The 243793-nt window shown below is 41.1% G+C and overlaps 3 protein-coding genes and 1 long non-coding RNA gene across 6 annotated transcripts; 2 read left to right on the top strand and 2 right to left on the bottom strand.

Annotated features, from left to right (window-relative positions):
• Positions 1 to 2233: 2233 nt before the first annotated feature.
• On the top strand, positions 2234 to 166678 carry metap1d (methionyl aminopeptidase type 1D (mitochondrial)). Of its 3 annotated transcripts, none has more exons than XM_072579251.1 (10): positions 2234 to 2350; positions 6547 to 6617; positions 72579 to 72728; positions 74207 to 74355; positions 78589 to 78631; positions 79969 to 80132; positions 146157 to 146254; positions 159406 to 159453; positions 160863 to 160941; positions 161095 to 166678. In XM_072579251.1, exons 2-10 carry the CDS (start codon positions 6615 to 6617, stop codon positions 161177 to 161179), a joined length of 819 nt encoding a protein of 272 aa, XP_072435352.1. In that variant the 5' UTR covers positions 2234 to 2350; positions 6547 to 6614; the 3' UTR covers positions 161180 to 166678. The 3 variants fall into 3 exon arrangements, with proteins under 3 accessions (XP_072435352.1, XP_072435353.1, XP_072435351.1); XM_072579250.1 differs by lacking the exon at positions 6547 to 6617 and adding an exon at positions 71325 to 71485 and having other exon boundaries at positions 2251 to 2350; XM_072579252.1 differs by lacking the exon at positions 6547 to 6617 and having other exon boundaries at positions 2237 to 2350.
• Positions 119875 to 172575, bottom strand: LOC140482194 (uncharacterized). The gene is made up of 3 exons (XR_011961683.1): positions 172325 to 172575; positions 145307 to 145376; positions 119875 to 123475 (listed from the first exon to the last, which is right to left on the bottom strand). It is a non-coding gene; the product is annotated as an uncharacterized lncRNA (long non-coding RNA).
• dlx1a (distal-less homeobox 1a) lies at positions 166927 to 169572 on the top strand. The gene is made up of 3 exons (XM_072579254.1): positions 166927 to 167483; positions 167810 to 168009; positions 168703 to 169572. The coding sequence occupies exons 1-3, from the start codon at positions 167174 to 167176 to the stop codon at positions 168952 to 168954; spliced, it is 762 nt and encodes a 253-aa protein (XP_072435355.1). The 5' UTR covers positions 166927 to 167173; the 3' UTR covers positions 168955 to 169572.
• A 3353-nt stretch (positions 172576 to 175928) lies between the features above and the next one.
• Positions 175929 to 177904, bottom strand: LOC140482188 (homeobox protein DLL-4-like). Its single transcript, XM_072579240.1, has 3 exons — positions 177410 to 177904; positions 177100 to 177284; positions 175929 to 176867 (listed from the first exon to the last, which is right to left on the bottom strand). Exons 1-3 carry the CDS (start codon positions 177723 to 177725, stop codon positions 176559 to 176561), a joined length of 810 nt encoding a protein of 269 aa, XP_072435341.1. The 5' UTR covers positions 177726 to 177904; the 3' UTR covers positions 175929 to 176558.
• Between the last annotated feature and the right edge of the window lie 65889 nt (positions 177905 to 243793).

Raw genomic sequence — 243793 nt, 5'->3', positions numbered from 1 at the left:
GCAAGAAAGAACATTCTATTAAGGTGGGTATCGGAAAATCCTCTGGGGCTGGCATAAGCTAATAATGGAGCACATCCCCTTGGACTTTCTTACAAGTATGGTGCACCATAAAGCTGAGAATTTTTATAAAATGTGGCAGCCCTTTTTGGACAATCTGGGAACAGATTTATCTGCCATACTAAAAAGCTTTTATATAGCCATGGCAATTCTATGTAATGAATCTGGTATCCAAAGAGGAGGAACTACGAACACATGAATATGTATAAACTTACACGCTAGATGATCGAGAGCTATTGCTTTGTTTCGCTGAGCTGTGTTGTATTTATTATTATTATTAAGATTTTCCTTTTTTTAAACTTAGTTATTAGTTATTATTTATTTATGTAATTAGTGGGTTTGTTTTTTAACATTGGTTTGAATTGTTTTGTTTTATATTTGTTGTAATATTCAAAAGAAAAACACATTTTATACAAATATATACACAAAAAAAACACTCTAGCTACAATTTATGACAGATGGCACAAGAACATCAAGGACAGTCCACAATCTATAGACTACAAGAATGTGTTTTATGACATGCATGATGCAATCATGAAATTATTTGATTTGATTTATTTATTGTCACATGTATCTTCTTCGAAAATACAGTGAAAAGTGTTATATAATGTCAGCATTTTCCGCACTACCTTAACACAGAAAAATAATTGAATATAAAGGCAGAAAAATTACTAAGTAAAGTGTCCAACTTTACAGTCTTTCGTGTTAATTTCTCAGTCATGGGCCATGGGCTTGGTGGCCAGGTATGAGACCCCTTCACCACGTCACCACCACAGGAATGAAAGTGACCACTCTTCAGCGTCGTCTTGCCTCCACTAACATCCTCACCACTATGCGTCCTACCTCGACCTTGCCAATGTACATGACATTGATGCTGCAAACGAGCTCAAATTTGACTGTTACCACCATGATTCCACTTCAGGACCACCTCACCAATGCAGATGCTGCTAATGCCAATGGGTCTCCTACAGGTCCAAACTTGCCTCCATCTCCATGAATCTGCACTGCATGCAGATGCCACTGGGAACCCAAACTCCTCTCTGCAGCAGCAGCCATCAGTTGGCGTTAGGACCATCTCAATGATGCAGGAGCTGCCGGGAACCCAAACTCTCCACTGATGCCATTCCCATGTCCACGCTTCTGGGCCCACTCAGGTCTGTGCTAGGTCCATTCACTACCGTCGATACTGACCGAGTTCTTCACCAAGAAGTAAATTAAATAAGATAGAAGAGAAAAAAAGGAAAAAATAAAATAAACGAAAATAAAAGAGAGTGGATCGAATGGGCCTCGGGCTAAGAAGCTCTACTCCACCTCCACCTTACTGGAAGAAACATAAGCAGGGGACAATGATGCATTACTATCAATGATTGGTTCAGCCATGCTGAAATGACCAAGGATCCAGGTTTGATTCCAGCCTTGGGTGACTGTGCGGAGTTTGCACATTCTCCCTGTGCCTGCATGGGATTCTTCCCACAATCCAAAAGATGTGCAGGTTGGGTGAATTGGCCATACTAAATCACCTACAGTGTAGGTTATTAGTTAGGGAATGGGTCACTCTTTGGAGGGCTGCACAGCCTTTTTTTAAAGATTAGATTACTTACATTGTGGAAACAGACCCTTCAGTCTGTTTTTTTTTTAAAAGATTAGATTACTTACACACCGACCCCCCAAAGAGCAACCCACCCAGACCTATTCCCCTACACCTAACACTATGGTGTAATTTAGCATGGCCAATTCACCTGACCTGCACATTTTGTTTTGGACTGTGGGGAGGAAACCAGAGCATCTGGAGGAAACCCATGCAGACACAGGGAGAATGTGCAAACTCCGCACAAACAGTTGCCTGAGATGGGAATTGAACCCAGGTCTCTGGCGCTGTGAGGCAGCAGTGTTAATCACTGTGCCACCGTGCCATCCACATTGTAGGGAGCTACAACCCGAGACCAATCCTGCTCAGCAATTTGCACCCAGGAAGTTAGAGATGCTAATGCTTAACATAAACACCCATATCCCAGTTACCCCATGTCCAACTCCCCCACATCCCATAGCTCCCTCCTCCTACACCCTGTACCCCATGCCCCTACCCACAAGGCTCCTCCTCAACAATGATGTCCCCCCCACTCACAATTACCCACCCTCACACCCCCATGATCCCTCCTTGCCCAGCCCCTTGCCCCCCCTCCCCATAGTCCCCCAGTCCAGCGCAGGCTCAGTGGCACCGCGGGGACATCTTCCTCTGATCACCACACGATGGCCTCCGCTCCTGTGTTGAGTTTTCGCCTCCTCACTCCAGGTAGGATGGGGAATGAAGTCCGTAACGCAACCCGGCGTTTCTCCCGGGCTCGCAGCGAATCAGGCTTCCCCGGGAGCGGCGATGGCGGCCTCTCGGACGTTTTTAAACAGATGAGGCCGGCAGCGGCATGGCCTGAGGAGAGAGAAGTGTCCTCCGCCCACCCCAACCCCAACCCCAACCCCGGCAGGGAAAGGGGCTGGAGCTGGAGCTGCCTTCCGCCTAGTCCCCTGGGGGACAGAGGCCCCGAGCCTGCCCTCTCCGTTACACCTTAACCCCCCTCCCCCCCACGGTAGATGGGCCTGGTACTCTGTCTACTCCTGCAAGCAGCACTTCCCTTAATCTGATGGGGGTTTCTAAAAAGATATATTGCTACTTTGTATAATTTTGTAAACACGTTTAAGAAGTGCAAATAAAGGGAACATTACAATATGGTTCGATATTAAGTTTAGCAAGAGGATTATGCCAGATACCTTTATTGTAACTGCTACTGGCAATGTTGCCTTTATGACCAGAAAGTGCAGTGCTCAGCAGGTCTGGCAGCATTTGTGGAGCGAGGAACAAAGTATCGTTTTGATTCTAATGTAACTCAGAGCCTGCTGAGTTTTTCGAGTTAGGTAGTTATTTCAGATGTCCAGCATCCACAGTATTTTGCTTTTACATTGGTACACTTACTGACCACCTCTTGAGAATTCAACTGGCAACACGTAGCTGAGAATTTCAAACTAGTGCTTGTGAAGGAATTTTTGTAAATTGTTAGGTGGGGACAGGGATTGCTTGCAGGGAAGTGTTTCACAACCGTGCTGCTACTTCTTTTCTCTCTTGGTGATAGAACTCATCAATGAGAAGATACTTTCAAAGTGAGCTTGTGTTGTTGCGCTGATGTTAGCAGCACCTACTGCAGTTCATACACTTATCATACAAGAGTCTCTTGAAAAACTAAGTCAATAATGTTCCACCTGGAACGTTTAAATATGCGTGTTAGACATATTGTCAAGGCTGATGTTTTCACTATTCTTTAGTTTGGATAGGGGACTGAAATGGAAAAAGGACTGGTCTAAGAACCAAGGATTGTTGAGGAATTTGTACATTTTTTTCAAGGCAAATTGCCTGATGCTCATTATAAGTGCTGTTTACATGGCTGTTGATTGAAAAGCCTACTTACAGAAGGAACTGAAATATTTGCATTTGAAAAGAGTCCCCATTGGCAGAAAGTAGCTGATTGGTTTGTTGGCTTGTGACCAGTTGTCAAAGACAAAGGCCCTCCCCCTGCCAACAGACTTCTATGTAGCTGAATAGCTTGGGGTTGTGAATATTCAGAGGAGAAGGCTTCGGACTTTTGGGAGGAAATCACTGCTGTAGAAAGCACCCAAAGCCTGAAGATAGGCGGTTTATTTCCCCTCAATTGTAGGTACTCTTTTTCTAAATATATTTTTATTGCAAAATAGATTTTTAAAAATATTACAACAAATACAAACAATACAATTCAAAACATTATAATGAAAGAACACAAAAATGTAACAAAACTCAACCTGCCCTCATGTATAAATATATATAGAAAAATATGTATTTAAAAAAACCCCAACTAACTATTTAACTAAATAAATAACCAACAACAAACTAATAAATAGTAATCACTCAACTCAGCCAAACAAAACACTCATACGTTCGCAGTTCCTCCTCCCTGGATATTGGACTCGTAAAGCACAATCGTTACAGTTATATATAAGCCCTTATTATTGTGGCAGATAAATCCGTATGCAGGTGTTCCAAAAAGGACTGCCATGTCTCATAGAAATTCTCAGTTTTGTGGTGTACCACACTTGTGAGAAAATCCAAGGGGATATACTCCATAACAACCTTCCGCCAACCTGACAGGCCAGGGGATTTTCGGATACCCACCCTTGCAAAATATTCTTTCTTGTGTGGAAAGTAAGAATGTTGAGAAGTTTTTTCTTATGCGTATCTACAGGGAATACACTGGGCAGGCCAAGAAGAAGAGAGCTTGGGTCCTTCTTCACCCTTACACTCACAATCCCTTCCATTGTACCCACCACAGTGCTCCAGTATGTAAGAAGCCTACCACAGGACCAGAGACAATGGGTAAGAGTGCCCGTACCAACCTTGCATTTGGGACATGTTGAAGATGCTCCTGGTTTTCATTTTGACAAACAGTCCGGAGCCACGTGCATCCCGTGGAGAATCTTCAACTGTAAAGCATGGGTCCTGTTGGCAAATTGATATCTTTCTTGCATTTTCCCAAATATCTTCCCATTCCTGTGAGGATACCTCAATGCCCAGCTCTCTCTCCCACATCCTGCAGAGTCGATTGAACTCATCTGAGGTGGCACCCCTCAGTTGACGATATAAAGTGCTGACAGAAAGTGTAGTCTTAGCACTGAGCACCCTCCTCTCTATGTCACATTTGTTGGGATCAGTCAAAAGTGTAGTCTTTTTTTGAATAAAATTCCTAACTTGAAAAAAAATGAAAGATAGCTCATATTTCCATTCTAACTGATCAAAGGATATCATTGTGCTCAAATAAATTGCCCATGCAAGACACACCCCTAGCTGTCCAGTGTTTGAATCCTGAATCTATCATCCCTGGGTCTAAAAAAACAGGTAAATTGAGAAATTCTGTACACTTATTAAAATCTTTAACTTTTGTGACTACTCTGGGAATTGGACAGCAAATCTTGTCCACCATTTCCAAGGCACAATTCAGGAGGATGATGGATAAGTACAGATCCTACAACATTCAAGAAGCTTGACGCCATTGAAAACAAAACAGCCTGCTTAATTGCTACCATATCTACACACATTGACTCCCTTCAACACCCACTCTCATCAGCAGCAATGTATACCATCTATAAGAAGCACTGCAGGAATTCTGTGAGGTTATTTAGATAGCACCTTCCAAATCTATCTTATGGAAAAAGGCAACCAAGGCATTCGAGCACCATCACCTGCAAGTTCCCCTCCTAGCCTCATGCCAGCCTGACTTAGAAATATTTTTCTCTGTTGCTGGTTCAAATTCCTGAAACTTTCTCCTTAATGGCATTGTGTCTACCTTCACTGCATGGATTGAAGCAGTTCAAAAAGGCAGCTCACTAGCTCCTACTCAAGGGCAGTTGAGAAGGGCAATAAATGCTGGCCAAGCCAGTGATTCCTCCATCCCATAAGTGAATTTTTATAAACTACAGATAAGTACATCTTGATCTTAAAGGGTTGTCTAATGCAGTGGTGGTTTAGTACTCTGTTATGAAGCCTTCTGAGTACTTTGCTCTCTCATTGATCCTAGTTCATATTAATTCATCAAGCAAACTGTAAAGATAAAGATATTTAGAGCTATTGGCATTCTTTAGTTTTGTATCATAGTGGAGATGTCTTGTTGAATTGTCCTAAAATTTGGCAATGGCTTATATAGAAATCTTTCCAAGACTGATCAATCCACAAACATCTGAAAATATCGGCCATCATTTGTAACACTCTGGTTTTGTAAGTTATTAGAGCTTGACCATTGGCAAAAATGACTTCCTGAAAGGTTTTCGCAGAAGCGTTGGTTTTTGTTCTGACACATAAATCAAAGATGATATCAGAGGTACAGCCTCTCTGGGATCCTTGATGAAATGGCTAAGGCAGCAAGTGAAGAACAGATTAATTGGGATTGGTGCTGCAACACAGCCCTGCTTCACTCCTTTTGAGATCTCAAAGGGAGCTAATGATGTGTGATTTAAAAGCACCTGGCCTGTCATTCTCTCCTGGAACAGTTGTGTGATCTTGACACACTTGACCATGTTGTTTTTTAGGATTGTCCAGAGGATCACTGTGTTGACCGAGTCAAATTAGTTTGCTAAGTTGACAAAGAAGTAAAGGACATGTTCTGCTGAAGGCAGTTTTTCTGGATTTGTCTCGCTGTAAACCCCACATCTACAGTGTTGTGACCTAGGTGAAAGCGACACTGAGCCTTTGTAAATTTGTTTCTGCCACATTGATAAGTGTTCACGAAGATATGAGCAAAGATCGTTCCTGCCATGGACAAAAGTGACAGCTCTGTATTTCCACAGTCTGCTTTGTTGCCTTTGTTTTTATGCACATCAATAATCATGGCATTCCAAAAGTTAATTGGCATGCTTTGTTTTTTAGATTTATTTATTTGTTTATTTATTTATTTAATATATGTTGTCACTTATGCCTAGGTACAGTGAAAAGTGGATAACATCACCCCACTCTGGCGCCATCTTGGATGACTGAATAAATTGTATAAATGGTAAAGCACTGAATAAGTTAATATTAAGTTGATATTACTAAAACCGAATCAGCTTCAAAAGGTCAGCTTTTGCTCTTTGTTGAGTTCACCCTCTCTGCTCCTCCAGTCACTGCCATCCGCCATCATCCCTGGTAATATATTCGCCGCCTCTGAGCTGGTGACAGTAATGCTGCATGAGTGCTGGATCTCCTCTAATGCTGGACATTGACTGGTCCTGGCTCAAATTCCGAAGCCACCCCGAAGATTGAGTGGAGATAGAGATAAAAAAAGGCCCCAGTCTCCTGCAGGAGGAGGCCCCAGGGCAACCAAAACAAAGAAAACTGTTACCAAGCTGGAAAGACAATGATGAAGTTTTGTGGATATGGCAGAATACATTACGTGAATCATGAGTAGACAACCCTGTGTTCAGGAGGGAAATGCTGTCTATCCCACCGTTGCCATTATTCCGTATGCATAAGAGGCTGTGTCTGTGCTTGCCACTTTAAACATTTCCACTGAGATTTCATTTTCTTTCCTGAAGCCTTGCCCATGCTTGTCTGCATAATCGCTTTCTTAGTCTCATCAACAGAAGAAAGCGAGGCAAGCTCATCAATGACTGATCACTGAGGAATCTAGTTGAAAGCTGAAGAGTTGACTGTAGTTAGTCTGTTCAGAAGCTACTCAAGTGTTCTGCCAATCTTTCTATTATTTCTGCTTATCTTTGATTAAGAATGACCCATCAGCTGTGAAGAATGGCGTGGGGCCTGTCCTAAACACTCCACATTCAGAATTAAAAGAACTGAAAAGCTTTGAGTTGTGTGAGTCTGCATATTGTTGGGATTCTTCAGCTTTCTTTTCTGAGTGTCTACCTTGTGTTACCGTGCTGTTCTTTCTGGACATTGCTGTTCAGATGTTGGACCTGGTCTCTTTTGGAAATGGAGGGTTGATGTTCTGCCACTCCATTTATGTTCTGTTTTTGGCCTGCTGCATTTGAGAGATGTTTTGTCATTTTCATCAGTGCATTTACTTCAGTCTGAGAACCGCGTTGTTTCAGTGACTATGTTTTTAAGTTTGCTGCACTTCTTGATTCCGTTTCCATCTCAAAGTCTGCTAGCTTTGGGCTTTTGATAAATGTGTTCTGAAATTGATTGTAGCAAGTAATGTTACTGAGTTAAGCCTGATTAAGAGAAACTGATGGTTGTTTTTGCTAACTTAGATTTGGAAGTTGAGAATTGCTGTGATTGGTCTGTGATCTGTCTAACATTCTTCACACATGACAGAATGATTCGTACATTCTGGAGATCAGACTCTCCTATGCACAATGATGTTGATGATATTGTGCCACTGTTTTGACCTTTGTATTCGTTGTCTTTCCTTATTAACTTATCAGAACGTTGTGATGGTAATGGAAAGTTTGTGTTCAGCATATTTGCTTTGAAATAGAAATGTTTAAGTTTTTCAATCCTGTGATTACCCAGAACTTCTGTCCAGTTGTCTTGGATCACATAGGTACTGTATTGTCCCAGAACCATGAATTTATCACTGACAGACAGGGTCATCATGTGTTCATCCAGATCCTTGTTCTTTGTCCTTAGCGCTGTTGAGAGTGGCTGAGTAGGCACTGATGATTGTCAGTATGAATTTGGTTTGTTGGTATGTGCAACTTAATGAGATGCATGTTTATCCCAACAGGGAATGTAGTGTAAAGTTTTTCAGTCCAGATGACCTGTTTGCAAATCCTACACAATGGATCCTGATGTCATTCTCTATTTTCCCTTCTAGAGAAAGATATAGCATCTTGCATCTTCCTTTCGTGAATCATCATCAGTGAGCCCTGTCTCAAGCAATGCCCCACAATGTGCTTATACCTTGGATATAAGATTTGTTCTTTTCTCAGGCCTTGTTCTGTTATTTCTTGCAGGAGAGTTTGGGCATTCCAAGCTCCAATGGCAAATCATGTTTGTTTCTTTAATTACAATGTTATTTGATGATTTTGTGGCTGATTTGCCAGCTGTGGTAAGCTGACCAGACATTTATAGAAAAAGTGATGTTTGGGATACCTTTTCCTGACCCCCTTCTTCTCAAGGAGGAGAAAGTGAAGATTGCAGATGCTGGAGATCAGAGTTGCGAGTGTGATGCAGGAAATGCACAGCAGGTCAGGCAGCATCCGAGGCATGGAAAGTGATTGAATTGGGTTTGCTTCTTGGCAATTTTTGTCTCAAAACATATTAGTTTTCTTACATTGTATTGAGTTTCAGCTTTTTTGAGAAGGGGATGCTCACTTCTTCCAGCAAGATTGTGGTAGAGTAGCGCTTTCGAGCCTGGGGCTTGCCTGATCTGTCTGTTTTAGTTTTTGTTTTTGTTTCTTTAACTTTTCTCATTCTCCTCTTGTTTTTTCTTCTATTATTTTGCTTCTCTCTTGGCGAAGAGCTTGGTCATGGCAATGGCATTGGCAGTGATGAATATACCCAGCAGTGCAGACTAACGGCAGCGACAGCAGAGGTGTGTTTGGGTTCCCAGCAGCTTCTACCGAGATGCTTCGAGCGCCAGCTGAACACCTAGTTCAGGCTTCGGGTGAGGCAGGAGATTACAGGCAGGTGCAGCAGTGGATTGGATTCAGCTGTTCCTCATGGATGCTTTGGCGGCGGCTGAAGATGTGGACTTTCAATGTCCTTGGCGGGGTAAGATCAGGCCCCGCTTTTTGAGCACATGTGGCAGTAGGAATTGGCTCCTTGGGGAGAAGGACCCCAATTCGGTGGGGGTGAGCCTTTAGGGAGCACACGGCAACAGTGATTGTGGGTCCAGCTGGTGAGTCATGTCACTGGAAGGGGCACCTTCATTGTTGGGCGCAGTGCAGGACTTGAAGTGGTGGTGGTGGTGACATCAGCTTTCAATGGCAGGTTGACCTCTGAGGTTGGTGTTGATCAGTTACGACAATGGTCCCAATTGATACTGTGAGTGGATGGACAGGAGCGGTGGTTGCATTGATGGTAGTGTGGTAGGCCTGGTGTGGATTGGAATGGCTTGTGCGGAAAAAACATTGCAAAGAGAGGAGATTGAGCCTATGGAGGAAGTGCAGTCCCAATGTGACTAAGCACTTTCGAAAGATTGTAATGTTTGACTTTTAGCTTTATTTATTTGTTTTTCTACTTAAACACTACTGTAGTTCTTAGTATTAATTTTTAACTTTGTACTTTCTGTCTACTTTGTTCTTATGATTCTGTATCTAGGTACTTGTGCCTAAGATGGTGCTTTGCGTGGCGACATTAAACACTTCATTGTACTCCTCTAGTTTTGGCATTGAATATATGTGACAATAAAAATCTAAATATAAAAGAAAGTATTGAGTACAGGAGTTGGGAGGTCATGTTGCGGCTGTACAGGACATTTGTTAGGCCACTGTTGGAATATTGCATGCAATTCTGGTCTCCTTCCTATCGGAAAGATGTTGTGAAACGTAAAAGGGTTCAGAAAAGACTTACAAGGATGTTGCCAGGGTTGGAGGGTTTGAGCTATAGGGAGAGGTTGAATAGGCTGGGGCTGTTTTCCCTGGAGCATTGGAGGCTATTGGGTGACCTTATAAAAGTTTATAAAATCATGAGCGGCATGGATAGGGTAAATAGACAAAGTTTTTTCTCTGGGATGGGGAGTCCAGAACTAGAGGGCATAGGTTTAGAGTGAGAGATAAAAGGTATAAAAGAGACCTAAGGGGCATCTCTTTCACTCAGAGGGTGGTACATGTATGGAATGAGCTGCCAGAGGAACTGGTGGAGGCTGGTACAATTGCAACGTTTTAAAGGCATTTGGATGGGTATATGAATAGGAAGGGTTTGGAGGGATATGGGCCAGGTGCTGGCAGGTGGGACTAGATTGGGTTGGGATATCTGGTTGGCATGGACGGGTTGGACCGAAGGGTCTGTTTCCATGCTGTACATCTCTTTGACTCTATGACTCTATCTAAATCTCATAGAGCCACCTCCAACTTATAGCTGCTGAATCATTCAATCCTGTGTTAAGCTGAACCTGGCAAGACTACAGCGCTTTGTAATGATCACTCAACTGTGGAAATAATTGGCTGTCTACTGTACTATCTTGAGGCATTGGTCCAGTGGTATAATATTACTAGAATGATGTCCAGCGTTAACGTATGCTTGACAATTTCTTTTATACCTATCTTGAAATAATGTTGATTCTGGGATGGCATTGTATTATCATATCTATGACTTTAAAAAGTTATCAAATTTACCTTTTTAAATTTAAGATACATTGAGGGAGTATTTTGACCTATTTTATCATCCACCTGACAGTAAACCTTGGCGGTTTGATTGTTAGCAATTGTAGGGAGTTTCAGATTGTCTTACTGAGAGGAAAGTGCCAAGTATTTATGCTTGGAGACAGAGACTATACCATGAATAGACACCGAGTCTCCCAGAGCTCCACAAATGTATTTGGGAGTCCATGATATACATTGTTGTGAGTTTTTTGAAGAAGTAATAAAAAGGATTGATGAGGGCAGAGCAGTAGATGTGATCTATATGGACTTCAGTAAGGTGTTCGACAAGGTTCCCCATGAGAGACTGATTAGCAAGGTTAGATCTCATGGAATACAGGGAGAACTAGCCATTTGGATACAGAACTGGCTAAAAGGTAGAAGACAGAGGGTGGTGGTGGCTGGTTGTTTTTCAGACTGGAGGCCTGTGACCAGTGGAGTGCGACAAGGATCGGTGCGGGCTCCTCTACTTTTTGTCATTACATAAATGATTTGGATGTGAGCATAAGACGTACAGTTAGTAAGTTTTCAGATGACACCAAAATTGGAGGTGTAGTGGATAGCGAAGAGGGTTACCTCAGATTACAACAGGATCTTGACCAGATGGGCCAATGGGCTGAGAAGTGGCAGATGAAGTTTAATTCAGATAAATACAAGGTGCTGAATTTTGGGAAAGCAAATCTTAGCAGGACTTATACACTTAATGGTGAGGTCCTAGGGAGTGTTGCTGAACAAAGAGACCTTGGAGTGCAGGTATATAGGTCCTTGAAAGTGGAGTTGCAGGTAGATAGGATAGTGAAGAAGGTATTTGATATGCTTTCCTTTATTGGTCAGAGTATTGAGTACAGGAGTTGGGAGGTCATATTGTGGCTGTACAGGACATTGGTTAGGCCACTGTTGGAATATTGCGTGCAGTTCTGGTCTCCTTCCTATTGGAAAGATATTGTGAAACTTGAAAGAGTTCAGAAAAGATTTACAAGGACGTTGCCAGGGTTGGAGGATTTGAGCTACAGGGAGAGGCTGAACAAGCTGGGGCTGTTTTCCCTGGAGTGTCGGAGGCTGAGGGATGACCTTATAGAGGTTTACAAAATTATGAGGGGCATGGATAGGGTAAATAGGCAAAGTCTTTTACTGGGGTCGGGGAGTCCAGAACTAGAGGGCATAGGTTTAGGGTGCGAGGGGAAAGATATAAAAGAGACCTAAGGGGCAACTTTTTCAAGCAGAAGGTGGTTCGTGAATGGAATGAGTTGCCAGAGGAAGTTGTGGAGGCTGGTACAATTACAACATTTAAGAGGCATTTGGATGGGTATGTGAATAGGAAGGGTTTGGAGGGACTAGATTGGGTTGGGATATCTGGTCGGCATGGACGGGTTGGACCGACAGGTCTGTTTCCGTGCTATACATCTCTATGACTCTATGTTGTCCCACATCCTCATTGCTGACTTTTTGTGGAATGGGATGTAAATTTTCCTCTCACTTGTATCATTGCATCATGACACATAACGTATAATTGAACTCTATACCATCATGTTAACAAATGCCCATTGTAATCAATTGTTGCAATTCTTCAACAATGAGTACAGTTGGCAAGCATAATGCTAAGGAAAAGTGCCACATGTTAAATTGGAAGTGGTAAAGCATTGTAGAAAAGGTGAACTTGATGGTTGATATTGGGCACTATTTGCATCTTCCTCAAACCAGTGTACATAGGATAGTAAAGAATGCAGATGAACATACTTGACCTCATCCTTAATAATCTGCCAGCTGCCGATGCATCTGTCCGTGACAGTATCAGTAAGGGTGACCATCGCACAGTCCACATGGAGATGAAGTCCTGCCTTCACATTGAGAATAACGTCCATCATGTTGTGTGGCACTATCACCGTTGCTAAATGGGACATACTTGGAACAGATCCAGCAGCTCATGACTGGGTATCCATGAGGTGCTATGGATCATCAACAGCAGCAGAATTGTACTCCAGCACAATAACCCCATGGCCTAGCATATCCCCCACTCAACCATTGCCATCAAACCAGGGGATCAATCCTGATTTAATGGAGAGTGCAGGAGGGCATGCCAGGAGCAGCACTCGGCATACCTGAAAATGAGGTGTCAACCTGGTGAATCACCAAACAGAACTACTTGCCTGCCAAACAGCATAAGCAGCAAGTGTGAGAGCTAAGCAATTTCATCACCAACAGAGCAGATCTAAGCTCTGCAATCCTGCCACACCCAGGTGTGAATGGTGGTGAACAATTAAACAACTCACGGGTGGAGGAGGCTCTACAAATATTCCCATCCTTAATGATGGACGAGCCCAGCACATCAGTGCAAAGATTTTGCAGCAAGCTCCAGCCAGAAGTACTGAGTGGATGATACATCTCTGCCTCCGCCAATGGTTCCCAGCATTACAGATACCCGTCTTCAACCAATTCAATTCATTCCGAGTGATATCAAGAAACGGTTGGAGACACTGGTTAGTGGGAGAAAGTGAGGACTGCAAATGCTGGAGATCAGAGTCGAGAGGGTGATATTGGAAAAGCACAGCAGGTCAGGCAGCATCTGAGGAGCAGGAGAATCGATGTTTCAGGCATAAGCCATCATCAGGAATGAGACTTGTGTGCCGAGGGGAGCTGAGAGATAAATGGGACGGGAGATGGGGCTGGGGCAAGATAGCTGGGAATGTAATGGGTCAATGAAGGTGTGGATGGAAGTGATAGGTCAGAGGGGAGGGTGGAGTGGATGGATAAGAATGAAGGGAGATGGACAGGTAGGACTGGTCAAGGGAGCAGTGCCAAGTTGGAGGCTTGGGACTTGGATAAGGTTGGGGGAGGGGAAATGAGGAACTGCTGAAATCCATATCCATGTGGTTGCAGTGTCCTAAGGTGGGAGATGAGGCGTAGTTCCTCCAGGCGTCGGGTGGTAAGGGCAGGCCCAGGCTGCGTACTCTTGTTGTGCTTTTATTTAAATTTAATAAAATTTTTACGGGACCTTGAGATCTTGTTCGGATAGTCCGAAATTCGGATAATTGACTTTCGGATAACCGAGTTTGTTCTGTATTCCAGAATCTTCATACATAACCTGGACTCCATCCTGGCTCCTTTGCATTAATTCTTTAAAAAGTGTCATGTAGCCAAGGCATAGCCTTCAGAAGAGAGGAAACAGCTATCGTCTTCTAAGGTGTTGACACACTCTGATCCCAAGCGAGATCTGGTATTGACATGTAAGGCGTCCTGCACAGGGTCAGGGTAGTATTGGCTCATAGGTGGGCCAATGAAGGGGAACACCCAATAGTGTATGCATCCATTGGTTAATGCAGAGCGTAAACACACCCAGATAGAGAGAGAGAGAGATTTGGCGGTCATATTTGGAATCAGGAGGTTCCATGAATACCTTTACAGATCTAAATTTGTAATAGTAACAGGCTATGAGCCTACAACCTACTAGGTCTACTTAAAGAGGACAAGGCAATGCTGCCCACAGCTTGAGGCCAAGTTCAGCATTGGGCTCTAATAGTAAGTTTGTGTAATTACAAGTTGGAACACAGTCAAGAGACCAAGTAGAGAATGTGGATGCATTGAACTGCCTCCCACTGGCAGATACACTACTGGTAGTATCGCCACTGGAAGTATCTGTAATGGTTTTAAATTTTCTGAGAAACACTTCCTGTCACAGCTGACAACATCAGACTTTGGACACAAAGATCCAGCCCTGGCAAAATTGAAGCAGCTGGTGGTGATGGGGGAAACCACAGGGCCATCACACCCAGAATTAAAATCTTTTATTTGGACCTGGACACACCAGATCAGAGTAGAGGACAGCATAGTATTGTGGGGAGCAAGATTGATTGTCCCGTGCAAAGGTGTCTGACAGACACTGGTTGAACTTAAGGGATTTCCAAAATGAAGATGTTGGTGAGAAGTTGTGTCTGGTGGCCAGGATTGGATGCAGGCATCGCTGTTTTGGTGGAGCAGTGCCCAGAGTGTCTATAAGGACAAAAATTACAGCCAGCAGCTCCCCCACATTCGTGAGAATGGCTGAATAAGCCCTGGGTTCGGTTACACATCGACTCTGCAGGTCCTTTCGTGGGCTGAATGTCTCCTGGTCATTGTGAATGCCCACTGAAATTGGCTAGACATGCATAGAGTTCATTCATCAAACATGAGGAGGATGATAGAAAAACTGCACATCTTTTGCAATACATGGACTCCCGATCACAGATAATGGGCTATCTTTTATCAGCAGGGAGTTTGAGTTTTTCCGAAAGTCGAATGGTATTCGACGTATAAGGACAGATCCATGCCATCCATCATCCAGTGGTGTGGCAGAAAGGGCAGTTCAGACTTTAAAGACAAGCTTAAAAGAACAGCCTTAAGCTGGTTCCTATTTTATTATAGGACCACTCCTCATGCCACTACATTGATTGTTCCAGCAGAGTTGTCGGCTCTTCCTGATCTTCCTGGACAGGGGAGGGTGTGGGGTGGCAGGGCGAAATGATATTGAGAATGCCATTGCCAGATGTAAGACTCTGCTTTGCAAGAGAGATGGTTTCCTACGAGGGATGAAGTTTGGTGTAGGAACCACAGGTATGGGTAAGAGACATAGTCAAATGGTCAATGTGAGGTCAAGTCCAGTGATGTATCAAGTTTGGATAAGTGTGATAGTTCTGAACAAGCACTTGGACCACATGAAAGCTGCAAACTCACAAACAGTGCAAGAGCCTGGCTCCTCGACAGCCAGTCTGACTGTTCCGAAACCCGTGGATTCTCCCTCTCTATTAAGCATTGAAGATATGTTGGAACTCGCGATGGGCACATTGGCAGTTACTGTTTCTCTAGCTGCCTGAAGAAAAGAACAAATTTCTTCTGAGATGTTCCAGGTGCAAGATGTCTACAGCACATTACGTGCTGCCGCATCAGAGGCAGAGTGAGAGGAACCTGACCCAGGAGGAGCTACAAAGAAGAAGAACCAGCCCATGCCCTCGGACTCAGGGGGAGGAATATAGTGATTGTAATGAGATCAGCCAGGTGGACTTCAGAATATAAATTTCCTGATTCGGGCTCTTAATCTGGTCCAAACAGGGAGTCCTCTTTGACTGATACAAACAGAAGTGTTAGACAATCCTGTTCAGCTCTGAGGGAGTTTTCCACTTGTGAATAAAAGGTGATTTGGTAACAGGATATTGGCCTCTTTCAAGTTATTTCATTATGCTTCCTTCTGAGTTATGTATGAGTTCTGAATAAAATTATACAGAAATTCTTCTGCCTATCTTTACTGTGTTTTCTTTTTTCTTACATGGGATGTCAATGTACTGAAAAGCCAGTAATTTTTGTCTGTCCCTAATTGCCTTTGAACTGAGTGACTTCCGAGGGCATTTAGGAAGTCAGTTAACTGCCATCCACATGTTGTGGTTCTGGAGTCACATAGGCCAGACCAGGTGACAATAGTCGATTTGCTTCTCTAAAAGACAGTTTTTTATTCATTGAATTTAAATTCTGCCAGCTGCTGTGGTGGATTTTGAGCCCTTGACCCCAGAGCATTTGCCTGGATTTCTGGATTACCAGTCCAGCTCCATCACTAGCGTTGTTTTATATTTTAACATATCTGTAATTCATATTCCAACTGAAATATGCAGAATGAATGACGTAAGAGAGACATTTTATGCAGATATTCCAATATAGAATAATTTTGCTGTCCATGAGTTCCCAGATACAACAGTGCTGATCCTTATTGAGTTCAGGAAGTGAAAGGTGGGTGGTGATGGAGTTGGTGCTAGATTTGATGCTTCAGCGGAGTAGACTAGATTTCTCTTGTTTCTTTATTCATTAACTGCTGAATTCCACAACAACAATCCACTTATAGGTCAGCAGGTTTCTAAAAGGTTGAACATGATTTCAGCATTTGCTCATCACCTATGTTGGACATTCTCCCAAATTCTGAATTATCCGATTTCTTTGGTTCATGATGTATTTCCTTGGCTGGTTCATGGACGATCAGAAAAGGCTCTATATCTTTGTATTATTGTGGATACAGTTTGGGGCTGCCACATAACACCAAGCACCATCCTCTTGTAATCAATTAGATACTGAGTATTTACAGTGTTACTTACAGGCACAGTTCTTTTGGAATTTCAAGACTTTATACCATTTTAAAACACAATATTGTGCCTTTTGTTTTAATTATGCTTGTTTTTTGATTGGTAATCCCTGTTAAACTACATTGAAGGAAGGACGCTATAAAACTGACTGAAAAAGTAGGTACAAAATCAGAAATCATAAGAAAATTTGATCTTGGCTTGCTGTTGGCAATATCAAGGACAATTCATAAAATGATTGTCTTCTGAGGAAATGTTTACATCTGTCAAATTGTAGGGTTATTGACATCTTGGCAGATGCTATTGAATCAGTTGTGGTAAGTGCAAAAGGGAACAGAGTATTTCAGTTGGATTGGTCATATCTCCTATCTTCAGTATGTTCACTGATGATAGATTTTCTGTGATGGATACATGAACAAGCAAAGTATTTTATCAACTAATGCAACAACTTATACTGTAATAAAATACCTCAAAACAGTTCACAAGAGCATTACAAAGCCAGCGATTATGAAGCAACATTTGACACTTAGGCACATGAAGTGATATTAGGCCAGATGTCCAAAGTTTGATCAAAGAGCTTAAGTTTTAATTAGCATTTTTAAGTTGGAAAGAGAAGTATAGAGACTTCAGGAGGGAATTCCAGAACTTAGTCAGCTGAAGGCAAGGGCACTAATAGTGGAGTGAATTAATATTAATGGGACTTGAGTGTAGTATTTAATAAAGATGAATATATTATGCATTTGTGAGCTGGAGGAGAATATAGGATTACAGAGGACTGAGAGCACAGATGGCACACGGATGAAAGGTGAACAGGATTTGGTACAAGTAAATAGCTGGGCAGAATAGATTTCAAACCTCAAGTTTGTGGTCAAAGGGAGAATGTGGACGATCAGCCAGAAGTTTACTTGAATAGCAAAGTCTAGCTATGAGTAAGGTATAAATGAGTATTTCAGCAGCAGATGAACTGAGATGGGTGGAGTTGGCAGTGGTGTGGACATGGAAGTATGCAGCCTTGGTGATGGTGCAGCTATGGTCAAAAACTCATTGTCGGGTTTACACCCAATGAAGCATCTTTGAAGCTGAGTCAAGTGTAGAAGAAATAGGCACCAGTTTGTATAAAGTAAGCTCCTACAAACAGCAAGATGATAATAACACAATAAATCTTTTGTGATGTTGATTGAGGGATAACTACTACCACCTGGTATCAGTTGAATGGACTTTCTCTTAACTGCTTCTAACACAAACATATCCTTCCTTAAATAAGGAGACCAAAATTGTACCTAGTACTCCAGGTGTGACATCAGCAGTGCTCTATACAACTGTAGCAAAATATCCCTCCCGTGTATTCCATTCCTCTTGCAATAAATTTCAGCATTCAGTTTGCTTTCTTAATCACTTGCTATACCTGTGCACTAGCTTTTTACAAAGCATGTAGTAGAATACTGAGAATACTACACTCAAGGTTCGTCAATATTAATTCACTCCACTATTAGTGCCCATGCCTTCAGCTGATAAGGTTCTGGAATTTCTTCCTGAAGTCTCTATACTCCTGATCATCCACATTCTCCCTTTGACCACAAACTTGAGGTTTGAAATCTATCCTGTCCAGCTATTTACTTGTACCAAATCCTTCAGAGTTCTGCTGTCACTCAATTTAAATATCCATAAGTAAAAAGTAGTATTTATTGAACATGATAGTAAAGTGTTTATCTTAGTTAAGCTGGAAAAAGATCTGGATGTAATTATTGATCGATAAAAATTTCAAGTCAGTTCAAAGCTATTATAAATAATGCTAACCATTTACTCCAAATTTTGACAGTGTTTAATCGCAAAACAAATATCCTAATATTTTCTATGGAAAAGTCACATTTGAAATATCCTGTACTCTACTTTCATCAGGATAGGAAAGCACTGAAGAGGAATTTGGCTTATAGGATCCCACTTTTAATGAAGAGATTTAGAACAAGTTTATTTTCATTAGAGAACTAAAGCTGAGATGTGAATCAGGTGCTCTAAATACTGAAATACATAACAGAAGTAGATTAAACAGATTATTTGACTTTGGGTGATCTATATGGACATCAGTAAGGCATTAGACAAAATTCGAGGAGAAAGTGAGGACTGCAGATGCTGGAGATCAGAGCTGAAAATGTGTTGCTGGAAAAGCGCAGCAGGTCAGGCAGCATCCAAGGAGCAGGAGAATCGACGTTTCGGGCATAAGCCCTTCTTCAGGATCCCTCCATTAGACAAAATTCCTCATGGTAGACTGGTTAGCGAGGTTAGGTCACATGGATTAGAGAGAGAACCCCATTTGGATACAGAGCTCGTTTGAAGTAGAAGACAGAGGGTGATGGTGGAGGGTTGCTTTCCAGACGAGAGGCCTGCAACTGTCAGTCTGCCACAAGGATCGGTGCTGAGTCCATTGCTTTTCATCATTTATATAAATGATTTAGATGTGAACATAGTGGGTATAGTTAGTAAGTTTGCAAATGACACCAAAATTGGAAGTGTAGTGGATAGTGAAGAAGGTTATCTCAGATGACAATGGGATCTTGATCAGATAGGCCAATTTGAGTAGTAGATGGAGTTTAATTTATATAAATGTGAGATGCTGCATTTTAGGAAAGCAAATCTTCGCAGGACTTATACACTTAATGGTAAGGTTCTGGGGAGTGTTGCCGAGCAAAAAGATCTTGGAGTGCAGGTTCATAGTTTCTTGAAGGAGACCAACAGATCGGATAGTGAAGAAGCTGTTTGGTATGCTTGCCTTTATTGGTCAGGAATTGGGAGGTCATGCTGTGGCTGTACAGGACATTGGTTAGGCCACTTTGGAATATTGTGTTCAATTCTACTTCCCCAGCAAGGGGGAAGATGTTGTAAAATTTGAAAGGATTCAGAAAAGATTTAGAAGGATGTTGGCAGGTTGGAGAGTTTGAGCTATAGGGAGAGGCTGAATAGGCTGGGCTTGTTTTCCCTGTTGCATCAAAATCTGAGGGTGACCTTAAAGAGGTTTATGAAATCAAGAGGGGAATGGATAGGGTCAATTGACAAGGTCTTTTTCCTGAGGTGGGGGAATCCAAAACTAGAGAGCATATATTTAAGGTGAGAGGAGAAATATTTAAACGGAACCTAAGGGGCAATGATTTCATACAGAGGATGGTGTGTGTACAATTACAACGTTTAAAAGGCATTTGGATTGGTATATGAGTAGGGAGGGTTTAGAGGGATACTGGCCAATATTTGGCAAATGGGACTAGATTAATTTAGGATATCTGGTCGGCGTGGACGAATTGGACTGAAGGGTCTGTTTTTGTGCTGTCTATCTCTATGACTGAAGACACAAATTTAAAACTAGTCTGAAGTGAGACTGACAGTTTGAGAAAGCCTCTTGCTTTCTCCTGTACAAAATAACAGACAGATGTAATCTTCATTTTTGTTTCCAGCAAGATACTTACCCAGCTCTTTTTGAAAGGGTCTTTTCTGGTATGTTTCCATGGATTAGAAGAGCAGAATATGTTTAGATGATTCTATTGCTGTATGTGCGTCAGCAATGAAATGCATACATTAAAGCAGGGTAAGTGTTGAAATAATGGTCACATATGAAGGAAACTTATTAATGAAATGTGGGAGACTGAACATTGATTTTACAGTGTCTGCATTGGTTATTTGATCACTCACTATATCTCTAAAATCTTTATAATGATGGGAAAGCTATTAATGTTCACCATTATTACAACTGCACAGCTAAGTTAAACGTGGATATCAAGAAGTTGCTGTGAGTGATTCTCTAAGCTCCACATGGAAATTGAAGTCCATACTGTGGAAATCTTCTGACATTGCTTGAATTGACGCTAATTCCACTTTTATGCTATTAATCTCACTGTAAAAACCCTTGACAAAAGTGTGCTGTTGGATGAGATGCAGCTACATTTAGAGCAGTGTACTAAGTACAGAATTAATGCTGAACAATTTCTCTGGCCCCGAGAAAATAATTCTTGGGGTAGAAACTGTTATGAAACCGGCTGGTGCATGTGTTCAGGCTTCTGTACCTTCTCCCCGATGGTAGAGGTTGTAGAAAAACATTGCCAGGGTGGGATAGATCTTTGAGAATACTGGCAGCCTTTCCTTGACAGCGGGCCTGATAGATGGCTTCTATAGATGGGACGTTGGCCTTTGTGATTGTCCAGGCCGAGTTCACCACTCTCTGTAACCATCTCCAATCTTGAATAGTACAGTTGCCATACCAGGGAGTGATACATCCAGACAGAATGCTCTTGATGGCGCACCTATAAAAGTTGGCAAGGATATTCACCGTCATGCGAAGTTTCCTCAGCTGCCTGAGGAAAAAGAGACATTGTTGGGCCTTTGTAACCACTGCGTCCATATAGAACATAGAACTTAGAAAAGTACAACACAGAACAGGCCCTTAGGCCCACGATGTTGTGCCAAGACTTATCCTAATGTAAAATATAGTAACTTAACCTACGCACCCCTCAACTCATTGCTATCCATGTGCATGTCCAGCAGTCACTTCAATGTCCCCAATGACTTCACCTCCACCACCTCAACTGACATTCACAACTCTCTGCGTAAATAACCTACCTCTGATGTCTCCTTTATACCTTCCTCCTAATATCTTCAAACTATGACTTCTTGTACCAGTCAATCCTGCCCTGGGGAAGCAAGGAAAGGCCGCCAGTATTCTCAAAGCTCCATCCCACCCTGGCAATGTTTTTCTATGAAGAGTCCAAGAAAGCTTGTTGTGGATGACCACTCCCAGGAGCTTGACACTCTCCACTCATTCCATCTCTGTGCTGTTAATGAGTAGGGGGGCATGAGTAACCTACCACCGAAAGTCAATAATGAGTTCCTTGGTTTTGCCAGCATTGAGAGCTAGGTTTTTCTCAGTGCTCTATTTTTCCAGGTCTTCCACCTCCTGTCTGTAGTCTGTTTTATCACCATCTGAGATTCGACTGACTATGGTGGTGTCATCAGCAACCTAGTAGAACGTAGAACATAGAACATCCGGCCCAGGGGACTTATCTGTTTTCACACTCTGCAGGATTTCTAATACCTCTTCCTTGTGAACCTCAAGCCCACCTAGTCTAGTAGCCTGTATCTCAGTATTCTCCTCGACAACATTATCATTTTCTAGAGTGAATACTGTCGAAAAATATTCATTTAGTGCTTTCCCTATCTCCTCTGACTCCACACACAACTTCCCACTACTGTCCTTGATTGGCCGTAATCTTACTCTTGTCATTCTTTTATTCCTTAAATACCTACAGAAAGCCTTAGGGTTTACCCTGATCCTATCCACCAATGAACTTCTCATGCCTCCTTCTGGCTCTTCTGAGCTCCCTCTCTTTCGGTCTCTCTTTACTAAATGGCATTAGTCTGGTACTTGGGGACGCAGTCATACAGTGAGTACTTTAGGGGCTGAACATGCACCCCTGGGGGGCTCCAGTGTTGAGTGTTAGTGAGGATGAAATATTGTCCCCAATCTTCACTGATTGTGGCCTGTGGGTCAGGAAACTGAGGATCCAGTTGCAGAGAGTGAGATTTAGTCCGAGATCACTAAGTTTAGTAATCAGTCTCGAGGGGATAATAGTATTGAAGTCTGAACTGTAGTCAATGAGTATGATTTTTATGTAGCTGTTCTTGGTGTCAAGATGTTCGAAGGAGGAGTGAAGGGCAAGTGATATGACATCTGACGTGGATCTGTCAGTCTGATAGGCAAATTGGAGTGGGTCAAGAGTAGAGGGGAGGCTGGAGTTGATTATTGCCTTGATCAGCCTTTCAAAGCACTTCATGACCACCGAAGTTAGGGCCATTGGGTGTTAGTCATTTAGACATACTGTAAGAGCCTTATTTGGCACAGGGTCCTCTAGAAACAGGCAGGGACAGTGCCCTGCTGCAGGGAGATAAGACAGAATTTCTTCTCAGAGGACAGTGAATCTGTAGAATTGTTTTTACTTCAGAGGCTGTTGAGGCATTCAGAATATCCAAGGCTGAGATAAACATATTTTAAATCAGTAAGTGAATGAAAATTTATTATGACAAGATATGAAAGTGGAGTTGAGAATGATCAGATATTTAAACTGTATGCTGCTTTCATCTTCCATTTGTACTGGATACTGTCACTTTTAATTTTATACCTCTGTGAATGTATACTTGGTGACACCTCTATAGTTATTTGTGTGGTTGGCAGATAATAAAAATACTCTGTTCTTTCACTCAATAAAAACTTGTAATTAACTCCTTACTGACAGAGTAGAAATTGGGTAACTGCATTTTTATTAGAGAAAAGTATGGCCTTGTGCTAAAAAGAACATAAAATCTTTTTTTGCAGCCAACTGAGAAAGTTGAAAAGGGGAGCCTATTCACACTTCCTCACGTTGTCATAACAAAATCAAAATCCTAGTCAAAGTCTCAATAATGGATTTTGCTTTAAATATTCACAGCCCATTAAGAGTAAACCTGCCGGTCACACTCTCATTATCTTATTTAATTTTCCTGAATTTCAATGAACAAGGAGTCAGAAATGTAACAAAGATTCTATCAGTACAACTAAGCTCCATCTTCTTGATATATTGGCAAGTATAGATAAATTAATCCTTAAGATTATGATGGTATAAATATGATAATTAAACAACAAAGACTGGAAGATGGATTTCAAATAAAGAAGATGTCAGTAGTATAGCAAAGTGCTGGCATTTTATTCAAATGGAAGTTAGAAAAGTAGATCTAAACCAATCTTATATTAACTGTCACCTGGCAGTACAGGACTTTAATATTGCTGAAAACAGACTTTTTGCCTAGTATTCAAGACAAATGTATGAATGTGTTTTCAAGTGATCTCAATAACGTACAGCACAGAAAAAGATGCTCATAGTTTGGCAACTCATCTCTGATTAACATTGCCACAGAGGAAGCAATGGCGAGCTATAGGTTCTGCAAGCTCCTGGGTAATTCAAGAAGATGCTAGACTTGGACATCTTCCTTTTGTTTACCAATAATGCATCCGTGATTATGAATGTATGTCACTTCGAACAAGTGTAAATGAGCCAGCTTATGAGGAATGTCTTAGATTGGTTATAAATTAAGCTTTTACCACACAGGATTGTTCAATATGTGCTGCCCAATTGTGGAATCACATTGAGCAGAAAGTGTTTTGTTTGGGATTTTTCATACATGAGCTGATTGAGTATAGGCTATAATCTGCCTATCAAGAGCGATTGAAAAAGCATGCTGTGTGTTTCAATCAGCCTATTGGGACAATTTCGGTGTGTCCGACTACATGCCAAACATTTTCTGTAATTTTGCAGCAGTCACACTGTTAGAATAAAGTGCTATCTCTCCACTGTTACGATGGTACTGTTTTACATAGGATTTGAATATTACTTTATTTTAGAAATGAAGCTTTTGAGTCAAATAATTAGCATAAGAATTATCAGTCTTTTATTTTGTTATTTATAGTAAATTATTAAACAAATCATTGAAAACATTAATCTACACTGTTACACTGATAGACAAAACCAAGTTTTCAGTGTTCTTTTAAGTCTGACAGAAATAACACTGCACAAAATGATCCATAACCGTATAAGCTATAGCCGTTAATTCAGAGTATGATTCATTTACTGAGCCATATTAAAGAAAAACTCATTTAATTACAAACCGCATCTAATGTATACCACTGTAAGATTAGATTGATTTAGAAATTAAATATGAATTTCAGATACTAACATTGGAATGACGGTTGTAATCAAGTGTTGGTTGGTAACCTATTGTATATTATGTAGTAATTCCAGCACTGTTCCATTATATAACCTAAGGAGTTGACCATTTAGCTTTGTAAGCTTGTTGCACCAATCAGTTAATTTATGGCTGATCTGTATCATACTTATTTACCTTGGTTCCATCAGCCTTGACATAATTTCTTAACAGAAAGTTAATTTTATTTTCAACTGATCAATCCCAAAATTATTTTGGAGATAAAACCTCCAGATTTCTACTACCTTTTGGTACTATAGGGGAGCACGGTACACAGGGGTAAGCAGTGCTATCTCACAACACCAGGAACCTGGGTTCAATTACAACCTTGGGTGACTGTGTGAAGTTTGCACATTCTCCTGTGTCTGCCAGGAGCTCCAGTTTCCATCCACAAAGATGTGCAGGGTAAGTGCATTGGCTCAGCAAAACAAAATTGCCCAGTAGTATGCAAGTTTGGAGAGTTAGCCGTGATGAACTCCTTGCGGAGTTGAGGTGGTCTGAGTGGAATGCTTTTCAGAGAGTTGGTACAGACTTGATGGACTGAATAGCCTCTTTCTGCACTTTAGGGATTCTATGATTCATTGTGTGAAGCAGATCTTCCTGATGTCACCCTTAACAGCTGAGCTGTGAGTTTAAGTGATGACTCTTGTTCTCAAATGTCCCAGCGGAAGAAAACATTTCTTCGACTACCCTATCAAATCATTTTGTTTATTTTAAACACCTAAATTAGAACATCCTTTATTCTTATAAACTCAAGGATATTCAAGCCTTTGTATTGTTTCAGTCATAGCTTGAATTGTCAGTTGGAGCAGGGATGGAATAGCGACTAATTTGTCCTTACAGGGTGAAAGGGAAAAAAAACAACTTGGGCAGATCTATTTTCTAATTGTATTTAAGTTATTGTCAGATACTTCTATGTGGGGAATATGGAATGCTCTGACAGGCATAAAACGCAAGAATAATTTTAAATGCTTGGCAGATTTTGTTCTTTCTCTTTCTTGATACAGTGATTTGGGGTTTCTCTAACCATTTTGAAGGGCAAGTGAAATAAGCTCGGGGAATATTTCACAGCTATGACGCTAGCACTGCTTTGTTAATATGTGAATTTATGTTGAAAATGTGTTGCTGGAAAAGTGCAGCAGGTCAGGCAGCATCCAAAGAGCAGGAGAATCGACGTTTCGGGCATGAGCCCTTCTTCCTGAAGAAGGGCTCATGCCCGAAACGTCGATTCTCCTGCTCCTTGGATGCTGCCTGACCTGCTGCGCTTTTCCAGCAACACATTTTCAGCTCTGATCTCCAGCATCTGCAGTCCTCACTTTCTCCCTGTGAATTTATGTGCCTATCAGTGGTGACCACGTTGATATTATTTACTCCACATGTGGTAAGCAACAGCTTTAGTTTTTTAAAGCTTCAACATGTGACCGGAGAAGTTCAAAGAAGCTTTTTTCCCTCCTCACCACTGAACAGGTGGCAATTATTAAATGATCGCGAGGATTGCACTCTTCAGTAAAATGAATTAAGTTAAAAGTGGGCTTGGCAACAAAATAGAATTCTTGAAGATTTCTGAAAATGACTTATCTTGTTCCAGGATGCAAAATATATCTGCCTTTGTATCTAATGCATGATTTGCAAAAAATATGTTTTGTATGTGATACAGCTTATAACTGAAGAATCAACAGATTTAAATAGTATAATGAAGATACTAAAACCCTTGCTCATCAGCACTGATGCTAAAGTAAAAGTTCAGTTAGAAATAATGATTAATAATCAACAAATATTTTACGCTCTCATCTAGCCCAGAGTATAGAAAAATACAGCTAAGACTCTCAATGGTGTGCTTTGCTTGTACACTACATTTTAAATTATTTTATTGTAATGTATTTTAGTTCACTGCACAATTGGGCTGCCACAATGTTTTAATGTTCATTTTTAAGGTTTAGGTTACACCTTCCTGGCATACTCTATGGCCACTACTGTTACCCAATGGCGCCTGCATTTCAACTAAATTAGACGAGTAGACTGCCTAGACCTTGTCCTGCCTGAACTCTTGTAACTGATTAAAATGATTCCTATGTTCAAGAATAGCAGTCTTTTAGTTACAACATTCCCAGGGGGTTTGAAAGCGAGCTATGTTCAAGTTTTTGGTCTTTGGCTTATTATAGTCCATACTACACTTCTTCTATTTCACATTACGCCCATGGGCTAGTGTATAAATGAAGGGGTACATCATCAATGTAACCTTTTGGCTTTGTAGAATTTGAGATTTTGAGGTATTATCAATTGAAAGTAAAAGTGCATTGTTAAGTTTAAAATCTACACACTTGCAAACTGTCAGCTTTGTTGTTTATCACTTCTACCTTGTGAAAGATAGTAGACAGGCATGAGCAGTCGAGCAAATATTTTTTGTTTTAGACATTAGATTAAACAATTTTCTAAACATTTTATGGTGAATGTACTGTAAAAAGAGATTATTGATCGTTCATGGTTGCCTTTTCACGGATACTATTATAATTGAAATATTATTTTGTCATAACAATTCAATCATGTTTAATACATTTTGGCATCTTTATATACAAGTCATGTGTATTTTCAATAAATGACCTTTAAAGTAATCCGTTATCTCTTCAGTTCTTTTCCAGGTTTTGTACTGCATTTATATAGAGCAAAGAAGTAGAAATGTTGCTATGGTAAATAATTTCAAGCAGCCATAAGGAAACTTGAGTGACCTGCACGGCCCTGCTTAGAATGGAAGTTGCAAGTGGTGGTGCTCTCAGTAGGTAGAGGTTGCAGTTTTGAAAAGTGCTGTTGAAGGAACCCTGGGTGAGTTATGCCAGTGCATCTTGTAGATAGCACAGTAGTAGGTTCCTGACTGTTAGCACAGTTCTGGATGAGTGGTGCTGGAAGAGCACAGCAGTTCAGGCAGCATCCAACGAGCAGCAAAATCGACATTTCGGGCAAAAGCCCTTCATCAGGAATAAAGGCAGTGAGCCTGAAGCGTGGAGAGATAAGCTAGAGGAGGGTGGGGGTGGGGAGAGAGTAGCATAGAGTACAATGGATGAGTGGGGGAGGAGATGAAGGTGATAGGTCAGCGAGGGGAGGGTGGAGTGGATAGTTGGAAAAGGAGCTAGGCAGGTCGGACAAGTTCGGACAAGTCCGGACAAGTCAAGGGGACAGTGCTGAGCTGGAAGTTTGAAACTAGGATGAGGTGGGGGAAGGGGAAGTGAGGAAGCTGTTGAAGTCCACATTGATGCCCTGGGGTTGAAGTGTTCCGAGGCGGAAGATGAGGCGTTCTTCCTCCAGGCGTCTGGTGGTGAGGGAGCGGCGGTGAAGGAGGCCCAGGACCTCCATGTCCTCGGCAGAGTGGGAGGGGGAGTTGAAATGTTGGGCCACGGGGGGGGTTTGGTTGATTGGTGCGGGTGTCTCGGAGATGTTCCCAAAAGCGCTCTGCTAGGAGGCGCCCAGTCTCCCCAATGTAGAGGACACTACATCGGGAGCAACGGATACAATAAATGATATTAGTGGATGTGCAGGTAAAACTTTGGATGTGGAAGGTTCCTTTAGGGCCTTGGATAGAGGTGAGGGAGGAAGTGTGGGCACAGGTTTTACAGTTCCTGCGGTGGCAGGGGAAAGTGCCAGAATGGGAGGGTGGGTCGTAGGGGGGGCGTGGAGCTGACCAGGTAGTCACGGAGGGAACGGTCTTTGCGGAAGGCGGAAAGGGGTGGGGAGGGAAATATATCCCTGGTGGTGGGGTCTTTTTGGAGGTGGCGGAAATGTCGGCGGATGATTTGGTTTATGCAAAGGTTTGTAGGGTGGAAGGTGAGCACCAGGGGCGTTCTGTCCTTGTTACAGTTGGAGGGATGGGGTCTGAGGGCGAAGGTGCGGGATGTGGACGAGATGCGTTGGAGGGCATCTTTAACCACGTGGGAAGGGAAATTGCGGTCTCTAAAGAAGGAGGCCATCTGGTGTGTTCTATGGTGGAACTGGTCCTCCTGGGAGCAGATACGGCGGAGGCGGAGAAATTGGGAATACGGGATGGCATTTTTCCAGGAGGTGGGGTGGGAAGAGGTGTAATCCAGGTAGCTGTGGGAGTCGGTGGGTTTTGTAAAAAATGTCACTGTCAAGTCAGTCATCACTAATGGAGATGGAGAGGTCCAGGAAGGGGAGGGAGGTGTCAGAGACGGTCCAGGTAAAGTTAAGGTCTCTAGCTTATCTCTCCACGCTTCAGGCTCACTGCCTTTATTCCTGATGAAGGGCTTTTGCCCGAAACGTCAATTTCGCTGCTCGTTGGATGCTGCCTGAACTGCTGTGCTCTTCCAGCACCACTAATCCAGAATTTGGTTTCCAGCATCTGCAGTTATTGTTTTTACCCTGTTAGCACAGTTACCTGGAGTTAACAGCTTTTGAGACAGTTTGTAGTTGTGTGCCAGTATTGACTAAAAGCCATACGGTGGCTTTTACAGATTGACCTGGAGGGAAGAGGTGTGTTATTGATAGGAAGGAACTTGACTTGATGCTGATAAGAAAATTGGTATTTGAAGAACTTTTGAAATAATTGAGGGGGTACTTTGAAGAAAATTGTGTCCTTTCAGGCAAAAATCCCCTTTAAGTCATTAAACAACTTTCAACTTGAAGGGCTGTTATTGAAATGAAAATGTTTTCCCCTTTGAAATGAAAATGTTTGTACGTGATGTCAAGAAATAACTTGAATCATATCAAAATGTCTCACCAATTCACTGATGTCATTGCCAATGCGAATAAAGTGACCTTTGCAGTTTCTAGCTCTTATATTGCCAAACAAAATAAGGTTGACTAAATATTTTTGATAAAGACAACACTCATTTGAGACTTACATATTAGTATTTTTCTCAGGTTTAACATGGTTGTATATTTGTAAACTATTATTTTTTCTTGTCAGTTTCTCTAAATGAGAAAAAAGTGTAAACGAACAGAATCTTTTAGAGTTCCATTGAGAGTTTCAGATATAGGATTAGTTTATACTGATTGTTAATGAAATTGGTTTTGCTTATTGAATTTCAAGTTGTTTTGCACTATTTCTATTTCTTAAAAGATGAAGGCTGCTGATTAAGTGTTTCATTTGATTCTTTCAGGTCACAACAGTGCTGACTAACTTACATCATGCTGCTGCTTGCATTAATTCCTGAGTAAATGATTGACATTGATTGAAAGTTTTTCAAGGAGTGCTTGTTATTTTTTGTCTCAATGATGTATGCTGGTAGTGTTGAAAATGTAAATAACTTTTTCCTGTGTCACAATTTGATAAATTTTGAAAGTTAGGAAGTGAAAAGCTTTTTGTTCAATAGTGGCCAATAAAATGAGGTCAAAGGTATTTCATTCTTTTTCCATTAAATCAATATTGTCAAAATTAAGTTGTATTAGTATTTTAATAAAGATATTTGATGTGACATTGCCTCTAATAAATATAGTGTTAGTACTTTTTTGAATTTGGTCACCTGTTAGTTATGGTTGCCAAGCCTTAATGGTTCAGTGTAAATTACTTCAATTCTATCCTGATTACAGATTAGCCGTATGCCCAAACCCTTGAGTTTTAAAGATTGCACATACTTAGGATTCTTAAGCGACTATGAGGAAATGCATTTTTACGATGTGCTGCTTTCATGAGTTTTTAATAATGAAGGATAATTTGTTAGTTTCTCATGTTACTGGTGTATTTGTTTTGATTGATGTGAGTATTGAAAGTATCCAGGTGCAATTTGTTAGCCAGTGGAAGTGTCTCCTGGTATTACCTCAGAATTGAACATGACTTTCACTTGCTGCCACTGGATTTGACTTCCTTTGCTAATTTATTCACAATTAATTCATTTCAGGCATGTTAAAAATAGTTATACTTTATTTTTTAATTTTTAAAAAATAAAGCCATATTTTTAGCATGAAAGTGTGATATACGCAATCAGGATTTTCTAAAGAATTGAACTTGAGAGCATTCAGAACATAAGTACTTAACTGCTACTGACCCCTGTGTAAGGATGAGTATGTGTTTCAGGATTAGAGTGGTGCTGGAAAAGCACAGCAGGTCATGCAGCATTCCGAGGAGCAGGAGAATTGACATTTCAGGCAAAGCCCCGATGAAGGGCTTTTCCCCGAAACGTCGGTTCTCCTGCTCCTCGGATGCTGCCTGACCTGCTGTGCTTTTCCAGCACCACTGTCATCTAGACTCTGATTTCCAGCAGTACGTATATTTTGAAAGGCAAGGACTGATTAGGGATAGTCAACATGGTTTTGTGCGTGGGAAGTCATGTCTCACAAACTTGATTGAGTTTTTTGAGGAAGTAACCAAGACGATTGATGAGGGCAGAGCGGTAGATGTGATCTGTATGAACTTCAGTAAGGCGTTCGACAAGGTTCCCCATGGGAGACTGGCTAGCAAGGTTAGATCTCACGGAATACAGGGAGAACTAGCCATTTGGATACAGAACTGGCTCAAAGGTAGAAGACAAGGTGGTGGTTGAGGGTTGTTTTTCAGACTGGAGGCCTGTGACCAGTGGAGTGCCACAAGGATTGGTGCTGGGACCTCGACATTTTGTCATTTACATGAATGATTTGGATGTGAGCATAAGAGGTACAGTTAGTAAGTTTGCAGATGACACCAAAATTGGAGGTGTAGTGGACAGCAAAGAGGGTTACTTCAGATTACAGCAGGATCTTGACCAGATAGGCCAAAGGGCTAAGAAGTGGCAGATGGAGTTTAATTTAGATAAATGCAAGGTGCTGCATTTTGGGAAAACAAGTCTTAGCATGACTTATACACTTAATGATAAGGTCCTAGGGAGTGTTGCTGAACAAAGAGACCTTGGAGTGCAGGTTCATAGCTCCTTGAAAGTGGAGTCGCAGGTAGAAAGGATAGTGAAGAAGGCGTTTGATATATTTTCTTTTATTGGTCAGAGTATTGAGTACAGGAGTTGGGAGGTCATGTTGCAGCTGTACAGGACATTGGTTAGGCCACTGTTGGCATATTGTGTGCAATTCTGGTCTCCTTTCCATCAGAAAGATGTTGTGAAACTTGAAAGGGTTCAGAAAAGATTTATAAGGATGTTGCCAAGGTTGGAGGATCTGAGCTATAGGGAGAGGCTGAACAGGCTGGGGCTGTTTTCCCTGGAGCGTCGGAGGCTGACGGGTGACCTTATAGCGGTTTACAATATTATGAGGAGCATGGATAGGATAAATAGACAAAGTCTTTTCCCTGGAGCGGGGGAGTCCAGAACGAGAGGGCAGAGGTTTAGGGTGAGAGGGAAAGATATAAAAGAGACCTAAGAGGCAACTTTTTCACACAGAGGGTGGTGTGTGTATGGAATGAACTGCCAGAAGAAGTGGTGGAGGCTGGTACAATTGCAACATTTAAGAGGCATTTGGATGGGTATATGAATAGGATGGGTTTGGGGGGATATGGGCCGGGTGCTGGCTGGTGGGACTAGATTGGGTTGGGATATCTGGTCGGCGTGTCCGGGTTGGACAGAAAGGTCTGTTTCCATGCTGTACATCTCTATGGCTCTAACTGCAGTCCTCATTTTTGCCTAGTATGTGTTTCAACTGATGGCCAAAGTTATGGTAAAAGTTGTACTTCACACAATGTTTTATTAAAATTTCTCAGTTTTTAAAAGAAAATGCAATCTGCTGAATGACAAGGAGAAAAAGACTTTTGAAAATTCATTTGTAGGATCTGGTGTCCCTGGCCAGCCTTTACTGTCTGTCCTTAATTGCCACAGAAAAAGTAACGGCTGGCTGCTTTTTTGAACTGCTGCAGTTTCTGGGTGTAAAACTGCCCACACTGCTGTTAGGAAGGCAGTTCCAAGACTTTGACCAAGCGGCAATGAAGGAACGGCAATATAGCTCCAGGACAAGCTAGCATGTGGCTTAAAGAGTAACTTGCAGGTGGCACTATTCCGATGTACCTGCTGCCTTTGTCCTTCAAGGTTTGAGAGGCTGCAGTTTTGGAAGGTGCTGTCAGTGGAGCATTAGTAAGATGTTGTACCTATTGTAGATGGTTCACACTGCTGCCACTTGTGTCAGTGGTGAAGGGAGTAAATGTTAAGATAGTGGATGGACCACCAATCCAGTGGGCCACTTTGTCTTGGATGCTGTTACATTTCTTGAGTGATGTTGGAGCTGCACTCATCCAGATAATATTCAATTGCAGTCCTGCTTTCTGCCTTGTAGATGGTGAACAGGTTTTGGGGAGACAAGTGATTAATTACTTGCCTCAGAATTCCTAATCTCTGACCTTCTTTTGTAGCCATGGTATTTATATGGCTGGTCAATGGTAACCCTTAGGATATTGATATTGGATACAATAATGGTAATGTCATTGAATGTGAAGTTTTGATGATTAGATAGGCTCTTGCTGGAGATGGTCATTGCCTGGCATTTATTTTGTGTGAATATTACTTCCCACTTATTGACCCAAGCTTACGTGTTATGTACATTGAAACATAGAAAATAGCAGAAGTAAGCTATTTGGCTCTTCGTTGCACCATTTATTATGATCACGACTGATCATCCAACTCAATAGCCTATTCCTGCTTTGCCCTGTAACTTTTGATCCTTTAGCCTCAAGTACTACAACCAACTCCTTCTTGAACGTTTTGGCTTCTACTGCTTTCTATGGCTCCCAACTCTCTGAGTGAAAATATGTTTCCTTATCTCAGTCCTAAATGGTTTACCCTATATAAGGACACTGTGATGCCTGGTTTTCCTGCATTTACCTTGTCTGGCCCTGTTATAACTTTGTAGGTTTTCATGAAGTTGTCCCTCATTTTTCTGAGCTCTAGTGAATAAAATCCTAACTGATTAAACCTTTCCTCATGTATCAGTTTGGCAATCCCAGGAATCAGTCTGGTGAACTTTCACTGCACCTCTCTCTATAGCAACAACATCCTTCTTCAGATAAGGGCACTAAAGCAGCACATAATATTCCAGGTGTGATCTCACCAAGACCTGTAAAATTGCAACAAGACAAACCCTGCTTCTGTACTCAAATCCTGTCACCATAAATGCCAACATACCATTGTTTTTCGCATGTTGTACCCATGCGCTCATTTCAGCATACGGTGTAAAAGAATATCAAGATTCCATTGCACATTCCCCTCTCTCAACTTATGGCCATTCAGATAGTCTGCTTTCCTGTTTTTGCTACCAGAATAGACAATCTCACACTTCTCCACATTATAGCACCATTTTCATTTTACTTTTGAGTCAGACAGGAATGAACAATTCTTGCAGTTCACCCATGTACTCTTTGAATGTTTGCTATTGCCTTTTCATCATCATGCCTTTTAGGTAATGTTTCCCAGTCTATCATAGCAAATCCATGCCTCATCCTATTGTAGTTACCTCTACTTAGATTGAGGGAACTAGAATCAACTGTGTCACACTCCATGCTAATGAAGAATTGCATCATATACTGGGAGCTAATCCCCAAGGGGCCTCACACAGATGGATGGCCAATTATTCCTTTCTCATTACACAATGAGTCTAGGATAGTCTGTTCTCTAGTTTGTTCTTCAACCTATTGTGCAGAAAGCCATCCTGTATATGTTCCAGGAATTCCTCCTTTACAGTATTGATGCTAATTTGATTTGCCTAATCTGTATGCTGATTAGAGACAACATATAGATGTGCACATGCATCCCTAATTCCCTGTTTAATGTCATTCCCAAAATCACCCCTATAGTTTTGGGATCTACATACAACCTCCACCAATATTTTTTGTCCCTTGGTGTTTCTAAGCGCTACCCACATGCAACTCCACCTTCTTTTCCTTTTTTTCTGTCCTTCCCAAATACTGAATACCCCTGGATACTCAGTTCCTAACTCTGGTCATCTTGCAGCCATGTCTCGGTAATCTTGACTGTACCTCACCTGTTTTCATGTATTTTTGTGATTTGTTTATGTATTTTATTGTGAATGCTTCACACATTAAAGTACAAAGCCTTAAGGCTTTTCTTTTTAACATGACTTATCTGATTCTCATTGTTTTTCCCTATGTTCCTGTGCGATCCTGACCCTTGATTTCTCTTCCTGTCACTTTTCTATTCCCCATTCTGTCTTTTATTTTGTTCCTCTGGTACTTTATATAGACTCCCATCCCGCTGCTATTTTAATTTAGAACCTTCTCAACCAATCTAGCAAATACTAATTTGACTGACTGATGGTCACCCATTCCCTTCTTTGGTCCAGTTCCTTGATCTGTGGTGTGACCACCTCTCTGAATCACAAGAGTACAAGTTTCTGCAATGGGGAGCACTTCCTGTACACATGATCGTCCTGGATCCTGGCCGAGTTCATGACTTTACACATTTGACATCTAGACATTTAAAGTGCCAAATCCATTATTACTTCTGAATTTTATATTCAATTCTTTATTTTTCTGTCTCACACTTCCCAATTTGTGCATTGCATTTGCCAGATTAGGTTTCATTTAAATTTGTTTGCTGAGTATTTCCAAATCTAAGTGCATTGAATGTGGGTCATTTTAACTTTTATCATCGGATAAGAAGTAACTTACATCTTCACATTTTACCTGATTTTTCAGTGAAAAAAAATCAGGCGAGATGCAAAATAAGCTGCTGATTCATAATCATGATTTTTCTTTTGATAAGCAATAAGTAGTGCTATCATTTCCCCCAGTGATTTTACTGTTCTTTCTATTTAGTTGATTTTATGAATAGTGGATCTACAAAGGCAAAAAGACCCAGATGGGATTTGAGTGCAAGCCTAATAGCAGTTGTCGGGTAGTGGGGAATAAAATAAATCAAGAAATAGAAGAGATATAAGAAAGGTGCTGTGACAATAATTATGGTGGACTTCAATATGCAGGTGGACTGCAAAAATCAGGTTGGTGACGGCTCTCAAGAAAAGGAATATGTGGAATAACTACAACATTTTGGTTTGGAGTAGCTTGTGGTAGAGCCCACGAGGCAACAGGCAATTCTGTATTTAGTGATGTGTAATGAGGCAGACTTGATTAGGGACCTTAAGATGAAGGAACCCTTAGGAGGCAATCATCATAATATGATGGCATTCACTCTGAAGTTTGAGAGGGAAAATATGGAATTAGATGTAACAGTATTACAATTGAGTAAAGGAAACTACAAAGACATAAGGGAGGATCTGGCCAGAATTGATTGGAAGGTAAGCTGAGCAAGAAAATCAATTGAGCAATGGCTGGAGTTTCCAAGAGTGATTCAGGAGGCATGGTCGAAATTCATCCCAAGGAAGAAGAAGCTGATGAAAGTGCTGGTTCCTCAAGGGATTGCAGACAGAGCCAAACCTCTAGTACTACAATCATAGAATTACTACTGTGTGGAAGCAGTCCATTTGGGTCTACACCAACCCTCCAAAAAGTACCCCACCCCTTACCTGTAAACCTGCATTTCCCATGGCTTATTCACCTAGCCTGCACATCTTTGAACAGTGGGAAGAAACTGAAACACCAGAAGGAAACCCACAGAGATATGGGAAGAATGTGTGAACTCCACACAGACAGCCGCTCGAGGATGGAAATGAATCTAGGTGCATGGCACTGAGAGACAACAGTGCTAACCACTGAAGCACTGTGCCACCAGTGAAGCTGTACAGGTGGGGAGGAGGAACAAATCTTTATTGGTGTATTACCTCCCTGAAGCCAGGGTCACCGATGTTACTGAACAGTTTGCAGGGCATCCTGAAGGAGGAGGGTGGTAAGACAGATATTGTGATATGCATTTTTACCAACAATATAGGTAAAATCAGGGAAGCATTCCTCAGATCACACTTTTAACTTTGGTCACTATACTGCAACAAAGTGCATGAATTGCAATAAAGACCAAAAAAAAGTGATTTCTAAAGTAGTGAGGCTAAGTACAAGGAAAAATTAGTTAAGCCTGAACTAAGTACCTCAGAGAGCGGAGATAATCTTGGTGTAGTAAATCTAACTAAAAAGTCTTTTCATCATATTTCTGATGTTATTTACAGATTGTGAATTTGCAATTGTCTTGTATTGGATATGGACTGGTCTGGCTTTAACATTAATCCATGTTAATTACCTGGTAACACACGCATAGTGGACCTCAGGAGAAAAAAACTCATTGTTATCTTTGTACTTATGCAATTACAATAATCTGTTAATGATTCACATCAAACACTTCAAAATCTTTGCCATGATTCTGTTCCTTCCACAATCTACCTGGTGTACTACATTTTTGTTTTGTTTATTTCCTTTTTTCCTACTAAGTGCCTGTTCTCTAAGTCACTCACCCATCCCATCACTCATTTTACTCCAAGAAAGGAAGTTGGAGGTATAGTTGAAGACCATATTTTAAGCAAGCATATAGTCTAGATCACTGTATTGGCATGTTAGATGATTTGCTGAGCACCCTTCTAAAATTTAAAAGTGGAAGAACAAGTCTAGACAATTCAGTTGGTCTAGTTTGGAGTTCTGGGTGTTTCAACACTATTTAGGATTGAGGTGCTGCATCTACATTTGCCAGAGTGAAAAGCCAGTATCCCACCAAACCTAGATTAAAACACCAATTTGCTACATGTTAAACCTTCAGGACAGCTTTTATTCAAATCTGGCCCTCTAACTAGACCACCACTCTGACTGGGCACATTTTGTTCTTCGTCTTGTTATTTCGCCATATAAAAAGTAAATCTTTGTCACAAGAGCCATGTATCAAATGTATATTGGTGGAATAAGAAGGTGAAAAAGAACAGACAAAAGGGTACAATAAAGATTGTAGTGAGTAGCATTGTACAAAGATGTGATTCAAAAGTATATGAACCACAGGTAAGAATGTAAAATAAAGATACTGATGCATACATGAAATAGTAAGGAACAGTTATTTGAAGGGGTGCCACTTGTTTCCATAAACTAACCATTTCCATCTGCCTTGTTTGATATTTTGCAGTTGAGATTCTGAGATTACAGCCGACTGTCAAGGCACTTCTAATGTCTCTACAATGGCTCACTAGGAGGTGCTAAAAGCCAACCAAACGTAACTTTAGTCTCTGATATTCCCGGCCCCTTCCCTGCCCCACTGGGAAAGCACTAATTTTGTTTGTTTGGTTTTGCTCAGTGAGGTTAGGAATGGGATCTAAGCAGCACAGGCTCAATTCAGCATCCATTTCCACTAAGTAACCACGAATGTCAGCATGTTAATTGCTCGGTAACACCACACTGATCCCATATGTTATATTTCGTTAAAAACATTAGTATTTCTTCTTTTGATCGTATTTAGTATTAGATTATTTTACTCCATAAATCTATGTATCTTCTGCTTATTAAGTTCTGTAGAAAGTTGCAGCAAATCTTCACAAATAAGTCATTTGCCTCCCTCTAATTGGGTTCATCTAGTTTGCACTTATTTACTCAATCCTATGCACAGTTTTGCTTCAATTTAGAAGATTAATTATATAATTGTACTAATAAATACTTGAAACCACAATCATCATTTCTTTTCAATTTGAAAACTAAGTGTTGATATAGTTTATTTTGCATACTGGTGGCATGGTAGGATGTTTTATACTATGTAAATGTATAATTCAATAGCAGGGCAGTTGATTTACAGTGAGTGAATATTTATTATAAGTAATACAGGATTTCTCACTGCTAAGAAAGCCCATCTACAAGATTCCCCTCCATTGTAACCACACTGGCTTGAACTTGACTACCTTACAATATTGAAAATGACATTTATTGACAGGAATTAGGTAGTTGCGAACAGTGGGACAGTTGGGTTCAGGGTTGTAGAAAAGGAAGGACCAGATTTGAAAAACAAGGTTTTGCAGGAACCAAGGATGAAGTAAAGATGATGGTTGTGTTTTCAAGCATTTATAAATATTTGTTACACTTTTCGAAATACAACCAATATAGAGAGATTAAGTAAATAAGCAACCATGTTACTTACCTTGATGTACAAACTAGATGAATCTAATTAGAGATAGGTGAATGAATTAAGTATAATTGTCACAGTAAAGCTTGACAAACCGACTTGATCAAAATATAATGATAGGTGCTAGTAATTAAGTGTTACTTAACAGGGAATGTTTAAAGTGAAGGAGATTACTTGCAAAAATAAATTGTTCAAATTGCTTGCAATTCTGGTCTCCTTGCTATCGGAAAGATGTTGTGAAACTTGAAAGGGTTCTGAAAAGATTTACAAGGATGTTGCCAGGGTTGGAGGATTTGAGCTATAAGGAGAGGCTGAACAGGTTGGGGCTGTTTTCCCTGGAATGTTGAAGGCTGAGGGGTGACCTTATAGAGGTTTACAAAATTATGAGGGGCATGGATAGGGTAAATAGGCAAAGTCTTTTACTGGGGTCGGGGAGTCCAGAACTAGAGGGCATAGGTTTAGGGTGCGAGGGGAAAGATATAAAAGAGACCTAAGGGGCAACTTTTTCACACGGAGGGTAGTACAGGTATGGAATGAGCTGCCAGAAGAAGTGGTGGAGGCTGGTACAATTGCAACATTTAAGAGGCATTTGGATGGGTATATGAATAGGAAGGGTTTGGAGGAATATGGGCCGGGTGCTGGCAGGCGGGACTAGATTGGGTTGGGATATCTGGTTGTCATGGACGGGTTGGACGGAACGGTCTGTTTCCATGCTGTACACCTCTATGACTCTATTCAGAAAGTTGTAGTTTAATCATATATTATACAAGTGGTAAATGGAATTTCATACAGATAAATGGGAGGTGATGTATTTTGGCAGAGGGGATAGGAGAGGCACTGTTCTAGAAAGAGCAAAATCAGAGACCTCTCTGTCCACCACTCCTATTTTTTTCTTTATAAAGAGTCCTGACCTTTCATTTCTTCCCTTTTCACTGAGGCTGCAAACCCTTACTTCCAAATGAAACAGCGATTTACCTGGATCTTCCTTCAGTTTATCATCTGTATTCGCTGTTCACTATACAGTGGAGATGAAAGGCTGACTGAGTGACTGTTTTGCAGAACAGCTCTGTTCATTCCACATGTATGACCTCAAGTTTCTGACTTTTTATCATTTTAATTCTTGGTCCATGCTGATCTTTCTTTCCGTGTGTTGCAGCGAAGGGCAAGACAAAGTTCAAGAATCTTTGACAAGAGCAAATCAGAGGCTAGAAATTCTGCAAGGAGTAACTCGACTCTGACTCCCCAAAACCTATCCACCATCTATAAGCCACATGTCAGGAGTGCAATAGAATACTCTTTTGACTTGGCACTTAGCAGCATTCCAGACTCAACTCAGAGTTTAACAACCATCTTCAGCTAGAATTGCTGATTGAATGCTCTATCCCTTCCTCATCAGGGCAGAGGGATAGATGTGATCTATATGGACTTCAGTAAGGCGTTCAACAAGGTTCCCCATGGGAGACTGATTAGCAAGGTTAGAACTCATGGAATACAGGGAGAATTAGCCATTTGGATACAGAACTGGCTGAAAGATAGAAGACCTTTGAGCTCAAAGGTGGTGGTAGCGGGTTGTTTTTCAGACTGGAGGCCTGTGACCAGTGGAGTGCCACAAGGATCGGTGCTGGCTCCTCTACTTTGTATCATTTACATAAATGATTTGGATGAGCGCATAAGAGGTACAGTTACTAAGTTTTCAGATGACACCAAAATTGGAGGTGTAGTGGACAGCGAAGAGGGTTACCTCAGATTACAACAGGATCTTGACCAGATGCGCCGATGGTCTGAGAAGTGGCAGATGGAGTTTAATTCAGATAAACACGAGGTGCTACATTTTGGGAAAGCAATTCTTAGCAGGACTTATACACTTAATGGTGAGGTCCGAGGGAGTGTTGCTGAACAAAGAGACCTTGGAGTGCAGGTTCATTGCTCCTTGAAAGTGGAGTTGCAGGTAGATAGGATAGTGAAGAAGGTATGCTTTCTTCTATTGGTCAGAGTATTGAGTACAGTAGTTGAGAGGTCATGTTGCGGCTGTACAGGACATTGGTTCGGCCACTGTTGGAATATTGCATGCAATTCTGATCTCCTTCCTACCGGAAAGTTGTTGTGAAACTTGAAAGGGTTCAGAAAAGTTTTACAAGGATGTTGCCAAGCTTGGAGGATCTGAGCTATAGGGAGAGGTTGAATAGGCTGGGGCTGTTTTCCCTGGAGCGTCAGAAGCTGAGGGGTGACCTTAGAGAAGTTTACAAAATTATGAGGGGCATGGGTAGGGTAAATAGGCAAAGTCTTTTTCCTGGTGTCAAGGAGTCCATAACTAGAGGGCATAGGTTTAGGGTGAGAGGGGAAAGATATAAAAGAGGCCTAAGGGGCAACTTTTTCGCACAGAGGGTGGTATGGGTATGGAATGAGCTGCCAGAGGAAGTGGTGGAGGCTGGTACAATTGCAACATTTAAAAGGCATTTGGATGGGTATATGAATAGGAAGGGTTTGGCGGGATATGGGCAAGGTGCTGGCAGGTGCGAACTGTTTGGGTTGGGATATCTGGTCGGCATGGACGGATTGGACCGTAGGGTCTGTTTCCTTGCTGTACATCTCTATGACTCCATCTATGGGGTCCCAAGCATCACAGATGCCAGTTCTCAGTCAATATGATTCACTTCATGTCATATCAAGGAATGGTTGAAGGCATTGGATAATGACAAGGCTATGCCATGACAACAATCAGGCAAAAGACTTAGAGCATAGAACATGACAGGCCCTTCGGCCCTCGATGTTGCACCGACCTGTCATACAAATCTGAAGCCTATGTAACCTACACTATTCCATGTACATCCATATGCTTGTCCAATGAGGACTTAAATGTACTTAAAGTTGGCGAATCTACTACTGTTGCAGGCAAAGCATTCCATACCTTTACTACTCTCTGAGTAAAGAAACTACCTCTGACATCTGTCCTATCTCTATCACCCCTCAATTTAAAGCTATACCCCTTCGTGCTCGCCGTCACCATACTTGGAAAAAGGCTCTCCCTGTCCACCCTATCTAACTCTCCGATTATCTTATATGTCGCTATTAAGTCACACCTCAACCTTCTTCTCTCCAATGAAAACAGCCTCAAGTCCCTCTGCCTTTCCTCGTTAGACCTTCCCTCCATACCAGGCAACATCCTAGTAAATCTCCTCTGCACCCTTTCCAAAGCTTCCACATCCTTCTTATGATGCTGTGACCAGAACTGTACACAATACTCCAAGTACGGCCGCACCAGAGTTTTGTACAGCTGCAGCATAACCTCATGGTTCCGGAACTCGATCCCTCTATTAATAAAAGCTAAAACATTGTATGCCTTTTTAACAACCCTGTCAACTTGGGTGACAACTTTCAAGGGTCTGTGTACCTGGACACCGAGATCTCTCTGCTCATCTCCACTAGCAAGAATCTTACCATTAGCCCAGTACTTTGCATTCCGGTTACTCCGACCAAAGTGAATCACCTCACACTAGTCTGCATTAAACTCCATTTGCCACCTCTTAGCCCAGCTCTGCAGCTTATCTATGTCTCTCTGTAACCTACAACATCCTTCGTCACTGTCCACAACTCCACCGACCTTAGTGTCATCTGCAAATTTACTAACCCACCCTTCTACGCCCTCATCCAGGTAGTTTATAAAAATGACGAACAGCAGTGGACCCAACACCGACCCTTGCGGTACACCACTGGTAACTGGACTCCAGGATGAACATTTTCCATCAACCACCACCCTCTATCTTCTTTCAGCAAGCCAATTACTGATCCAAACTGCTATATTTCCCACAATCCCATTCCTCCACATTTTGTGCAATAACCTACTGTGGGGAACCTTATCGAACGCCTTGCTGAAATCCATATACGCCACGTCAACAGGTTTACTCTCATCTACCTGTTTGGTCACCTTCTCAAAGAACTCAATAAGGTTTGTGAGGCACGACCTACCCTTCACAAAACCGTGTTGACTATCCCTAGTCAAATTATTCATTTCTAGATGATTATACATCCTATCTCTTATAACCTTTTCCAACACTTTACCAACAACTGAAGTAAGGCTCACTGGTCTGTAATTACCAGGATTGTCTCTACTCCCCTTCTTGAACAGGGGAACCACATTTGCTATCCTCCAGTCTTCTGGTACTATTCCTGTAGACAATGACAATTTAAAGATCAATGCCAAAGGCTTGGCAACCTCCTCCGTGGCTTCCCAGAGGATCCTAGGATAAATCCCATCCGGCCCAGGGGACTTAACTATTTTCACACTCTGCAGGATTTCTAATACCTCTTCCTTGTGAACCTCAATCCCACCTAGTCTAGTAGCCGCCTGTATCTCAGTATTCTCTTCAACAACATTGTCGTTTTCTAGAGTGAATACTGTTGAAAAATATTCATTTAGTGCTTTCCCTATCTCCTCTGACTCCACACACAACTTCCCACTACTGTCCTTGATTGGCCCTAATCTTACTCTCGTCATTCTTTTATTCTTTAAATACCAACAGAAAGCCTTAGGGTTTACCCTGATCTTATCCGCCAACAACATTTCATGTCTCATCCTGGCTCTTCTGCGCTCTCTCTTTAGGTCTTTCCTTACTACCTTGTAACCCTCAAGCGCCCTAACTGAGCCTTCACATCTCCTCCTAACATAACCCATCTTCTTCCTCATGACCAGAGGTTCCACTTCCTTCGTAACCCACGGCTCCTGCGCACTACAGCTTCATCCCTGCCTGACAGGTACATACTTATTTAGAACACTCAGGAGCTTTTCTTTGAATAAGCTCCACATTTCTAACGTGCCAAACCCCTGCAGTTTCCTTCCCCATCCTATGCTTTCTAAATCTTGCCTAATCGCATCGTAATTGCCTTTCCCCCAGCTGTAATGCTTGCCCAGTGGTTTACACCTATCCCTTTCTATCACTAAAGTAAACATAACAGAATTGTGATCGCTATCACCAAAGTGCTCACCTATTTCTAAGTCTAACACCTGGCCGGGCTCATTACCCAGTACCAAATCTAATGTGGCTTCGCCCCTTGTTGGCCTGTCTACATACTGTGTCAGGAAGCCCTCCTGCACACACTGGACAAAAACCGACCCATCTATAGTACTTGTACTATAGTGTTCCCAGTCAATATTTGGAAAGTTGAAGTCCCCCATGACAAATACCCTCTCTCTCACTCCTATCGAGAATCATCTTTGCTATCCTTTCCTATACATCTCTGGAACTATTCAGAGGCCTATAGAAAACTCCCAACAGGGTGACCTTTCCTTTCCTGTTTCTAACCTCAGCCCATACTACCTCAGTTGACGAGTCCCCAAACATCCTTTCTGCGACTGTTATACTGTCCTTGACCAACAATGCCACACCTCCCCCTCTTTTACCATCTTCTCTGTTCTTACTGAAACATCTAAATCCTGGAACCTGAAACAACCATTCCTGTCCCTGCTCTATCCATGTCTCCGAAATGGCCACAACATCGAAGTCCCAGGTACCAACCCATGCTGCAAGTTCACCCACCTTATTCAGGATGCTCCTGGCGTTGAAGTAGACACACTTCAAACCAACTTCTGGCTTGTCGGTGCCATCTTGATTTCGGACCTCCCTACTCTCAACCTTTTCTATACTCGAACTACAATTTTGGTTCACATCCCCCTGCTGGATTAGTTTTAACCCACCCCAATAGCCTTAGTGAATTTCCTTCCCCAGGATATTGGTACCCCTCTGGTTCAGATGAAGACCATCCTGCTTGCTGAGGTCCCATCTACCCCAGAAAGAGCCCAATTATGCAAGAATACAAAACCCACCCTCCTGTACCATCCCTATAGCCACGTGTTCAACTCCTCTTTCTCCCTATTCCTCGCCTCACTTGCATGTGGCACAGGCAACAAACCAGAGACAACAACTCTGTTCGTCCTAGCTCTAAGCTTCCATCCTCCCTCCCTGAATTTCTGCCTTAAATCCCCGTCTCTCTTCCTATCTATGTCGTTAGTGCCTATGTGGACCACGACTTGGGGCTGCTCCCCCTCCCCTTAAGGATCCCAAAAACTTATGGTCCAAGATTAGCTGTACCAGTACAGCTACAATAATTTGCCAAGGGGAAAATTGCCCAGTTATGTTTTGTCCATAAGAAGGATAAATCTAGCCCACCAATTAGTGCCCCATCACATTCTCTTCACCCAGAGGTTTATTCATCTATAGAATTCCTTGCCCAGGGAAATAGTTGATGCTACTTCAGTCAACATTTTTAAAGCTCAGGTAGATTTTATTTTAAAATAAAGGATTTAGGGGATATGGTGAGAGCGCAGGTAAGTGGTTCTGAGTCCGCAAAAAGATCAGCCAGGATCTTATTGAATGATGGAGCAGTGAAGATGTTTAGTGATCGTTGAACAATGTTCAGTATCATTTGTGATTTCTCAGATTCTGACCCAGTCAATGTTCAAATGCAGCAAAATTTGGACAACATTCAGATATGGGGTGATTAGTGATAAGTAACATTTGTGCCAGACAGTGCCAAACAATGACCATCTCCAAAAATAAAGAACCTAATAATTTGCCTTTGACATCCAACACCATGGCCATTGCTAAATGCCCTACTATCCAATATCCGATTGATACGATTGACCAGAATCTGAACTGGACCAACCCACAGAAATGAAGTTGACTACAGAGCAGGTCAGAGGCTAGGAATTCTGCAGTGACTAACTCAACCTCTGACTCCTCAAAACCTATCCACCATTTGCAAGCCACAGGTCAGGTATGCGTTGGAATACTTCACTTGTCTGGATGAGTTCATTTCCAACAACGTATGCTAGGTTTTCCATCCAGAACAATGCTTGATTGGCACCCCATCTACTTCCTTCAACTTCACTTTCTCCACTGGCAGAAATGTGTGCCATCTTCAAAATACACTGCAGCAACTCACCACGGCTCCTTCAACGTCATCTTTCGACTGCCCAACCTCTACTATCTAGAAGAACAAATGGAACAGTGTATGGCAGCACCACCACCTGCAATTTCCCCTTGCAAGTCAAACACCATCCTGACTACGAACTATACCATCATCCATTCACTGCTGCTCGGTCAAAATTCTGGAACCCCTTCACAGTATTGTGGGTGTACCTACTTGTTATGGACTGCATCATTCAGAAAGACAGCTCACTGCCATCGTCTTAAGGGCAACGAGGAATATGCAATAAATCCAGTCAGTGACATCCACATCCTGCAAATGAGTAAAAAGAAATGCTTTTCCTCCATCTTGTTCCATGTCTTCTTTTGTTTTTGTTAGGTTGGTCTTGCCTTATTCTAGATTAGAGTGGTGCTGGAAAAGCACAGCAGTTCAGGCAGCATCTGAGGAGCAGGAAGATCGACGTTTCGGGCAAAAGCCCTTCCTCAGGAATAGAGGCAGAGTGCCTGCAGGGTGGAGAGATAAATGAGAGGAGGGTGGGGCTGGGGAGAAAGTAGCATAGAGTACAATAGGTGAGTGGGGGTGGGGATGGAGGTGATAGGTCAGGGAGGAGGGTGGGGGAAGGTAGCAAAGAGTACAGTGGGTGAATGGGGGTGGAAATGAAGGTGCAGATCCCACAGCTACCTGGATTACACCTCTTCCCACCCTACCTCCTGCAAAAATGCCATCCCATATTCCCACTTCCTCTGCCTCCGCCGTATCTGATCCCAGGAGGACCAGTTCCACCACAGAACACACCAGATGGCCTCCTTGTTTAGAGACTGCAATTTCCCTTCCCACGTGGTTAAAGATGCCCTCCAACGCATCTCGTCCACATCCCGCACCTCTGCCCTCACCCCACCACTCCAACCGTAGCAAGGACAGAACCTCCCGGTGCTCACCTTCTACCCTGCCAACCTTCACATAAACCAAACCATCCAACAACATTCCTGCCACCTCCAAATGGACCCCACCACCAGAGATATATTTCCCTCCCCACCCCTTTCTGCCTTCCGCAAAGACCATTCCCTCCATGACTACCTGGTCAGGTCCACGTCCCCCAACAACCCGCTCTCCCATCCTCGCACCTTCCCCTGCCACTGCAGGAATTGCAAAACCTGCGCCCACACCTCCTCCCTCACCTCCATCCCAGGCCTTAAAGGAGCCTTCCACATCCATCAAAGTTTTACCTGCACTTTAACCAATATCATTTATTGTATCCGTTGCTCCCGATGTGGTCTCCCCTACATTGAGGAGACTGGACGCCTCCTAGCAGAGCATTTTAGGGAACATCTCTGGGACACCCGCACCAATCAACTACACCGCCCTGTGGCCCAATGTTTCAACTCCCCCTCCCACTCAGCCGAGGACATGCGGTCCTGGGCCTCCTTCGCCGCTCCCTCGCCACCTGATGCCTGAAGGAAGAACGCCTCATCTTCCACCTTGGAACACTTCAACCCCAGGGCATCAATGTGGACTTCACCAGTTTCCTCATTTCCCCTTTCTCCACCTCGCTCCAACTCCAAACTTCCAGCTCAGCACTGTCCCCATGACTTGTCCGACCTGACTATCTTCCTTTCCACATATCCACTCCACCCTCCTCTCTGACCTATCACCTTCATCCCCACCCCCATTCACCCATTGTAGTCTTTGCTACCTTCCCCCGGCCTCCTCCCTGACCTATCATCTCCATCCCCACCCCCATTCACCTATTGTACTCTGTGCTACTTTCTCCCCACCCCCACCCTCCTCTCATCTATCTCTCCACCTTGCAGGCACTCTGCCTCTATTCCTCATGAAGGGCCTTTTGCCCAAAACGTCGATTTTCCTGCTCCTCGGATGCTGTCTGAACTGCTGTGCTTTTCCAGCACCACTCTAATCTAGAATCTGGTTTCCAGCATCTGCAGTCATTGTTTTTACCTGGTCTTGCCTTATATTTTTCTTTATTTCTTCATGTTGCAGATAACTTATATGTAGTCATTCAGGTCTCATTTGGACACAATCTTTCTTTCTTTACTATATTCATTACCACTCTCTTTGGCTTTTGCATCATGAAATATTTTGTTACTTAATTTCCCCTTCCCTCCACACTATCGCAGTGCATGTCTGTCGTTTTTCCTAACCTCCCCTTTTCCAATGGCTTACAAACATACATTTCTGTCTTCGGTTCTAATGAATGGTCATCAAGTTGTAACGTTAACTGTACTTTGCAGCACAGGTGTTGCCTGACTTGCTGAATTTTTAAATTTTTTTTGTGTTTTTATTTCAGAGAGACCTGGGGCTGAATTTTCCCAAATCTTTGAGGGTGGCTATAAGTACAATTTTGTAAAATAAATATTTCATAAATTATTTGGCACAAAAGTGGGCAAGTTAAATTGAATTATTATAAAGTCTTGGTTAGGCACAACTGGAGTATTGTGACCTATTGGTCACGCACTTTAGGGTGCAGAGTAGATTTACAAATATGGTTCCAGTGATGAAAGAAAATAGTTGTATGGTTAGGCTGGAAAAGCTGTGTTTGTTTCTTTTGATCCAAGGAGATCGAGGTTTGCAAGATTGTAATAGGTTTAAATAAAGTGGAGAAAGAAACCTGATGCTATTAGCTTATTAGGAGGATTATGGGGCAAAAATTAAAGATTTTGGGTAACAGATAATGGAGGTGATGGTTAGTGAGGGAGAGCCATTCTTTACAAAGCAAGTAATGTTGTAACTCAGTGCTTACAAAGGTGTTAGGAATGGAGGCAATCAATGATATTTTAAATGAATTGGCATGCAGAGGAAATAAACTTGCAGGGATGGGGGAATGGAACTGAATGGATTGCTCTTTGAAAGGGGCCATGTGGTCTCCTCCATGCTGTGAGAATATTCTGCAGTGTGGATTGTATTGTTCCCATCAGTAGGTTTTACTTGTGCTTTCCTGAGATGTGGACATTGCTAACAAGAACAGTATTTATGGCTGATCCCTAATTGTCCATGAACAGAGTGCTTGCTTTTCAGATGACATTAAGAGTCAACCAGGTTGCCATGAGTCTTGAATTTCGTATAGACCAGACCAGGTAAGGAGGGCAGATTTCCTTCCGTGAATTATGTTATTGAACACGATGGATGTTTTTCAACAGTCAACGATAGTTTCATGGTTACCATTACTGACCCTAACTATTAATTGAATTTAAATTCTTCCTGTGTCCCCAAAGTATAGATTGCCCTTCTGGATTACTAATCCAGTGACACTGATGGCAGGTGGTGTGGGCTGCAAGGTGCCGTGGATACTGTGATCACCATCTTGCAACACACTGCCTCCCCAATATGCCCAGTATAATTTTACTAGCACTGGAGAACCAATCAGTTGTGTTGCCCATCCATGGACCATTTCAAACCCTTGTGATAAAGTAATGACCACTTAAGGACATTGTCCTGCAACTGATGGGATTTAACCAATGATGGCAGAGGCCCATGTTCAAGCTGGCAGCTTTCCCTACATGGGTTGGTGGTTGAAAAGGGGAGATATCTCCCTTCCTAATTCCTGAGCACTGTTCCGGGCCTTCCCAATGTTTCTGTAGCTTATTTCTCCACTCTCCCCATTCCTCAGTAAGAACCTCAGACTTAATTCCAGACCTGCCTCAACTTAGCACAACTAGCAGTAGTACTAGCAGTGATCACCACACCCAATGGGGTTGCCAATACTGGAGAGTTGCTAATCTGATTGTCCAGTAGCTCTTTAAGGTCAACCTCATGTTGCTGAGTGAAGTCTTTCCTCTGGCCACAATTTTCGATTGAGCCCTTTGACACTATAAAACTATATGCAAAGAAGCAAATCATGACTGTCACTCAGCAATCACATTTGGTTTTTTTACACTCTTACTTGAATTCCTTCACCCTTTAAAATGCATTGAAGTTTGAATTTATCCAAATATAGTTATTATATTAGTTTTAAAAATTGATGGTTTTGAATTATTTGATTTTTTTTTCAGCAGGCAGATTATTTTTATTTTTGAGTGATACAACTATGCCACAAATATATTAGTTTAATGTTTTAACATTTCACAGTCCTTCTTGTACAGTTATGGTTTTTAAAAAAAAATTGCAGAGAACTGCAATATATATGCTGTGAAAGTAGTATCTTTATTTCAGCAGTGTGGAAGGCTTGTAACACATTGGTATGATCCCTACATCTCGGTTAGAAGCTCTGGGTTCAAATCCCATACCAAGTGTTGGCTGAGGAAAATGCATTTCCAATGTGGTCATACAACTTGATTATCAGACTATAAGCCCTTTCAAGCTACCTGATGCCAGTGGTAAAAGCGACAGAGTCTCCTGGTCATCCATCTTGCAGAAGGCAAAGTAGTACCATGCACATTGCAGCAATGCACCCAGGACCTTCCAAACCTACAGCCTTTATCCCCTAGATGAACAAGAGCAGCTGATGTAGGTGGCAGTATTCCAATACAAGAACACTTCCAAATCACATGCCACCTTGATTTGGAACTATATTGATGCTTCTTTGCTGAACAAAATTCAGGAACTGCATTCTTAACAGCACTGGGGAGTGCTTACATCTGGAGGACAGTGGTTCAAGGAGACAGCTCACCACCATCTCCTCAAAGGCTCTAGGAATGAGCAATAAGTGCTGGCCTTGTCATTGATGCCCATATCCCATGAAGGAATAAAAAATGTCACTTGCTCCTCCAATGCATCCTAGATCTACACGTCATGTCTCAAATTACTCAAATTCTATAGGTCAAAATATTATTTTCTGCAATGAAATGTGCCAAATTTACTTTTGCATAAACTAATACTACATTCTTCCAATGGAATAAATTTTGACAATACTTTCAATAACTTGTATTTTTATGATTTGAAGATGCCGGTGTTGTACTGGGGTCTACAAAGTTAAAAATCACACAACACCAGGTTATAGTCCAACAGGTATAATTGGAAGCACACTAGCTTTTGGAGCGACGCTCCTTCATCAGGTGATAGTGGAGGCCTCAATCCTGACACAGAATTTATAGCAAAAATTTACAGTGTAATGTAACTGAAATTATACATTGAAAAATTGATTGTCTGTTAAGCCTTTCTTCTGTTAGAATACCATAATAGTTTCACTTCTTTCATGTGTAAATCACAAAACCTTTTTTTTAAAAAAAGTTGCATTCTCAGGTTAGCTGTTAACAATGGTGATAGCTAGCCAATATGTTGAAGGTGTTGGCCCTCTGTGTTCTCTGACTATGCCATGATGTTTAGATTGACTCTAATCTAAAAAGTGAGATAACGGAGTTTTACATAATGTTGGCTGAGTCAGATGAGTACTCCATACAACCCTGTCACGGTGGACGCTGCAAGACGTGTCAGAGTGTGGACATAGATACCAGCATTATGCGTGGGGACACCTCCCACCTTGTACTTGGCAGGTACTCATGTGACTCAGCCAACGGAGTTTTATCTTATACATTGCAGGCGAGGATGCCCGGAGGCATGGTACATTGGGGAAACCAAGCAAAGGCTACGACAACGGATGAATGGGCACTGCACAACAATCAACAGACAAGAGGGTTCCCTCCCAGTTGGGGAACACTTCAGTGGTCCAGGATATTCAGCCTCAGACCTTCGAGTGACCATCCTCCAAGGTGGACTTCGGGACAGGCAGCAGAGAAAAGTGGCCAAGCAGAAGCTGATAGCTAAGTTCCGTACCCATAGAGAGGGCCTCAACCGGGACCTTGGGTTCATGTCACATTACAGGTGATCACAATTGCACTATACACACACACAGATACTCCGAAACACACACACTCTCACACATACACAGGCACTCTTATAATCACACACAGACACGCACACAGACACCCACACACACCCTTACAGACACACACACTCCCACATGCACCCCCTCACAGACTTAAGACACTCTGCACACACTATACACACACACATACACTTTCTCACACTCCCAACCCCCAACCCAGACAAACACACACACACAGACAGACAAAGATATGCACACATATATTTTGTGGGGTGAATTTGTACTTTCAGGGTTACATTGTACTTTGCTCAAAAACTGCATGCATTCATGTAGAACTCCGAGCTCAAAAACTGCATGAATTTATGTAAAACTCTGTTATCTCTCTTTTTAGATTAGAGTCAATCTAAACATCATGGCATAGACAGAGAACACAGGGGGCCAACACCTTCAACATATTGTCTAGCTATCACCATTGTTAACAGCTAACCCGAGAATGCAACTTTTTTAAAAAAAGGTTTTGCGATTTACACATGAAAGCAGTGAAACTATCACTGTATTCTAATAGATGAAAGGCTTAACAGACAATCAATTTTTCAATGTATAATTTCAGTTACATCACACTGTAAATTTTTGCTATAAATTCTGTGTCAGGATTGAGGCCTCCACTATCACCTGATGAAGGAGCGTCACTTCGAAAGCTAGTGTGCTTCCAATTAAACCTGTTGGACTATAATCTGGTGTTGTGTGATTTTTAGCTTTGTATTTTTATGAGGATTATGTCATGAATTGTATTGTTTACAATGTCATCTGAAAACTTGGGTACATCTACATAATATTGTGGCATTTAGAGCTGTGCAAGTGTAATGTTCAGCTAGTAGTGGTTTTTCCTGGTTTAGGTTGCTCTGCATTCCCTATTACATTGGTTCAAAGGAATAGAACTGTTTTGGGACAAATTCACCTACAATTGCCCTCAGTAGAATAGTTCAGAAGGGATCTTAAGACCTAAAGTAATAGATTCCCGCTATGAATAAAAATGCATATAAATGAACATTTTCAAACAGCAAGTATTTTTTAGGAAGGATAGAATATTTCTTCAATTTGTTATCTTTATTTCCTAATTCCTTGAATTTCCTTCCTTACAACTCTGTCTAATTTCAGGTGTGTTGATAATAATGAGTGATAGTCCATAAAAGTCCAGAGACATGTCAAGTTAGAGTGTTAGACATTGTAAGCTTTTATATTTGTGTTTTAATTGTAAAATAAATTTGAATGTTTGACTATTTTCATAATTGAATAACAGAGGAAATTAATGATTGGCAAAAATGTATATTAATGGGAAGCCTGCAGCTTCTGATTGCAGTTGATATTTGCAAAAAGTTTTGAATAACATGATGAAAATGTTTTGTAGTGGGATTCATTATTTTTGTGGAAGTTTTATGAAGAGACACTTGTGAACTCTGTACTGTTGAGGGTTGTTCATTGTCATTGACAAGGGTACTTTTCCTTTATTACTCTAGATTTTTTTTCTTCCATGGATTAAAATTGTTCTCTTATTCATTTATTAAATATCCTTTATATTAGAGGGAAATGGCACTGAGCCATCTTTCTGCTAAGGCTACAAGGACGGTAATGATTGCCATGACCCAACTGCTTGCGTTTGAATGTTGTTATTATTGCCGTGGTGTTCCCCGAGGCAGTCATCCTTCCTGTATTTTGGGACTGTCTTGGCTTTTTACAATCTGTAATGCACTCCTGCATCCTGTGAAATGGAGTTAACTGAAGTTAAACCAAAATTTTAGTGAGGACAATTGGATTAGTAACTACATGGCCAGGTTGCACTGTACTATTCAAGTATGTGTAACTTCTATGTAAGTCCGAGTAAACATGTATTCATTAAGATTGATCAAATCAGAACTGGATGCTCGTGAGTTTTTATGACAAATGATGAAATGGGATCACTTATGTCTTTTAACCCACCTTGCAAATGCTGGCTCTTTGAATAAGCTATCCAATTAGTCTCACTTCTTTTGCTGTTTTCTCCACAGCCTACAAATTTTGCTTTTTCAATTGTAAGTATAATGCCATTTTTACAGTTGCTATTGAATCTGTTGAATCCTTCCAACATATTCCAGTTCATAATGCATAAAATTGCATAATTGCATATAATTGCTTAATGCATTAAAAAAAATTCAATGCACCTCTCTCCAGCCTCTGGGTTTTTTTGCCAATGATCTTAAATTGCATCCTTTCATTCTTTCTTACTTTCTTAAAACCCCTTATGTTTTTAAATGCCTCCATTAAATCTCCTTTTAGTCTTTTCAGCATGAGGAAAGGAATCCCAAATTCTTTATTTTGTGCAGGTGTCTGAAGTTCCTCATTTAATTCTATTTAACCTTGTGTGTACTTTCTTCAAAACCTTGGCAGCCCAATTGGTTTCTTTCTGTAGAAAGTACTTCACTCAATGTTCTCTATCAGGTAAATAGAAACTACATTAACAGCCCTAATTTCAGTGATGTTGTCAGAGCGTTACTATTGGATAAGCATGTTTAAACATAAAAGCATTAAGTTCTCCCACAAGAAGATCCCAAGTTCACTTAAGAGTCTGCAACAAATTAATTGATCTCAACTGGGATGCTGTAATTAATCTCAATGTCTTGTTGATCACTGTGATTTGGAGTGGTAGTTTTGAAGAAGATTAGTGTTACTGAAGTGGAAGGGAGTCATTTTAATAATAAAGCAACTATGAGGGAAGAGCTAAACTCAGCATTGAGCAGTACACCAACATTCCACAGTTCCTTGCCACCCACATCTCTGAAGACCCACCCAATGTCTTCATTGTTTGAACATCTGTAGCGAAAAGCTACTTGATGGGGCACTGGTCTATAACATTAAATTTTCTTTTATTTCTGAAAAAGTTATATTTTCCCATGAAGATTTTGACAAAAAACTTTCCATAGTGCATTTATTACAACCAATTAATAGGGTATAAACACTGCATTACTCAGAAATGTGCGTGTCTGGATGAATATTAAGGTATTAAGCTGCAAAAAGGATAGTGTCATGTTTCAAGTCACCCAAAGTAAGATGAAGTATGAAACCTTTATACCCTTGGGTCGCATGCTGTTTTATTGTAGTCATAATGCAATAGACAAGATCCAGCTCCAGGTCTTAATCAAAATGGGAATTCTAAAATAAAAAAAATCTAAAATAAAAGCCAGCGAGCTGAAGTAAAAACAGAAAATGCTGGAAAACCTTAGCAGATCAGGCAGCAGCTTTGAAGAGAGAAGCAGAGTTAATGTTTCAGGTTGATAACTTTTCTCAGAACTAGGAATTGTTGGAGATGTAGTAGATTTTGAGCAATGGTGGGTCAGACATAGACAGAGGAAAATCTGTGGTAGAGCAGAACACAGAAAATATTGAATGACAGAAGAGTTAGTCCTAAGGGACCAAAGGAATGGTAGTGGAGCAAGAAAAGAAACAGAAGATATTGCAGCTGTGCTATTGTCTGAACCTAAAAACAAGTGAAAAACCGGCACATGCAAAGTAAAGAAAACAAAGTAAGATTCACTTTGTATTACAAGGACAGTAATAAATCACCTCAGGTACAGTTTTGTCCCACTTTTAAAGAAGGCTTGAGTAGCTGTTATGATTTATTTGTTTATAAATATATGCAAATATATTCTACTTTGAGATTGGCAGCATTTATTTTATTTAATGCAATAGATGTAATCCTTTTTTTTAAAACCAACAAAGAAAATGGAGTAATTAAAGTTTAAACAATTAACTACAAATGCAAGAATGTATTTGACATATTGTTTAGAAATTGTATTCATCAAGCTTCTCTTAAATAAAAGGCTAACAAGTTTATGCCACACTCCTTTTATGCTGGCATTAATCCACCAATGCTTGCTTAAAAATAGAATGTAGAGGAATTTGGTAGAAGTGCATCAACCACGGTCATAGATTTTTCTGATTGAATTGGTCCTTTTTATTTAATTTTCAGTATCTATGGTTTACAAGATATTAACTTGAAAATGATAATTTATCTTTTATCATTGTATGAGACTGCATCCAAGTGGTTTCATGTGAATGTATTTCTTTCACAAAAAAAAGTGTGCGAAGCATCTGGATTGTAGGTTATTGGACATAAGACCCTTTCCTTGTTTCCGGTTTACTAAATTGGGCAAATTTTACCATGCAAATAGGTTTCAAAATGGAGCATGCCCTTTGACTGTCTACATAATTACATGCTTGTCTCTGTATTTTATTTGGCTGCTGAAGCAGTTAACCCCTGGAAAGGAAGGCTGATGATGGCGTGACCAGCACGGGTATGCAGACACTACAATGTCAATGCACTGTTGTTTAAGGTAGCCTCCAGTCCTAACCCTGAATACACATGCCTAACCATCCAGTTGAAGCATGCAACATGTAAACTTTTGTGGTTAACTGTATGGATAAATTGTTAACCCATCTATTGGACGATAGAAAACTTGGTCTATTTATTTCATTGTAACGTAATGAAATGAAAAACACTTCTTAAAAACTTTTTTTTTGTCATTTGCCTCTGAAATCTGTAACCTGTTGCAGTCAGTTTAGTTATCAGCAACGTGCTTTTTTTTTGGTTACATTTTCAAGAACTCTTGGCTTTCTGCTTGGACAAACCTGATTTTGCTTCTGCCCTCAGGCGATGTAAGTTATAATTATTCAGTGACTCCGTTATTCATTGGTTGGGGAAATTAAATCTTTCATGAAAGCATACTTTGAACAAATGAATCTTGGGGCAATAAGATAAATCAAATATCTGCATTCTAACTGCACCTTTTCAAAGTGAAAGGAAAGATATGTTAGAGAAAAAGTACTAAACAGTAAATTGTTACATCCAGATGTTAAATTTTCCATTTTGAGGCTCACTGCAAGGCATTATGGTATATGACCAGCTGTCGCTGATGATTGATGATGTTGATGTATCAAATGGGCTGTGTAGATGTGGTTTCAGAACAGTCACAGAAATATTGAGATTTTTCTTCCCTGGAAAGGAAGTGTGTAGGCAGTTTCCAGAATTTTCCCACATTGTTTCCAAACTCCTATGGGATGGATGTGATATCATCACTTGTTTCCCCAAAACTAAGTTATTTAATTTCCTTTCTTTAGGGAGGAGAGTGACAAAGAACTTATTCACGATTTAAAATGGTATATTTTCCAAAGTAAATTTTGTGGTGGTGTTATCTGTCAGATCAAAATTCTCGTTTGTTTGAAAAATGAGATAAGTGGCTGCATACAATTGAATTTAAGGACCAATTTTGTTAGCATTATCATCCCATAATGCATTTACAATGTTGAGTACTTTTTGAGCAGCTAAGTGAGGTTTTCAATGTAAATATGGCAAAGTTGTTCAACCACAGGTTCTGTAATTGTGGTAAGAAAAATGCTGAACAGCATCTGAGAAGAACTTTGGCTATATTTACAACTGTGGCAATTGTTCTGATTCAGAAACATGGTAAAGGGGCAAATAACCCTCAAGTGTGTTCCTTATGTTCACTGATGATTAAATAGCACTGGTTGAAGGCAAATGTTTGATCATGTATATGTTTTAAAGGTTTCTTATTTGTTGTTATACATTGTTTCTGTTGATTCTGTCTCATCTGCAATAGGTTTTCTCATTTTGAAATAGTAAAACTTGCAGCCAGGTTACATTTTTAAATCAAGGCTTCTTTCATTTTGTTCTTTGTCAGGCCACTATGTCCTGCATTTGTTAATCATAGCCATAATTCTTAAATTAGAGAAAGGATATTAAGAATCCAGCACATTGTTTTGACTCACCTGTGTTTATAATGTGGCTATTTGTGGATTTCACATAACAGATTCACTCACTGGAATCAGTAATGCAGAATAACTGGTTTAGAGTTTGATGGACTGAATTAATGTACCGCCAGACAAGTACTGTGTTTTTTTTGTGACAAAAATCTGAAACTTTTTTATCAAACTATTTTAAAAGGTGTGGAGTCATTTTGTATAAAAGTATATATTTTCTTAAGATTTGGTAGAGCATTGGAAGAGTGTAGTTAATGAAAATGTACAATTGATCTTTCCTTCAAAATGTGAAAGAAGCTACCAGAATATCACATTTTCTGGAAATGGTAGAGATGGGTAGTTGCATGTATTGGGGCGTGCCGTTGGGTTTGCCTTCAGAACGTATTCCTTTCAGAAAAATCCAGTATTGTCAATTTTTAAAGTAGCAATTTTTATTTGGGATGGATATCAATTTACTAGATATGTTGGTCAAGATATTTTAATTTATTTTAGGTTTTTGTTCCCCTAATGTTTTATTTTGTTATCCACTAAAAAATTGCTAGCCACTGGTATGGTACGGTGATTCTATTTTAGCCACAAGCATTAAAATAGGCCTTGTGTACACTGGTAGTATATTTACTTAACAAAGATCTACCACCATTCAGTACCTAAGAGAATAACATATTCGCAGAAATCATCATATACTCTCAAACTTTGCTTTATATTTCATTGCTTCACTGGCAAATGCATAAAAAGGCTAAAATACACATGAATGCAATGTGCAAGTATAAACATTGAGATTTTGGAATTAACATACTAATGAGGCCTGTTGATCAATTTGGAGGATGAGTTTTATGTCTTGTGCCTGATCAAGTTGATACAGACATTTTGTAAACGTCATGCTTTTTTTTAACTTGAAGTGTGTTTGTAATGTGCTTTTGTCTATGTGGTTTGGGTTTTTTAAAAGTGTAAGCATTTATATTTTCATGTGGAAAATTTTGTGTTAACCAATTCTTGTTTCTTCTGCAAGGTTTGTGAAGGTTTATAGCTCAGGTTGAGGTTTAGGGTGTAGGTTTGCTCACTGAGCTGTAGGTTTGATATCCAGACGTTTCATTACCTGGCTAGGTAACATCATCAGTGGCGACTTCCAAGTGAAGCGAAGCTGTTGTCTCCTGCTTTCTATTTATATCTCTTGTTTCTTCATTGAATGAATTTTCTTATATAATAAATCAAATATTTTATGTTGATCAAAGACACGTATTTTCATTCTAAGTCTAATTTAAAGAAAACATATGATTGACCATATTGGAATTTTTAAATTTTATGTTGCAATCAATGGAGTAGTGGGACTAGAGTAACAGTAGACACCTTCTATCTAAGCCACAATAGTGTAGATTAGGCATGGAAAAAGGACAAGGAGCAATTTGGAGAGAAAATGCTTAATTGTAGGAGGTACAATTTTAGTGCAGTGAGTTTGGATCTGCCCAGTTAATTGGAAATAAATTGGCTGAAAATCTTGCATGTAGTGCAGAATTCCTGGAAGTGTCAGATTTAGTTTTTATAGCAATATTTAGTTTTCATTATGCCCTCCATCCAAAATTAACTGTATCCTTGTTTATGTTTAGGATTAACACACTATTCTGTTAGCTTTTCTCCATTTGTTGTTCACAATTAGTTCTGATCCCTTCGTTTTGCCTATGTCAGCTTTTTTCCTTCAACTCTTTTGTCTTCCAATCAGCATTTCCATTCTCACTCCATCCATTCTTTACCTTTACCTTCCAATAATATTTCTTTAATCTTTGTTTCTTCTTTTTCTTTCTTTTGTTAGAGCATCCCAGGGCACACAGACTGTTATTTGCTGTTGGAAATTGACTTGTTATTTTCTCAAGCATTCATCTGCTGAGTAAACTCTTATTGGATAAGAGTGTGTTGAATATTTTGAAAAGTGCAACAGGCAGTTTCCCAGTGGCAAACAGCAGTCAGGTAGCCCATCAGTGACCAAAGGCCAATCAGGTAGGCACGGTATTGGGAGGTAATTTTGACTTTTTACAGTGATATAAAAGAAAATTGGTGATATCAGATCAGTTATCTCTTATTCATGTCTCCCAAATTTCACATCAATTTAAATCGAATGATGAAAATCGCAATAGGGAGAGCAGGTGAGTAGAGGTGATCTTGTATCACCATACTATCCATATTTTCCAGAGATAAAATTATGCACACAAGTGATTTAATGCCCAAAGTAGGTAATCCAGAAAAGATTGGCCATACCCAGGTTAATTGCTAATGTTAGAGGAAGATGGCACTGGCAAGCTGAGGCCAAATATTAAGCCACATGGAGAAAGATGGAAAGACAGTACTTCTATCCTGCTGCCTTGCAGTCAATGCTTGTCTCATGCTGTTGGCTGCAGTTGTGTTCTCACTTCTATCTGTTCATACTCTCATCTTGAGGTATTTTCTTAGGTGCAGTTGATTGTTTTAGAATAATAAGCCTTAACTCTCGTAAATGGAGCACAGAGACTAATTCCACACTCTAAAGCTCAATGGGGTTCACACAAGATGAACAAGTGAGAAAGTAGCAACAACTAGGAATGAAAACTCACATTTTTATTTGCAAAGAAAATGCAACTTTTTTGTTAGTAAATGCATTCTTATCTCAACCATGATGTATTTCTTTGATCTAACCTTACAACAGCTATGTTGTTGAAGGAACGTTAATGTCAAATCTGATTGGAAATTTTACAAATTTACACATTGTGGTAAAACTGCAGTTCAAGAGATTATTGACGGAAAATAGCTTATTTAACTGATGCATAACATTACCCTATAATAATCAACATTGCATAATCCCTTCTAAATAGTTAATCTGCAGTGGATTATAATGACCAGGTCTGGTTGTACAGGACAGCAAAAATTGGCAAAATCTCTTACTCCATGAGAGCTATATCCTTTACTTGTAAGATGCAAACTTTTATTTATATTGCAGCTTCAATGGATTCAAATGTCCCAAGGATCTTCTAATATCCTAATGCTCCAGGGTTATTTTAGAGGTAAAACCAACTCAGTTTTTTTCCCCCAAAATGGACAAAATCTTCAAACTCATGCTCTCCCCTCTCACTTATGGAGGTGAGCATGAGGAATTTAATTTTTTTTGTCCCTTAAATTGAGACCATGTATGCAACTTCCAAGCCTGATATTTTCTCCATCAATTTTCACATCTCTGTTCCAGATTAATCCCCTTCATTTCATCCCAATTCTTAGACACTTTTGTAGATTTTCTCTTGTTCAGCCCTTAGTTCATCAAACATTCTTCCTGTTCTTTCAAACAATATTTGTACAATGACTAATTGCTCGCGTATCTTTCCTGGTTTCCACACACCCCTATGGTATGGTAAATTCGTTGCACACAGCAACAAGACCAATCTGTCTAAAGCCACAATTGAAACTATGAGACCAAACTATTGCTTCTTGGCTACCTTGACCTCTCTGTGATTTTAACATCAATCGTGACATATTACTGCTAATTCCTTCCATTTCACTTCTTTCTTTGGGATTGTTATAACACAGACTCGTTTATTTTTGTTTAGATCAGAGTGGTGCTGGAAAAGCACAACAGGTCAGGCAGCATTCGAGGAGCAGGAAAATCAACGTTTCGGGCAAAAGCCCTTCATCAGGAATAGATGAAGGGCTCTCTTCCTGATGAAAGGCTTTTGCCCGAAACGTCGATTTTCCTGCTCCTTGGATGCTGCCTGATCTGCTATGCTTTTCCAGCACCACCCTGATCTAAACTCTGGTTTCCAGCATCTGCAGTCCTCACGTTAACCTACCTCATTTATTTATGCCTCTGCATCATCATTACCAAAGTGTCTGTTCGATATTCAATCTAATACCATGTTGCCTGTACTAAGGCATTATTGAAACTAGCTGCAGGATGGAGGTCCCCAGTCGTTGTCTCATGGTAGAGGTCACATTACCACAGCAAGCCAGGCACAGTAGTGCATTTCTATCCAAAAATCCCACTTTTCATACAAAAAGCATTTGTGTGTTATCATTTATGTTGGAGTTGCACAATTTTACTGAAGTGCACACTTGTTTTCATAGATTAGAAGTTCATTATTCTTCTCAGTCTCTGTACATGCATTACACACACACAGCCTTTAAATCATGTTGGCCTCTTAATGTACATTGTTGGCTATTCAGCTGAATGATATTCCATCCATGGGAGTATCATTCCCCATGGTATCTGTTGTTTAGTTGACATTGTCAAGGTACCGCTGCACCTCTGGGAATGATAGTTCAGCTGTTGACCAGGAATAAGCAGCATTCCTGATGAAGAGCTTATTGTTCGAAACTTCAACTCTCGTGCTCCTCGGATGCTGCCTGACTGGCTGTGCTTTTCTAACACCATACATTTTGACTCTGATCTCAGCATCTGCGGTTGTCACTTTCTCCCACATGTAATTGAGGAACAGATGTATACAGCCCTGTGATTGCGATGATTTATCTGATTATTTATGTCCACCATGCATAATCGGGATGATGTCCACTCAGGTCCCAGGTTGTTACTTGGGCTTACCCATGTTGAAGATTTGTACCCTGCAGGTTCTTCAGTGTTCAACTTTGGTATAATCAAAATGAAATTTCGCTTTCTGCTGTTTCTCCTTGATTTTGTCACTCATGACAATTGTGACTTCTGAATTGAGAGGCTTTTTGTTTGCTGATCATAGTATAGTTTGGCGTGGTGAAACATCAGTTCAAGAAGGCTGCTCACGACCATCTTCTCAAGGGCAACTAGGGACGGGCAATAAATACTGGCCAATCAGCGACGCCCACATCCCATAAGTGAATTACAAATAAGTCTTTGTACTAGACTCCTTTCCATGCTATTGGAAAATGTGTTTCTCCGCTTGAAGATTACTTTGTAGGCATCCATGCTAAATTTACTTGATTTCATGTTCTAAGAACCATTGTCACTTTGCATATTATTGAGAATGCTGAGATGACTGAAGTGCATTTTCAGGCATTCTACAATCTCACTAGTAATCTTTGAGGTCAGTTGGTCCACCTCCGAATGGTCAGAATAATAGTCTACACTGACAACTTAATCATTCTCTACAAGAGGGAAGAGATCTAGATTTAGCTTCAGTCATGATCTGTCTGGACTCATTGGTCATCAGTGGTTTTCTAGCTTCCTTAGCTTGTGTTATTATCCCAGTTTTGGGATCTGACTTGTCTGGTATTACCATGAGTGTAACCTGGCTTGATAGACTATTCGTTTTATTTTTGTGATTCGTTTACCATTTTTGCCAGTCACTGAACATATTCACATGAAGCTGACAATGTATTTTTAACCAAGTGTCATAAAAACTTTTTTACACGTCGTTCTGCAATAACATACATTTCGTTAATGTGAATTCGCCGTACCATGATTGACAAATTGGAGACACTATTTCTAAAGTGTGAACTTTTAAAATGTGTGTTGGTTGCAATGCGAATACACCGCCAACACTTTAAGCACTGTTTCCAAAGTGAGATTTTTCTATAATGTGGGGTTGCACAAGAACGCAACAATCACATTACATATAAAAGAAAAAAGGTCAACTATATTGCACTGTATAAGATACATTTGAAGCAGTTTTTAATTAAGATATCAGAAATAAAGATTCAATCCTATTGCCATCATCAACATTACAGATACTCTAACCTCATTGAAAGATCACCCTATCTCCATTTTAAAGTTCCTTGTTCAATTGACATGACTGTAATTGATTTCTAGAACTTTCTTCTCACTGAATTCTAAACACTTTTAGAGCAAACATATGTATTTTCTTTACCCTGAACTTCCAGCAATTTTCTGCTTCTTGAGTTTTCTTCCAATCCACTCAGGACTTTGTCCCCAGCCCTGACTGTTTGAGCAACTGCTAGGCTCACAACATCTTTTTACTCTGATTGAACCTGCACACACTGCCTGACCTCGCAGGTGGCCTGACTTTCCATAGTACTAGATTTCACAATAACAGATTTTTTTCTTTCTCATTTACCCTTGCACTAAAGTACTCACCTTCAAGTGTTTTAAAGATCCCATTTAGAAAAATATAAACACAACTTCAAACATCCCTTAGCCACTTTCAAAATGAAACTAAAACTATGTCCTTCCCTCCTTAACGCAGATACACAAATCAGTCTTAAAGCTTTGCTTGGTTTAGATTTAGATTAGCTTACATTAGATTCCCTACAGTGTGGAAACAGGCCCTTTGGCCCAACCAGTCCGCACCGACCCATTTCCCTCTGACTAATGCACCTAACACTACAGGCAATTTAGCATAGCCAATTCATCTGACCTGCATATCTTTGGACTGTGGGAGGAAACCGGAGCACCCGGAGGAAACACATGCAGACACAGGGAGAATGTGCAAACTCCACACAGACAGTCGCCTGAGGCTGGAATCGAACCTGGGACCCTGGTGCTGTAAGGCAGCAGTGCTAACCCCTGAGCCACTGTGCCACCCATAATTTTGCACTTTAGAACCTGGTTTTCCAAATTGTAGGGATAGCATAGCATGAACCTTTATCTCACTTGTTACTCATTGTGAGCAATATACTGGCTGATGCACTGCTTGATTTCATTGCTCACATTTGGCTACTAAGATTACATTTCTTGCCTTCTGCAGACCTCCCTCAATTCGCACAGTTGTGCTTTAACGTTTCTCCTTTCAGTTCCTCAGGCATAATTATTCAAATTCCTTTGTACACTATGCCATCTTAAACTGTCAGTTCATCTCTGTCTGTTCAAAATGCCCTTGTGATTATAGGAATGGATTTGATATTTTGGGGCCATACTTTTATCACTACTACTTGCAACATTTGAAGAGTTGCATCTTATTGGTTAGTTCACTTGATTTGCACAAGGTGCTTGTCTATTGGATTCAGTGTCTCTGTGGGTTGAAGGTTTCTTGAGCATGTTGAGCTACTGTTTCTTGTTGCATCAGGAAGATTTCGCACTCTGTAATAGCATTCTCTGGGTTTTTTTAAGAGGCTGTGCTGCTCTTGAAGGCATGCCAACAATACACATATCTGTTTCCCTTGTTTTTATGTCATGTTCAGATAATAAAAGATTCCTGAAGAAGGGCTTATACTCGCAACGTCGATTCTCCTGTTCCTTTAATGCTGCCTGACCTGCTGCGCTTTTCCAGCAACGCATTTTTAAGCTCAGATGATATCAGTCCAACTAGAGAAACATTCTTTGCAGACACTTTGGAGGAGATAGTAGTGGCCTGAGGAAAATGCTTCGAAGTAGCTTGTGGGTGGAACTCCACAGTGTTATGGTCTGAGCTGATGCTCCTAATGGATAAGTCAGACCTTATCTAAAATCTAGCTTGATAGATCATATGTTTTTGAAAAAATTAATGTGGTGGTCTTTTATAGAAACACATAAGCACATAATGCTGCACATTTGGTTTTAACAGTAAGCCAGAAGTTTATTACATTTAAAAAAACTATCTATACAGCTTGGAAGTTTGAAAGATTTCAAAACACAAGGCAAAACAAAATCATGTCTACTCCCCAACATTTACAGTTAATCAAAATCCATAGAAATTTCTTCCCTCTCAAATCTGCCAGTTTTACCTAACCGTTTCTTCTCAGTTTTGTCCTTGGACTAGAAAACTTATTCCTTGAATCCTCATACTACTGAAAAATTAGACTTCATGTAGTCTTTTAATAATCTGCAGAGTTCTAACCAAATGTTCTTGAAATTTCAAAACTTAACTGTTTCACTAACCAAATTTATTTCCTGAACTATTCTGAAAAATCTCCTTTTCAAAGAGAATTGCATCTGGCTTCACTTAGGTCTTCAAAATGCTCAAAAGATTTTGAACTAAATGTTTAAATATATTTGCTCATTCTAACTTCTGCTAATATAATGGCTTAATGTCTTTATTGTCTAGTAGCAAACTCCCATAATAAAAGCAAACATCTACTAACGCTCTCGAAGGCAGATGCTGGTTTAAAATCATGGTTCTGAAAAGATTGATAGAATTCATTTTTAAACCTCATCGCAAAAGTAGGCCAACACCTATCTGCCATTATATTGAAATTCAAACTGTTAAAAAAACAAATATTATTAATGTATATAAGGAATACACCTAAATTACATTGGTCACTTTGCCTCTTCAAAGTGAATATTGATAAAAATGTATGCACGCAAAGACAATGGCGAGACATTCTTCCTCAAATTGGAGAACATTCAGAAGAGATTTACCAGGAAGTTGCTGGATATGGAAGATTGAGTTATAATGAAAGGCTGGATAGGCTGGGACTTCTTTCACTGGAGCGTAGGAGGTTGAGAGGTGATCTGATAGAAGTTTATAAAATAAAGAGAGGTATGGATAGAGTTAATGAAAGTTGTCTTTTCCCGAAACTAGTGGGCACATTTTAGGGTGAGAGGAGAGAGATTTAAAAAAGATATTAGAGGCAAATTTTTCATATAGAGGGTGGTTCGCGTGTGGAATGAACGTTCTGAGGAAGTGTTGGATGTGGGTACGATTACAACATTTATAAGACATTTGAAATGATACTTGAATTGGAAAGGCTGGGAGGGATATGGGCCAGGAGCAGACAGGTGGGTCTTGTTTAGTTTGGGATTATGTTCAGCATGGACTGGTTGGACTGAAGGGTCTGTTTCCGTGCTATATGACTCTTAACATGCTGGATGCAACGATAACTGCATTAGAGTTGTTTCAATTCATAGAGTCACAGAGTATTACACAATGGAAACTTGCCCCCCAGCCCATTGTGCCTGTGCCACTCCCGCAGCACTACTATAATGTCATTCCCAGCAGTTGGCGCATATCCTTTTACATTATGATATTTCAAGTGTTCGTCTAAACATTGTGATAATTCCTGCATCTACCACCTTTTCAGGCAGTGAATTCCAGAAGTGACCTATTGAAATATACAGGATTCTTAGGGGACTTGACAGTAGATGTGAAAAGGTTATTTCCTTACTGTTAAATTTTGTTTAATGCATTTTGATTGTGAACGGAAATGGGAAAAGAACCATTTAAAAGTCAAGGATTGTTGAAATGTTGCTGTACTTTTTAAAAGCAAGTAACACAATACTCAAAGTAAGTGTTGTTAACACTGTTACTTGTTCAAGCACGATTGGAAACCTAGTTACACGTGAGCTAGAGCAAAGGGACTAAATACAAAAGGAGATTTAGCTGGTCACTAGTCCACAGACCAGTTATTGATGACAAATGCCTGTTGCCTTCCACCATTTATGAAATTGGTGCTCTACAGCTTGGGCTGTAAATGTTTGGTACAGAAGCAATTGGACATTCAAAAAGGAAAGGGCTATGTTTCTGCTTTGCAGTAAAAAAAATCTCAACCAGGAGAATCAACAGATCAGTCAGGGAGTTGTACAGAAATCAGACAGGGGCCTAGTCAGTCCTCAGGGCTGTTTTTGCAAGTCAGTGCAGAGTGTGGGGATGGACCATGGTCAGTCTTTAGGGGTTGTGCAGTAACTATCAAGAGGGCTGTCATGGGGGAATTGCTGCCCTTGGAAAATTAGGGAAGTGCGGAGATAAGAGCCAACATGCTGAAATGCAGATGAGATAATTGCTATAAAAGGGGACAACTCTAGATAGAAGAAGTCATGGGAAGGAATTAGGGGACGAACGGGGTCATCAATGGTCACTACCCAAGCTTCGGTAGAAGGGGCATTATATCTGAGGTAATGCACAGTAAGTCTGGGTTCAGGTTCAAGTCGAGAGATGAGTGGTTAAGTTAAAGGGTAAAGTGGGAACTTTGGTGAGCTCAAAACAAATGGAATTGATGGAAACAGCAATGCAGGAAGGGCTAGGAAGGTTGAAGGTGCAAGGTATTTCAGAATGTACATAGTTTGCAGTGAGAGTGCCAATTTTTAACGTGACTGACCTCTTTAATAGGATCAGTTTGGTCAGTGTGCAAGTAACTTTTAATCATCATTGCCACATCTTGGAAGTCTGCGCCAGGTACCTGAGAGCTGCTATGATGCATATATTCCTGATAGCCCACAGGTTCCTGCTTTGTTTCAAGGACCATAATCCTTACCAGGGCGGTAGACCAGGACTATCCTCTGCAGCCATGGTTGTTGGCTCCATGTGTTGGAAAATGTGTTGCTGGAAAAGCGCAGCAGGTCAGGCAGCATCCAAGGAGCAGGAGAATCGACGTTTCGGGCATGAACCCTTCTTCAGGAATGAGGAAAGTGTGGCCAGCAGGCTAAGATAAAAGATAGGGAGGAGGGACTTGGGGGAGGGGCGTTGGAAATGCGATAGGTGGAAGGAGGTCAAGGTGAGGGTGATAGGCCGGAGTGGGGGTGGGGGCGGAGAGGTCAGGAAGAAGATTGCAGGTTAGGAAGGTGGTGCTGAGTTCGAGGGTTGGGACTGAGACAAGGTGGGGGTAGGGGAAATGAGGAAACTGGAGAAATCTGAGTTCATCCCTTGTGGTTGGAGGGTTCCTCGGTGGAAGATGAGGCGCTCTTCCTCCAACCATCGTGTTGCTATGGTCTGGCGATGGAGGAGTCCAAGGACCTGCATGTCCTTGGTGGAGTGGGAGGGGGAGTTGAAGTGTTGAGCCACGGGGTGGTTGGGTTGGTTCGTCTGGATGTCCCAGAAGTGTTCTCTGAAACATTCTGCGGCAGGAATAGAAGAAACTTGGCCTAAAGCGGACCCTGTTGACCTCGAAGGTTTGAATGTAAGATTCTGAGGGTATTTATGGCTAGATACCCTCACCACGTCCAAGCTATTCTGCCTAAATGCAGGCTCATCCTTCTCAGCTTGACTTCTTCAGGGTTGAGCGTAGAGGGCTAAGTGCCTCTGGTGTGTCCTGAGAGGAGAAATCTGCGCAGGGGCTAGGGTCTCTACATGGTTCTTTTTGTGTCTGGGTGCCTATTGGCAGCACCCTGTCTCTTTGAAAAGTAGGGGTGTCTCGAGTGAAGTCCTTGACCCCCTATAACCTTGCCATTGATGCTGATTACCGCCATCAGAGGCAAACTGGCCAGAGCTAGCATGGTTCTCGTAATGTTGGTGGACTCCTCCAATCTTCAATCTAGTTTATTGCGTGTCTCCTACAGACTTGCCTGCAGCTTCTCTGTGTGCGCATTTGCACAAGGTTATTAATGGCAGATACCATTGAGTCTTCGGCCTGGGACAGGACAGGTTCCTGGTCTCTTATTGATGAGTGCCAATGATCTGGGGCATTTCTTTCTTGCTAACTGTTGTTTTGCTAAAGTACCCACTGAAATGAAAGCATCTCAGCGGGTGGAGTGAGCAGGGGAACCTTTGCCTATACATCCTCAGAGAGATCTGTGACCTGTTCCTCAGAGGTGTAGGAGGACCTGATGGCTGACGGGATGGACCATTTCTGGGCAGAGGCTGTGTGCTTGCAGAAGACACAGAAGGAATGGATTGTGCGAGTAGGGAGGTTTGAGCATCTTTAAGAATCCACTCACAGTGGTGCCAATAGAAGGTCAGTGTAGCATATTACAATTAATCTAACTTGGTTTCTGGGACATATACATTTTTTGCATGTGGATAGCAGTGAGTTGAGGGGTGCGTAGGTTAAGTTACTATATTTTGCATTAGGCTTAAACCTCGGCACAACATCGTGGGCCAAAGGGCCTATTCTGTGTTGTACTTTTCTATGTTCTTTGTTCTATCCCCACACGAGTGGTCTTGATCCTGTACTATTAATTCAAGGATGTTTTCCATATTAGTGGGGGGGGAAATGAATGTCACTGATTCCCCACATTCCCATCCACACCACTGTTTCCCCACCTCCTGGCCTTTTCAGCCCTAATGTGGGCTGTTTTCTCCTGAAATGAGACAAAGGAGGGATTGAACAAAATAAAAATGGCTGGTACAGTTTGGTTGGTTTTGGTCTGGATGCAGGAATAATGGCGTGATCCAAGTGAGTGAAAATTGAAGAGGGTTGAAGAGCTCAGAACTTTGTGGGGATGGGAGTTTAGATCAGAGTGTTGCTGGAGAAGCACAGCAGGTCAGGCAGCATCCAAGAAGCAGGAACATCGACGTTTCAGGCAAAAGCCCTTCTGATTCCTGATAAAGGGCTTTTGCCCGATATGTCGATTTTCCTGCTCCTGAAATGCTGCCTGACCTGCTGTGCTTTTCTAGCACCATTCTGATCTAAACTCTGGTTTCCAGCATCGGCAGTCCTCACTTTTACCTTTGTGGGGATGGGCTGAGTAAGAGCCATCAAGGGAAGATGCTGCATGCAGTAGAGAGTGTGGCACACCAAGAGTCTTGGTGAGAGCTGTATACAATAACAGCAGGAGTATGAGGCAGCAGAAGGACAATGGTGGCACCTACCAATGGATATGCAGAAGATTATTAACCTTTTTATGGCATTGCTGTACATACCTCCAGACCATGGACACTGCATTCACCTAGGTGGCTACTGTGGACCAGACTTGTCAGAACATTTTTCTGGGGTCCTGGAAAAAGAGGATGCTCCTCCTCTCCATCACCATGTCCACCAGGACCTCCACGTTCATGTCAGCAAAGCTGGCCACCTGTTTGCCTCTCTCAATTGTGGCCTTACCAGTTAGTAATACAGCAACGCTATGAAGAACAATTCCTTGAGCAGAAGATTGACTCCACATCTGTAATGCTTCATTTGCGCAATGAAGAAGAGATAATCAGTGGGAAATTGAGAGAGAAAAATCATCAGGGCCTCATAGAAGAGAACCTTCCATGAAACTCTCTGAAATTGACACTTAGTAAAATATGGAAAATTTGCCCCCTTGTATGCTCTGGCAGCATATAAAAATGGGCACCAAATATACATGTTTAGATCGTCTGTTTTGCGCTATATTTCAGATTAAATGTATTTGTGTAGTCTTTCTGCTTTGGACACATTTGAAGATCCAGGCCAAAATTCTTGTAGTTTTGTGAAATGTGTTTCTTCACCTAAAGCTGCCACTCAAACTTATTTGCATTTTGCCAATTATAATATTTGAAAAGAACCAGCATAATCGACGAACATTTAGATTATAGATTTAAAATCATTCGTTGATTTAAATTCTTGATTTAATTTGAGTGGTAATCTTGTTGCGGTTTGACTGATACAGCTGAAAATACATTTGTGTAAACTGATTTTTTAATAAATAAACATAACTTTTAAAAATATATGGAGATACTTAGTAATTAATTCGGTGTACAGTGGATAGTTTTTTTCATGAACTACAAACAAAGCTTTTTAGATGTGCCTATTGTTTTTTTGCATTGAAGGAACCACCTTAAATTTAAACCTTTTCCAGGCTTTCAAAACTCACAATGGTGATCAGGAATGTAGCCAGCTTTATAGACAGGGGCTTGCTTAAAGTACTAGATTTTTAAAACTTATAAGAAAAGGTAGCAGAGTTTGTACTGGAAATTCCTCTCGATTTTCATTTGTTTGGGCAATTTTGTGTGAATTGCATTGCAGGGAATGAACAGTACAATCTACTGAAAACTCCAGGCCGAAATCTTGTAAATCTGGATTTAACACAAGTTGAAAATCTGTGCTGTTAGTGACAAAAACAAACTGGATAAAATACTTAGAAATCCTTATGTTCTGCCGGAGCATTAAGCTTCCTGACAAACTTAGTGTATGACATTGACATTTTTCAATGAGTAAAAAGAATCTAAATTATTCTTTTTGTTGAATGAGAATGTGAAGCACAAAGGAAGGTAAAGAAAAAGGAACTGATTCCAGGAGTGTTCACAACATATCATTACTAAGTACACAGGTACGTAAATGTGGTACAGACAAGAATATCAAGCCAGATTTATTGAAAAATAAATTGTTCTTGTAAATAAATTGCCAGTTCATTACAGAACATTGACAAAACAAATTTAAAGAATGCAGGGCTGCCGTATTATTTTAATATTCTAAATTACTTAACCAACTGATTTCATAGAGCAGATTATCTTTGAAAGGCTTGTGTGAGATATAAGTGTGGCATGGACCCAGTGGATTTATTGGCTTGTTTCTTTGCTTTAATTGCAATGGATTACTACTTTTGAGAAAATTATGTAATGTTTTAGTATCTGAAGTTTCCATAAATATGCATTAAAGTGCCATTTTGACTTAACTAGAAGAAATATTAAAAAACTGTTGGCAAATGCAAGGAATATGACTTTGTTTCCACAGGATGTGTGACTGCCTGCTGCAGAATTTCCTCATCACAATTCACTACTGCTCACAAGCTCAAACCATTTGGGGTTCAGTTTATAAGATGTATCTTTTGGCAGCGTACCTCCTGCAGTGTTGTCCATCCAGCTATTGTTGGACCATCTTACCCTGTACCCAAGGTACGCGGTTATTGACTTAAAGTATTATTCTTTCAACAAGACTCCCTGCTGAGTTTCGTGATTACCTGTAAGAGAGGTTAAGGTGAAATGAGAGCTGTGACAAGTTAAGTAGAAATAATGAAGAAGACTCGATATGTAATTGTGGATAAGGTCAAAGAAGGGTAAAGAACTCAGATATTAGGCAGACATAGTGGATTTTATAACATTTACGTGCTTTAAAGAAAATATATGGTGGAGTACAAAATTGAATCAGAGTTTTCTCATTATTAAATTTCATGTATATAAATTTTAGCAGTTATTGGTAAAGAACTAAGTATAGCTTTGCCATATTAAGGAGTTACTGATGATGTTTATGATATGGAGCATAATTATGTACAGGACTTTTGTATGTCAATAAGTGGTTGAAATAAATGCTGAAACCAGTTCATAAAGCTACAACTTCACATTCAACATAATACAAAAGGATATTTCTATCTCAGCTATGTGATAAACTTTACCTGTCAAAATATTTAGTGTATTTCAATGAATTGCACAAATTTCTTTAACAGTAAGTAATATCCACATCTATGAAAGGTGCTGGCTTCAGTAGAACTTAGGCCTTTGAGCTAAAAAGCCAAGGCATGCTTTCATGTTTAGGTTTTTGCATTCAATAGATTATACTGGCAATGAATAATTCATTTTGCCGATAGGAAACGTAGATTAAAAAAGGCCCATGTGCTTCATCAAAATTAATAAAAGTTGCTCAAATTTGTTTTTAAGTTGGTAAACCAACTATTCATTTTAAACAAAACTCAGTAATTTCAGCCCCATATTTGCTACTTTAGAATAGTTCAGTCAGGGGCTACAAAACAGCAAGCTGCTACTCGGGTTAGTCTTTTGAGTGTTCCTAAGAACTTAGAAGTTGGCAATGTTAAGTTCAAAAGGGCATTCGAAGAAATATTGCAGCAGCCTTGGGGTTTGTCTGATGACTCAGGAAGGGTTGACACTGTAACACTCAGGGCAAACTGCCATGAAGCAGGAGTCTCTTTTTGAGAAAATGATCCCATTGTCACGGTCCAGTTTTCTCATCTTCATTTTCAATCTTTTTTTCAAGCACATAAAGAAGCCAGACTATGTGACGACAGGCATTATACCAGACTGGGGAGACTGCATCGAAATTAAAGATGAAGATCAGATTCAGGGTCTTCGACAAGCCTGTCAGCTGGCTCGCCAGATCCTCCTCTTGGCTGGAAGTAGTTTAAAGGTAATGTATGTTGTTGAAAAGGTTAACTGAAAATAACCATTTTAACAATTTTTCCTCTGTCTTTGTGCCTCATTCTCTATCTTTGTTAGTTAGAACAATTTTAAATCAAAACATCTAATGTTTTAGTCATTTACTTAATTTGAAAGTATTTGAAATTATTTGAAAAGGCTTCAAATTGTAAAAGTAAAGTAATTTTTGATAGTTTTCTAGATCAACATCAAACCTTTATTTCTTTGACTGCTTATAAAACAAGATTATAATTATCTCATTATAAAGCAAGAACACATTTTTTAAAGTTTTATAAAGGATATTGGTGTCTATTTCTTTTTCCCTTTGACATGATAAATAGAAAATGCCAAATCAGAACTCATATATACTTCTCAGCTTTTACTACTGCAATAATTCTTTTTCTTAATTTCTCATACCAAGTGGCATACAAGACAGACAAAGCACACGCTTATATCTGTTTCCAGAGCTAGATTTTCCTGGAACAGGTCATAATGTTGTTCCCAAAAACTATAGCTTAAGGGCCATTACTTGTTGTCAAGCATGGCTGACAAGGAGTCATCCATTCTGACCGCCATCCATAGCCTAATGGAAGGATTTCTAGGCTGATAATCAATCTTGTTGGCCACATTGAACACACCTTTCATGGCTCACAAGTGTTGAGGGGCTTATGGTCCAGAGGTAGGGCATTATAAAACCTCCTCCTCAGTAATTATCAGGTTATAACTCAAATCTAAGTGGAAAATCAAATGATGGCATATTAAAATTTTCTAGCAAAAATACAACTTCAGTTTCATTATTTTAATTAGATGTTGTGACCCAATCACGAATGTTGAAGTAGCATTTAATGTGATATTTCAAGTATAAATTATTTAAAAATTATTTTAATTTGACTGCTTACCTAAAGATTTTCAGATAGAATGAAAGTCACAATTTCGTAGGTAGCATGGGTTTTGATGTGGGGATTGGGTGTGGTGGATAGTTGCACCATCCATACAAGAAGCAGAGTTAAATTTTAAATTCAGTGGTATTCAGAGTTAATCATGTTTGGTTTCACAATACTGTGATCCAGTTTGAATTTTAGTATTAATTCATTAGTGATATAATTAATGACTATTATATCATGCTGACACTCATATTACATATGATAGAGAAGATTGGATTCTTTTGTTTCGATTGCTTCTGCATAATTTCAAATTGAAAGCAATGTTGGTTTGTGGGTTCATATTTCTACTTTAGTAGATAATACAGAGTATATTCCTGTAGTGAGAAATAGCCAGCAATATTTGACATCTTCTTTTAATTTGGTCTACCAATGATAAAACTGACTCTAATGGGACATAGTAAAAGCTAAACCTTAAAAGATTTTATTGTTCTTCCCAACTCTGTTAGCTAATAGAAGGTGCATGTTAAAGTTTGGAATATTGTACGAATAGTCGTATTTCTTCCATTCTGTTATTTTCAATCTTTAGGTCGGTATGACAACTGAAGAGTTGGATTACATTGTTCATCATGAAGCAATCAGAAATAATGCGTACCCATCGCCATTGGGTTATGGAGGTTTTCCAAAATCTGTTTGCACCTCTGTGAACAATGTAGTATGCCATGGCATACCTGACAGGTATATGTTACTCATTTGTCCAGTTGATTAATCTTGGAGCTCTTTTCCTAAAAGTATTTAGGTTCTTAATATTGTATTCCCATATGAACTGAATTTTAAGCAATTGGTAGATTTCAGTAGATCTTGGTGTACATGTCTATCAAAAATTCCTCTAAAAATGAATATCAATTTATACAGTGAGGAAAATAATCTTAAGTTCCTGTGCATCTTCACGACATATCCCATATTACCTGCTTTATCTCTTGTGCCTCGTAATGAGGTACCATCAAATAAAATGTGACTGTAGGATGAAAAACTGAGACTGACTATAAATAAGAGCATAACATGTAATGGCTGAAAAGGTGGGTCAATTTAGATTGAATAGATGCTTGATTTTTGGGGTCAGAAAAATGGGCTTTCTGTGAGCTTGATCAACATATACACCTCAATTTGCATTATATAAAATTTTGTTTACTGGAAAAGGAAATATGTAAATACTATAATTTTGAAATAAACCAAAATTGCAGAAATACTTGACAGATGTGCCAACATTTGTAAAGAGAAAGCATATGTTATTAGTTGGTGTGGACGCCTTTGATTCTCAAGGCTTCTTAACGTTAGCATTTAGCATTTAGTTACCACCCAAATGTTTAAGTGAAACCTACACTTAAACATTAACCTTGCATTTTGCTTCTCAGCTGTTACTGCATGGTTATTAATTTCCAGTAGCTTCTGGGATTTCTTTAGCCTTTTTTTTGCTTTTTTTTATATTCAGTCATAGGGTGTGGCTTCTGTGACTGACCAGCATTTATTGCCATCCCCAGTTGCCCTTGAGAATGTGGCAGTGACTTGTTTTCTTGAACCACAGCAATCCACTGTAGGGTCACCCACAATTCCTTTTGGGAGGGAATTCCAGGATTTTGACCCAGTGACAGTGAAGGAAGGGCAATATATTTCCAAGTCAGGATAGTGAGTGGCTTGGAGGGGAACTTGCTGGTGGTTGTGTTCCCACGTAGCTGCTGCCCTTGACCTTCTAAATGGAAGTGGTTGTGGTTTGGAAGGTGTTGTCTAAGAACCTTTGGTGAATTTATGTCATGCATCTTGTAGATAGTGCATAATGCTGCTACTGAGCAGCAGTGGTGGAGGGAGTAAATGCTAGTAGATATGGTACCATCAAGCAGGCTGCTTTCTCCTGGATGGTGTCAAGCTTCTTGAGTGTTGTTGGAGTTGTAGTCATCTAGGCAAGTAGGAACTATTCCATCACACTGCTGACCTGTGTCTTGTAAATGTTAGACAGACTCTGGGGAGTCAAGAGGTGAGTATCTTGCCACAAGATTAACAGTCTCTGATTTGCTTCTGTAGCCACTGTATTTCAGTCGAGAGTATGGTGCTGGAAAAGCAAAGCAGGTCAAGCAGCTTCCAAGGAGCAGGCAAATCAACGTTTTGGGCAAAATCCCTTCATCAGGAATGGTGGCTTTTGCCTGAAATGTCAGTTATCCTGCTCCTTGGATGCTGCCTGACCTGCTTTGCTTTTCCAGCACCACATTTTCGACTCTGATCTCCAGCATAGGCAGTCCTCACTTTCACCCACTGTATTTAATTGGTGAATCCAGTTGAGTTTCTAGTCAGTGGTAATCCCCAGGATATTAATAATGGGGCATTCAGTGGTGGTAACATTGAATGTCACAGGCCAGTGGTTAGATTGTGTCTTATTGCAGATGATCATTGCCTGGCATTTTGTGTGGTGCAAATATTACACACCACTTGTCAGTCCAAGCCTTGATATTGTCCAGATCTTGTTACATTTGAACATGGATTGCTTCAGTATCTGAGAAGTCACGAATGGTGCAGAACATTGTGCAGTCATTAGTGAACATCTCCACTTCTGACCTTATAATGGAGGGAAGGTCATTGATGAAGCAAGTGCAGCTGGCTAGGAAATCCTGCAGAGATGTTCTGGAGCTGAGATAACTGACCTCCAGCTACCACAACCATCTTCCTATGTGCTAGGTATGACCCCAACCAGCCTCCTTTTTTGGTCCTCATCGTCTTTGTGTGAATAAGTGGCCTTATGATTCCATTGGTAGTTTCTGAGCCAGAAGTGCAGAGTTGAAATCTCACTTAGGAGTTGTTGGTCCATGGATGAAAAGTTCATTCTGTGGTCTAACATTGTAAAAATTAGCAGACTAATTATCAACAGAATAGTGGGGAACAAGTATGATGTTACAAAAAAAAACTTAGTGTGAATGAACCATAGGTGTGGTTGTAGTGTTTTCTGCACTAAGTGCGGGATCAGGCATTTTTAGGAGTTACTAAACCCCATTTCTCAGCAGTGGCTTTCAGTGGCCACCCCCTTGCCGTATCTCCAATTGCTCTCAGATTGAGGCAAACAGAACTTGCCCCCATACTCAGTAAGCCAGCTTCCCTAATTTCTCTGTCAAAAGAGTAGCCACTTTTCTCATCTTCTGGGAAATCAGGTTATTGGGTCTAAGAGATTTCAAGTTGTTAATTGATCAATTATGAGTCTTATTGGTGGCAGGTTGCCCACAAACCTACTGCCAAGAACTTAACTGCTGGTGGGAAGAGGCAGGTACCTCACCTTTGAGCATCAGTCCAATTATTTGCTGTTAGAACAAGCTACCCTGCTACCTCTAAGGAGGTCAAATCCAACCCATTGGCTTTATTGGGAAAGTGTTAGGCTGTTAGAAATAATAGGTTGGTGACTGGTCACAGTCTTGGGGGAAATGTTTGGGAGGAGGTGAAGCAGCCAGTAACAGGGGCATGTGGTGAAATGTGATGAAATGTCCAGGAATATATTCAATCAGAGTTGCCTCTCCCTCTCTCCCTCTCTCCCTCTCTCCCTCTCTCCCTCTCTCCCTCTCTCGCTCTCTCGCTCTCTCGCTCTCTCGCTCTCTCGCTCTCTCTCGCTCTCTCGCTCTCTCTCTGACTGTCACGCTCTCCCCTCTCTGTCTTCCCCTTTCCCCCAGAAGCTGTATGCTTTCAGTCCAATAGACACTGGAGCTGAGATGACTGACCTTATGTATTATGAATACAACATATTGTAATTGTGTTGGACACTGTATAGATTAAAGGATCTTCTCCTGATTATCATCATTTACCATATGAATATTATTATGTTCTATTGTAGTTGACACTCTCTGTGGTCTTTCACGAATTGGCAAGCAGTGTAAAATTGCATTGAAACCACCAATCTACAGCTTTACTATAGGATTATGTCTAAAATAACTGTTTCCTCTCGTGGCCTGTCTGAAATTGATTAAATCTTCACATTGATGACTTGGAAAAATATTTCAGTAACCTAGTAAGAATAATGATTTGAAGCATTTCAAGACAAAGTATTCACATAAATAAGATTGCTAAAATTGCACAACTGTTTAAAACTTAATCCATTAAACAAAGTTTATTTCTCTAGCGAAAGTTAAATCATTCTTGTACGTAAATTAGAGCTATCATCATAAAATACGTTGTAAACATTGTCCTCTGCTTTGGCTTTTTCACTGCTGACATGAAGTGTGAACTTTAACCATCAGAACAACAGGCCAATAGTAGTTGCTTGGTTTCTTTTTTGTTTTTTTTTCCGTTTTGGAAGGTTTAATTGAGTTTAATACATGTAAATTGAATGTTCATGTTCACTGGGGATATGTCCAATTTGAGAGGGGGAAACACATCATTATAATTTTACTCAATTTTCTGTGTTTTGTTGCCAAGCAGCACAGAATAAACTTATTGATAGATTTTACTGTGTCAGAAATGTGTTGCGATGATGTGAAAGGGACTCTGAAAGTTTTTATGAAGGACTGCTTAACTTTCTGTTAACTCCTTTCATCCAATTCATTCTTCAATTACATTCTTCAAAGAACAGATATGATCATGTTTAATATTTCAACACTGTATTTTTCTTCAGTTATATTTTTTCTCAAAGCTTAATATGGACGATTGAATTAATCAATGTATTACATGCATGAATGGTGTATTCAGGTAATTTTTCAGAACTGGAAATCTCAATGTATATAATCTGTGTAGTCATGCAACAGAAAAAAATATTGCTGTAATGAATTATCAAAAAAAGTCAGCATTTGTATTGTTTCTGCATCACATGGTGTTCTCACAATTTAATATAATTATAGTCATAAATAATTGCTAGGCCAATTCTGATCTGCCATTAATCTGATTACTCTGTTATGCTGATGTTTAAGAAATTTTCACTCAGTTTCTTAATGTTTATTTTTCTAGTCGACCTCTTCAGAATGGAGACATTATCAACATTGATGTAACGGTAAGTATTTAGTTTGAAACTAGTGAGACTTTGACCAGCATTTTGATCCCCAGCAGCAACAGGAAAAACTCTCAATTGAGAATGTGAAATGTACAGATGGGCATGTAATTCACTTCTGGTCAAGAAAGAACAGCTGCTTCTCCTTCCTTTTCCTTTTTGTTTATTTCTGTTTGAACAAGGTTTGCCTAGATTTTGGAGATGAAGTTAGATACTTTAAGATCAATGCAGAGTGATATGTCATCTCAATCTTGCTACATGTCATCCCCCTGAGAAGGTGTAATTGTTATTGATCCACTATGTAGTTACTGCAGAGCACTGCAGTGTTGGGAGGCTTCTATGGATGAATGTGAGAGATGAGCTAATGTGCAGAAGGCTGGCATTTTTCCCTTCACTGTGCAGAGTTTGATCTTCCTCTTCCTGCTGATTCTGAGTGGGGCCTGTGATTATCATACTCTGTCATTACAGGCTTCAGTGACAGGCATAGCTTGTATGTGTCAGTCTCCCAGGACAGTAATACTGTTGCTACAAAATGTCTTTCACAATTATTAAAACCTTGATTTAGGTATCCTGCTGCAAGTCTATTTCAATTAGAATTATTTGTAGATTTGACTTGAATATAAACAAAAAGAGTTCCAATTTTCTTAGCTTGACCTTATTACATTTGTCTTTAGGTTAAAATAAACACTTGGATGAAAATGTTAAATCTATCCTGTTTTTTAACTACAACTTACCATTTTCGTTTTTAGTATGCCATAGAATTAATTTTAAAAATTCCAAGACATTATTAATACAATTGCTTTGCATCTGTCTGGGTAATGCATTTTACTACAGATCATTCCTTTTGTTGCACAATTATTAATCATTTACTGTCAACGATACAAATATCTAGGATAGAAGCAACTTGAGTTAAATGATCTGACGCTAAAAGCAACATTAAAAAATTCAAGTTGTTACGAATTATAATAACTGTTTTTATACAGCATATATATGTAGATAGTAATGTGATACATGTGCTATTTTCATTTTTTCTCATTCACTGAAACAGTATAAAGCTTTGTATATTTCTATAAACAATTGAGAACTGACCATGAAAGCATAATTGGATCCCCTGTGAATTGGTGGGAGGCAAGAATAGGGGGGCAATGTGTAGGGATGGGGTATGACATACCTTGGTTTGCCTTGTTTGTAAATTCAAGCGTCAACCTTTTGAACAGTGCCTTCTTGAAAATTATTATTTTGAGACATGGTTAAATCCATCATTGTGTTTGTAAATCCTTCAGTATTTTTGTTTAAATATTAACAGAAAATTATTTCTGCTCCATTTTTTGGCTGAATAGGTGTATTTTAATGGGTATCATGGTGACACCTCTGAAACATTCTTGGTTGGAAATGTGGATGAGTCTGGGCAAAAGCTCGTTGAGATTGCCAGAAGATGCAGAAATGAAGCAATTGCTGTTTGTAGGCCAGGAGCGCCACTGAATGTAATTGGAAACACAATCAGGTAAGTCTTGTACTGACAGGCCTGGGGGAAATCTAATGGGACAGAGGTTATTAGTGGTGTGGAATAAAGTTGATAACATGTTTTATGACATGAGGTCATCATTTTCAGCCTGATAGGAGTATTTGAACTGCCAGACAATAATGTTATTCCCAGAGCAAGGAAGATTACCTAAAGTGACTCAGTCTGTATAGCGAGAGTAGGAGGTGTATAAGATATCTTGCACTTACCTGCTGTTTAGTTTTCAGTGCTTGTGTGTATATATTTTTCGTTTCTCCACTTCACACCAAAACTCTCTGTGGAAACATCTGGCTATTTTGTTAAGTCAAATAAAACCCATAAAATGTATCATTGCTGAATGTTACATTCTTATCATTTAATGAAGAGTAGCTAAAGTCATGATTTTTTTTATTATTAGTCTGATCCTATAAACCTAAAACATTCCAAACTTACAGCAACATCAGTAACATTAATTTGATTTTCATTCTTTCCAATAACAGTATGATTGGGAGTTTCATGTTTTTGCAGTTAAATTCTTGTATGAGTTTTTACAGCATAGACTGTGTGCTATTACAGTTATTAAAATATAATCTGCCACAGCATCTGCTAGATCAAACCACTCCTGTGAGTAGAAAATTTAGTCAATATAAAACTACCCTCAGAATAGAAATTAAATGCAAATGCAGCTTCATTTTACAGCTTGGAAGAGTTAAAAGATAAAGCTACTTAGTTTCTTAGAACTCCCAGGGTTTAATGCGTCTGCTGGTGGTGTTCTTACATTATATCTAACAAAATTTGTTCAGTGATAAAGGAAAAGAAAGCTCCAGAATTCTTATTCAAGCATTCTATCGAGCTCTGCATTCATGACTGTGTCTAAAGGGCATGTCAGTCTTTTGATTCACTTTGAGAGGTAATTATCCTTTTCCTGTCACGGAACAACAAATGATAGCTAACTGAGGCACATTTGCAGTAGTTGCATTCATCAATTGCTTAAAAAAAATTGAATTTAATTGTGTAACACAGCTGCATGTCAGCTTTTATCACATCTCTGTTGTACGATGTCTGGTTCTCCTTCCCTCTGTATATCTATTTTCTTGTTCCATCTTGTTTTTCTCTCGACACCCCTATCCCCCTCCTTCCTTCTTCATCCCCCCTCTCCCTACTTTCCTGTTAAAGTAATTTTCCTTTGTGAGTCTCATTCTTGATCAAGTAAGGGTCCATGAATGGGCTAAATTATCACAATTACTCATATAATTGAACCTCCTTTGTACCAAGTGCAACTCCAGTAGCCTTTTATCCATCATGAAACTGCTTTCATTATATGGTTTTTCATATTCTCTGACACCATGCACACACAGAAGCAGGCGTGTAGATGAGATGTAGGGGGGGAACGTTGCAGATCAGCAAGGTCACAGTGGGAGTAATTAGCTGTGCTATGGAAAGAGCATCCAGCCTTTTCTGCTGTAGATGTACAATCTACGGCTTTCAGTCACAAAGAACTTACTAACAAATGGAGCTCCCGCCCATTGCTTTAAAAAAAAGATTTGTATCAACACTACAATTTTCCATCATTAAGACTAATAATGGAGAGCTCGGTATGCATGAAGGGAAACAAAAAAAATCTCACATTCAAGTGGCTGCTGGGTGCCGACCTCCTTTCCCTTTTTGTCTACAAGTTAACTCTTTACCATAAACCAGCATATACCACATTCAGATATCCTCAAACTGCAGTTGGCACCTTCTCTATTTCAAGGCGCTTGCTTTGAAAGTGTGTTAATTTTGTATTCTGAAAATTATTATTATTATAAAATTCTATGCATCTGGTCTCTCAATTGTTTGTGAAATGTGCCCTGGTTGTTTTTTGATAAAGTCAGAAATAATGAGATAGCTTTTACTTATTTTTATTTGTTTTTGTTTTTTTATTTAACAATAAAGTATGTTATTGATTTATTGAAGAAAAACCACAAAAATTAAAAACTACACCTATTGATTCTCTAGCAATTATAATAGTTAATTATACCTACATATTCACAATTAGTTGTAAGTTACTATTACAAGAATTTTTAACTAAACTTGATCAGGTTAATAGTTTCACGATGCAAAGAAAACAAGCATTTTCTACAGTTATTTTCTTCAGCATCTAAAAATATTTACAATGTCATTATCCGATTAATGATACCTTCAGTTTATTTATTCATGAGAATATTGTATATTTGAATATGCACATTTTTATGGAGTATTGAGAAAAAATGTATAATATTTCACAATAGCATGTTATGTTACTCTGTAATGTCATCTATGAAAGCAGATGGCTTCCAAACCAGTTTGAAGCTGTCCTTGTCTCAGAACCACCAGCACTCCCACATCTGTCCCTGATCTCCAGACCGACCTAATCAGTCCAGCCCTATTATACTAGGTCAACACTGAGATTTTAAAAAATGATTCAAGTCTTATAAATACTTCTCTTTTCGTTTTGCCTGGAACTTGCTGCTTATTATGGCGGTGGAAGCAAATACAATGAGTGATTTCAAAACAAAATTTCTACAGAGAAATGGCATGGCCTTGATGCGCTGAATGGACTTTCTCTGTGCCGTGATGACTCTGAAACTCTGGGAGAAAAATTGAAAATAGTTGTGTTATTCAAAGTGGAATTTGGTAAGTTTGCTGAGGATTTGCATAAAGTGGTAGCTAACTCAAGCATGGAAGGAATCATCTGGGAATTGAATCAAGCTTCAAATTGTCCTACTGGACCTTTAGAGGAAAAATGTTTATCAGTTCAGTGCCAGAAATATGATACAATGACATTGATCCCATTTTTCTGATGCTCGAGCATCAAATAAGGCAGCCATAAGCACATGTCTATGACAAGCCAGAAGTGTGTTGTCCATTGTATTGGTATGATCAAAAATAGTATCTCGATACCACGCCCAAAACATTTTCTTCATATACGTAAGTAACGAGCACAATGCCTGTTTGAGGCTCCCTGTGCATCATTTGGTTCACCCTGAGGCATCAGCACTGGTGCCAGCTTTATTTAGGAAAACCAGGTCCATATGTGACTTAACAGGCGGTCTTTAAAGAAATTGCTGACGGCTACTGACAAACAGGAAAGATTTTAAAGCATACATACCTGAGAATAGAACCAAAAGGCGCAGGAGTATACTCCACGTTTAAACTTTCTGGGATACTGCTGGCTGCCAGCTGCCAATCATGGTCATCTCAGCTCTCCAGTTAAACATTGCTCCTCACCCATTTAACTGCAAATTCAACCCCCAGGCACAACCTCAGCAGCACCTCCAATAAGCACTATTACCCTCACCAGTCATCTCCCAGTAGCACCACCCTAGTCAATGCACACACATGATGCATCTCCCACTCCGCCTTCCCATAGCAAGCGCAACACTGGCCAGTTCAGTGTGCTGATTCTGTGTCAATTATGTTAAGTTTCCTGTGATATATATTTTGCATCGCATTGTCAAAGGATACATCAGAACCAAGTAACCCTTCTGAATTTTACGTGATCACACAACTGTCTTAACAAGATTTGGAGGTGCTGGTGTTGGATTGGGGTGTTTCAGCCTTAACAAGACAATGGCTAACTTTTTGGTGTAATACAATACATCCAATGAAAAAGCATATCCGTGGTCATATCAAAGAAGAAAGTATTAAAGTACTGTGGATGCTGGAAATTTGAAATGAAAACAGAAGGTGCCGGAGAAACTCGCCATCATCAATGTTTTCAAATGGTTAAAGGTGCATAAATCCCCCGGACCTGATCAGGTGTACCCGAGAATTCTGTGGGAAGCTAGAGAAGTGATTGCTGGGCCTCTTGCTGAGATATTTGTATCATCGATAGTCACAGGTGAGGTGCAGGAAGACTGGAGGTTGGCAAACGTGGTGCCACTGTTTAAGAAGGGCGGTAAAGACAAGCCAGGGGACTATAGACGGGTGCGCCTGACCTCAGTGGTGGGCAAGTTGTTGGAGGGAATCCTGAGGGACAGGATGTACATGTATTTCGAAAGGTAAGGACTGATTAGGGATAGTCAACAAGGCTTTGTGCATGGGAAATCATGTCTCACAAACTTGATTGAGTTTTTTGAGGAAGTAACAAAGAGGATTGATGAGGGGAGAGCAATAGATGTGATCTATATGGACTTCAGTAAGGCGTTCAACAAGGTTCCCCACGGGAGACTGATTAGCAAGGTTAGATCTCACGGAATATCGGGAGAACGAGCCATTTGCATACAGAACTGGCTCAAAGGTAGAAGACAGAGGGTGGTGGTGGAGGGTTGTTTTTCAGACTGGAGGCCTGTTACCAGTGGAGTGCCACAAGGACCGGTGCCGGGTCCTCTACTTTTTGTCGTTTACATAAATGATTTGGGCGCGAGCATAAGAGGTAAAGTTAGTAAGTTTGCAGATGACACCAAAATTGGAGGTGTAGTGGACAGCGAAGAGGGTTACCTCAGATTACAACAGGATCTTGACCAGATGGGCCAATGGGCTGAGAAGTGGCAGATGGAGTTTAATTCAGATAAATGCGAGGTGCTGCATTTTGGGAAAGCAAATCTTAGCAGGACTTGTACACTTAATGGTAAGGTCCTAGGGAGTGTTGCTGAACAAAGAGACCTTGGAGTGCAGGTTCATAGCTCCTTGAAAGTGGAGTTGCAAGTAGATAGGATAGTGAAGAAGGCGTTTGGTCAGAGTATTGAGTACAGGTGTTGGGAGATCATGTTGTGGTTGTACAGGACATTGGTTAGGCCACTGTTGGAATATTGCATGCAATTCTGGTCTCCTTCCTATCAGAAAGATATTGTGAAACTTGAAAGGGTTCAGAAAAGATTTACAAGGATGTTGCCAGGGTTGGAGGATTTGAGTTATAGGGAGAGGCTGAGCGGGCTGGGGCTGTTTTCCCTGGAGCGTCGGAGGCTGAGGGGTGACCTTATAGAGGTTTACAAAATTATGAGGGGCATGGATAGGATAAATAGGCAAAGTCTTCTTGCTGGAGTCAAGGAGTCCAGAACTAGAGGGCATAGGTTTAGGGTGAGAGTGGAAAGATATAAAAGAGACCTAATGGGCAACTTTTTCACGCAGAGGGTGGTAAGTGTATGGAATGAGCTGCCAGAGGATGTGGTGGAGGCTGGTACAATTGCAACATTTAAGAGGCATTTGGATGGGTATATGAATAGGAAGGGTTTGGAGGGATATGGGCCGGGTGCTGGCAGATTGGACTAGATTGGGTTGGGATATCTGGTCAGCATGGACAAGTTGGACTGAAGGGTCTGTTTTCATGCTGTACGTCTCTATGACTCTAATGGAGAAAGAACAGGAAGAACATTTCGCATCCAATATGACTCTTCTTTGGAACTGAAAGGAGCTAGCAAATGGTGGCTTTTATGCTGTTGAACCGCGGTGGGGGTTCGGGAGCAAGTGGAACAGATTGTGATAGTGTACACAGCAAAAGACAAATGGAGTGATAATAGTGATAAAGAAGAGATAGAGAAGCGAAATTAATGTAAATGAAAATGTGAAAATGTGTCTGCACTCCTGAGAGCAAAGTCAACAGGACACACGGGTAGGCTTTTTAAGAAAAATGTGGGTCAGAAATAATAGTCTGAAGTTGTGAAAATCAGTATTGCATCCTACAAGCTGAAAAGTGTTTAAGCAGAAAATAAGGTGTTGTTCCTCCAGCTTGCATTGAACTTCATTGTACCAGGCCCAGGACAGAAATATTAGCTTGGTAACAAGGGAGTTTATTAAAACAGTATGTCTGCTGACACCGACAATCTTATAATGATAATGACTGCATGCTCATCTCCGATGTTTGTAGATGTGCATGCACAATATAACGCCAATACGTAAAAAGTTTTAAATGTTTTCTTCTTTTTTACTGCAATACGCTTTTTTTTTTCATTTTTAAGTTGTTTATCACTCTTTATTTCAATATATCTGAAAGATTTCACGGCTAGTGCATATGCTGCTCCTGGGTATCAGCAAGCACAGCCTTGTTAAAATGGTAAACTGGAAGGTCAGGGTTCTTCCTATGCTAGAGTGGAGATGCTCTGCAAAGTGGTAGCCCAGTCAGTGTTTGATTTCACCAATGTAAAGGAGATTACATTGTGAGCTGTGAATACAGCAAACTAGTTTGAAAGAAGTACAAGTAGGTCAGTGCTTCATTTAGAAGGCGTGTTTGTGACCTTGGATGGTGACTAGAGAGGGGGTGATTGGGCAGGTGTTACATCTTCTGTGCTTGCATGGGAAGGTGCCATGGGGGGATGAGGAAGTGTTAGGAGTGATGGAAGAGTAGATCAAGTAGAACAGTAGATCAGGTGGTGAATGATCTTTTAAATGTGGAGTCTGGTGGAAAATATGGTGGCATCATCAGAACAGATTCAACAGAGACAGTGAAACTGGGTAAACGGAATGGAATCCTGTCAGGAAGGAGGATGTAGTTGATGTAACTGTGGAATTCACTGGATTTGTAATGGATATTGGTGGGCAGTCTATCCTCAGATATGGAAACTGTGAAGTCAGGGAAGGGAACAAAAGAGTCAGGGATGGACTGGGTGGAGGTGAGAGAAGGGTAGAAATTGGAAGCAAAACGGATTAATTTTTCCAATTCTGGACAAGAGCAGAAAGCAGCACCAAAGGTATCACTAATGTGTCAGAAGAAAATGTGGATGGGTGTCCAGGTAGGACTAGAACAAGGAATGTTCCATATACCCCACAAAGAAACAGGCATAACTGCAGGTACCATGGAGGTACCCATTGCTACACTGTTCACTTGGAGAAGTGAATCAAGTTAAAGAAAAAGTTGTTCAAAATGAGGACAAACTCAGTCAGGTATAGGTGTGTGGTAATAGGTGAGGAGTGGTCAGGCCGCTTTTCAAGCAAGAAGGAGAGAGCTGTCAGACCATCCTAATGGGAAATGCATGTATAGAGGGATTCACATCCATGGTGAAACAGAGATAGCTAGGGCCAGAAAACTGGAAATTCTGGAATCAGAGGAATCAGAAATGCAAGTGTGAAGAGACAAAACAACTGGGAGAAATACAATCAAGTTAGGAAGAATTAAGTACAGTGAAGGCAGGAACACACTGAAACAATGAGCCTGTGAGGACAGTTCTGTTTGTGAATTTTGGGAAGGAGGTAGAAGTGGGCTGTGCACTGTTGGGGGACTATGAGGTAAGAAACTGGAGGGGAATACCCTGTAAGCAATGGGACTCATAACAGTCCTGGAAATAACAGTTTGATATTCAGTGGTGGGGCTATGATCCAAGGAAAATGTATTATTTTGTATAATATATCTAATGATATGATAAAAATCAAATTTTCAGCTTGAGCCGCAGATTGTTCCCGGTTTGCTATATATCAGTCATGTGAAGTCGGGGACCAAAGGTAATATTTCGAAGTAGCAGGTGACATAAAGCAGGCATTTCTAATATTAAGTGAGGTGGGAATATGTTTTGTGAGGAAGATATCCATCGGGCTTCCAGAAGATTTGAACAGATTAGTGAGTAGGCAAGAACGTGGTAGGTGGAATTAGGAAAACTGATGGGCATTCATGTAAATGTGAGAGAATTTAAGTACTGGAGTAATGAAGTCTTTTTTCAATTATAACCAACCTTGTGAGACTACACCTGAAGTACTCTGTGCATTTGAGTTCCCTTACCTTAGTAAATATATTTTTGCTCTCGAGGAAGTACAACAGAGATTCACCAGACTTATTCTTGGGATGGCAGGACTTTCCTTGGAAGAGAGATGGGGAAACTGGGCTTGTAGTCTGTAGAATTTTGAAGAATGAAAGGTGGTCTCATTGAAAGCTTCACAGATCTTAAAGGCTAGACTGGATATTTGCAGTAGAATGCTTCCCCTGGTTGGGGAATCTAGAACCACTTGACGCCATTTCAAAATAAGTGCCACTTTGGACAGAGATGAAATAATTTTCTTTTGCTAAAAGGGTTATGAACCTTTGGGATTTTCTATACCAGAGGACTATGAACGCTCAGACATTGAGTATGTTCAAAGTAGAGATTTGTAAATTTCTAAATACCTGTGATGTAAGCGAATATATGAATTCTGTAGAAAGAATGCAGTGAAAAAGATGATCAGTAATGATCATATTCAATGGTAGAACAGGTTCAATGGGTTAAGTGACCTAATCTTACTCTTATGTTCCTATAATATTTAAACTACTTGTTTCAGAAAATTCTCCCTCAAAATCACTCGCTCTAAGTTAGTTATACTTTAATTGTTTCACTCTATCTCACATGATGAAATTATAGTAATGGCATAAAACATAGTTATTTGCTGATTTTTTTCATTCTTTTCTGAGCGAAGCTTTTAAAGAAAATATATTTTTCGTCTTCTTTCTACAATGGATTAGTAGTGCTTGCTAATGCTGTTATTGGTGTTGCCCATGCAAACAAAGCTTTCCCTATTGTTTGCTCACATAACCAGAACCTAAACAATTGATAAAAACTGAAAGAACTGTGGGTAAATCAAAAACAAAAATAGAAAGTGCTGGAAAAGCTCAGCAAATCTGACTGCATCTGTGGAGAGAAATCAGAGTTAACATTACTCGTCACGTGACCCTTCCTCAATGTTTCTGAGGAAGGATCAGTCAATCAAAGCGTTAACTCTAATTTCTCTCCACAGGTGCTGCCAGATGTGCTGAGCTTTTTCTGAATAATTGGTAATGCCTTGCTCCAAATGTGCTAGCCTGACTGGTTGATTCTGACCATAAACTTCAAGGTCAGCTTCCAAGCTTGCTATGAATATTTTCCTTGGCTGAGGAGAATATCTTTCTACCTTAAGAACAAAAAAAAATTGCAATTTGTTAACAACATTTGTTTTCAATGGCGTGAGCTATATAAAAACAATTACTCTTATGATAACTGTTATTTATACACTTATGCTTCTACCATGGTTAATAGTGGATATTGTAGTTCTACAATGGTGAAGGGTGTGTGGCACTCACAACTCGTTATTATTTCCTTCCTTTCTTTCCTTGAACTGATTGTCTCCCACATTCACTCACTCTCAAAAGCATACTTCTTGCACGCATTTCTGACATTAATGAATCAATTTTTTGAATAGACTGATTGAGATTTTTTTTCAGTTCATGCAGTTCACTTTGTGTTGTGTTGTGAATATTTTGTCTTATCGTTAATTCTTAACTAGAGTAAAGTGTTAGATTAAAAACTGAAAGAATAAAGAACTCACAATAAATCAGGAGCTATTTTATGACTATTATGTAATGCGTAATAAGTATTGTAATACAATTAATCTCCTTATCATTGTTGACGGAGGTCCTGTGGTTCAGTCGCTACCACCTCTGACTCTAAGCTAGAAGCTCTGGGTTCAATTCCCATTTAGAATTTGTTGACAATGGAAGGAGTATATATGAAATAGTTCAACCGGTTGATGATCAGCCTTCTAATCTTACAACACTTTCCCACTATTGCCCAAAAGAGGCAAAAGTATGCATGATTGGAACAAATAAACATTGTATGTTTGTTGGCATTATTTTCCCATAAAAAAACTTCTGTCATTATGAGTTGAATTTCTGCTTCTTTCTCACTCTTTATTTATTTTCCATCTTCTCTTGTGTGTGATTCAATGTTTGATTCCACTCTTCTCTATCCTAATGTCTCAGTTATTTTTCATGATTCCTGTATCATTATTTCTTGAAGTCCCTTTCACCCTGTTTCACATCTCCTTTATGGTTCTTCATATGTCTTTCTTGCAGGATCTTTACTGAGATATTTCATGACTTGGATTTGTAGCCAGTGGCAAAGGAACTGCGCTAACTATTCATAACACTGACACTCAGCGAGGGAAGAGATTGCTGGGCACCTTGCTGAGATTTTTGTATCACCGATAGCCATGAATGAGGTGCCGTAATACTGGAGGTTGACTATTGTGCCATTTTTTCAGAAAAGTGACAAGGAACAGCCAGTGAACATTAGACCAGTGCACCTGATGTCAGTGGGTAAGTTGTTGGAGGTGACTCTGAGGGTCCGGGTTTACATGCGTTTGAAAAGGCAAGGACTGATTAGGTATAGTCACCACAGCTTTGTGCATGGAAAATTGTGTCTTTCTTACTTGACTGAGTTTTTTGAAGATGTAATGAAGAGAATTGATGAAGGCAGAGTGACAGACATGAGCTGTATGGACTTAGAGTCATAGAGATATACAGCATGGAAACAGACCCTTTAGGGCTGAAAATGTGTTGCTGGAAAGGCGCAGCAGGTCAGGCAGCATCCAAGGAGCAGGAGAATCGATGTTTCGGGCATGAGCTCTTCTTCAGGAATGAGGAGAGTGTGCCAAGCAGGCTAAGATAAAAGGTCGGGAGGAGGGACTTGGGGGAGGGGCGTTGGAAATGCGATAGGTGGAAGGAGGTTAAGGTGAAGGTGATAGGCCGGAGTGGGGGTGGGGGAGGAGAGGTCAGGAAGAAGATTGCAGGTTAGGAAGGTGGTGCGGAGTTCGAGGGTTGGGACTGAGACAAGGTGGGGGTAGGGGAAATGGGGAAACTGGAGAAATCTGAGTTCATCCGTTGTGGTTGGAGGGTTCCTAGACGGAAGATGAGGCGCTCTTCCTCCAGCCGTCATGTTGCTATGGTCTGGCGATGGAGGAGTCCGAGGACCTGCATGTCCTTGGTGGAGTGGGAGGGGAGTTGAAATGTTGAGCCACAGGGTAGTTGGGTTGTTTGGTCTGAGTGTCCCAGAGGTGTTCTCTGAAACGTTCCGCAAGTAGGCGGCCTGTCTCCCCAATATAGAGGAGGCCACATCGGGTGCAGTGGATGCAGTAAATGATGTGTGTGGAGGTGCAGGTGAATTTGGGGCCTTGGAGGGAAGTAAGGGGGGAGGTGTGGGCGCATGTTTTGCATTTCTTGCGGTTGTAGGGCAAGGTGCCGGGAGTGGAGGTTGGGTTGGTAGGGGATGTCGACCTGACGAGGGAGTCACGGAGGGAGTGGTCTTTTCGGAACGCTGATAGGGGAGGGGAGGGAAATATATCCCTGGTGGTGGGGTCCGTTTGGAGGTGGCGGAAATGACGACGGATGATATGTATATGGAAGTTGGTGGGGTGGTAGGTGAGGACCAGTGGGGTTCTGTCCTGGTGGCAATTGGAGGGGCGGGGCTCAAGGGCAGAGGAGCGGGAAGTGGAGGAGATGCGGTGGAGAGCATCGTCGATCACGTCTGGGGGGATCTTACGGTCTTTGAAGAAGGAGGCCATCTGGGTTGTTCAGTATTGGAACTGGTCCTCCTGGGAGTAGATGCGGCAGAGACGAAGGAATTGGGAATATGGGATGGCGTTTTTACAGGGGGCAGGGTGGGAGGAGGTGTAGTCTAGGTAGCTGTGGAAGTCAGTCGAAAAGATCACTCCCTCCATGACTCCACACACCCCACCAACCCAACCTCCACTCCCAGCACCTCCTTCTGCAACCGCAAGAAATGCAAAACTTGCTCCCACACCTCCCCCTCTTACTTCCCTCCAAGGCCCCAAGGGATCCTTCCATATCTGCCACAAATTCACCTGCACCTCCATACACATCATTTACTGCAATTGCTGCACCCGATGTGGCCTCCTCTATATTCGGGAGACAGGCCGCCTACTTGTGGAACGTTTCAGAGAACACCTCTGGGACACCCGGACCAACCAACCCAACCACCCTGTGGCTCAACACTTCAACTCCCCCTCCCACTCCACCAAGGACATGCAGGTCCTTGGACTCCTCCATCGCCAGACCATAGCAACACGACGGCTGGAGGAAGAGCGTCTCATCTTCTGCCTAGGAACCCTCCAACTACAAGGCATGAACACAGACTTCTCCAGTTTCCTCATTACCACTTCCCCCCCCCCCTCCCCACCCCACCTTGTCTCAGTCCCAACCCTCGAACTCAGCAGCACCTTCCTAACCTGCAATCTTCTTCCTGACCTCTCCAGCCCCACCCCTACTCCGGCCTATCACCCTCACCTTAACCTCCTTCCACCTATCGCATTTCCAACACCCCTCCCCCAAGTCCCTCCTCCCTTCCTTTTATCTTAGCCTGCTGGACACACTCTCCTCATTCCTGAAGAAGGACTCATGCCTGAAATGTTGATCCTCCTGCTCCTTGGATGCTGCCTGACCTGCTGCGCTTTTCCAGCAACACATTTTCAGTTCTGGTCTCCAGCATCTGCAGTCCTCACTTTCTCCTAACAGACGCTTTGGACCAACTTGTCCATGCCGACCAGATATCCCAACCCAATCTAGCCTTACCTGCCAGCACCTGGCCCATATCTCTCCAAACCCTTCCTATTCATATACCCATCCAAATGCCTCTTAAATGTTGCAATTGTACCAGCCTCTACCACATCCTCTGGCAGCTCAATCCATACACGTACCACCCTCTGTGTGACAAAGATGCCCCATAGGTCTCTTTTATATCTTTCCCCTCTCACCCTAAACCTATGCCTTTTAGTTATGGACTCCTTGACCCCAGGGAAAAGACTTTGCCTATTTATCCTATCCATGCCCCTCATAATTTTGTAAATCTCTATAAGGTCACCCCTCAGCCTCCGACGCTCCAGGGAAAACAGCCCCAGCCTGTTCAGCTTCTCACTTTGGCTCAAATCCTCCAACCCTGGCAACATCTTTGTAAATCTTTTCTGAACCTTTTCAAGTTTCACAACATCTTTCTGATAGGAAGGAGACCAGAATTGCACACAATATTCCGACAATGGCCTACCCAATGTCCTGTACAACCGCAACATGACCTCCCAACTACTGTACTCAATACTCTGACCAATAAAAGAAAGCATACCAAACACCTTTTTCACTATCCTGCCTACCTACGACTCAACTTTCAAGGAGCTATGAACCTGCAGTCCAAGGTCTATTTGTTCAGCAACACTCCCTAGGACGTCACCATTACGTGTATCATTCCTGCTAAGATTTGCTTTCCCAAAATGCAGCACCTTGCATTTATCTGAATTAAAACCCAACTGCCACTTCTCAGTCCATTGGCGCATCTGGTCAAGATCCTGTTGTAATTTGAGGTAACCCTCTTCACTGTCCACTACACCTCCAATTTTGGTGTCATCTGCAAACTTACTAACTTTACCTCTTATGCTTGCATCCAAATCATTTATGTAAATGACAAAAAGTAGAGGAGCCAGCACCGACCCTTGTGGCACTCCACTGGTCACAGGCCTCCAGTCTGAAAAACAACCCTCCACCACCCTCTGTCTTCTACCTGTGAACCAGTTCTGTATCCAAATGGCTAGTTCTCCCTGTATTCCGTGAGATCTAACCTTGCTAATCAGTCTCCCATGGGGAACCTTGTCGAACGCCTTACTGATGTCCATATAGATCACATCTACTGCTCTCCCCTCATCAATCCTCTTTGTTACTTCCTCAAAAAACTCAATCAAGTTTGTGAGACATGTTTTCGCACCCGCAAAGCCTTGTTGACTATCCCGAATCTGTCCTTGCCTTTCCAAATACATGTACATCCTGTCCCTCAGGATTCCCTCCAACAACTTGCCCTCTTCCGACGTCAGGCTCACTGGTCTATAGTTTCCTGGCTTGTCCTTACCACCCTTCCTAAACCGTGGCACCATGTTAACCAACCTCCAGTCTTCCGGCACCTCACCTGTGACTATTGATGATACAAATATCTCAACAAGAGGCCCAGCAATCATTTCTCTAGCTTCTCACCGAGCTCTAGGGTACACCTGAACAGGTCCTGGGGATGTATCCACCTTTACCCGTTTCAAGACATCCAGCACTTCCTCCTCTGTAATCTGGACATTTTGCAAGGTGTCACCATCTATTTCCCTATCTTCCATATCTTTTTCCACAGTAAATACGGATGCAGAATTTTCCTTTAGTATCTCCCTCATTTTCTGTGGCTCCACACAAAGGCCGCCTTGCTGATCTTTGAAGGGCCATATTCTCTCCCTAGTTACCCTTTTGTCCTTAATATATTTGTAAAAACTCTTTGGATTCTCCTTATTCTATTTGCCAAAGCTATCTCATGTCCCCTTTTTGCTCTCCTGATTGCCCTCAAGTATACTCCTACTTCCTTTGTACTCTTCTAAGGATTCACGTGATCTATCCTGTCTATACCTGACATATGCTTCCTCCTTTTTCTTAACCAAACCCTCAATTTCTTTAGTCATCCAGCATTCCCTCAGGTGTTGAAAAAGATTCCGCTTTGTGGACTGGTTAGCAAAGTTAGATCACATAGGATCCAGGGAGAGCTAGCCAAATGTTAAAAAATTGGCTTGAAGGTAGGAGAGAGGATGAAGGTGGATGGTTGATTTTTAGACTGGAAGACTTTGACCTGTGGTAATTGCAAGGATCGGTGCTGGGTCCACTGCTTTTCCAAACAATATAAATTATTTGGATGTGAATATCGAAGATATGGTTAGTAAGTTTATAGATAACACCAAAATTGGTTGTGTAGTGGACAGTGAAGAAGAGTATCTCAGTGTACAGTGGGACCTTGATCAGATGGGCCAGTGGGCCGAGGAGTGGCAGATGGAGTTTAATTTAGATAAATGTGAGGTACTGCATTTTGGAAAGGCAAATCAAGGAACAACTTATACACTTAATGGAGAGGCCCTGGGGAATGTTACTGCACAAAGTGAGTGCAGGTGCATAGTTTCTTGAAAGTGAAGTTGCAGGTCGACAAGATGGTAAAGACAGTGTTCGGCACACTCACCTTGATTGATCTGGGCATTGAGTACAGCAGTTGGCATGTCATGTTGTGGCTGTGTAGGATGTTGGTGAGGCCATTTTTGGAATACTGCATTCAGTTCTGGTTTTCCTGCTATAGGAAAGATGTTGTTAAGCTTGAAAAGGTTCAGAAAATATTTACAAAATGTTGCTGGAATTGGACTTTTGAACTATAGGGAGAGGCTGAATCGACTGAGACTATTTTACCTGGAGCATCAGAGACCAAGCAGTAATCTTATAAATCTTATAAAAGGTTTATAAAATTTTGAGGGATATGGATGGGATAACGAGACAAGGACTTTTTTTCTAGAATAGGGGTATCTAAAACTAGAGAGCATAGGTTTGAGGTGAGTGTGGAAAGATTTAAAAGGGACCTAAGGGGCAACATTTTCATGTAGGTGGTGGTGCATTTGTGGAACGAGCTGTCAGAGGAGTTGGTGGAGGCTGGTATGATTACAATATTTAAAAGATATGTAGGTGGGCACATGAATAGGAAGGGTTTACAGGGATTTGGGCCAAATGCTGGCAAATGGGACTTGATCAGTTTAGGATATCTGGTCAGCAAGAACGAGTTAGACCAAAGGGTCTGTTTCACGCTGTATAACTCTGTGACTTTCTCATGGACCTTCCGTGGGCATTTGCTTTGTGACCTGTCATCATTGAAGATCCAAAGTCATTGGTCCCAAATTTTGGGTTTTGGCAACACAAAGCATGAGGAATACCAGTGTGCTTCCTGAGCAACACTGCTCCAGGTGTGAGGGACAAGGGAGGGATTTGAATTTATTTTGTACTTCCAAAAATGCTGAGTCACATTTTTTAAGACTATTGTTGGAGAAATAACTTTTTAAAATATTACTTGCTACCTCTTCTCTGTTTTTCCTTTATTACATCCACATGTCTCTGTCAGTTTCACTTTCTGTACATTGTTGAATTAGGTTGTGTAATTTTCACCTCTTGACTCAAAGCCTGCTTATGTCACAAAGAATTGTTTAATCTGCTTGATTCAAGAAGCACACTTCTGCTTGCCTTGTTCACACAGATTCCGCCACCCCCCCCACCCAACCCGAACAAGTGAGGGATTCATAGTGTCTGACTGCCTGTCCCTCTTCTCCAACTTTCCTCGTGGGCAGTGCTTGTTAATTGTTGATTGTTTAATTGTTAACATGGATGACTTAGTAGATGTTTTATTTTGAAAAGCTGGCTTTTCCTGCCCTGGTGGACAGTACTTGCAACATGTTTTTTTAATTGGCAAAGCATTTGATTTGATGGTGGGTCATCAAAAAGAAATTATCCAGCTTCATGAGGGTGCTTGTGGCGCAGTGGTAGTTTCTTTGTCCTTGGAACAGATAGCGAAAGTGAGGACTGCAGGTGCTGGACATTAGAGTCTAGATTAGAGTGGTGCTGGAAAAGCACAGCAAGTCAGGCAGCATCCAAGGAACAGGAAAATCAACATTTCAGGCAAAAGCCCATCATCAGGAATGCCCGAAATGTCAATTTTCCTGCTCCTTGGATGCTGCCTGACCTGCAGCACCACTCTAACCCAGACTCTGGAACAGATAGTCCAGGTTCAAGTCCCACCTGCTCCTTAATTGTATAATAATATCTTTGAACAAGTTGATTTTAAAAAGTGAGCTAGGTTGTCCTCCATTAGAAATTTGGCTTCTGCTCAGGAAAAGAGCCAGACATGAAAGGTGGAAAAAGGTGCATATGTTAAATTATAGATTTATAATAAAGCCCTTGTGAATTTGTGAAGGATTTTTAATACATAATTCAATGTATGGATACTTGTCTATGAAACACAATAGCAGAAGATTCATAATCTTTTCAGGTGGACTGCCAGCCTTGAAGTGAAGCCCAGTGCACACACCCAGCCACTTGGCAAAACCCAGTGCACACACCCGACCACGCGGCGAAACTCAGTGCACCCACCCTGCTACATGGTGAAACCCAGTGCACCCACACGGAGAAGCCCAGTGCACAACCCGGCCACGCAGTGAAACCCAGTGCACAACCCGGCCGCGTGATAAAGCCCACTTCACACACCAGGCCACGTGGTGAAGCCCAGTGCACCCACCTGGCCGCGTGATAAAGACCAGTGTGCACACCCAGCCATGCGGTAAAGCAGAGTGCACACACCTGGCCACGCGGTGAAGCCCAGTGCATACACCCGGCCACGCGGTGAAGCCCAGTGCACACACACGGCCACGCGGTGAAGCCTAGTGCACACACCCGGCCACGCGGTGAAGCCCAGTGCACACACCCGGCCACGCGGTGAAGCCTAGTGCACACACCTGGCCACGCGGTGAAGCCTAGTGCACACACCCGGCCACGCGGTGAAGCCCAGTGCACACACCCGGCCACGTGGTGAAGCCTAGTGCACACACCCGGCCACGCGGTGAAGCCCAGTGCACACACCTGGCCACGCGGTGAAGCCCAGTGCACACACCCGGCCACGTGGTGAAGCCCAGTGCACACACCCGGTCACGCTGTGAAGCCCAGTGCACACACCCGGTCACGCGGTGAAGCCCAGTGCACACACCCGGCCACGCGGAGAAGCCCAGTGCACACACCCGGCCACGCGGTGAAGCCCAGTGCACACACCCGGCCACGCGGCGAAGCCCAGTGCACACACCCGGCCACGCGGCGAAGCCCAGTGCACACACCCGGCCACGCGGCGAAGCCCAGTGCACACACCCGGCCACGCGGCGAAGCCCAGTGCACACACCCGGCCACGCGGCGAAGCCCAGTGCACACACCCGGCCACGCGGCGAAGCCCAGTGCACACACCCGGCCACGCGGCGAAGCCCAGTGCACACACCCGGCCACGCGGCGAAGCCCAGTGCACACACCCGGCCACGCGGCGAAGCCCAGTGCACACACCCGGCCACGCGGCGAAGCCCAGTGCACACACCCGGCCACGCGGCGAAGCCCAGTGCACACACCCGGCCACGCGGTGAAGCCCAGTGCACACACCCGGCCACGCGGTGAAGCCCAGTGCACACACCCGGCCACACGGTGACGCCCAGTGCACACACCCGGCCACGTGGTGAAGCCCAGTGCACACTCCCGGCCACACGGTGAAGCCCAGTGCACACACCCGGCCACGTGGTGAAGCCCAGTGCACACACCCGGCCACACGGTGACGCCCAGTGCACACACCCGGCCACGTGGTGAAGCCCAGTGCACACTCCCGGCCACACGGTGAAGCCCAGTGCACACACCCGGCCACGTGGTGAAGCCCAGTGCACACACCCGGCCACGTGGTGAAGCCCAGTGCACACACCCGGCCACGTGGTGAAGCCCAGTGCACACACCCAGCCATGCATTAAAGCAGAGTGCACACACGCGGTCATGTGGTGAAGCCCACTGCACACACCCGGCCACACGGTGAAGCCCAGTGCAAACACCCGACCACACAGTGAACCCCAGTGCAGACACCTGGCCATGCAATGAAACACCATGCAGAAGACGCCTTGCCACGTGGACTCCCAGCTGCGAGTTGAAGCCCAGCATGGTCTTGTTTGCTCTGTCTGCTTTTAGTTATTGCTTCCACTTTCTTTACTTAAGAAGGACTGTAATGCTGAACATTTAACTCTATTTCTTTATTTTTCTCATTTCTATCTAAAATCTACCTAGGCATCTAATCTGGTGTTGTAAATGGTGATTTTGTACATTTTCACAGTCCAGTACTCATGTACCCCTGTACTTGAGTAGACGGTAATCCCTGTTTTTGACAGAGGCAATGGATTGTGTCGCCTTTCAAGTTGAAGTGGCTGAATTATGCTGCAAAACCACAAATTATGATTATCCACTGGAGTTTTTGGAATTGAAGTTATACAAACAGTGGAAGATGGAGGTGCAGGTATAGACTCAGGTCACTTCTGTAACCAAGAAGAAAGATATGAGTTTGGCTTGCTCCTTATCAGAAAGAGTAAAATTAAAAATAAAGTATTTTCAGAAATACATGTAACCGACCTGGATACAAAAGAGGAATTGCAAATTCTAGTACAATTTATGGACAAAGTTTAGTAAAAGGATAAATTAGTTGGAAGCCAACAAAGTGTGGTCAACATTTGATCCATTTAAGAAGATAGACTGTCTGACCATAGAAGAATATATAGTGGAGTTTCAGATGTTATATAAAAGAGTGAAGAAATTCAACGTAGAAATTCCAGTTGGTGTTTAAGCTATTAGGTTGTGCACAGATTTTGCACATAGGTAGATTTTTGGTCTTGACGTGTTCAATTCTGTGATAATGATTATGTTGAACAAATAGATGCTGTAAAATAAAATTAAAGAGACAATTGACTCCAGCTACCTTGGCAGGCCATGTTGGAAATTCAGTGGTGATACAGAAGAATCCTCATTGACTCTCAAAGTCAAAGGAGGCATCGTTGCAGACACCTGTATGAGGGTGGAATCCTTGAAAGATGTTTTTAGGGGAGGTCATACCTTTAATACACCTACCCCTGAATCAAGGTAAAATGCACGATTGGGGCGATAGCTGATGACAGAAATCTATGGGGAGAAATTTAGAGGTGTTTCTAATGGAACCCTAAATATCACTATGTCAAGAGTCAGGAGTCAAGCATTTGAAGCGGCTCATGAAACAGGTGTTGCTGAGGGTGAAAATGGTAAGAATGAGCATGAAAAAGTTGTGTACGTGGCTGAAGACTCAAGTCAACCCATGAGTATCTTAGTTGCTGATTTTTTAATATCTTTATGTGTCATACTAGATAGTGACTGTATCTCAAAATTGTATTGTCTCATTTGTTATGTTGAAACCCTGGACATAGCAGGCAAAAAGGATGTGAGAATTTTGACTGCTTTCAATTTGGCAATAATAATTTGTTTGCATTTTTAAAGAGAGTGGTTCTCCTGTGAAATAAATTGCAGGGTGCATCATTTCATAAGCACTGTTGTCATCCAGAGTGATTTACCCTTATTGCTCAGTAAGACTTCGAAGAAAAAAGAAAAAAATATGTGTTTGAACATGGAGAAAAATAAGTATTTTATGTGGTCAAACAGTAAACTTGCAATTCACTTATCCAGATGTTATTTTATTGAGGAAAATAGAACCTTCTCTTCAAGAGGTCCAAGAATGTTTTTTGACTTCTCCATGTAGGAATCTGGTTACTGATAAGAGAACACTATGGAAATTGCATAAATAATTTACTCATCACTCCTCAAAAAAATTAAAACTGTTGTTGAAGGATTCCAGTATTGTGGATAATGAATACAAAACCCTTGGAGAACAGATTATCTCACAATATGATATACGTATTAAAGATCAAAAGACATTGTATCTGGCTGTATGTGTTCCTTGAGCCTAGGAATCTAATGAAGCAATAGCCATGAATCTGAAGCTATAGGACAAATATTGGAATATCTATCTGATACGTCTTGGAGATGTGGTGTCCAGATTGAATATCACCACTGTGATAAACAATAAGGACAGTTGAACTATAGTGGAGAAGATCATGGAAAAGTGGGTCGGTGCACAGTTTGGTTCACTGACAAAACTGTTAATGATTAATGGAGATGAGAACTTAAATGTGATGGTAATGCATATTGCTGAAGAAAGTTTATTTAGCATTGGCTTGTGTGAAAGCAACCATATGATAATTGATGAAATATTGCACCAAATATTGTAAGATCAGTGAAACTGTAAATTACAATGGCACTGGCATGGACAGTACAAGCAAAAAATTCCATACAGATAGTGAGGTTCAAGTCCAAACCAATTAATATATTTTTGAAACCCAAAATTGCCTTCAATAATACGTGATGATCCTCCAGAACTAGAAGGCACAACAATGAGCTCCATTTTTTGAACGTACCTAAATATGTTATTCATTGGTAGGAAAGTTTTCATTAAAGCTGAGACATCAGAAAAGATTAGGAAAGCATTAAGACATTGCGTCAGACTGTCCAGTCGAGACTTCAAACCTGGTGACATGGTTTACTATAAAAGAGAAGGACCGGGAATGGAAAGGGCAAATAAAAGTTATTGTATGTTACAGGAAACTTTTCATAAAACAGGAGATTATAAAGTAACTTTCCTATGAGTATTGGGGTTGAGTTATGAATTTTTGAACTCTGACGATGTGGGAGAAGGTGTTTTTGATGTACTTTATACTCCCTGAATCCTACAATTTGGAATGAGAGTGCAGCGAGTTCAAGAAATGCATATCAGTACACATACCAGTTGTGAAGACCATGAAAAAGAAATCTGATGTGAAGTCATTTGCCCAAAGTCAGTTCATGGGTAGTTTCCCAGCTAGCAGCGTCCATAAGACCATCAGATACAGGAGCAGAATTATGACATTCAGCCCATCAATTCTGCTCCACCATTTGATCATGCCTGATATGTATCTGAACCCCATCTCCCTGTACCTGCTATCTCCCCAAAACCTTCGATTTCCTTACTAATAAGAACCAATTTACCTCAGTCTTAAATGCAGCCAATGACTTGGCCTCCATAGCCTTCTGTGGAGGTTGTCAACGATAGCGTTACATGCAGATCAGTCAATGGGAATCTGTAAAACTGGCTGAATGTCCAAGATTGGGCATGAATCAATGGCCATAGACTAGAGTGTTATGGATAACTAGAAAGTGTTATTCCAGTACTGAATTTCGAAATATATTTAGGAGGATTTGGTCACATACAGTCGAAAAGATTTCTAATGGACATTCTGTTAGGATTAGTCTGCTATAATTCTGGCATGAACTGACACAACATTTTGTATTTATAGTCACTGATGCAACATCCACAGTCCTTTAGGAGAGAGAATTCTAGATTTCTGAAAAATATTATGTTATCCTGAATCGCAACGCTTAAATGTTTTCTCTACAGGTACCCTATTAACTCATTATATTATTTTTAATATCTTAGAGCAATCTTCTGAACTAAGCAAAGGTCAGAAGTCATGCCGTACCAGGTTAGAGTTCAACAAGTTCATTTGAAATTGCAAGCTTTTGGAGAGCTGTTTCTTCCTCAGACTTCAGCTCTGCTCCGGAGGCTTGTGACTTTAAATAAATAGAGTCATAGAGGTGTACAGCATGGAAACCGACCCTTCGGTCCAACCCGACCATGCCGACCAGATATGCAACCTAATCTAGTCCCACCTGCCAGCACCTGGCCCATATCCCTCCAAACCCTTCCTATTCATATACCCATCCAAATACCTCTTAAGTGTTGCAATTGTACCAACCTATCTATTGGACTAGAACCTGGTCATAGAGTCATAGATATGTACAGCATGGAAACAGGCCCTTTGGTCAAACTCATTCATGCCGACCAGATATCCAAACCTGATTTAGTCCCATTTGCCAACACTTGGCCCCTATCTCTTGAAACTCTTCCTACTCATATACCCATCCAGATGCCTTTAAAACAAAGAAATGCAGTTGCTGGAAATCTGAAACAAAAATAGAAATTGCCAGAGAAACTCAGCATATATGTAGAGAGAAAGCAAAGTTAACATTTTGAGAGCAGTGACCCTTCTGGTGAATTGCTGTGTGCTCCCTCCAAGACCAGTTTATCCTTCCTGACATGTGGTGCCCAATGCTGAATGCAGGATGCAAGATGGCATTTGACTAAGGCTGTGCATGCTTGAACATAGCTTACAGCATTTTTTGTGAAGATTTGGAGCTCAGGTTGGTGATAAGTTAAAGGAGTTAGCTCGCTGAGCTTGAAGGTTTGTTTTCAGATGTTTCATCACCATACTAGGTAACATCATCAGTGAGAGGCTCTGGTGAAGCGCTGGCGGTATGTCCTGCCTTTCTATTTAGGTTTTGGTTTCTTAAGGTGGGTGATGTCATTTCCATTTTTTCCCCAAGGGAAGGTAGATAGGATCTAAATCAATGTGTTTATCTGTACGTATAGAAACTAGTGATAGTGGGTTGTGTTTTTTGATGGTCAGTTGGTGCTCATGTATCCTAGTGGCAAGTTTCCTACTAGTTTGTCCAATGTCGTGTTTTTTTTATAATTTTTGCATGGTATCTTGTAAATGACGTTAGTTTTGCTGATAGTATCTAATGGATCCTTTAGGTTCCTTAGTTGCTGTTTAAGTGTGTTAGTAGGTTTGTGGGCTACCATGATGCCAAGGGGTCTGGAAGTCATTTCTGATATGTCTTTGATGTAAGGTAATGTGGCTATAGTTTTTAGTTGCATTGAGTCTGCTTGTTTGGGTTTGTTTCTGAGGGATCAGCGGATTGTATTTATTGGGTACCCGTATTTCTTGAAAATGTTGTATAGATATTTTTCTTCTGTTTTTTTTAGTGCCTGGGTGCTGCAGTGTGATGTAGCTCATTGAAATAATGTCTTGATGCAGCTCTGTTTGTGGGTGTTGGGATGATTGCTTCTGAAGTAAAGTGTGTGTTGTTTTTCTGTAGATGCTGGTTTGAAGTTCTCCATTAACTGTGTGCGTTCAACTGTCACGTCTGGAATGGGAGTCTTGTGGCGTTCTCGTAAATTTTATGCCTTTCAGGATATTGTTGATGGTGTTGTGTGTTTCCTCTAATTTGTTCCGTTTTGTGATGACAAAGGTGTCATCTATGTAGCGGACCCAAAGTTTGGGTTGATTAGATGGGAGGACAGTTCTTTGAATTCCATCTCACCTAAGATAAAGTCCAAATGTCCACTATCCTTTTTTGATTGTGTTGTACCTATGCACTAATGTTTGAGTGATTTGTGTACGTGAATACCCACTCAGTCATTGTTGAAGTTCTAAGTAGATGGGCATTGCTATTCTGACAACTAATTTGGGGTTCTAGTGAAACTGGTTTAAATGACTGTGAGACCCCTGGAGATAATTTCTGAAGTCTCTTAGACTCAGTCCAAATCTTAAAGGAATGCACAATAACAGATGTGGCACAATCTTCTAAAAGGCTGAGTGATGCATCTTAAAATTATAGTTTTGTGATCCATTCTAACTGTGCTGAAAAAGTGGAAATATTCTGAGGAATATGAAGATCACAAATTAATCTGAGACAGCACGCTTTTAACAGTGAGAGGTCATATTTGCCAAATGTTTTGGATTTGATTGAGAGATGATAGATTTAATAAACAAGAGGGAGTCATGGATATTATCCACTTAGTTTTAGAAAACCACTTGCACGGTCCCACATAATGGAGCAGTACATAAAGATCAAACTGATGGAATACAATCGGTAAAAATGAATCAACAAATATTTGGACAGTTGACAACAATGAGTCATTTGTATGAGCAGTATCTGATAGGGTGGGTAATAAACAGTGGAATTTTCCAAATTTCAGTGTTGCGGCCAATGTTGGCCACAGTGTCTAGTTTCAAAAAATTCCAAATTGGAATGCATGGCAATTGTGGCATATAATTTTGCATAAATTCTAAAGAATTTTAGATTAGATTTCCTAGAGTATGGAAACAGACCATTTGGCCCAACAAGTCCACACTGACCCTCTGAAGAGCAACGCACCTAGACCCATTCCCCTACCCTATATTTACTCCTAACTAATGCAACTAGCACTATGGGCAATTTAGCATGGCCAATTCACCTGAACTGTACATCTTTGGGTTGTGGGAGGAAACCGGAGCACACGGAGGAAACCCACGCAGACACAGGGAGAATGCGCAAACTCCACACAGACAGTCGCCCGAGAGTCAAATCAAACTCGGGTCCCTGGCACTGTGAGGCAGCAGTGCTAACAACTGAGCCACTGTGCCACCCTTTTGTCAAGGTCAATCACAAAATACACCATTAGATCCAATTTAAATCAGTGAGTTGTTATTAAATCAATTCTTGGGCTGTAAGCATTGCTGACAAAGACAACATTTATTAGCTATTGCTTTTGAGAAGATTGTCGTGAATGTTCTTCATGAACTTTGCACTCAATGCATTAACTGCTTTGTTATATAGGGAGTTCCAAGGTTTTAGCCAGTGACAGTAAAGGAACAGGGGTATAATACCAATTCAAGATGGTGTGTGGCTCAATGGCAAACTTGCTCTCGTTCTTTTAGATGATAGAAATTGTGATTCTGGAGGGTACTTTCAAAGATGTCTTGGTGAATTACTGCAGTGCTTTCTATGGATGATATATACTACTGCAACAGTGCATTAATGTTGGAGGCAATTAATCATTCAGGTAGATGTAGTGCTGATCGAGCATGTGCTTTGTCGTGAATGATATTGAACTTCTTGAATGTTGCTTAACCTACAATCAGATTGCTGATTTGCTCCTTGTAGATGGTGGTCAGGTGTCAGGGGCGCAGGAATTGAGTTGCTTGTTGCAAAAATTTCCGGTCGCTAACCTTCTCTTGTAGCCACAGTATTTATGTGGCTGGAGTTATACCTAATACAAAGGAAAATGGTTGTGTCCAATCAGGATGTCTCTACAGGAGTTCCTCGGGGTACTGTCCAGGCCCAACCACCTTCAGCTACTCCATCACTGATATCTGGTGTACCTCCAGGATATTGATGCTTGGGAATTCAGTGATCGTAACTCTGTTGAATACCAAGACAAGATGGTTTGATTCTGTCTTGTTGGAGATTGTCATTGTCTGGCACTTTTGTTTTCTCACTGTTACCATTTATCAGCCCAAGCCTGAATGCTGTCCAGATCTTGCTGCATGTGGATACAGACAGCTTCAGTATTTCAGCAGTTGTGAATGGTACTGGGGCTGGGCAATCACGAGTGAAAATCCGAACTTCTGACCTCAGTGGAGGGAATGTCAGTGCTGGAGTAGCTAAAGGTGGTTGGGCTTGGACAGTACCCTGAGGAACTCCTGTAGTGATGTCCTGATTAAATATAACCATTTTCCTTTGTATTAGGTATAGCTCCAGTCAATTCCCATTATTTCTCATTTTATTAAGACTCCTTTATTATGCTCTCAATCAAAACTGGCATCTACCCAACAATGTAGAATATTGCCAACATATGTCTTACACACAAAACGCAGGCCAAATCCAACCTGGCCATTTACCACCACATCAGTCAACTCTTGATCATCAGTAAAGTGATGGAAGATGTCATCAACAGTGCTATCAAGCAACACATGCTCAGAAATAACTTGCTCAGTGATGTCCACGTTGGGTTCTTCCACAGCCACTCAGCTCCTGACCATCATAAGATCAGAAGTAGGGATGGTTGCCAATAATTGCAAAATGTTCAGCGCCATTCACGAATCTTCAGATACTGAAGCAGTCCATGTGCAAATTCAACAAGAGCTGGAAAATAGCCAGGCTTAGACTGACAAGTGGCATGCAATATTTGTGCCACACAAATGCCAGGCAATGACCATCTCCAAAAAGGGACAATCTAATCTCTGCACTTGACATTTAATGTTGTTACCATCATTGAATCCCCCACTACCAACATCCTGGAAGTTACCATTGACCAGAAACTTGACTGGACTCACCATGTAAATACAATGGTTATAAGAGCAGGTCAGACGATAGGAAAACTATACAGCAAGTAACTCACACTGCTCAGCAAATGAATCTATGACTTTGAACTCACCTCTTGACACTCCAAAGCGTGTCCACCATTGACAAGGCACAAGATGGATGTGATGGAATATTCCTCACTTGTCTGGATGAATGCAGCTGTTACAACACTCAAGAAGCTTGACATCAGGACAAAACAGCCCACTTGATTGGCACCACATCCACAAGTGTCCACTCCCTCCACCAGTGATGCTCAGTATCAGCAGCGTGCACTGTCTCCAAAATGCAATGCAGAAATTCACCAAAGATCTTTAGCACTTCAAAATTTGCAACATTTCCATCAAAAAGACAAGGGCAGCAGATACTTGGGAATGCTCCCACCTGCAAGTTCACCTCTAATGTATCCACCATTCTGACTTGGAAATGTATTGCTGTTGTCGCTGGGGTCAAAATCCTGGAATTCCCTCCCTAATGGCATTGTGGTCTGTCTACAGTATGTAGACTGCAGCAGTTCAAGAAGACAGCTCACTACCATCTTCTCAAGGGCAACTCAGGACTGGTAACAAATGATGGCCAGCCAGCAACATTCATGTTACACAAGTGAATATTTTAAAAAACTGTCTTTATGGCAAGAATATTCACTCGGCCCTCATGATTTTATGTCTATGTTTGAACTAAGGCTGTCATGAGGTTTGGAGCCTAGTAGCCCTGGCAGAACCCCAACATCTTCCATCACCTCACTGATGCTGGACTGATAGAGTGTTAAAGATCTGAATTGGATTTGTCTTGTTTTGTGTTTACAGGGCATGTCGAGGCTGTTTTCCACATTTTTGGATGGATTCTGGTGTTCTGGCAGCATTTAGACAACGTGGCATGGGCGCAGTTATAGCCACAGTATTGCCATTTGCTTCATTCATTTATGGCACATTATGGAGTGAATCAAATTGTCGGTGTCTGTTATGTTAGGGATCTTCAAAGGGACTCACGTGGATCATTCACTTGGTCTGTTTGGCTGAAGGCATTTGCAAATGTTTCAGACTTGACTTGTGCACTGACATATTGGTGTCCCTCCTCCAGTTAATTGTTTAATTAACCACCATCATTCAGAATTGGATATGATATGACTTCAGAGCTTGGACTTGCTCCATTGGATGTGGATTGCTAAACTCGAGTTATCACGTGCTGCTTTCACAGTTTAGCATGCATGTTGTCTTGAACTGTACTTTCACCAGGTTGACAACTTTATCTTAGGGAGATGGCTGGTGTCATTCATGCATGTTCTCCTATATTCTTAATTACACCAGAGTTTGTTCCTTGCTTAGTCTGAATGGTGGAGGGGAGGCTGTGCTGTTATAAGTTATTGTTGAATGCAGTGCTGCTGACGACCAACAGTGCTTTGTGGATGCAAGGTTTGAGCTTCTCGATTTGTCTGAATTTATTCCATTTAGCATGATGGTATTGTCAGCAGGCCCTTCCAGTTTTTTCATTATTATTTAACTTTTCTGAAGTGATTTGATACAATTGAGTGGCTTGCTAAGCTGTTTCAGAAGGCAGATGTAAGCTAATCTCACGTCAAATATAGGCCATATCAAGTAAGGACCAGGTGGGATTTTCAGACAATCCAGTCATCCTGTGATCATTTAATTTACTGATACTAGTTTTTTATTCCAGATATTGTTAAATTTAAATTCCCCCAGCTGTTGTGGTGGCGTCTGAATTCATGTTTCTGAAGCATTGATCGAGGCATGTATGATACCATATCACTAAATGTAGCATATTGAGGGAGTGAATTACCTGAGAAATTAACTATTTCTCTACAGTTGCTGCCTTACCTGCTGAGTGTTTCCAGCAATTTCTATTTTCATTTCAGGTTTCCAGCATCTGCAATGTTTTGCTTTTGTAAGATTGAAAGATAATCTTTTCCCTCTTGGGAAAAAAAAGGACTGAGGACATGTGAGTACATAAAGGTTTGGACAAACTGAATCTGTGTAAGCTCTTCTGCTATGTACATAATTTGAGCACAAAGAATCAAATTAACAGATTAGGAATAAAATCGAAAATTGAAAAATATACCAGAAGGTATATTTTTACTAAAAGGATTTTGAATAAGAGGAATACAAATTATTGGCATGATTTTGGGCAATAACAAATTTTAATGGATTTCCAGAAGGAATTAGACAGGTTATTGTCATTGAATGGCTTTCAAGATATTATCAGCCCACCAGGGGAATATTGTGAATGGGTGGGCTGGAGAGGCTAAAAGTCGTTTCTTGTCTGAGACCACTTAACATAACTGAGCATTTTAAAATGTTTAAAATTGACTTTTAATGCTAACTGTAGTGAATAATACGTCAACTATAGATTTCCAAGAATGAACAGGTGCTGTGAGTTTTATCCGAGATAGCACTAATTTATTGACAAAATATTTCTTGTTCCAAAATATGTACTTTGTATCCATGGTAAATTCTGACTTTTTATTCACCCTATCCGATTAATATGGATTAATGTTGTTGACTGTGTTTATTACTAATCACATATTTGTATAGCTAGGGATTCTGAAGAAATTTGGTATTATTGTACTGGAAATACCCTCCTCCATTCCAGTTATAAAGGATCTAAACTTCCAGGGGAAAATGGAGATCTAAAGGCCTATTTCATTCAAGTAAATCTGCTTTCTATTCCTAAGCTTAGTTCTCAGTATCAATTCATTTATTAACCCTTGTTTCCATGAACTTTGGTTATTTTTATAAACAGCTAACACACAACTTTTGCCAACTGCCTCCTGTAAATCCTAACAAATTTAAATTAATTTTACAATCATCATATGACAACTTAATTATTTTTGACGTCCTGTTGGCCTTATTTCAAAAACTAACTTATGGCCTCTCTATGTCCTGTCAATGATTATTCCAGCTTCTTTAAGATGCTGTTGAATACTTTAGTTCCTGTTAATGTTACTCTTAAGAGGATTTTAACTTCCAAATCCACAAACATTTGAATAATGTTTGACATTATTATGAGCCCGGTTAGAAAGGCGTGCTGTTTCATTTTCTCCTCCTTCAGTAGTGACAACAAAATAAATTTAACCAGTTTCATGATATGGCCAACGAAGCTCACTTCTTTACCATCCGCAGATCCATGTACCTGTGAGGCTGGCCCCAGAATCCCTTGTTTTCTCATTGCGCGATCAGACCCGATGAATCAATCTTGAGGTAGATAGCAGATTCACTTTATAGCCGTAACTACACATTATATTATCCTGGGAATTCCATGCTCTCCATCCCTGGCAGATAACAAGGTCTGTCACTATGCCAGGTTTAGTATTAAGAACAAACCAGCCAGGTTTGTTGAATCAAGAACTGTTTCATTGCCAAAAACAAGCTTACTCAAATAAAGATACAAAAATTACTGACAAACTTGTTTTGGATTGAGCAAGTATAAATTCATGCACCCATTCCTTTAAAAACACACTAACGTGCACAAAGCTGAGAAGAAACAAAAAAAGACTGCAGAATCTGAGCTTTAAAGTAGTTTGGCCAAGAAAATAGTTAAACTCATGAAAATGAATAATTTGCAAACGGTTCTAATTCCAGTTATTCTTCACACACAATTTGCTAGCAACAGGCTGGCTTCCTGGAATGGTTGCAGTTGGATGAATTGGTTTTTCTGGAGATGATGGAATAGATTCCAACAAATTCTGTCCAGGAATCCTCCACAAGTGGTATAGCTGACTTCTGGTGAGGTTTCAGCTCATCTGGTTTGCTGAGATGAATTGCAAAGAAAGTAAGAAAATTCTCTCACTGATTTCAAAAATGCAATAACCTTGTTCCACTCTCAAACTGGGCAATATTCTCTTCTCTGAAAATATCCAGAGTATGACTCCATGTAGACTCCTTGGCTTTACAGCAACATTGTTGCTGCTATATCCAGTGCCTTTTCCTTAGCAAAGTGCCCTTTGTTTCAAAGTTCAAGATATATGTATGTGTCCACATAATTTTTAAAATACTGTTTGGATTACATCTCTTGATAACACCGTCATCAAATCACCCATAACACACTCTGAATTTATCATGTTGAATTTTGTACTACATAATTCTGAGAAATAGTCACATTAATCTGCTGTTCACAGTAATCTGTACATAGACTCTTAAACAAGCAGAGAAGAAAATGCATTTCATTTGCTGTTGTATTATTATTGTAACCAACAAATACTTTGCACTCATCATCCTTCAAATATTGTTTACATATTTGTTTATGGACGATCAGTTTTCATTGAAAAGAACAGGGAAATAGTCATTCACTTCTGCTTTACTAGGTTTGCAATCAACTGTGCACAGTTACCAATTCAAAACAGTAAGTGAAGAAGAATAGCTTACATGATGACAGCTGCTGCACAGAGTTTTCTGCAAACAATTGGGGCTCATCAGATACTATCACTGAAATCAAACCACTTGTGTATCAACTGAGACCTAAGAGGATTTTCACACAATCCTGTTTTCAGCAAAACTGCCCTGAAACTCACCTAGATCATGGGATAGTAATTGGATAAGGACCAATAATGGAATGAAAACCACTGTGCACTATTAATTTGCACTCTTTCTTTGCAGTACAATCAGCAAACAAACTTGATGCAACCTGATCATTATAATGATGGTAATACACAGCCACTGCTGACAGGCCACAGATCTCAGCAGGGGACCCAAGTTCATCACTTCAAGTTGGTCCCACACTACTTAAAGAGAGCTTGTAATTCTTACAGGATAGGTGCTTTCTAGTTGTAGCAGACACTGGAAGTAATTGGGAATGAGTTCCTGCACAGGAAGTGAAATACAGGTTGTTCTGTTCTAACGTGCATTTCGTCAAAGCAAATTCACTGTAACGCGATTGATGAATTGGGAACGCTGCTTCTATGGTGCAAACTTTTAAAACATGTCTTGGCTGTAAAGTGATTGCAGCATCAACATTTTAAGTGCTATAGAAGAATGCCATCGCATGATAGAAGAACTGATAGTAACTGCACAGAGGCCAGTATCCCATCACCAAGTCACCATTTATTTACTTGTCCACACTACATTGGCTGCGACCAGCCAGCTCAGAGTCAGTTCTCTGAACTGATGAGATGCCAAATCCCGTTTATGTCTTTTTTCTTTATGGTGGTCAGGTGCAGCTGAACACAGCCCAGAGAAACAAAATAGGAAGGCAACATCTCCAATTGAGAGAAATGTGACCAGCCAGCTTGGAGTCAGTCTCTTGTACTGGGAAGATTCTAAATCCCCTGTTTATATTTTTTTTAAATCCCCCACACTACTGCCAAACAGCAGCAGAGCTTACTTCTCCCAGCACCCATGTTGTGTGCATGCGGGTGTAGGATACAGTGAAGACATAACAAGTGCAGAAAACGTTATTTATATTCCACCACCAGGAAGACAAAACACCAGAGTGGCCAGTTACAAGCAGTGCCCTTCTTATTAAGGGCAATGCTTAAGTGAATGGAAAAGTAATTAAATCAACTGAGGCAGGGTTAAATCAAAATAGAGTCAGAAGGGAAAATAAAACACTCCACACCCTGCAGTGGTCACCTTTCCCTGAAAACCACAAGGGTGTTGGTAGACACCATGTGCTCCTTCTCCAGAGAATTCCCTGTTTATCTTTTTTTTCTCTTCTTTTATTAGACCCCTTAGGCGGTAGTGTTTATTTTTCCCAGCACCCATGTTGTGTGTGTGCAGGTGTAGGACACAGTGAGTGAGCAATGAGTGCATAAAAGTTTATTAATATCCCACACCAGGAAGAAAGAAAACACTGGAGTGGGCAGTGACAAGCAATGCCCTCCTCATCAAAGAGCAATGCTGCGTGACCAAACAAGTGAAAGGAAGGGCAGGAATTAAATCAAAATAGAGATGGAGAGGGGAATAAAACACTCCACAGCCCACGCTGCCCACCTTTCCCTGAAAACCTCAAGGATGTTGGTGGATATCTCGTGCTCCTTCTCCAGGGACACCCCGTTTATATTTTTTTTAAATCTAAATCCCCTGTTTATATTGGTAAGCCAGGGCTTCCTGTTTAGCCCAAGTTAACAACCCCTATCAAGGATCCTGTACTCAATGAGTCTACCTGGTTCCAGTCACTACATCCCATGTCCCCTGCCTCCCATTTTGCTCCTGCCCCACTTGCGAGGTAACAGTTTTCAGGTGATCCACATGTTTGTTCAGGACTGCCTCACCAACCTGAACTTTGTAAGTCATGGGACCTGACCTCTTGTCAACCTGGTCTTGTACCCATACACAACTATCCCTGTGGTTCCGGCATCACTTTTGTCCCCCAGTGAGAGGAGGCACATGGCTGGCATTGGTGTCATTGCTGCCATTTCATTTCCAACCTCACCCCCAAATATGCGAGTATCAAGTTTGACCTGGTGCAGAGTCTTCTCCCCATCAGTAACTCCACTGGAGCTATCCTTGTAGTTGCATGAGTGGTGGTCCTATAATTGAACAGGAAGCAGGACAGTTTGGCATCAAGTGATGCTGTAGGCTGCTTCTTTAAGCCTGCCTTCAACATTTGGACTGATCTTTCTGCCAGACCATTGGACGATGGGTGGTGTGGAGCTGTCCTTATATGCTGAATGCCATTCGCCTTTAGGAAATGCTCAAAATCTCTGCTGGTAAATGATGTTCCATTGTTCGCGACCAATATTTCCAGGTGTCCATGTCCATGAACGATGCTTGCAGCTTCTCAATTATCATTTGAGTTTGTCGAACGAACGTTATGCCCGTCCAACCACTTTGGGCATCCACAGTGACCAGGAACATTAAGCCCATGAAAGGGCAGGCATTGTCGACATGTAACAGAGTCCAGAGTTTACCCGGCCATTCCCACAAATGTGGGGGTGAAGCTAGTGGCAATTTTTGTCTTTGTTAACACTCTGGGCACTGACCCACCTACACAACTATGTTGGCATCCAACCCTGGTCCCCAGAAATAACCCCTTGCTAGCATCTTCATTTTGGAACCATCTGAATGACCATGGTGGCGTTCAGCCAGTATCTGACGGCATCCTTTACTTGGGGCAATCACTCTCGCTCCCCATATTAATATGCTGCCCTCTACGTGGTCTGGCCTTGTTGGGTCCAGAAAGGTTTCAACCCAGCCCTTCTGTTTCCCCCATTACTGCCAACTGTTTTTGTTTTGCTAGGCCAGGATCTTTTTGGGTTTACGGTCAGATATTGTCAGTGGTTACAGGAAGGGTGTCCAGGAAGTTTAAGATCAGAACAAACTCTTTAAGGGGAAGCACCACCAGTGGAGTATCTGCCAGTGGGAGATGGCTCAAGCCATCCCCATTAGCCAGTTGGCTTCCTGGATGATCTTCTAACTTGTACTTGTATGCGTGGAGAATAAGGGCCCAACGCTCAATTCTACCAGGAGATGTGGACACCACTATGTCTTCCTTCAGTAGCTCTAGCAGGGGTTTGTGATCTGTAACTATGACAAATTCCCATCTGTAAGGGCACTGTTGGAACTTTCTGACACCAAAAATGATTGCCAAACTTTCCTTCTCTATCAGGGCATATTTGCATTCAGCATCACCCAAGTCCAGGAAACATATACTATTGGCTGTTCCTCTCTATTGGGCCACGGGTGAGCCAACATAAGCCAATACCGTATGGGGACACATTTCATGTCAGTACCATCTCTGGCTTCAGATCATAGTGGGCCAACACCTGAGGTGACGATAGCTGCTTTTTCACTTCCCTAAAGGCTACTTCTTGGCTACACAACCATTTCTAAGACTGACCTTTTAAAAGCAAGTGGAAGAGTGCAACTATTGAGGCCAGTTACATACTAATTTTCCATAATAATTCACTAACCCAAGGAAAAGTCTAAGCTACGGCACAGACATGGGAGCCAGGGATTCTTTGATGCTCTCACTTTATCTTCCAATGAGTGTAACTGGGTTTTGTCGACTCTGTGACCCAAGTAGGTCTCTTAGGCTGCCTGTAACACATGTTTTATTCCCTTCTAAGGCATACACCTGCCTGAGAGAAACATTTAAGCACTATTTTCAAGATCTCCAAGTGCTCTTTATTGGTCTTCCTGGTTATTAACATGTCATCCAGATAAACAGCAATCTGGTGTAGCCCTTTAAAATGTTCTCCACAGTCTGCTGGAAAAGGGCGCCAGCTGATGATATCCCAAATGGCAGTCTTATATATTGGTATAAATCCTTATGGGTGTTAAGTGTGGCAATTTTCAGGAACTCCTCATCCAGTTGCACTTACAGGTAGGTATGACTCGTGCTTCGTAAAGGACAGCCCCCTCCCCCTGCCAACTTGATGTACAAGTCCTCCATGCAAGGAATCAGGTGTTTATCCAGCCACGAGAAGCCTTTGACTGCTTTCTTAAAATCCTCACAAACATGAACTGAGCCATTAGGTTTCAATATCGGTACAACTGGTGCTGACTATTCCTCAAACTGCACTGGTTTGATGAGTCCTTCACTCTCCAGCTTCCTGATTTTCACCTCTAATTTTGCTTGCAAGGCAAATGGCATCAGTGGAGCCTTGCAAAATTGCAGAATTGCTTCCAGGTCAACTTGTAAAGTGGTTGTGGCCCCTTTGGTAGTCCCAATCCCTTCCTGAGAAACTCCTGGATATTTCATTAGGACTTCACTGAGGCATCCATTTTATAATCGAAAAATGTTGAACCAATCTAGGTGAATCTTTCCCAGCCAATTCTGCCCCAATAGGCTTGGGTCCGAACCTCTTGCTACCATCAGTGGTAACTGCACTAACTGTTTCTAATAGAAGACCGGAATCAAAGCTGTAACCTTTATCTGCAATGGTTCCCCAGTGAATTGTCTCAGACTGGCTGAGGTGTTGTGCCATCTTAAGTATTGGAATCCTGAGTGATTCTTGTCAATGACAGGTTCTGCAATCACAGATGCAGCTGGGCCAGTATTGACTTCCATGGGACCTGGGTGACCATTTATCCAAACATTAAATTTTAATCAGATCTGATTTGGATGTCGGTAAGCAATTGAATTGTTCCAACCCCCAGGGTGATTTTCCAGGGTGGTCACTCTCTTGGGTAGCAGCCTATGAGTTTTCTTACTCAAGTCAGGCTTTTAGGACTCCTTTGCTGTCTCGAGTCCGCATACCGGTAGCAACTGAAATGCCTTGTTGGCCCGGATCCTAAAGAATTTTTTAGCCACTTGTCTGAGACTCAGCTTTGTTGTGGGGTTCTGCTGTGGGCTGGCCTAGTGTCCCTCTGCTTAGGATATGCCCTGTATGAGGCTCTGCGATTGCCTACACTCAAGTGTGTTCCCCAAGGAGAGGTGAGTGTGTCCACTTCCATTAGGATGCCTTGATCCTCTCATGCTCCACTTATCGCATTTTCCAATGACAAAACCAGTTGTAGTGCCTGTTTGAATTCTAGTTGGGCTTCAGCTAATAGGTGCGTCTGCATCATTACATCATTAATCCTACATACCAAACAGTCTCTCATCATTTCATTCATGGTTAACCCAAAATCACATGCCTCTGCCAGTCATCTTAACCTCATCAAAAATCCCAATACAGATTCCCCCAGTTCTCTAACAGCCGAATAAAACTGATAGCACCTCAGAATTAGTGGAGATTTGGGGTCATAATATTCCTTAACTCGGTCACCTCTTGGAAGGTTTTAGTGTCCGGTGCCTCTCAGAAGGTTAAGCCCCTTATAACAGAAAATGCTGTAGATCTGCAAGCTGTCAGAAGGATCATTTGTTGCTTTTCGTCTGGCCAAATGTCATTTGCCCGGAAAAGACATTGCATTCTTTCCACGTTCTGGACCCAGTCTTGGACAGCGGGATCGACTGAGTCAAGCTTCCCAAATAAAGGCATAATTCCAGAAATGCTTACACCAACTCCAAAATGACTGTTGCGAACAAATGTGCTTCAGGCACGTCCTGTTTTCGCCACTGGAATAACTACACAGAGGGCGGTATTCCATCATCAAGTCATGCTTTATTTACTTGTGCACAGTATACTGGCTGTGACCAGACAGGTCAGAGCTAGTCCTCTGGACTGAGGAAATTCTAAATATCTTGTTTATATATAATTTTTAGCAGAAAACTTTATTCATATTCCATCATCAGGAAGAAGAAAACACACTGAGTGGTCAGTGACAAGCAGTGTCCTTCTCACCAAGAGCAATGCCAAAGTGAACAAACAAGTGAAGGGGAGCGTAGGGATTACCCCCTGTAGATTTTTTTTTCTTTGGTTTATTTTTCAGGGTCAGTCCCCTGAGCTGAGGAGATTCTAAATCCCCTGTTTATATTTGTTTTTATGAAGACAAAGGAAGGCAATGTCTTTTTCCTTCCCCCGACCACCGCTGAACAGCGGTAGAGCTTCTTTTTCCCAGCACTCATGTGTGTGCAGGTGTAGGACACAGTGAAGAACAACGAGTGTAGAAATCTTTATTCATATTCTACCACCAGGAAGAAAGGAAACACCCAAGTGGTAGTGACAAGCAGTGCCCTTCTCATCAAGGGCAATGCCTAAGTGAATAAAAAAGTGAAGGGGAGGGTAGGGAATATCCCTTGTTTATATTGGTCAGCCAGGGCTTTCTGATTGGCCCAGGTTAACAACCCCAATCAAGCATATCGTAGTCAATGAGATCTACCTGGTTCCAATCACTACAGGAAGGAAGGTACAAATCAACATTTCAGAGACAGTTTCCATTGTTCTCTAATGCACGTTAAAAATCCTGGTGCAGAAAATAGATAGGAGGGATGAGGCCTGTACTGATCTGGAACAAGCAAACCCTTCACTTACCTGGATGCAGTGCAGGAAGAAATTTAATGACCTCACAGAAGTGGCCAAGGTCACTAAATTCATCATCAAATGCCATTTCCTTACAAATAGATGGAAAGATGCGTTGAATTAGAAGAGAAAGACGTCAGAAAGGAAATGTAAGAACAGAAATCTCATAATTAAAAAGATGCAAACACTGTTAGGTGCTAGTCTCAACTTGCTACAAGTTTAATTGGCAATTTTAGTTCGACTAAATCACCCATCACTTTGTGGTAATTCATTATTCTCGACCAGTTTTCCCTTGCCACACCTTCTTGCACAATTTACTAGCTAATAAGTAAGCACATTAAATTTTGGCAGGAGACTTTTGGCCAAAAATTTTAACTTGACAAGAAGTTAAATCATGTGACACTTCAGATATTTTTGATGCCATAACTTAAAGCTCAATAGCAGAGATTGAAAGTATATCTTTGGAAGGAGTTAGTGGGTACCACCATTTTAATAAAGGTAGGTTATCCTGCCTTCCCTAAATGTCCTATTAATCAGATAACTTTGGACTGGAACTGATTAATTTCAGTAGATTACAAATTTTTACAATACCTTGAGACAATTTTCATTTTCAGAATATGAGTTTACTCAGAAAACATATAAAGCAAAAAGAGAATGGTCACAAAAGGCAGCCTTAAAGAACATTCAACAAAGAAAACTAAATACCCAGACAGAGGCAAGAGATCTTGTCCTTCATTAAAAGGTAGATTGAATACAAAAAGGATTAAATAGTAACAATTTCACTGTGAAGTTCAAAAGCTAGTATATTATTGTTAATTGTCAAAATTTATTCTGTTGCATTATTTCTTATCGGTAGTTGATAAAACTATATGTAAAACAGAAGAAGATAGCTGTAAGTTATTTCTAACCAAAACAGAGGTATAAACCCTTCAGACTAAGATTTTGCTTTGTTTAGAACTGAATATATACAAAATCTATGGAATAGAAATTGGTTATTTGTCATCTTTAACACCTGCAACACAAGGGGCAGATTTAATCTTTTATTCAATAAGCAGAAGATTGTTTTGCCACTTTTGACATCACTGACGAGGGGAAAAGTACTCCAACTAAGAGCAGTGTTCCTGACAAAAAAAAGGATTGATAGAGGGGAAATAAGAGGTAATTTATGTAACTGCTTACATTTTATGTGCCAAAAGATGCAGTGCAAGTTTGATTTACAGTAGCTGTCAGTAAAGATTTTAAGACTGGTTTATTTGGACTAAATTGCTGATATGTAGAATCAGTTAATTTTGCAAAATACTGAGCAAATTCTTTTTTTCAAACGGGAAGGGGACACCAATCAATCAATCACCGCATTAGCTACAAGCACTTTATCCTGTGATTCTTTTTATTGACTCTTGCTGCTTCAGACCTTCTAAAAATAATAGTTGACTTAATCTTAAAAATTCACGAATGGTATTTTAATAGACAAGAAGGATGTTTTATTTATCTTAAAAAGAAAATATACTCCACTGACCTGACACACAATTGTAATTTTGTGAGGGGAATTTTCCATACAGTTACCAATGCCTGTCAGTTCTTCAATGTGATGATACTTTAAGCTTTGCAATTGCTATCTCATTGCAGTTGGGGGAGTAGATATTTTCCATAAAATTCTCAGCAGAAGAAATATGGATTTCTGAACTAACAAAATCAAAAATATGGGCGACACTCCTGAAACGCTGCCAATAAGACAAACATTTATGATGTTACTTCAAGGGATAGAAACTTGACATGTGTTACTCCTTAGATGTTTTAAAGTGTATAAAACTGCAATAAAAGGCCACTAAGAAGCATCAGAAAGGTACACACATCTTTTAAAATCCTGGTGGCACCCAGATTTGAATGCAGCGGCTCAAATGTGGCTGGATAAATGCCTTATTTGCATTAAAAAAAACAAGGGTAAAGGCATTAAATGCCCTTCCAGGACAATTACCCCCCACCCCCAGCCAGATGGATCTTTTGCCTGTATACAGCTTGAATGTATTGAATTACCTACGGTACAGTGCTATAAATACTGTTTAGTGATGGTCAATGTATTTAGCAAATGGATTCTCAAATCACGCTGTTGTAATTTTCTGTTGTGTATTTTTGATTTTTAGCTCTTACAGTCCTGTCTGTTGTAGCTATTTTTAATCCAATGCGATACTTGGTTATGGAATATGTAACCATTTTGTAGCAACCTCTACACTTTCATGTTTATTAATCTTAAGAGTTTGGTGAATTTAAAAAAAACTATTAACAAACAATATTAATATTCCTTTCCTCCTGCCACTTGCAGAGTCCATTATTCTTTGAGGAAAAGAAAGTCAGTTATATTAATGGACAAAGCTACTTTCTCTTATGGGTAAGATACTATTTGGGAGGTTCGAAGGCAAAGCTTATGGTAGGACAAGATTGTAGGATGTTTTAATTGAGATTATTGATGGAGACATTTTCCTCTTGGTGGCTTTACATCACCATGTATCAATTCCCAGAAATGTGGTTTGTTCCTGTGAGCTGAAAGTTTCTCCTTTATTTTCATCTGATCAGACAAAGTTATGTGAGTTTCAGGATTAACAGTTCCTCAATCTATAATCAAGTCCCCATTGGACAAACCAGCCTTGAGTTATTACGACTCTCCTTAGATTGGTGAACAGAGACAAGTGATTTACAGGATAACTCAACCAGAAAATTATTATTTTTCATAATTCATAATATAAAAATATGTAATTAACAAGAATAGAAGCAATAGATTCATGAATCTTCTCAAAAAGCTGTTTAGAAAGTAATGCAATAGGTGGAATGGCAATTTTTTTCAGTCTTACATTAATAGGACTCATATCAAAGTTTATATTGTGGAACAAAAACAGAATTTGCTGGAAAAAGTCAGAAAGTCTGGCAGTATCTGTGGAGAGAAAAAAAGAGTTAACATTTCGGATCCAAAGACCTTTCTTCAGAACAGTTCTGAGTTGAAGTATGTTTTGAAGTGTAATTCCTGTTGTAATGCAGGAATTGCAGCTAGTATATACACAGCAAACTTGCAGAAGCAGCAATATGATGATGACTAGGTAATCTTTGTGATATTGTTTGGAAGATAAGTATTGGCTAGAACACAAGGAATAATTCTCCTGCTGTTCTTCGCAATAGTGCCATGGAATCTGTTACATTCAGTCAAGCAGGCAGATGGGAGCTTGATTTAATGTCTGATCTTGAAAGGTGCAGTGTTTCTTAGTACTGCACTGACGTGTCAGCCTTGATTTTTATGCTCAAGCCCAGGATTGGAACTTGAAGCCGGAATCTTCAAAGATGAGAGTGCTACCAATTAAGCTATTGGCTGACTCTTAACAGAAGATTTTAGCCACGCCCAGTCTTGCAGGACCATTTTTCTTACCTCAGCCTAAGCCAAGAACAGTGCATGTATTAACTTGATATTCAAAAGGTCACACATATTCACGCACGTCTGTGTCCTCTTGCAGACAGATCTGTACCCTCAGAGCACAGCAGGGTCACCACTGCCAGTGTTGTGAACTTTTTTGAGTTGGGAGCTTTCCAGACTGGAGCAAATGTCAGCTGTAATACCTCCCAAGTTCATTGTCCACTGCTGCATAAAGATTAGAGAAAGGCAGGTCGAACATCACATAATTTTGACAGAAGATTAGGCTTTCCCACAGGATTGTTGACAACAAGTACATGGTTTTACAGGTGCTGTATTTAAATACTGAGATGTACTACAACCTGAATATGCTGTTGGTGAAAGACCATGCTCATCACATCACATATTTTAGTAGCAGTCATAATGTATTTATTCTGTATCAGTCTGCTGGGCTCTCAGCATTTAAGCCATCAAGTCAAAACAAAGGGTGGCTGCTGGACAACACCAACTGTCATATTGTAAGTGTGACAATGTTACTGTCACTCACCCAGGGCAACTGCTCACTAATCTAAGTAATCAGTCGAAGCAAAGATAGTTGGACTGCTGTCTCACCCTGAAATCACTTTGATTGTTGGTTCTACAGCCACAATGACAGCAGTCTTAGCTTGCCTGGCCACAAGCTGTGCTTGCATGGCAACAAACTGTGATTTCATGACGGCAAAATAGATTCAAAGGACTGCCAATGCTGGAAGTCTGATACAAAAACAAAGTATGCTGAAAAAACACAGCAGGTCCAGCAGCACCAGTAGAGACAAAACAAAGGTAATGTACAAGTTCAATGGCCCTTCATCAGAACTCTGGACTCGAAATGTTAACTCTGTTTTCTCACTAAAGATGCTGCCAGACCTGTGTTTCTCCAGCACTTGTTTTTGTTTGAGATTTCATGACCTCTGTTGAGCTTCCATTCCAGCATTCACGTGTTAGATGGTTTCTGATTGTGCTGCAATGGAAGCTGAAACGACAACCATCAAACCTATGGTTTGGTTGGCAAATATTGGTATAGAGTTGGCAACCAGTTCCACACTGTAAATAAAAAGCAGATAGTTTTGTACAGTGCTATGTATCAAGTTGGTTTCAGACTTTTTGAAAGTAAAAGGTAAAGTTGCCATAATCCTACTTCGGACCATGGAGCTGCTGTCTCACTGGAGTGATGTTTAACCTGAGTGGCTTAACCTGAGCTTCACCACCTCTCGGGTGAGGGAGAGGTTGACAAAGAGTGTCCTTCGTGATAACCTCGGCTGGTGAGGAAACTGAACCCACACTGTTGGCATTACTCTGCATTGAAAACTAGCCATCCAGACAACTGAGCTAACCAATCCCTCTACTTCTTGACAGTAATAATAGACTTGCAAATGCATCAGGCATATTCCATAAATTTGCCTGTCAATTTTTTTTTTATTGTAAGTCCCACTATGAAATTCTTCATTCAGTTCCCTGCTGCAAGACTTCTATCTAATCTTTTCTTCCATGAAGTTAGCACCTCAGCTGTTTTCTCCCTGTCCTGGGTTCATGCCAATCATGCAGTTGACAGCACTGTAGGGAAGCCCAACATTGTTTCAAAGCCATGCTATACTCAGTCTACATTTCTGTGGTGCATATCCGCTCTGATCTTATCCTTTAAAGTTTGCTTAATGTCAATATATGTGCTGGTAGGTGTGACTGTGAAATTGGGTGTTGGTCCAGCTTGGAATGTTTAAATTCATTCAGGGATGAGGTCTTCACTGACTGGGCCAGCATTTAATGCCCATCCACAGTTGCCCTGTAGAAAGTGACTTGAGTTACCATCTTGAACTGCTGCAATCCATTTGATGCAAGTTCATTCACAATCCTGTCAGTAAGGCAGTTCCAGGATTTTGGACCAGTGATAGTGAAGGAATGACAATATATTTCCAAATCAAGATGGTGGGTAGCTTGAAGGGAAACTTGCACCTGATGGCGTTTCCATGTGTCTGCTGCCTTTGTCATTGTAGAAGATCATGGGTTTGGAAGAAAGTGTAAGGAGCCTTTATGAATTTTTGCAGTGCATTTTGGATATGTCATGCACTGCTGCTACTGTGCAGGGGTAGTGAAGGGAGTGAATGTTTGAGGATATGGTGACTGTCAAGAAGGCTGCTTTGTCCTGAATGGTGTCAAACTTCTTGAGTGTTGTTGGAGGTGCAAATATCCAGACAAGCAGGAGGTATTCCATCAAGCTATTGACTTCTCCTCATGGATGGTGGTCAAGTGATAAGTTTCTCACTGCAAGATTCCTAGGTACATGGACTTCTTTTGAATTTGAAGGGTCTCAAATAGTGCTCACATAGTGCAATCATCAGCAACAATCCCACTTCTGACTTTATGATGGAGGAAGGTTATTGATAAAGCAGCTGAAGATGGTTGAACATAGGACACTATCCTGAGGAACTCCTGCAGAGATGTGATGGTTGACCTCCAACAATCACAGCTACCTTCCTTTGTGCTCGGTATGACTCCAACCAGTGGTGAATTGCTCCCTAATACCAATTGACTTCAGTTTTCCAGGGATGCTTAAGCCACACTCAGTCAAATGTGTCCTTGATATCAAGAGCATTCACTCTCAGTTCCTCCCGTCAGTTCATCTTTTTTGTCCATGTTAAAACTAAGGGTATAATGAAGTCAGGAGCTGAATAACCCTGGCAGAACACAAACTGAGCATGTTATTGCCAAGGAAATGTTTGATAGCAATGTTGATGACCCCTTCCATCACTTTACTGATCATTTAGAGTTGATAGGTTTTGGATTATTTTTCCTTTTTTTATGTACAGAATGTATCTGGGCAATTATCTACAATATCAACTAGATACCAGTGTTGTAGCTGTATTGGAACGTGGTTAGGGGAGCAGCAAGTTCTGGAGACAAGCCCTCAGTAGTTTTACTGGAATGTTGTCGGAGGCCGTAGTTTTGCACCAGGTGGTACTGTTGTACATCTGAAAGGAGAAAGGCACAAGATGGGGTTGTGGTGCAGAAAGGGTGAAAAAGCAACAAATGCATACTTACATTGACTGTATCTTGTAGAAGATATTAGTGCAGTGAAGAAGGCATATGGCTTACTGGCTTTTATTGGTAGAGGAATTGAGTTCCGGAGTCCTGAGGTCATGCTGCAGTTGTATAAGACTCTGGTGCGGCCGCATCTGGAATATTGTGTGCAGTTTTGGTCACCATACTATAGGAAGGATGTGGAGGCACTGGAACGGGTGCAGAGGAAGTTTACCAGGATGTTGCCTGGTATGGTAGGAAGATCCTATGAGGAAAGGCTGAGGCACTTGGGATTGTTTTCATTGGAGAAAAGAAGGTTTAGGGGTGCTTGATAGAGGTGTACAAGATGATTAGGGGGTTAGATAGGGTTGACAGTGAGAACCTTTTTCCACGTATGGAGTCAGCTATTACAAGGGGGCATAGCTTTAAATTAAGGGGGGGTAGATATAGGACTGATGTTAGGGGTAGGTTCTTCACTCAGCGAGTCGTAAGTTCATGGAATGCCCTGCCAGTAGCAGTGGTGGACTCTCCCTCTTTATGGGTATTTAAGCGGGCATTGGATAGGTATATGGAGGATAGTGGGTTAGTGTAGGTTAGGTGGGCTTTGATCGGCGCAACATCGAGGGCCGAAGGGCCTGTACTGCGCTATATTCTTCTATGTTCTATGTTCTATATTAAGATATGAGTGGGAAGTGAGATGTGAGTAAGTTGGGGAGGAACCTACTGCCATCTTCTCTTACTTCCCTCCTCTCACTGAGCATGGCTTTAGTTGCAGACACTGCAGTGAATGCCTGCACCATCTTCTTATAGAGATGATGTTGGTCGTCCTTGCCTTTTCCTGTCAGATATCACCTGCTGTTGTGTGGCACTTTTTCGTGTAAAGAGGAGAATGTGCCACTGAGTGCTGTGCAATGTATTTGGGTCCATGTGCTTGTCATAGTCAAATAATTGACCAATGTGTGCAGGTGAGAGAAGGGGAAAGGAAAAGAGAATTCTGTTAGGCCAGTAATTTGTTTTGTATCTGATTTGACTTTGACTCATACTATTTCCTTCTCCATTGTTCATCTGTTTCTTTCTCAAGCTTTAAATTTGTTTAGTGAAGGAAATGGATTATTGGTGCTCGCTTTCTTTGAAATCCTAAATACCTCCTTGTCCTCCCCACATAGTTAAAAGTTTGTATTTTCACCAACGTGCAGGGCAAAAAGGAAAAAAGGCTAACTAACAGGGATGTCCCGCTCTAGTAAAATATAGGGCATTACTAAATGAAGTTTGTGAAATTGTTAAAAAAAATATGGTTCACAAAGCTATGAGCTTTCAGAATAGTAAAGCAGTGCCACTTACAGAAATGTTTGCCAATGGTGATAGTAAGAAAGTCTGACTTATGAAGCAATCTGTAAGGTTTAAAGTAGTTTTCTTTTTTCTCAGAGGCGCAACTTATAACTGCATTGGACTTCACATGCTGAGTTAATCTTTCCCAAAAGTGCAAGCTGCTGGAAAAGAAAGATATGTTTACACAGAGCATTCATCCTTGCCTGCAGGAGATGAGTAGTTTAATAATGTTTTTGTCCAACAGCCTTGAGTAGGTGTTTCAGTGCTGATGTTAAAGGTCTTTGGGCTGGTCAATCAGATCTTAATTTCAGTCTCCATAGGAGAGATGAGTGTATTTGGAGCTAAAGAAAAAGATGAACACAAGTATAAATTGGCTCAGTAGCAAACCTTTATTTATTGACGCATTTAAACTCCCTTTTTTGTGTTCCACATTTGCATTGCAGATGTGGTTAACCTGAAATCATAATGCAAAAGTTAAAACCAATAAAACCTCAATAGTCAGGGAGACAAATAAAAGAAAACATTTCATAAACTTATACAAAGAAGAAAAGATTTCTTAAAAAAATCAGAAAATGCTGGAAATACTGACCAATTTGGCAGGAACCTTGGATAAGAGGATAGAGGACGGAGGTTAGTCAGTTCACATCTTAGGTTGAAGTTATTTTGGTCATTTTGCTGGATAAGTGGTTCAAATTGTTGATTCTATATTCATATGTATGGAAAAAAGGCAATTGTATTATTGGGATATAAAGCAATATTTTGATCCATAAGCCTAGGCCACTGTTGGAATATGGGAGAAAGTGAGGACTGCAGATGCTGGAGATCCAGAGCTGAAAATGTGTTGCTGGAAAAGTGCAGCAGGTCAGGCAGCATCCAAGGAGCAGGAAAATCGACGTTTCAGGCATGAGCCCTTCTTCAGGAATGAAGAAAGTGCCAAGCGGGCTAAGGTAAAAGGTAGGGAGGAGGGACTTGGGGGAGGGGCGTTGGAAATGCGATAGGTGGAAGGAGGTTAAAGTGAGGGTGATAGGCCGGAGTGGGGGTGGGGGCGGAGAGGTCAGGAAGAAGATTGCAGGTTAGGAAGGTGGTGCTGAGTTCAAGGGTTGGGACTGAGACAAAGTGGGGGGAGGGGAAATGAGGAAACTGGAGAAGTCTGTGTTCATCCCTTGTGGTTTGAGGTTACCTAGGCAGAAGATGAGGCCCTCTTTCTTAGACTCTTCCACCGCCAGACCAACTCCCCCTCCCACTCCACCAAGGACTCCTCCATCGCCAGACCATAGCAACACGACGGCTGGAGGAAGAGCACCTCATCCCAACCCTCGAACTCAGCACCACCTTCCTAACCTGCAATCGTCTTCCTGACCTCTCCGCCCCCACCCCAACTCTGGCCTATCACCCTCACCTTAACCTCCTTCCACCTGTCGCATTTCCAACGTCCCTCCCCCAAGTCCCTCCTCCCTACCTTTTATCTTAGCCTGCTTGGCACACTTTCCTCATTCCTGAAAAAGGGCTCATGCCCGAAACGTCGATTCTCCTGCTCCTTGGATGCTGCCTGACCTGCTGCACTTTTCCAGCAACACATTTTCAGCACTGTTAGAATATTGCATGCAATTCTGGTCTCCTTCCTATCAGAAAGATGTTATGAAACTTGAAAGGGTTCAGAAAGATTTACAAGGATGTTGCCAGGGTTGGAGAATCTGAGCTACAGGGAGAGTCTGAACAGGCTGGGGCTGTTTTCCCTGGAGCATCGGCGGCTGAGGGGTGACCTTATAGAGGTTTACAAAATTATGAGGGGCATGGATAGGATAAATAGATAAAGTCTTTTCCCTGGGGTCGGGGAGTCCAGAACTAGAGGGCATAGGTTTAGGGTGAGAGGGGAAAGATATAAAAGAGACCTAAGGGGCAGGTTTTTCACGCAGGTGGTGGTACGTGTATGGAATGAGCTGCCAGAGGAAGTGGTGGAGGCTGGTACAATTGCAACACTTAAAAGGCATTTGGATGGGTATATGAATAGGAAGGGTTTGGAGGGATATGGGCTGGGTGCTGGCAGGTGGGACTAGATTGGGTTTGGATATCTGGTCGGCATGGATGGGTTGGACCGAAGGGTCTGTTTCCATGCTGTACATCTCTATGATTCTAAGACGGTAATATTGAAGTAAATTCCATATTTTTGTGACCTCATCTGGAGTGCTGTTTCTAATTTAAAGGAAATTTGAAGAATATTTCTAGTCAGTATTACATGGAGAAAGACATGGAAGCTAGAGAACTCTAGGAAATAAATTGTGATGTCTTGAAAAGAGTCCACATGACAGAAGAAGAGGTCCTGAAGGTCTTAAAATGTGTACAAGTTGTAAATCCCCAGGATATTATCATATTACAGAGGAGGAAGTGCTGGATGTCTTGAGATGCATAAAATGGATAAGTCCCTAGGACCTGATCAGGTGTACCCTCTAACTGTTAGAAGCTAGGGAAGTGATTGCTGGGCCTCTTACTGAAATATTTGTATCAGTAGTCACAGGTGTTGTACCAGAAGACTGGAGGTTGGCTAACATGGTGTCATTGTTTAAGAAAGGTGGTAAGGACAAGCCAGGAAACTGTAGACCGGTGAGCCTGACATAGGTGGTGGGCAAGTTGTTGGAGGGAATCCTGAGGGACAGGATGTACATGTACTTGGAAAGGCAAGGACTGATTTGGGATAGTCAACATGGGTTTGTGTGTGGGAAATCATGTCTCACAAACTTGATTGAGTTTTTTTTAAGAAGCAACAAAGAAAATTGATGAGAGCAGAGCAGTAGATGTGATCTATATGGACTTCAGTAAGGCGTTTGATAAGGTTCCCCATGGGAGACTGATTAGCAAGGTTAGATCTCACGGAATAAGGAGAACTTGCCATTTGGATACAGAACTGGCATGTGTTGGAGGATTGTTTTTTGGACTAGAGGCCTGTGACCAGTGGAGTGCCACAAGCATCAGTGCTGAGTCCACTACTTTTTGTCATTTATATAATGGATGTGGATGTGAGCATAAGAGGTATAGTTAGTAAGTTTGCAGATGACACCAAAATTGGAGGTGTAGTGGACAGCGAAGAAGGTTCTCTCCGATTACAACGGGATCTTGATCAGATGACCCAGTGGATGTGGTCTATCTGGACTTTCAAAAGGCCTTTGATAAGGTGCCACACGGGAGGCTGCTGAGCAAGGTGAGGGCCCATGGTGTTCGAGGTGAGCTGCTGGGATGGATTGAGGATTGGCTGTCTAACAGAAGGCAGAGAGTTGGGATAAAAGGTTCTTTTTCAGAATGGCAGCCGGTGACGAGCGGTGTCCCGCAGGGTTCGGTGCTGGGGCCACAGCTGTTCGCATTATATATATATATTAATGATTTGGATGAGGGAACCGGGGGCATTCTAGCGAAGTTTGCCGATGATACGAAGTTAGGTGGACAGGCAGGTAGTACTGAGGAAGTAGGGAGGCTACAGAAGGATCTAGACAGGTTGGGAGAGTGGTCCAGGAAATGGCTGATGGAATTTAACGTGAGCAAGTGCGAGGTCTTGCACTTTGGCAAAAAGAATAAAAGCATGGACTACTTTCTAAATGGTGAGAAAATTAATAAAGCCAAAACACAAAGGGATCTGGGAGTGCTAGTCGAGGATTCTCTAAAGGTCAACATGCAGGTTGAGTCTGTGATTAAGAAAGCGAATGCAATGTTGTCTCTTATCTCAAGAGGGTTGGAATATAAAAGCAGAGATGTACTACTAAGACTTTATAAAGCTCTGGTTAGGCCCCATTTGGAGTACTGTGTCCAGTTTTGGTCCCCACACCTCAGGAAGGACATACTGGCACTGGAACGTGTCCAGCGGAGATTCACACGGATGATCCCTGGAATGACAGGTCGAGCATATGAGGAACGGCTGAGGATACTGGGATTGTATTCGTTGGAGTTTAGAAGATTAAGGGGAGATCTAATAGAGACGTACAAAATAATACATGGCTTTGAAAAGGTGGATGCTAGAAAATTGTTTCTGTTAGGCGAGGAGACTAGGACCCGTGGACACAGCCTTAGAATTAGAGGGCATCATTTCAGAACGGAAATGCGGAGACATTTCTTCAGCCAGAGAGTGGTGGGCCTGTGGAATTCATTGCCACGGAGTGCAGTGGAAGCCGGGATGCTAAATGTCTTCAAGGCCGAGATTGATAGGTTCTTGTTGTCTAGAGGAATTAAGGGCTACGGGGAGAGTGCTGGCAAGTGGAGCTGAAAAGCGCATCAGCCATGATTGAATGGCGGAGTGGACTCGATGGGCCGAATGGCCTTACTTAAACTCCTATGTCTTATGATCTTATAATGGGCCGAGAAGTGGCAGATGGAGCTTAATTCAGATAAATGTGAGGTGCTGCATTTTGGGAAAGCAAATCTTAGCAGGACTTGTACACTTAATGGTAAGGTCCTCGGGGGTGTTGCTGAACAAAGAGACTTGGAGTGCAGGTTCACAGCTCCTTGAAAGTGGAGTCACAGATAGATCAGATAACAGAGAAGGTGTTTGCTATGCTTTCCTTTATTGGTCAGAGTATTGAATACAGGAGTTGGGAGGTCATATTGCGGTTGTACAGGACATCGGTTAGGCCACTGTTGGAATATTGCGTGGAATTCTGGTCTCCTTCTTATCAGAAGCATGTTGTGAAACTTGAAATGGTTCAGAAAAGATTTACAAGGATGTTGCCAGGGTTGGAGGATTTGAGCAGTCGGGAGAGGCTGAACAGGCTGAGGCTGTTTTCTCTGGAGTGTCAGAGGCTAAGGGGTGATCTTATAGAAGTTTACAAAATCATGAGGGGCATGGATAGGATAAATAGACAAAGTCTTTTCGCTTGGGTGGGGGAGTCGAACTAGAGGGCATAGGTTTAGGTTGAGAGGGGAAAGATATAAAGGAGACCTAAGGGGCAACATTTTCTCGCAGAGGGTCGTATGTGTATGGATTGATCTGCCAGAGGAAGTGGTGGAGGCTGGTACAATTGCAACATTTAAAAGGCATTTGAATGGGCATATTAATAGGAAGGGTTTGGAGGGATATGGGCTGGGTGCTGGCAAGTGGGACTAGATTGGGTTGGGATATCTGATCGGCATGGATGGGTTGGACCGAAGGATCTGTTTCCGTGCTGTATATCTCTATGACTCTAAGTGTATCCCAGGGCATTATGGAAAGCTAAGGAAGAAATTGTGGGTCTCATAGCCGAGATACTCGTATCAATCACAGCAAGGAATGATCTTCCAGAAGACTGGAGGATGGCTGATGTTGTGTCATTTTACTTTAAGAAAGGCTGCAAAGGAAAGCCAGGGAACTACAGACTGGTGAGCCTAATGTTAGTCATGGGTAAGTTGTTGGAGGAAATTATGATAGACAGGATCTCCATGCATTTGGAAAAGCAAGAACTGATGAGGGATTTTCAGCATGGCTTTATACATGGGAAAACTTGTACATGTCTCGCAAGTTTGTTTGAGTTTTTTTGAAGTAATCAAGAAGATAGATGAAGGCAGAGTGTTTGGCATTGTCTTCATGGACTTTCACAAGCTTTCAACAAGGTTCTGCACGATGGAAGGTTAGATCTCATGGGATTCATGGAGAACTAATCAACTGGATACACAATTGGCTTCACAGTCAGAGACAGAGGCTAATGCTGAGTGTTGTTCAGATTGGAAGCCTGTGACTAGTGGTGTTCTGCAAGGATCAGTCCTGGGTCTTCTGTTTGGAGTCATTTATATAAAAGATTTTGATGAGAATATAGAAGGAATGGCTAGTAAGTTTAGATTAGATTCCCCACAGTGTGGATACAGGCCCTTCAGCCCAACATTTCCACACCAACGCTCCGAAGAGTAATCCACCCAGACCCATTTCCCTCTGACTAATGCACACTATGGGCAATTTAACATGGCCAATTCACCTGACCTGCACCTGACCTGTGAGGCAGCAGTACTAACCACTGAGCCACCCTGCCACCCCGTTTATGGATGACACCAAAATTGGTGGCAGAGTGGACAGTGAAGAAAGTTATCTAAGAGTACATCAGGATCTTGATCAACTGTGCCAAGAGACTGGTGGATGGCAGATGGAGTTTAATTAAGATAAGTGCAAGGTGTTGCAATTTGGTAAGACAAACTAGGGGGCAGGAGTTACACAGTTAATAATAGTGCCCTAGGGAGTGTTGTCAAACAGAGATTTCTAAATGTGGAGGTACATAGTTTCTTGAAAGTGGCGACACAGGTAGACAGGATGGTGAAAAAGATGTTTGACAAGCTTGCCCATCGAATAGAGCATTGAGTACAGGAGTTGGAACAACTCTACAAGACATTGGTATGACCACATTTGGAGTACTGCGTACAATGCTGGAAGCCCTGCCAAACGAAGGATGTATTAAACTGGAAAGTGTGTGAAAAAGATTTACAAGGTTGTTACCAACGCTGGAAGGTTTCAGTTATAAGGAGAAACTGAATAGGCTGGGACTTTTTTCCCTAGAGCATAGGAAGCTGAGGGGTGACCTTATAGAGGTTTATAAAATCATGCGGGGCATAGATAAAGTGAGTAACTGAAGGTGAGAGGGGACTGATTTAAGGGGGACGTGAGCGGCAACATTTTCACACAGAGGATGATGTGTGTATGGAACGAGCTGCCAGAGGAAGTAGCAGAGGCGAGTACAATTACAACATTTAAAAGACCTTTGAGCAGGTGCATTATTAGGAAAGGTTTAGAGGGATATGGGCCAAATGCAGTTAAATGGGATTAGTTCAGTTTCGGAAACCTGGTCACCATGGACAAGTTGGACCAATGGACCAAAGGACCTATTTCCATGTTGTATGATTTTATGACTCTTAACTCTTCAAGAAAGTTCAGGAAAAGTTCTGAAACTAATTCCTGAACCACAGTTTCTATACCATGAGGAAACACTAATCTGAATCTTTTGAGAGGGAGTGACAAACACTCAACTTAAGCTGTTGTGAGACCCTGAGGAAGTCTTAACGTGCATATATATGTGTGATACTTAGAGTCATGGAGATATAGAGCACGGAAACAGAACTTTCAGTCCAACTTGACCATGCTAACCAAATGTCTTTAATTAATTTAGTCCCACTTGCCAGCACTTGGCTTATATCCCTCTAAACCCTTCCTAATCATATACCCATCCAGATGCCTTTTAAATGTTGTAATTGTACCAGCCTCCACCACTTCCTCTGGTGGCTCAGTCCATACATGCACGAGCCTCTGTGTAAAAGGTTGACGGTTAAGTCCCTTTTGAATATTTCCCCTCTCACCTCAAGCCTACGCCCTCTAGTTCTGGACTCCTCAACTCCAGGGAAAAGACCTTGTCTCTTTACCCCATCCATGCCCTGTACAACTTTATAAATCTCTATAACGTCACCTCTCAGCCTCTGACACTCCAGGAAAATAGTCCCAGCATATTCAGACCCTCCCTCTAGCTCAAACCTTCCAACCCTGGCAAGCTTTCAATTGAGAGTTTTTCCCTGCCTGGACATTTTCTTTCATGGATATGAGCACTAATCACCAGGGCTGCAATTTGTTGCCTGCCCCTAAAAATTCGTTCAAGAGCTTTTCGCTCTGGGCAACAAACATTGCCCTTGCTAATGACACCCACATCCCATTAAATAACAAGGAAACAAAGAAGTGGTGCTGAGCTTTCTTCTTGAACTGCTGCAGTCCTGTGTTGTTATGGAGAGTGCTCCCGAATTTTGACCCATAAACAGTGAAGTCCGATGGCAAAATTCCATACCATAGTGGAATCTGATGGCTATATCCATGCAGACTTCAGTCATTTGCCATATACTACCCTGATTTTATAAATTACTTGTTAAAACCACTCCAACACAATGACACTCCTAACAATGTTTACTCCCCTCAACTTTGCTCCCCCCAACACATTACTGGTAATGTTCACTCTCTCCCATCTCTCGCACCTCCCAACAATGTTCCATTCCTCTCCCAATAATAACTCCCACAGATGTTCAACTTCTGCGATCAATGTTCATGTATGCTTCATGGCAATGCTCATCATCCTCCTGGCAATCCTCTTTGCCAGTAACTCCTCCTGACAATGGCCAGACCCATCTTGCATTCCTTTTCGAGACTTGCCTTCTGGATTCCCTGGCTGCTGGTACAGCATTGCCTTTTTGTTAGCTTGGCAATTGTGTAGTATGAATGCTCTGATTCCGCAGGAGCTGCCAGATGCAAACAGCCGAGGCTCAGGCTATCCTGTGAGCAGTGCTGCTGGCCTCTGCATCTCAACCTTAAAAACAAGAGAGAGCAGAGCCTGTAGTGAGCACCAGATGTGGAGAAGAGCTCAGTTATGGGAGAGAGACCACAGAGGGACAGATAGGCTACATGGGAAAAGAGACTGTTAAAAGAGAAAGGCTGTAAAGGTGAGAAGCTGCCTTGGTCAATAGCTTCCTTCTGTGCTATAACAATTCTGATTCTAGGTAAGAGATGCTACGCAGGAGAGAGAACGGTTTTAAACCTAATACAGAGTACTCAGCTAATTGTGATCCAGAAAAGCTTTAAGACGCCAAGCAAATGAATTCTTTGCAAGTAAACTTGGAGTCTCTAGTTTAAGACGACATAAGTTTAGGAGCTGCTTATGAGAAAAAAAATATTATGGACGCTTTTGTAAGTTACACCATGTTAATGGATTTTCAGAAGGGACTTGATACAATGCCACACCACAGACTTTTTGAGGAAAGTTATAAATCATGACATAAAAGGGACGTTAGCAACACAAATACAACATTAGCTGAGTGATAAGAAACGATGAGTGACCGTCAGTGGATATCTTTTGGGTTGGGTCTGGTTTATAGTGGAGTTCCCCAGGGTCAGCATTGAGACTCTTGCTTTTCGTAATATGTGGTAATGATCCAGATCTTAGTGTGCAGCAAGCAATTTCCAAGTTTGAAAATGACATGAAACTTGGAAGAATTGTAAACTGTGAGAAGGACAGTATGGAACTCCAAATGAACATTGACAAGCTGGTGGACTGGATGGTGGCAAATGAGGTTCAATGCAAAGAAATGTAAGGTGATACACATTGGTAGGAAGAACATTGAAAGACAATAAAAATGAGAGTGTATGCTTCTAAACAGGGCGCTGGAACAGAAGGACTTGGGTGTATATGTGTGCAGATTATTGAAGATGGCAAGACAAATGGAGAGAACAGTTAATAAAACATACAGTGTCCTCAGCTTTATTAATATTAGCATATAGAGTACAAGAAGAAGGAGATGATATTGAATATGTTTCAGATACTTGTTAAACCTCACCGAGAGTATTGTGTACAGTTGTTGGTGCCACTTTATAGGAAGGATGTGACTGCATTAGAGAGAGTACAGAAGCAATTTACAAGAATGGTTCCAGGAATCTCAAATTTCAGTTATGAGGATAGACTGATGAAGTTGGGACTGTTCTCCTTGGAGAGAAGAAAGCTGGGAGGAAATTTGATGGAGGTATTCAAAATCATGAGTGAGCTGGACAGATAGAGAGAAGCTGGTCTCATTCATAATAGGAATAAGAATGAGAAGGGATAGATTTAGAGTGATGTCCAAAACAAATGAAAAGAAACTCTTCACACAAAAAGTAGAGTGTGGAATGCATTTTCTGGAAATCTGGTGAAGGCAGGCTCAATTGAGGCATTGAATAGGGCATTGGATGATTATTTGGATAGAAATAGTGTGCAAGGAATGGGAACAAAGATGATTGGCATGAGGGAATGATGCTCAAATTAACAGCCAGTGGAGGCCCAACTGGCTGGATAACTTTCTTCTGACTGTGATCCTTACAGTCAGCCATACATTATGTAGAGGAGGAGGCCATTGTTCAATTCTATGATATTAATGGTAGAAAAATCAATTATTCTGTTCATTATAGGTAAAAATGGAACAACACAAGAACTGTTCCAGAAAACTGAACAGAGGAGAATTATATTGAATCTATTTCACAGAAAAACCTTTCAATGTAAATAGTCTATGCTGCCGTTGTGCTTCAGATGTGCTTCCTCTCTAATTGCCTGTTCTCAACTGTGCCATATCCCTCTATTCCCTAATATATGCTTCATGGCTTAATTTAAATGTGTCAGTGTCATATGTTTCAACCACAGTGGCAATGAATTTTACTTTCCTGTCGCTATCTGTTTAAAGAAAATAGTCCTGAAGTCTTTATTCAGTCAGTCGATATATTTATATCCATTGTATGAGACTCATCCACGATAGTATATCCATACCATTTCACAATTTAAAGATCTCTGTCAGGCCTCCATCTGTTTGTAAAACGTCTTCTAGAGAAAAAGGTCCTGTCTGTTCAATTTTTTCTGATTATTTTATACTATGGTTTTTGCAAAATCAAATGTTATAATTTTTTCTGCATGTTCTAATTCTTTAATGTCCCTTTAGTAGTGAACACAGAACTGCACACAGTACATCAGTAGTAGTTTAACCAAAACTATATATAAGTTTAATGTTATCCTGGATTTTTTAATTCTCTTTCGCCATAAGTGAATTCCAGCACAGTAAATGCATTAAGGACAAATTTGCAGATAACGTTTTTTTGTTTGTTTGTTCTTGGGATACGTGAACTGTCCTTAGCCTCATCCTCTTCAATGAACCACTGCAGTCTGTGTGGTGGAAGTACTGCTGTCTTGTCATTCTTGATCTTGCATCTAGAAGGACAAGGGTAGCAGATATATGGGTACATCACCACCTGCAGGTTTCCCTCCAGCTATTCACCACCCAGATTTGGAGAAAGTGAGGACTGCAGATGGTGGAGATCAGAGTTAAGAGTGTGGTGCTGGAAAAGCACAGCAGGTCAGGCAGCATCCGAGGAGCAGGCGAATCAACATTTCAGGCTTGAACCCTTCATCGGGAATGAAGAGCTTAAGCCTAAAACATCAATTCTCCTGCTCCTCGGATACTGTCTGACCTGCTGTGCTTTTCCAACACAACACTGTCCACCCACCATCCAGACTTGGAAGTATATCACCATTCTTTCAATATAACTGGGTCAGAATCCTGGTATTCCCTCCCTAACAGCATCTACCTACAGCACGTGGACTGCAGCAGTTGAAGGCAGCAACTCACCACCAACTTCTCAAGGGCCCCAAGGGTTGGGCAATAAATGCCGGTCCAGCCAGCAACGCCCACATCTTGTTAATTAATTTTTAGAAAATACACCCACAGTGTTATCAAGGAGATTCCATGTTTTTGACACAGCATCAGTAGAAAAAAGGCTATGTATTTCAAATCAGGCGAGTGTCTGATTTAGGGGGACCCTTAATAATGCTGGTTTTGCTGTATTTCTGCTGAACTTGTCTTTCTGCTTGGCTGAGGTCATTGATTTAGATGAGATGTCACCAGAGGCTTGGAAGTTGCTTCTGTATCTTGTATATGGCACACAGTACAGCCAAAATGTGACATGAACATATTGCTCCCACTTCAGCCCCACACCTTCCACTCACCCAATCCTCCTGTTCTGACTTCATCCTTGAAGATACCCAAGAACAGCCACTTGGCCAACTGCTGCAGTTCCATGAAGAAAAGAGAAAGTTGCACCAAATGTCTCAGGATGAAGCACCTTTACTTCACCTGACACTTGCAGTGTAGTTCAACAACTACCACTATGTGCACCTTACAAGCTAAAATAGAATTGGGATGCACCCCTGCTGAGTCTCCAAGTATGAGTGGACTACAAGCAGGCAGGTAAGGGTGAAAGGACAGTTTGGCTGACAACTCCTCAGAAGGTGAGGTTGTCAAAGGATTTGCTACAGAAGTTTCAGATGAGGAATTTAACCAGACATTGTGCAGTAGAATGTTTCTGAGCATGCACAACAAGATGCTTTTTACATTGGTAAACCTGCTAAACACCCTCCTGTCACTGTCAAAGTTGACAAAAGAGTCTAGCTCCAGCAAGTTACAGGTTATCGTGCAGAACTTGAAATGGATGAGGATGAATAGTCCACTTCAGTGGTTGCATACCGATGTTAATGAAAAGATGAATGAATAGCTTTTTTTATATCATAGTGCCCATGGATTATTGTGATGGACATTTCACAGGGGAAACAGTGGATTTGTGACAGTAAAGTGAAGTAGTTTAATTGAAACTAGAGCCTGAGCAAGCACACTTGGAAAATGCATTGGGGAACAAGGAGTTCTGGATGCCTTTCCTCTCAGCCTTTTTCTCTGCAACCTTATGTGGCAATGCTATGCAAAGTGCAGCTGATCGTTGTGAACCTGGACATCCCCTCCACTTTATTCTGAGGGATTCTTTCTGAGCAGTTGAAGCATTGCTTGGGTAATCTTCTGCACCATGTTCCTGGTGGCACCATGCCTATCATTTATGCTAATTGTTTACATATGGTCAATTTGTGTTGAAAGAATCTTTGGGAAGCCAAGCTCTGACTTGCAAAGGAGATTTGAAAATGCTGGAGATGGCAGTCTGCATGAGAAGATGGCAATGTGGATGCTAACCAGGATCATGTAGGAGATATTGGCACTGTAATGTGGAGCTAATGCTCTGAGGACATTCTTTCAAATCCCACCATAATCAGTTGATTATTCTGAATTTGAATCTGACTTTAAAAAAGCTAGTTTAAGAGGGAAGCTAATCTATTGTCAATTGTTGTTAAACAAAAATCACATCTGGTTTACTAATTCCCTTTAAGGAGGAGAGCACCCCCCCATCTACATCAACAGAACTGAGGTTGAGAGGGTGGAGAGGTGATAACCAACAATCTGTCCTGGACATCCCACATAGATGCAACAGTCAAGAGACCACAACAATGCTGCTTCTTCCTCAGGCAGTTCAAGAAATTTGGCATGTTCATAAGGACTTCACCAACTTTTACAGATGCACCATTGAAAGCATACTGTTCGGGTGCATAATGGCCTGGTATGGCACCTGCGGTTCTCGAGACCCTAAGAAACTCAAAAGGTCGTGTGCGCAGTCCACACCATCATGGAAACCTACCTTCCATCCATGGACTCCATTTACACAGCTCGCTGCCACAGACAGGCTGCACCAGCAGGTTCAGGAACAGCTTCTTCTTGGCTATTATTGGACTGATGAATGGACACTCTAGCCTCAAATAATGCTGATCTTGTTAACATTGATCTCGCCCAGTGCATGCCCTGTGCAATGTAAACTGTATGCCTCTGTCTAAATCTTTTTGATCTGTACAGCCTTGCTTACTATGGATCTGCCTGTTCTGCTCATAAACAAAGCTTTTCGCTGTATTTCGGTACATGTGACAGTAAATAAATTAATCAATAAGGAAGGAACAAGTAGTGGGAGAATGAGCTCATTGCAAAAAGCCTTTAATCTCATCCTCATCAAACTGCTTGTTTCTCTCAACTGCACTGCATTACTGCAGTTCATCAAGATAATGTCCTGTATCCAACCATCTTGGCTGTTTCATCAATGACATTCCCTCCATCATAAAGCAAGAAGGCTTGTTGATGCCCTATTAACGTTCAGCACCATTCACAACCTCTCAATCACTGAAGCAGTCTGTGCCCATATCCATCTGAACAGCACCTGGGCTTGGGCTGATGAGTGGCAAGCAATACACAGTACCAGACAATAGCCATCTCCAATATAAGAAAATCTAACCCGTGAACATTGACATGTAGTAGCATTACCATCACTGAATCCTCCACTGTCAATATCCTGGGGATTCCCATTGACCAAAGTCTAAACTGGACTAGTGTTAAAAATACTGTGGCTACAAGTACAGCTCAGAGATAAGGAATTCAGCGACAAAATAGCTCACCTCCTAGCTCCTGAATGCCAATCTACTATCTCATAGGCACAAGTCAGGAGTGAGATATAAGAATGTTAGTTTGGTTGAATTGGCCGTGCTAAATTGCCCATTGTGTTCAGGAATGTATAGGTTAGGTGCATTAGTCAGGGGTAAATATAGAATAATCAGGTAGGAGAATGGGTCTGGGTGGATCACTCTTTGGAGGGTCGGTGTGGACTTGTTGGGCCAAATCCCACACTGTAGGGATTGTATGCGTGGATGAGGGCAGTTCCTACAACAGTCAAGAATCTTGACAGCATCTCAAATAAAACAGCCCTCTTGATGGTACCACATTAATCACCTTAATCATTCCCATCAACACTGATACACAGTGGCGGCAATGTTTACCATTTATTAGATGCACTGGGGTAACTCATCAAGAGTCCTCTGACAGCATCTTCTAAGGAGGACAAGGGCAACAGATGCAAGGGAACAACAGCACCCCATGTTCCCCTCCAAACCACACCATCCTGACTTGAAACTATTAACACTTCTTTAATGTAAATGATTAAATATTCTGGGATTCCTTCCTGATAGCATTGTGTGAGTCCTTACACAGCAACAACTACAAATGTTCATGAATCTAGTTTACCACGGCCTTCTGCAGGGCGATTAGGAAAAGCAGTAAAGTCTGGCCTAGCCAGCAATGCCCACATCCCATGAGTGAATGAATTTTTTTTAAGTAAAAATTTTGGTTTTATAACAAGCAATGCTTCTAACCAAGCTGAAACACAGGCATCTCCCAAATAAAGTGGAAAATGGAATTAAAAACAGATAAAACTGGAGACTCTCAGTGGAGAAACAGTTAACGTTTCAAGTCCAATATGACTCCTCTTTAGAATTGAAAAGAGTGAAGTGATGGGTTTATGCTATTGAGAAAGATGGGGAAGACTAAATAGGACCGAATTGAAGGTAAGAGTGAGTTTGGAGTCTAAGGTAGATTAGAGATCAAAGATGTCACAGCACAAAGGTTGGGGAGTTGTACTAAAAACAAAAAATACTGGAGATCACAGCATGTCAGCAGCATCCATGGAGATAAAGCAAGCTAATGTTTCAAGTCTAGATGACTCTTAGTCAGAGCTGAAGTTAAGCGTGGAGGGGTCAGGATTTATGCAGTAGTTGGGAGGGGGGATGGTGGAGCGCTTGGGGAAAAAGGATATTGATGGTTCAGATTCAGTGATCAGTACAGGTTTGGCATCTGCTGTTATGCTGGGAAATGATAATTGTCACAAAACTGAGATAAAATGTAGATCCAGAGTTGGTGTTAACAGTTGGTATAGATAGCAGAATATAGGTCAGCTGTGACTGAAAACAAAGCCACGAAAACAAGGGGAAATATATATATATATATTAAAGGGAGGATAAACATCATGGTCTGAAGTTGTTGAACTCAGTGTTGAGTCCAGAGCACTGTCAAGTGCTGAAGCAGAAACTATGATGCTGTTCCTCCAGCTTGTGCTAAGCTTCACTGGAAAACTGCAGCAGCATAGGACAGAACATGAGCATGAGAGTAAGACAATGTGTTCAAATCACAAGTGACTATATTGTTTGTAGACAGAGCAGACATAAGTGGTCACTTAGTCTCCATGACATTGAAAAGTCCAAATGTAGACTATATTGTGAGTAGCAAATACAGTAGACTAGTTTGTAAGTCATACAAGTAAACTGCTTGCTTAAGTTCTAGTAGAAAATGCCAAGTTACAAGAAATAGGATAAACCCAATCTGGCCAGTTACCACTCATGCAGTTTACTCTCAGTCATCAACAAAGTGATAGAACATGCCATTGATAGAATGATTAAGGAACAGTTATTCACCAATAATCTGCTCGCCAAAGCTCAGTCCGGGAGATGGGAAACTTGAATTATGTAAATAGATTGAGCAGATGGGACTGTTTTCCTTGGAGGGGAGAAAGTTGAGAGGAGATTTGCTATAAGTATGCAAATTATAAAGGGTCTGAACATTGTTCCCAATGGGGGAAGGATCAAGTATGGTGCAGGCAGCTTCAATTCAGGCATTCAAAAGGAAATTGGGTTGTTATCTGAAAAGGAAGAATGTTCACAAGTATGTGGTGAAGGTGGGAGCTAGATATGTTACTCATATGGCGAGCTGGTGTGGACATAACAGATAAAAAGGCCTTATCATTTACTCTAATACATTTGTGGTTATGTCATTAAGAAAATGCTAGAATGCATTATTAAAAGATGGGAATAAAAATTTATAAAATCATACAGCGTTAATCAGAATCAATATGGTTTTGTGAAAGGGAAATGGCGTATGACAAATTTACTTGAATTCTTTCACAATGTAACATTTAGGATAATTAAAGAGACACTAGTAGATGTATTGCAGGTAGATTTCCAAAAGACATTCAATGAAGTACCACATCAAAGCTCAAGATGAGCTCATGGTGTTTGGGTGATTTATTAGCATTCTTGGAAGATTGGTTAATTAACAGGAAATACAGACTCAGAACCATTATCAAATTATCAAAAGTACTGCTGGATATGAACTGTTTATGACTGTTTATTAATTGTAACCATAATGCAAAATTGGAAAGGAAAGCAAGTTGTGAGGAGCATACAAAGAGTCTCTTAAGGAATCAGTTTAGTGACTGGGCAGAGAATTTACAGATACATTTATAAAATGGGAAAATGTGAGGTCGTCCACTTTGGCAGGAAGATTAGAAAAGCAAAAGGAAAAGGAGCTGCATAATGCTGCAGGACAGGGGGATTTAGATATTCTAGGGCATGAATTACAGCAAGTTAGCATGCAAGTACAGCAAACAATTATGAAAGCAAATGGGATGTTGCTCTTTAATGCAAGGTAGTGGAGTATAAAGATCAGGATCAAATCTTGCTGTAACTGTACAGTGCACACACATTTGAGTTTTTTACACAATTTTGGTCTCCATAATTAAGGAGTTCAGTTCAGAAATGGTTTACAAAGTTGAATCTTGGGATTAAGGAGCTTTCTTATGAGGCAAGGTTGAATAAGTTGCGTCTCTACTTACTGAAGTTTAGAAAAGTGAAAGATGATCTTATTGAAACATAATATTCAAAGGGGGCATAACAGAGCAGATGCTGAGATGATGTTTCCCTTTTAGGATGTAGGTTTGCTCGCTGAGCTGTAGGTTTGATATCCAAACGTTTCATTACCTGGCTAGGTAACATCATCAGTGGTGACCTCCAAGTGAAGCGAAGCTGTTGTCTCCTGCTTTCTATTTATATCTTTCTCCTGGATGGGGTTCCTGGGGTTTGTGGTGATGTCATTTCCTGTTCGTTTTCTGAGGTTTCCCTTATGGGGATTTGGAATAAGAGGCTGTAGGGTTGTCTCAATACAAAGTATCCCATTGAAGATGGAGATGTGTAGGATTTTTTTTCTCTCTGAAGTTCATTAATTACGGAGTTCTCTTCAATATATTTGAGGCTAAGTTATGCAAATTTTTGATCTAAGAGTGTGCAACAGATTATGAGGACAGGCAAGAAAGTGGAGTTGAGCCCTCAGTCAGGTCAACCATGATCTCAGTGAACGGCCGATTGTGGTGTTGTATTTTGTCTCATGATCAGGATATCAATATACTTTCCAAACATGTAGGAGCAGGAGTTGGCCATTCAGCCTCTAAAGACCGCTCCCTCCTTTAATAAGATCTGGTTGCAACCACAAATCCATTTTTCCCCTCCTGATAACCCTTCACCCCTTGCTTAACAAGAATCTATCCCTCTCTGCCTAAAAATATTCAAGGACTCTGCTTCCACACCTTTTCAGAGTGTTTCAAAGATTCGCCACCCTTTGTTAGGAAAATAATTCTCCTAATCTGTTTCAAATGGGTGACACTGATTTTTAAATGGTGACCCCTAGTTCTAAATTCTTCCTTAAGACGTAACATCCTCTCCACATCTACCCTTTAGGATTTTATATGTTTCAATCAAGTTCCCTCTTCTTCTAAACAACAGTCAATACAAGCCTTTCCTCATAAGACAACATGCCCTTTCCAGGTAATAGTCAAGTAAACTTCTCTGAACAGTCTCCAATTGGTTCACATCCTTTCTTAATTAAGGTGCCCAGAACTGTGCACAGTACTCCAGATGCACTGTTTACTAGTTCCCTACTTTTGAATTAGTGCCCCTCACAATAAAGTATAATGTTTTGTTACTTACCTGATTACTTGCTAAACCTGCACACTAGCCATTTGTGATTCATGCAGAAGGATATCCAGATTGCGCTGCATCTCAGAACTCTGTAAGCTGTCATCATTAAGATACGTCATTTTATTCTTCCTGCTAAAATGGACAACTTCACTTTTCCTACATTATAATCCATTTGTCACATCTTTACCCACTCACTTACCACACTTTTGAACTTATGATGGAGGGAAGGTCTTTAATGAAGGAGCTGAAGGTGGTTTGACATTGGACATAACTCTGAGGACCTCCTGCAGAGATGTCCTTGAGCTGAGCTAACTGACCTACAGTCACAACAGCCATCCGATTTGTGCCAAACATGACTCCAACCAGCTGAGAGTTAACCCTGAGAAACAGATTTTGATGCAATATCTGATGCGTGTTTTCTATTGTGCCATAACTGATATATATTGTGTGAAAAATTATTTTCAGTTTACTTTGTTTATTTGTTGCTGAGAATTCCTTCCCCACAGTTTAGCATGCAAATGAAAAATGAAATATCAGTTAGTAAAATTAAAAATTATTCCAAGCCTCTGAGGTAATTTTTAAAATAGCAACATATCCAGTAATTGCAAGCGTTTTATATTATCTTTGCCACAAAGAAAAATGCCTATTTCCTTAAATGTTTTTGACATGTGGAAACGTCCTTTGTCAAAACAGTGAAAACTGTAGCAAAAACCTTATATTATTATTCTGAATTGACATGCAATTCTTACTATAAAAGGAAAACTCTACATATGCTGGCTCATATTTGCTCAGCCTTGGCTTGTGGGTACCATCATCTCTGTGTAAGAACGTTGTATATTCAAGGATCACTGTAGAGCCTTGGGTTCATGATTTCAGTTGACTCTCCAGTGCTAGCTATGGCTTTAATGCACTGTGAGAAGCAGGGGCAGTGACAGAAATCGTGGCCCCTGGTATTACTCTTGGATCAGGCCTCCCCGCACCCCACCCCGCCCCCGCCCTGACCCAACCCAAGCACAACAGGCATTCTTCGCCATCTGGGTCAGTTATAAACCAGCTTTGATTGACCGTTCTGACACAGTACTTAGTCAAAAGTGTCATTTTTCAGATGACTCAATAAACCACAGCCCTGTCTGGGTTCTCAGGTGGACCTAAAAGACTTTGGCACCATTTGAAGATTTGCTCTGATTCTGTTCCAGTATTCTGACAATCATTTATCCCTCATGCTGTAAAACAAACGATCTGATCGTTTACTTAGCTGCCATTTGTGGGATCAAACTATCCAAATTGGCAGCTGCATTTTATACAATAATGACTGTATTTCAAAGTACTTGGTTCTAAAGTGTTTTGGTATGTCTTGAATCTATGGAAGTAATAATGTAAGAACAAGTTCTTTTCCTTTTTTTTCTTTCATTCTTTTATCCCTTTTCATATTTAATGTCCTAAAACTGCAGCCTTCTGTCCCAAAGTGGTCTGAGTTAGTTGTTCTCAATGAGGTGCCATTTGGGGTTTGATAACTGATCTCTGCATTTGGATTAGATAATAGAAATATACCTACATATCCCCTATCAATAGTTACTCACTTAATATCCAGTGTAAGGCTAGAATTTTCCCCTACTTTAAGGTAATAAGGATTATGATAAGATGGGCAAATAGTTGGGTGCTTGCCACTTTAATCTATTTCAGCAATCCAGCACTGGGCAAGAATTTCCATTAGCTACTTTTTTAACCTACCAGCAATTATGACCCTAAATGATTAACTGGTAGTTACTTAAGGGCCTCAACTTCCCACCAGTTTGATTATTGGCCTTCCCAGCAGAAGACAAAAATGGCTGATATCCCCACCTAGAAACCAGGACGATATGACTGCCAGGTTGGGTCGTGGGTGGGGCCTCTATTTGTCTCAGTTGAGGGTAAGGATAAAGGGGTAAAGGAATGGCTGCTAAAGCTAACACCTCAACCTAAATGGAATTGAATTGAATTTATTGACACGTGTACCACAGCACACTGAAAAGCTTTGTCTTGTAAGCAATACAGGCAGATCACATAATTAAGTAACATAGATTGTAAATAATAGGTAAACAGCAGCAAAAACAAAAACATAGGTACAGGCGAATGTTAAGAGTTTGTGAGTCCATTCAGTATTCTAACAATAGTAGGGTAGAAACTGTTGCAAAACCAGCTGGTGCATGTGTTCAGTCTTCTTTACCTTCTCCCCAATGGTAGAGGTTGTAGAAAAACATTGCCAGGGTGGGATGGATCTTTGAGAATGCTGGCGGCCTTTCCTTGACAGCGAGCCTGGTAGATGGATTCTATAGATGAGAGGATGGCCTTTGTGATTATCCAGGCCGAGTTCACCACTCTCTGTAACCGTCTCTGATCTTGAATGATACCGTTGCCATATCTTACCTCCAGTCACCCCAACCCCCTCTCCTTGCAACCCCCACCCTCAAGACCCAAAAGCAAAGTACCTACCTTTTTACCATTGTATCCCCAGAGCCTACTGAACTCAGTAGCCGATGCTGGTTGCAATTAAAATGTTTCCCTTGAAGAAGAAATGACGGAGTGTCAGAATCTTGTCAACGCATGCTGATCTTATATACCTTAGATGCCCATTTTATAGCAGTATTTTGAAACTAAGGTGCAATCATTTACATGCTGAAGGGTCTATAGTTGGATTTAAAGATGTCACAGAACTCCCTGTTAAGCAAATCTGGCCAATTGACTTTCAAAGTAAATCTCAAGATCCACCTTTCCACCACTACTAAAAAGCTGTACTGACAGAGAACTGAGAAAATATTGCTGTTTCTGGCTGGAATGCATGGAGTTCAGTACCAGATTCATTGCGCCCGGAGGACCATCAATTCAGTGAAAGATACTCTTTGGTCTTCCAAAAACTAGTTGGTCTTCCAGTGCAAGGAGGTGACCTTGACTGAGAGTTGCAGACTAGCACATTCCAAAGTGCAGGGGAATATGCAGACAGATATTCTCTAGGGGTAGCCTTTGCCAAGAAATAGTGGTGACAGACTACCATGTGAGGTCTTTCAGCTAAATTACAATGGGGTCCATTCAGTTATCAGACCCCCACCACCACCGTGCCTCAAATATATGTAAGTAGTACCTTGCATGAGTAAGAAATGCCTTGGGTTTGTTGGGAAAGTCATACTTCAATTTTGTTTGTTTCTCCATATGCAAAGACTGTACAGAACTGTTTTAATGACTATGCATGTATATGTAGTTTTTATGAATAAATATATTTTAGAAATAAAAAAGCAGATTCATATGGAAACGTCAGAACAGATTATTTCTTTGTTATTATTTATAGTAAGATAGCAGATTCCAATGGACTGCAAGTTTGTCCTTATTTCATCGGCCATGGGATAGGCTCTTATTTTCATGGGCATCCTGAAGTTTGGCATCATGGTAAGTATTTATACTTTGATTCCCTGAGTTGAAATAATAATTTTCTTAAATGCTTGTAAGGGTCCTTTAACCGAATTGTTGTTTCTTGTTATTTCATAATGTCTTAAAATATAGAATAGAGAGATTTAAATAAGAATCCAAACAGCGTTTCATATAGCTTACTTATTTCATTTGTCTGCAGGTACATGTTACAAGCATAATGCTCTGACTTATTGTATTAGATATGAACTCGTGCATAGGCAAAGGTAAAGTCAACTGCAGGTCATCTGCCCACGATATTACTTATAGCAGCACAGTTCCAACTAGAAAGATACTTTTCTGGAACTGGCAATAAAGATATTCTTCCTCACAAGTGTGGTCAACACACAGAACTTCCTGGTTTGTTCCTAACGGCGCAAATGCTCGTAGAATTTTGAAAATAACTCTTTACATGATAGGAGCATTGTGTGTGTTGGGAGGTGGAGCTTGGCGGGAGCAAGAGACTGTAGTTGCTTACTGGACACAAGCTAAGATGGACGAAATGATCTTTCTCATCTTGCATTTATTATTTCTGTATCTTCATATCCAAATATGTATTTATTGCCAATTCTCTAAACCTTTACATCTTTCTGAATGTCTTTAACTCTTCTTTAACTCTGTCATGCCCATTATGGTTATGAAACATTTTCTCTGTATCTTGATCTTTCTGTTTGTGTCGTCTTCTGCAAGATGGATTAACACAGAAAATTAACCAATATCTGGTGAGTATGTAGCACATTCTGTATGCATCTCTCATGCAACTAGTGTGTCAATATGAAGATGAGTATACCTATTTCTGTGTTCTATGATAACTTTTCTGCCTCTTTTTAAAAATTTGAACCTCTGCCCTCACCATTTTATCCTCATATCTTAATTTGTGTAAATCTATGTTTTGTATCTGCATATTTGAATATCAGAATGTTAATGTTTCTTAAGAGACAAGTTGTTCTGGATGGAAAAGTCAACATACATGTTTATGCATACATCTCAATCTTAATTCAAAGATTTTGAACTTCAAAAATTCAACTGAACTAAGCTTTGCCTCTGACAAAGGTGAAAGTTGTTGGGGGTATGTGAAGATTGAATGCAAATATTTGTCATAATAATTTGTGTTTACATAGCACCTGTAACAAAGTAAATGAAATCCTACAACAAACCTTATCAACAAAATTTGAAACCCAGTCACATAAGGAAATAATGCATTGGTGTTGAAAGACTTTGTCAAACAGAGAGATTTCAAGGAGACATTTAAAAGAGAATTGAGGCAGAGAGGTTTGGCATGGAAATTCCAGAACTTAGGGTCTGGGCAATGGAAGGCATGACTGCCACTGTTGGGATGAAAACTGGAACCAGGAATTTAAATTTCTTTTAGGAATTATTACCTTTTAATATCCTTATTATGGTTTAACCCTATTTTTAATGCATTGTAAAGCAATTGGGGAAGCATTTAGCCTGCTATAAAGTTTTATTTTCACGAATGTCAATAATTAAAACTTCTCTTAAAGATAATAAAAGAAGCCTACTTTTGCTTGATTCAAATCTGATGGTTATCAGAAACAAATATCAGCATGCTTTGCAACTTATGTGAATGTGCTAGCTGCAAAACGATCCACCTTCAATTTTACTTACTAAGTACAGATCCACTGCAAAAGTTAAATATTTTACCAATTCAACTATTTAAAGATTTTGGTGAAAGCAAGTTTTCTCCACCACCAATTTTTTTTTCAGAAACAACAAATATGAAACGGATTACACAAAACAACTACAGCTTTGACATAAATACATTAAAGGACAACTTGTCTTATTGCTTTCCACCAGACTAATAGTTGACACCCTTTTCAGCTTTATGAGCCAGGTAATGACATTGGTCAAATAACCTGAATCTCATTTGTGAGTGATTAAATAACGTAGAAACAAATGCATTTGCATTAAATTCAGAGAAAATGAATTGTTTAACAAAGTCTTGATTCTCTTTGAGCAAAGCTTAACTTGAACCTTGTTTCCATGATTGGTGTGGAATGAATTTGCATCCTGCTGACGCAAATTGAAATCTTCTGATACAAATTACAATATGTTTACACACAGCAAGCCAGCAACTGTAAATCACAGTAAATGTTATTGGGAAAGCCAGCACATGCATACACTAGAGGCAGGTGAAATCTATTTACTTAAATGTCTTTGTAAAAAGCAAAATGTGCAGTTTTGGCAATTTAAGAGTTGTATTGTAAAAGGTAATTTGTTTTCAAGACATTTAATAGAAGCCCTCCCCCACAAATCCTTCTGTCACCTCCTGATGAGGACATGTTGAACAGCCTAGCCTCTGCAAAGCATTCTGCATGAAAAATGTGATTCAGCAGCACCTGGCATTTTACTCAAACTTCTAATTACTTTGCTCCAGAACAATATTACATCTACACCCTGGAGATAGGAGATCAGTTGCTGCCTTGTAGCTTACATTGAAGGGAATAGTGATATAGAGATGTAAAAAAAAAGAAGCTCTATGTTAACTAAGTATTTCTCAATTAATTTAGGATTTTTAAATAATGTTCCAGCTATTCTCATCATATGAATGAAATAATAAAATTACTGCAGAAGGACCTGTAAACTGGACATTAACATTTGTGTTAGACACCTGCACATATGATGTTCATTTTCCAAATTCTATGTTCTGCTTCCCATGAATTGTATGGAAATCTGAATAAAAGCTGGATATGTGTTTTTCTTGCTTTATTAATGACACAGTAGTATAAACTGCAATATACTTTGACTTACTCTTTACAAATGAATGATTGTATAACCTATTGTACACACATGCAAGTAATAGAGTAATGTTTTGAGAAGGAAGAGACCATTATTCTTTCTAGTCTAGCCATCTAAGCTTTACTGTTAGTCTAAAACTAATAACTTTTGTGTCTGTTGTGGTTGATTATATCATAAGGTATGAACAAAATTAGACTCTTTGGCCCAACCAGTCTGCTCCATCATTCGATTGTGGCTAATGTGCTTTCCAAACCCATGACCATTGATTTCCTTACCAATCAAAAACCTGGCTATCTCTGTCCTAAATACATTCAGTGACTTGACCACCACAGCACTCTGTGTCAATGAGTTCAGCAGTACATCTCTGCTCTTATATTCTAGCCATCTTAAAATGTATGTTAACATGGCATTTAACTTCCTAACTGCTAACTGAACCTATATGTTAACCTTAAGAGAATCCTGAACTGGGATTCTCAAGTCCCTTTCTGCTTCAGATTTCCAAAACCTTTCCCCATTTGGAAAATAGTCCATGCTTCTATTCTTCCTATCAGAGTGGATAACCTCACACTCTCCGACATTCTATTCTATCTGCCACCTTTTTGCCCTCTCTCCTAGCCTGTCCAAGCCCTTCTGCATCCTCCCTGCTTCTTCAGCACAACCTGTCCCTCCAACTATCTTTGTTTCCTTTGCAAACTTAGTAAAAATGTCCTTAATTCCTTTGACCAAATTGTTAATGTATAACGTTGGTCATTGTCCCAACACGGACCTCTGAGGAACTCCACTAGCCACTGGCTGTTATCCTGAAAAAGACCTCTTTATCTCCATTTACTGTCTTCTGCCATTCAAACAATCCTCTCTCCATGCCAGTATCTTGCCCCTGTCGCCATGGCCTATTATTTAGCAGCCTCCTCTGTGGCACCTTGTCAAAGGCCTTCTGGAAATCTAAATAGATCACATCCATTGGCTCTGCTTTGTCTAACCTGCTTCATTACCTCCTCAAAGAATTCCAACAGATTTGTCAGATATGACCTCCCTTTTACAAAGCCATGCTGACTTAGCCCCATGCACTTCCAAGTATGCTGCAATCTCATGTTTAATAATGGACTTTAAAATCTTACCAACTACTGAGGTCAGGCTAACTGGCCAATAGTTTCCTGTCTTCTGCCTCCCTTCCTTCTTAACAGGAGTCTTACATTAGCCATTTTTCAAACTTCTGAGACCCTGCCTGATACCAGTGATTCTGAAAAATCACCACCGATGCCTCTACAATCTCCTTAGCTGTCTCCTTCAAAATTTTGGAATGATGTCCACCTGTCCAGGTGATTTCTCCACCTACAGACTTTCACCTTGCCAGCATCTTATCCTTAATAATGGCCACTAAACTCACCTCTGTTCTCTGACTGTTTTGAAGTTCTGGTATGCTGCTCATGTTTTCTGCTCTGAAAATGGGTGCAAAGTACCTATTCAGTACCTCTGCTGTTACTAACAATACCTCATCCGTTTCTTTTTTTTTAAAAAGCTTTCCATGGTTTTCTTTTTCATCTTCATTACAGTTAATCAATTTCCTAAATTTTGGGCTTTGCAGCAGGTAGCAAGGTAATGCACTCACTGCTGAAGTTAGTTTCACTTATAAATTTAGCAGTCTTCCAGGTGAAAATTTCACCTCTATTGTCGTGCAGTGGTTATTGCAATTGATTATCACATTCATTACTGCAGAATTCTCAGCAAAGAGCTAGGATGATGTCATTAAAGGGTTTGCACAGAGACACAACCAGAAATAAAGCAGCATTAAAATAAAATTATTTCTTAAAATATTTCCAAGTTCAAGGTTGGAACAGAGATGAGGCAAAGTTATAAGCTTATAATATTTGGAGAAATCCTCTTTCAGAAAATAACTTTGAAAATCACTAATTACTAATTTAGTAGCACTTCACAATTATAATTTTTAATTAGTTCTGTTGTTCATCACATTTTATTAATCCCATCACTATTAGAACCCAGTTATAATTGATCTAACAAGACAGTTAGAGAAGTACATGAGTAGGAAAGGTTTGGAAGGATATGGGCCAGGAGCAGGCCGGTTGGACTAGTTTAGTATGAGATTATGTTCAGCATGGACTGGTTGGACTAATGAGTCTGTTTCCATGCTGTATGACCCCATTACTCTAAGTCATTTCATGGAATTCTGACAATGACATGGGAATGGGAATTTGATGTTTTCATTGATGTCAGTAAGTACTTTTTCTGTGAGAAGTGGTAGTGAGGTAGAGTGGTAAATGCCAGTGCAACCTGTGACAGAACACTGACTGTCAATAGCAACTTCAAGATCTCTGTGGTAATCTACATATGTGCTAAAGTTGTGTTCAGTTTCAGGTCAGTAATGAAGTCAACCCTACCTACCAGTCCTCAGCAAAACAGCATATTTGTATTTTTCTTTGGCCCTTAGTGTCTCTTAAAGTCTACAGTTTTATGCCTGATTTTTTTTTAAAATTCAAATCTGGAAATCTTTGAAAATTGAAAAAAATACTTCAGCGTGTCCCTCTTCTTCCTCTGACAGTAAAGTTTCAGGGTGGAAAATCTTTTCTTATATTTCAAAACTCTTAGCTCTGGAATTTGCCATGTTGTTTTCACTGGATTGTTTCCAGTAGCACTATGTATTATGGTGGCCAAGACTGTATTCAGAACTATAAATAGGGGATCATTAAGGTCAGATGTAATTTTTTAACATTGCCTCCTATAACCTAAATCACACCTTAGGTATACATCTCAAAATTTTATTTACTTTCTTGACCAACAATGAACATTGAGCTGACAGCTTTAAAGACTTGGCTGACAAAACTCCTCGATTTCTTTCTTGCTTTGTTACTTTAAGCTGTTGAGGTAATCTCTAAAGATCCAAAGGATTTTAACAGATCAGATGTTTCTGCTTTCTGATTGCTGTAGAAATTAATGGTGATGTCTGTTTTGATTTTAAAATGTTTATACTGATTTCACAGTGAGTACAGTGCCAAATTCACACTAGTGCCAATTTTATATTATAATATTGCTAAATTGCAAATTGGCACTCATACTTCATGTTGGCCTGACCCACCGTGTCCAACTTTGAATACGTTTTGTTAGCTACAGTATAATGCAAGAAGTTGAATGTTCATAAGATAACTGTTCAGAATAATTTTGAGATGCTTGTGTTTTTGTGTATTGTGTGAGGTTTCTGTTTTATTAATCTGTTATATTTTGTGAAATGGACATTCAGACTATATTTACAATCCCAATCAATTATTCCTGTTATTCCAGACTTTCTGTCTCAATTGTCCTATGCTGTTCTATATTTATTGATCTTTATGTGAAGGACTTCAAAATGCCAGACCTAAATTTGCATTGTACCAGTTTAATCTGCTTTCATGGTTTATCAAGGTAGATTTCCATATTTAGCTTTTCTGTAATATTCATGATCATGTATTTTAGTGAGTTCTTCTCTTAATCACCACCTTTCAAAGATTAAAAAAAAACTAAGTTTCTCTTATTGATCATAATAACACTGGGGATTAACATCATGACTCTTCTGCAACACTTCTAGGGTGCCTTCTTTGTGTATCCATGACTAAAACTGTACTTAGGATATGTTAAAACAGAGCATTGTACAACATAGGATTATAGCCTCCAAATTGCACTCTATTAATTTAATTAAAAATCACACAACACCAGGGTTTAGTCCAACAGGCTTCTTTGGAAGTACTAGCTTTCGGAGCGCTACTCCATCAGGTAGCATTCCACTAATTTAGCAATACAGTTCAGCATGCTTGTTTCTATTTTTATTACAGTGATGAAATTACTGGGCATACTGCACCAATGGCAGGACCTGTAAGAGCATTGATATACAGAGTGATCTTGGGGCAAAAGTATATCGTTCCTTGAAAGTAGCAAAGCAAATGGATAAGTTGGTAAAGAAGACATGCAGCTTGCTTGCCGTCATTGGTTGTGGCATTGAATATAAAAGTGGGCAAATCATGTTGCAGCTTTTTAAGACTTTAGTGAGGCCACATTTGGAGTATTGTGGGCAAACTCCACCATTGTAGGAAAGATATGGAGGTTTTGAAGAAGGAGCAGCAGAGGTTTACCAAGGTGTTGCCTGGTTTGAATGTATTAGTGAGAAGGAGAGTTTGGAACTTGGATTGTTTTCAAGATAGCATCAAAGGCTGAGGGGCGACCAGATAGAAGTATATAAAATAATGAGGGGCATTGATAGGATGGCTAATCAGAGTCTTTTTCCTCGGGTGAAAATGTCAAATACTAGGGAGGCATAGGTTCAAGGTGAAAGGGAGCAGGTTTAAAGGAGATGTGCAAGGAAAGGTTTTTAATAGAAGAAGTTAGATGCCTGGAATGCACTACCAGGGCAGGTAGTAGAATTAGGTAGATTAGCAAAGTTTAAGAGACATTTAGACAGGCACATAAACAGGCAAGGTATGGAGTGATGCAGACCATATAACGGTAGGTGGAATTTGTTTGGAATGGCATCATGATGGGCCAAAGGGCCTGTTACTGTACTGTACCGTTTTGTTTCAACATCATTGAAAGACATTTGTTTGCTAATCTGCAGTGAATTTATTGTGCTAATAATCTCTGCAGTTAGGTTGTTTAAGAGTTTATTTTGTAGGTCTTTTGGCTAACTCTTCAGATGTATCTGTTTTCCTTCTTTGATGTTATCTGAGAATTTTATCAGTCTGAGCTCCTGAATCAAGGTTGTTAATATAAACTAGAAACACTTGTCGGTGGTACATTACATACACTTCTTCTGTGCATTTTGACATTACTACCAGATGTGTGTAAGACCATTGGAGTACAATAATTGACGGCTGTGAATGACGTTTAATGTGCCTTTGCATAACACCAGTGTTGCTGTTGGCAGATACATATTTGTTCTCCTGTATCACCACTGCAAACCCCTGCCACTGCCTTCCGTTAATTGCAAACAACTTAACATGCTGAATAAAACAGGATTATGCTCTTCTTTTGCAGAAAACTAAATACACTACCAAAAATCAGATTTCTACAGATCCTCATAGGTCTAAAAAGGCCAGAGTTTAATGTTTATTAATTGTAGAATGCATCAAGGAATATTGCTCACCAGAACAGGAATTTCTTTTTAAACAAATATACAGACAAGATGGCATTTGGGAGAAATGAGACTTCTCTGCTGATTCACATTGGCCTTAATTTAGCCTCCAGACAGAGTGTAAAGAATTTGGAAACTATTAGAATAGTTATATCTTTTTCTTTTGATTGGCTTTGATGTTGTGTGCCTATTTATTTCCTTGTCAATTTGCCTTCTCTTTCTGTCCAAAAACCGGTGAAGTGCCCAATAATTGGAAGGGGGCTAATGTTGTGCCATTATTTAAGAAAGAATGCAGGTAAATAGCTGAAAACCACACACCAGTGAGCCTAATGTCTGTGATGGGTGACTTGTTAGAGAGGATTCTGAGCAACAGGATCGATAGACATTTGGAGAGATAAGGATTCATTTCAGAAGTCAACATGGCTTTGTGCATGGGAAATCGTGTCTCATGAATTTGTTTGAGATATTTGAAGGGATGACCAAGAAAGTAGATAAGGGCAGTGCAGTAGACATTATCTACATTTACTTTAACAAGGCCTTTGACAAGGTACTGCATTGAGTAAAGTTAAATTGCTTGGAATCTAGGGAGAGCTAGCCAATTAGATATAAAATTGGCTTGAAGGTAGAAGACAGATGGTGATGATAGAGGGTTGCTTTTAAAACTGGAGGCCTGTGACCAGTGGTGTGCCACAGGGATCAGTGCTGGATCCACTGTTACTTTGTTTTCTGAATGAGAATTTAGGAGAGGTGATTAGTAAATTTGTAGATAACACAAGATTGGTGGTATAGTGAACAGTGAAGAAAGTTATCTGGGAATACAGTGAGAATCTTGACCAACTGGATGGTGAAAAAGGCTTTCAGCATACTTGTGTTCATCAGTCAGTGCATTGAGTATAGGAGTTGGGACATCTTGTTGCACCTGTACAAGATGTAGGTAAGGCCAAATTTAGAGTATTGTGTGCAGTTCTGGGCACCGTATTACAGAAAGGATATTATTAAACTAGAAAATGTGCAGAAAATATTTACTAGGATGCTACCTGGACTGGAAGGTTCGAGTTATAAGGAGATGCTAGATAAGCTGTTACTTTTCTTTCCTGGAGCATAGAAGATGGAGGGGTGACCTTATAGACGTCTATGAAATCATGAGGTAGGTAGGTAACAGCTTCTTCCCATGTAGGGAAGTCTAAAACTAAAGGGCATAGGTTTAAGGGGAGAGATATAAAAGGGTCCAGTGGGGCAATCTTTTCACACATAGCGTTGTGAGTCTCTGGAACTGGCTGTTAGAGGTGGTATTGGAGACGGGTACAATTTTGTCATTTAAGGAACATTTGGGCAGGTACATGGATCTTAGCATCTTAGAATCCCTACAGTGTGGAAACAGGCCCTTCAGCCCAACAAGGCCAACCAACCCTCCGAAGAGTATCCCACCCAAACCCACTCCCCATTACTCTGCATTTACCCCTGACTAATGCACCTAACCTACACATCCCTGAACACTATGTGCAATTTAGCACAGCCAGTTCACCTAGCCTACATATCTTCACAACCTGGATGGGAGAGGTATGGAGGGATATGGACTAAATCCAGGCAAATGGGACGAGTTTAATTGTGAAAATTGGGCAGCATGGACAAGTTCGACCGAAGGGCCTGTTTCCATGCTGTAAACCTCCATGACTCTATTGATTCTTTGCTGGGACACAGTTCCTCTATTACCTCACCCAATAACTCAAGCATGTTCTAATTTTAGCAGAATGTCCTAATGTGGAGGAAGTTCCAGTATGTGCTCTCAAGTGAAGTCTGCACAAACTCACTCCAAACATGAGCTTGTCAGCAGTTACGAGGAGCAAGAACACTGGCTCATTTTACTTCAGAATTCAGCCTAAAGATTCCCTCCTTAACCTGAGGGTAAACAGACATCCTACCAGGCCTGGCATTATTGACTTTCCAACTCATGTCACCTAACTCAAACCTGGGAATTTTCCACGCTGAATACTTTTCTAAAATCGGTGGTTGTAGGAGAACATTTTCCAAAAATACAGCTCTTAATACAGCTCTGCTTTCAGCCATGTTTTTTATATATATATATATATATGTTTCCCCTCTGTATGTTCCTACATAGTGACTATTGTCAGTTTAACTAGTTAGCTAAGCTGAAAAGCAGTAGACCAAATTGTGTCTGACACAGAATGGAAATCTCTGAGGTGAGGACAGTTGGAAGGATAGCTTTGCAGACCTGTATGAAAACTTACAGCGCTTGAAGAGGCCAGCTGGCTCATCATGTCTAGCTCAGCTCTTTGGAAGAGCTGCTCAGTTAGTCTCATAAGGCTATAAGATTATAAGACATAGGACCAGAAGTAGGCCATTCAGCTCAGTGAGTCTGCTGTGCCATTCAATGAGATCATGATTGATCTGATAATCTCAACTCCACTTTCCTGCTTACTCTTCATAACCCTTGATTTCCTTACTGATTAAAATACTATGTCAGCCTTGAATATATACTTAACAACCTAGCCTCTACAGCCTTCTGTGATAAAAATAATTCCATAGAATCATTACTGTCAGAGAGAAGAAATTTCTATTCATCTGTGTCTAAAATGGATGGCCCCCTATTCTGACATTATGCCCCCTGATCCTAGACTCACCCATAGGGGAAACAGCCTTTTCACATCTGCCCTGTCAAGCCCCTTAAGAATCCTGTATGTTTTAATAAGATCACTTTCTTGTTCTTCTGTGTTCCAGTGAGTACAGGCCCAATCTACTTAACCTCTCCTCTTGAGGTAGTCCCTCCATGCTCAGCTTCAGCTGAGTGACCCTTCTCTGAATTGTCTCCAATACCAACATATCTTTCCTTATTTGAGGGGCCCAGAACAATTTACAGTATTCTAGCTGTGGTCTGACTAATGTCTTGCATATTTTAGCAAGGCCACTCTATTTTTATACTCCATGCCCTTTGCAATAAAGGCAAACATTCTATTCACCAAACCTGTTACCTGCTGAACTTGTGTGCTAGCTTTTTGTGATTCAGTTCCCTCCTTAAGGGCACTATGGGTCAACCAACAGCATGTGGACTGCAGCAGTTCAAGAAGAAAGCTCACCATCACTTTCTCAAGGTAACTAAGGATCGATACCAAATGCTGGCCAACCAACTTTGCCCATGTCCCAAGAGTCAATTAAAAAAAAGACGACTCTCAAATCTCTCTTTTCCATGGTTGTCTGCAGTCTTTCTCCATTTAAGTAATATTCACCCCCTCTATTCCTATCAAAGTGCGTAATCTCACATTTGCCCACATTACTGTTCCATCTGCCCACATTATTGTTCCATCTGCCAAGATTTGCCTACTCACTTAACCTATATATATATATATCCCTGTGCACTCTTTGAGACATTCTCAGCACTTACTTTCCTACGTAATTTTGTATCATCTGCAAACTTGGCAACAGTGGTGCAGGCTCGAAGAGCAGAATGGCCTACTCCTGCACCTATTGTCTACTTTCCTCATTCAAGTCATTACTGTATATTGTCAATAGTTGCCTTTCCCTTATGCTTTTCCCATAGCCCTTTCCAAGTATTTTAAATTCCTTTTTGAATGTTACTGTTGAATCAGCTTCCACATCACTTCAGGCAATATATCGTAGCACACAACTTGCTGTGTAAAAAAAAAAGTCCTAATTTTTCCATCTAATTCTTTCACAATTTGTAGAATAGAATAGAAATCAGATTAATCTAGTCGTAAAATTTGCTTTGGATGTTTTAATGAAATATTTTATGGTTATGGTCAAAGTGTTTAATTGCTTAAATTATGTTTACATCTTTGGATTTCACGCTCTCCCAGCAAAAAGTGGATTCTTATTAAAACCAGCCTTCAACAGTTGGTTGATTTAGGCCCATTTTTGGAATTAGTTGTCCAAATTATAAAAAGAAAGATGAATATTCATTCAATATAGGCTTTATCGTCCACTGCTTAAAACAATCATGTTACTTACCAAATAAAGATATATTGCTGAAATTGAACCATTTGATTATGTTTAATGCAAATTGCACAAGAAACCATAAGGCCAAACAAAGGGAGCTATGTGGTTTAAATAAGGACATTTTAAAATTCAATTGTTTATTATTTTGTTAATACAAATGAGGAGAGGAGAAGCATTAGTTTATTTATCCTATTTGAATAAAGCATTTTCCATAATCAACTGTTTTCTTATTAATAAATGTGAAGTTCTTTTGAAATACATACGTTATAAAATGAATCCATATGCTTTGTTATGAGAAGTTTCATATAACAATCAGAAAATTAACTGTTGAATTATCTTATGCAAACTAAGCATTGCAGTTCAGGTTGAGTGATATTAATTCATACACATTTGAATACAAATCTCTGTAAGAAGGGTCACTGGACTTTTCGTTAACTCTACTTTCTCTCCACAGATGCTGGCAAACCTGCTGACTTTCTCCAGCACTTTCAGTTTTGTTTCAGATCTTCAGCTCTTTGTTTTTTTACATGAATACGAACTAACATGTTTAGATTTTAATTTTATAAAAGGTTCTCATTCATTACTAAACAGGTGTAAATAAACCTTCGATAAATGCACTGAGGCTAGGAATACTGCAGGGAGTAACTCACCTCCTAACTCCCCAAAGCCTGACCACCATCTACAAGGCACTTGTAGTACTCCTAACTTGCCCTGGATGAGTACTGCCCCAATGACGCTCAAGAAGCTTGACACCCCAGGACAAAGCAGCCCACTTGATTGGCACAACATCCACAACCATTCATTCCCTTCACTGCCCATGCTCAGTAGCAGCATGTGTACTATCTGCAAGTGCATTTCAGAAACTCACCAAAGATCCTCTAACAGCACCTTCCAAACCCATGCCCACTTCCATCTAGAAGAACAAGGGCAGCAGATATATGGGAACACCACCACCTTCAAGTTCCCCTCCAAGTCACCCACCATTCTGACGTGGAAATACATCACTGTTCCTTCACATTCATTGGGTCAAAATCCTGAATTCCCTCCCTAATGGATCACCCCACAGCAGGTGGACTGCAAAGGTTCAAGAAGGCCCCTCATCACCCCCTTCTCAAGGGCAACTAGGGATGGGCAATAAATGCTGACCAGGCAGCAATCCCTACATCCCACAAATGAATTTTTAAAAATGAATTAAGAACTTTCAGCATTGTATATTGTTAGCCTTGATATACCTCTCAGATCACCAGTGTACATACCTGAACAAGCTTTGTTTCTGCCTTTACAACAGCTAATACCAATGACCTGATGATGGAAGAGGGAATGACATTTACAATAGGTAAATATTGTCATCACTGCGACTGATAACTGTCACTATATTATCTGCCCATTAGAAATGTATATTGTGCAGAAATCTAAAATTCAGTAAACTGCATTATCTTTCTGAGTCTATTTAAGCTCTCCAACTCTGATTAGGATGAAATTAATGTGATTATAACATGTTTATCTGCCATAATATTTCTTAATAATTAAAAATTGGATTTGATTTTACAATTATTAAACATTAATTTGCTGATGAATGTTGTAAAGTAATTCAGCATGGTTTTCCCTATTTTTAAATGTAGTTTTTTAGAATAGAATATTTTGAGTTGATGCTTGTGATTATCACAACCTGTTCACGTGAGTGGATAGTTTAACCATTTTTATCACTTTTTCCAATTACTTAATTAGTAATTTTAATGTTTATATGTAATGAATATTTTTGGTAAGATTATAAAAATGTGAAGATCGAAAAATGACCATTAATTCATTGAAGCTCATCCCTTTTTATAGATTAAGGGGAATCTGATTAAGATGCTTAACATGATCAAAGGAGTTGATAGGAAAGCGGAAGGAAACTATTTCCACTGGTGAATGAGTTCAGAGCAAGGAGGCATAACCTTAAAATTAGAGCTAGTCATTTGAAGGAAGATGTGGAAGTCTGGGACTCTCTCCTCACAATAGCTATTGAGACAATTGAGAAATTTTCAAAATTGAACTTAATAGAACTTTGATAGGAAGGGTACTATGGGTTGCCGAACAAAGTCAGGGAAAAGGAGTTAACCTATAAGTCAGTCATAAGCAACTGAATGGCCTACTCCTGTTTCTATGTTCCTAGAGTACTGTCTTTCTTATTCAACCATATTTTACACATCGATGTCTGGCAATTTATCTGGTTTGGCTGAACTGAGGCCATTACATTGCAACATACACCCATTAACCGTCATAATGTCATTGACACGGCATGGAAAAAAGTCAAAATTCTGACAAAAAAGCAGCCAGGAGAACTACTTTACATTGATTTATCGAGCTGCAGTTTTAGCATAAAGTGCTAAAATTAGTTCTAAATCTTTTAATAAACTAATGAATATGAAACAATTCATCTATTGTACTTTGACTAACCTTAATACTTTATCTCACAAGCTCTACTTAGAACTTGTACCAAATATTTATCAGGCATTAAATAAAGAAGTCTGCTTTAACTTTATTTCTCACTTTATTTCCCCTGCAGTCCTACTTTTCAGATGGACTATTTTAAGTCTTTCAGTTCTACTACTAAATTTATCATTTAAACTTCTGTTTCTCTAACCACATTTTTCCTTTGTTATGCTGTACTTGAGTAACCATAAAAGAAAATATATTTGATATCAGTGACTCCATTTCCTGTGATCGATGCCGAACTCCTTGTGTATATTATCTGAATTCTAGAGCCAATTCTCATGGAAGGATCCACAGAATTCAGAATTTTGCAGGACGGCTGGACTGCACTGTCTGCTGATGGCCTTAGGTACTGGTGTTAACTTTTTAGTTTACTTCATGTTAGAAATTATGTTTTATCTTACCAACAGTTGCTTTCAGTAATTGTCTTTTCAATATAGTCGATATATTATTTTCCAAGTACCGTGCGTATTACCTTTGCTTAAATTTTGTTATTTTTAAGATCAGCACAGTTCGAACATACTATAGCAATTACATCAAAGGGAGCAGAAATTTTAACCAAATTGCCGGAGGAAGATGCAGAGTAAACAGGAAGACCAGAGACCCCTTGCAGATGCAGCAATGAAATGCCTTCTATCCAGAGTGTTTCAAGACCGCACTGCTAACGTCGCTGGTGGACCTGCAGGACGGACGTTTGTCGCATTTGGAATTTGATGCTTCTCCCCGTGATGGTTTCGTTTTTCTTGAAAAACCATATTTGCTGCATCGTTTTAATAAATATTTTGAAAATAATGATCCAATAAATGTGTTCTGTGCGTTGGTGCCAGAATTGCAGCTGGTCGGACAAATCTGTACTGTCCCCTTCCAGTGGTGTAGCGTGTGTTCAAATGTATGGAGATTGATGTGCTGTATTTTGTTTGCTGGTGGAAATGAAGGGACCATATGAAACGATTTAAACAACCAAATTACAGCGTTACCTAGTCGCCTATTAGAGTTTGAGTTTGAAAGCTATTTTTCAAGAAAACTGTAACTTCTGCTTGCACTTAACTGAAGAACTGGTCTCGTGTTGACTAAGTAGTGAAAGCAGGCTTCCTTATATTTACGCTAAACCAGAAAAGAAAGTGTAGAGCAAGGACAACCGTACTGGTGTTTACAATTACAAATTTACAATTTGGTCGATAAGGATAATACCGAAATGGATGTAACTCTTTCGACAATAACTGGGGTCGAAATTGTGTAACGTGAAAAGATGGACTAATTTATCTACTTGCTATCTTTCATGTGTATCATATGAATGGGTGAATGAATATCTTGAGTTAATGTCCACAGGGACTAACTAGTTGAAAACTTTGCATCGTGAGGTATTATGGTCACCATATCGAAATGAGTAACAGAGTTGATATAAAGACTTAGGTTTTCAAAGAATATATATAAATATTGTATTGAAATGTGACTTTTAGCGCACAATTATTTTCTCTATCGTTTTGAATGACAGAGAATCTGCAATGAAGGTGGCCATGACTGAATTTGTTTGTCCTATTCAGTGATTGGCAGTATTTATTAGAGAATGGGATGGCAAATTCATTTCACATACACTGTATGGGGTTTTCAAGAGTGCGTGTTAAGTGTGATTTGCTGCAATGTAAAGAGTTCTGAATATAGGGAAGACAGATAAAGAAATAATTGGTGGATAAATAAGAGAGAGTCGGTATGTTTGTATTTGAATCGCCATCACTTTCACTTTGTAATGAAATTCAATATGGTCCTCCAGTTACCTCGTGCCTGACTTTTGTATGGTGGACGTTGTCACTGTATCGTTACATTTAATATTATAGCTAAATCCTTCAAACGCTGAAAGAACATTTTCTGTACTTCGAAAATCAATCGGGATGTGATCCCGAATTGAGTTTTTAATCCGCATTTTTCAGTTTTATTTTGTAAAAATGCACCAAAATTGAATAATTAATTTCAGGAATCGCTAGTCCTCGACCCTGGCTGTTGAAATTTCCAGTGTTCGCTCTGCGTATAAAATAATGTTAATCTTAAAAAGAATTATTTAAATTCCTATCACTTTGATGCATCTAGAGGTGGCATTTAATACCTGTTCTGGTCAGTGAGCAGACACACCAAACTGTATTTTAATTCCAAGAAACATGTAAATATTATCACTGACCCTAATTATGACGTTTAAGGATTTGCCTGCCATAAACCCAACCCCTGCCGCATCGGAAAGAATGGAATTGTAAACCTTACAGCATTTCAGTCATTGATCATTCGATATATTGTGTGTGCTACATGTTTAACTTAGTATTTTGTAAAATCCCAAGTACTCTGTACTTTCATTTTAGCAACCAAAATTCAGTAAAGACTGAAACAAAATCAGTGATTTCTGAAAGAGGGGAACGTTTCACGTGAAAGCTTTGCTTAAATCTTAAAACTTGCTAGCCATAAACCGGAAAGAGCGAATGCCTTGGGTACACATCATCGTTGAAGTGGAAAACAGTAACTGTAGACAGCAGGAAAATAATCAGCGATTACTGTGCGCAAAATGGTTTGGCGATTTCTCCTTGCCACTGTCTTACACTTTATTTGCAGGTTCTCTTTCACGGGTTAAAATTGTCTCGTTGAAAGTTTACGCCATTTTGTTTCCAATTCCTGTTTGCTCATTGCCGTCATTTTTATTTATTGGGAGGAAAAGATCGGGTCACTTTTTTTCAAACCAAACATGACTTCATCTTTTATTTAGCTAGAAGTTGTTTAATAATCTTAATCCTTTTTACGGCTTGGCTAAAGGTCATAAAAGCATAAATCTATCGAAATGAGACTTGTCACTTAAGTTGTGTATGTAATTAAATAATTAATGATAGTAACACGCACGCAAGAAAAGTCCTGTCTTGTGTTTAGGTATTTGTTAAACGCTGAATGTTAGAGATCATACGTAAGATTGTGTTCTGTTTGCTACGAAAAACGTCTATTTGCAAGTTAGTCTGGCAGTCTTCTTCGGCTTACTTGTGATTATGAGAACAAGCAAAATTTTACAAGTGCTCCTATATTGAACATACTTTTGATGTTATCAAAACAGCACTGTGATTAACAGCCCTCGGGGTCAGACATTAATTGGTCAGCGATCATACAAAGAAACACAACACATTTAAAGTGTGACTACAATGCTTCAATGCATCCCTTAAATGTGGAGATGTGGTGCACTTTAGATTTTTCTCGCTTTAACAAACTTGACAAAATATATATTCGTGCTGTTGGGATTCGTGTGGCATCTGGAGACAATCACACACACGTCGGAAGAATTAAGTTAAGATTGTCACGTTAGCCCCGAGTGGATTTCAGAGCAGATTAATTCTGCCTGTTTACAAGATCTTTAGATAAAAACGTCTCTGTTCATTTTAAATATTAGAGGAATTGAACCAAATCGACACCTAAACTGTTGGTGGTGTAAGTTTCATCTGAAACAGGTGCTGTGTTCTTTCTGTTATAGCTGGCGGTAGATTCGGAGACAGGTTTCTTCCATCTAGCTCGAACATACTTTGAAATCCTTGCTAAGATGCGGTCATATTCTACCTCTTCTCCAGTTTACCACAACATTGACTTGTTATACCTGTTACACTTGTTATACCTGTAAATGGTTCTATCAGTTGTAATTCAATTAACAATTGAATCATATCAAAATTTATTTAAAAAACGATGAATTTGCTGTGATGTTTCAAATTATATTAATGTTAATTTAAGTAGTTTAAACCCGTTTCAATAATGGTACAATAATCAAATATGTAAGAAAGTAAAGGTTTTAATTGAGAATGCAAGTTGCGTAGCTAGGCGTTCTCTTAAGTTTGGAAAAAATCATAGCTGTTTTTTTGGCCTGTTGACTCTTAAATTGATATATTTACACATTTTTCCCTTCCTGTAAATAAAACTCACACTAATAAGCTTCATTGGCAGCGAGAGATGTTGAATATGCCTGCAGTACAAATATTTTTATGAACCTATCACATGAATAAATATGCATATCAATTTGTGGAGCCGCAATTTTAGTGCCTAATTGGCTTGGCCAAGGATAGACTTTCTCAAAATACAGAATAGACCTAAACAGTTGATTATAATTAAATATTTCATTCAGGGCTGGGCACTGTTTCTGCAGCTGACATGTAAATTTTCATGGTCAGTCTTTCAGTGTTTTATTGCAGTTCTCAGTCAGTGACGTTAAGTGAAGCAATGGGCTGGTACGTGAAAGAGTTTTCACTTACTGTTAATGTTCGAGAAATTTATTAACAGCGGGACAGCGAACATCTGAATTCATAGAATCGTTTGAAATTGTTGTTCAGCAGCAAGGCAATTACTTCATTGTTGCTGAGAAAGCGGTGTCATTTATTTCCGCAACCTATTCAACAAAATGCTAAAACATATTTTTCTTCAATTTGAAGAAAACATGCATTTCCTCCAAGTGTTATACTTAGGAATACGAGTTCAAATTGTTGAATTACGGCGAAGTGTGATGTACTGAAGAACAAAATGTGCCACAACTTAGATTGTGTGTGTATTTCACCTTGAAACGGTTATTTGGATATAACAACGGGCGCGCATTATATTGTGAATTCTGTTTTGTAACGACCTTCCGAAATAGTTCCTTAATTGATTTTTGCAACAGGACCTCCTTTAACTGTGTGCGGTCTGGAGAAGTAAACCTTACGTGCATCGACTTTGTTCCGTTAAAATATTATGGAATGACTACCGTGAGAATTACAAACCCACAGCTACTTAAATCAGGCACTGTCTCAATTATGTGAAACAAATAATTCGGTTTTGTCTCCATAGAAAAGGAGGGAAATCGTGTAAAATTAGTCATGGAAATAAAATGCTTCGAAAATGTTCAGCGCATGTTAAAAATCGACATTTGTTATATAGAGATGACTGTGCGTTAAAATCACTTAAGCTTTAAATACTCGTTATTCCAGATGTATGCATTTGTATTATATCAGCTTTGCCTTATACTTACTGGCCGCCAGCATCTCATCAGGATTCAAATTACACCGTTTATCGCTGTGTGTGAAGTATTTAAACCCGAAAATGCATTTTAAGTACCTTTTATTCGCCCTTCAAACAAAACAGTGCAATTAATCTCCCACATTGAAGTATGCTTTCTAGATATTTTATATCATTCTCAGGTCGCATGTGAAATGCAAAAATCTCCGTGTATCATTAATATGATGCATGATTTTATTTTAAATCTGATGCCCGTACACAGACATCTCTATGCTATAGTTTGGCTCACTTGTTAACGATGAAAGGATTGGATCTTGCAATTGGTGTTAAATATATGGCTAATTATGCGTATGAAAATTAAGCCTCAGAGTTATGCTAATAGGAGCCGCCTTCAGCTGTTTATCAGAGCTCTTGAGACTGGCATTTAATCAAATGAATCAGTAACTGCTGCATATGCACGTGTGGTCTTTCACCGTATCACTTCATGAAAGATGCAGTTTTGCTGCATCACAAGCGTTATCTTGTTAAATACTATTTAAGTGAGTACAACGTTCAAGAAACGTTTTAATTCTATATTAGTTGTTGTGCACATGATTTTATTTTTAATTGCGTGTCTTCGTTAGTCATTACAATGATGGAACGGGACTAGTTCGGCCGTTTGCTAGATTGACCATTTTGCCTATGTTTACCCCATTCGAATTTAGTTTTGAGCCAAGTAAAATCAATGGATAGGCATCTGCTATAATACATTTCAACATGGAAAACGAAAACGTTAGGTTAGTTACGGCTTCTTTATAAAAACAAAATTATACCATATTTACGTTGCCAATCTCTTTTTTAAAAAACAATACCTGATGAACTTTATGCATTGGTATTGCTCCATAAATCCCTAACATCATGAAAGCTTTCATAGGGAGTTACTTTGCGAAGTGCAGCGATTGTTGTTAGGTTGAAGATAATGGATAAAGTTTCTTGTATACCATTCTTTAATACACTGTAGAAGGGCACTCAGTTTTGAAATATTACGTGTAAAATTAACGAAAGCAACGTCTTGTAGTTGTCAATACTGTCATTAAAATCATAATGTATTTTTTTGGCAGCAGTGTTTTGGATATTTACAATACGGATTACGTGTATTATTGTGCAGCGGTTATGAGTCATTAAAGTCTCAGTTGAGGTCATCAAACTAGGACTTTATAATGTCTGTAATAAACCGTTTCAAAATCGTTTGATTTGAGATGTTAGCCAGAGCGTTGACTTGGAAATGCTGAGAAACTCTCTGGGCCCATCTGTCTGCACGGTTTCGGGCCCCTAGGTCCTTTTGGCTCGGCCAATCAAAACGGCACGTGGTGGAGAGGGACCTATCAGCGAGCAGTATTCCTGAATATTCATCAGCTATCCAGTCAAACCTTTCAGGCGAGTTAGTGTGTATTCACAGCATCATGCCTCGACTTTGTCAACCCCAAAACTCCATTTTCTTATGAATGGGGAGTGAAAAAAATCAGATTCGCTTAAATTGGGATCCTTCTCGGCCGGTGGGAGTAGTGGAAGGAAAAGAAGTGAAGTGACAAGCTGGGAGGCGAACGATGACCATGACTACAATGTCAGAAAACCTCAACAGCCCCGTCTCAAGTAAAGCAGTTTTTATGGAGTTTGGGCCACCAAGTCAACAAATGTCGCCTCCCATGTCTCACGGACATTACTCCATGCACTGTTTACATTCCGCCGGGCACTCTCAACATGACAGCTCCTACAACACTGCTTCATCCTTCTCACGGTCTCTGGGCTACCCCTATGTCAATTCAGTGAACAACCATTCCAGTAACCCCTACATCAATTCAGTGCAATCGTACCAAAACAGCTCGAATCTGGCACACACAAGATTAGAGGACACAGGTAAGAACAACAGAATCAGTCAATTCCTGACTCATGTAAATTGCTGTAAACTACACGAGGCAGTTTCTTTCTCCCCAGCTGTTTTTGAACAAGCCCGGTGAGGAAATTTGTAGAACAGAAGTTCGCATCATTCTGCCTCTGATCTTTGTAATTATTTATTGCGTAATGCTATAAACAATGCATGCAATTATGGGTAATTATACGTAAACCGTCGCTAGTAAAAATAGACAAACTTTTAACTGCTGTGTTAAATATGTTGTTATTCTGTTGTAGGTAATTATGTATTGGATTTGCACTGCTATGTCATTTTTTTTTGCCCTTTTTAGGAGCAGAGTCAGATAAAGGTACCGTGGTGGAGAGTGGAGAAGTCAGGTTTAATGGGAAAGGGAAAAAAATCCGTAAACCCCGAACCATTTATTCCAGTCTACAGCTGCAAGCTTTGAACAGACGGTTCCAACAAACTCAGTACCTGGCTCTGCCTGAAAGAGCCGAGCTTGCTGCTTCTCTGGGGTTGACACAGACACAGGTAACAGAGATATTAAACTAAAATGCAAAGCACCTCTGTTCGTTACATCGAATCAAACACACTACCGAGCAAAACCAGGTATTCGGTAACATAAACCCTGGCAACTACACTTTTTAACGCAGAGTTCACGAGAAGTATAAGCCAAAACAGCAAATGTGTGCGTTACCAGACATAAAACCAAGTATTTGGTCACACCAATGGAAGTTTGAAGCGTTGCAGTAAAATGCAACTCCAATCCATAAAATGACACAGACATGACGGGACGATTCACATGCACGCACCAACAACCTGCTCATTTAAAAGGCATGCAGTATGGATCGTATATCCTACACCAAATTGTTTGGGAAACAATTTCAACAAGTCACCACAAGAAATACGTCATGTTGCTCAAATTATAACAATATAATTGCCTTCTGCTTTCTGAATCGTTGTCCCCGCCTAGAAGAACCCATCAGTGTGACTGACTATGACTGCTTGGTAAAAGGGATTTATTTTTAATAATTTAGGATTATTTGAGGTTACAAGACATGGGAAAGCATATGCTCGCCGCCTCTAATATTAACCTTTCAAAAGTTAGTTTACTATTTAACTTCTTGAATTAGGCTGTTTATAAATATGTGGATTTATTGAAAGTCTTGACCCTTATATTCTTTAAAGTCTTAATGCTTAAAACATGTCTGTTATATTATGCAGGTAAAGATTTGGTTCCAGAACAAGCGTTCTAAGTTTAAAAAGCTGATGAAACAGGGTAATGGTGCATTAGAGAACAGCGCCCTTGCTAATGGTAGGGGCCTATCCGGATCCTCCCCTCCAGTTCCACCCGTCTGGAACCCCTCATCTGCCGGCAAGAGCTCCACAGGGACCCCGGGAAACTACATCCCTAGCTACACATCGTGGTACCCTCCAGCGCACCAGGAATCTATGCAGCAGCCCCAACTGATGTAAGATAACCACCCTCGCCCTGTTTAAGCAAGGACAATAATCCAAGAAAGCAATTTCTGAAGTGCACCAAGCCCTTAGCACAGATGTGATGCGGAGCGAGTTCCCAATTCTGCCAGCTGACAGCTCGGCGAAATCTCTCTCAGATCCCGGTTAGAACAGACCGCCAGCACCAAGACTCTGTGGCGTAATCCCTGGGACAGTTAAAAAGCCTTTGTTACAAATTCCTTGTATGCGTCCTACTCCAAAAGAGGCAGGCTTTGTATCCCCCATTAGGATTTTGCGTCTGTAATCTGAAGACTGGTTAACACAGCGCAGAATTCACGACAGCAGGAAGTTCTTACTGCACGCGGTCACGGTTTTTGTACATATTATTTAAATATGTTGCACAGATTTAGCGTTTTTTTTTGTTTTGTGTGGAGTGTACATGATACATTGTGAAATGGGATCTTAATATTTACCTGTGAAATGCAAATGTGATGCTGAAAAACACTGTGTCTAGCGTTCTAAATGTAAAGGTTTAGTTTTATATTGACAATGTTAACTTATTGCTTTGTATCTTTGAATCTTTGTAAATATATTATAAAGTCCATTCAAGGCAGTAAAATATGATTTTAAATAGCAGCTGTTACATTATGAAAGTCTCAGTGTGCTCATTCCAGGTTCATTAATACCGAACTGCAATAAGGCATTCATTATTATCACACTGATTGCAAACTCCATCTTCTCCGCTTGCATATTACAATAACTGGACAAAGTGATCAAACCTCACCCCCAGTCTGTGAATATCCGGCAAATTGAATGAAGTTTCCAAATTCTTTATCGGACGCTAGCAACTCGCATTTTTATATTTAAAGGCATATAGGCCAAGTGGGTTATCCTAAAGTTACTTTCTGATTTTTTTTTAGCTCGTGTGTAGTTTCATTTTAGATTACTTGCTTGATAGCCGAAATGAAGAAGTCTAAAGCTATTATGCTTCCAAATAGTGTAATTTCGCTTTGTATCTGACCACCCCTACTGCTCCTGATGTGGGGCCGGATTATGTTGTTACAGTCAAACGTTAGTTTCAGTGTTGCGTCTAGGCTATTCTACTTTAGATTGGACGCAATTATTTTTGCAGCAATTAAAGCACTTACTGCTTTTCAGACTTGTCTATCGCTCTCATGCGCTCTTTTATATATTTCTTGAGGCACAGTAAATCTCTTTTTCAGCATTGAATGACAGGAAGCCACTACTGTGTTAACTAAATAATGGTAAGAGAAGCAGGTGCTGCAGGGAAAAAAAAACCCTGCGGTTGGTTCAGAGTAGTTAAAAGCGCTGTTATTCCTGCGAGAAACAAATTGGAAACTTCAAAGGAACTGTTGTTTGAGAGATGATGGGCTAACTGCGCTTTTTCAGCAACCTGTCCCCGATTCGCTATCATCGTCTTTGGGGAACTCGAAAAACATCAATATCACCAAAACTTGTGACCTTTGAGAAGTCATTCAATCAGACTATGCCTCCATTAATCTGCTAACCCAATTATTTCCAGATATGTAGCTACTTCTATTAGTATGTGCCTCTGTGCCCACAGTATGCGCTTATCGCCTACACGTACACGTGAGCCAATTGTCCCAGACCACAACTAGCTCGTGCCCAAATTCTCTGGAAATATAATGAAGCAGTGACATTGTACAAAGTAAACATGTACATGAATTTGTAGAGATTGCACGACGTTTTGATTTTTTTCCAAGAATAATGTACGGGTTCAAATAAGCTTTGCGACAGCATTTTGCTGGTGAATCCTAATGCATACTCACATGGATCGAAGCGGAACTCGTTACACTTGGCAATCTTACCTGTTTTATTTACAATAAATTGATCAGCGCTTTGGTTGAGAATGTTCTAGAAATTAAAAGGCATAGAGATAAATCTAACGTCCAAGTTAACCAATGATATCTTTGGGAAAGCTAAGATCCGCAAAGTGAGGTATGTAACATTTTATACAAAACTTTGCTGAAAACAAGCGAACAACGAATGAATGTATTCTGCCAAGAGCCCCAAATGCGCATACAGCTGCTTCGAAGAGGCTCGGCATTATTGCACTGTATTCTCTACTTGATTACAAGCCGAGGCCATCAAACGGACTATAATTACAGTAATTTTGGGTTTATTTATTCTAATGTAGTTTCGTATCATTGGGGTAATTATGGGCAATTTTTTCGCCCGGGGAATCTTTGCATTAACAAAAGAGCTAGCAGTGAAAGCCAAATTTGAACAGCATTGAAAAAGAAGCACTAAACTAAAATAGGTGTATTTCCATCTTTGAAATTCCGAACTACGTTTGTCATGAGGTCTGCAAATTGCATGCAGGTGTATAGAATTGTCAATAGGAAACTCTTCAAAATGACTAAGACACAATGTTGGAGTAATGAAAGTGAGAATAAAAGGAATTGCCCAACGAGGGCTTTCTCTTCTCGCCCACTGATCTTCTACCTACAGTACCTTGCTTTAACATTTAATGACTAATGTCATAGAGATGGCAATCTCGTTGCAAAAACAGGCAGATAAACATTACGCAACACACTGTTTAAAAGTAACCGATGTGTTACTGACATGTATTTATAATTTACGCAACTAGAAACCTTAGATCTAATCTAAGTTTTATATATTTTTTTCATTATTCATGTTTAGAATTTTTAAGACATCTTTAAATAGTTTGGTTTCTCTTTCGGACCCGGGAGGGGAAAATCCCTTAACCACCTATAGAAAATTCCAATAAGCATGTTCCATTTTTCAACGGATAGCAATGTATCCAAAAGGTATACTTGTGGTACCATTCAGCATTAAATATTATTTCAGTTCACATTATTGTATTCTCCCCAAAATTTTAGCGTGTTAGAGATACATGTTCGTTCTATATAAACCATAGCATGCAGCAAGACGGAGAAGACGGCTGCTCCGTAACAATTAGGGACTATCAAAATAAACAGGAATTGTTCAAAATTATGAGTTAAATTCTAAGAAACTCTCTTGTAGAGTCGAGTGTTTGACACTAAATGCTCCAATTAGTATTACTCCAGAATCGTTGTTTTAGTTAGTGGATAGAAATCTTTATCGGAGGAAAAGTAAATAAATCAGCGCCTTCGTTCGTTTCTCAAACGATTGGCAGTATTTAGTAATGTTAAATATCTTAATAAAATGACGGAGTTGCATACTGTCACAACATTTAGTTTTCGATTTGCCACGGACCGCATTCGACCAGAACTAGTCTCAATACAAGAATATAATTTTTCAGTGAGCCCACCTGTTTAGAACAGTCCAGTTCACTGTAAGGACCACACTTTTTGCATGCTGTTTAAACGTACTGACTAGAAATAGTAGGTTGTACCCTTACCTTGATCTTTTCAAACAACCTGGTCGGTTTTTACTAAGTCATGATATCAGGTTTTGCTATTAGGTTAAGAAAAAAACACCTCGAGTGCGTACATTTCTGCCAGTAAGATCCATTAAAGCCTCCACTAAACGACTCAAAAATCAGGACGCGGTTGCAGAATATGACTGCATTTCTGCTATAGCCTCTGTCTTTATAGCTGATGAAAAAATTGCAGATTATTAGCATAAATGTTTACTCTTCATTACGCTGATGACATTCTGCTCTCGAGAACTTGGTAATCTTTCGAAATTATGAGCAATTTTTAAAAAAAAATTAGAGGAGAGCGTTTACCATGCAATTCAAGCTATTCTGCGTAGGCTCCAAACGGATATAATTATCGAGGAGTCAAGATGTTATGCTAAAACTATGCATTGATATTCCCATTTATTATGTACATACAACTTTGACAATGTTGATGCTTGAAATAGCAGGAAATTGTCTTGCGCAAAAATTACAGTCCATATTAGGACATCTGAAATTGCGAAGAATTATATAGTAATTGCAGGCTTTCAGCTCTGAGACCCAGAAAGCTCAAACTCAAGCGAATGTGGATAAAATTGCAGTTGTGTTTCGGTGCAAAGTTTAGGGAGGAAATTCTAAAATGTTCTAAATTGACTATCCAGGATTCCGGAAGTGACTATACCACATGACATAAAGATTGAGGGCGCGCCTGTATTGAAGAACTATTTGAACTTCTTGTAATATTTCTTTCCCACTCATCAACGGAAACCCCCACACACAAATCTATAGATAGGCATAGATTTGTCAGCTATCAAAAAGGGGGTCGGACTGTCTGGCAGTGCGGATATCCCTAGTTATACTATCCCAGGGGTATTCTTGTAAGAGTCTCAACGTGACAGCCCGGGGGAAGGAACATCTTGTAATGCAGTAATCACTAATTAAAAAAAAAGACAGCCTTATTTCTCAAAAACGGTTCAACTTTTAGTAGTCATTGGTTGCCTTGTCGGGTTAGAAATTTCGCAGATTTTCAATACAACGGAACTGATAATCAACTCGTACAAAATATAAAAGACGCATTCAGTTGATGGCTTCTGGAACGGACTGATGGTCTTATCATTGTTGATAAGATCTACATAATGGGCACGACGCCCTCATCACTCTATACAAGGTCCATTTAGCAAATCATTTTTACGTTTTGTTCGGTTGTAATGGCAAACCGAATACCTCCAAGGAATTGTATTTCCCTGTTTGTGCAAAAAAGGCAGAGCCCATTCCATCACTTTTAAATTATTGTTAATTCCATTGTGCAGCAATCCTTCTCACGGAAAGTATTTGAGAAACATTAATGTAGTTTCACATCTGAAGGCAGAAGTATTACCGGGGGCTTCTGAACAGGCTACTCTAAAAGAAAGAAATCCTTCCCGGTGTTGTACAAAGTGCAAATTCGAAAGAGTGTGATGTTAACTAATACTCCTGCCCTGACTCTCGTCCCACATTTGAGCTTTGCTAGTTTAAAGACATGATTACCAATTAGCCGAACACAGTTTTAATTCCACCGATTTATCTTTCTAATAGAAACGATCCTGTTTCTTAATTAAAACGCAGACGTCTCGATTATATACATATGCGTTAAACCAAACAGGAAATTATATTAAGTGAACGTAAACACCATTCAGGAGATCCTTTTCATCAGTTACTTTATTTCTATGTTATCTGGTCCACTAAATGGTAATCGAAAAGAATATTCTAAGAATTATATTTTAAGTCACAGTAGAGACCCGCTTAAGAAATCCGCTTAAATCAATTTAGTATAATTTAAACCCAAAGCGCTGCATTTACTAGTATCACGGATTAGTTAAAAATTATTTGTCTAATCCGTCTGGATTTCCCAGCATCCAGACACCGGTCCTAGTTATTGTTGTGCTTTATTATTGATAGAAGATACCGTTTTTGTGTTGTGGAGAAATGGAAAATGTATTAGCCCGTCTGCTCACAAATGTTTGGAGATTCCACAATGAAACATGATTGACGCCGGAAAACTCAATATTTCATCATCGAACATCGAGGATTCCTCTCTGCTCGAATTATGACGGGTTAACCTTGATATCAAGATGCTAAATATCCTGGTGATTCGCAAACTGTACAACTTTGTTACACAAGCGATCATTTTAATCTAGGTATTTGTCGCACAGATTTACTTTACAGCGTGTGGCCATGATTCAGGTTTCTTTCCAGCCCGTGTCGTGTACATTGTTTTAATGTTGTACATGATGGTTTCAAACACCCGTGAAAATGACAGCCCCTATTTCAGGCAGTGTGCCGCCAATCAGATTGATTCAATGGGGTTATGATCACTTGCAACAGGAATATATGTTGCGATATTGTTTGAATATTTGCGGCTATCCTTTTTTTCGCATGTTCTGATAGACGTTAATGTCTGAGAATCGTTTTTATTCCCCAACAGGAAAACCACTCAAAAAGACAAGGCTCCAACTGGATCAGAGAGGTCTGTTTCTGTGCTTTCACTGTTACTGCACTTACAAGTGGCTTGCTTGGGGCGATTGCAGCCAGTTTGTGCCTCTCGTGGTTAATAAAAAATCTACAGAGAGGAGCTCTGTCTCCAGTTTGTCTAGTTGCTCCTGAGCCAAACTTGCCTTTCTAAACTCAAACGCCAAGGCGCTTTGCGTGTCTCTAACAACTAGTCGAAGCATTTCGCCCGAGGCAAAAGAATCGGGTCTGTTAATCACCCGCTGCATGCAAGTCCCGAGAACAGAAAAGTTGTCTTGTTAACAAAAGTCCAGAGGGCGAAATCTTTTTTAACTACTTTGTCATTCATTTAATTTCAGTGACAATGTCAAGTCTTCTTCATGAATCTTTGAAGTAATGATTACATACATAAATTATTCAGTCTGGGCTGAGTCGAAAAGTTGCTCCCAGCGGGCGGCAAGTTGGAACTGAAATGTGAAAACAATAAGCCATCCAATCATATAGTATTTCTGAATGTTGTTGTTTTGTCTAAGTCTTTGTTTTGTGATGGCCCAGGAATAAGAGCAGTAACAGTGACGGTAATTAGCACAACTCTCGCAGGCTGTTACCATCAACATTACCCACAGTACATACCTAAAATGCTCAGAATACGACTTACATGGCACTATTAGAGAATTAATACTTTCTCCATAACAGGCCATTATTCTACATTCAATCGGGTCACCAATGGTTATGTCAGAGGGAATATTTATGAGAGGAATGGACCCGGCGCCAGCTCTCCGGAAGGTAGAGAAGCTTATAATGTGACAACATGGAGCTGATTGATTCATGTCTGCGCGAAGGCTTTGCCGCCGGGACGCATACACATCTTTAATCTACAAACAAGTATCCAGTTGTAACAATCCTCTGTTCTGGCGCCTGCACATTACCTAATTACACCCTGCTAAACTACAGCGCTGTCCGCCTTGTCCAAACTGCAGTATCCTAGCTGGTAAACACTTGGATATTACTGCAGTACAATCTAGTCGCGTACCTCTGGTCATTACCGGCCGGTTTCCTTGGACATTTCAATAAAGCACTCAACTAAAACCAAATGAGAACATTTTTAATTTAAAAATGGCTTTAGTCAAAAGTTTATAATTAAACTAGCGACATAGAAATAAACAATTAAACAATATTTATTTAAATAATATATTTCTTTTCATAAAAAGCAACACTGTAAAGAAGTTGTTTTATAGAATAAATAAAGAAAATAGTTATGTTTCCAAATCTATGACTTGTGGAAAATCAGTAGCACAATTTAACTCATTGTCCAAAAGACTTTAAACGTAGGATTGAACCAACAGATACATTTCTATAGTACAGTAATTCAGACATCATTGGCGCAGCTACATAAGGAACACAAGAATATCATGGTTATATCACAACAAATAATCCAATAGATGCACATTCGTATTCGGGTCGTTCTGCACGAAAGGATATTTACAGATTATGTTCGATCGTCTACACAGCGAATTTTATTAATGACGAGAGGCATTGTGACAGCACTTAGCTGTCTGCAGTTCATAAATACCACACAGTTCCTTTGAAAACATAGAAAATGAGGTCATTTGCAAAGGCACCAGTTAATACAAATGTTATAAAGGATGGTACTGTAGTAATTTGTTTGAAACACTTGAACATTCCCTGTCATAGGAAGTCTTTCGCCAGTCTGTCATCTGAGTCGATAATGAGCGGGCTGCAGTTTTCAGTATATTGCCCCTGGGTTGATAGTGGGCTGATGCTGCAGAATTGGAGTTGACTGAAAATGTGAAGCACTATTTGAACCAGGATACCAGGAGTAGTTTCCTATGAAAGCGGCGGCCGGGCCGCTGTTCTGTGTGATGGCTGAGTTGTTGTTGACTCTCTGGTGCGGAGAATAATCCCATGCTATCGAGGATGGAGGAGAGCTGCGAGGAGGAGTCTCGCCGGCACTTAGATTCTGCTCTTTTGACATTTCTCCGTTTTTCCACATTTTCTTAAATTTTGACCGGCGGTTCTGAAACCAGATTTTTACCTAAGTTTCGGAAATGAAATGTCAGAAAAAGTTTTTTGTACATTTAGTTTGCTACAGACGTTTGCTAATTTAGTATAGCCCGAAGCAAAATGTTTTAACAACTTAAAGAAAGTCGGCACGCCAACTCTGATTAAGATTTGACGCATAAATTCAAGTAAAAATTTTCTTATAAGAAGCAGCCATTAAAATAAAAACACGCTCTATTGCTCGCCTTCATATTGTCTAGTCTTACCTGAGTTTGGGTAAGGCCCATGGAAGCAGCCAGCTCAGCCCTTTCTGGCAAAGCCAAATACTGCGTCTTCTGAAAACGCCTCTGTAAAGCTGCTAGCTGAAAACTGGAATAAATAGTTCTAGGTTTTCTAACTTTCTTTGGTTTCCCGTTTACTATCCTGATTTCAGGCTCGCACTCTTCTTTCTCTGAAAACAACAACAAACATCGATTTTTCGACAACAGAAACATTTATAAGTCAGGAAAATAGACACACGCCCACATAAGTCGGCATTGTGTAAATGAAGATCATCTTCACATGCTCCCAACTCACCGACATCGGTATTTGCAGGCGAATTACTTGAACCATAGGGGCTGTAGGAATTGTAACAATTTGTATAACTAATTTCGTAGGATTTGGCACTGTACGAAATGTTGTTCATGTTACCAACATGGAACTGATAGGAGTTCAGTTGTCCATAAGGTGCCCCGGCGCAGGGGCCGTGCTGTTGCCCATTGTAATAGTTACTGTCAGTTGCAGTAGACACTGGCAAATTTGGAGACTCCTGTGACTTGTGCATGGTGTGATAACTCGAGGTAATTTGGTTCGAATGCATATCTGCAGCAAGGCTGTCAAACACTCCGGTCATTGTTCTACAAAAACAAAACACAAAAGTAGCAAGTATCAGCTCAGAAAGACGTCGGTGCTGATGTGGAAAGCATGTTGTTGTGGGATTGTAGTGAGGAGCTGCTGCAACCCCCCCCTTCCTGCTGCACCGCACCGCACCGCCTCGCGACCACTGCCACTGCAGCTTCGCTCCTCGCCAATTGTCTGCCAGCTTCAAGCGCCCAGCATTAAAGCCGCCTCACGTGAGCCTGTCGTCACGTTGCTAAGCGGCAGCCAATGAGCGGGCGAGGTTGTGCCGGGGGACGGTGGCCTGCTTGGTGCTGCTCGGAGGAAGTGGCGCGAAGCTGCAGGAGGCTGGCGCTCGGAGAGCAGTGTGGGCCAGGCCGCAGCCAGCATTTCTCCAGGGAATCACAATGACCGCCTTTGTCCTCCCGCAGCCCTTCTCCACCATGTGTCTTGTTCTGTCCTGAAAGCATACGCATTGTCCCGTCCCCTCTGCTGCTACGACTCACCAGATGGATTTGAAAACTTCGAGCAAAAATTTATTGATGAATTGTATTTCATATCGTTTATGAAGTCGACGTCGAGATGGTTCAAACAACGAAGTGAAGCTGGGAAACACCCTGTTGTAAACAGAACATTTACAGCCCTTATAGTTGACCTTTCTGCCCATCGTGTCCCTGTTGTAGGAAGTAAAAATTGCATGGCCTAATCTCATTATCACCTCTTTGCACATAGTCCGAAAAACAGATATTTCAAGCGAATAGCTAAATATTTTCAAAAGTGATGTGTATTTCTGTCTCCACCACTGCTTCAGACAGTTACAGACTGTCATCACCCTCTGGATGAAACTAATTCTGCTAAAATCCCCAATAATTCTTAAAAAAAAATTTCAATCAATGTATCTTAGTTTTGACTCGTGGTAGGGACCTTGCATACCTATCCATCTTTTCTGGATCCCTCATAATTCACACAATTAAAATCCCTCTGCTCCCAAAGAAAACGATGCCAGTCTCTCCAATCTTTCACCTTTGTTAAAATTCCCAATTTCTCACAAGGTCTTCGTAAATCTCTTTTGTACTCAGTCCATTTGAAACACAGCCTTCTTGGCATGGTAACCAGAACTGTATGTGTTGAGTACAGTTTTCACATAACCTTCTTGTTCTTAAATGCTATCCCATGCTTAAAGTATCGCAGTGAGTGTTTTAGCCATCTGACTTTCATGTCCTGGTACCTGAAGGGATCTGTGGGCACATACTCAAGATCCCTCTGTTCTCTCCACACCTCTCTGGATCTTACCATTTATTGTTCATTCCCTTGATTCCAAATGTATCACCTCATATGATTTGCTGCTTTCCTGTCCACTTGACCAATCAACCGATGTTTTCTTGGTATGTACATTTTCCCGTCTATATTAAAACATAGACACTGGTCACATCATCTGTAAACTTCTAAATCATGCCCCTTATATTTCAGTCTAAATCCTTGAAACATATCATGGAAAGTATGAGACTTAGTACTGAACTCTGCACAACCCACTGAAAACAGGCTTCCAAACACAAAATACTTATTAACCTTTACCCTTCCTGCCGCAATTAATTTTAGATCCATCTTACCATTTTCCCTTGAACCTCATAGATTTTTCTGTGTTGATCAGTTTGCCTTGTCAAAGTTGCATACTGCTGGAACATACTTGAATAAGAACTGTGTGGGACCTTGTCAAAAATTGGACAAAATCCATGAAGACATCATCAAATATGTTATCCTCATTGACTCTCCTTGTTAACTCTTCAAAAAATCTAATCAAATTAATCAAACATGACCATCTCCCCCTTAATAGATCCACGCTGACTGTCCTTGATTAATCATTGCCTTTCTAAATGATGATTTAAAGTATTCCACAGCATATTTTAAAAAATAATTTGCCATCATCAAGATTCAGCTGTCTGGTCTGTAATTGCACAATCTATCCCTTTCTTCTTTTTTACACGTTTTTTAACATATATTTTTCTGCATGAACATTCAGGCAAAGATCAGATTATGTAGTGACTACTGTGCTGGAAATCTGAAATAACACACACGAAAGAAATAAATGCTGGAAGTACTCAGGCAGGAGAGATGTACCCAATTCAAATTCTGGTCAATGACCTTCGGTCAGAACTGTGGAATGTTAAAAAGATGGAACTGGTTTCAAACACTAATAGAGGTTGGAAAGTGGAAGAAAGGGAAAAAGAATAAAAGGAATGTCTCTGATAGAGTGTAAGGCAGAACAATTTAAACATGATAATGTGCAAGTCAAAGGGATATGTTGAAAGGACTAGTAACCAGTTGAAATATGGGTATAAATGGGAAAAAGAGAATTTTTACAATAACTGCTGTCTGAAAACATTGGCACAGAGATTGTGATCTGAAAGTGCAGAACTCAATGTTCTGAAGGCTGTAACATATTTCAACTGGAGTTGAGATATTGTTCCTCTAGTTTACAAGGAACCTCATTGGAACAGGCTGGGGAGGTGATAAACAGAGAGGTCAGAGAGTGGAAATGATGCAGAGTTGGAAATGTTCTCCAGAGTTATCACCCAATATGTTCTGGCCTCCTTGCTGTAGAAGGCAATTCATCATAATGATTCAAGAGCAAGCATCTCATCATTGTGCTACTAACTTGAGCGAGGTACACACATTCCTGCTTCAACTGGAAGATGTGTTCAGTGTCCCAGTCAGACGGTAGGAGGTAGCGGGAAGATTCTGCATCTCCCGCATGGTAAGGCGCCATGGAACATGCTTTCCACAGATTACTACATGACGAGATGTGTGGAGCCTGGTCCCATTCAGATCATCTCCTTCACTTCCTTTCATCACTTCGTGACAACTGGATCAATGTTGGCTCCTGTTCTTCCAATTTCCACCTTTCCCTTTTTGTGGTTCATCTCTGACTCGATCCTTCGCTTTCAATTGCTGTACCCCAAATTCTGTGGATGGGTCAGTATCCTCAGTAAATGAATTGCCTCTTGCAGCTACTTTGACTACACTTCCTCCCAACTCACTCTCTGGAAGGACTATATTCCATTATCGAAATGTTTCTGTTGAAGAAACCTTTCAGAACAGCGTCTTCCCAACTGTCATCCGTTTTCCTGAAATGAGGATTCCCATCCACCATGTGCGACAGCGTCCTTATTCAATGTGATTTAGTTTCTGCACTTTTTCCTTCATTTACTCCCGCCCTTACTCCTGTCTCATCTGCCTTCCCTTTCACTTCACCAGGGCACCACACTCAGCCTCTGCTATTCCAACCACCTCCATCATGGTGCCATGCCTTCCTCTTCCCTTCGTGCATTCCAAAGGGACTGTTCCCTCTCTGACAAAGGATTTACTCTTCAACTATCTTCTTTCCAAGCAAGATCATGAGAGTTAAACCTGCGCCTAACCCAGTCTACAGTGATTGCTTCCGTGGATACGTTAGAGCCTGGGTGTCTCTGGACAAGGAACACGCGGTGTCCACCAACTCCCTTGAACTGTTCAGGGAGAGGTGGGCACTGCAGGGAATGGAGTGTTTTATTTCCCCCTCCAACCCTGTTTTGATTTGATCTCTGCCCTCCCTTCAGTTTTTGATCACGCAGCATTGCCATTTGATGTCACTGGCCACTCTGGTGTTTCCTTTCTTCCGGGTGGTGGAAAATGAATGAAGATTTATGTACTCGTTCTTCACTGTGTGCTTCACTTACACACACACGGCATGGGTGCTGGGGGAATATAAGCACTAGCGCCTAAAGTGGTAGTGTTGGGGGAATGTGGAAGAATACAAGAAACAGTGATTGCCTGCTATGTTTTATTTCATTCACTAATTGCGACATTGAGGAGATCAAATGCAGATTGGGAAACCACTTTGCCGCTTCCATGTGTGACGCGAAGCTTTCGAGAGCCTGTCAATTTGATGTTCGAACTTGCTCCACACTGTCTTCTCTGACCTTGACAGTTTCTCTCTTCGCAAATTCTGCAGGGCAGTATTTCCAGCATTTTCTGTTTGGAGTTTTTATAAGAAAGCGACTTTTGTATTGCAGTGAGTATCCAGATCTTGTTCTATCGCACTTTTAGTACGGCACTTATAAACAAGTAAACTGATAGTTCCACACAGTTTACAGACAATTCACAATACACGGTTAAGCAATTCTACATCGTTTGATTGGGTTGATGAAATGGTTCTTGAATGCTTTTATCTGCAACATTTGCAATGTTTGGTATATCAGCAAAACAAGTTACAGGTGCTACTGCCCTCTGGTGCCATCTTGTGGTCTTCAGTTCGGGTTTTACTCGGGCTTCCAGGAGTTTCGGCTGATGCTTTTTCTGAGCGACAGTTTATGTAAAAAATCTTTTTCACGGCGTGACCTGTGTTTAAATGCATTCTACATTATGTTCATATCTCCAGACAAGCCTGTGTTACAGTATTTAAAAACGTAGAGCATAGTTAGGGGTTCGTTGAACAGACGGCAATAAAATGCTTTGTGAAAACAAAAATTACAAGTTAATATCTGAAGTAGTTCCAGAGCTTGTTGCTCGTGGGGTCAAATGTAAACTTCTTTGATGGTTAGCTTACTTTGAGAGTTCAGCTGAGCTGACGACCAATATTATTAATGGAGTATTTAAACATTTATACATGAAGAAGTATTGTCCCATTGCGGACTGTTTCAATATTTTACAGATACATTCATGACCACACAAGCCAATCAAAAACATTAACACGTATTCTCATGCGTTTTGTTCAAATGTACATTCACATGTACAGAGACTTTTTTTTAATGCACGCATGTCAGAGAATGATCTAGAGTAAAGAAGGATAACGAGACACTTTTATCATCAGATACGGATCCAGCCTCAGTGAAGAGGATTTTAATGCCTGCCTCCAGCATTTCCTGTTCGAGCCCACGCATTGACTGCCAATCCCTTTCCCCTTCACCAAAAGAACAATGCGTCTTTGCACTGGTCACTCCTCTGACAGAATTTTTTTAGAATCCCTACAGTGTAGAAACAGGCCATTCAGCCGAACAAGTCCACACTGATTCTCCAAAGAGCATCTCGCCTAACCTATTTTTGTGACTCTGCATTTCCCTTGGTTACTGCACCTAACCTACACACCCCTGGTCACTATGGGCAATTCACCCAATCTGCACATTTTTGAACTGTGGGAGGAATCCCATGCAGACATGGGGAGAATGTGCAAACTCCACATTGGCAGTCACCTGAAGCTGGAATTGAACCCAGGACCCTGGTGCTGTGAGACAGGGATATTACCCACTACAAGAGCCCAAGGAAACATCTTAGTCATTCCCTCACCATACATTATCAATCTATCAATCTAGACAATGTTGACTCAGTGAGACTTGAACCTATGATCTTTTATATCAGGAGTAAGTGCACTATCCACTGTCTCGCACAGATATTTTCTAATAAATCGGAAGAGTATATTCAACTCATCGAGTCTGAAACGACCCTCTGAAGAGCATCCCACTCAGACCCACAACCCTACATTTACTATGACTTATCCACCTAGCCTGCACATCTCTGGACTGTGGGAGAAAACCCACGCAGATGCAGGGAGAATATGCAAACTCCACACAGGCAATTATTCAAATCTGATATTAAACCCAGGACCCTGGCACTGTGAGACAGAAGTGCTAACCACTGATTCACCATGCCGCCTTCCGACTCCTCTCACTGCCTGACCATGAACACAGTGCTGGAGACTTGTTGGAACTGTTCTTAAACTGTTCACATTTTCTCCCCGTACACCTTGATAACTTTAAAAGCTGAAAAGAAAATCTTTTTCTTGAATATATTCAGTGACTTAGCCGCAACAGCCTTCTGTGGTAGAGAATTCTACAGTGACACTACCTTTTGAGTGAAGAACATTTTCTTAATTTCAATCCTAAACAGTTTGCCCTGTATCCTGAGACTGTGACCCTTGGCTCTAGACTTCACAACTGGGAAAAACATCCTCTCTGCAACCAGTCTCTCCAGCTCTGTACAAATTTCATACATTTTAATCAGATCCCCTCTCATCCTCCCCAATTCTATGTCTAAAGGCCCAGTCAAAACAGCCTTTCCTCATAGGACAGTCCTTCCATCCCCAGTATTACATTATTTAACATTATTGAAGTATATCATTTCATAGGTAAAGGTAAAGTTGCCACAGTCCCAGCAGACCATAGGTCGCTTTCTCATTCCAGAGAGATGACTGCTAATGAGCTTAACCTGAGGGTCACTACACCCCAGGCAAGGGGCAAGGTTGAGAAGGTGGGACTTTCATGTTAACCTCAGCCAGTGCGGGAACTGAACCCACGCTATTGACATCACTCTGCATTGCAAACCAGCTGTCGATGATGACATGTATGGAAACATAGAACATAGAACATAGAAAAATACAGCGCAGTGCAGGCCCTTTGGCCCTCGATGTTGTGCCGATCCAAGCCCACCTAACCTACACTAGCCCACTATTCTCCATATGCCTATCTAATGCCCGTTTAAATGCCCATAAAGAGGGAGAGTCCACCACTGCTACTGGCAGGGCATTCCATGAACTCACGACTTGCTGACTAAAGAATCTACCCCTAATATCTGTCCTATACCTACTACCCCTTAAATTAAAGCTATGCCCCCTCGTAATAGCTGACTCCATACGTGGAAAAAGGTTCTCATGGTCAACCCTATGTAAACCCCTAATCATCTTGTACACCTCTATCAAGTCACCCCTAAACCTTCTTTTCTTCAATGAAAACAACCCCAAGTGCCTCAGCCTTTCCTCATACGATCTTCCTACCATGTCAGGCAACATCCTGGTAAACTTCCTCTGCACCCGTTCCAGTGCCTCCACATCCTTCCTATAGTATGGCGACCAAAACTGCACACAATACTCCAGATGCGGCTGCACCAGAGTCTTATACAACTGCAACATGACCTCAGGACTCCGGAACTCAATTCCTCTACCAATAAAAGCCAGTACGCCATATGCCTTCTTCACCGCACTATTTACCTGGGTGGCAACTTTCAGAGATCTGTGTACATGGACACCAAGATCCCCCTGCTCATCCACACTACCAAGTATCCGACCATTAGCCCAGTACCCCATCTTTTTGTAACTCATTCCAAAGTGAATCACCTCACCCTTAACCACATTGAACTCCATTTGCCACCTTTCTGCCCAGCTCTGCAGCTTATCTATATCCCACTGTAACCTGACACATCCTTCCTCACTGTCAACAACTCCACCGACTTTCGTATCATCCGCAAACTTGCTCACCCAACCTTCTAGCCCCTCCTCCAGGTCATTTATAAAAATGACAAATAGCAATGGTCCCAAAACAGATCCTTGCGGAACACCGCTAGTAACTGCACTCCAAGATGAACCTTTACCATCAAATACTACCCTCTGTCTTCTTCCAGCCAGCCAATTCCTAATCCAAACCTCCAACTCACCCTCCGTATTTTTTGCAGTAGCCTACCATGGGGAACTTTATCAAATGCCTTACTAAAATCCATATACACCACATCTACCGCTTTACCCTCATCCACCTCCTTAGTCACCTTCTCAAAGAATTCAATAAGGGTTGTGAGGCACGATCTGCCCTTCACAAAACCATGCTGAATATCCTTGATCACATTATTCCTATCCAGATGTTCATAAATCCTATCCCTTACAATTCTCTCTAAGACTTTGCCCACAACTGAAGTGAGGCTCACCGGCCTATAGTTACTAGGGTTATCCCTATTCCCCTTCTTGAACAAGGGAACCACATTTGCTATCCTCCAGTCTTCTGGCACTATTCCTGTAGACAACGAGGACATAAAAATCAAGGCCAATGGCTCTGCAATCTCCTCCCTTTTGTCTCTCCCATAAATTTCTGTAGAAAAACTAAATCTGGTTGTTAGGGCTATACAATGAAGCTTAAAAGTATTTCTTTCTTTCTCCTTCAGATCCATGACACCTGTCTCAATAAAGGATTATGCCAATAGAAATCTTCCAATAGAATATGACAGTGTTGTGCAGATTTCACATTTCTCACTAATCTTTTCTTTGGGCTTTGTATATTCTTCATCAGTTATACCTGCACGTTTTGACAGATATTTTGATCTTTGACAGGCGTCAGCAATTTATCAATGTAACTTCACGACAAATTGTTCCTTTACTAATTCCATTTTGATTTAACCCCCTGCCCCTCTCCCTATCTCTCCCTCACTTCTGGTAGTTTGTATTGCTATTAACTGGCTTTAATAGCAATCAGAACTCAGGTGATTTACCGGTGGTGGTTAAAAAGTGAAAAAAATACCATGGGTAATTTGATGATGGGAAAATAAAACATTCAGTCATGTGTAAGAGCACTTCTCATCACAGAAAAAAAATATTAAGGCAAGTTGTTTTTCTTCTCTCTAACTCTTATCACTGGATGCCATTAGTACCTTTCTAACACTACTTGGCAAGGTCCCTCGTGGTAGGCTGGTCCAGAAGTATAAATCACATGAAATCCATGATGAGTGGGCATGTTGGATACAACATTGGCTTGGTTATTTAAGCTATTATTGCAAGAGTGTTTTTCTGTGGCTGCTGGTGTTCCAAAGGGATCAGCGCTGGGACCTCATCAGACAGGGCATTAAGTACAATACTTGTGTATAACAAGACCATGTGCAGGCAGATGGGATTAATTTAAAAGACATTATGGTTGGTGCAGACATGGTGGGCCGAAGGACCTGTTCTTGTACAGTACTGTTCTATGTTGTAATACTATGAGATGAAGGATCACGATTTGATGAGGGGATCAAATAATGTTCTGAACTAAGAGTAGAAAGTGTTGGAGAAACTCAGTAGACCTGGAACTATCCATTATGATGGAAAAGGCCAGCTCAGAGAGAGATCACTATTGCAGTGTCTCTTAGGATGTATGAGGTATGCAAGAGGCCCAGAGCTATCTGGCTCTGACTCTATATCTTGGGGACTAGAGAAGTAGTGTTGATACAGACTTCACTTGGCCCGGGACATGGTGACTGAACTGTGCTGGATTCTGGAGTGGACCCTGACAGGGCATACGTCAGACAGAGACAACCCTGCAATTGAGTGAATCCCTAAAGAATGTAAAAGCAACAAGAGTATACTCAAGAGAGAGAGGTCAGGAGAGCAAGAAGAGTACGTGAGATAGCTTTGGCAAATAGGGTTGAGGAGAATTCAAAGAGATCCTACAAATACATTAAGGACAAAAGAGTAACCAGGAAGAGAATAGGGCTGCTTAAAGACAGGTAGTTGAAAGTGTAGTGCTGGAAAGGCACAGCAGGTCAGGCATCATCCGAGGAGCAGGAGAATCGATGTTTTGGACATGAGCCTTTCATCAGCCATTTTCCTGATGAAGGGCTTATGCCCGAAACATTAATTCTCCAGCTCCTCAGATGCTGCCTGACCTGCTGTGCTTTACCAGCACCACAATCTCGACGCTGGTCTCCAACATCGGCAGTCCTCACTTTCTCATAGCAGTGGATGTTGTCTATATAGACTTCAGCAAGGCACCTGACAAGGTTCCGCATGGTAGACTGGTTAGCAAGCTTAGATCACATGGAATACAAGGAGAGCTAGCTAGTTCAATACAAAATTGGCACAAAGGTAGAAGACCATGGATGCTGTGGAGGGTTGCTTTTCAGACTGGAGCCCTGTGACCGATAGTGTTGCTGGGTCCACTGCTTTTTGTCATTTATATCAATGATTTGAATGTAAGTATAGGAGGTATAGATAGTAAGTTTGCTGCAGGTGACACCAAAATTGGAGGTGTAGTGGACAGAGAAGAAAGCTATCTCAGAGAAGGATGGGATCTTGATCAGATAAGCAATGGGCTGAGGAGTGGCAGATGGGGTTTAATTTAAAAAAAAAGTGAGGTTATGCATTTTGGAAAAGAAATAGGGCAGGCATTATACACTTAATGATAAGGTCCTGGGGAGTGTTGCCGAACAAAGGGACCTTGGAATGCAGTTCATAGTTCCTTGAAAGTGTAATCACATGTAGATAGGATAGTGATGAAGGTTTTTGGTACACTTGCCTTTGTTGGTCAGTGCATTGACTATAGGAGTTGGGAGATCATGGTGCGGCTGTACAGGAGGTTGGTTAGGCCACGTTTGGAATACAGCGTTCAAGTCTGATCTCCCTGCTGTAGGAAAGATGTTGTGAAACTTGAAAGGGTTCAGCAAAGATCTACAAGGATGTTGCTAGGGTTGGAGGGTTTGGGCTTTAGGGAGAGGCTGAATAGACTGAGGCTATTTTATCTGGAGTGTCAGAGGCTGAGGGATGACTTATCGAGGTTTATAAAATCACGAGAGGCATGGATATGGTGAATAGCCAAGGTCTTTTCCCTGGGGTTGGGGAGTCCAAAACTAGAGGGCATAGGTTTAGGGTGAGAGGGGAAAGATTTTAAAGGGACCTAAAAGGCAACTTTTTCATGCACAGGGTGGTGTGTATATGGAATGAGCTGACAGAGGAAGGGGTGGAGGCTGGTACAATTACAACATTTAAAAGGTATCTGGATGAGTACATGAATAGGAAGGGTTTAGAGGGATATGGGCCAAATGCTGGATTAATTTAGGATATCTGGTCGGCATGGATGAGTTGGACCAAAGGTCTGTTTTTGTGCTGTACATCTCTATGACTGATTCAATGGCTGCAGGTATGGAGACTGGTGGTTGCAAAGCTGACAGCGCTTTGATCTTCAATGTGACTGTCTCTTTCCAGGATGTGATGGGTGACCTGTTTGGGATCTCTCCATCATGCATCCTCAGATATATCAATATAGTGACCATCGCCATCTGTGTGAGGTCACCCCAGTTTTTATTACCCCCTCAGTGATGAGGGCAGTGTTGCAGCCCAGGCAGTAGGATTCAGGAATACAGCTGACTTCGCCCAGGTGCAAGGTACTATTGACTACACACACATGGCTCAGAGAGGGCTGTATCAATGAGCTGCAGGATTCACCAACAGGGAGGGCTTCCATCTGATTTACCTTCAGGTGAATCTGTGATCACTGTTAACACTTCCTGGAGATGTGTGCCCAAGTGGATAAATGAGGGTAATAGCCCAATGTAATGGGTAGAATGAAGATCAGGAGATCAAAAGGTTTACAATAATCAAATTGTGCTTACCTCTGCTGAAGCATGTCTAAAACATGGGTTGATAACCTATACTTAGTATAACAGATTTGAATAGATTCACAGTGACTTACGCATCAACTGCTGAACAGGACCTTAAATATTACAAACAGTTATGGACACAGGAATGTGAAGCGAACAGAGGGATAGATACCATGCAAGGACAATAAGGTAAGCAAATTGTTGGATAGTATATTGAGAGCAAGGATTTACTTGCACTTGGAAAATAATGGATTGATTAGAGATGGTCATTATGACTTTGTGCAGAAGACATCATGACTCAATGATTTGATTGACTTTTTAAGAAAATGATGAAGGTGATTGATGACACAGGACAGTGGATGCTGTCTCCATGGATTTTACTAAAGCATTTGACAAAGTCCGTCATGGTAGGCTGGTCAAGAAGATTAAGTTACATGGGATCCACGGTCAGTTGGCAAGTTGGATATAAAATTGGCTTGGTCACAGAAGACAGAAGATATTTGTGGACATGTGTTTTTCTGACTGGAAGTCTGTAACCAGTGGTATTCTGCAAGGATTCGAGCTTGGACCTCAATTGTAATAAATATAAATGACCTGGGTGGAAATACAAGTAGTCTGAATAGTAAGTTTGCAGGACCTCAATTGTAATAAATATAAATGACCTGGGTGGAAATACAAGTAGTCTGAATAGTAAGTTTGCAGGTGACACATTGATGGAGTTTTTGTAGTGAGGAAGGTTGTCAAAGGATACAGCAGGATGTAGATCAGTTGGAAAGTTGGGCAGAGAAATGGCAGATGGAGTTTAATCCCAACAAGTTTGAGGTTACGCATTTTGGGAGCTCAAATGCAAGAGAAAAGTATACAGTAAATGGCAGGACCCTTAAGAGTATTGATATAGAGAGGAATCTTGGAGTGTTAGTCCATAGCTTCCTGAAAGTGGCAACACAAATGGAAAAGTGATAAAGAAGGCATATGGTATGTGTGTCTTCATTTGGTTGGGATATTGAGTTGGCAAGTCATGTTGGAGCTGTATAAGACTTTAGTTTGGCTGCATTTAGAGTATAAGAGCTGAAAAATGTGTTGCTGGAAAAGCGCAGCAGGTCAGGCAGCATCCAAGGAGCAGGAGAATCGATGTTTTGGGCATAAACCCTTATGCCCGAACTGTCGATTCTCCTGTTCCTTGGATGCTGCCTGACCTGCTGTGCTTTTCCAGCAACACATTTTTCAGCTCTGATCTCCAGCATCTGCAGTCCTCACTTTCTTCTGCATTTAGAGCATTGTGTGATGATCTGGTTGCCACACTATAGGAAGGATGTGGAGGCTTTGGTGAGGATGCAGAAGAGGTTTATCAGAATGCTGCCTGGATTATCGGGCATTAGCTATAAGGAGAGTCATAGAGTCACAGAGATGTACAGCACGGAAACAGACCCTTTGGTTCAACTCATCCATGCTGACCAGATACCCCAACCTAATCTAATTCCACCTACCAGCACCCGGACCATATCCCTCCAAACCCTTCCTATTCATATACCCATCCAGACGCCTTTTAAATGTTGCAACTGCACAGCCTCCACCACTTCCTCTGGTGGCTCATTCCAAATACACACCATCCTCTTCATGAAAACATTGCCCTTTAGGTCCCTTTTAAATCTTTCCCCTCTCACCTTAATCCTATACTGTCTAGTTTTGGACTCCCCTACTCTGGAAAAGAGCTTGGCTATTCACACTATCCATGCCCCTCATGATTTTATAAACTTCTAAAAGGTCACCTGGGTTAGACAAATTTGGATTGCTTTTACAAGGGCATTGGAGGCTGAGGGGTGACCTGTTAGAATAGTGTAAAATTATGAGGGGCATGGATAGAATGGAAAGTTGGAGTCTTTTTCCCAGAGTGGGAATATCAAAACTAGGGCATATAGGTTTAAGATGAAAGGGGGATTTTTTTAAGAGAGATGTGCAAGGCAAATATTTTACACAGGAAGTGGTAGGTACCTGCAAAGTGCTGTCATGGGAAGTGGTTGGCACAGATAAGATAGCGGAGTTCAAGAGGCATTCAGACAGACATATGAACAGGCAGGGAAAAGAGAGATATTAGTTTAGAATGGCATCATGGTCTGTTCAGACACAATGGGCCGAAGCGTCTGTTCCTGTGCTGTAATGTTCTATGTTTTAGTGCTACAGCTTGACAGAGCTTGGCAGATGAACCTGAACCTGAAACTGAATAAGAAAAAGATAGAATTGAAAATGCCTGAGGTCAAGGACATAGGGGTCATGTAGTGACAGCAAAAACACTTGGATCCTGACAAGGTGAGAACTGTGGCAGAGATGCAGCAAACAATAGCTGTGTAAGCTGTGTAACGATTTGTTATATTTGTGAGCTACTTAGCAAAGCTCTTGCTTAACAAAAGCAAAATACTGAGATCTGGAATAAAAACAGAAAGTACAGGAGAAACTCAGCAGGTCTGGTGGCAATTGTGGAAAGACAAACAGAGTTAATATTTCAAGTCCAGTGACTGTTCTTTGTAACTCTATGAGCCCCATGTTTTTGTTTTGCCCATGTGAACATGTCCACAAGTTTACCATTAAGGTTATACAGCAGAAGAAGCAGATTTCTATTGAATCAAGGAAAACAACAACAGCTCACCGGCTCTGGAAGTTAGTCAGCAGAGACATTGAATCTGAAAACCAAATATCTTGCTCTGATAATGATCTCACCACAGGAATGACATTCCCTGGGAAAGGAGCATCGCCTCAGGAATGAGTAGACAAATGGATACCAACAACTCACATACATTTTGTTAAAAGACCTGAAAGCTTTCGAGATAGTGGAGGGAATGCAGACTGCTGAAAGTCAAACAGGCCAGAATTATTACAGTTTTGTTCACAAATGACTTTTGTATTATTTTTTGCCAAACATGTCTATTGGGTAACCTGGGTAACTTTTAATTACAAGTCATCATGCTTGCAGTTTTTAAATGAAATGGGTGATGTTTGGGGAAATGTGTTTGGACACAGTGTGTTGGGTGGCTTGCTGTAACCATGTGACCTCTGCTGTTGGTGCTTTCACTTTACTTTGTGAAAGTCATTAAAACAAGTGGAGAGCAGGAATATTAAACCCACTTTCAATGGGACATGCTTAAATATTTCAAAACGGTTTTCAGGTTTAGGTTTAAATCTGCATCAAAACTCTGAGAAGGGAATATAACTGACAGCTGGGTTTGGAGGTTACTAGATTACTAACCCATAACTAGACTGGATGTTCAATCTGGATTCCTAAAGAAATAAATAAGACATTGGAGACAGGAGGGAATTAAAGGAATGAAAAATAAAAGAACTTGTGCTCCCAAAGGCTAGGAGTTTTCTATTTGAACTTGAAGAATAGTGGTAAACAGGCTTCATGGCCATTACTGTCAGTGTACACGGTGAGCTATCTCATTCAAACACATTGTTCTCAATTCACTGTTTATGGAAGTGAATGCTGGCCATGTTATTCAGTGAATCATGTAGCAAACAGGACGGAGGTTCTCACCACTGCCAGTTTCCAAGGCTCTGGCATCAGGTTTAAATGCCAGCTGGACACCCCTTCAGATGCTGCAGGCCAGAAACTGTGGTGCCCATTTGGCACAGAAGAAAATTAAGCTCATTTCCCACTGTACGGAGATCTTGAAGTCCTGCTGGATGGGGTGATGATGTCGAGAGGATCGGTTCTCTTCTCAGCTGACCACGACAAGCAACCATCCCAGCAGGTACATCCAAACAATAAATGGGTAAATAAAGCTGCAGGAGGCAGTGCAGGCTGCACCAAGAAATGGGATGGCCAACAGTGCAGAAAGATAGAAAATAAGACCAGGAATAGGCCATTCAGCCCTTTACATCTGCTCTGCCATTCAATATGATCTTGGATACCCATACCATTGGTGTGAGTTACAGACTGAAATCTAATCGAGGGTATGAGGTGGTTTTTATATTGAATAATACATGCTCAGGAGTGGAAACTAATTGGAAAGTTTGCTGTTGTTTATATATAGAGTAACAGATACCTGGAAGTGAGTTACAGATTGGAATCTTCTAGCATTAATCTATATCTAAAGCCATCGTGAAAACATTCAATATTTCAGCCTGAACCAATTTCTGTGACAGAGAATTCTACCAGTTCATCACTCTCCAGGTGGAGAAATTTCTCCTCATCTCAATTGTAAATGATGTACTCCATATTCTTAAACTGTAACCTCGGGGTCTACAGCCCCTAGTCATTGGGAACATTCTTTCTGTATTTACCCTGTTCAATCCTGTGAGAATTTCATAGTTTTCTTTGAGAACCTATTCATTATCCTAATCTCTAGTGAATAGCGTCCTAGAAAAAAGGGCAATGGTCTCCTGTACCTATATGGGTAAGTGGCACCATCTTCTCCCTATCACTGCACACCCACCCACAGGGTGAGCACTCATTCAGAGCCTGCTACTGCACATGCATCTCAGTAAGGCTGAGGGGATACAACATTTTACCTTTCATGTCCACTCGAAGCTCATCTCCACCACATCCCCAACAACTACCAACCAGTTCTGCCCTCTGTGCTACTCACCCACTGGGAGGACACCTCACAAATGTCTCCTACTTCTGTATGATCACTAATTGTTGTTGCATCCACCTCCATCACTGACAATCCTTCTTCATCTCTCATTGCAGGAAAATCTGGCCTCCAACGGGACCAATATGTCCAAGTCTATGGGAGTGGGTGGGTGATGGTAGATATTAGGGTCATCTGAAGAAGAGAGAGAAATGGGCAATTGCCAAGCATTGATCATCCCACGCAAGCAGTAAGTCTTTGACTTTTGATAGCCATGTACATCAGGGATCCTTGAACCTTAACTTTGGGGATGAGCTAAGACATTACAGATTGATGTAATGCGCTGAAGGTAATATCCAGGGAATGTGCCAGGCTGGCAGATGTTCAATGGGCAGTTCACATGTCCACCATCCTTCATAGTTTAGTGTTTTGGAGAGAAAAGATGCACAAAATGCTGCGTCTCACAGGTTAAACACCATCATAGAGGAAAGTGAAGCATATCAAACTAAAATGACTGTGTCTATGCACTTTGTAACATTGAAGAGATACAGATGAAGGAAAGGGCCAAAGAAGTTTCCTCAGAATTCATGACAACCTGTTGGCTCCCTTGTGGCAATGGATTTCATGGCTGACATGTTCTATTTTCACTCTCAGAGCTGAATAATGTTAGTGCTACATGATTTGCATTTTCCCTAATACTGATGTACATCAGGGTCTGTTGACCTAATTTAAAATTGTTACAACTGAAGATATCATTTATTCATTAATGTAGGTATTGTAGCCTTTAATCTGGACCACAGAAAGTGAGATCAGCAAACCAACAGATTAGACATGCCCTTTACCTGGAGCAAGAAAGCTATCCACCAGATAAGCAATGAAGACAGAGAAACAATGAAATGAAGTCTGATTCTGGCTAGTTAGAATTGTGCAGAAGCAGGTCATTCAGTCCATAGAGTCCACTTTGATACTTCAAAGAGCACCCCATCCAGCTAGCAAATCACTTTAACCCTACATTGTCCATGGTTAACCCACCTAGCCTGCACATCCCTGGACACCAATTTACTCATCTAACCTGCACAATTTGGTCTGTGGGGTGTACTGTACCTTTAAGACAGTTAAAAGCAACAGAACTACCTGACAGACTGTTCTGAAAAAAAGATGCAATGTAACATGTGCTCCAGCTACTGGGGTAGCTAGGGTAGTTGGTTGCCTGGAAATGGCAAAACAAATTCGAAATTCGGCCAATCAGTTTAAATTATTCCCTGAAAATGACCAAACTCCAATCAAGTTTGAATTTAATATTGACAATCTTAAAAGCCAAAGACAGAATCCGATGCTTTGGGGAAAATTGAACAGTTGGGTGAAGAATTGTCATGCCAACGACACTGCAGACTGCCCAGAAAAATAGCTCTCTTAAAGGTACCTTTATCGATCAGGAACCTGTGAAGCAATATCCACAAGGAGAAGAAAAGAAAACCAAAATACAGAGAAGAACCAAAAGCTGTCTGGTGTTGAGATAAATAGTTTTGTTTTTTTGTAAATCTTAATTGGTGGTTGGAGGAGGTGGTGGTTATTGGACTAATATTGTACAGGGGAAAGAAAAGGATAGGTTAGAGGAAGGAATTGTAAATTGTTGTTAGTTAATTATTCTCTCATACTTTAAGAAATAAAGTTGTTAGTTTTTACTTTAAATAGTCCTTGGCCTCTCAAACTTTCACACATTACTGCACAGGATGATTCTTTTCTGTGTTGCAGGTTTACATTAAGCAGGAGTGTCTACCTTGTGTCGTAACAATTTGGGGGCTCGGGTCTGTGATGTGAACTGGTTTAGTTAGATTTGAATAGATTTGGGGTACGAAAAATCCCAGCTGATTTAAACTCTTGCAGTTTAGTGTCCTAGATCTTTAAATAAACCATAGGTGAGACAATTTGTTTAATTTTGGTGACTTGTGGTTGTTTAAATTAAAAGTGAGAGAAATGGGTCTTAAAATTGCTAAAGAGGTTCTGGGATTTGAAGATGATTCTCAAATTTGCCAAAAAAGTTTAGAAGGAAAGAAAAAGGCCATACTTTTAGAATTAGCAAATAAGTTAGATTTGGGTTTAACCAAGGGCAAAAGTAAAGCTGAAGTTGTAAGCAAGCTACTCAAACACTTAGGTGTGTCAGAGAAACAGACAAGTGCAGTAGAAGTAGAAAAACATAAATTGCAATTGAGAAAAGTGGAGTTAGAAGATAAACAAAGAGAGAGAGAGGAAAGAGAGGGGGAGAGTGGAAAAAGAGAGAGATATAAGGTTCTTGGCTGAGCAACGAGAGAGAGAAGATAGGGAGAGAGAAAGAGAGCGAGAAGAGAAAAAAGAGAGAGGAGAGAGAGGAAAAAGAAAGAGAGAGAAAGTTCTTAGCTGAGCAAAAAGTGAGAGAATTTGAACTTGAGAAGTTGCAACTTAGTCAGGAAAGTCAAGTTAACAGGATGGAGATTAAAAGAGAAAGTAGTGATATATACAAATATGTCAAAACTCTGCTACATTTTGATGAGAAAGATATTGAAATCTTCATTGTTTCATTTGAAAAATTGGCTAGGCAAATGGAGTGGTCCGAGGATTTATGGGTAATGCTAGTTCAGACTAAACTGGTCGGCAGAGCTAGTGAGGTATTTGCCGTGCTGTCAGATGAGGTGTCAATAGATTATGAAGAGGTCAAACAGGCTATTTTAAGTGCTTATGAATTAGTACCAGAAGCATGTAGACAACGGTTCAGAAACACAAAGAATGAACCAGGTCAGACTTATGTTGAGTTCAAAAGAATTAAACATGATCAATTTGACTGATGGGTATGGCTCTAAGTAGTTGTTAACCAAAGTGGACGTGTCTACCAGATTTCTGGAGGCAATTCCACTACGGAGTATCAAGGCAAAAAAGATGGTAGAGGAGTTAGTAGCTTTCTTCATATGGTATGGGCTACCCAAAGAGATTCAGTCAGACTAAGGGTCAATTTTTACTGCTAATCTAATTAAGGAGGCTGTGGACAGCTTAGGTATACAGCACTTTAAATCCAGCGTGTATCATCCTGAATCCCAGGGAGCTTCAGAAAGGTGGCATCAGACATTGAAGACCATGTTGAGAGCATTATGTCAGGATTACCCGAATGATTGGGATAAAGGTATCCCATTCATATTGTTTGCATTAGAAATGCCCCAAATGAATCTACTCAGTTCACTCCCTTTGAGTTAATATTCAGTCATGAAGTGAGAGTCCCTTTGAAATTAATTAAAGAAAAATTGACAGGATCAAAGTCAGAGATTACACATTATGTATCAAAGAGGTGAGGGAGAGACTAAATCAAATAGGTGAGTTTGCTAAACATCACTTAAGAGGGCACGTATTGAATGAAGCAGGTGGCAGATAAAAGCTCTGAGACTCGGATGTTTTCCTGAGGGGATGATGTGTTAGTACTGTTACCAGTGATAGGAGATCCCTTCAAAGCCAGGGTTAGTGGTCCCTATCAAACTGAGAAAAAGTTGAGTCTGGTGAACTATTTAGTAAAGATGCCAGATAGAAAAAAAAGTTATCGGGTATGTCCTGCGAACATGTTGAAACCGTATTACACTGGAGAGAAAAAACTGGAGAAACAGGTGATAGTTACTGCCCCGCAGAGTGAGGAATGGAATCAAATCCAGATGATGTGGATTTTGAGGTCCTCAAAATAGATTTAAAAATGTCAAAGTCCTTGAGGCGTGGGATTGGTTAGTAAGCTATCTGTCTCAGGAGCATAGAATGCAATTGAAAGATTTGTTACTGCAGTATAAGGACATATGTAAGAATTACATGGGGAGGACTCATGCTATTGTACACGAAGTAGACATAGGGAATACAGTTCCGATAAAACAACACCCCTATCAGCTGAATCCTTTCAAAGCCAGACAGGTCCAAATGGAGGTGGAGGTCATGCTCAAAGAGGACATCATCGAACCAGGCCAGAGCGAGTGGAGTTCACCGATCGTCTTAGTTCCCAAACCCAACGGGATTCAATGATTCTGCGTGGATTATTGGAAAGTCAATGCCATTACAAAATTGGACTCATATCCAATTCCTAGATTGGAGGACTGTATCAAGAAAGTCGGACAAGCCAGTAACATCACCAAGTTGGATTTAATGTGTGGTTACTGGCAGGTACCTTTATCAGAGTCGGCGAAAGACATTTCTGGGTGTGTAACCACAAATGGGCTAAATCAGTTTAAAGTGATGCACTTTGGAATGAAGAATGCATCCACCACATTCCAAAGACTCATGAACAGTGTTGTGGCTGGGTTAACAAACTGTGCAGTCTATTTGGATATTGTAGTGATCTTTGGTGAGACCTGGAAAGATCATATGGTACAGTTGGTGCAGCTCTTTGAATGACTGCGAGAAGCATAACTGGTGATAAACCTGAATAAAATGGAATTCGTGAAAGCAGAGGTGACGTTCTTGGGACATAACATTGATCATGGAAGGTTGACCCCACGGAATGCAAGACGAAGACCATTGAGGAATTTCCACTACCAACCTCAAAGAAAGAGGAGCTTCGATTCTTAGGATTCAATGCAATATATTGGAACCTAGATTAGAGTGATGTTGGAAAAGCACAGCAGATCAGGCAGCATCCGAGGAGCAGGAAAATCGGTGTTTCGGGCAAAAGCCCTTCATCAGGAATGAAGGCAGGGACGCTCCAGGGTGGAGAAATAAATGGGAGGGGGGTGGGGCTAGGGAAGAGGTAGCAAAGAATACAATAGGTGGATGGGGGTGGGAATGAAGATGATAGGTCAGAGAGGTGGGTGGAGCAGATAGGTGGGAAGGAAGATTGGCAGGTAGGACAGGTCATGAGGGCGGTGCTGAGCTGGAAGTTTGGAACTGGGGTAAGATGAGGGGAGGGGAAATGAGGAAACTGGTGAAGTCCACATTGATGCCCGGGGGTTGAAGTGTTCCGAGGCAGAAGATGAGGCGTTCTTCCTCCAGGCATTGAGTAGTGAGGGAGTGGCGGTGGAGGAGGCCCAGGACCTGCATGTCCTTGGCAGTGTGGGAGGGGGAGTTGAAATGTTGGGCCACAGGGCAGTGGGATTGATTGGTGCGGTTGTCCTGGACATGTTGCCTAAAGCGCTCTGTGAGAAGGCATCCAGTTCCCCCAACGTAAAGGACACCGCATCGGGAGCAACGGATACAATAAATGACATGTGTGGAAGTGCAGGTGAAACTTTGATGGATGTGGATGACTCCTTTGGGGCATTGGATGGAGGTGAGGGGTGAGGTGTGGGCGCAGGTTTTGCAATTCCTGCAGTAGCAGGGGAAGGTGCCAGGAGGGGAGGGTGGGTTGTTGGGGGGCGTGGACTTGACCAGGTAGTCATGGATTCTATTGGACATACATTCCAAACTTCAGCAGTGTAGTGGCACCGTTAACTGATTTGCTGAAGTAGAACACAAAGTTTCGGTGGACAGAACAATGCCAGGAGGTATTCGACCATTTGCAATCAATATTAACCACCAAACCAGCTTTACCTACACTAAACTTTTCAAAACCTTTTAAAATTGCCATCGATGCTAGTGACATAGGAATTGGAGCTGTATTCCTATGGAAGATGAGGATGGGATTGAACTGCCAGTTGTTTACTTTTCTTAGCTCAACATCCACCAGAGGAAATACTCCATGATTGAAAAAGAACTATTGAGTTTTGTACTGGCCTTACAACATTTTAATGTGTATGTCACAAACAATGTGTTGGAGATTATTGGGTACACGGATCACAATCCTGTTACATTCTTAGAACACTTTAAAGACAAGAATATGAGACTATTTCATTGGAGTCTTATGTTACAGACTTCTAATTTAAAAATTGTACATATTGTGGGTCAGAAGAATGTAATTGCAAATGTGTTATTGCAGATTTAACTGATAGAGGTTACATGAGAATTGTCTTTACTTAATGGTACATACATACAGGTATATGGAAAGAAGTTAAGGTGAACTTATATTAAAGTTGTCTCTATTTTAGGGGAATGTGTTTAAAAACTAGAGAAAAGAAATGAAGCCATCTTTTTATTATGATGGTTTGTTTTCTTAAGGGGGAGGAGTTATGTAGAATTGGGGTGTATTGTACCTTTAAGAGAGTTAAAAGTAACAGAACTACCTGACAGAACCAAGTGTTCTAAAAAAAGATACAATGTACATGTGCTCCAGCTACTGGAGTAGCTAGGGTAGCTGATTGCCTGGAAACGACAAAACAGATTCAAATTAGGCCAATCAGTTTAAATTACAAACCAAAAATATCAAATTTCAATCAATTTTGAATTGAGTATATTGACAATCTTAAAAGCCAATGAAACAATCCAATGTTTTTGGGGTATAAGACTGGGGAAAATTGAACAGTTGGGAGGAGAACTTCCAAGCCAATGACATTTGCACACTGCCCTAAAAAAAGCTCTCTTAAAGGTACCTTTATCAATCAGTAACCAGTGAAGCAATATCTTCAAGGAGAAGAAAAGAAGACCGAAATACAGAGAAGAACTAAAGGTGCCTGGTGTTGAGATAAGACATTTTATTTTGTAAATCTTAATCGGGGGTTTTAATCAAACTAGTATTGTAGAGGGGAAAGTAAAAGATAAGTTAGAGGAAGAAATTGTAAATAGTGGTTAGTTAATTATTCTCTGTAATACTTTAAGGAATAACGTTGTTAATTTATACTTTAAATAGTCCTTGGCCTCTCGAACTTTCACAGATTACTGCACAGAATGACTCTATTCTGTGTTGCAGGTTTATATTACTCAGGAGAGTTTACCTATCTTGTAACAGGGAGGAAACCAGTGCACCCGGAGGAAACCCACACAAACATGGGGAGAACATGCAAACACCACACAGTCACCTAAGGGTAGAATTGAGCCTGGGACCCCAGTCCTGTGAGGCAACCACTGGGTGCCAACCACTGTGCCACCCAGTTATTCAGGAAGTACTTATCAATGAGATTGTCTCTGGCTTTGCTGCTTGACTGTCATCATCAAGGTCAAAGATGATGAAGGGGTGGGGTCTGGTGAAAATGGTGTCAATGACTTCCTGGATGCACTCATGGCTGGAGGACTGAGAGATGCCACAGCCCTACCTGGTTGCTTCCTGAAATGAACTGCAAGATAAAAAAAAGTAAGGGTAGTAATAATTCTGATGGCTTCTGGGATGGAGCTAAGGTCCAGAGTTTAAGGGACCTTGTGTCCGTCCAGCAGTGAGCAAAAGTCTAAGATGATGGATGAGGACAGCCTTAATCTACCATGGGTGTTGCATTCTGATGTTTATACATAACTGCAGTGAAACCTATATGTCCTTGTTCTTGCCATTGCTCTGTGTCTCCTGGTGGATCTTGGCCTGATGTTTCTCCCTTGGGTGGGGGGGTGGGGGGGGGGGGGTGGGGGGTGGAGGTGGAGGGAGGTGTTGTGGCTGCTGTGTGGAAGCCATTGGGGGTTGCTGTTCTTGCAGCACTTCGTGCAGTCCTTGTCTCCACTGACTCCTTCTCCTATTCATTCTCAGTAGAAGCAAGGCTTCATGAACAGTACGCATGACGTCTGACAATTCAGCTTTGTGAGCAGATAATCTATGGTGAAAGTCAGAAAGATCGCACAGTGTTATTGAAGGGACACAAGTTGTTCCCTTCGCTGTCACCATTCCCTTGGCCATACAGTGAAATGAGGACCATCTCCAGATGTGTTCTGCCCACATTTGCCCAGAATACCATGGGGATGGCTGTGACATCTTCCTGGTAAGACCCTTGATTATTAGGAACCAAGCCCCCATGATTGACCATGGCCCCCACCCAGACTGACTTGGCAGAACAGCCCTGACTGACTGTGACTCAGTTCCCCAAATTGATCTCTCAACAGCATCCTGACCTGAAGTAAATGTAGTTCCCAGACCGGTTATACTTGACCTTGAGGACTGACTGTGACTCTATCCGGGATTCCCATATGATTGAATACTGCCTGACTGACCAACAACACCCTGAAATGCAATTAGCCTGTTTGTTTGACTGTGATGGTGCTCACTGATTGACTGGAGTCTACTCTCTCTTCACTAAGCACTCATTCACTTGGACTTTTACATATTGCCATTTTCTATAAGCATCTATGTTGTTGTTGTAGCATCAACTGTTGATTGATGTAGCACCATGCCGTACTGCAACATGTCCACCCCCTTTCTGATTGAAATGTTTATTTTTCAGTGTTCCCTGCCACTGCATTCTGCCTGCCTCTCCTTCACATTAAAATGTAAGCCAACTGTAGGTCAGTGCTAAAGGCCTTGTGTACTGAAAAGCAGGCTATGATCCAGAAAGTGCTTGACTCGACATCAGCACCACAAATCATGTATAGGATCAAAAGATAGCTGGCAGGCTCTCAGTGCAAACTGACCTACCATGAGCTGCAGGTCCTATTGTGCAGGATCGATACAGAATCTGTCGTGCTGATATGAAAAATGCAGTTGGCTCTGATCTTGGTGAATGGGGCTAGTTTTTGAGAAATGGTTGCATTTAAGTGTTCTTTTTTTGATTGCTTTTGAATACTTTGATATCTGATCCAATCAGCATGCTTTATGCTCAAATGCTATGTAAGATAATTTCCCAACCCTTCAGGCATGTTAAGCATGTGCCAGATGCAAATTATTTAAATAAATGATGTCTATATACAAGTATAACTACATATAATCATAATCTACATACTATAGCATTTCATTGTATGATTTCCGAGCATCCAGCAAATACTTCACTGATGGATAGCTGAGGTGATGCTGTGCAAAGCTGTACCACTATGGTATGCCACAAAACTTCTTCCTGACAATTGGAATGTCTTTCTATCAGTCAGGCCATCTGGGAGAACTTTTCTCTTTTAGTGAGAAATGCATTTGAAATCGTTTTTTTTTCAATCTGCACCACACATGGTTTCTCATCTCTATCAATGCGTGAATCTCCTGGATATGTATCAGTTCGATGTAGTTTAATTAATTATTGTACTTTTCCTTCCTGTTTGTAGATTCCCTGAATGAAACAATGACATTTTATTAACTAACTATTCATTATCTTGTTTATATTTTATATTATATGCAATGTTTATAAATTAAAGCAATTATTATATGGCTGTCAGCATATTTGAGTTGTTGTCTCAGGTTCACTATAGACTGATAAGGTGAACACAGTAGGGTAGTGGCAGACCAACATGAAGATGGTTCGGATGATAGTGATAATTATAGGGCCTACGATGAAGAACTCAGGAAACCTGGTTGATTAGGTTTGAAATCCCAATGTGTTTTACAGCACTCACTAGAAATGTTGCTCTTATGTCGAAACATAACTACAGGAAGCTTTTCCTGGATGTCTTCAAATTATATAAGGTCATAAAATAAATGGAATGTGCATTTCAAAATTATTTTTATTAAATAGATTATAGTAGACAGAATCACATGATATTATTCTAGTTTAAATTTGCCTTTACAGTTTAAAACAACCACATTTAGATTTAGTAAATATTGTATCTTGCTAGTTCTATATCGCACAAAGTTGACTTTCAAATATGTTACATTGCTGTGGATTTATTTTCTTTTCATAATTTTCACATTTTCACTGATTATCAAAAGACGAGTAACTCCCATTATATGTTTGGACTGACCCATGGAATCAATCTCTGACACATGGAATCAATCCATAAACTGAAAAATATCAGTTCCTTACGAATTTACAACTGTACAGTAGAAAATGAATGTCTTCGAGCCTCTTGATATCAGAGACTGTATGATATGCAACATTTATCCGATAACTTTCTAAATAGTCATTTGTAGATCACTTCTGCTACATGCTCTTTAATGACCATTAGAGGTGAAATATGACATGTAGCTTGTACTTAGGGAGAAGATGACTGTTTCTGCATCGGATATTTAACAAGGTCCTAAATGAATTAACAAAGGAACAAAGAGACCTTGGAGTCCAGGTTCATAGCTCCTTGAAAGTGGAGTCACAGGTAGACAGGATCGTGAAGAAGGCGTTTGGTATGCTTTCCTTTATTGGTCAGAGTATTGAGTACAGGAGTTGGGAGGTCATGTTGCAGCTGTACGGGACATTGGTTAGGCCACTGTTGGAATATTGCGTGCAGTTCTGGTCTCCTTTCTGTCGGAAAGATGTTGTGAAACTTGAAAGGGTTCAGAAAAGATTTACAAGGATGTTGCCAGGTTTGGAGGATTTGAGCTATAAGGAGAGGCTGAACAGGCTGGGGCTATTTTCCCTGGAGCGTCAGAGGCTGAGGAGTGACCTTATAGAGGCTTACAAAATTTTGAGGGGCATGGAAAGGGTAAATAGACAAAGTCTTTTCCCTGGGGTCGAGGAGTCTAGAACTAGAGGGCATAGGTTTAGGGTGAGAGGGGAAAGATATGAAAGGGATCTAAAGGGCAACATTTTCATGCAGAGGGTGGTACGTGTATGAAATGAGCTGCCAGATGAAGTGGTGGAGGCTGGTAAAATTGCAACATTTAAGAGCCATTTGGATGGGTATATGAATAGGAAGGGTCTGGAGGGATATGGACTGGGTGCTGGCAGGTGGGACTAGATTGGGTTGGGATATCTAGTCGCATGGATGGGTTTGACCGAAGGGTTTGTTCCTATGCTGTACATCTCTCTGAATCTAATATATTTGAGCAGCTTCGAATAAATGTGTATCAAGAAGGGTTCAAGTTTTAACTTTGGCCAGTAAGTTGTGAACAACATTTTGTGCCCTGTAGGTGCAAGGCTATGACCATCTCCATAACACTTGATTGTATTTTTATCAATGAAAACCCTACCACTGGCATCTAGTATCGGGCAGGCAATAGGCAGGCTGGTCACTATCGGTCAGAAATGTAACAGATTAAATCTATTTATTCTGTGGCTGAAAGACCAGATGAGAAACTAGGAAAGCTCCAGCAAAACTCTGCAAAACCTGTTCACTATCTATGAGGCACAAGTCAATACTCTCCATTCTCCTGGACAGGTACTGTACCATTTCAATGATTCTCAACAAACTCAAACCACCCTCCATCACTAGCACAAAGTGTATCATCTCCAAGAGGTACTGAGGCTACTAGACAAGGCTCCTTTTACAGTGCCTTCTAAACCCGTGACCTGTACCAGCCTGAAGGAAAAAGGCAGCATGTATGGTGGGAACATCATCACCTCCAAGTTCCCTTCCAAGTCACACATTATTCTGACTTTGAAATAATTTGGCAATTCTTCCTGTTCAATGGCCAAATTCCTTAAGCATCCTGGTGGCTCAGTGGTCAGCACTGCTGCCTTACAGCATTGGGAGCCCAGGTTCAATTCCAACATTTTGCCTGTGTCTGCATGGGTTTCTTCTAGGTGCTCTGGTTTCCTCTCACAATCCAAAGATGTGCAGGTTTGGTGAACTGGCCATGCTAAATTGCCCATAGTGTCCAGGGATGTGTGTGTTAGGTGCATTACTCAGAGGTAAATGTAGGGTCTGGGTGGGTTACTCTTCAGAAGATTGGTGTGGGCTTGTTGGGCCGAATGGCCTGTTTCCACACTGTAGGGATTCTATATTCTATGTAACAATAATTTGTGAGCACAATTGTCACCTGAACCAAGGTTGTAGAAGGGTCTCACTGCTACCTTCTCAACGTAAATGAAGGGTTGACAATCAATGGTGGGCTTGCCAGTGATGCCAACATCCTGTGAATGAATTTTTGAAATAGCTTAGTTAGTAGCTGTTTTGTCTCTGAATCAAAGACTGAAACTTTCAGCTTTACTCCAGGAATTGAGTATACACTAGATTGAGAGCTCAGGGCCATTGTATTGGAGTGATGGTCATTTGTTTGAGTTTTGAAACCAAGCTTACGTTCTGGTGGATGAAGTGGACGTTAAAGGTCCACTTGTTTGAATACGTTCAGCAAATTCTAAATGTGTCTTAAGCAACATGTTTCTCTCAACCAAGTTCATCATAATAAATGATGTGTTTTCATCCTATTACTGTTTGTGAGATCCAAATTTGCTGTTACATTTACCAAAATAAAAGCCACTGCGCAATCAAATTAATTCATCCGATGATTTGAAATAAATATAAATTCAATTTATTTCTTCCAATCTATATTATCTGTTCTTAAAAGTTGTTCATTTGCACGGACTTGCAGTGTACAAATCCTTGCTTTATGTAGTTACAGTTCTATGCAATTTGATTTCCATTTTAAAACCCTGCATTGATCACGAGACTAGTTAGCCAGTGTTAGTTCAGAATAATGTCTGCAGTATGTCTCATTTCCTTTTCTAGCTGAGGTAAACTTGGGGTCTAAGATTAACAGGAAATGGTAAACCACCACTGATAAAAACTGCCAAGAAAAATGGATCAGAATGAAGATAGGGAGCCAAGGATCACCTTTGAGCAGAGCTCACGTGAGTGAATGAATGTATATTTCTAACGGGAGCTGCCTGTGTAAATTCATCACCTTTTATTGTACAACCTGGTCACTTTGTGGCAACAGAATATCCCTTATGCACAAATCTCCCAAAATGCCTTAAAACATTTTGTCTGAAAATGTTTCATCCACTACATATTTTTGCCACAATAATTTAAAATTTCTAACATCTTAGTGAAGGTTTAAATAACATTAAATTATTGTGTAACATGATTAGATGCATCCACTGAATTGTCATTTAGGTTATTTTAATGCATTTTGTTCAAGTTTTTATTTGAAAATCTCAGTTTCTGCCAAAAGCCTGGGCTTGGATTTAATCCTGTTGCATATTGCCATGACCCAGTGAACTTAGAGTGTGATATGAGCATGTGCAGGGTTTGTGATTTACCAGGCTGCTGCTGTTCCAGGGGAATACATCTGCTCTTGCCTATGGTTTCCTCTTCAGCTGGAGTGGCAGCAGAGACTCTGTTGAATGTGCACAGTTTACAATTGAAGTGTAATCTGAATGCATAGGACCCCAACTTATCCACTGAAAGAGCTTACACACTGAGTCGGGAGGGTATTCTGCCTATCCAATGCAGCCTGTCAGTGGAAAAAAAGCCTTTAACTTTACTGAACGTGTGGCTTTAAACACTCCGACACACTGTATGCATCATCACAAAAAAAAAGTCCAATATATCGTTTGACCATAAAAAAGGAACGGCAGATGCCAGAGATCTGAGACAAACAGAAACAGAAAGGGCTGGAGGAACTCAGCAGATCTATGTGGAGAGACAAAAGAGTTTATACCTTGATTCCTGTGACCCTTCGTCACAAGCAGTTCTGAAGAAGAGTCCCTACTGTGCGGAAACATGTCATTTGGCTCAACAAATCCACACCAGCTCTACGAAAAACATCCCACCCAGGCTCACCCCTGTACCTAATCTCTATAACCCTTCATTTCCCATGGCCAATCCGATTAATCTGCACATCTTTGGACTGTGGTAGGAAACCGGAGAACCCGGAGGAAACCTACCCAGATACGGGAAGAATGTTTAAACTCCACACAGTCACTCAAGGCTGGGATCAAAACTGGGTCCCTGGTGCTAAGAGGCAGCAGTGCTAACCACTGAGCCACTGTATCAACCACTGGTTATATTGTATGATGTTTGTTTCTTGTCTGCAGCAATTGTTTATTGTGGCACAATTAGAAAAGTATAAAGGAAGTAGGAGTATACTTAAGAGGGAAATCAGGAGGGCAAAAAGGGGACATGAGATAGCTCTTGCAAATAGTATTAAGGAGAATCCAAAAGGGTTTTTACAAATATATTAAGGACAAAAGGATAACTAGGGAGAGAATAGGGCCCTTCAAAGATCAGCAAGGTGGCCTTTGTGTGGAGCTGCAGAAAGTGGGGGAGATACAAAATGAATATTTTGCATCAGTATCTATTGTGGAAAAGGATATGGAAGATATAGACTGTAGGGAAATAGATGGTGACATCTTGCAAAACGTACAGATTACAGAGGAGGAAGTGCTGGATGTCTTGAAATGGTTAAAGGTGGATAAATCCCCAGGATCAGATAAGTTAATTGTTGTTTTAAGTCTGTCCAAGAGAAAGGCTGTATTAGTGAGTACAGTGGGTTCTTTCTTGATTATATGTTTTTGGAGATAAGTCTCTTGATTAAACTTAAAATATAAGCCATAACTATTAATTTAACATGGGGTAGTGTTTGTAGAGGAAAAAGACAGTGTTATTTTCTGGGTCTGTAGATTGTGAAGGAGCAAAAATGGCCTTTGCAGTGATATGTACTTCTTGTCAGATGTGGGAATTTAAACAGAGTTTAAGGGTTACTGCGGATTATATCTGCCATAAATGCTGTTGGATGCGAATCTTATCAGATCGAATGGATCAGTTGGAGAGACAGATAGAAGTGATGAGGAATTTGCAACAGCAACAGTATGTGATGGATGGCAGTTATAGCAAGGGGGGGGGGAAGTCTCAGATACAGTCACATTGGTGGGTTAACTCCAGGAAAGGTAAGAGAGGTAGGCAGCTAGAGCAGGAGTCTTTTGTGGATATACCCATTTCAAACAGGTATGCTGTTTTGGAAAATGTAGGGGGTAATGGATTCTCAGGGGAACGTAGCACGAACAGCCAAGTTTCTGGTATTGAGACTGGCTGTAATGCAACGAGGGGTATGTCGGCTTTCAAGAGATCAATTGTGTTAGGGGATTCTCTAGTCAGAGGTACAGACAGACGTTTCTGTAGCCAGCAGAGAAAAAGCAGAATGGTGTGTTGTTTGCCTGGTGCCAGGATCAAGGATGTCTCAGAGAGGTTGCAGAATGTTCTCAAGGGGGAGAGGGGCCACCAGGAGGTCATTGTCCACATTGGAACCAACGACATAGGAAGGGAAAAGGTTGATATTCTGAAGGGAGATTACAGAGAGTTAGGCAGACACATAAAAAGAAGGTCCTCAAGAGTAGTAATATCTGGATTACTCCCAGGGTGGCACGGTGGCTCAGTGGTTAGCACTGCTACCTCACAGCACCAGGGTCCTGGGTTCAATTCCCACCCTGCCTGTGTGGACATTCTCCCCATGTCTGTGTGGGTTTCCTCCAGATGCTCTGGTTTCCTCCCACAATTCAAAGATGTGCAGGTCAGGTGAATTGGCCATGCTAAATTGCCCCCAGTGTTAGGTGCGTTAGTCAGGGGTAAATATAGGTCTGGGTGGGTTTCTCTTGTGGGCGGCATGGTGGCACAGTGGTTAGCACTGCTGCCTCACAGCGCCGGAGACCCGGGTTCAATTCCCGCCTCAGGCGACTGACTGTGTGGAGTTTGTACGTTCTCCCCGTGTCTGCGTGGGTTTCCTCCGGGTGCTCCGGTTTCCTCCCACAGTCCAAAGATGTGCAGGTCAGGTGAATTGGCCATGCTAAATTGCCCGTAGTGTTAGGTAAGGGGTAGATGTAGGAGTATGGGTGGGTACGCTTCGGCGGGGCGGTGTGGACTTGTTGGGCCGAAGGGCCTGTTTCCACACTGTAAGTAATCTAATCTAAATTGGAGAAAGGCCAATTTTGACGGTATTAGGCAAGAACTTTCGAAAGCTGATTGGAGGCAGATGTTCACAGGTAAAGGGACGACTGGAAAATGGGAAGCCTTCAGGAATAAGATAACAAGAATCCAGAGAAAGTATATTCCTGTCAGGGTGAAAGGGAAGGCTGGTAGGTATAGGGAATGCTGGATGACTAAAGAAATTGAGGGTTTGGTTAAGAAAAGAAGGAAGCATATGTCAGGTACAGACAGGATAGATTGAGTGAATCTTTAGAAGAGTATAAAGGAAGTAGGAGTATACTTAAGAGGGAAATCAGGAGGGCAAAAAGGGGACATGAGATAGTTTTGGCAAATAGAATTAAGGAAAATCCAAAGGGTTTTAACAAATATATTAAGGACAAAGGGTAACTAGGGAGAGAATAAGGCTGCTCAAAGATCAGCAAGGCGGCCTTTGTGTAGAGCCACAGAAAATGGGAGAGATACTAAATGAATATTTTGCATCAGTATTTACTGTGGAAAAGGATATAGAAGATATAGACTGTAGGGAAATAGATGGTGACGTCTTGCAAAATGTCCAGATTACAGAGGAGGAAGTGCTGGATGTCTTGAAACGGTTAAAGGTGGATAAATCCCCAGGACCTGATCAGGTGTACCTGAGAACTCTGTGGGCAGCTAGAGAGGTGATTGCTGGCCCTCTTGCTGAGATATTTGTATCATCGATAGTCACAGGTGAGGTGCCGGAAGACTGAGGTTGGCTAATGTGGTGCCACTGTTTAAGAAGGGTGGTAAAGACAAGCCAGGGAACTATAGACCAGTGAGCCTGACCTCAGTGGTGGGCAAGTTGTTGGAGGGAATCCTGAGGGACAGGATGTACATGTATTTGGAAAGGCAAGGACTGATTCGGGATAGTCAACATGGCTTTGTGTGTGGGAAATCATGTCTCACAAATTTGATTGAGTTTTTTGAAGAAGCAACAAAGAAGATTGATGAGGGCAGAGCAGTAGAAGTGATCTATATGGACTTCAGTAAGGCGTTCAACAAGGTTTCCCCATGGGAGACTGATTAGCAAGGTTAGATCTCATGGAATACAGGGAGAACTAGCCATTTGGATATAGAACTGGCTCAAAGGTAGAAGACAGAGGGTGGTGGTGGAGGGTTGTTTTTCAGACTGGAGGCCTGTGACCAGTGGAGTGCCACAAGGATCGGTGCTGGGTCCTCTACATTCTGTCATTTACATAAATGATTTGGATGCGAGCATAAGAGGTACAGTTAGTAAGTTTTTCAGATGACACCAAGACTGGAGGTGTAGTGGACAGTGAAGAGGGTTACCTCAGATTACAACAGGAAATGGACCAGATGGGCCAATGGGCTGAGAAGTGGCAGATGGAGTTTAATTCAGGTAAATGTGAGGTGTTGCATTTTGGGAAAGCAAATCTTTGCAGGACATATCCACTTAATGGTAAGGTCCTAGGGAGTGTTGCTGAACAAAGAGACCTTGGAGTGCAGGTTCAATAGCACCTTGAAAGTGGAGTCGCAGGTAGATAGGATAGTGAAGAAGGCGTTTGGTATGCTTTATTCGTCAGAGTATTGAGTACAGGAGTTGGGAGGTCATGTTGCGGCTGTACAGGACATTGGTTAGGCCACTGTTGGAATATTGCGTGCAATTCTGGTCTCCTTCCTATTGGAAAGATGTTGTGAAACTTGAAAGGGTTCAGCAAAGATTTCCAAGGATGTTGCCAGGGTTGGAGGATCTGAGCTACAGGGAAAGGCTGAACAGGCTGGGGCTGTTTTCCCTGGAGCATCGGAGGCTGAGGAGTGACCTTATAGAGGCTTACAAAATTATGAGGGGCATGGATAGGGTAAATAGGCAAAGTCTTTTCCCTGGGGTCGGGAAGTCCAGAACTAGAGGGCATAGATTTAGGGTGAGAGGGGTACGATATAAAAGAGACCTAAGGGGCAACATTTTCACGCAGAGGGTGATATGTGTATGGAATGAGCTGCCAGAGGAAGTGGTGGAGGCTGGTACAATTACAACATTTAAGAGACATGTGGATGGCTATATGAATAGGTAGGGTTTGGAGGGATATGGGCTGGGTGCTGGCAGGTGGGACTAGATTGGGTCTGTTTGGCTTGGACGGGTTGGACTGAAGGGTCTGTTTCCATGCTGTACATCTCTATGATTCTATAATTTTAGATCATGCTTTTTACAATATTGTACATTTTAATTGTCCTTGTTAACATTTTTAATGGAAAAGAATCTCAGATGCAGTCCTAGCACAAATATCTTTGCTGGTACAGGAAATTCACTTGCAGGATCTGAAAACCTGCCCCATGTAATCTTGGGACTGACAGGACTCCAGTGTTCAGTACTCTGTGGCAATGGGACTTTCAGCAGTGTGTTGACGTGAATTAGAAATAGAACATCCTGCTCCAATTAAAGTGACACTCTAGAATGTGAGTCTAATGCTCCCGTATCCAGTTGATACAAGCCTGGACGTTCATCCAAAAGTTGAAAATTCCTGATTCTGGGGAACCCCATTGGGGATCAGGTTCCAAGGCCACGGATGGGCTATGTATCTGAACCTGTTATAGTGATGCTGATGGAACAGGTTATTGACTTGTTTGGTAAGTAACTGAACTCGTGAGGGGTAGAGAGGAGAAACAGAATATGTAGGGAAACACTGTTCATATTGTTGGGAGGACTAAGGACAAGTGGCAGACATTTAAGGTAACTGGTGGAAGAAGCAATGGAGAAATGGGGGGAAGGTTTTCATGCAGTAACTGGTTAATATCTGGAACGTGTTCCTCATAATATAGTGAAGGTAAGTTCAATTGAGGCATTTGAGAGGGTATTGCATTATTATCGGAAAGGAAAGAATGTGCAGAATTACAGGCGAATGGCACTAGGGGAGCGTTGCTTATTTGAAGAGCCGGCACAGGCAAGTTAGACTGAATGGTCTCCTTCTGTGTGGTAATAAAGTACACTGCAAAAGGTTTAGGCTTTAATGCTCACTCTCTGCCAGGGTCACAGATGTCAGCTGGGGAAGTAGTCAGGTTGGTCGTTCAGCACAGTCAGAATGCAAATCAGCCAGGATGATTGTACCATATAGCTAAACAGTGACCCCTGATGGAAGTGAACTTATCTGATCACCAGGCAGGCACAACAGCAAGTAAAGTTTGTCAAGCATTTTTCTTAGGATTGTCAATCACTTGATCTGTAAAATCTTAAAATTACATTGACATACTAATTGTGAGCCATAATGTAATATTTACTTAATAAATACGTTCAAATAAGTTGCTGTTTGCAAGGTAGAATCAATGCAAGTACTATGCTTAGAAAACAAGAGTACAGTCTGTTTCTGGTGCCCCTATTAATAGCAATTTACTGTGACCTTTGTTTTCCCCTTAGCTTTGCTTAATCCTTTGATGGGAGTTTTCTTTCAGTCACTGTTCATATTCAACAGGTTTCCAGAGCAGACCTCTTCAGAGTGGAAACGAAGAAGAGTTGAAAAAGACCTACTGGTGCTAATGATAGTGTGACTCAAATAATTTCGCTTGTTAATTGGTTTATTATTAATTATGTTTTTTTAACATTACTGATCATTTTATTAAAGACATGCACACAAAGTGAAGTGCTGTGTTTTAACAAAAGTGGAATTTATATTAATAAGATATGGTTATTGAATGAAAAGAATCAAAACCTTCAGCATGAATTTTAAGCTGTAATGGGGAACTCGCAGAAGCATGGATTGCTTTCCTGGTATAATAGAAACAGTGTATAAAATGACTTTAGATATCTTTGTTATATTACTTTTGACATTATATTGTTCAAATGTTTGTGCATCAATCTTTATTGGCTTTGTTTGCCACCTATCCGAGTGGAACCTGGTTATCTTAGATTGATTAGTGCTTTGATTAAACTGTACTTTAAAATGCTTCAGCTGATGCAGTACAATGCAGTCCTTTATGTGAAGATTTCTTTCTGGGGATTCACTCCTACCAAGCTTGCTTCGAGACTGTTTTGTACCTGTAACCTTGTTCCTAAAGAAATATTTACCAGCTGTTGATTTTTCATTTATTTTTGGAATTGCAATGTTAAGTCAAATATTGTAAACAAAGGTGCAGTTTCAAGTTTTCACCACTTGGTTGGGCTGTTGCCCATTAATTTAGACACTCAATTTAAATCTCATTTAAAACAGTTATACATAAGTACCTCATTACATCTAATTGTATTTGTCATAAACTGTTGGTGATTGTTTAATCACCACGCAGTCACTGAGTCTTAACCAAATAATTGTAGTTTTGCAATGTTCCCGATTTTCCAACATCTTTCTGCCTTGGCCCCAAGTGCTGGGCTGTGGACCAACAGCACACTGCACCTTAGAACACATGAACTCAGGTAACTTTACATGAAAATAGTGAGCACGAGACATACAATGTTGTATTACGGCACATATTCAAAATCACAAAGGCACAGCACCTTTCTCACAATGACAAAACATCATGACTTGTGACGGTCTGGTATAAAGGTACCCACCTTGCCTTCAGTCACACTCTCTGCATAAAGCAGTCAGTGTAGTCAACCAGCTATACATGTATGTAATGTAACATCAGTAAGTATTGAATCCAGACTATGGGCTTTGCAGACTGACACATTCCAAGGTCCAGGACGACCTCCTGGGGATGCACTAAAGCTTGTGGCAGCTGCTGCCAAGGCACAGTGGGGAAACACCATTGTCTAAGGTCTTCCTCCTGAAGCATAATGAGGGTCTGCTCAGTTATCTGATCTGCTCGTAAATCCTGTCCTGCATGAGTAAGAGATACCATTGCTAATTGCAACTGCACCCTGATGTAGAGCTTTTGCCCAAAACATCGATTTTCTGACTCCTCGGATGCTGCATGACCTGCTGTGCTTTTCCAACACCACACTATTGGCTTTAATCTCCAGCATCTGCACTCCTCACCTTTGCCCAACTGCAGGGAATGTCAAGTTCTAATGTTTGTTTTTCTTGATACACAAAGACTGTACAGAGCTGCTTTAGTAACTTTTTTTATGAAAAGTATATCTTTACAATCAAAAAAAAATCTGTGAAATCATTGCCTTGCAGTTAGTTAGTTTTGCAATTAAGTTACAGATATTTAACTCAAGAAGAACCTGTCTATCTCTGGTGTATGTTTTGCAGACTAACATATACAGAAAACCATGGACATGGGTGCTAGAAGATGGTGATAGCAAGTGGGCACTGAAAGCTAGTGTAACAGCTGGTTAGTGTAGTAGGTGAATGCTAAAGGCTGAATCATTAACACCAGCATTGTAGTTCATAGAATCCAAAGATATCATAGAATCCCTCCGGTGTGGAAGCAGGCCATCCAACCTATTGAGTCCACACCAACCCTCCAAAGAGCAGCCCACCCAGACAAACCCCATTCCTGTAACCCTACATTTCCCATGGCCAACCCACCTAACCAGCACATCTTTGGACTAGGGGAGGAAACCCACGAGGGGAACATACAAATTCCACAGTCACCCGAGGGTGGGATTTAACCCAGGTCCCTGGTGCTGTGAGGTAACAGTGTTAACCACTGAGTCACCATGCTGCCCTTGTGAAAAGTCCCTTTTACTAGCGGTCATCCGTCAATCTGTCTAAATTCAGAATGAAGTTCCAACTATAACCTAAGTCAAAGTTCTGCGACAAAACTTAATGACTACAGACCTGTACTGAAACAGTGAATACACTACCTTTCTCTGTCTGACTTTAAAAACCAAAAACTGCTGCTGACCTGATTTTAAAAGAGCCATTTCTAATGATCCCAAAGAAATCAGGAAGAAAGTACAACTTAAGAACAGCAAAAGCCCAATTTTCCACATTACTAAATCTTATCTGTGTCCAGATGTTGGTCAATTATGCTGTTTTCTTTTACAAAATCATTGTGAACATAAAGAAAACCTCTGTGATGTCAGCACTCCATTTTATCGTACGAATGCCATTTACAAATAAAAACTACTTCTACAAACCTGCAATTCTTAAAGGGACAGCAACATACCATTAAAAATATATAAGCCCTCTTATTTTGGCTTTTTCAAAGTGCAAAACATGGGAAGTAAATACATGCATGAAAATGGAATAGTGTAGGATAGATGGGCTTCAGATTGGTTCCATAGGGCACAACATCAAGGGCTGAAGGGCCTGTACTGCGCTGTAATGTTCTATGTTCTATGTTGTAACTGTGGACTGGCATACAACTGACATTCCCTCAGAACTTCAACTATTTAAATAAAGCATCAATCTTGATGCATAGGAAAATAACTGACAAAGAACAACAGACAGTCAAATGCCTTCTTCCTTTGACAAGTGAAGGGCTAAGATGAATAAAATCCTCTGATATTTTTACAATGATGACAAAGATCCTGACAATATTTTTCAAATTTGAGAAGAATCCTTATAATGTGAATTACTCTTAAAATACTCTGGCTTAAGTTCGTGTCATACTGATAACAGCCAGATAAAATGATCAATTAGCTTGAAGGTAGATCTTGGAATGTTATCATACAATCCCTACAGGGTGGAATCAGGCCATTTGGCCCATCGAGTCCACACTGACCATCTGAAGAGCATCCTACCCCATCCCTGTATTTCCATGGCTAATCCATCTAGCTAACACATCCCACAATGGGCAATTTAGCATGGCCAATCCACATAATCTGCACATCGTTAGACTGTGGGAGAAAACTGGAGCACTCAGATGAAACTCACACAGACATGGGGCGATTGTGGAAACACCACACAAGTTGCCTGAGGGTAGAATTGAACCTGGGTCCTTGGTGCTGCGAGGTAGTAGTGCTAATCACTGAGCCACCACACCACCCTGATATATAATACCATTGAAGTGAACTTACCTGAAAGGATAGAAGTGATCATTGCCTCCACACACCAATCAAATATTTCCAAAAGGCACTTTGAACAAACTCAAGGTATGTGCCATTGACATTCTGTTAGAAGAAGGAAACAAGTCCAAAGACCAGTAGCATCAGCAAGTGTTTGATTCTGGAAGAACCATGGCAGCCATTAACCAGTTCAGTGGAATATCCAAGTTGTGGCACTTATCTTCTCAGCTACCGCACCCCCCCCCCCACCCCCCCCAACCCTGCCCCACTCCCATTTGTCTCCCAGCCCCTGACTCACAAGCCTCATTCCTGATGAAGGGCTTATTTCCAAAACATCGATTCTTCTGCTCCTCGTACGCTGCCTGACCTGCTGTGCTTTCCCAGCAACACACTCTCAACTCTGATCTCCAGCATCTGCAGTCTTCACTTTCTCTTCCGTGTCACCCACCAGGACAGGTTACAATTGTCATGAAACGTTGGACACTGTGTTCTACAACAGGACATTGGGCTAAAATGTGTAGGAATTCTAATCACCCAGACGATCCTAAAATAACACAATTCTCCCTAGCAGCATGTGAAAATCCAACTAAGGAACAATATCAAAAAAGCTTCCAAAGTTCCATCTGTGAAACACAAGCAAGTCAGCAAAGTCCAAGAGACAAAACAATGTTTAGTTGCAGACCCCAGTCAGACAGAACATGCCGCTAACTTGTCACACCATAGGGACACCATCAGAACAATGGAAGCCTCTACCTTAATCCAAATGGTTTATCCCAAAAGGAATGGACAATATTGCCTGTTCACCAAGTCTGATACTGGTGTAAGTGCAAATATCACCCCTTTCTGCACTTACACAAGATATACTCAGTAAACTGGAACCTGTTCTGGCCCACACATGATAGTCTAACTGTTTATAATGGATGTGGTATTCCATGGATTGGCTTCATCCATCTTAAATTAAACATGGATCCTGGAATTGGACACCTGAAACCTTTAACGTCAGTGGATCAGACTGGCCAATTATTATCAGGCTACTGCAGGCACAGATTTCTATATCATTATGCCACATAATGTTCTAGGTCTTTTCGGTTGCAACACTGAAGATTCCAGGCCATAACATCAATCTCATTCATTCTGGCCTTGGCCAAGCAGAGCAATTTTAACAAGGAACACCAGTTAATGACTGGCTACAACAACTTGAATAGGTCAACATCAGTGGCTGGCCTGAACACACCCAACAGGTCCCTGAGCTAGTCCAGACATTCTGACCACTCAGTGTTCAACGAGCTCTCTCCAAGAATGCTTCAAGGTCAAACGAGTCACAATTCCATCATCTCTACTTCGAGAGATGTTACATCACACAGTTGGTTTTGCTATAATGTGTGTTTCTTCAATGTGAATTGTTTTAACATCAGTGAAGCATTTAGACTGTTATTTGTAGAGTGCAAACTTCCCTTACCAGTATTGGCTATAATGCAATTCCGGCCACATTCATTTAGATGGTGAGGCTACTGCATGATTTTCTTGTAACACAACATCACACATGAATGGAACCATTGTGTTATATCAGGACCAACTGTATCCCTACATGGGCACAGGAAGAAACAAAATCCATACCCTGGCCTGTCATTAATAAGGACATCAATCAACTGAAATTGCCAGAGTCCATCAAAATCAACAATAGGAGAACACTTCCTTCCACACGAGACTCCTCCTGAGCTGAGGTGCAGGTTTGCAACATATATTTCTATCTGCAGGGACATAGAGCCATAGAGACGGCACGGTGGCATAGTGGTTAGCACTGCTGCCTCACAGCGCCAGAGACCCAGGTTCAATTCCCACCTCAGGCGACTGACTGTGTGGAGTTTGCACATTCTCCCCGTGTCTGCGTGGGTTTCCTCCGGGTGCTCTGGTTTCCTCCCACAGTCCAAAAATGTGCAGGTTAGGTGACTTGGCCGTGCTAAATTGCCCATCGTGTTAGGCGAAGGGGTAAATGTAGGGGAATAGGTGTGGGTGGGTTGCGCTTCGGCAGGTCGATGTGGACTTGTTGGGCTGAAGGGCCTGTTTCCACACTGTAAGTAATCTAATCTAAGATGGACAGTATGGAAACAGACCCTTCGGTCCATGCCGACCAGATATCTCAACCCAATCTAGTCCCACCTACCAGCACCCAGCCCATATCCCTCCAAACCCATCCTATCATATACCCTCCAAATGCCTTTTAAATGTTGCAATTGTACCAGTCTCCACCACTTCCTCTGGCAGCTTATTCCATACATGTACCACCCACTGTGTGAAAACGTTGCCCCTTAGGTCTCTTTTATATCTTTCCCCTCTCACCCTAAACCTATGCCCTCTAGTTCTGGACTCCTCGACCCCAGGGAAAAGACTTTGTCTATTTATCCTATCCATGCCCCTCATAATTTTGTAAACCTCTATAAGGTCACTCCTCAGCCTCTGACGCTCCAGGGAAACCAGCCCCAGCCTGTTCAGCCTCTCCCAATAGCTCAAATACTCTAACCCTGGCACCATCCTTGTAAATCTTTTCTGAACCCTTTCAAGTTTCACAACATCTTTCCGATTGGAAGGAGACCAGAATTGCATGCAATATTCCAACAGTGGCCTAACCAATGTCCTGTATCGCCACAACATGACCTCTCAACTCCTGTACTCAATACTCTGACAAATAAAGGAAAGCATACAAACACCTTCTTCACTATCCTATCTACCTGCGACTCCACTTTCAAGGAGCTATGAACCTGCACTCCGAGGTCTCTTTGTTCAGCAACACTCCCTAGGACCTCACCATTAAGTGTATAAGTCCTGCTAAGATTTGCTTTCCCAAAATGCAGCACCTCACATTTATCTGAATTAAACTCCATCTGCCACTTCTCAGCCCATTGGCCCATCTGGTCCATTTCCTGTTGTAATCTGAGGTAACCCTCTTCGCTGTCCACTACACCTCCAATTTTGGTGTCATCTGCAAACTTACTAAGTGTACCTTTTGTGCTCGCATCCAAATCATTTATGTAAATGACAAAAAGTATAGCACCACGCACCAATCCTTGTGGCACTCCACTGGTCACAGGCCTCCAGTCTGAAAAACAACCCTCCACTACCATCCTCTGTCTTCTACCTTTGTGCCAGTTCTATATCCAAATGGCTAGTTCTCCCTGTATTCCATGAGATCTAACCTTGCTAATCAGTCTCCCATGGGAACCTTGCCGAAGGCCTTACTGATGTCCATATAGATCACATCTACCGCTCTCCCCTCATCAATCCTCTTTGTTACTTCCTCAAAAAAACTCAATCAAATTTGTGAGGCATGATTTCCCACTCATCAAGCTATGTTGACTATCCCGAATCAGACCTTGCCTTTCCAAATACATGTACATCCTGTCCCTCAGGATTCCCTCCAACAACTTGCCCACCACCGAGGTCAGGCTCACTGGTGTATAGTTCCCTGGCTTGTCCTTACCACCCTTCTTAAACAGTGGCACCACGTTTGCCAACCTCCAGTCTTCCGGCACTTCACCTGTGACTATCGATGATACAAATATCTCAGCAAGAGGCCCAGAAATCACTTCTCTAGCTTCCCACAGAATTCTCAGGTACACCTGATCAGGTCCTGGGGATTTATCCACCTTTACCCATTTCAAGACATCCAGCACTTCCTCCCCTGTAATCTGGACATTTTGCAAGATGTCACCATCTATTTCCCTACAGTCTATATCTTCTCTTTCCTTTTCCACAGTAAATACTGATGCAAAATACTCATTTAGTATCTCCCCCATTTTCTACAGCTCCACACAAAGGCCACCTTGCTGATCTTTGAGCAGCCCTATTCTCTCCCTAGTTACCCTTTTGTCCTTAATGTATTTGTAAAAACTCTTTGGATTCTCCTTAATTCTATTTGCCATAGCACTCTCATGTCTCCCTTTTGCCCTCCTGATTTCCCTCTTAAGTATACTCCTACTTCCTTTATACTCTAAGGATTCACTCAATCTATCCTGTCTATACCTAACATATGCTTCCTTCTTTTTCTTAACCAAATCCTCAATTTCTTTAGTCATCCAGTATTCCCTATACCTACCAGCCTTTCCTTTCACCCTGACAGGAATATATTTTTTCTGGATTCTCATTATCTCATTTCACTTGGTGACTATTTCACCAAATTTCCATTCTTATGACAGACTAAAGAGAACCTTATTGCAATGGTTGTTGACACATTGATCACGATTGGTTCAGTTCACTTCAACAAAATGTGACTGACAGCAAACCGCGCAGTGCAGCCTCCCAAGGTCGGTGCAGGAAAAGGGGTGTCCAACATTTTATCGTTTCTTTTCACTACCCTCAGTCAAATGGTCTCCCATAATGCCCTGTTCATATTGTAAAATCCGTGATCACTAAATGGAAAGCAGTTTGTCAACACTGTCTCCATAGCTATTGCCAGACCAGCTGAGATTTTCCAGCAATTTCTGTTTTTGTTTCCTTTTTCCAACATGCACAGTTCTTTTGTTTGTTTTCAGTTAACTATGTTGAATTTAGGTGCTAACCCATAGGTAATGGTTTACCCTCACTGCCTTCAGATATTGGAAGCTAAATCCATACAGTTCTTCCCTCCCACACTCACTATCCATCCACATGTATACAGCAGACTATTGGAATGGAGAGAGAGCATGACCAGAAATAGGACAAAATGCACCCAAGATTTTTGCACAAATACACAGCTGTGTGGAAAGATACTATACTAACATGTGCAGCTCACATCATATGAGGTGGTAATGAGTAATGGTCATTTTCTGCAAAGTAATAGATGGCATATCCGAGTTGCTTATCATTAACCCCGTCATACAGGGTGATGACTCAAATACTGAAGCTATCAGGCTAGACAACAACCACACATTGACAACAAATGATACTTATCCGTCCACAATGACAGATAGCAAACAACATCGTGAGGTACTTGGAGATGGTGAGGACTGCAGATGCTGGACATCAGAGTCGGTAAAAGGTGGAGCTTGAAAGACATAGCAGACCAGACAGCATTGGAGGAACAAAAAAAGATTGACGTTACAGGTCGGGATCCTTCATCAGGACTATTGAAGGGTCCTGATCTGAAATGTATATTTTCCTGCTCCTCCGATGCTGTCTGACCTGCTGTGAGTTTCCAGCTCCACATTTTATCAACATAGTGAAGCTACACAGGCAAGTAATAAAAACTGTATGATTGCATGAGGACCCCTAAAGCCCCCTACACTGTAACTTTCTGCAGTCTTTCTCCATTTAAATAATATTTGGCTCCTCTAATCCTTTTGCTAAATTGCATAACCTCATACATTCCCGCATTATATTCCCGCTGCCAAGTTTTTGCCCATTCACTTAGAGATACAGATATCTACTGTACAGCAAAAGGCCCTATGTCCCATCAAGTTCTTGCAAGTTAAAAACACCAGCTAACTATTCTAGTCCCAATTTTCAACATTTGCCCTGTGCCTTGGCATTGCATATGTGCATCTAAATGCAGGTACTTCATAACCCGTCATGCTGAGATTTAAATCTTGTACAATACGTTAGTAGATACACATTGAAACAGCTTTGTGCCTTATCGGGGGAACCTGGTAACTTTTTGAAGCAGAGGAACAAGACTAAGAGGAATGAACAGGGACGTGGGATAGCTTTGGATTTTTTTACCAATGGTCTGAATGACCTTCTATGATTGTTTCTAACCGAAGCTTGCAAATTAGAACAGCCAGAAAGGCGCTTGGAGATGCTTCCTCAGAAGTATCTGGACAGATTTTCCACTACATTTCTGACAAAGTTACAGTGACAAAGCAGAAGCAGCTCAGAGAGGAAGGTTGGCCTGTAGAATCGAAATGCCAATTAATCACATTATTTCAAAATACCACTAGATGGCAGTCAAACTCCAGAGTTTAGTTCTGCCTTACCATACTTGGCCTATTTTATAGAAGGTGTGGTAATGAATTGGATGATACGAACACATGATGTGCACATCATTCAAAAAGGCGTGACGTCTTTCAACCTGTTTAACTCGACAACTTCAATTTTCAGTTGTCAAGTATTTAAATTGCTTGATAAAAGTTTGGAGTGTAACAAACCAGAATAAAGGCTATTGTGGTTAAAAGTAGTTTTCTAATTGAAATGATCGTTTTTCTTGCAATTCTGCAATGTTGCTATAAATATGCAGAAAGACGGAACTCAATTTAAATGCTGCAAATTTTATTATATCCTATATAACATTAAGTAATTAAACAAAATAGCATCAATTTTTGTCCAAAATACTGAGTCATATAACAAATAACTTCACAAACATTGGACTTGCCCAATACTCAGTGTCAGTCCTGCACTGAGCAGTCTCCAGTACAGAAACTTCCGGCAGTGGTACAGCTTCAGTATTGAAGAATGGGGAATCCTGGAGGACCTCTGGCCTTATATAAGTGTAAGGCTTTTCCTTTTGGTTATCTGGAGGTTAGTAAGCTTGTGTGAAGAAGAAATGACAGCAAGCAATTGAAGGGGCTGTGAAATAATCCTCTTCTCTTGTGCCCACAGGGATTCACCTGGCATCCCTGTTAGCCAAGGCACATAATAAATGTTAGTACATGATAGAACTCAGTCTTAATCATCACATAAAATGCTGCTTACCATTTTGGACAAGTTTTGCTACCATTACAAGTGCCTGCAAGATTCCCATGCACTGTGCACATCTCTGCATTGTGGTTGTTGGCTCTTTTCATATTTGATAGATTGATATATCTGGATATTGTACCTTCAGTAATTATGTGTTTCCCATGGCCAAAAAAAAACAATTAACACACAATTGCAATTTAGATGTGCTTTTCTAATAAGATGTTATTTTTTAAAATAAACTTGTAATTTTGTTCCAATAACCAATACACATCTGTTAGTCTGCAAAGTTCTGACAGGGATCTCTTCATATTTCATATTCATTTTACTTTTTTTGTTTAAATAGCAGCAGATAAGCTGAAGGAAATCTATACATTTCCTTTCCCTGTGAATTGATTTTGTGTCTTCGTCACACAGAGGATTTCTTATTTTAATTGTTTTATCAGAGAGAGGTACTGGTTTGAATTTCACGCTTGAACCTCCCTTCACTCACTGAGGACTGCTCTCTTCTGACATTCACACATTGCCAATTGCCTGCAGGTGGGATGTTGATGCAGCAGCCACATTGCAACATGTCTGCCCCCAGTGACAGTTGTAACAAGTTGTCTGCCTCTTTCTCTGCAACACAGGCCTCAGAAATTAGCAGCCTCTAACTGGAAAGGTCCTTTTTCGCTAAGAAAGCAACGTGACCCACACAGAAGCTGGCAGCCTGGAAGTCAGTGATAGAGTCATGAAATGTGCTCAAAGAAAGCAATGTGAAGTACATGGAAGCCTCCAAATAATCAGAAACTAAGTGAGAAGAGAGAAAACTAAGATTCATAAGTTGCATCCTGTGCAGATGTACGAGATGTGTGTAAACCCACCTGCCACAGCATGTAGTGTGTATTCCTGAGCTCTAAAGTGATGAAGGGCTGAAATGGAATGAGAGTTGATTCAAGAAGAGGCATTATGATATTGGGAGACTGGTGGTTTTCTGCACCTCATTTGTGTCAATGAATGGTTGAGAAGGCTAGTGGCTGTGGAATATGCAAGTGCATTATTGTGTAGAAGTTGTTACATAATGGCTTGGCAAATGGAAGCCACCAGGTACCTGCTCTGATTAACATATTGGTAATATCTTTTCTCAGGAAAGGAGAGGAGAATTGGAAGTGGTATAGAAATAAAATGAATTGGGGCATTAACGGAATGTAAATGAATAGGAATAAGACACTTGTTACTTATGGTGATTTTCTGAAATCACCATTTAAGGTTTGAGAGAAAAGTCAAGAAAACTTTTCTAGATGTCAAGAATCTGACATTTTTTGATCTCACTATATTTCTCACCTTTTTGCTATTACTCATAACACACCAGGAAAAGGAAACTTCCAGCCTATATCCTCATTCTGCACTTAGTATTTGATTTAGAGGTACTATTGTATCTTAGCACTGTTGCCTCCCTGAAGTCTAATGTTGTCTAAGGTTCTTCTCTGATCTTGCATTTGCAGGGAAATATTATGTTTTTTTGCATTCTTCTCAGTGTGATGATTAATCTTATTACTATGAAAGCATTTTTTATCTGTATCATTTCAATACTTCTTTAAATGTTTCAGCTTATATTCTAGTATTCATCAATGCTGTTTTATATTGAACAACTGTAGAGTTTGCGAGACATGTAAAACAGTAACAATGCAGGATTTTCTTTATTTGCCAAAATTTCTGTTCACATAATGATGTATGAAATCAGGCAATAAAGCTATGGGCTGTATTTCCGACTGCTCATTGTAGTAATTTACAGTTTTCAAGCTTTTAAAATATATTTCTTTGTAATATTATATCTCTGTATCCTCACTGGGTTTCTTACTTTCTTCAACAATCAAAATGTTGACTATCGTTGCTTCTATGATAATTCTAGCTTTTGTAGTCACAGCTGAGTTTTTTTAATTCTTCCCATGAAAGATGGATGTTTTCCCAAATTCCATGTTCTAAAATACCAAACATGAAGGTCACGGGGCTTATTACTCAGTTTAGGTCTTTTAAATCTTTCATATCCCTAGCTTTTCTTCATCTGCTGGACTCTCATTGATATTTACATGTTTGTTCATTTTATTAATAAGTAAATTCTAATGCCTTCTCGGTTCTGTATCCCAGTCTAAATTTATTATCAGGTCTGATCATTTTTCCTCACAGTTGTGTTTTGAGGAGTCTAATGTTGAAGCAATTATGCTTATCTGAGAATTCTCCTTTACACTGCATTTTCTTCCTTTCTGGTCTTTGTGCTGTCTTCCGTATTGGTCCTCTAACTTTACCTCCTGGAGTCTTAAGTAGCTCATTGCAGAGCTTCTTTCACTAATACCTCGGTAATATTTGTGTGGCTGGCTTATCTCTCTTTTCCTAGCCTATACACTTTTCCTCCATTTCTTAACAGCTTCTGAATGAAGTTTTGCCTTTAGAGAGCTGTGCTTGTCATTTTGTTGATTCCTTGCTACTGTCATCATTCTCTGTAATTGTGCTTCAACTGCATGCTGTGTCTTTTTAAAATGGTTCTGCTCTTAACGTGTTGAACTCACTTTCTTGAGTTTTGTGTTCTTCTGGATTTCTTCTTCTCATGATGGTGGGAGGGTGACCATCACTGCAAACACGTAGTATTTTACCAGATGGGCACTCCTAGTATCTTGTGGTCTTTGCCACTATGCAGTACTGAGTAAGGGTTCATTACCTTCAATCATCCTTTGTCATTGCTTTGTCTATTGAATCATTAGTGGTACAGGATACACCACTGTAGAGTATCTACAAAAGAGGTGCTATTCTCATATAGCAAGAAGGATTATTGTGTGACAGCAAAAAGACATCAACATTTGCTTAGGTGTGGTTACTTGGAAGTTGGTACAGATGCATCTACTTCCACTGATGGCTGGAATGGAACACTGCCTCCAACCACCGATTATGGGGTGATATCAGACTAGGTAGAGCCAGTGTAAGATGAACTATTGTTGATGGACATCTTCTTTAGGCAGAAAAGAGTTAACATGTAATTTGAAGAGAGAATAATAGGTTTCACAAAATATGCATTATTGCTCGGTGCAGTGAAATTATATACCTGTTGAGTTGAAGTTGAAAAGACTGTCTGTTCAGTTCTGTCAATGAATACAGATGTTTAAGGGCAAATCGGTAGACTTCATCTGGATGTTGAAAAATGGGAGCTGACTCCCTCTGTTCTCAACCAATATTTCAATTGTTCTCACTGAGCCTTTTGAGCCTTTGACATTGAACAGATTTGGATGGTTGATGTTAAAGAGATGTTCACTGAGCAGGTCATTTGTCACATCATATAGAATAGCACTAACGTTTATAATGAAACTTTTACCACAACTGTTGACTGTATTTCAGTCAAAATAAGCCTTCCCCTGCTTTACAAAACTTGCTAATCTTGACTATTATAGTGCTTCAGTGCTTCACAATAAAATGGTACAGTAGGTACTGAAGACCACTAAATAGCAGATCAAATCTGAGTCAGAATATTGGAATAGTTTCCCTGTTTGTTGCTGGCAAATTCTGTTAGTGAAGTTTGTGTTACTATCTGCAGTTAAGTTGTACTTTGCCCTGAGCTCTTTTGTTTTAAGGTGCAGTATATTACTTTTATAGATAAAGTCTCCAAGCCAACCAATTGTACACTGGCCACTCATGCAGTTAAACAATTTAAGAACCTGAGGCTGCCAATTCCGTGCCACGTAATTCAAACATTGAGAGAAAGATTACCCCTGCAGGAACGTGGCTCGTGAAGATGGAAAGAAACGGAAGGGTGAGGTTCTTACTGTCAGTCAGGGTGTGTTCTGATTTCATTTCAAACATTTGGTCTGACATGTCTTATGTAAATAAAATGTGTGATCCATGATGAATACACATTCTTAGGGAGAGCAGTCAGACTCCACCCAGTGTGTTACGCAAATAAAGGAACTTTTACAGGCAGCAACCTGTATTCCTGATCAGGTTTAGTGGTAGTCAGTTTAGTAGTAGTCGGTTTAGTGGTAGTCAGTTTTGCTGAATAAATAGATAATAGCCCAATGAGATCACAAAATTCCTGAAGGCAAAGAAGCTTCGAATGGAAATATATTGATAAAGTGTCTTTAAAATGGGGGCAAAGTTGTGAAGGAATAAAGGTTATATGGTAACTTTACATGATTATGCTGTAAACACTCAAAAAGATTATTTCTTTTACGAGAAATCAAGAATTGAATTATAAAAGATCTGATGGCAAACCAACACCCTTCACAACAAAATGTGACTTCATTGACAACGAATGTATATACCCAAAAATGGCATCACTTACGTCTCTTTCTTAAACTTATAGTTTGCATTGTTATTTTCCACATGTCAGTCTGCAGGCCCTGTAAATGTGAGGTATCAGAGAGAAGATAGTGACACTTAGCCTTGCAGAGAACAGAAAATCATAAGGTTTGTTTCTGCACTGCTGTGCACTGACCTGGGCCCTATCTGCTGTTCACTGACCTGGGCCCTATCTGCTGTGCACTGATGGGCCCTATCTGCTGTTCACTGACCTGGGCCCTATCTGCTGTGTACTGACCTGGGCCCTATCTGCTGTGCACTGACCTGGGCCCTATCTACTGTGCACTGACCTGGGCCCTATCTACTGTTCACTGACCTGGGCCCTTTCTGCTGTGCACTGACCTGGGCCCTATCTACTGTGCACTGACCTGGGCCCTATCTACTGTGCACTGACCTGGGCCCTATCTGCTGTGTACTGACCTGGGCCCTATCTGCTGTGCACTGACCTGGGCCCTATCTACTGTTCACTGACCTGGGTCCTATCTTCTGTACACTGGGCTGGACCCTATTTGCTCTGCACTGAACAGGGTCCTATCTACTGTGCAAAGAATTGGGTCCTATCTGCTGTTCAGTGACCTGGATCCTATCTGCTGTGCACTGGGCTGGATCCGTGGGCGGCACGGTGGCACGGTGGTTAGCACTGCTGCCTCACAGCGCCAGAGACCCGGGTTCAATTCCCGCCTCAGGCGACTCTCTGTGTGGAGTTTGCACATTCTCCCCATGTCTGCGTGGGTTTCCTCCGGGTGCTCCGGTTTCCTCCCACAGTCCAAAGATGTGCAGGTCAGGTGAATTGGCCATGTTAAATTGCCCGTAGTGTTAGGTAAGGGGTAGATGTAGATGTAGGGGTATGGGTGGGTTAAGCTTCGGCGGGGCGGTGTGGACTTGTCGGGCCGAAGGGCCTGTTTCCACACTGTAAGTAATCTAATCTAATCCTATCTGCTGTGCACTGGGCTGGGTCCTATCTGTTGTGCAGTAACTTGGGTCGTATCTGTGTCCAGGCTGACGGGTCTGTGGCATTGCCATTTTTGTGAGAGGCACTGTCCTCCTCCACTACTCCATCCACCAGTGCCTTGAGCTCCCTATCAATGAACCAAGGAGTGAACTCTGGGGTCTGCTCCTTGGGATATTGGTGCAGGGTCACAGTGTGAAAGGTACTTGCAGCATCGGAAGCCATGAGCAATGGATTTTAAATGCAGTGCAGTGGCATGAGTGCTGAGGTAGGTCCTGGCAGCAGCAAGCATTTCAGCCATTCCTGCCATAACATTGCACAGGAGGGGGCTATAAAGGCCAGCTCTATAGTGAATGAGGGGAAGAGGGGAAGTTCACTTGAGGAAGTCAATACAAGCCACAATGAACTAGACGTCATGAATCTACTCTACCTGAACGCGGGAAAATTCAATCCGGAGTCTGCCTTTGCAGCTCTTGTTGCACTCTCGCAAGTCCAGAAAGTCATAAACTGCAAGGATCATGCGCATTGTTCAAAGGGATATCACTCTGCCAGTGATCAGATAGTGAGTAACTGTCAGAAGGTTTGATCCACAGCTGTGCAAGCTAGCCAGGAAGCAGCTGCGATGATTTCTGTCTGCACCATTACAACTCACACACACTGATGTACTTTAAAGATGGCTTCTTGGAGACAGAGTCTAATAATACCCATTGAAAGTCCAAACTCTGATACACCAGAAAGTATATCATTTAAACATCAGAGCCATTAATAGCATTGGATTATTAAAGTTGCCTCAACTGGACTCAGGGACATTTCTCCAAATGCGTTAACAAATGTGTACCTAATAGTCGCTTGCCAACGTACCTTGGACAAGATAGTGCTGCAGGAAAGATTGGCACTGCAGAGGGACAAGGAAGGTGACTACTCTGCATCCACAGAGGAGTAGGGGAAGGGCAAAGGAAGCAACTACACCAGGCAGAAATATCAGATGCGATCAGGGCTTGTGCAGCCTCTCACTTGATTGAAAGTGCTCTCTCCACAGAACTGTACACGCCTGGATCAGCCTAAGTGTGAAGTCATGTGGTATGCAAAGCTGAACACTGAACTTCTCTCACTCCCACCCCAACCTCTCACTCTCACTCTCACCCCAATCGCTCACTCCCATCCCACTCTCTCAGTCCCACCCCAACGTCTCACTCCCACCTCAATCTCTCATTCCCACCCCAACCTCTCATTCTCACCCCAGTGTCTCTCCCCAACCTCTCACACCCACCTCAATCTCTCACTCCCAACCTAATCTCTCACTCCCACCCAACCTCTCACTCCCACCTCAATCTCTCACTCCCACCTCAATCTCTCACTCCCACCCCAATCTCTCACTCCCACCCAACCTCTCACTCCCACCTCAATCTCTCACTCCCACCTCAATCTCTTACTCCCACCCCAATCTCTCACTCCCACCTCAATCTCTTACTCCCACCCCAATCTCTCACTCCCACCCCACTCTCTCACTCCCACCCCAATCTCTCACTCGCACCTCAATCTCTCACTCCCACCTCAATCTCTCACTCCCACTTCAATCTCTCACTCCCCCCCAACCTCTCAGTCCCACCCCAACCTCTCACTCTCACCCTAGTGTCTCACTCCCACCCCAATCTCTCACTCCCACCCCACTCTCTCAGTCCCACCCCAACCTCTCACTCCCACCTCAATCTCTCACTCCCACCCCAGTCTCTCACTCCCACCTCAACCTCTCACTCCTACCCCAGTCTCTCACTCTCATCCCAACCTCTCACTCCCACCCCATCTCTCACTCCCACCTCAGCCTCTCACTCCCACCCCAGTCTCTCACTCCCACACCAACCTCTCACTCCTACTCCAATCTCTCACTCCCATCCCAACCTCTCACTCCCACCCCATCTCTCACTCCCACCTCAACCTCTCACGCCCACCCCAACCTTTCGGTCCCACCCCAATCTCTCACTCCCACCCCAATCTCTCACTCCCACCCCAATCTCTCACTCCCACCCCAACATAAACCATTCCCAGAGTCAATAAACCTCCTCCCTGCTACACCTTCAATAGCTCAGCAAGGCAAGGCAGTGTTAATCTAAGCCTGGTATCTCTGGCAGAGGGGGCAAAATGCACAAAACTAGGGTGAGGCAGCGAAAAGCAGGGATACTGTGAGCAAGCCAGGATCCCGGAGATGTAGCCTGGCTTAGTCCATGAGCTGAGTGCAGGACTCTGAGTATTCAGTGTCCTTGCTGCAGCAATACATTGGTAGTCGTGGTACCAGCCTGAGGTGCAGCAATGTGCTTTAAGTGGATTGAGGCTGTGCCATGAGGGTTCTAAGAGCCTGGCACATGTTGCACGCCAATATAATTGGATATGGGATGCATGTGACCAGTACCCATAGAGTATGCCCCAAGATGTTGCTACCCTGCATCTGACATTGAGCCACTGTTGCTATTGGAGCAGACAGTGAGGTGTACTCGCCAGGCACACACCCTGATCTCCATGCCGAGAATTCTCAATATCCAGTTCATTTGGTGCATTTGAGAAAATCAGAAGCTGGATGTTAATGAGGTGACTATGCTGTTAATAAGACCTTTAATCAGCAATATTGCCCTTTCACTGGCAGCTTGCTGCTGTCTAGTGAGGAGCTCACTTCTCTGCTCACCAAATAAATAAAAGATAGTGTGACATGGTCCTAACATCAAGTGAGGCTTCACCAGTTGTCTCACCCATGTTGCTGAGGCCCCTATAAGATTCTGAGCAGTGCAATAAGCAGAAGAAAATGTGCTCTTTTCCCTATTAGACAGCATAAAGCCATGTTTGTAAAAAATCTCCAAAAAGTGCCAGATTAAACAAATGTTAAACTAAAATCTAAAACAGAGGGTCACTTACATCTCCTTCTTAAAGTCTCTGAGACAATGTCTATCATATCAAACTAACCTACCTCATCTACCAAGTTGCTAATATGCAGTAAACAATATTTTGTTAATTTCTAGTTTGAGCATGGAGTAATTTTCCTCTACCACACTAGAGCTGTCATGTCCTACTCTTGACAAGCTTGGGTGGAAACAACCTGCACCAAGAGTATCAGCTCATACAACATCGAGAGCTGTAGCCTTTTCATTCTCACTCTCATGCACTTTCTAGGCCTTCCCCTTGCTGTTTATTCCCAATGGACTCCCACTGTGACTTCAGCAAGAAATCCAAGAAATCCATCACCTGACTCCAGGGTTGGAAAATCATTCAGCATCTGAGTTGGAACTCTCTCTCTGCTAGTGGTGCCCTTTCAATATGAAAATCTTGACTAACAGTCTTGGCTTTTAGAAAGAATTTCCTCATCTCAAGCAATGTAATCAAAGTGCGGGTTGCTGAAGAGTGTTCCACTTTTAAAAAATTATTATCAGATCCAATATGAATGAGTCACTTGATACAGTCAGGAAACATCCTGACAATAAAACAAAGCAAGATTATTCATACTGCTGAGTCAGTCATGGGAGCTGCAACCACATCCTCAACATAGTTATGTACAGAACGTCATGATTTTCAAACCTCTTTTTTTACCCTGAGAATCAGTATCAATTCTACAGTTTAAAGCAATGTCTAAAATAATAGCAGAGTGAATAAGTGCTCATAAAAGTTAATTTTCAGTGCCAATTCTTTTCATTGGCAATTGAAACTTATCACATAAGTAAAAACATTTATTCAGACGTAAGTAGACAGCATGAGTTATTTAATCTGTGCATAAAAATCTGAATATTTCATGCTTCAGCACTAGTTTCACATCAAGAATAGCAATGTAGGTTCAATGTATCAAGTACAACATTGCAATCTGTCTTCAGGCTGCTGTGCTGCATAAACCTCAATTCAGTGACCTGAAGACTCACACACAACTGACACCACAGTTTTTTTTCCTCACAAGATGTTGTGGTTAAAGTAGCATGACTTTGCAGTCTGTGTCTGGCCAGCTGTACTGGTTTCACTTACCTCTCAGTTTAAGTGTTCAGAGTTTCAGCCAGCCTTTCACTTTACAGGTACCGTATATCAGTATCAGCCTCGTGTCAGTGTGCATTCACGGTTAAATGTGAAAACAAAGGTCTTGCTATCTGAGAAGGGTATTGATCGTTAAGCTGGAAGAAAACATTGGCCTGAATCTTACCAGAAATGAACTAAATGTTCATTTAGGTCTGCAGCTTGTCTCATTCACTATTGACCATTTCCCAGTGGACCTCTGCTCACACGACCTTTCACCTTCCCAAGTGGAGGAACTCACCATTGCTGGGACCTTCTGGGAATCCTGAACGATGTCCCTTGAAGTTGTCTTGCAGCTGCAGAGACTTCAGAGTTCTGTGTGTGGCAGCGTGCTTGCACCATTTTAAAACAAAGCTGGGAAGCAGGTCAAATGCCTGCCAGCCAGGAGCTGGCCTTGCCAGTTCCTGTGTGTGAAAGATTGCCCCAGAGATGGCTGAGATAGGAAAGGTAGCTCCCACTTTGCCGACAAGAACCTGGAGGTCCTGGTGAAGGGAGAAGGGCCATCCTCTTTCTTCAGGACTGCCAGAGGACATCTTGGCACCAGACCCTGCCAGCATTGTCTGGTGTTGCCCTTGAGGTCAGTATGGTGTCCATGGTCTGAAGATACACTCATCAAGAAGATTAATGACATTCTGCTCCCTTTGAGGATAAATGCCATCGTGTTATCTCAGCACCTGCCTCTCACCAAATCTCAGGGTCTACTATTTACTCGATTGCTTGCAGCATCTTGCCTCCCACACACCAACTCCTACACTTGCCTTTTACATTGCTCACATGCTCACTGAGGACGCCTTAGCATCTTTCTTCCACCTCCACAGACACTAACAGCTGTATCTGCCATTTCATCTCACTTAATCCCTCGCCTTTTCTCATTCCAGGAGGAAACAGTCCACAGGACGGCAGAGGGAAAGGCAAGAAAGATGGAAGCACAAGTAAGGCTGCCTTCTGTACCCTGCACCAGCTCAGACTCTGGCACCTCGCTAGCTATGTCTGGAGCACTGGCAAATGCCACAGGTGACTGGCACTCAGATCACTGCCAGAGACAACGCTTCTCCTCAGCTCCAGGCCAGAGGGAACCCCATGGTGCTGGGCATGAACAATTTTAACCAAATACACAAATAGACAAAGGAGCGGTAGGCAGCTTTGTTGGAGACATTGGGCACACTGACCCAAACGTTGGAGGAGCCTGCCAACACTCTGTACTGCGTTGCGTCTGGCATGTGAGAATCTGGCTGCCTCTATGGGCAGGTTGGTACCTCCTATGGCACCTCCTGCTGCCAGGTTTAGCACTCTAAACATCTGCTGGATCTCACGCACAAACCTGCATTTCATCAACTAGCCATTGATATTCACTGTAAAGAAGCACTCTTCCCGAAGTCTCCTCTCAGGACACCTTCAAGGAGGTAAGGCCTTCCACCTTTAGCTCCTGCTTGTCAGCCTCACTCTTTAAGAGTCTAAGCTAGGAGGATGAACATGCATCTGGATCCTCTGGCCACAGATACCTCAGAGGGCACCCACCCAAAAGCCTCCATGATGGAGCAGTCTGCCTCCCAGTGAACTGCAGACACTGAGACTGTACCTCGATGTAGAGAGGGGGAAGGGAAAAAGAAAACCTTCTGAGGCCACCAGGAACACAGGTGACCCCTTCTTGTGAATGCATTCTCACATTTGTAAATAAAACTTCACTTTTTATCATCAATTCTATGTGCAATATTTTAGGCACAGTGACAAGAATGAAAGTAGAGAGACTAGTTATTTCTTAGCACCGCATGATGTTTGAACTCTGTCTCAGTGATAATTGTTTAGAACACCCATACCTGCATGAAACTTGGTCTGGATTGAATGAGGGGATATTAGTTGTTGTGAGTTTACATAGAACATAGAACAATACCGTGTAGAATAGGCCCTTCGGCCCTCAATGTTGCACCGAACTGTGAACTAATCTAAGCCCATACCCCTACACTTTCCCATCATCATCCATGTGCTTATCCAAGGACCGTTCAAATGCACCTAATGCGGCTGAGTTAACTACTTTGGCAGGCAGGCATTCCAAGCCCTTACCACTCTCTAAGTAAAGAACCTGCCTCTGACATCTGTCTTAAATCTATCATCCCTCAATTTGCAGCTATGCCCCCTCGTACATACTGACGTCATCATCTTAGGAAAAAGACTCTCACTGTTCGCCCTATCTAATCCTCTGATCATCTTGTATGTCTCTATTAAATCCCCCATTAGCCTTCTTCTCTCCAATGAGAACAGACCCAAGTCTCTCAGCCTTTCCTCATAAGACCTTCCCTCCAGACCAGGCAACATCCTGGTAAATCTCCTCTGCACCTTTTCCAATGCTTCCACATCCTTCCTGTAATGGGGTGACCAGAGACTGCACCAGCATTTTGTATAGTTGCAGCATGACATCATGGCTCCGGAAGTCAATCCCTCTGCCAATAAAACCTTAACACACCGTACGCCTTCTTAACAGCACTATCAGCCTGGATGGCAACTTTCAGGGATCTATGTACATGGACACCAAGATCCCTCTGCACATTCACACTACCAAGAGTCTTTCCATTGACACAGTATTCTGCCTTCCTGTTATTCTTCCTAAAGTGAATCACCTCACATTTAGCTGCATTGAACGCTATTTGCCACCTCTCAGCCCAATTCTGCAGTTTATCCAAGTCCCCCGCAACCTGCAACATTCTTCCACACTGTCCACTACCCCACCGACTTTAGTGTCATCTGCAAATTTACTAATCCATCCACTTATAAAAATGACAAACAGCAGTGGTCCCAAAATAGATCCTTGTGGCACACCACTAGTAACCGGACTCCTGGCTGAATATTTCCATCAACCACCACTCGTAGCCTTCTTAGAGAAAGCCAGTTTCTAATCCAAACTGCTAAATCACCCTCAATCCCATGCCGCCGCATTTTCTCTAAGAGACTACCATGTGGAACCCTATCAATGGTTTATTGAAGCTCATGTACACCACATCAACTGCCCTACCCTCATCCACATGAATGGCCACTTTCCCAAGAAACTCAATGAGGTTTATGAGATACAACCTGCCCTTGATGAAACCATGTTGACTATCTCAAATCAAGTTGTTGCTTGCTAGATGATTATTAATCCTATCTCTTATAATCCTTTCTAAAACTTTTTCTACAACAGAAGTAAGGCTCACTGGTCTATAATTACCTGGGTCATCTCTGCTGCCCTCCTTGAACAAGGGCACAACATTTGCAATCCTCCAGTCAGCTGATACTAAACATGTAGACAATGATGACTCAAAGATCAAGGCCAAAGGCTCCACCATCTCCTCCCAGCTTCCCAGAGAACCCGCGGATAAATCCCATCCGGCCCAGGGGACATATCTACTTTCATACCTTCTAGAATTGATAACACTTCCTCCTTACTAACCTCAATCCTTTCAAGTCTAATAGCCTTCATATCACTTTCTCCTCTACAATATTCTCCTTTTCTGAGTAAAATCAGATGAAAAATATTTGTTTAGTATCTTTCCAATCTCCACAGGATCCACACACAACTTTATAACCTTAATTCTTATTGAACAACATGAACTGTGTAGAAAGACCAAAATGTTAAGCTGCACTTGCAGTTGGGAGCATATAGGGGGTGCTGGCCTCAGCAGCATCCAACTACTTTGTCAGTGAAAGATAACTTCCTGCAAATCCATCCAAGTCCTCCCTTTGGTGGATACTGCTGTATGATGCTCAAAGTGCTGCTCTGTTTGAAGAATGTCTTCCTCATCACAATGGTGCTGCTTTCATGGGTGCCCTTCATCCATTCAATAGCTTTATTTTGTCCTCCACTTGTTTGGAGCAGATATTCTGAGGAGCAGACAGTGTCCTCTGCCTAGATGATAGATGTACAAATCAGATATGACCTTCATGGACACCTAATGTCTAGGGCCAGCCCATAACCAAGGATGTGCAGGTTAGGTGTGTTAGCCATAATAAATGTGGTGTTACAGGGATAGGATATGGAAGGTTGGTCTGCGTGGAATACTCTTCAGAGGGTTACTGTGGACTTGATGGGCTAAGTGGCCTATTTCCACACGGTAGAAATTGTCTGATCTTGTGATGTCCTTCACTCCCTCCAATGGAAGGAGGTGTTCCATTACAGAAACACTGTATAGTACAGCACAGTGTTCTGACCCCTACCCCTAGATAGAGTATGGTACCACTACCCCTATCTCATCAGGTCCAGCATTTCATGGAAGGGAAATGACTGGTTCTCCTCCACTTTCACTGCATTGTGGCAGTGCCTACAACTGCAGCTCGATAGAAAGGTCAGCTTCATTTCAGCTGGAGAGTGATGCTGCTCCTGGGCTTTGAGGCACACCAGTTCCTCATGTGTTCACATGGCAGCCCTTAATGCAGTGGACACAGGGACAACCACAGCTCCTGTGCTGGGACCCACTGGGGACTGTCCCAATGAGCCGATATGGACAACCTCAGAAACAGAGCAGCTCCTCAGCCATGTGACCATTCAGCAGGTGCAGCCACACGCAAAGAACATTTAAACAGCATCCTCAAAACATTGCAACATGAAGAACCCTAGTGAAGCCGGTGCAATACCACAACATGTACATTTCACATTGTTGCCCTGATTCAGATGGGTCTTACTCCAGCTCTTTAGTGCATGTACAGTATGTGTGGCAGCAATAATGAGCAACTCCCTCCACACCTCATCTCAGCAATACCCAAAAAAGGCAGCATTGCCTAAAGTCTAATGGTTTATTAAGCAACCCCTGGAACTTGTGCAGGCTATGGGATCTTGGAGCTGATTCCTACTTTGGCAACTGCAGTAAATCTTTCCAGACTACCAGGATTTTAGTTGACTTTTTTTTGTGGTATTTGATGTCCTTCACCCATAATGCATGGGTGTCTGTTTAATGCTATTACCATTTGAAGGACCACATATTACACAAAAGTGAACCCCTGTCCTGATAAGAATGCAATGCATACTCAGCCCACTCTAGGTGTGTCGATAACCTTTTTCATTTCCACTGTTAATTTGCATTCGGAAGGTGATGGAAGAAAATAGCAGTCTCACTTCACATAGTGAGTACAAGCTCAGCCTCCCAGTCATGGTGACACCTTCAATTCCTCATGCTCCCTTCTTCCTTGCCCTTCTTGTCAATCCTGTGGGATTCAATCTGCCTCATGTTCCCACAAAACCCATTTATTTAACTGTTCATTTCCACACTTCATACGCTGAGGCCTAGGCATACAATGTAATCATGCCCAATCATTGTATACTGTCCCCTAATTGAAGCGAGTGTGGTAGGCACTACCACTGACCCTTCCCCTGTCTCCAATTCCATAATACCTCTTACCCGCCCATGTTTATGGTTTTCTACCATAATACATTGAGTTGCCTCCTTCACAATTGTTGGCTGCTCTGCATCCCAGCATGCTGTCTCCAATCCTAGGATTGACAGGCTGAGATTCTCTACCATAGCAGCAGTCCCTGATAATCCTACTTTGATAGATCCCTGGTATTAACCATGTCCTACCCCTTACTGATGTCAAGAGACAACACCAACTGATAACTGAAGAATCTGCTGAATGATAGCTCTGCAGCCCCCGACTGACTGATTCCCCTCATTGGGTGAAGTGGATCTGCAGGACTGACTGAGGCCTACTTCCTGGACTACTGAGATTGGGATGAATGGATGGTCCCTGGCTGTCCCAAGTGGCTGCCTGACTGTGTACAAGCCCCTGGATTGCTCTTCACTTATTGCTCTGCTACCCACCGACTAAAGACTGTATCCCTTGACCTGACTGAGGACTCCTCTTCTTGGACTTTGAGACATGGTCACTTGGTTGAAACACATGCAATCTGTTTGCCACATAAGCTGCTGGCATATGCATGAAGTGTAAAATGGATAAAATCAGTGCAATACAGCAATGTGTCCATCCCTTGACTGATCTCTGCTGCTGCTGATGATGACAAGCTGCCTGGCTTTGTGTCTATGCCAAACAGCATGGCAAAACATAAGTACTATGAGACTTTAAGTTCTGAATGAGGGGACAAGGTGCAAACAGGCAAGGCAAGGCAGAGAAGCTATCAGCATCCAAGTAGATGCACAGTGAGTGAATAGTTAGAAAGCACGTGAGGAGGCCTGAATGCACTGTAGTCAAATCCATAAGGTAAGTGCTTGTCCTGCATTGCAAAGTGCAGTATTGAAGTGCAGTTGGAGACATTCAATGACCAAGAGAATGAAGAGAATATAGAGTCTATGAAGGAACAACCAGGAGGTGAGAGTCTATGGGAGAAGCATAACCCATAAACTGACCTGCAACAAACCAAGGCATAGATATTGCCAAGTTCTCCCAAAGCACAGATGATGATTAGTGTCATACTCACACATGATCATTACGGTGATCTTTCCTGTGATTTAAGGTTTAAAGTAGTGCTTGTGTTCCCATTGCTATGGTGGCCATGTAGTCCATCATGTGCTCTTTCTTCCTATGTAAATACAGCAACAACATCCACAGCATTTCCCATGGTTTACCTGCTCTGAAAAGCTGTACTTGCAGGTGGAGTGTGCTGAAGGAAGACCAGACATCTTTGTTTAACTCAGTATTTCCAGCAGGTACTGGGTGGAGGACAAAAGGAAATTTCAAGACAGAAAAGCTGTTGCTGTTAGTGGGAAGGTGTCCTGAGTGAGTGGGCAGTGCAGTGGGGCATACAGGGTTCATGGTGTTGGGGTTTGGGGTGGATGACAGTGATTGAGGGAAGATGTCACAGGCAACAGTGAGCGTGGTAGAGCATGAGCCTTGGTGGGAAGTGGGTACAGTAGCAGAGAGAGAGTGAGGTGTCAGAGCGAAGATAGTGGCACCTACAATGGCAGAGTGGAGAAGGACATTGACCTTCTTCCTACTGTGTTGGATATTCCTTCAGACAGCTGAGACTCCTTAAATTTAAGTGGCATCCTTGAACCAGGCTGACGTGGTCTGGTATTGTTGGCCTCCACTGCTGGTCTTGGGAGGAGACTATCTGTTCAACAGGACATTCAAGACCCTGCCTGCAAAGTGGAGCACTGTTTTGCACTGGTCTGCCATGACCGGGGCAAATCCCAGGAACCACGCAGAGAAGGTCCAGACTTGTCTCGGTTCACAATGGGCTTTTAAAAACAGGTGCAGCACAAGGGATTCTGGTCTTTTGGCAGATATCCGCTCAGTGGCAAGTTGTTTAAAGAACAGCGCATGGTAAGATGGGAATAGTATCGGACAGGAGGTATAACAAAGGAACAGGTAGTTAACAAGATGCATTTGGTAAGGTAGGGTGAGAAAGTGGGCCTCATGGTTGGAGTCCCTACAAAAAGGCAATGTAACTTGCACATAGTGGAAAAAAAAACAGAAATTCAGCCCATTGTCTCTGACCACATACAAGCAGGTCAAATGATCAAAAGGTTTGACGTCCACATCCCACGAATGAATATCAAGCATTTTGCAAGCTTCTCCATATTGCAGGCTGCTATTCAATGTGCACGTATTGCTGAGCATGCTTTTTGACCTGATCCTGACTATATTCATCTATACAGCTGACATGTCACCATGTCTTTTTTTTTGTATCATTGCAACTGAATGCCTGTTACCCCATTTATCATTATCTTTCATTCAGCAGCCATCCACACTTATACCCAAATCTGAACTGATGTGTAGGTCAAAGGTGGGTTGCTTGGTGACAAAGATTATCCCTCCAGTACATGGCTCACTACATCAGCAGACACCAGTTTGTCACTTGGTGAACTAACATGACCATCTGATGAGGAAGAAGAGACCTGATAAAACTCTTTAACCTTATGAATAGGTGTAATAGGCCGGATGTAGAGAAATAGTTCTTTCTTTTAGGTGAATCTAGAACAAGGTCGTTAATGGAATTTAGTATAATCACTAGTAGTTTAATCGAAGGATTCATGAGGAACTCCTTCAGAAAGTAGGAAGATTGAGGAACTTACTTCCATGTGGAATGGTTGAAACTGATACCACTGATGCATTTTAAGGGCAGTTTGATAAATGAGAAGGGAATAGAGGCAGGTGGATACTGAGTGGGAAAAAGTTATTTAAGTGCTTAACAGTTTTACAGCCATAATATACTTTGTGCAAGGCTTATTTCAAGCAATTCAGCCTGTCAGACCTTTCTAATCCAAAAAGTGATAAAATATTATCTGAGAATGACTGTACATCTCTGGTCGTTCTGAAAGTTAGGACTTGGATTTGGTGATTTACGTTATGACTATATGATTTATTTATTTTTTGCCATTTTTGATGTACAGATTGGGAAAGAGAAGGTGCAACCAGCACAAAATGAAATATTAGAACAGAAGCAGGAGATCAGATATTTGTCATCCTGTATGTTTTGATGTCAGCAAAGTTAATTATATTATACTGAACATATTATTGGCCCTTGTTACAAAATTGCTGTTATAAGAGCAGTCAATGAGAAATATTCATTGAGTATATAAACATATAAATAAGTTACACTGTTGGAGAATTTTCAGAATTTCCAATTGAGTTAAAACATTGTAATTAATTTCTTCAATGCTGTAGTATATTGGCACTATACAGTGCAAAATATTAAGCACATTTTAAAAAAAAAATCATAATCTCACTTTTTTTAATAAAATCGTTTTCTAGCATAACCAATATTGTATATAGTTGCAACTTTACTCCAGGTTTTTTAAAACAAAATGATTTCAAGCAATTTAACATGAAGTCCAAAAGTCTAACTTAGATGGCATCTGTATTGTATTTTTTTAGCACAATTCAATTCACGCCAAAGAACGGTCACAGTTCAAGTACTGTATAGCTTACATATAATTGTTGATATTTGAGACATTTGTAAGATAACTTCGTAATGTTATGAAATCTTTAGCTCATGTCTCTGTCAAAAATCATTGCATTGTCTTCTGTTTGGTTTCGAGGCATCTGCAAATTATTTTCTGCTGTATAAGATTTCATTGCATTTATGGCTGGGGTATTAAACACCAAGACAATCATTCATCCCAGGTTGAACATTTTGTTCAGATGTTTGAAGCAAAGCTTTTGGGGAACTTTTCAAGTGCATTGCGTTAGATGATCCTTGCATTGAGAGGTGCCTTTGATAAGCCAGACCTGCAACTCCCTTTCTTGGAAGAACATCAGATTCATCAACAACCTTTAAAATTTCTGTGAGTTAATGACTTTTTGAGAACGCTTGCAATCCTGACTGTACACTTGCAAATTAATTGTTGAAGCTCGGCTTATGTGAATAACTGATCAGACTATGTGAGGATTGTTGACAGACTTTAACACACACCTTTTATTAAGAAACTGTAGTTTCATAAAGGAGATATAAAGGGATCGAATCTGTATATTTAGGATTTAAACTTTTTTGTAGCAATAATATGTTTGTTTATGTGCTAACTCAATATTTTTCCATTACATTCAAGAAGCATACTTTAAATGTGTGAATATTATTCTCCATAAAATAAGAAAAATAAATGCCCTATCAAAGTAAACTGATTTGGATCCAATAGGTATCCCATAATTTTGTAACCTCATTTGTGGCTTCCAAATTTCAAACTTTGAACATTTTACAAGCCTTATATTTCTTTTGATAATGGTTCTCCTTTGTATGTTCATAACAATTTTATTTGAATTGATATTAATTTAAGAAACTCAGTTGGAATGTTTGTTTGCATGTTCCTGCTATCTAAGAGCTCATGGACTGGATCTTGCAGCCACCAGATTTTTTGTTTTCGAAAGGAGGATTTATAAAATATTTCAGGTGGTCTGCCTTCTTGCTCCCCTTTGATCTGGTGTGCAATAATATAAGAGGTAAAAACAATGACTGCAGATGCTGGAAACCAGATTCTGGATTAGAGTGGTGCTGGAAAAGCACAGCAATTCAGGCAGCATCCGAAGAGCAGGAAAATCAACATTTCGGGCAAAAACCCTTCATCAGGAATACAGGCAGAGTGCCTGAAGGGTGGAGAGATAAATGAGAGGAGGGTGGGGGTGGGGGGAAACTAGCATAGAGTACAATAGGTGAATGGGGGTGGGGATGAAGGTGATAGGTCAGGGAGGATGGTGGGGGAAGGTAGCAAAGAGTACAATGGGTGAACGGGGGTGGGATAAAGGTGATAGGTCAGAGAGGAGGGTGGAGTGGATAGGTGGAAAGGAAGATAGGCAGGTAGGACAAGTCATGGGGACAGTGCTGAGCTGGAAGTTTGGAACTGGGGTGAGGTGGGGGAAGGGGAAATGAGGAAACTGGTGAAGTCCACATTGATGCCCTGGGGTTGAAGTGTTCCGAGGCCGAAGATGAGGCGTTCTTCCTCCAGGCGTTGGGTGGTGAGGGAGCGGTGGTGAAGGAGGCCCAGGACCTCCATGTCCTCGGCTGAGTGAGAGGGGGAGTTGAAATGTTGAGCCATGAGGCAGTGTGGTTGATTGGTGCAGGTGTCCTGGAGATGTTCCCTAAAGTGCTCTGCTAGGAGGCATCCAGTCTCCCCAATGTAGGGGAGACCACATCGGGAGCAACGGATACAATAAATGATATTGGTGGATGTGCAGGGAAAACTTTGATGGACGTAGCAGGCTCCTTTAGGGCCTTGAATGGAGGTGAGGGAGGAGGTGTGGGCGCAGGTTTTACAATTCCTGCGGTGGCAAGGGAAGGTGCCAGGATGGGAAGGTGGGTTGTTGTGGGGCGTGGACCTGACCAGGTAGTCACAGAGGGAATGGTCTTTGCGGAAGGCGGAAATATATCCCTGGTGGTGGGGTCTGTTTGGAGGTGACAGAAATGTCGCCGGATGATTTGGTTTATGCGAAGGTTGGTAGGGTGGAAGGTGAGCACCAGGGGGGTTCTGTCCTTGTTACGGTTGGAGGGGTGGGGTCATCCAGTAGACATACACTTTGGCCTTTTGAGGCCCTTAAATGGAACTTATTGTCCCCTTAAAGCCCTCAATCCACCCGGGCTGCCACACTATCCTGGGCAGTGCCAGATGTTCAAGAGCAAGATGGCTGTCTTTTTATAACAGCTAGTTAAAAGGCCAAAAGGAAGGAGGGGTAGAGGTGGGATGACCTTTATACATTGGGCATACCCCTCAAGATGTTAGTCTCACCTTTGTGCTTCCTGTCTGCCTACCAACCCACACTTTCCCTCCTGACCCCACTCGCGCTCTCCCTTTCCATCCTAAGTGCAAGCCTTGCTTAATTCCAATCACCATTCATCCTGTTCGTAGAATTGCTTGCAGTCCCAGTAGCAGTCACTACATTGACAGTCGCTCAAGGCTGGAGTCAGAGACATGAGGAAAGAGTTCCATCTAAAGGATTATTTCCTAATTTAAAGTTGGAAGTATGTTGATATTCCATAGTAGCTGAGCTGGGAGACTCTACTAAGCAGTTTTTGGAAGAAGAAAAGAAGTTAGGGCCATGGAGAATTTTAACAAGCAGTGGGTTCAGTTAGTTTTTGTTGAAATATTAAGAGCTTCAGAACGCAGGTATTAGTCTGTGTCACTGACACAGCCAAAGCAGAAATAAATAAAGCAAAAATGGATAATTAACCAAGAAACAGGAATTATTGAGGCAAATAGTAGAGTGGTATGGTTGGTGATGATGTGGAGAGCATGGAGGAGTCCGCCGCTCAACCTGAAAAAATATTTTCCAAGACAAATACATTGGACGGAGAAAGGAATGTGAATTGCGAAGGATACAAGGTGGTAACTTGGTCAGTGATCAAGATTATCAGATTAAAAACTACAGAGATGGCAAGGTCAAAGAAATGGCTGTGAATATAGGTTGGAAGATATATGTGGAGACACTGAAATGGAGATGGAGAATAGTGAGTTCAGCAGACAATAGGTAAGGTGAGGTGAGCCTAGACGGAGGTTAAAATCTGTGAGGCTGAGAAGTTACTCATTGAAGTGAATGAGGGAGGATTAGATTAGATTAGATTAGATTCCTTTCAGTGTGGAACAAGGCCATTCGGCCCAACACGTCCACACCGACCTTCTGAAGAGTAACCCACCCAGACCCAT

The sequence above is a fragment of the Chiloscyllium punctatum genome, chromosome 10 (assembly GCF_047496795.1).
Source record: "Chiloscyllium punctatum isolate Juve2018m chromosome 10, sChiPun1.3, whole genome shotgun sequence".
Taxonomy (NCBI): domain Eukaryota; kingdom Metazoa; phylum Chordata; class Chondrichthyes; order Orectolobiformes; family Hemiscylliidae; genus Chiloscyllium; species Chiloscyllium punctatum.
The sequence above is the reverse complement of the archived record's forward strand: the minus strand, read 5'-3'. Positions and strand labels throughout refer to the sequence as shown.

Coding starts and splice junctions, on each gene's coding strand:
- dlx1a (XM_072579254.1), top strand. CDS start 167,174: ATGACCATGACTACAATGTCAGAAAACCTCAACAGCCCCGTCTCAAGT. Junction 167,484..167,809: donor CACAAGATTAGAGGACACAG/GTAAGAACAACA, acceptor TGCCCTTTTTAG/GAGCAGAGTCAGATAAAGGT. Junction 168,010..168,702: donor TGGGGTTGACACAGACACAG/GTAACAGAGATA, acceptor TATATTATGCAG/GTAAAGATTTGGTTCCAGAA.
- LOC140482188 (XM_072579240.1), bottom strand. CDS start 177,725: ATGACCGGAGTGTTTGACAGCCTTGCTGCAGATATGCATTCGAACCAA. Junction 177,285..177,409: donor GCCTGCAAATACCGATGTCG/GTGAGTTGGGAG, acceptor TGTTGTTTTCAG/AGAAAGAAGAGTGCGAGCCT. Junction 176,868..177,099: donor TGGGCCTTACCCAAACTCAG/GTAAGACTAGAC, acceptor TCCGAAACTTAG/GTAAAAATCTGGTTTCAGAA.
- metap1d (XM_072579250.1), top strand. CDS start 2,308: ATGGCCTCCGCTCCTGTGTTGAGTTTTCGCCTCCTCACTCCAG. Junction 71,486..72,578: donor CATCTTACCCTGTACCCAAG/GTACGCGGTTAT, acceptor CTTTTTTTCAAG/CACATAAAGAAGCCAGACTA. Junction 146,255..159,405: donor TCCTGAAGTTTGGCATCATG/GTAAGTATTTAT, acceptor CCTTTACAACAG/CTAATACCAATGACCTGATG.